The sequence below is a fragment of the Limanda limanda genome, chromosome 2 (genome assembly GCF_963576545.1).
Source record: "Limanda limanda chromosome 2, fLimLim1.1, whole genome shotgun sequence".
In the NCBI taxonomy this organism is placed as follows: domain Eukaryota; kingdom Metazoa; phylum Chordata; class Actinopteri; order Pleuronectiformes; family Pleuronectidae; genus Limanda; species Limanda limanda.
In genome coordinates this window covers 19,808,219-20,044,417 of record NC_083637.1, presented here as the reverse complement: position 1 = coordinate 20,044,417, position 236,199 = coordinate 19,808,219, and the positions used below count along the sequence as shown (strand labels likewise).

The window sequence follows — 236,199 nt, the reverse complement described above, 5'->3', positions numbered from 1 at the left end:
TCCGCACCATTGGGCCTGAACTTTCTACAGAGTTTGCCTTTCGCATATGAAAAACACTGCAGGAGATTCTTAGTTGTTAGCTAACAAGCCTATGTCGATGGATTTTGGAAGGCAATATATCTGGATACACTGATCTAGTCGTTGAATAGTTGATGGAAAAAATGTGCTTCGGTTAATTATTTCAATAGCTGATACATTTTGAAATACAATTATTTCATCACCAACAAAAAAAGTTTAACAAAAGAAATAGGGAATGAATAACAACTAATTTGTCTCAACACATAATCTTGTAAGTTTTACTTTATTTCTAGAGCACCTTTTGAAACAAGAGTCACATGGTGCTTCACAGAATAAGGAAAACCCACATTATACTCATCAATGTAATAAAAAACTGATGAAGGAACAATGACAGCTATAAAGTCATCTAGAAGTTGTGATGTTACACATGTTATAATTTAAATGTAACTGGGACTCATAGTTACAACAGAATATGTCCAGTGTTTGTTGAACTCAACATTGCTACTTAACGGTTTAAATGGTTCATCCAATCGAAAACCGTCAGATTTTCTTGTTAATTTTCTTAATGCATTCTCTGATTTTACCCAATTCTACTTATTATAATGAATGGTCTTGCTTAGATTTAAGTGTCTTTATTCATTAGAGCTCGAGCACTTAACAGTGTGAGACAGTGAGGCCCTATTGAAATTGTACAGATTATTATAAAAGAAAAAATTCCAGGCAAACGAACTGGCTTTTTGAGGGCTTTAACATGCGTAAATTCTTACCAAAATTTGCAGAAAATTAGAAAGTGGTGAAAATGTACGTATTCTGGAGTAGTTTTAAATGGGCGTGGCAAAATAGCTCCACGGCGTCCCCCGAGGCCCCTGGAACGCGTTCACATTGACTGATCTTCACAAAAATCAGTACAGGTGTATCATGACCAGGCAAACAAAAAAGTCTCAAGGGGCATAATGAAAAACGCAACAGAAATCCCTTCATTTTGCATTTAGTGGCCATATTCCACATTTTTATTTTGAGGTACTTGTACCAGGGCTTACATCAAATCAACTTCAAATTGAGATGAGTGTCATCACAACAAGATGGAGATATAAACTAACTCAAAGATCGATTTTTCGTCAAATTGTGTGACCGTGGCGTGGCGTCAATGTTTGATTACACGCCATCGAAACATGATGTTCTGTATCACGGACATACATGCACCATGAATCCTTTGATGCTGAGCCGTAAACAACTCCACTCCTGCAGTTTCAGTGTCAGTGGTCATAGATCAAAGGAATCTTTGATGTCAATCAAAGGTGACGTCTCTCTCTCAGAATTGGGACATTTCCTCAAACCGTGTAAACATTGAGGTACGGCAAAATGTTCATCCTAGCAAAAGGAGATGATGTTGTCAGAACTCCAATGTGCATTGTCCTATCACCACCAAACTTCTGTCTCAAGGTCAGAGTTCAAGCCTATGTGTCAATATTTCCTCAGGATCATAGCGCCACCTACTGATCAGTGTGAAAATGAAGTTGTTGTAACATTGTCCAATTGTCCACAAAATTGCTCACATCAGAGCCCCTACTTGAACAGATCTATTAGAGTGTATGTAATAATACTGATGGCACCACCTACTGGCAACAGGAAATAAGCTTCGTTTTACAACTATCATTCAATTTACATAAAATGTCCACATTGTGATGTGCGTTGACCGTTATGAGCAATTAGCATGCAGGAATCGACATTGCCAGATGGATGCAGCAAGTGAAGCGTTTATCCTTGCCGCAGTTTGCAAAACGCATGCAATCTTTCATGTGCTCGGGCCCATTCAGTGCTGCTTTACAGCCCAAGAAATTGTAGAAATTTCAATTTTAATTTGTAAATAATAGTAATAATAATAATAATCCTTACAATTTCAATAGGGTCTCACCAGACACCTTTGATGTCTGTGCTCGGGCCCTAATTATTGTTGAACTCCACTATCACACAATCATTTAACCCAACCTCCTCTTTACTTAATACAGAATGTATCTATAAAACAAATATGTTATATGAAGAGTGTTACACATTGGCTGTGTTGTGTCACAAGTAAGGAAGAAGTTCACAAAATGCAGCAGTTGAGGTATTTATTATTATTTACAATGAAAATCTAACTGAAATTTATGAATGTGTTACATGTTTTTATGATAGTGTTGTGCATTGTTACGTATTGCTTTCTTATTTGTGACTTTGTTTTGAGAAGTGCTACACAAATGAAGATTTTATTATAGTAGTATTATTAGGGAGTAAATTCAAGGTTATGTACAATGTATTTGGAAAAGAAATAACACAGTTTGTATATTCACTAGATTTCAAACCAGATAAAATATGTAACTTTTAAGACTAATTCAGCTCCATATCAGTAAGTAGCCTTATACCAATAATGTATCTATTGGCTTATCGTTGTCTTCTCGCTTTATTGTGACGACTGCAGCGACAGGGCTGAAATTACCGATGTTCCGGTGTAATGAACTTGACCCGCCTGTGACCGGTTAGCACGGATAACACACCGCATTGGCACGGATAACACACCAGCGTTAGCACGGATAACTAATATTATGAACATGCACGGCACGGTTTGTTGTAGAATGGCGAGTCACGTGAGCGCGCACCAAGTCTGTCACTTTAGTGTAAAGCTAGATAAAATGACCAGCAGCCGCGCACTCCTACGTTGATCTGGTTAAAACGTAAAGGTGGTTTCGAGATTATTAAACTGTCACAGCGAAGAGACATAATGTGTATGAATGTTGTGTTAGTTTAACGTTCTGTTTAACACGGTGTTTTATTCTTGTTTTGACATTTTGTTAAAGAAATGCATCGCTTTTACTTTGAAGGAAAGGCGATGAACTTCCGGAGAAATCGCTGCACGCTTGTGGCGCTTGACCGAGGCCTGCTGTGTTTTCAACGAACGGAGAGCCGAGAAGAAAAATGGCGTCTGCAGGCGACCCCGAGCGGGACACCGGCCGTTCGCTTTGAGCTTTCCACCCTGGACGTGAGACCGGGGCCTGGCGGGCACGCAGCGGGAACCTGCGCCGGACCCACTGGCTCGCTGCTCTCCCGATTTTCTCCGGTGTACGCGGCTCGTTCGAGCACCGAGATTGAAGCGGAACAGGAGCGACTCTCTCCCGCGATGAGGGGGAGACGAGGAAGGCCGCCCAAACAAGCGGCCGCGGTGCGGGAGGGCTCGCCCGGGCCGGTCCGCGGCTCCCGGGGCGGCAGGAGCAGAGGGATGCGCGGGCGGGGGAGAAGCAGAGGTCGGGGCCGGGTGGCAAGCGGCGGCTTCTGCGGCCCCGGCTCCGCGGAAGGGGACACGGAAACCTCCGGCCGAGACAACTTTCATTCGTCCCGGGGCCGCAGGAAAGTTGGAGCCTCCATCCCGCCGGCGGCGGCGGCGTCGCAGAGCCGAGGAAGCCGAGGGAGAGGCCGGGGCTCCCGGGGCGTCCGCGGCGTCAGGGGCGGCGTGCGGCGGCCTCTGAACAAGGTGGTGTACGACGACAACAGCGACGAGGAGGACGATAACATCAGCTACAGGTCGGAGGAGGAGGACGAGCTGCTGAACGACAACCCGTCGGATCCCGAGGAAGAGGAGGCCCTGGGAAACGACTCGGACTACCTGGAGGAGCCGCCGTGCGAGGAGGAGGATGATGATGCGAGCTACTGCACGGAGAGCAGCTTCCGGAGCCTCAGCACGCTGGGCAGCACCCCAGGTACGTCCCGGTGCGAGGGCACGCTTGCACCACTCGCGGTGTGCATTTTATTTTGAGCTCGGTACAGAAAGCAAGGCGCATTGTTCAAAATGGAGCTTGCACTCAGAAACAGGCCTTTGTTTACCGTGTGCTCCGCGGCCGCTGCCGAGCGGATCCACGCTGCGACCCCGCGCTCGTCTCACTCCTTTCTGTCGGATCAGCACATTTCGATCACACTTTATAAACACGAATTTACGCCTTTTTTTTTCACCGGATTTCCCCTTTTTAACCCTTTTTCACACGCGGTGTATTTGACGTTTTCTGAGGAAGACGTGCTGCTGCTTTTCATTCATTCCATTCATTCAGTGTTTCTACTACTTGTGTCAAAACCAAAGGAGTCTGTTGTGGACTCTGTAAACTCCGCTCCATCAAACACACACAGTTTGTAAACATCGTCTCCCAGCTGGTGTCACTTTGACAGCTCGTAGGGGGTTTCCTCACAACTGCAGCACTTAATCCCAGTGTCCCCAATTCAATCAAGATCTATATATTTAGGCTCATCTTTTTCCCATTTTGATTCCAGAAGTGACTCCACTTACATAACGCTGCTAAATGAGTTTGACAGGCCTTTGTTTTGACCTTTTCCCCACTTTTTTGAAAGCATCTCATTACAACATTATGTGGTGCACTGTTGCCATAGTAACCACTCTTACGTCTATCAGGTGGCCAAGTTAGATCCATCACGTTCCCAGTTATGACCAGTCCTGTTAATGAAGCTGTGTCTGCAATGAAAATCAGTGTCCAGTGTAAAATAACACTCAGTAAGGGATGGGACTATCAACTGGAATCAGTCATTTTAAACAGGATTAGAATCATGTTTTTTTTCTTTGAAACAAATAGTTCAAAGGAAAAAACCTATAACTGCAAATTGTATCTCTTGAACCGTTTGACCTATAACACATCACAACTCCCCCTGTAGTTGATCTGGTTCAGGGATTACACAATTGTCAACTTTCAATGGCCTTGCATCAACATGGCAGTATTGTGAGTGTGCGTGTGTGGGGTCTTTCATAAAATCAATGCTGACAGGCTGACATTACGGTCCTCTCACTGTCATGGGCACAGGCACATACCATTGCTTCCCCCTGTTAGACCCATGCATGGCGCACTGTTGCAGGTTAATCCATTTTCTGCTGTTGTAGTGATATCACTGGACTCTGTTCGTGCATCACCACCAAAAAAACTCCAATTTACCAGCTTTAACTGCAGTGTGTACAGCACAGATACAATATGGATGTGGTGCTGTAACTTTATAGGATTAGTTTGTCTGATCTCCTCACACAGAGCTTCCAATTTAGCTTGCATATTGTTTTTGTATCGTTTATTTTATAAGACTAGGATTTGGAACTTTTAGCTGCACACACACTTTGTGGTACCTCTTGGGGGAGCCCCGAGTACCACCAGGTAAGCTGAAAGATTGTTCTCAGTGACCCCAGGGTCCAGAGCCTGCATTTCTGCAACATCAGAGAGAACAGTTCAGTGAGACATCAGGGATTTAGTAGGTTCATGCACTGGAGTTCATTGGTTTATGGTAAACATTAGGTATAGCACACTCCCGTTTGGTAAACTGTACATCTCATGAAAATGCTCATAGTTGCTATTTTGTGGAGATCAAAAGCAGCAGTGCTCATTTTATTGTCCAGTCGCATTTGTTTTCTCTTCAAATATCGGTATTTCAAATGCTTACATTTACTGCTTACAAACTCTACTGTTATTGTTAGTTGTGAGTAGACAGGCTGCACGCTGCTTGAAGTGGTGTATAGACACATCTCCTTTTCATTGTTTTCCTTTATTTATGTGCATCCCATCTGTAACTCCTCTCCTGACTCATTTTTTCTGTCAATTTTCACAGGCCCGAAAAGGAGTCGGTTACTGCCACCGAGCTCTCCCATCCTTGAAGCAAAGGACATTCCTCCCTTGGATCTTCCCAAGTCGTCTGAGGACCTCCTGGTCCTCACCTCGCAGCTCCTCAATGTGTCTGCTGTCTACGAGGTCCTCCGAAACTTTGGCTCAGTGCTGCGTCTCTCTCCGTTCCGCTTTGAGGATTTCAGTGCAGCGCTGGCCAGCCAGGAGCAGTGCACGCTGCTGGCAGAGACCCACATCTCCCTGCTCAAAGCTATTCTCAGAGAAGAGGACACTTCCAACACCACATTTGGTCCTGCTGACGTGAAGGACTCTGTTAACTCCACTTTGTATTTTGTGGATGGTATGACCTGGCCAGAGGTGGTGCGGGCGTACTGTGAGAGTGACCCGGAGTACCGGCACATTCTGCCTCCCCAAGAGAGCGAGGATTACCCATATGAGCCATTGGAGAGCAAAATTAAAGTTCTACAGTTTTTGGTGGACCAGTTCCTTGCAACCAATATTGCCCGGGAGGAACTCATGTCAGAAGGAGTGGTTGCCTATGATGACCACTGCAGAGTGTGCCATCGTCTTGGGGACCTGCTGTGCTGCGAGACATGCTCGGCCGTTTACCATCTGGAGTGTGTGAAACCACCGCTGCAGGAAGTACCAGAGGACGAGTGGCAGTGCGAAGTCTGTGTAGCACACAAGGTTTCTGGTGTTGCGGACTGCATCCCAGAGGCTCAGAAGAGCAAGCCATTTATCCGTCAACTGCCAGTCGGCTATGACCGACACCAGCGTAAATACTGGTTCCTGAATCGACGCATTGTTGTGTAAGTTTACATTTATGTTCTGGGATAGAATTTAACTTTATTTTGCAGGTGACCAAATATTACTGTCATTCACATTTACAATATAAACTAAAGTTACCAAAATTTCAAAATATACCTCAAACATTCAAAATGTGCACTTAACTCTCATTAACCTTGTTTCTCGAAGAGGGGCAACGGCACAAAATTACAGTAGATACAATACACTCCCAACTTCCATAAGTTTATGTTGTCACACACTAAAGTATGTTGACTGTGAGGATAATCAGCATAAAATAAGTTTCTTTACAAAACGGCTTAATTAGTTACATCAAACTTGAGACCACGGATGTCACTAACCATCTGTGTGTACAGTTATAAACCACACCACACAGAGGAGAGAGGTGGCCACTCATCCTGTAATTTCCATTCTGCTCATATCTTAACTGTGATTTGATATGATACACTACGCACTGTGGCTGCCCTCTGTGCAGCTGATGTACCACTGCAGGTCAGTTTACATTGTTTATTCATTCATGAGCTGCACTGCTTAGACTTTTAGGGTCACGGGCAGGACGGAGCTGATCCCAGCTGACATTTAGCGAGAGGCGAGGTACAGCCAGCACAGAACGCCAGTCAATGATAGGGCTGACATAAGCAGTTTTTCACTTGGGTCCACACTTTGGTCGGAGCTTTCCTTTCACATATGAGGAACCCAGCAGCAGATTCTCTGATCAGACGCTCCTCACAACACCGCAGACAGTGTTCAGGTGAGGGCTGGAGCAGGAGGCCGTGCGTAACATAGGTCTTTGTTTACAGTACTTGGACACGGGTGTTGGCCCATATTGACCAAAGCTCTTCAATGTTGGTGTCTTTCCAATTCGACATCTGTGTTTTCTACGTTTATGACTCCTCTTATTTATCCTGAAATATTTGTATTCCTTTGGGGGGGCTTTTCTCTCAGTTTTACGTCCGTCATATGTTACAAACGACAACATCTCCACTGACTCACGATGAATCCTCCAGATAATCTCCTGCTTTGTTCTCACATGGGCTCATCAGCATTAACAGGAGTTTTTTCTTGGCCTCTGGCAGGAGAAACTCTGACTCAGACATTTGAGTTCTCACATACAGCCCCTCATGAAAATTTTGATTACCTGGATCTCAGTGTAGGTCTGAAAGCAGCTGTAGAGACAAACATGTATTCACATTCATACTTAAGTGCTGATAAGACTCATACCTGAGATCTGTGATGGTCTTCTTGAGATACACCACCCAGCTCCCTGTGAGTGTGGTTGAAATTATATTTGTCGTAGCCTCCATGTTAATCAAAGCCAATAGTAATATCAATTTGATAGGAGGGACATGTTCTTTACAGAACACGGGTGCAACCTGCATTGGACTCCCCTACATTCATATGAGAGTGTTGTTCATTGTTTAAATTCACCTGTTACGGTTATGAAACTATCATGATGACTCCCCACGTAGACCGAGGACTAGGTTATTTGGAGTGGAGAGAAATAGGCATAGCACCTTTGCCCTAAGGTTAGGGGTTATCCTTACAAAGGCAGTGTGTGATACACTATCATACACGTAGCATTTGGTTAACAAATAATTTTTCTTTAACCATAAAACGTGATTAAAATTTTGTTTACATTGTTGACACTAACAAAAAAAAAAGTCTTATCCCTGTACACTTACCTGGAGTCCAAAGCCAGGCTCTGTTCAGTCTTAGTTTTTTAGTCTAGAGGTTACTAATGAATAAGGTTGAATGTCCTGTAGTGACCTATTCAGACATACTGCAGTTATATTAATTAGTAGGCAAGTTCTCACTGGTCTAGTAGAAATAATGCTGGATAATTTGTGCTCTTTCCACTGAGAAAATGCCCATCCCAGGTTCACTCCTTTATTCCTCGGATTCTGCCGCCGTCCTTCAGGACAGATTTTCTTTTGCTGGGTAGTTAATCCGGTTGTTTCACTCTCCGCCAGTTCTGCGCTCTAGGGAAAGCTTCTGATCGCTACCATGAGAAAACAAAAGTGCTATCCTCTTGTTAAATTTTCACAAGGGCCGTAAATCAAGCTTTAGTTTTCCCAGGAGATCTTATACCCAGTTAAGAAAGGATGTTATGGTGGACTTGAGGCTTAGATGAAACAAATCTAACAACAAGAGCTGCTATTTAATGAAGCAAAAATAATTGCACACCTCCATAGGCTTTAACATAACCTGACCATCAGCAGTAGTGGTCACAGATGGTGTGTGTGCTGGGTCAGCAGCCGAGGGCCTGCTACATAAACTATAAAGGAGCATGGATCACCTGAACGCTATAAAATTTGAGAGATTCGGTGGCCAGAGGTTTGTCATCGCTGTGTTTCACCCTCTCTCTACCTCCTCTTTTTTCCTGCTTCTCACTGCTCACAAAATTGGTCCCAGCAGGTGCTGATCTTTAATCTCCCTTCAGAGACTTGTGTGTTTGTCCAAAAAAATAATGTATGTGCACAGGAAATATTGTGACTGGATGGCGTCTATGGATCTGCACACATTTTTGAACACACAAATTTGCCTGTAGTTAAGTCCTGGAAGGATGCTGAATCCACACTAGTGTTACATGGCCTCTGGCTTCACAGTCGCTGGACTTGGAACATGCTGAGCAAAAAGCTGTCAAATATGCTGCCACATAGAGTCAAGTGTCATAGTGCTAAGAAATGTTTTCATGCAAATCAGGAAAAATAACATTGACATTCATAAGATGCATCTTTACAAGAGAAGGTTATTAAATCAAAAAACCCACCTTAAGGCAATAATAACAATACCTTAGTCCTGTGTAGAGTATGCCCTGGTGCTGTATCACCCTAATATTTTACATTTGCAACATGCATACACTATACATCTCTTTTATGCATCAATTATGTGTTTGACCGCATATGAACACCTGCTGTCATTTTACAGAACAAATGCAAATGAGAAAGCAATTGAAGAAATAAGTCTGATTGACAGTTTTTATAGTTTGAACGATTCTTTGGTGGATTTATTGTCTAACGTTCTCCACCAGCACTTTGCATGTTTGAGTTTAGTTTTGTTGGTGTTGTGTATAATTTCTGTACTGAGAAAAGACAACATTGTATCACCACAGAGAGACTGAAACAGACGTCAACCTTTTGGTAAAGTCCACTTTGTGAACTTAAATAAACAAACATTTATAATGGAGGAATATGCCAAGCAGATTCCATTATCTCAGATGATTTAGTAAATACTTGCTTGAATGATAAATTCACCTTTTCCCCCATTTTCAAATTGCTTACATAATAATATTATTTGTTTATTTATCAGTGATAATGCACACTAATAATGCAAATCATGAATTGACTTAGATTTAAAAGAACTGCTCATTTTCATTCGCTGTCCCTTTATTATATAATTATTAATCTACTGTGACTAGGACAATTAATTACTGTGTTATTAATACATACAGATGAACAACAGTGTACAGAAAACCAGCATATGTCTTCCTCCTCCCTGTTGTGTCTACTTATTTCACCTATTTTCCCCTCTCCTATTTCTCTCCTACAGTGAAGAGGACGGTGAGCAGGAAGACAAAGCCATCTGGTACTACAGCACTAAGGTAAATTACTTCTCTTTTTCTTCTGCTCTTCACATTTAATTACTTAGTTTTTCTTTCATTCTTATTCTATTTTTCTTAGCTTTATATGTGTCCCTACCCCACTATTTATTTTATCTTACAACATTATCTGTCTATACTTGTTCCCCACACGTCCAGCTCATCTTGTGTTTCACTTATTGAACCCTGCCTAAACTCTGTCCAGGTCCAGCTGGCTGATCTGATAGATTGCTTGGATAAGAACTACTGGGAGGCCGACTTGTACGCAGCCCTTGAGGAGATAAGGGATGAGGTCCACACACATATGGACATCACTGAAGACCTAACCAACAAGGCCCGTGGCACCAACAAGTGTTTCTTCACTGCCGCCAACGGTAAAGAGAACTCACTTCTTCCTCTGAGAAATATGAAATCACTTCCAGTGAATCTGAGACGCACTATTTCACTAAGTTTGATTATGGATCTGAGTCGAAGTAGGATCTCTTTTGGACCAAATTATTTTTTCCTCTCCTGCTGTGTCTGTTCCCACCTTACTCCTCTTCCTGCTTCGTCCTCCCGACTGCTCATGAATGCCACCCAGTCATAGATGGCTGGGCTATAGGAATCAACCCAGCTGTTATGTAACGTCACTCTGGTCACAGTCTGGCTGGTATTCAACTTGTGAGCTTCCCTTCCAGCTCTCATCTCCACCTCTCTCTCTGCAGGGTGTCCACAAAATCCACGTGTACGCTTTTGGCCTGCTTAGTGGGTAAAAATGATCAACTTGTAAGCACATTGTCAGCAAATCATGTTTAAGCATGCTGTGCAGTTCAAGTTCAAGACAATTCAATTTCAGGAATTTGTTCGTCACTTCAAGCAGTGCTGTGGAATGTGGTGTTAACTTTTGACCCGACAGCTTGATGGTAAACTAACACTAACAAGTTAAATGTTCTCACTGACAACTGAATTTGACCTTTTTGCCCCCTTAAGTTTATAATAGAAAATATGTCACTTCAGAAAGTAGAGCAATAGTCAGACAAACGAGCAGCAGCTTATCCTCTGTGTTGCCTCTGTGGTCTTTTTTATTGTAGAGTGGGAGCTACCTCCACTCCCAAAAAGATTAGAAATTAGACTATGCACTGTAACACACTTAAATAGACATTTTCAGTCATGTACTGTGGAAGACCGCCGGAGAATTGGGTCTGGACTTTCTCTGGAGTTTTCTTTTTTACCCATGCAGGATTTTCTGCTCAGACGCATTCACAACAGCAGCAAATTCACATACATACAGATACTCTGCAGTTTCTCAGTGGTGAACTGCCTTTTTGAAAATAGCTTATACGTATATGTTTTGTATCGGGTTCGAATTTAAACTACTCAATGAGAATTAATCATTTTAAAACACAACATCTTTGTCCTTTTTATTAAAGCCTAGTAAATTCTGGATTTTTCCACTTATCGATATATTGATAATCATTTTTTTAAAGCACTCACACACACAGGTATGTATATATATGTATTAGGGTTGTCCCGATAGGAAATTTTGGTGCAACGATTATTGTCAGAGCAAAAACATCACAGTTTCAAGGTTTTCGATACAATAGAAGGAAAGAGACACACAACAAGCAATATATTGCTAATAATATAGCTAATGAACTAAAATATTTATTATCTTCAACTATATCCAGTTAATTTTTATATTGTAACAGTTACCTATTTAAAAGTAAATTCTGTTAGTTAGTTTACTTGGTTGCCTTATTGTGGAAGGTTGGTCAGTGAATTTGTGTTTCCTGTCATCATAAGCATTGTATCTGTATGCGACTTTTATTGTGAAGGCTCACCGACGGAAGCTGCTCTGTTTTGGGAGTGAAGTGTTGAGTAGTTGTGAAAAAGTAAACAAGCATATTGTCCTGGTTCAAGCCAAATTCTTCATGTCCTTATTATACTACTACCTCTCAGTAAAGGTCAATTACACTCTCCGCTACATTGCTAATGGTTAATAGGAAGAGAGGGGGGGCGTGTCAGTTCCCTCTTCTCCACTAAGGTTTCAGTGGCTCACACAACTTGACGCACGAGAGGCAGGACTCCATAGTTAGATATCGTAGTTTTTACAATTCTTACAGTTAGGAAACCGCAGATACCCTAAAAATCACGACATTTCTAACAAATATTTATATAATATGTGTATATATGTTTTCTAGGATGGCAGGTTGTTTGCTTGTAATGGAGATGATATGATTTACCTATTTGTTTGTTATTTTTTCTATTCACCTGTCTACCTGCCAAGGGACTAATAATGAGAATGAGCTAATAGCTAAATAAAGTTAAAACAAAACGTCTTTTCAATTGGAGATTAATCCCTTCATCTATTTTCACCATTTTAAAATCACTCCAAGGTGAATATAATATTTTATATTTGCACATATCTGGCATCATATTACCAATATATGAGTTTGATCAAATCATCTTTGATACCACATCACTTTAAATTATTGTATTGTTAATTATTCTTTAAATTAACATTACTTTTGTTGTGTTACCTAATAAAGTTAATGACTGTTGAGTTTCCATAATCATTAGTTGTAAGATGTTTTTTTGTTCTTGATTATGTGATTGGTGTTCTGGATAGTGTTACCGGAAACACTGCAGTGTCCAATGTGCTATTTTTTTTAATGTTTTTTCCTTTTGCTTGGTCACTGATAGCGTCACTGAATTTGATTATCTTGCAATATCTCAGTCAATCGTATGTTCTTGGACTCAGCCATTAATTATCTTTATTTCCCGTATTTAACTTTTTCATCCAGAGGAGATCCTGGAGCGGCTGCGGGCTAAGCAGGAGGAGGAGCTGGAGGAGATAAAAAGACGAGCTGCAGAGGAATCCCTTAAAGCACGGATGGAGATGGCGAGGGAGGAGTTTGCTTTGGAGAAGGAAGACGGAGAGGTCGGGCTGAAAGACGAGGGACATACGGAAGGCAAGGTCAAAGATTCGATAAAGGAGGAGGAGGAGACAAACAAAGAGGCCACAGAGGAGAAAATGGATGGTTTCAAATCTGGAGGTAATTATGATTATTAAGAATCTGATCATTTCATTGGGTTAAATATTTTATCAAAGTAACATTAAAAACAAAACATCTAACCTGAGAATAGCTTTTTTATTATTTCAACTCAAAAGGAAAGGACATCATCACAACATTTTAATTAGTTATTGCAGCTGAACAAAAACACAAACTGTTTGGCAAAGTGTAGTTCACCTTTTAGAGCATCATGAATAAAAATGTCTATACGTGTTCCTATAAATAAGTCATGTTGTTAAACTTTAAAATTAAATAGCTGAAAAAAGTTTTTGGGGTATATATGAGTCTTATAATAATGTCCAGGAGTAAATGAAAGTCAACTTTTCCCATATAAGTGGTGGATATCATATGATTTGACAATATCTGTCAACCTCAGCCATCACTCCTCCTCTCCATTATCTCCACGTTACCTTTTTAATTCACAACGTTGCTACTGGTTATCTGTAGTTGCTGAAGCTCCCCCCACTGGCCAAGAAGGCAGTAGTGGCAGTAACTTCTCAGATGGACCAATACTTCCAGTATCCTCAGCTCCGACACAAACCACCATTGTGAGCTCAAGCCTGGCTACTGAGGCTCCACCGCCCCTGGCCTCCAGCGTAGAGGCTCGTCTAGAGGACTGTTCCCATAAGGAGGTCTCAAACACCACTGAAGGTATTCATGGACATTTTAAGGCTAAGTTGACCTTTAAATGAGGGGGTGTGCTTATTGACACAGTCAGCAACTTTAACGAGATTGCGTGATGAATCTCATGCCTCCTAACATCACAGAGACTTGTGTCATCCACCATTCCCATCCATCCCAGCTCTAACAGGGCTCCTGACCATTTCCCAGCCTGTGTCTTTTTGCATGTGGCTCTCATCCCATCTACTGGCTGTTGTGTTCAGTCACTCAACTTTTATTTCTTGAAATCTGGCCTCAGCTCTGTAACGCTTTCAGCCGATCTGTACTTGAATGCTTTTAATCCCTCGTGCTCTCTTCTCCAAACAGCTGAGAAAGCGATTGCAACGATCGATTTGCAATCAGATGATATTGTCGCACCCTTTGTTGTGATCAGTGTGGTCATGTGTGCACAAACCTTTCTTTGCCTGGTTGCTCACTGCTGTCCAAGACTCAAATAATGGGCTATTTGATGCATGCATTGCATACAACCTACCTGTAGAGGGAGCCACAGCCCCAGCCTTTTCATAACATTCGCTGGAAAGTTTCTGACTTCACTGAGACTGAGCTTCTGCTTTTGCTGAAATTACCGTCTTCAGTCTTTCAGTCTGGGCTAACACCTGCATCCTGCTGTCCATGAAAATGGAATCAAATTATGACAACAAGAACAGCGCAGTCGAGATACTGTATGCAATCCAGCTAACTTAGGCAACACTGTTTGTAATTTCTCTTTGTAGCAGAAAACTCGTCATCAGATCCTGTCGGTGGGGATGGAATCCCGAGCCTGAGCCAGCCCTCTCAGACCTGTGAAGAGAACAGTAACAGCAGCATGGGAGCCGGGGTCCCTCCCAGGGGCCCAGAACCCCCAGACTTGGTTGACAAGTCCTCGCAGTCATCCCTGGCAAGCTTTGATGACACAGGTCAGACAAAGAAATTACATCTTGTTTTGTTATTAAATATTAGCTATCCTTAAATGCATAACTGTGCCCTAAATCATACTGGTCATCGGCACATAGTAGCACCTAGTTAAAAGGCCAGAGGTGTGTGTGATGTGAGGTTACTGTTAAGAGCATTTCTCTATCAATCATCTCTGCAGATTGTATCAATTTAGTTCAAATGCAGTTAACTTCTGTGTATGACAACGTTCCCACTGCATTTTCAGGAGACCCGGCCAATGGTGAGGGCTGCAAGAGGTCTTCGGCGACTCGCATGGTGACCCGGCTGAGGAACCCAGACAGCAAGCTGAGTCAGCTGAAGAACCAACAGGTGGCTGCTGCTGTAAATGAAGCCGACAAGGGCTTTAAAGAGGGCAAGGAGTTGGGAGCCATGGAAGAAACAGATTCAGCTCTTTCAGATAATATTGCACAGGGTCTAAAACAAGAGCACTGACCTGGTCAATGTTTGTAGAGGGATAAGCGATGAAAGGAGGCACAAACTCAATTCATTACTACTGTAGCTTAATACACAGAAGAACTACATTGAAGTAAATGATCACCGAAGAACAATTTTATCGTCAGGGTGCAATATTAGTGTTACTGAAGGAGCAAGCAGTTGTAATTAGTGCTGATTGGATTTTTTCATCTCCACAGGTGTTAGTGGTAAATGCACAAGGTGACGTCACGCGTGTCAGCACGCGCAGCAGTAAAGACGTGGTGATGAAGGGAGCCCTCTGTCAATACTTCAAGCTTGGCCAGGAGGGCAAGTACCGCGTCTATCATAACCAGTACAGCTCCAATACCCTGGCCCTCAACAAGCACCAGCACAGAGAGGCAAGTAGCATGACAACTCTCGTGTTGCCATTTGAATGTTCATGAATTCAAAAACAATGCTGTGTGGTTCACTGATTATAAAATGTGCCGTGTGATGGGGTACACTTCAATCCCTGTGCCCAGCAGTTGACAAACTAATATTAAACAATGCTTTTATAGATACCGGATGAGAGAGTTGTTGAGTTTAATGCCCCTGTTCTTTCTGATTCCTAAACTCAGGACCACGACAAGAGGCGACATCTCTCACACAAGTTCTGCATGACACCTGCAGGAGAATTTAAGTGGAACGGTTCTATTCATGGCTCTAAGGCTCTCACCATCTCCACACTGAGACTCACCATCATCCAGCTGGAGAACAATGTTCCAGCGCCATTTATGCATCCAAACTGGGCCTCACACAGGTACAGAACAGATTGAAAGACGAGTATGTCGAAATTTAACATGTATGTGTGTATTTATGTAGATTTTAACCACAAAAAAATGTACAGTGGCCATTTGTTTTGTTTTATTGCTCAATTTTGTCAGCACGGTTGATTCCCTTCAGTATGTTTGTTAAAAAAGAAAATATGTTGCGTTTGTACCAAAAGTAAAACATATCATGACAGGACTGCCCACTTAAAACAAAAAAGTTTTGAATGACGCTGACTTTGTTTTTCAGGACAAATTGGATCAAAGCAGTTCAGATGTGCAGTAAAGCGAGGGAGTTTGCGCTGGCCATGGCTATCCTGGAATGTGCCATTAAAGCTGTGGCCATGCTGCCTGTCTGGAAAGACTCACTGGGCCATACAAGGTATGTACTAATACTACAAATATAATATCATATGCAAAACCAAATACAATAATTAATCCGTGATTTTGACTGCCTGATATAATTACTCAAACACACATAAACAAAATAATAGTTACACGATCCATCCACAAATTCAGTTGATCAAATACTTGTAAAAAGAGTTCAAAATTCAAACAAGCATTCAGTGCATCGTACACAGGGGATGTGTGGTCAGTTCAGCAGGCAGAGGCGATCATAACCAGATCAAATCCAAAAGGCCCACCATAGCTGTGAGGCATAATATTTAGACTGCGAGGCCGGTGCCACCCACCTCTGCCTCTACCACTGCTTCAACACCACAGCGGCCCTTTTAAAGAAGTGATTGACCACGATTTCACAAGGTCAGGCCCAAAGTGTGTTTATGTGTGTTACCGAACTGTGAGCATCAAAGTAAGGGAGAGAGAGAGAGAGAGAGAGAGAGTGAGAGAGAGTGAGCTGCAGGACAAGTGAGTGTATTTCATTTTCAAGTAGCATACATGTCTTTGATGACTCTGAGCAGTAACTCGAAACACTTTCAAAAATGTTTAGTCTGGCTTCATCAATCATATAACACTAGTAGAGATTTAAGGTTTTTAACAAACAGCCCAAAATAGGTTAATTTGTTAAAAGACAACTTTAAGTAATCACCAGTCTTTGTATAAATATAGATGCATTTTTAGTTTAAGAGCTGCATTGAATGACAATTTAAATCCTTTCAGGTTAAATCGCATGACATCCATGGAGCGCGAGGAGAAGGAGAAAGTAAAAAAACGTGAGAAAAAGCTGGAGGATGAAGAGACGATGCTACAGGCCACTTGGGTCAAATACACCTTCCCAATCAAACATCAGGTTGGTCCAACTCTGCAATTATTGTCATACCTTCTGGTCAACATCACAGCTGCAACCTGAGCTAATCCACTCGGTCATATACAGTAATTTTTCGTACAGTGCCTAGAGACAGTTGAATGCCCGGACTGGCTGCCATTACAATGTAAAACTTAATTTGCAAGGTTGATATTGAGTGACAACATTTTCACACCACCATCGAGAAAATCCTGTGGCAGTCACTGACTAACGCAATGTTGATTTCCCAAGATACAAGCATCCCATTTCTCTAGACCTTTTTTCCAGCACAACATGAAACGCATAATGTTTCAGTCTGATCTGCTTCCAGGTTCGGAACCTTAATACCTGGAAAACTGAGTCATTTCAGTGGGAAACACTTGTTTGTGTGTTTGTGCACGAGTGACCATCAAGGCCTCTTTGATACAGCGAGCTGAGCTTTGCTGTGACTCATTTCCCTCAGCGATTAGTGTATGAATAACCTCAAAACTTTTAATCTCTCTTCTCGTTGCACTCTCCTTTTTCCACCACTTTTCTTTCAAATGTGTCTCCGGATTCACTCGTGCTCTTGTGAACCCTTCACCGCGAGTTGTTTCTTTATCTTTATTTTTCCTCATTCCGTGTCTCCTTTCTTGTCTAATGTGAAGGTGTGGAAGCAGAAAGGAGAGGAGTATCGCGTTACAGGCTACGGGGGCTGGAGTTGGATCAGTAGGACCTATGTTCATCGGTTTGTCACCAAGCTTCCCGGCAACACCAATGCCAACTACCGCAAAGAACTGGAAGGTCTGGAACGGGCCACTTTGGGGCTTAAATTATGTTTTTTTGTTATTTGGAATTTTGGGTTCAATGAATTAAGTCTGTCCTTGGATATGTCTGTGGATGTCTTGACTCGTGTATAATAACTTAAATCAAAGACATCACAGATCATTTAGATTCTTAATTGTTCATTCAACTTTAAAGTAATGTAATTGACTGTCAAACTGCAATGTCAACTCTAATGGTTTTCAGCTTGGACATCAGTTTAGTTTATTTTAAAAGAATTTAATAATTGCAACAGCCAGTCTCCTCAAGTTCGTTACAAATTTCTAATGAATTCCCTGATGTTCTTTTTTCCAAAGATGCAAAACTTGGCAAGAAGTGTACCCTGCTGGACTTGAGTCGACGACCCAGCGTTGCTACACCAGAAGCTCAGGGAGCTGCTGTTTTAATCAGTGAAGCAAAAGATCAAGGCTCATGCAGCCTCTCCAAACCTGCAACAGATCCTCTGCTGTCTACTGAATATTTCGAGTCCAATCAGAAGATGGAAGAAGAAACAAAAGAAGAGATGGATGTAAAAGAAAAGACAGATGAGTTGTCGGTTGAGGAATTACCTGCAAAGATGGAGGTGGATCCCCCAGGATCACGATCGGATGAAGAGCAAAGTATGACAGAGTGCGACTTTGTGTCTAATAGCATTGTATTTTAAGTGCATGTGCAATATGAGTGGTGCTATATGTCAAATTTGATTAATTTATGCAAAAAATTAATTCACTTGAATATTGAGTATCCTGCAGAAGCTCCTTAACTAAATTTGTCTTCAATGTGATTTGTGCGTAAAGAAGCATTTTATTTTTGATCAAAAAATAAATGTATTTCCTCTCCAGGGTGCAGTTCTCAGGAGGGTGAGGCTTCCATCAAGGCGGAGCCAACAGATGACGCTCAAAGGCCCTTTAACTACGATGTGGTGGATGTCAGCAACGGTTTCCTCACCCGCATCGCCTACAAGAAGGTGGTCAAGTCCTCCAAGCTGGACGGCCTGCTGGAGCGGCGGGTGAAGCAGCATGTTATTGAAGAGAGGCAGAGGCAGCAAGTGTCCGCCTCCTTACCCAAGACCCAGGCACTAGTCTCACAAGCTTCAGCTCCTGTTCCGAGCACTCCAGTCCGGCCGCGGTCGCCACTCAAGCCCCACGCTCTCGCTCAGACACAGCTCGCATTGGGCACCGCTGTGAAAGTGGAGGAGAAATCTTCCACACCACAAACTCCAGGGCTAGGAGAAGTTGGAGCCGGAAAAAATGAAGGGGAGAGTTACACTGAACTCTCAAAAACTACAGAGGATACTGTCACTCCCCTTCCTTTCCCCGGTCTGGACTCCACAGCCAAAGACAGTTGTAGTACAGGTACGGGTGGAGATTTGGCTTCACCTCAAAATCAAACCACCTCCTTGCCCCAGGAACCGAATGCAGACTTCCTGGAAAGGACTATGGGGCTAGAGGGTGTAAAACTGCCCGAAGGGGAAACTACAGCACAGGGAACCCATAGCTCTTTACAGCATCAAACAGCCAGTGTAGCATCAGATGTTAACAAGACTGTACATATTGACAATACAGGTTCTGCGATTCCCAATTTAAAATTTGACTCTGTAAGGTCATCTACAAAACCTGTCCAGCAAAACCCAGAAATCTCTGCACATTCAGGCCCTGGGGAAAATGGCACAGGGCCAGCGGAGAACCAAGAAATTGGTCAACACAAAACCAAAAGTATTAGCTCTCCCGACTCCGTGCCAGTTTCTCCTCTCCCTCAGGTAAATGGTAATGATGGCTTGGGGAGTGAAAGCATGTTGAGTAACTCTGTTATCGGCTCAAATAATGGCGTGCTCACCAACAGTCCCCAGCCCAAGGTGAACAGCACTGCTAAAATTGAAGAACAAGGACTAGTTGTCTCCCCGAAGGACCGCACGCAGCAAAAGCCTCTGGTGAATGGAGATTGGACCCCTGTGAACAATAGCACAGAGACTGGGCTGAAAGACTCGGGTCTAGTTTCGAGGGTTGAGGGCAAGTCATCGATATCGGACCAGGAATACAAACCCCCAATAAAGATAACAAGGCTGGAAAACAACTTAGATGCACTTGGAGCGAATACTCAGAGCACTCAACAGCACAACAGCACGTCCCCGGTTCAGACTGAGACCAAAGCCAGTTCTGTTGTCAAGATCATCAGAATGGCACCGTCCCCTATTCCCTCTGCAGAGGAGTCGAGTCTCAGTGATGACTTCGCTGAGGAGAACAGTAACAGTGGGACGACGGAGCCACTCAAAACCCTCGTCACCCAGGTAACCACAAAGTCCACCACCACCACCACAACAGTAGTTTCCACAGAGATGAGGACAGCCAACGCGCCATCCAATGCATGTGGAGAAAAGGTGTCCACAACAGAAAGCAGCGCAGTGTCCACGCTTAAAACCATGACCAAAACAACTGTGACCAAAATCTGTTCCTCCGGGCTGGACGGTCAGTCCGACGACAGCCAGGGGGAAATGGTGACACAAGAACAGAGAACCATGCTCTCTGCGTCTGTCAGTAAGTCAACTACCGACACCGATGGGAAAACCTCGGTTACATCTGTCGCCGTGAGCCAAGAAGACTCCTCGTCAACAAAGAATCACGTCCGCCTCTTGAAATTCTCCCGCACTAAGAAGACACGCTCGGGCACAGCTCTTCCTTCATACCGCAAGTTTGTCACCAAGAGCAGCCGCAAGAGCATTTTTGTACTACCCTATGACAACTTGAAAGTGCTAGCGAGGCGAGGTGGATTCCGGGAAATTCCTGTGTTTAGCTACAACGCCAAGCCAGCCCTGGATATCTGGCCATATCCCTCACCCAGGCCCACATTTGGCATCACCTGGAGGTAAGCTTGCTCTCTTATTCAGTGTTTCTCACTTAAGGTTGTTAACCACCCAAACATCAGTCATTCGTGATTCAGTCCATCTCCGTTACTGTGGTTCTAACTGCAGCTAGAGTGGCCCTCAGCCAAGCACACACCTCAGCCATGGCCAAACAATTCGACATAATTATGATTGTCTATTTCTTATAGTATCAATATAAAACAAACTAGAATGGCATTGAGAGTAGTAGACACCTCCACCAAAGCCCAACAGTTCCCTAATGAAACCACATTTACATTCACTAGCTGTAGATTTTTATATTGACCTGCAACAAATTGTACACACTCAGAAATATCAGTCCCATAAACTTGCCTGATTTTTTTTCAGGAATTGTAATCTGAGAAATCAATGTCAATGATGAAAAATAAGGTGGAAAAAAGAATCCTGGATCTGCCCCCTGATCTGGATCCACATCAACATTTCTTGTTTTTTCCTTGGTACATGCCGCACGCTTCCACAAACGTTCAGGAGAAGCAGCTGGGTAGTTTTTGCGTAACGTTGCTAAATAACATATAAACAAACACAGACGAAAACATAAAAAAAGGAAGTGGTCTGAGAAACCTCATCCACAAGTAAATTAAATAGAGATAAAAAGTACTGTATTTACTGAAAAATGCACTGGTTCAATTGACCAATCAATCTGACTTGAGGAGGAACTGGAGTTTCACCAGCAGCATCTTGTTAAGAGATTTAGTGGCTGTAATGTCAAAGCTGACACACATCACATCAGTGTGCCAGAAAAACATTAAGTCAGGCTAAACAAAACGGGCATAATGCAAAGTTCTGTTACAGAACTTTAGTCCAAACAAAGGAGGGAAATATTTATACCGATAGCTCCTATCTAATTTCTGATTAATTTAAAAACAGAACATATAAGTTTTTTGTATTTGACAGTCAGACATAATTTGTATCAACTGACTTCTCAAAAGATCTTAATTGAAAAAGCTGAAATGGCAGCACAGCAAAATTATTTTTAATTAAAATTAAGGAAAGACTTTAAAAGGGTTGTCTGCCTTAGATTTACTGCCCTTTCCTTCTCTATTGAACCAACAACAGCAACTGCATTTCCAATGTTTTTGTTTGACTATTCATATCCGCTTAGTTTTACTGGAGGAAATGCAATAGCATAAATCCTATATCTTAACCACACTGTTTTCTAACTGTTGAAAAAAGATATGTTTCTCCTCATCATTCACCTTTAAACACTTTCTCAGTTATGTCAGTTCATTGAGTCCTCTCCCTCCCTGTCTGACGCTCGTGGCTTTGGCCCTGAGTGATGTTGTGGCTCCGAGCCGGGTGTCACAAAGGGACCTCTGGTAATTTTGACTGGACCTCAGAGTTCCTCAGCAGACATGAATCATCCTGCGGTCGGAGAAGTGTCAGGATGTTCACTTTGTGCAGTGACCCAGCCCTGCAACCAAGGGATATTTTCCCACCTGTGGTTACACAAGGGAAAAGGAATATCTTCCAAACATCAAACAACACACACGGCCCTGTGATGATCATATGTTTGCACATACTTTAAGCAAACATATCCTATTGCTGTGGGCCCCGGCTATAATGATGCACAGGAGGAATATGTCTTCATAGATACAATTTCAGGAATTTTATCCATTGATGGATGACGTACTTGCATCCAAATCTACCCTCAGAACAGTCCGTTACACCCAAAATTATTTATTACATTTAAAAAAAATAAAAAATATGCACAAGCTTCCACTTTGAACTTTCTGAGTTGTGTTGCGTTATGTACTTTCATAGTCAGAGATAATATTTTTTCAAATTAATGTTTAAAAATGATTAATTGAAGATGGCAGGTCTGTTTCTTTCATAGATGTGGTCACAGCAACATTTCCAAACACCTCTGTTTATACTCTACGTATCTTCCTGTCCCATGATGCTTAGCGACTCGCTGGTCAGAGGCACTGCGCTAATAAACTGCATGACACTGGGCTGAGGAGGCTGCCAGAAACCCTTCCTTCGCCCCACAGATGTTTTTATTACTTTTCAGTGTTCACCAAAACGTACACAACAGATGTTTCCATTTTTCAGAAGTTTATTTCTATATAACCTCCTCCTCCGACAGCTGTGGGCTGCATAATGTTTTTTGGGGCAGTTGTCCATTCGTACATCCATACATCTGTATGTTCATCTCATTCTTGTAAATGTGATATCTCAGGAAAGTCTCAAGGATAATCCCTTAAACTGGCATTCAGGCTCAAAAGAACTGATTAGATGTCAGTGGTCTAAGGTTACTGTGACCTCACAAAACATGCTTTCTTCACATTTTTGGTAAATTGTTTGATAAGATAAAATTATGAAGTGGTGACATTTTATATACAAAATGTCAGTGGTCAACCTCTTTGTGATATCATAATGTTCTGCAAAAAAGCAGAAGGGAGATTGTGACCACATTTCTTGTAACTTGACCGGTTGGTGGAGGTGAACAAACACAAGTTATAATAATTCTAGTTTTGATATGTTTTTCAGATGTGTAGGTGCAACGTTCTTAGATGAGGTTGTTTACATGCAGCTACTGTATATGTGACTAAGGTTTCAAACTCTGTGTTATGTTCTAGATATCGTCTGCAGACTGTGAAGTGTCTGGCCGCTGTGAGTCTGATGCTGAGGCTCCTGTGGGCTTCTCTGAGGTGGGACGACATGGCGGTCAAACCGTCCGCTGCCATCGGCACCACACGCACAGGTAGAACATCACTGCGCTCACCCAAGTCATCATATAAAGGTTGTCTTCATTCTGGGAGGTAGAAGTAAAACAGGTCAAATTTTTAGGGTGAAATTAATTGGGTTGTTAAGATAACATTTTTACTGCTTTCTTAATTGTCAATTTCTTTTCACTTGTATGTGGATGATAGACAAATTGAAACTCCAACGTAATAATCAAACCCCAGATGTTTCCTCCTTTCGACAACTTGAGATATATATTGCTCTATTTGCTTCGAGCTCTCCTCCTCACCCCCACAAGCCAATATGTCTGTCTGAAAACGACAGTCTCCTTTGGGTGTCACTGTGTTTATGTTGGAGTGCATTTCCTCCATCTTCTCGGGCTCTCCTCCTCATCACCATACCAACCCAGCCCTATCCCCACTCATTGCTACAGAGACATCGGATACTGAAATCACCACGACGGAGATCATCAAGCGCCGTGACGTGGGGCCCTACGGCATTCGCTCAGAGTACTGCATCCGCAAAATTATCTGTCCACTCGGAGTGCCGGATACTCCGAAAGGTAAAGACGTTTTTCTTTTTTCTGACACTGAAGAAAGAGTTTAAAGCCACAAAATTGAAGAATTCGATTATATAAACAAAACCATAGTAAAAGCTCAGACAAAAATATGAATTAATTGAGGTGTTTCTGTCTATCCATGAATTGTATTGTTTGTATTGCTTTGCTAAGCACAAAGTATTTTGCTGAAACGTCTTTTCCTCCAGCTCCCCCAACCAAACACAACATGCAGACATTCAACCAGTTGTCTTGTCTATAATTTATTCTTCTGTCTACCATCCCAGAAACGCACACCCCTCAGAGGAAGGGCTTGCGCTCCAGTGCCTTGCGCCCCAAGAAGCCAGAACCTGCCAAGCAGACGGGCCCAGTCGTGATCGAGACGTGGGTGGCTGAGGAGGAGCTGGACCTGTGGGAGATCAGAGCCTTCTCAGAAAGGTCAGAGGTTCAAGGCTCACAGTGGTCAAGCATGTGATGTCTACATCTGAATTTTAGCATCCGTCGTGTCGTCCGTTAAAACAATTAATAAACATGTTTAACTGCATAGCCAGATATTGTTTTTGTATTTACTCACTCATTAGGTGAATGCCACTATTCTTCTACTGTGATGTGAAGCTCAAAATGTGTTTTCCTGATGATGCTCAGCTTATCCAAATTACTATAAAAATATTAGCAAAATCTTTGCTGACAGGCTCTTGTATCTGTTACAGGGTGGAGAAGGAGAAAGCTCAGGCAGCAGAGCAGGCCAAGGTAAGCCTGGTTCAGTCCAGTCATTTTTTCACTCAATGCCATGTACTAACCCACTTCATTCCTACTCATTTGGCCGTGCAGCAAACCTGTCTTACACAATATTTTGGCCTTTTGTCATAAGTCGCTACATAAATGCACTCACCATCTCATTTACCATTTCAGAAACGTCTCGAACAGAAACCTTGCACAGCGACGCCGACAGGGAGCCCCGCAACATCTGCCTTGACACCCAAAGTCATTGTGGGTTCATTGACAGGCCAGGGCACGTCCAGCACCAAGGTAGTACTGACCACCAAGATGGGCACCCCCGTCACATTCCAGCAGAACAAGAACTTCCAGCAGTCGTTCGCCACCTGGGTCAAGCAGGGTCAAAACACAGGTATGTTTTAGAGGAGTCTAACTATTGGCTTTCAAGTGCCAGGAAATTTGTTGTTATTTTCTCCTTTGATCTCCCCCCCCCCCAGCGTAGATGTTTTAGTCACTGTAGATTACTAAAGCAAGATTTAAGTGAGTTGACAGTATTAGCCGTCATTTTTTCCTTTGCTCCCTTATCAGGCGCGGATGGCACTGTGGCCATGTCGGGTGGGCACACTTTCCAGATTACGGGAACGTCCGTGGGTGGAAAGGTGTTGACCACCAAGCTGCCGCTGCCTGCCAACAGCAAGATCGTCACAGTCAATGTGCCAACTTCACAAGGAGGTAGGTCTTTTGTTTTGTTTTGAGGCAAACACAGCACAAGTTACAGTTATTCAGTGTCGACTTGTCTTTCCATCAAAAACCATTTACAGATTCCTTTGTATTTTGGTTTCTTCACCTCAGACCCACAGCTGGGACCTTTCAAACGAGACAAATTAGATCTGACTCATTAATGTGAAGCCATTTATCAGGCCAATAGTGCGCATGGTGCTTGAGAAGGAATTAAACTGTCTTCAGTATCTTTTTTAAAAAAGAATTATGTTTTTGCTGCCGGGTACCGCAAACCCAAATATTTCGAAATCTACTAATTCGACACAAATTAGACATTCCCCTGTCCTTGATAGCCACTGTTAGCGAGCCAAGTATGCAAGTGGACGATCATTTTCAAAGTCCCACATCTGAGGGGAGCTATGGGGCACATGTGTCCATTTAACACACTGCTAAATACACTTTATCTGAATCAGTCACACAGCTGTCACAGTTGTTTTCCTTAGCATGCTTGAAATCACTCAAACTTCCTTTAGCCTTGTTCCAGCCCTCAGAACCCCAGCCCACATCCCAGATTACTTCAGTGTTCTGCCATAGACTTTACCAGTTATGATGTGATACCCTGACATTGTTTTTAAACATATAGTGATTAAGGTAGATAGAAGGTATTCAAGTTGATTTTTAACTTTACAATGAATTTTTCTGATGATGAAAATGTAATTAAACCGTTAAAGCAGCACAGTGGACTTTGGAGGCCCCATGGCCTGATGCTGGCTGTTGTTTGAGCAAAGAATAAGAAGGAGATACTGAAATAAGTGAACACCGAACACTAAATCTGTAAAACTGAGCAAAGCACTCCCAATCTTTACCAGTGAGTTTGTGCTTTAAGTGAACCTTTTGTTCCATCTGGTTGCAGAAGCAACATAAGTATAGAAGGTGCTACCATGCAAATTGCTCACTGTGTTTTTGGCTACTGTGGCACCACCCCCATTGTGGTACCCACCCTGTGCCAACCTCATGACTCAGCAGACCAGTTTGGCGTGGCACATCATGTCTGGTTTTGTCTTGTCGGCATGGTAATCTAATAGAAAGCTGTTATTTTGGTTGGATGGTTTTTTGGGATGGTAGACTTGTGTAGTCTGAGGTGCTAAATCTGAACTGCTGATTCAGAATGGGGCTATCCTTAGTAAGGCACTTTTGTAAAATGTAAATATTGACAATGCAGGTGAGGCGATGTACTGAGTCTGTATGTGTTTCTGTCAAGTTATCACATGATGGATACTTCTCAACACTAGATAGAGGTGGTCTGACATGTTGAAAGGCTCCTCTAAAGCCGCTGGCAGCTCTTGTGCAGCTCACATAGGTCAGATTCAGTATCTACAAAATCACTTTTTTGACTAGATGCTCTGAACAAAAGTGATCATTAAATTAAATTGTACAATTTCAAGCTAGAAATTTACATCATCCACAATTTGACTCAAAAACGCATAATAGGAAATGTTTTTTTGAAGGTTAAAAAGGAGCCTGACTGATATGAGTTATGGATTCATAATAACAATAGTACAGAGTCAAACATTTCTCAACCCAAAATATCAACCAAAACATTTTTTTTTCCTTAAATGCTTTTATCAAATCCTTGTGACAATAATTTTGAATTCAGGCCTGATATTTTACAGTTAAACCATAAACCTTATTAAAAACACAAAAACAACCAAATATATACAATTTGATTCAATATTTTGTTGTATAAAATGTAAACATATGTTCATCTTCTCTCAATTCATTGTGTTAATAAATTCTGTAAAAGCCTCATGGTGTCAGCCATACCCATAAAACACTCAAACTCTACTTCATAGCTGTGGCTATGACTCTTGAGTAATAAATGTAGATTCAGTTTATGCCGGTTTAAACCCGTTTAACAGCCAAAACAATAACTGTCATGTTTCCTACTTTATCCTTTCCATCAAGCTAACTGTAAAAATTAGAAAAGAAACCTGAAATCCTGTAGAAATCCTAATTTTCCAGCAAAACCAAATTATCATTCAAATAACTATCATTAGAAATACAATGAATGTATTGTTTGATAAATACCTGCTGTCACCAGATTAAAAGAGTGATATCCAGCAAGGATATGAAGAAAGTGACTTTTCTTAGCTTTGAAGTAGCCATGAAGGAGAAACTAAGTTCAGGTGGAGTGTAGCCATTTAATGGACATGTGTATTTATCCAGCATGACTGTTGAGCGCCCTGTTTGTTTTGGAAGGGCTTAAGGAAGTTAGGGAGGAAAACAAGTTTACCCTGAGGTCTGCTTCCCAGACAGGTAGCCCTCTATAGTGGGGTTCCATTTTTCTTTTTTTCCCTCCATTTTTCTGAATAAAAGTATACCTCTCCACTCACCGGAGTCCCAACTCCCCGACCTCTCCAAACAGCCAGTCCATAGAAACCAGTGTTTGATGTGTGCGACCAGAGCAGCTACTCCCCAGGTCTTACGAGCGGGCTTAACGTCCCTGTTTGAAGACGGAAACCCTTGATGTATAGGTTTACCTGCGTGGTTGCGGTTGAAAAACCGCAGCAACGAGGCTGCAGAGGAAAAAGAGCTGCACTCTCTGGGTTTCCATCTCCGCCATCGGCTTCACGTGAGCTCATGAAGGCACAGGGCCTGGTGAACAAACATGAAACGCTGCCTTTGTCGGATTAAAGTTTTAAAAGTCGGATCTGAATTCATGCATAATTTATGAGGAGGGTTCTGAGATGTTGGGGGAAACCCAACTAAGCTTTCAGGAAGACTTTGAAGATTTGTTTACCTGCTCGACTAATATTTACTGGCGCTGTGATCAAAAGCTCAACATCTCGCCAAGAGAGAAGCCCACAAATAATGTATTGAGTTGTGTCGGTCAAGGACCTCTACACAACTGCTCACTGGTGACATAAAAACATGTAATTGTATCACAGACATTGAAGCATTTTGAAAAGTGTTGGTTGGATGTGTTTGAGGTAATGAAAGTCAGATATTTGAAAAACCAATTTCCCTGAGTTTTCTCCATCACATTTTGTTTTTCTCCTGGTCCTTTGCTTATCTTTCATCTAGTTAGGAGTCCATCTTACTTAGTTATTAAAACTATTTACACCTCCCCCTTTCTTCTCATTACTTCTAATTGGTTTAATCCTTTTTTCTCCTCCTATCTTTACAGGTGTGGTTCAGCAGAAAGTGTTGGGTATCATCCCGTCCGGAACAGTGGGTGGCGCGCAGACCTACACCACATTCCAGCCGCGCACAACCACACTCAACATCAGGCCCCACACCCCTGGCTCCCAGCAACAGGTACGTCTGCCGCCTATCAGCTCTGAAGCATCCTTTAAGGTTTTTGTAGGACAATCTTACTATAGAAATCTCCTCCACTGCTTTCTACTGTTTGCTAAAATCTATCACATTACTGTTTCGGATGTCTTTATTGTTTGCACATTTTCTTAAAAAAATAAATAATATACCTACTCTCTGAAAGTTTTTTTTACTTTAGAAGTCACTATTGTTTTCCCCCTTTTTGTTTTTTCTTGTGACCTTTACCATAGACCTCAGTTTTTTGTCTAAGTCTTACAGGATGAACCTTTTGGCCTTGAAATATTATTTGTAACGTCTTGATGAAAATATCCTTATAGGTTCTGGCAACTGGCAGTCAGATCCGTCCAGGAATGACAGTGATACGAAACCCGCTCCAGCAGACGGGCCCCATGGGAAAGACGATACTACGAACACCTCTCATGGTCCAGCAAGGTAATGTTCTCATTCATTCATTCATTTGAACGAAGCACAAATCACCCTTAAAGAATAACTAAATACTGGCAGCAAATGGCCTCTCCTCTCTGTAAGTCAGAATGTCTTTGGCTTCATGATTATCATATGTGTGTCAAATATGCCTCCTCTCTCTCTCTCTTCCAGGTACGGGCGGTCAGCAGGTAGTGACACAGATCATCCGAGGTCAGGCAGTTTCCACGGCAATATCCGGTGCCAGCCCTGTTGCCACTGTCACTGGCCAGGGGGCCAGCCCCGCCATGTTAGGACAGGCAGCAGGCCAGACAACACCCGGCACCCCACGGGCACAAGGGCAAGGCCAGGTTAAATTGACCCTGGCACAGCTCACCCAGCTCACACAGGTTAGTGAGGTCACCTTAAGTGCAGGGTCAGAAGTCAACACCTCCCAAACATTAAGGAATTTTTCTTTGTCAAAGAATTTAGCGTAAATTGTCCCATGATGTTTATAGACCTATCACAGTGTATGAGTTATATACAATCCTTGATTGATCCTTTAAAGTTTGACTAATAATTTGCCTCTGGTGGCGTCATCCCAGTTGCATATATGTTTTATATTGGGGTTTATAGCTCCATATGAGCAAAAGTTCCCGAACCAGATCAAGTTCTCTAAGAAGAAGTGAATCATAGGAACCTTAAGAACACATGGGCAGTGGTAGGAAGTGTAGATGCAATAAGATAATCTAAAGTATTGACATTTAGAGAGCTAAGAAAGTCACCTTTTCACAAGATGTTAATACCGACCCAATTGATTAAACAGCATATTTTCCCCCTTCAACCAGTTTATTTTGGAGTAAACGGCAATGCTCTGATTGATCTCTGTGCTAACAAGAGTCTCCTCTACCCTGTCTCCCGTAGAAGCAGCAGGCCACGTCAGGTGTGGATCGGCAGGCTGGTGTCGGTGGTCCCCAGCAGGCTCTGACGGTGATGGTTCAGGGTCAGGGCCAGACCACGGGCCAGCTGCAGGTCATACCTCACGGGGTCACCGTCATCCCAGGACCTGGGCAGCAGCTCATGCAGGCGTCACTGCCCAACGGCCAGGTGCAGCGCTTCCTCTTCACCCCGATGGCAGCAGCTGCCACACCCACATCAAGCACAGGTATAACAAAAATGTTAACCACTGTGGAAATCATTCAGCCAACCATTAACTTTGAATCAAACACGTGAAAGCAGATGAGAAAAATGAATTATGTGTTTCTAATGAGTGATTTGCAGTTAACAGACAAGACAAATAGTCACAATATCTCTAATTAATGGTTTCATTGTATCTATTTGCTACATTTGGAATATGAAAAAGCATAATTTTGACATTATCTTGCTCTTTTTTAAATTCCCTCTTTCTGATCTTTCGCTCCCTGTGTCTCCAGCCAACACAGTTCCAGGTCAGCCCAACTCCACCTGCACCAAGACCCCGGCCCAGCCTGCCCAACAGGCAGCAGCCCCCATCCAGGCGGGGGCGCCTTCACTTGCCACCACCAGCAGCCCTACTTCGGCGACCCCCCAGGGCCAGCTGCCGCCCCAGACGCAGGCCCACATGCCCATCCAATCACCCACTTCGCTGCAGGTTAAAACCCAGGGAGGAACCGTGCAGCTGCAGCAGACGCCTCAGCTCATCAGCGTGTCCGGACTGCAGCAGCAGGTACAGGTAGGATTAGCAAAGAGACGGGAAGGTGCTGGAAAGTTAACTAGAGCCTGTCTGATTTATCGGTTGGCTGATAGGAACCTTTCACAGACATATTGGAGTTAATGCTTGCTGATATGTGAACATTTTCATTTCACATAATACACAATACGAAAACAATTGCTAAGGTCTATATATTTTGCTGTATATGCGTTTCATTTACATCTATCTATGATAGGTTACGGTTAAGTCTCTATTACATTTGTCTGTCATAAGAGTTTGATAAATACATCTTATGAATCAAACCTCCCTTTTTTTATATAGATATCAACCCATATATCGGTATCTGAAATCTTTTATTCCCTGATATTAGTATCCGCGGTCAAATACCATATTGGTTGGGCTCTAAAGTCCTATCATTCACACACATAAGTAAGATGACCTGGACCAACTTAGTGTCCAGTAGGTGTAGAAGATTTAACTAGTTCTGTCGTAAGAGAAATATAAAGCTGTTGTTCCTTAAACTGTTTAAAACAGTTCATACTGTGAACTACTAATTTACTCTCTCCAGACATTCATAAGTAGCTGACAGTGTGATCTAACCACCTAAATAAATGCTTTATGTAAATATACAAGCAAAACCATTATTTTTGTTATTTGTTAAATGTGTGTGTTGCCTTGTATCATGTGTGCAGGTGCTGGCCCAGCTGCAGGCCCAGCAGGGTGGAGGCTCTCTGCCACAGCACATCAAACTGCAGCTCCCCATCCAGATACAACAGACTGGGACCACCTCAGCTCAGGGAGGACAGGTAATGCAGCAAACCTGCTAAACCACATCCAGACCTTTTCCTTTTTTTTTTAAAGCATGGCTTTGATCACATTAAAATCACTGTAAAACACATTAGGAGTGTAGTTTTGCTTTGGAATTTTATACTTTTGCTACCTGTAGTGTTTTATATAGTATATGGCTTATTTATAATTCATGAAATCTTAGTAATTGAGTAATTACCAATTATACGAATCCAGTTTTCTGAACGGCATGAATTGTCCTCACAGATAGGGAACGTGGTGACCATCCAGGCAGCTTCTGTCCAGGAGCAACTGCAGCGAATCCAACAGCTACGAGAACAGCAGCAGCAGAAGAAGAAACAAGCCGCTGAGGCCAAGAGAGAGCAAGCCCTCAACGCAGCCAGCCAGAGCGACATCATTCAGAAACAGGTGTGTGTCAGAGAGAGAGAGAGAGGGTGCATGTGATGGTGCATGTGTTCAGGAAGCCCCCATGGCCAGGTCGTCCATCTCTGTCAAAGCCCTCTGTCTTCCTGCCATCAGCACACAAACAGTCACCAAACGACAACAACCAAACCGTCCCAACACTGTTTATGTTTACAGCTCTGCCCCTGTCTCTGTTTGTTGGGTTTAATCCGTCCAATGCTACTGTGTGTGTGTTTGTTTTTAACTGTCCCTGTGTTGATTATTTACCACTGATTGTACTGCATGTGTGTACATGTATTTGCCTTCCTATCTGCACATTAGTCACAACACTTTCTCCCTTTAATAATAATCAATTGATGTATATCTTTTGAACAGACAAAACATCAAATTCACCAAATCTTCAGTTAAATATGTTATAACCAGGTTTTTAGGTCTTAGAAACATTAAAATATTAAAAGGCATATCTTAAATACATTTAGGTATGTCTTAATTATGTTGAATTTCATTTAATGCTACTAAAAAGGCTTGTGTTTATCTTGTTGAAACCTGCAGAAACCCAGTTTAAGAATATGGTCTCTTTACACCATTATTATCATTAGTCAATTCCTCTCAAAATGTGAATTACTTTTTTAGGGGGCGACCTAATAAGAGGGTTAAGGCACATATATCATGGGCGCATATGCCTTGACCAGCAGGCCCCAGTTCAGCTCCTGGGTGATTGAAACTGAAACTTAAAAATCAACTTAAAAATTTAACAATTTCAAAAACTGTCATATCTTTAATGCTGGGATTTGTTCTGACATCTCCCTGTGCCGTGTGTTTCAGGTGGTGATGAAACAAAACGCTGTGATCGAGCACCTGAAGCAGAAGAAGACCCTGACGCCTGCAGAGCGGGAGGAGAACCAGAGGTTTGTGTCCAGATTTTGTGTGTGTGTGAATATGTAGGCACGATAGTCTGTTTGTTTGCAGGTTTATACTGAAAGCTTCTGGGTCCGAGGAGATGTAACCAATCCAATCAGACTACACACACTGTAGCAACATGTTTTTGAAGCGAAACAATAACAGCATAGTGTGAACGGTCACTATCTGTGAAACAGTCATGCTTCTTTGAATTGATGCCTTCTCGTGTGTCGATGTTCTGATCATAAGGAACTCTAACCTCACCTCTCGGGCAGTACACGTGCTGTCCTCTCTCTCCCTTTGACTCTGAGTCAACACCACACTGGGAGGTACTGCACAGTATGGGAACTTTTGGGTGTGTAACCACCAACAGCTGCATGTCCTCACTGTGACCCTTCAAACCTGAACACAAAGAAAAATCAATTTTGAAATGAGAGGAGTTGTACGATTAAACCACACGAGGCTCGAAATGGCCCTTTCACTGATTTGAGGCGAGATACACTTTATACAAACAAGCTTCAGCTCGTCATATATATTTTCTTTGTCGCTCCCCTCTGGGCGTCTAAAACGGGCAGAAAAAGGCGTCTCACTTTTATTACCGACATCACATGCATTGATTCTGATATACTGATTGTCTGCTTTAACTTTGTATTACTCCACTGACCAAATCTCTTTATTAAACAGCAGAGTCTTTCAGTTTTACAGCAGGGATTATTGATTTCACATTCAGATTTGGTCACACTCAAAACCCCTGTGCACACACTCAGATAGCCCCTGCTTGTGTTTAGGTTTGCTCTGCTTGCTCAAACTGTGCGCTTGCACTCAGAGATCGTGCTTCTGTGCACGTGTGAAACGTCTGCACAAAAAATCCAAACACAGGAGATAAAATCAAAGTGCAGATAAGAAATCCGTGAGCAGATGTGAGCCCGAGGCTATTTGAGTGCATGTGCATGATTTTGAGTGAGAGCATTACAAAATTTTAGCTTGAAATCAATAAGTCCTGCTCTCAAACTAAAAGACACCACTCTTGAAGACAGATATGAAAACAGTGACCACTGATACTGTTTGTATGCTACTATTTTATCATTAGCCAAGACTTCTTTCCAGTGATGGGTTTATCGCAGAGATGTTTGTTGGCTCACTATTAAAGCCTTTTTTTTTGTTTAATTCTGCTGAAGTTTGTGCAGCAATTACTTCTATAAACACCCAAATAAAATGAGTGTAAGCAAAACCAGTAGTATAATGTTTAAAAAGGCTTATTCCCTCGCTCCTTCCTTTTTCATCTGCTGCAGAGAGATTACACTCTGACCTACAGTTGACTCTGACAACCCCGTGTTTATGTCCACAGACGGTCTGTCAACACCGTGCCCATTCACACGGACCTGTAATACCAAACCCAGACTACCGTGACTTCACTACAGCCGCTCTGTCTGTTGTCTGTCTCTCTCCTTGCGTTCCATCCTTTTTCCATTTCCTCATGTCATCCTTGTCTCTCACTTCTTCCTCAAAACCAGATTCTGTCATTTATAGTTATTTACCTGGAATGTCAGCTTTGTTTTCCCGTCCTGTTTCGTTAGCATCCCCTGCTTTCGCACTGCGTTTGCGTTGTTTGCCTCAGTGCAAGCTGCAAGAACCCTGGCCCGTCTTTGACCTCAGCAGTCATGGATGTGTTTGTGTGTCATTCGCACATTTGTGCGTTGAACAAGGCATTCAGAGTGATTTTCAATCTAAATTGTGAATGTTAGCGAACACAAGTGAACAAACTGCAGACCTGGAGCCATGAATTTTCATTTTTTACACACACAATCATGTGATGAATAAAAAGAAAAGCCTGAAAAACGAGACAGGATGACGGTGCTCCCATCCATAGGGTGCCAGGCTCTTGGAATGCAGTATGAAAATGATCTGAATCATATGTCATGACCTCCAGTGTCCAGAGCTCAACCTTGATGAGCACCTATGGAATATTTTGGACTAATGTGTTGGACAGCGTCTTGCACAATCATAATCAAAACATCACTCTTCAGTAGAGTCCAGAGTCTTGAAGAATTTATGCCAAGTTGCATTTAACATGTCCTGGTGTCTTGTGATAGCCACAACAACAAACTAAGACATTATATGTCTTCCCCTTAATTAGTCACCGGTCTGTTCATCATATATGGGACATTCACTTCTGGCACCGTTTGTATCTCCAAGTTTTTTTTCTTCTAAGTTTCTTTATATTTACCTCCAACAAGGAGTTTTATGTTTCACCCGTGTCGGTTGGTCGGTCGGTCGGTCGGTCGGTCGGTCGGTCGGTCGGTCGGCCGGTCGGTTGGTTGGTTTGTCAGCAGGATTACCGAAGACTACTGAACATGACATTTGGTGGCAGGATGGGACATGAATTTAATTTTGTTTTGGATTTGGAAAGAGGCAGATCCAAGAATACATTCTCTTTCTTTAATATTGCAAGATAGGGTGTTTTTTTATTATTATTTTGCGATACATTTTTGCAAAGTTTCCCTCGGAGTAATTCATGGATCTCTCCATGGATAATTCTTTCGTGGACTGATGTGTATGAAATTTGAATTTCCCAATGCATTTCTATCTGTTGAGATGAGTGTATGAACTTCCTCTTGTCCCTTCTGAGTTTACACAGACGGTGTGGCTTCACAGTCATTCTCTATCTGTCCATCTCTCACAACACTCAGCCCCACTCCCTGCTACTTAAAAGTCTCACACAAATAAACGAGACCAAATTCTGCTCTAACAACATGTGTTACACAACAAGGGGATAAGGAATGATGACACACTGCTATATTATTTAGGTTCAGGATTACAAACAGCTGTGTTGTTTGAATATGTGACTCGTCTGTCAAGTCATAGAGAAAGTGTTCATTCTCGTTCTATGCCTCCACGCCGATGATTATGAGTTGGGGTTGTCCGGTCGTCTGTAAATCCCATTCATGTGAGCACGATATCTGAACAACACCTATAGGGAATTTCTTCTAAGATGGCACAAGTGTTCATTTGAATCAAAGGTAAACTGGATAGATTTTGATGATCAAAGGTCAAGGTAACAATGGCCTCACAAAACATGTTCTAAGCCTTTTATCTCAAGACTGCCTTCAGGGAAATTCTTCTAAATTGGACCAGTTGTCACTTGGACAAAAAGCTTTGGTTTCAAAAGTCATGGTGAGTTTGTGTGAGTCTGGGGAAAAAGATAGTTTGTAGGTTGAAATTGCCCTGTTTGGCGGAGGCATAAGATCCCTTTTGGAAGTTGAAACCCCGAACCATTTTCAAGCTGAACAAGTAGAAATTGTTTGTAAAAACAAGCAGTCAGTTTTTCCCAAGAATGTTATTTAATAGTTCACAGTGAGGAAGGAAAATATTTAAAGCAGGGTAGGGATGAGATGCAAGGAAATTCCAGAACCAGATTCAAACCGTGGACTTTGTAGTTACACAGTTTATACAACAGGGTCAGCAGAAAGCCTCAAGGACCTGAAGCTGAGAGAAAAACCCTCATTGTTCATTGACACGCACTACCTCTTCTTACATGCAGATAGTTCGATTTGTGGAGCAGCCAACCGTCATGCAGGTTGTACTTTCTAAAAAACTGAAGCATTGTTTGGAGTAAGATTCGGCTCCTTCCCACTGGTGTGTCAGAGGGATTCCTTTCTTCCTCTGCGACTTTGAACTGACTTTCTGAATTCAAGATTCAGATATGAGATAATCCTTCCCCTCCCTGCTCTTTGATCCCTCTCAGCAGGATTATTGTTTTCTGTGATTCCTTTAAAGTACCCTTAATAAATCACAGCCCTATTTCACATGGATCCTTATTAGATTCAGTAGAGCTATGTGTTTGTCAGGTTTGTCTATTCTTTTTCCTACTGCATTCAAGGGGCTGTTCGGTGCACAGCTCTTATCTCTTCTATACAATATGCTTTAATGATTCAGTGTAACTGTTCAGTTTAAAATATAAAAAAATAAACAATTGTAATCAAGTCCTTTCACATTTTCACATTTAAATTTCTGTGTCTATCCAGGATGATCGTATGCAACCAGGTGATGAAGTTCTTGCTGGACCGGATAGACAAGGATGACAGGCAGTCAGCCAAGAGGAGAAAAAAGGAAGAGGTGGTAGAGGCGAAAAGGAGGCTGGCCAACGCCAGCAAGCTCTCCTCGCTCCTTTACCGGCACAAAGAGAGCCTTAAGATGGAAATCCTGAAGAAGCGAGCGCTTCTGGACAAGGACCTGCAGCTAGAGGCCCAGGTAAAGAGGACGGTGGGAGCATAACATCAGAAGCAAAATCTGGGTCTTCTCAATCAAATCTGTTTAATCCCTTTAAAATATTGTTCAACAGAAATGACTGTCAGCTTAGAAAGGCGCCCTCTATTTCTCTTCTTGTTTTGACCCTGTCTGTCCTGACCTCACTTTCCTCAGGAGGAGCTAAAACGCGACCTGCTTCGGATGCGGAGGGAGAAGGAGAGGGCTCAGGCTGCAGCCAAGCAGGCGGCCCAGGCTGCAGCCCAGGCCGCCCACAAGCAGCAGCAACACACTCTGGCACACGCACACGGCATCACCGCCCAGCACCACCTCGCCACAACCGCCACCTCGGCACACAAGAGGAAACGGGACGAGGAGAGGGAAGCAGCGACGTCAGCCAAGTCCAAGTCGAAGAAGAAATTGATCTTGACGACTAATACGAAGGATAACAAGAAGGACATCAAGCTGTACTGCGTCTGCAAGACACCATATGACGAGACCAAGTATGATCAGGCTCACTTTGAATACTCACAATAAATACTGTATTTTAGCAGAGGCAAACATGGATGATAACCTCTGTCTCTCATCGGCCAGTTATACTCACTTATCTTTTAAAATGTTAACATTACTCTTAAACAAGTGAGTCATCATAACTGACAAAAACCTTTGCCTCCTTGTTCTCTCCCAGGTTTTACATAGGCTGCGACCTCTGTACCAACTGGTATCACGGTGACTGTGTGGGCGTCACAGAGAAGGAGGCCAAGAAAATGGACGACTACATCTGTGTGGAGTGTAAACGGGGCCAGGAGAGCAGCACAGAGGAGTTGTTCTGCATCTGTCGGACGCCATACGACGAGTCCCAGTAAGCAGCTTCACCTGAAACCCCCTTGTGTTTGTGGGTTGTAGCACGAGAATCAAGAGAATTTAAACTAAAAAGAGACAAATGGACACATATGAATAGAATTTCATCTTGCCAGTTCCTGCATGATCTAGCAAATTTTCATGCTTAAAGAAATTCAAATTGTAGGTCTATTTTCTTTGCTAACCCCCTTTCACTTCACTACCCCTGAAATGAAAACGTTATCTTCTCAGGTTCTACATTGGCTGTGATCGCTGTCAAAACTGGTACCACGGCCGCTGTGTGGGCATCCTGCAGAGCGAGGCCAACCACATCGACCAGTACGTGTGCCCGCAGTGTCAGTCCACAGAGGACGCCATGACGGTCTTCACACCGCTCACGGACAAGGACTACGAAGGTCTGCGGAGAATCCTGCGCTCCTTACAGGTAAACATTAGCCTGACGTTGTCATACTCATAATTCTAGTCAGAATATGAGTCTGAGACCGCTCCATTGGGCTGTGATTATGGGGCGTGTTTCAACTGCACCAGGAAAAAAAATGCCTCTTCGCTCAATTGGATAGACCTACAACCAATCAGAGCAACGTAGTATGTGACGTATGAATCCCGTAGGAAGGACGGCAAAAACATCTTTTCGATCTACAAATGCCTTGATCGCGTTTCTCTGTTCCTCTTTCAAAATGAATGCGCTGTCGATGTCTGCTAAAACAGACTCAATGGCAGCATCTACACATCTCAGCTCTCCAGCGGCAGGCATGTTTGTGGAAAACAAAGTCAACCCAAGCGCTGTTTGATGATGTAGTTGATTACGTAACTGTTGATCATCTGTCCATCATCGTATAAAGCCCGCCCTGACAATTTGATTGGTCCGAACAGCTTCTGTTCGGAGATCATTTCTCGCCAACGGAGCAACTCCAGACCAAACTTCCCGACCAAAAATGTTGTGGGCGGGGCTAAGTTCGTCTGGCACCCAGGCTAGGTAAACATGAAGACACGATTACAGTGCACAGTGGGGAAAATAGTTCATTGATGACACCAGAGAGGTTTATGACAATCGTTAATCAATAGTGGATCATTTAACTTGGTCCCTTCCTTCTGGTACTACAGTTCAGTTAGAATGTTGGACTTGGTATTGCGGGGGTAAAACACGTATGAAACAAACAAAAACAAACTCTGCAAATATATAATCTGGATCCGACCCTCTCCACTAGCTGAAGTGGCCGCCCCACAGTTGTGGTCATTTAATAAGCAGCGATAGACTGAACACTAACACAGCTCCTTGTCGACCCACTACAGTGTCAGAGCAGCAAACAAAAGTGCTCTGTGTGTGTCTTATCTGATGAGTCGCCTCCCCAGAGTGCAACTTGGACAGCTGCCTGGCCTCCGCTTTTTTCTCTCCTTTCTTTTCTCTTCTTCCTCATCCTCCTCCTTCTACCTATTCTCCTGCCATTTTCTCCTCCTCTGTCCACTGGTCTGGATGTTAGGGTGTGTGTGTGTGTGTGTGTGAGATAAAGAGAGAGAGAGAGAACATCTGTGTTGACCCACCTGCTTCCAGTGTCATTTTCATGGCGCTGTTTGTTTTTCTTCATCGGCTTCAGCTTTCTCAAGTGTCTTGTCTTTCTCTTCCTCCCTCCTCTGCAGGCACATAAAATGGCGTGGCCGTTCCTGGAGCCAGTGGACCCGAATGACGCCCCCGACTACTACAGGGTCATCAAGGAACCAATGGGTGAGTGGAGGAAACCGTGGGGGGGACCATGCAACACATAGCCACAATAATAATTGTTGAAAACAAGGTTTGTAAGTGATGTTTCCCAGCTTCTGTATCTCCAATATGTCAGTTACTACAGCTACTCTCCTTCTGTGTTCTTCAGGCCTCTGTGTTGTGCACAAATTAAACTTCCTCCTTTTCTTTGTAACGCTTTTTTTGGATTCAAAGTTAACAGCCTATATGGAAGTGAAATGTCATTAGGGAGCAGGTCATATTTAAAGAAATAATAATACAAAATAATCTACATGAATAAGATCCATGAATTATTCTTTGGGAAAATTTGAAAAAAAAAGCCTTCCAATATTAAAGAAAGTGTAAAAAACATTCCCTGATCTACCCCGCCGGTTCCGAATCAGCACAGAAATAGAATGGGTTCTTCCCTGACCCATCCTTTCGGCAAGTTTGGAGTTAACCCTCTTTTATTTTTTGTGTAATCCTACAAACTGTCCGAAAGATAAAAACATCCTTGCAAATGATAATAACTACTGGACGCAATAAATACAATATTATGGAGCACTATGGATAGCTCATTAAATGTGAAACATTGTTTATGGACTGACCTTATTCATTTCAATGTCAACCTACTTTCAGTGTAAAATATCAGATTGTGAATCAGCCGATAGTTCCTGCTGAATGAGTCAGGCTGGGATTGGGAGCAGTCCCTGTTCGGTAGATAAAATTGCCTCAGTGGAGCTGTTTTCATTCTGTAATTGCTTCAGGCAATGGTAGTAACACCCAGTCTCTATATCTTACACATGAAAAACGCAGCCGCCAGGAGGCCAGCAGGGAGGAAGCCCTCCAACTCAGATCAAACCCACCTTGTAAACGGGGACTTTTCGTCAACAGGGCTTTTATTGAACTTCCATACAAACAAACCGTTAACGAGCTGCTCCGGGTCTGCTGGGCTCGCTGTGGAAAGGGACCAGCCCCACACTCGGCTCCTGTCGGCCTGGTCCTGGAAACTCTAGCCCTCCCCTCGCGCTTCCACTGCAAGAAAAAGACCTTGTTGATTTTCAGAAAATAAAAAGAGCATTTGGCCGTGGTAGCTGCAGCCGTTAGTCGTTTTTGGAGGGTTTTGAGATGAAATCTGATGACGGAAAAGAAGGGGGTCTTTGATATTGACCACGAGGGTTTGTAAGCCCCCGGGCCAGCTGGGTGGGGGCTAAGGAGGTTAACAGTCGGATATGTTTGTTTAAATCGTAGCCCGGGGGACCCCGTACCGAGCAGCAACCCACCGGCAGCAGCAGATTATACCGAGCCTCGGCTGCTTCCTCATTAACTCTAAAATCATATTTGTTTAGTTTCTAACATGATTCAACCAGGTTAGTGACACTGAACTTTACTTTTCCTCACTCTACAGCCTACGGAGTGAGGACATTTTGGGAATGTGAGAACATTTTGGCCGTCTCACTTTGTGACCCCCTTTAATAGACTGTTTGGGGGTTAAGACTTGGTTTTAAGGTTTAGAATTAGGTTTATGTTAAGGGTTAGGCCTTTAGTTTGAAGGGTTAGGGGCTAGGGAATGCATTATGCCAGTGAGTGTCCTCACTAAGATAGAAGTGTGTGTGTGTGTGTGTGTGTGTGTGCGCCTTCGCTTTCTCAGGGAAGACACTCAGATAATGATGCTCTCCTCAGGAATGTCCGATCGGTCACATCTCAGTTACTGATCTGAAAGGCTGAGTAGATGGAGGTTACAGCTGGCAGGGGATCTGGATTTTTGCTGTCACATATAAAGTGATGAACTGTGCTAACAGGAAACATATTTGAACGTGTGTCAAAGACATGCCACATAGGCTGCAATTACTCTGCAGCAGACATGCTGATTTGTGGAAAGGAGTTGATTAGAGCAGCCATTTATCCGCTGCTGCTTCCGCATATGTTTGTCTCTGGCAAGATCTCGCAATTAAATAAGTATGGTTTATTGTCTCCTGTCATACATACAATCATTAACCAAATATATTTTTTGTTCCTTTCTTCCCTCAGACCTTTCCACCATGGAGGAGAGGTTACAGAAGCGCGAGTACGTGAAGCTCACCGAGTTCGTAGCAGATATGACCAAAATCTTCGATAACTGCCGCTACTACAACCCCAGTGACTCGCCCTTCTACCAGTGTGCCGAGGTTCTGGAGAGCTTCTTTGTCCAGAAGCTCAAAAGCTTCAAAGCCAGCAGGTAAGATGGTGATGAATGCTGATTGGAAAAAGAAAGGCAAAGTAGCAGCTGGCGACTTTGAGAAAACAGACGTATGAGGTCACGTTTTTGAGCAGATTTAATTTGCTGCGTTATTCACATGTGTCAAAGGTGTTTGTTTTAGTTTGAAAACACTGATTTTAACTGAGAACATAGACGTATAGATTTAGCCTGAGACCGTCCACCCTGCTGAATTCAATATGTTAAGACCAAGTCATTAGCGGCTCCAGCTGTGCTGCTCTGGAGCCAACTGACCCCCTGACCTCCCTGGAGGCTCGGTAGACACAGGCTTTTCTCCAACAAATGACCAATAAAATATAGGTTCTCATGGGAAAAAACACACATCATCGTCAGAAACTGTCTGAGTTCGTTTCCTTTCTCTCTTTGATTTCCTGGGTCACCATCCGGGGTCTCTTCCAGGCCTTTAGTGTCATCTACTTGTTTTGGGGTGATGACTGAATGCTCATGTGGCAAACAGACCTATTCTGTCTCCAAACATAAAACACTGACAAGGATCAATCTAGTGACCTATTAGGCTTGTGGCATTTTTGAAAAGCCTTGTTTGTGTACGCTGTAGAAGTGATACATGCGTGTGTGTTTTTTCTGCTCACAGTTTGAGCTTTTCGGTCCCGCCCTTCATTTCACACGCATTCAGGCTTCAGTCGGCTGATTTTACACCTATAACAACATGTCAGCTTCCAGCTTTCACCGTGTAACAAAGCTGCATTCTCTGTTTTCTCTTTAACATCTTTTAGGCCGATTTTAATTCAAACTAATTTCACAAAAGAATTTGAGCTTACTCTTTGTGGCCTTCATGCTGTTGCCACTGTTCCCGTCCATAGTATAGAAGCAAGCATTGAACCCGAACAACTCCACAACCTTGTGCTCATTTACGCCTGTGACCTCATCTCATTGCATTGCCTCTCCTGTGTCATGTGATTGCTTTGAGTGGATGCAAACTACAACATTTTGTGAACTGTAATTTGATATATATATATGCATCATAAACTGTATATGAAGATGGACGAAATGACAGCTCCCCTTAAAAGTGAAGCCAAAGTGTCTCTTTCGCCACCTGATGGCTGGCTGCAGTATAGGTCAAATACCCCGCCTACCTCATGTTAATGAATGGGACGTTTTAAGCAGTTCTTAGAATAGTTGATGTTATAAACACTGGGTGAACTATCATGATTGACAGCTGAGACTGACTTGACAGTGGTTGTCCATCGTGGCTCAATCCTGTGACGTCTTCAAAGCAAAATGACAGCGTTCATATCCAAGATATTTGGCTTCATTTCTGGATAGTCTGAGGAAGTTGAGACGCTGCGTCCATCTATAAATACAGTCTGTGATGTTCATCATAGTTTGATCCAGCTTTATTTATTGATTTTCTTGAGTGGAGGTGGAGCTAAACCTTTCAGGGTGAGTTGAGTGGAGCTTTCCACAGTGAATCGGTCTTATTTCAACTCTGATGTTTAATAAGCTGAGTGACTATTGTGGTTTGCATCCATCTTACTGTGCTTAAAACGGTGATTGTGCTTCACCCGCATGTATTTACACCATCCATTCTCCCTCCCTCTCCTCCTCTCTCCCTTTCTCTTTCTCTCCCCTTCTCTCTTTCTCTCTCTCTCCCCCCTCCCTACCCACCTCTCCCTCTCTTGCAGATTGTGATGTCAAACTCCTGGGTGCCGGGGTCACTCTTAAAACAAACAAAAACAATTTGCAATCCCGCGTGTTGTTGCTGTTTTCTACTCGTTCAAAACAGCATTAAACACTTTGTAAGAAAGTGCATATATTTTTATTTTGTAAGCAAAGTAAGGAAGGAAAAGAAAAAAAAAAATCTGTCTGATAACGGCCGCCATGTTGGTAACACAGAGCATCTCAAGGGAAAATGTATTTTCTTACACTTCTTGCAACAGATGACTGATATTTTGTTTATGTCCGAGGCAAAACTAGTTTTCTTGAGAATCAGAAAAAAGAGACAAAACTCTTCATTTTTATTGTGAAATCTGACTTTAGTTCATTCATACACACGGATAACTTATCTTTTAATTTGACAGGACTTTTGTTTATTGTATTTGGTCACCATGTGCTATAGAAGAACATTTTACCTCATTTATTAGCTCAGATGTTTTAAAAGAATCATGCAACATTTGCTATTTTCCTTTTATTGGCTGTACCCATGTATAATGTTATTTTATGTGCATTCAATTTCTTTTTGTGACAAACTATTTCTACGTTCTACAGGAAATAATTCTAGGAACTGTATAAAATAGATTGGAGAAAATGTAGTTTAGCTTTCCTGTTCTAAATTTGGCGAGTTTAACAGTCTCCAAGTTTTAAAAGAAATTAATTGTATATACAAGACATTGCATCATACACTTCAACAGCAATCCACCAACATGGCTGCTTGGTCTCTGTCATAGTGTCTGACCCACTGGCATCCAATCCATGTTTTTTGTTTTGTTTGTTTTCTTTTGTATTTCTCTTAGTGCATATTTTTGTCATATTGTAAAGCTTTTAATAAAAAAAAGAAAACAAAGAGAAGTTTTCCAACAGTTTCTTCCTGCTCTCTTTGCCCGTCTCTGTAGGTCTCATAACAACAAACTACAATCAGCAGCCTCTTAGCTCCCTCCTAAACAAACAAAAACAGAAAAAACAAGTGTCAGAAAGACTTGTGAAAGAGGCTCGTGGTTCCCTCTGAATGATTGAGCCCTGTGGTCTTGGTCAGGCTGCACCCGGACTTGAGGGGGACACCTCTCAGCTGAAAACCAGCTTGCAGTGGTGTCACAGAGCCCGGCCTCCAACATCTCCATTGGTTAACTGATGGGGGGGGGGAAGAAGTGACTTCAAAACCCCCCCAAAAGCATCAGTGGGACAGAAAGACAAAGACGTCCCACCTTCAGACCAGGAACAGGGCGTCCACAGACTGGTTGGCGGCTGGTTTCTTCCCAGCCAGCAGCTCCTACCAGTGCAGCCCCTCCAGGAGCAGAGCGACCCCGATGGAAGTAGCAGGACGGGAGGTCAAACTGTCCACTTGTCCGGTTGGAGGATCACATGGCAGCAGCGCACTCTGAACCAGCTGTGTTAAACCTGTAGCTGCTCACTTTTTCTTGCTTTGTTCTTCCCACTCAGAGGTTTAACTTAAACTACATCCTGTCGCATTTTCACGATACAAACGTTTAAGCTCCGACATGTCGAGAAATGCCCTGATAGTGTTTCACATGAGGCTAAATATGCAGAACCTGCAGGTTTCACGTCCACCTACAGACGTCGTGTCTGGCAGCAGAATCTTCTTTTTCGGGATTTTTTTTGTTTTGGGGTTCAGTTAATTAACCCAGAAACGCAGTGTCACCTTCCCTGTTTCAAACCAAACCCCACTGCACCCAGCTGTTGTAACCACATTGCTACAATCCCCTCAGGTGTGTTGCCCTGTTTGAAGAGTGAACCAGCCACAGAGAAACAGAATCTCATTTACTGTACATTCCCTGTCATAGGAGCCTGGTGCCGGGATGCTCCATGTGACATAGAAGCTAAAGTGAACTAAAAGTCAAAAGAGATTATTTTTTCAGTCAGATTAGCATCGTAATAATAAGTCATTTAAGAGTTTTTGATTTTGTTTTAAGGCTGTGTTCCCTTCACCTTAATTCCCAGAGGGGAAACACCCAGAACAGGCTGTCCCGCCCACTGTATCCCACCCCTCCTCTGATTGGTTCCAATTTGGTGCTTTTTCCGAAGTGCAACTGAAGAACGGCAACTAGTCCTGAGCTCCCGGAGGAGAAGCAACTGTTAGGGGAAGGTGAAGCTAGAACAAGGCTTAACTAACCCACACGTACTTTACACTCGGTGTCTCCTGAAAGATCCCTGTCTGTTTCCTTCGGTGGCTGAGACCCCCCCCCCCCCCCCCCCCCCCCTTATCTATCAGCTGCCTCTTCCAGCATATTTCATTGAAGCTGACAGGTTGGCTCACAGACGTCTCTCAACTCGCCCTCAAAGCATCGGTTAAGTAATTGGATAATGGACCTTTCCACTCAGCATCAACTCAGTTATGTTGCGGTTTGTGGCAGCATGTCTGGGAGTCAACTTTGGGTGGGGGGGGGGGGGGGGGGGCGGCTTGGGCGTCTTTGTATCGCAGGGGTTTGTATGAACATTTTATAGCTCAAATTTTTAGCATATTTGGGAACATTTTTGTAATGTGTGATTATGATTTTTTTTGTAGGAAGGGAGCAGTCATGCGATGGCTACAGTTGATGTTTAAAAAAAATTCAAATGAGGAAAACATTTCAGTCTCAATCAGGAAGTCTTTTTATTTTTTGTGTGGACAAGAGTTCAGAGGTAATGTGGCGTCCGTGTTCGTTTTCTGTGTTTCTCTTTCACACAAATGTCCGTCACTTTGTAATCTGATGATGATGTGTTTCATCCACTGTTTGTAATCTCTATTGTACATTATTGCTGTCCAAATATGTAGAGATTCAAGATTTTTAGAGCACCAGAAACTTTTATTTTTCACTTTTCGAACCAGCAACTAAGCCCGTCAGTATATTTTTACTTTTTTTTTTCCTCTTTAATTGAAGTGAACCCTACGTTCAGGTGAAATTGCCCTTTACATTAAAAGTGCTGCATATTGTGAGCATAAAGGTTTTTGAATGAGGCAGAGTGACACAGTTACTCTAGAGGTGTTTGTTGTGTGTAAGAAACCAACCACTTCAGCATAACTTCTATATTGACGTTGCATCTCTTGTATTATTTATTCATATCAATGAAAAATTCACAGTTTTTTGTGGAAGGGGGGAGGGTGTGGGGGGGGTCATGTTGAGGCATCGAAACTGCAGATAAAAAAGTACTCTATGTTTTTAACAGATTGTGGCAACTCTGAAGAGATTCTCTTTTGTACTTGATAGGACATTTCATCCTGGATAAAGTTATGTTTTTGACACCAGTTTTCTACAGAGTTGTGTTTTCTTTGAGTGACTGTGCTTGGAGACACCAGAGTGAGTTTCCTGTTCCTCATCATCATACAAGGCTACGTGTGTTACTGTGCACCATATTTATACAACTCCTGCGTTCTCATATTATAAGTAGGGTTGCTAAATTCCGGGAATATTCAAAGTTGGAAACTTTCCATGGGACTTAACGGGTATAAACTGGAAATGTTGTGGGTAATTTATACTAACTGTATTTACCTTGTCATATACAGACATAAATATAAACATTTTGTTTTGTCATAGGCTGATTTGAGCCCTGAGGAAACTTTGGGCACTTGACTATACGCTTCTGCATCTTTGTGTAATTTTTAACATAGGTCTTTGCACAGTATTTACAAATGTACACAGCCTTTCCTTCTACATTGGATGGGGTGAAATGTCTCCACACATGAGATAGTGCACGTGGCATTGTTCTGTAGAATAAGATGAGAAAAAAGTTTGTAAAAAAACACTAATGCAATGCCAGAGATATAAATAGTTAGCCAAACAATTGGAATCGTCTGTAAAAATATTTTACAATTGATGGATAAATGAATGGAAATAGGCTAGATGAACAGATGAACAATCCTCAATAAGCATGCTAATATATTTACACAGTAATATCATCGAAACTTACCTGACTAGTCCTGCTGGGAGTTATCTGTGCATGTGATGGAAGAATGCACAGTGGAGGGTTGAAATCCAACGTGCAGCGTGTGCTGCATTCCATACATCTTTAAAATAGAGTTTTGAATGATGTTTTTATTGCTCAGCGTTTAATTTGTGTTTTTTTTTTCAAAATTCCCGAGCTTAACTTCCCATGGAAATTTTCCGGAAATTTACCGGAAACTTTCTGCCCCTTTGCAACCCTAGTTATAAGTAAACTTACAGTATAAACATGAGCACGTCACAGAGGGCTTCGTGGCAAAATGGAATCTCATCTCATCTGAGAAGAAGTTATTGGATTTTTGACCCTGCAGAATTTGAATTTGAATTTAAAGACAAACTGATACAGAAATCAACACCAGAGTCACAGGACATTTTAGATGACCTGTTTAAAACTTTAGCAGCAACATTGTGGAACAAATATACAAAGTTCAGGGACATTTTGTAAAGGGAGTTTCCACTGAATCCAGCCATAAGTTTAGTTAACACAGTGTGAATCAAGCATTTTACGCGTTGGTCGAGAGTCCACAGGGACACTGAGATTTCAGGGGCAGAAGTAAGACTTACTTTAAAAAAGAATATCCTCTCTGTTTGTGGAATTTAAAGCAGATTGGAACTTGAGTCTTATCTGCACAGCAGTGAGAGGAGGCACTTATAAAGTTTCATGTCAACTTTTTCAATGTGCTGTAATAAAAGACTCGAATTGCCCTGAAAATAATGTATCTGCCCAAGAAGAGGCTTCTACAAGGCAAACTGAATAGGACCCAGAACATTACCTTGGGGCACACCACAATACACACTAAATGGCATCTTGGATGACTGATTGTTTTGACCAGTCCATATCACTTCACATAATGTAAAAGTAAATGTGTAAATATCAAACATTAGTCTGATGTTTCAGTTTAGTTTATTGTTGTATTCTTTCATATTAATTCTTAATTCTGTCCATGAAATGAAAACACCGTGAGAATCACAAGGTTTGGACGAACAAGAACATATCTATATTATTGTTTAAAGTCAGAAAATGAGGCAGTTCTAGCAGTTTAGAAACGTAGTTTTCATTTCATAAATCTCCTCCGAACGTGTACATTGATTTCAATGGGAGAGAAATTTTTCCACACTCTAGCTGAGTCTAGCACCGTCATCAAACAAACACTTGTTACTCAAAAGTCCTATCTGGAAAAGGAAAACATTTTGAGTATCCCAAGAGTTTACATCACAACCACGTATATTTTTTATCCGCGAGAGCAAAGAAATGGAGCCGTGGTAGCGATTTACGTTTTATTTTTCAGTTCTAATCTTTCCAGAAAAAATCTTCAATTTTAACATGGGTTCCAATGAGAGATTGTGCCGGCAAAACATTCCTCGATTTCTCGGTGCCCATATAAGCACAGGTCCGAGAGATTTGAGAATGACATCACTGCGAAGGAGACATTCTCACCACCTCAAATATCTAAAAATCATGTGTCAGGACCTCTGTTTGGGGATTTGAGAGCAGTTTTAGTGACAAAAAAAGGCTCATATTGCACTCATTTTCAGCCTCTCGCTCTTTTGGTAGAGAGAGCTTGACTCCCATTTGTCATTTTCGGCCACGTTATCGCGATTTTTGTGCAAACCGGGGGACGATTTAAAAATTTTAATAACAGCACACGATTCGACGTAATTCCGCAGGTTTATTTGTGGGTCTCCTGAATGTGCGACAAAATTTGTAGGAGGAGAAGCGTCCCAAACTTTTAGGCAGAAGACTTGAGATTATTTGTAAAACTAGAGACAAGGTGATGCCCATGCCCCCCCCGTACCTTCAGGGGCCCGAAGATCACAGGTTCACCATGAGGCTCCACCTTGTAAAAAGGGGCTCTGTATTAAATTCACTGTTATTACTAAATATATGTATCTTGAATTATGCGCTAACACATACACAATGCAGAGGGAGTGGATGGGGCATTAAGTTCAAAGTTCTTGTCTGTGTGTCATCTGCTCACAGGCACTGAGGACAAGGTCGTGACCCCCATGTACATTCATGCAAACTCTCCCTGTGATCAAATTACCATCATGACACGGGAGAGCCACCCCTGAGGTTGACCTTTGTCTTTCCTCCCACACCATTCTCCCCCACCCCCCCACCCCTTCCCAACTCTCTGCTCAAAACCGCTAAATGAATCCAGAGGCTGCACGTGGTCGCTGCGAGCGCCGTGGACGACCACAAGAACCCAAAGTGGTGTCAGTCCACCACCCCTGTCTCTCTCTCTCCCACCGCCTACTTGTGGCTTGAGGGCTATAACAGAGGAAACAACACTGAGATGTTCCCACCTCCCCCCTCGTCTCTCCCCTCTCTCTTCCCTCTCACCCTCCTACTTTGCATCCTCCAGGATGAGGAATGTCCTCCCGCTGCGATAGGAGCCAAGATGTGGAGCGAGCTCCTGTTTCCTGCCCGCCTGCATCTGTTCCCTCCAGCGCTGATCCCAGATAGAGGCTTTCGTCGAGCCTGGGAACTGACCGACTCCAGCTGACAGGCGGACAGAGGGGGGGGGGGGGGGCTCAGCCCTGCCTGCCTCACCCTCCCAGGTCCCAAGTCGGCCCTCTCTTCCTGCAGGCCCGATGGAGAGCATGGCTGTTAATCTCTAATTAGAGTCTCTTACTTATCATGAAATCACTGGTAATGATTATAAGGGTCAGTGGGTAGAATGTGAGAGGAGGATGGTTCAAAGACAAAAACATCTCTCATGGGGTCGTAGAAAACAAATACACATTTTTATTGGGTTTGTGTATCGAGAAACAATTGAAGCATTCAGTGCAAATATTTTTTCCTTTCATAAGAAGCACAAGCTCAGCGTCGTTCTACAATCAAGATTTCTGATTAAATAAGAGGCTTCCTCTGCTCCAGAGAGAAAGACCCAACACCCCCTCTCCGGCCTGAATCTCCACCCTGTGCCATATCTACATAACCCTCTTTATTCCTCCTCCGTCGAGTTGCTGCCCTCCTCTTTCCTCTGATCTCGCCCGAATACTTTAAATGCCGCCTCTGAGCTGCTCCGGCCATCCCCAAAGGAGCATGTGTTTGTGTGTAAGCAAGAAAACAAGAGCAAAATCCCAAAGAGGAGCTGTGATGGAGGCCCTTTCCTGCGTCATGCGTCCAGGTGCGGTGAGGATCAGATTCCTGCGATTAGACTTATGGCTTAGTCCCTACAACAACACGCTCCTTCCTCGTTCAGCGTGGGCTTGTTTGATGTCCCCGTCCACCTCGGGTAGACATTTCATCGTGGACACATAATTAAAGTTAGAAAAATAAGCCGCTCTCATGACAAGCAAAGGTCCTGTGCTCTCGCTCCCTTTTCTCCTCCTCCTCCACTGGGGCTGGTTGTTGCTTTTTTAAGGCCTTTCAATCCCTCCCTTTGGTCATTGTAACAATAATAGTCCCTTTCCTGTTTACCAATAACAACCACAGGGACGACATGCACAGGGTTGGGTGTTACAAAAACAATATTATTCAGTGCAATACAACACAATGCGTTCATATCAAAGAAGAAGCATCATACATTAGTTCAAGGGCTCGGTGAGACTTAAAGGTCGTGGGACGAGAACCGAGGTTCCGACATTTACTAAAAGACTAAAAATGAGCATCTGTGAGTTTTGAATATCCAACATGTTTGTCTGGAAAATAATTGTTGCAATGAACATGTACTTGTTTGTTTGTGTGATGGCTCTGATGTGATCTTTCTTTTCAATTCTCAGGACAAACACTGGATTGTTGGACAGACGAATAAAATAAAATAAAAGCCCACAATATTGAAAAAGAGAAAACATACCTCAGTCTCTCAAAACATTCTGTTACTTTATGGTACATTAGAGCAGTCCTTATGGAAGTAAATCCATGCCTTCCTCTCTCTTGAACAACACTCAGGGGCTAGTTACGATCAGTTTGTGAAAGCTGCAGTGTCTCTTCCCCTGCAGCAGGGGGCGATTGTCTCTTTGTTTTGTTCACCTACACCTGGTGCGGGTGGCCTCCAGGGCTTTCTGGTGTCTCCGCTTGTTGAATCTCTTGATGTAGTTGTTGCTCCGCAGGAGGCCGTCGCCGGGCTTCAGTTTACCCCCCAGCAGGTTCAGGAGGTCACTGGGCAGGTGGCGCCTCCTGTGGTAGATCTGCCCCATTACAATGTATCTGGTCCCTGTGGAGCGAGCAGAGGGAATGTTATAGAACCAGGGAAAAGAGCACAATCAGTTTTTTTTGTGTTTCCACTGATAGACTCTATAAAGAGCATGTCATTAAGAGCAGGAGTCTGGGCAGTAGTGATCCGCGGATGGAGCAGTGGTAGCAAGATTTCACCAGTATGCCCATTCCACCAATTCTGAGTCAGTCGCAGCTGTTAATTCTGATGTTTAACCAAGTTTTGGGGCATTTGAACCCAACATAAGTCTGATAAGAACTACGTAACATACCAGAAACTGTATTTGAGAAAAAGTTACTTGATTTGAACCAGGACTTTGGACCCTGGACCCACTAACATGGAGGAGGAGGGTTTATGACCTATACTTTATCCAGCCACCAGGGGGGATTTTTTTGGCTTCACATTGGAGGAGCCGTCATGTTGTCAATGTTTGTTTACAGTCTATGTTTCAACTACACAAGTAGTTGTTGCTGCTTCTGTTGGTCTCATAAAAGTAGGCCTAGATGGGAAGTTCTAAGAGATGTACCTTACAAACTTAATAAACTCAATATATACAAATAATAACAAACAATAACAACAATATGCTTAATAAACATTAGGATTTAGCTAACTCTGTCATGTCCAATAACATGTAACTTTCATCTTAAATCAGGTCATGAAAAACATCCGTGAACAGGGCCAATTAATAGCATTGATAAAATAAAAACAATTAAAGATAATATTTATTATTTATCAAGTATCAATGAAAGTGAGTTTTTATTTCTTAACTTTATTTAATATAAGTAAAAGTTTCACTACTGGTCATGAGAACTCTACTTGCACATCAAGCCCGCCCTCGACCCTTGACCTTCAGCTTTCTGGCTGTTTCAACACTCACCCAGTTTGATATCGGGACAGGGTTTGCTGCACTTGAACGTGTCCAGGACCAGCAGGCGCACTTTGAAGAAGAAGCTGTCCGGGGACACGTACAGACGACTCATCTTGTAGAAGCCGTCGCTGCTCACCATCAGTGTGATGAGCCATATTCCTTTACGCAGCATCTCGATGTCATGCACTATCCCGTTCACAGCTGTTTGAAGGACATGGGGAAAAAGAAAAAAAAATCATGACTCTGGGGTTGAAGGAACAGTGTCAAATTAAATGATCGACATTTGCACAGGAAATACGCTTATTCTCTTTCTAACTGGGAGTTGAAAGGGAAGATTATTGCCCATTTCACACCAGTACAGTAACTATGTGCGTCTCATCGGATACATACCAAACTCGCTGTAACAGTAATACTCCTTCTCGTCCTTCTCCTTCCTGCACTCGCTCATGCAGAAGGCGTCATGTGTGAAGTCCGACTCTGCAGAGGGGAAGACAAGCAGAGGACAGGATGGAGGGATGAGGATGAGACCAAGAGGGAATAAAAACAGTAGAGCAGGAGAGTGACGGGCCTTTGCGGAGCCGGACCCTCATTTGAGCGTCATTAGAGACGACAGGGTTGTCATTACAGAAGCCAGACGTCCCGCTCCGGAGCAGAGGCCTGGAGGAGGAGGTGGGAGATCACAACACTTTGCCTCTCGCTCCCAGAAGAGCTGCACACACAGGGACACACTGACAGCCAGATTTGAGGGTTAGGGTTGTAATTAGTGGCAGGAGGACGTTGGGATGGGGGAGAAACCCGCACCGTCATTATAGCATTACAGCTCTTCAGCTTGTGTGCAAACCCTGTGAACTCCATATGTGTGCCGATATGTATGAAGTCACTGTATGCCGTTTTAGGCAGATAAGGGGATATTTCTTGCGCATAAATACTCTGGATAAACTCTTACATCACTTCAATCATTCTGAAATATAATGTTATCCCCAAAGATGACACTTCTCATGACTAAAGACACAGGTCAGAGGTCAGGACCAAACAAATGCTGCTGTACCTCGCCTCAGGATGTCGAACTGGTACAGCAGGCTGGACGAGCGCCGGTTGAAGACGACAGGCGGGCGGCTGTTGTTCCGGGCCGCGGCACTGATACCTGACTGATACAGACTGGACTTGCCGGGCCGGTTCTCCTCAGGGTCCAGCCGGCGGTTGGGGTGATCTCTCCGTGGAGACGGGGCGGGCTGCTGAGGCTGGGCCTGGGGCTGGAGGTGCAGGGCCGGACCCCTGGGCCTGGAGTTGGGGTGTCCCTCTGGTTCACTGTGCTGTGGAGGGCTGATGTGAGACAGGGCGTCCTGGCTGCTCCTCTGCATGGTGCGGTTGGTGGCAGCAGCAGCAGCAGCAGCAGCAGCAGCAGCAGCTGTGGCTCCTGTCTGCTGGGGTTTTGGGAGCAGGCCGGCTACTTCGCTCCTGGCCTTCTCGCTGTTGTGCTCCAGCAGACGATCGTTCTTGGGGCCCTTCTTGCTCTTGTTGTGGGGAGTGTGGTGGCGAGGGATGGGGGCCAGGTCGCTGTGCTTGGGCCACACAGCTGGAGGCAGAGGGTGGAGGGCGAACTTGGACTCCACCGTCTTGCTGTTCTTCTCCAGGAGCTCGTTGATGGGCAGGGAGGACTCTTTGACCAGCAGCCGACTCTGGTTGCTCAGAGCTGGATCCACAAAGCTGCTCTGACCCTTCTCTATCAGGGTGTAGAGCTCTGAGGTTTGAACAGAGAAACAAAACATGCAGTCAGCTTACACAGTTTGAGATGGTACAGCTATTTAAAGTGCACAATAACCATGGAGCTTCTTTCAAAACTTACTTTAGATTCAACAATTAATTATGACAGGAATTTTGTGATTTGTTTAATCACAATTTTATTTAACATGTTATAAACTGAGAAAGAACTGGACACATTCCTCAGTTTGTCATTCATTGGTCTAGTGTGTGTGTGTGTGTGTGTGTGTGTGTGTGTGTGTGTGTGTTATTTCAATCAAGTGTGACTTGATATGAATCAAATATAGTAATATATCATCAAAAAACTTCCAATCCTTTAAAATGTTGAGATAATATTAATATGTGGGGTCACATCTTATTTCATGGTTATTCAAAAAACACAGTTAAACTTCTCAGTAGGACCAAAGATTTCTTCACTTATTCTTTAGAGAAAATCTTGAATAATAATTAAATAATATCTATTTCGATCAATGCCATGCAAAAGTTAGATCCACCATAAGGATGGGATCGGATTTAGAAGCAAACAGTAAACTATAACAGTGTGGAATACTGTAAAGAAACATATTAGATTGGACCATTAATAAATCTTAATGACAACAACCATAAATCAACAAGTCTGGGTATCTATAAGAATATATAAGACAATATAAAAGTGTCTGTATAAATCCCAACTCTGAAAGAATCTACACTCACCATTAACAGTATGCTCCTCTGTGTGATAGAGAGGAATCCCTAGAAACAAGAGAAACAGAATAGTCCCCGTCATCGTGGATGTTCAGTGTGGACACACTCGCAGGTCTGCTGCAGAGCTGGGATTCCTGGGATTTTTATATGGCCCTCTCCACCATGAGAGGGAAAAAGGAGGCGGTGGGACGTCCCAGATACAGAAATAAGCACAGTGACACTCCTTTCATTCATAAACGCTTGTTTACAATACAAGAGGAGAAATGTGACTCCCTGCACAGACTGCTGTTCACTGAGTACGTTTTATTTTGTAATGGTAAACTAGGTCTAACTTCTGATATCTGATGTCATAAGATTCTTCAGAATTATCCTTTACTTGCTTTTGTTTTATTTTTTATTTTATATAAATATAAATAAATATATATAATTTTGTGGATTATATAATATACAACTGCACTTATCTAGGTTGTTATCCTGCCTTCATTCTTGATGGGTGAGAATGTTTTACGAAATGTATTTTCTTACATTATTCTTTACTGCCCTCTGGTGGGTCAATGCAGACACTATGATTTGTAGGGAATACGTATTAACAACAACAATAATTATACTTATTAGAGGAAGAAGACACAATATCTAAAACAACAGAAATCATTGTTTATTTAATTTTATATTTATTTATTTTTCTGTTTAAAAATATATAGATAACTTTGAAATAAGGACGTCTAGTTGAAAGTCTCTACATGATTAATATGAACATTTTCACAAATTTCACAAGATTAAAAAATATAACTTGATTTTTTTATAAACGTGCCCATTTTCTGTTCTCTGTCACATTTACTGCACGAGTAAACAACAGAACAGTCTGTAAACAAGGAAGTATTTAACAAGTAGAACTGATGAATGAATTGTATGATGAACAGCATAGTGAGATGAGATTTATATATTCATAAAAACATTATTTGTTTTGTAAATTGCATCAGTTATTCTAATGTTAAGATCTTCCTCATAAGTTAATTTATAGCCACATATGCAGTTTTCATTTGAGCTTTGTTCTGAGAGTGAACAGCTGTATAATAAAACAAGGACAGTACAATAGTTAATTTACAGGAGTCATAGTAAAGTTAAATAGAGAAAAGTGTGACAAACCAGGAAATGTACTGATTAGAATATTAAATTTGATTTATTCATTTTGCAGTTTAATTGTATTGTTGATGCTCAAAACATGTATTAATTTGTACTGATTGTACTGACCTTGTCACAATAGTAATGGAATATATAATTATACTTAAAGCTTCGTGTGGTGGGCAGGACAGTGTGTTGCTGTGTGAAGCCTGAAAAGGAAAGTAAACACGACCCAGATGGGACTCGAACCCACAATCCCCAGCTCCGGAGGCTGATGCCTTATCCATTAGGCCACTGGGTCATCACGTCGCCATTCCATAGAAACAACCTTCTTTAAAAGAAGAAAAAACATTTTTGTTGTCTGGAAAATTGTTATTAATGTATAAATATATGTTAATACAGCAGCCGCTGTTTTACCCACGCTGAAATACGACGAGCTTTGATCTCGCTATACCGCAGTTGCCTTTGACAACGGTTAGAAACGTTTTTTTTTTACCATGGCCAAGGGGGAGGAGCTTAGGACAAACGGACCAATTGCGAGTCAGAACAAATGACGTCAGTTCTTTAGTAAAAATACGACACGAGAAATCGATAAGGTGAGGACGTCTTTCCCGCTCTGCGTCTACATGTCCATTTGAAAACAGTGTTTTACTACTTGAACTCTGTAAGTTGTTGTTGTTGCTCATGATTGGAACGTGTATTGTTATTCTCATGGTCTCCAGAGGGGTCTCGGGCGTTGGGTTCACCGGCAGGCTGTGTGCGAGCTGGGCCACATGGCGTTAGATAACAGGCTTCAAAGGATAATTCCCCCCCCGCCTCTTAGCTTTTCTAAGCTAGCTGACGTTGCTCTGTGTACGTACGTCTAGTTTGTTTTACCGTGAAGTAAAGAGCCGGTGTCTTTCCACAGGGACCTACAGTGTACAGTGTGTGCCTTGCTCATCGGTCAGGAATGTCAGCTGTCGGCGACAGCGGAGCTCGACTCACCCAGTTCAAAAACAAAGGGAAAGATGCCTCCGTAAGTCATCGCAAACTGCACGCGTTTCTCAAATCTTCGTCCGCCATGTTGTTTTTTTTCCCTTTTCTATACATTTGCTCTTTCCCTTTTCTATAAACCAATACGTGTGTTGGTGTCGACGTTTTTCAGGAGCTCAGGCGCAGGAGAGCTGAAGTGAACGTGGATCTCCGCAAAGCCAAGAAGGATGATCAGATCTTCAAGAGGAGGAACGTCCTCGTTCTTGAGGACGAGCCCACCTCCCCTGTGCAGGAGAAGGATCCCAATGCTCAGGTATGTACAGCCCGTGGTAGAGCCCCCTGGTCGGATCCACTGTGCCGGGCACACTCATGGTTTGGCGGGATACAGTAAATCAAAATGTAGCCAGTTTCCTTGTGTTCTCCGTTCTGAAATTTTTGATTGTTCCCTCGCCAGCTGTCTGAACTTTAGAGGATAATAATAGAGAGGCCAGTCTGCATTGTTTGCACAAAGTGGGCAAAGGTCGATGAGGAACTTGAGGAATTGAAAGTGTAAACCTGATGGGAAACAATGTGAAGGTTATTCCTCCATTACTCCTGTGCTGATTAACTCTCACTGACTGAACACAAATGTATTAACTTGTCATGTGCTGGCTTGATATCACAGTGAATGTCACATTATTGTTTATTTTGAGTTTAAGGACTTGTTATTCTCCTCAGTGAAGTTTGTGGTTTTGACCTCATCTTTATGAGCAGAGAATGAAAAAAATTTGATAATCATCAAGCCATTTTATTAATCTGTAGTATAAGAATAATGTTATACCTCCTCACTGTGCTTAAATGTTGCTATTGATCAAAAGTATACTGCGATAATTAGGGCCCCAGCACTGACAGGTGAGGCTCTATTGAAATTTTAAGGATAATTATTATTATTCAGGCAAATTAATTGGCTTTTTGAGGGCTTTAACATGCTCAAAAATTAGAAAGTGGTGAAAATGTACGTATTCTGGAGGAATTTTCAATGGGCATCGCAAAATGGCTCAACGGTGCCCCCGAGACCCCCGGAACGTGTTCACATTGACCAATCTTCAAAAACTATGTATCATGACCAGACAAACCAAAAAGTCTGTAGGTGCAATTGGAAAAACGCAACAGAAGGCCTGCTATTTTTCATTTAGTGGCCATTTTGGCCATATTCCACATTTTTACTTTGATGTACTTGTACCAGGGCTTACATCAGATCAACTTCAAATTGAGATGAGTGTCATCACAACAAGATGGAGATACAAAGTTATCTAAAGATCGATTTTTCGTCACACGGTGTGACAGTGGAGTGGCGTCAAAGTTTGATTACACGCCATTAAAACACGATGTTCTGTATCGCAGAAATACATGGACCATGAATCCTTTGATGCTGAGCCTTTCAAACAACTCCACTCCTGCAGTGACAGTGGCCAAAGATCAAAGGAATCTTTATGTCTTATCTACCTAATCTTACCAATATGTGTTTTAGCACATTAGTATAATCTAATATAACCTTGAGCAAAATTATGCATCAACATGTACCTCTGCCCTTTATTGATTGGCCTTTTCTATACAAACAATATGATTCTGTAGTGAAAGGTGTATATTATGTAGATATATGAATATTGAATTACCCAGCGATTACACATAGTCTGTGTAGATTTTCCCCTAAGCCGTTGATTTGCATTTTCTTGATCCTGTAGTCCCCACCTTACCATGTTGCTAGTTATCTTGATAACAGTTTGACCCAGGTTTACTATTGCCTGATAAGTTATCCTCTCCTGTTCCCGCAGCAGCACTGGTCTGTGGAGGAGCTTGTGGGAGGTGTGAACAGCCAGAGCCTGGAGCATCAGCTGCAGGCCACACAGGCAGCCAGGTGAGATCCGTTTGAATTATACTTTGCACCATTATATATTATTGTTGTTTTGCTTCGTAACATAAATAAAACTTATAATGCTATAATACATTACCTCATTGGTGAACATGATTTATGCCTGAGTTGTTTCTGGTAGATTTTCCTTGGCAATGTTGGTGAAAACAACTCCCATGATCCCACACTGCCTCATCACATCATTAAACTTAGTCTTTTGTTATGGTTTTTATTGGGAGACCCCGTCATCAGATGTTATAAATTGTACGTTTAAGTAGGAAATCAATTTGTCTGTTACCCAACCTCCCAAACATTGTATGCCTTGAAATGCCCTGCAGCTAGAGATTACTTTAACAACATTGAACAATGCTACATCTTCCCTCGATTAACCCTCTGAAATGTGTTTTGTCTTTCGCCCTGATGTATAGAAAACTCCTCTCCAGAGAAAAGTGCCCACCTATTGACACCATAATAGCAGCTGGCCTCATCCCAAGGTTTGTTAGTTTTCTGGCTTTGACTGAATGCCCTCCCATCCAGTTTGAGGCAGCTTGGGCTCTGACCAACATCGCCTCAGGTACATCGGACCAGACCACCGCTGTGGTGGAAGGAGGGGCCATCCCTGCCTTCATCAGCCTGGTGGCATCACCCCAACTGCACCTAAGTGAACAGGCTATTTGGGCCCTGGGGAACATTGCAGGTATGTACGGTGTCTTGTTGATGGTGACAGATTAATTTGCTCCATCTGTTGGCCCATTTTTATATAGTGCACTGTTCATTTAATTTACTCTGATGCTAGTGATTTGAGGATCTTTATTTTTAAGCTGCCTTTTATTTGTTTGGAGTTGCTGTGCATCTCCACATGTTGAATTAATTGTGTGGTTGACAAACTGAGTTCACGGCCCAAAGGTGATTTATGTGAGATGGAATGTTTGTATTTCAGAGCATAACCTTGTTTGTTTTTTGATAACATGTTCTTTAAGCAAAGGGATAACTTTGAAAAGATCTGTAAACTAATGTAGCCTTCATGGTAAACCACTTACTTAATCCAAATTATTTTCTTGATAAACATTTTCTGGTACGGTAATTTTTCTGTGTTGTAATCACACTGTTTACTAAAGATGACTGAAAATGTTTCCCACACTCAGGTGATGGATCAAACTACAGAGACCTGGTGATCCAACATGGTGGAATCCAGCCACTCCTGGACCTGCTGGCGACCCCTGACCTCTCTGTGTTTCATGTGAGTGTTCATTTCTAACCATAGTGGCTGTGCTGGGTTTGAGCTGCACTTGTATTTTACATGGCACTACAGGCTTGTTAGGAGCTTGTACAGTATGTTCTGTCCAGATACAACAGAGGCTTATCGCATCTTACTAACACGTCATCAAAGTCAAATATATGTTTTAGGTAGATTAGGAAGACGTTACTTTGTTACACTGACTCTTAGATTTAGTAATGATGACAGATTGTTTGCAAATTCACTAATCCAGGTGGTTATATCAATTTTGTTTAGTTCTCATACTACAGAACATTACTGTCCTTTAGTGCAGCTCTACAGATTCACCTGTTTTTAAAACCGTGTATTTCCGATCTGATCACTACAATTAATAATAATTCAACAAATTAAGCAATTTGAGGAAGTAAACATGTCTAGCATTCTTTGCAACTTAAATAAATCATCTAAACTGGCAATCTAGCATAAATACAGAAAAGACATTGTATTGACTGTTGACTTTGATCCCAAATAGCTTATTTATTACAATAAGCTGCCTATGTTGTCTTTTATCAAAAAAATCTTTACTACCCTATTTTCTTGGTTGTGTTTTCTATGGGATTGATTAACTTGTGTTTGATCACAATTTAACTTTACATTCACTGCGTTCTAGCCTAACCCACATGTGGTGTTAAGTTATTATGCACCTTTTTGAAATTTCATTCCGTGATTTGTACTCAGAAGCTCCTACTGTAAAATATTGTTTTTGCATTTATGTAATCATAGCCATTACTTAAGATTTGACAAAAAAATCACCGATTGGTTTCATGGATTGATACAAATCTCTCACATTATTTTATGCAACAGATGGCCCTCTTCATAGAGATTGTTACACTTAAAAATGATCATGTTACGGCATGTTGATTTTGCAAAATAACACATGACTCTTAACCTACCCTACCAGTGTGGCTACATGCGCAATGTCACCTGGACGCTGTCCAACCTGTGTCGGAACAAGGACCCAGCACCTCCTCTGATGGCAGTGCAACAGCTGCTTCCGGCCCTGGTGCTCCTCCTCCACCATAACGACACCGAGGTCCTGGCCGACACCTGCTGGGCAGTGTCCTATCTGACCGATGGCTCCAATGAGAGAATAGAGGTGGTTGTGCAGTCTGGGCTGGTGGCCCGACTGGTGCAGCTTCTCACCAGCGACAACCTTTCCATCGTGGTACGTAGTGTGGAGATTTATTCCACTTAAAAGTTACTGTCTGTCTTAATGCACATTAATGTACTAGCTTGTTTACTTGGGTCCAAAAGTTGTCATTCTACTGTATTTTCACAAAATATCATCTTTCATATATCATCACTCTAGCCTCCTCTTTTGTATCTCTCTTCCTGTGTCCCTCACTTCAAACCTGCCTGATTCGACCTCATCAATAAGCTGAAGACAACCACCAGACATCTTTTCTCATAACTCATAATTACTTTATCTTAATATGAATTTGGCCCTATGAAGAGTTAGCACACAAGTTTGGGCTAAGTAAGATGCAGATTAATATTACAAAGACTCAAGTCTTATGTGCAATGAGATATAAACCTGAAAAACAAGCTCGTTTTGTCACTGCTAGCATTGTGCCTTTGGAGAGGCAGGTCGAAATGGATATCAATCTTTGTCATCACCATCGTCTTATACATTTATTACCATATTGTGAATACCTAAAATGACTGACTGTCTTGTCTTGACTTCCCAGACTCCAGCATTGCGGTCACTTGGCAACATTGTGACTGGGACGGATGAGCAGACCCAGTGTGTTCTGAACACAGGTGCCCTGGCAATGTTCCCCAGCCTGCTGCGTCACCAAAAGTCCAACATCCAGAAGGAAGCGGCCTGGACAGTGTCCAACATCACAGCTGGCAAGGACACCCAGATCCAGGAGGTTGTCAACGCAGACCTGATGCCCATCCTGGTTGAGATCCTCCAACAGGTCAGAAGGCAAAAAGAAGAAGAAAAAATATATAATAAAACTGACCAGCTCTCTCACTTACATTTCTCCAACTTTTCTCTGGCATGCTGCAGATAAAGCATAGTTTTATGAAGGCATATGTTTTAGCTGTATAAATGTATAATGGTGTTGTAGTGTGTTTGTTCACAAAGTATCATGTTGTAAGTCTTTTGTGACCATCGTATATTTCTACACTTTTCTGTGACCTAAAACATCAGATGTATTTTCTGTTTAGGGAGATTTCAAGAGCCAGAAGGAGGCAGTGTGGGCTGTCAGTAATTTCACCAGCGGTGGAACTTTGGAACAAGTGGCCTATCTCGTCCATTGCAATGTGCTGGGGCCTCTGCTCCACCTGCTGACAGTCAAAGACTCTAAGATCATCTTGGTCATCCTGGATGCAATCTACAATATTTTAAAGGTATATTACCTAGACTTTTAGTCCGGTTCCCAGCCATATTGCTCTGTGTGTTGGAGATGTTCACAGCAAATTTGTCAAATGCTTTGTAAAATGCTGCACTTAAGAGTCTGAGAATATTTTATTTGAAACCATTCAGCTCAAAAGTATTTTGATGTTTGAATATAATTGGCAGCTTATAACAGTAACACCTAATGTATCAGTTATATAAACTGATAAAAAAGGAATTGCGTTGTTTTAAGTGAGATTTTTACATTTACGAGAGAACCAAACCAAAAGCGAACTCACTCATTATCTACTAACCACCGTTCCGTTGGAGGGGTGTGTGAAGTGTTTGATTCCACAAAACACTTCTGGAGTATCAGGGGTAAACTTAGTTAGAGCAGAATCCAATACAATGGAAGGCAATGGTGTCCTCTTCTTCAGACGCAATAAAACAAGAGAAAAACCTAACATGCCTCCTTGGGTGAACTGTTCCTTTAGAGATGAAGTGAGGCAGATTGATTGTTGACTGTCAGAATAAAATGTCTGTCACAGGTTTTATTGTATCGTGGAAACTGACTTATATATTTGTCTTTTCCGCACAGATGGCACAAAAAGCAGGAGAGGGGGAGAAACTGACCCTAATGGTTGAGGAGTTGGGTGGTTTGGACAAGATTGAAGCGCTGCAGTCCCACGACAACGAAGCTGTGTACAAGTCCTCTCTCAACATCATAGACCAATTTTTCTCTGAAGAGGTAGGTGTTACTGATTGGTGCCGCTTCAGACTAGCTGCACAGTAGTATAAAATTACACCTCTGTTGATCCGTAGAGCTTTAATTTAGAAGGCAAGTTGAATTTTAAATACTTAATAGTTTAACTTTACCCATAAGTTTTGTCTGAAGACAAACTTATCTACCCACTCATGAGCAGTTGCTGGTGGTGGGGGCCATCCACCTTTGATTAGAAGGATTTAACCCTTTCAACTAGAAGGTTATGAAACACTGCATGGACTTATAAGTCATGTTGAACCTATAAATTTAAAAACATTTTTTTTATAATTTTGGCAGTAAATTAGACATTAGAATCCCCATTAGTGTATTTCATCAAAGAACATCCTATCATTTAGTTTACTGGTTAAAAAACAAATTTAAATTGCATTACTATCTCTATACTATATGACCACAGTGACTGCATACTATGTACTGAATTTTGCAAGGACTCTGTCAAGTGTGTTTGTATAGTTTGTTACAATATGATATGAAACACTTCCGTCACCAGTCTGAGCAAAAATTGAAAGAACTGAAAGACTGGCAGGAGAACCACTACATCTCTATGACTCATTCACAGATCAAATGACAACAGTCTTGGCAGCTGCAGCAGTTTGGCACAGCTTAACTGTCTGTTTACTCCTCTGCTGTTGAACTGTTGCCAAAGAATGAATGCGAGTTATTTTGTAGCATACAGTAGCATGAGCTAGTTGTTGGCTTTTGTCACACAAAATGCTCATTGCAATCACTGACCCAAACTTATCAAAATACATTCCTTCTTTTACATTTATGATCTTCCTTATAAAAAGAATCCCTGTCTTAGCTGAGAAAAATAGTCTGCAGAATCCGCCTTAATCCATGCCGTGATGCCATCCCCAAAACATGCTCTGGCTTGATTAATCCTCTCATGCTCCTCTCTTTCCGTCCCTCCTGTCTTTCAGAACGAAGATGAGTCTGTGGTTCCCGAGGTGACAGAAGACGGCTTTGCCTTCCAGGTCCCCGACGACCAAACCACTTTTCAATTTTAACATCTCCACTTTGCTATTTGTAACATAAAAAGAAAATTTGTACCTTGTTTTTATTTTTGTATTTTTTTTGGTTGAAATGTCATCCTTGTACATGACAGTATAAGGACAAAATATCCTTCTTTGGATAAATGTTTGTAAATAAATTTTGTAAATGTATATGGTGGGGCTTTTTGTGTTTCAGATGTAAGCAGGATATGAACAGGGAAACATGTTTGATTTAGTTTGTGCAAAGATGTGTGGGGAAAACAGATCTGTAGAAATGGGAGGAGATTCTGTGTCCATATTACCACTAGGGGGCAGTGTGCTTATTCTCATTGCTTGTGAGTTTGGATACTGCTGGTTTTGCAGTACAGGGAAACTGTTCTATGAGTGAAATCTACATTTGATGCAGGCCCCAGATATCACAATCTACATTATTTACCTACGAGAAAATACATTTTATATTCTTTAAAAAAGCTGGATGAGTTTAAAATAGTTGTTCTACATTTCCCTCAAGTTCACATTGATCTGTATTTATCAAGTATTGATGGTTAATAGTGATCCAAGTTCCTTGAAAACTGGAACCAACCAGCCAGCAAACTATATTGTAACAGCTTTCAGATGAATTGAGGAAAACAAATGCATAATACTATTTAAGTTAGGATCTGAAACTTCACATTCAAAATAAAATCCATTCGTGCCAATGTAAACCGGAAGTGCTCATTATTGTGGATGAATGGTATGCAACTCAATGAAACCACAATAGTACAAACAATCTTGCTCTGTCTAGAAAACATGTTGTGAATATACCGATATAACTTGATGCTTTATGAACATATGAATCTGCTTTTATCCAAGAATTAAAACAGTACATGTTGGCACCCTAGGCGAAATTTCAAATTGGTGCCCCCCAACATACACCCGTAAACTGTCATGCATCCACAATAACTTTTGGACTGTATACAGATTCACACACAGGCAGACAAAATTGTAAGCTATAAAAATATATAACAAAAAATATAAAGAGTCTGAAATCAGCTGTAATGATAGCATATCATGTCATGTCGACAAAAATAAACATTAATGATGTCCACAATCGGGGTGATTCTTACCTCTATATTGTTCTTTCTTCTCCTCTACTTTGCGGTGCTTTCTGAATTGGGCACCTGAAAATTTAATCTTTTTTGATTAATCTTTGACTCTAACCGCAGTCTGTCACCGCAGCGTGTCTGTTCACACAGGGAGCCCATCCAGGAGGATGTTTTAGATGCTGGCCTGTCCACGGAGCCATGGATGGTGACATCAGCAAATGTCCCTACTATGCTGCCTAAATGAGTAGGTTTTTATAATTATCTTTGTATGCATCATGCTGCTATGAGGAACTGTTGTGAGGTTTTTGTTGACAAGGTTTGTTTTTCTCTTTTTGTGCATCCAGCAGCGTCGAGTGGAACGGCATATGCAAGTCAACTCGCCATGGCCGACCTCCGACACCAAACGGGACAGGTTCTGTTTGCGACTTAGATTGCTGCTGTGGCTGGATTCGCTGCATGGTATCTGATGTGATCCCGCCTCCAGCCTGTCAGTTTGCTGCTGAGAGGGAGAGGGATGAGAAACATTGAAGGAAGGCGAATAAGGAGATTGAGACCATTTCATAGTTTAATACAAACATTCTTTAGGGGTCCAAACAAGCTAATTCAATATTGCACTTAAAAACTGTAACTGGCTATACAGCTGACAATGATGCACCTATATACAATACACTGTAACACAAGTACAGTTCTTTTTTTTTTAATCCATTCTCACATTTCGAAATTCATACTTGGCCTCCAGAAAGTTGGTACATGTGAACAAGTGATAGGAATCCTAAGCTGTTTTTCAAGACATAGCACAGCTACACTTTGACAAGTGCATGTTTTATTAAAACTAACTTTTTAAGCTATATTATGATTAAGGTGTAAACAGAGAAGTTTGAGAAGGAAATGTTCTTCTAATATTAATGGTTTATCTAAATTCTTCTAAGAGACCTGTAGTTTATCTACTTGACGGTTACTTATGTTCGAGGTAGGTCTTTTAACATCTCATTTGTTTTGAATACACAAGTATCCACCATCGCTACAACTGGGTACCTATCATCCATATGACTTTGACTTAAGTTTTCTCCTGTTAGTACAAAATTATAATAATACAAAATGACTTACTTAATTTTCAACCCTGACTCAGTATGCTTGTTGCACAAAGAGTACCAAAGGAGATGTGTTGATAGAAACATTTAAACCAGGATGCTGTGCTCCCAACACATACTGCATGTGACTATGCAGTATTCTTTCATTAGAAAAGCTAATTCAGGACAACAGCTGGAGTGCAGCTGTTTTGTCACAGCCATGGAAACCTAAGTAATGATACTGATGTGTTATGCATTCTCGTTTCTCAGGTTCCTGCTGCAGAAAGATGGCAATATAGTATGTTGGGCATGGACTGCCTGATATACCCCTGTAGTGTCCATGTTTAATTCATTTTCATGCCAGGCTTTTTTTTAAATGCTGAAAGTGTTTTTGGAAATACAGAAGGGACACATACTTGAATTTCAGGGACGCAGGTTGAGTAAAACTTAGTGTTATGTGGGGAGGACTAATTTGTGTTGGTTTTGAATTCTCTTGCATTTTCATTAACCCCAGTTCTTATATCCCTTTGTGTGTCTAACTGAACAGAGCTTTATTAGTAACTGAAGAGATAGAGTAACCTTCATGGTTTTAATGAAAAATTAAATTAAATTAAATGAATAAAAAAAAAGAAGAAAACCTGCCTGCGCAATTCCTGCAATGGGATCTGTGCAGGATGTGCGCAATGGGCTTCTGCACAGGATGTGCAATGGGCTTCTGCGCAGGATGTGCGCAGTTGGTTTCTGCGCATGCTGTGCGCAATTGGCTTCTGCGCAGGATGTGCACATGCAGTTTTTTAATTTTTAAAAAAATAAATAATTTAATTTAATTTTTTTTTTAATTTGAAATGGTTATGGTTTATTTTTGTTTTTAAATTTAAATATTATTAGATATTGTGCAATGAATAGGTGGTTGAAGTCCTGCCAACACGACAGCCTGCCAAACTTACCCATGAGTTCGGACCATAGAGGTTCGGACCCAGCTCCTGTGCCCACTGGTGTCCTGGTTCCACCCATGGCAGCGTAGTGGCGTGGGGCGGCTCATCCTTGCGGCCCAGGGAGCGCATTTCTCTTATTTTGAAAGAATCCCCGGATGTGCTGCTGCCCCTCACCTCCCTCAGCCTGACTGTCTGTCTGCAGGAGCTGGCTTCACCCCCCCGACAACTTCAGTCTGAGCTGCCCGGGCGGAGTGGACGTGTGTCCGGATGGAGGACGAGCCGCTCACCTGAACCAGCTCCAGTACTCGTGCTCTGCGGCATGAACCGCGCCGTGGACCCGTAGCTCCGTGTGTTGTGTTCTCCAAGGAAAGGGGCTCTGGATGGGAGTCCTTCCATCGACATGACTGTGACACCATTACGTTGCATCAGTCAGCGTGATTTGCTATGGTGATACTCCAAGCTAACGCCGAGCTAGCAGAGGGATTGTTTTGGGAGATACCTTCGTTTGAAATAAGCTCCCGCGGCGACACATGAATAAGTGACTTTTTGGAGATTTCCTCGGCTCCCGCTGGAACACAGAGGGGGATGTCGAACCAAGGGGTGAGGAGGAACGGCCCGGTGAAGCTGCGGCTGACAGGTAAGCGAATTTAAACCCCCTCCTGCGCTGCTAAACGTTAGCATGTTAGCCTGCTAGCCGAGCAGGTTACCTCCACATCTGCTGATGGTGAGCCAGCACACTGTCCAGGCTAATATCGACATTTGTAATCCATACAAATCGTGTTTATTATTACTAGTATCATTATCAACATCATTAGTAGTAGTATTCATCGCACTTAACACAAGGTAACTCACGCTAACCATTTTAGCTGCTATGAAAGGCAATAAATGAGCCTAGCTTGTTATCAAGAAACGAACCAGCTCCACGACTTTACCTGTTTATATTGTAGGTTAATAATTTAGCTGGCTAACGTTAACTTGCTGGTATCCCCACAAAGTTAGCTCGGGTTTAAATACGTGAACTCGGTATCAGTACGTCTGTGATCATGTTAATCGACTCACATGGTATCTCAACGTGGTTTTTGTGGTGATTTTCAAAGCCTGTTCATCCACATCGTCATTGAAATCAGATATCACTGGTACCCGTCCTCCTCCGTGCAGTCATGTTCCAGGGACCATCTCCACTGTGGGGCCTCATACCTGAGCTTAAGGTTCAGAATTATATATTACAATTGTTTTCTTAACTTAACGTGATATCACACTTTTATCAATGACCTTGGTTAATACAGATACTATCTTTCATCGTGGGCTATAATGGTTTATAACAGTGGAAACACTGAAAATGCATCACTTTATCAGATGCTGTCCCAATTTATTTATAGTATTTGCATTGTGTCACTTGGCGAACATTTGCTGGTTTGCTGTGACAAACCGAGGTCTTTTTAAGAGGGGGGTGGCATTTTAGGCTGAACCTGCATTGATGGATGTGTGCTGCGCTAGAACCAGATTCGAAACCTTTCTCCCTCACCATCTTCTGTTCACCATCGACTGCTGAAATGAGGTGAAGAATAACAGACCTCCAAATGTCTTATTCTGTTACATGTTTTTTAACCTGTATTGTTTTTATTTCTAAGACTCGCAGCAGTGCTGCATAATTCAAAATTCCCAAAACACCAATTGTTGGTGTTCAAGCATAGTCTGATTTTAATATAGGGTTGGTTAAGTCACGGGAAGGAAGAGTTTCATTCTGCAGAGAATTCTAAAAGTGAGCAGCACGTTTGCTTGCATTTAATGGGAGATTAATACTGTTAAGAGTAATGAAAACTGGAGGACGTACCCGTCTGTCCTCCTGCTCGCCTGCCTTCCCTGGGTTTCTTTTTTTCACCTCTGCATATGGAGAATGGTTTTAAGTGGGCTGCAGTGGTCTTCAGACGGAATCCCAGGAATGTGAAACCTCAGAGAGGAAATGGGAGTCTTTCTCCATCATAGACACATCCTCTGTCTGTCCTTCACCAGAGAGAACGGGTTAGGACAATTGTGTGTGTGTGTGTGTGTGTGTGTGTGTGTGTGTGTGTGTGTGAGGAGAGAGACATTGGATTCAACTGGTGACCACTGCGATGATCAGGGATGCTGAGTAATCATTTAGACTGCTGCATTCATTTATGCGTCTGATTCCTCATGCATTTAGACTTAACATCGCATACCAGCCATAGTCCAGTTTTACTCTGTGGTCTCATAGTGGGTAGGTTTTGTTCTCTAAGACAAAAGAGGAAAACTGAAAGCTTGGCTGTAAAGGAGTTAGGGGATTTAGAACTATTGTTATGTTCCATAATAAACAATGTAAATGATAAGCAATAGACTTATGGCCATTTGCCTAAACAATTACGGCTTCATTAAAATTTTCTGTAGGAAGAATTATTGGCAAGAGTTGTTAATAGTCAAAAAGCCCAGAACGAGTGTAAAAGGCTACCTGTTAAGTTGGTTGGTGACTTGCCTCAGGAGGTTGAATGCATCTGTTGGTGCAGTCTGTCGTCTCATCGCTATTTCCGAGGCTTCACCCTTGCTATCCTCAATACATTCTCATTAAGTGTGAGCCAAGCGAATAACCTTAAAACAAGGGCCCTGTATCAACTATTTTGTTTCAGGATACTATTTTAATTTAAATGCTGTTTTACAATTTTAGATTTCAAAGTTGTTAACTCCTTCATTTGTCCTCTTACTGTCCCTGTTGCTCTTATGTGGCTACATGTCTTAGCAGAGGTGCTTCCAAGGGTTTCTTACTGGGCTGTTACCAGTAATACATCTGTTTCAGCTTGGACGAGTTACCCATACACAGGCTCTTGCTTTATATTCTAGCATTTTGCTGTTAAAAAAAATCTATTTTGGTTATTCTGATCAAAACCGAAGCTCAGTCCTGATCGATGTTTTTCTACCAGTGTTCCCTCACAGTATAATTCAATTTTGACCGATTTAATTCAATAACTTCTCTCCCACCGATGTGAAGCTTTTGCTGCATGCACACATTTGAACAAAAATGTTTCAATCAGTTGGATCGGACATTGAATGGACTGCACACTCTGCCAGGGGCTACCCGAAGCCTAAACCAAGGTTGGTGATAACGTGTTGGACATACATGCTCTGGACAACCTTCTTCTCTGGATATTGTTTTGAGTTCAAGAGAAACTGGCTCTTGATTGGTGCCACAGAAGTGTGTCTGTCAAAAGTCCCTTTTAAACATAGATCCTGCTATAGTGTGATGCTGCTTTCGCAAGTTTACACTGAACTGAAGCAGGCTTTGTGTTGCCCTAGTGTGTGATTTAAAGATAACGTGCCGTTTTTTCCATGACTGTCAAAGTTGTCTGACTGGCGACAAGGAGTGCCCGTCACACTACACAATCTTGTATCCTCTGATTGGTTGTAGTTGTCACAGATTAGTCTTGATATTAGCCTGCTAGAAAGTGAGTTGGAGGAGGTGAAGTGTGGGCGAGCCACTCAAATCACATCGTTGCAGAGTTCATGCAGCGAGTGACTGTGTAGGCAGCGCAGATCTGTTCTGGAGCTTTCGTGTTGTGTGAACTAGACACAACAGCATTGGTGTCGTCATACCCGTTCTCCCTTTTACACCTACTTGTCTCTGTGATCACCCCTGCTGTCGTAGAGCCAGAACAATTATGCCTCCCTGAGCGTAACATATAGATTGGAGGTTTGGAATAAAGGTCAACATTCTCGCCTTGAACATTTAATGTATAAGGGGCTATAGTTTCCCACCCTCACTGGGATCCCTCCTGTCATGGAAGTGGATTAGAATAGGCGTAGGATGGACTTACACACACTGCAGGATTGTGACTGTATTTATCTCCAGGTTTGTCGTCACACACTGAATTCAAATGCCACCTGCAAAAATTTTTTTAGGAATCAGCTTTTAGATGCTTTAATTATGAATAATTATTATTAATGTGGTTTGAGTTTGCAGGGGGACCCTGTGTTGTCGTGTCCCCATAGAATTTGCTGCCATGCTTGTAAGAGACCACAACAGTCGGTGTAGTTTCTCTCTGTCTCCTTTGCAGGAAGAATTGGTGTAAGGTTTTCTGAAATTGAACCAAAACATGCGGTTTTGCCTCAGCTTCCTTCAGTGGATTGAATCTGGAGTTCCTCAAAAGTGAACGTCATGAGATGTACGAGGCGATGAATCTATCTCTCACCCCCCCCCCACAGATAAGGCGTCTTGGCCGCACTGTGCTGTTGCTGCCTTTGCTGCTAGGGAGGGAGTCGTTGTGATCCGTTTCATCCATTAGCCTCCAGTTGGCACAAAGCAAGCAGAGAATCACTGGAAGAATCATCTCTGGATTTTTCCTGTTGTGTGTGAGAATGTGACACTAAATCAAGCAAGGGAACCCACCTGAGCTTTTTTCTTCTGTAGCGTTCGTCTGTGGGCCGTGTAGAGATTGCTTTTTGAGAGTTAAGGGTTGGGGTTAGAATTAGGTTTTGGTTCAGGAATGCACGTTGTTAATCAGTGAATCCCATGGTTATAGTGAAATAGATCTGTGTGTTCCTCATTTAAACATTTTGGGAATCGAGTGCTGAAGCTTGTGTGTGTGTTGAAGAGGGAAAAAGCAGGAAGCTGGTGATTAAGATAAAGATCCAGCCTCCGTCCCTGGTCCGGCATTAGCGCTCAGGCAGAGTGCATTTTAGGGAAGTTATCAGGGGCCACTGTCAGCTTGCTTGTATGTGCAAGCACAATGTCCGTACTCTCACAACAGAAGTCCGACACACACTTTCACCTGCACACCCACACAGTCGCCCTCATACACACACCAGCTTCCACAGGATGTACTGTCAGCATGCAATGCTGAGCTAAATTAGGCCTGTCGACTCCCAAAAATATAAAGACTGAATGTTGCATAGAGTGCACCATGGTGACAGTGAGAAACCAACAGGAGCTGTCAACTTTCCACTTATGATGTCCACATGGGGCTAAGATAATTATACATGATGGATAAGCTTTGATCACAGCAAAATGTCGGGAGAAATAAAAAATGTATGAGGAGAGATGTATGTAAATGTTGAATATTAGGGGCCATTTTGGATTTTTAAGAATCTGGTAAAGCCGCTTAAAATCAGATAAAGGAAACTACAATTGCACACAAAGTCGAGCGCAAAGCCCAACAGTCCCCTTATGAAACCACATTTAAATGCACTCGATGTAGATTTGGTTATTTGGATTAGCACTAAATTACACACAATTTTAGTCCCCTAATTATGCATATAAATGGTTTCTTGCAAAATCTGTGAAAACAAAATACATCCTATCTCGCAATGTTAAAGAAAGTTAAGAAGATCAAAAACGGCATCCATCCAAAAAATGTAATGGGCTCTTTCTTTCAATGTGTCACGAAAATACAGTCTGTAGTTTTTTCCATAATCCTTCTTACAAACAAATCAACCATCTATCAATCAAACAAACATGACCTCTTTGGCCCATATGTTATTCTTGTATTCTCAGTTTGCCTGTATCTGTGATCATATATATATTTTTCCGTCTCATCTTCCTTAAACTGACAGTATTACTTCTGCTCTCCAGTTTTGACGTCCTCTCTGTATGATTTGAATATAAGCTGATTACATAGTACTCCTGGTAGTGTGGGGACTTAGGCTGAGGATGTTCTGGTGCTGTTTTATTTCCAAGTGTCTTTTTTTATATTATTTTATATTAAACACCACAAAGGTTTGACGGTTGAAATGTGGATCTGAGTCAGTGATTCTGATTCATCAACACACAATAGACATGAGTCATACAGCAACGCGTTTATTGTGTTGCTCTCAGTTTTATATATAACACTTGGAGCCTAATTTAGGAGCCAACAATACTCAGAAAGTGCAGTTTGACCCAGTTATGAAACGATTAAAAAAAATCACCTCAAAGATAGTTGACTGTTGCTAAGATTTTCACCATGTTAATCTGCCTGTGTTAATAATAATTCTCACATGACATCCGCAGTTCCCTGCAAAAATAAACATGACATCATACTTGTAACATTACATAAAACAACATTTTCAGGTTTCTGGTGCTCTCTCTCTCTCTCTCTCTCTCTCTCTCTCTCTCTCTCTCTCTCTCTCTCTCTCTCGCTCGCTCGCGCGCGCTCTAACTGAGGTTAAACAAAAACTCTCTCCTAGTTGCATATTTTCACTCTGCAGACCACTTATCAATGATGGATGATGGAATATTATTATTTATGGCCTTTACAACGGGAAACTCAATGGATAAACATAGGGCTGGTAGAAGCAGCAAGACTGTGCGAGCTGCAGCAGTTCTGCGAGGTAGCCGTCATGCACGTGCAACGCAGGCATAAGGAAGAATGTCGAAGGTTGCTCAACAACCTTAGCTGCCCAATCCCTCAGATAAGCAAGCCTTTAGCTGTTCTGTATCATTCATCTCGCATCTCTACTTCAGCACATTGAAAAAGCAGTGCTTTGTAAATGGAGGTCAGTGATTTGTCTTCCTCTAGCTGTGTAAAGGCATAGAGTCAGTGCTTGTGTTCTTTCAGCTAGCATTCACTGCAGTATGATGTGTAGAAGCCTACTTGCTCATTTCCATACTCCTGACCTCCCCTTGCTGGATCAGACACTTCCTTTTTGACTTGACCTCTTGCGTTTTCCTGACCCTGTCTGTCACTGTGGTTTTTGTACATGCAGTGAAGGTCCGAGTGCTATTCTTCATCTGAGATTTGAAGGGACTTGAATGTGCTAGAATAGATATTTTCTAGCTTGGAGAGTGTGTGTGTAAACTATCCATTCTTGCTTGGTGGCCGATGAGTGTGTGTGTTTATGTACCTCAGCGCAAACATTTTGCACTTGATCTGTTAAGACAAGAGAGCAGCCCATATAGGGCAGTCCCCGGCTGCTGCTGTCAACCCCTCTGTCGTCAGCGCTTCTTCCACCGGCTCACCTCATGTTCGTGTCTTTCTCATATAATGCAGTCAACTCCATGAGTCGTATTATTATGGCCATTGTACATTGTCAAAACATGCATTGTCACATCAATTTGAACCATAATCATTTCATTTAGGGCTAGTTTAGCAACGAGTCTTTAATCACTGAATTGCAGTTCTCTAAACTTAAAGTTTGGGCGCTAACCAAACATTTGGATTAATTAGATGTCTTTAGATAGTTCAGTGGGTCAGAAGTCTTCTTGCTGAGTTACTAAAGCAAGTCAGTTCCTCCCTGAGTCTCATTCCTCTCGCATAATTATACATTATACAGTTTTCCGACTTTTTCATCATCTGTGACGGGCATAATTCTTTGCTAAGGCACTGCGCTTAAGTCCTATAGTGGTCGGGAAAACCCTGCGGTTTCTTAGTTTCTCTCTCTTGAGATGCTTTGCCAAGTCTTTCCTGCAGCTGCCTCCAGTTGCTGCTTCTTTGTGGGACTCTCTGCCTTCAGTGTTGTCTTCATTGAGTGAAAAGCAGGATCAATTTGCTTGAGGTAAAGTGACAGACACAACTGACTTCATTTATTTGTCCTGAGAAGCTCTTGGGTTTCGTTCCCAGCATGTTCTGGGTGCATTGTCCACCTGTACTGAATCCGATCAGTTTTGCAGGGTTTGGCTGAATGTGAGCGGACAGTGTAGCTCTTTCAGATTTCATCCTTGATAATCAGAAGTCACATCATCAATTAACACCAGTGACCCAGTTCCATTGGCAGCCATACAAGCCCATACCATAACACTGCCTCCTCTGTGTTTGACAGATGGTGTGGTGTGCTTTGGCTCTTAAGGCATTCCTTTCACTCTTCATACTTTTCCCTTTCCGTCATTCTGGTTCAAGTTAATCTTGGTTTCATCCCACCAATTAATCTTGTTCAGAACCGACCAGCCTATTTCACATGTAGGTCAAGAGGTTAACCCTCTTTATTTGCATTAATAAAAGCTTCTTTATGTGGACTCACTGACAGTGATATGTCTACCTCCTCTAGAATGTTCTTGATCGTGCAAGATGTTGCCAATGTTCGATCTCCACAGAGGAAAGGATTTTGCCTTCATCTACTCTTATCTTCCAGTCTTTTAGGATTTGGGGTTGGTTTGGCCATCCTTAAGGTTTCTACACCCTGTCTGATAGGATGGCTGGTTTATTTCAGCCTCCTTCACTTTATCATGGATCACATATTAAGAGTTTCCATGAACAGCTACCAAATGCAACATGAACAATTCAAATCAACCAATCTTCTTGGCCCTGAGTTGCTTTGTGACAACAACCGCATTACAGATTACACCAGAAATTAATAAGAAAAGACTTGTGTTAGCTCAATTTCTGCATAGCCTCACTCTTCTCTACTTCAGGCACATGAGTCAAAAAGAGAATTTTGGAACCTGCTCACAGACGCAAAGTCAGTCCGTCAGCCAGTCAGTCAACCAGTTGGTCAGTCAGCCAGCCAGTCAGTCACAGACATTCACGTTGTAGGGCTGAAAATGTAACTTTAAGGAAGTAATTAATAATGGAGTAAATTATGTGTCTGTTGTAGACTGCTCATTTCAGAAAATGAAAAGCTGTATGTGGTGTCACATTAGTCAGACATCTATCTTGTTTTCAGAGCTTTCAACGTAAACCAGCCCTATAACTTGAGCGTTAACTGTCTTACTCTGTCATCAATACTCTAGTGATATTTACTCACCCAAGCAACTGTCATAGGGAAAGGGACTTTCACCTTAGAATTGTAGAAGTGAATCTATCAATGTTGTGCTCAGCGTAGCCTCTCCTTGGAGAGCTATTAACTGTCTTACTGTTTAAGAAACGGTAATAGAAGGATGCAGAGACGAGATACATTTAACATTTAAATGCAAATTAGTAAATAGAATTAAATGAATGTTTGTTGTTGTCGTCTTTAAATATGCACTATGAGGCAGCTATTGTACCGAATTACAAAATAATTGCGATCTTCTAAAACAAGAGACAAAAAGCATGGCTCTCTAAACCATTCCCAGCCTTGGGGAGTAAACCTAACAATAGTGATCAGGTTAGCACACAGAAGGCTTTGCAGTGGAGGTATATAACATGTCTTATTCTAATAGGCTGCATTTATATGCTAAAACCCTGAATGCGGCTGGTCTATGCTTGCATCTGGTCCCCTGGGTCTCTGAGGCAGACGCTGGTGCTAGACTCTTTTAATCAAGTGTGAAATGGTCTGAGTTTATTGGATGTATAAGAGCCCTTGTGTAAAAATGGAAACGCTGTGGACAGACTAATTGGGCTGGTTAATGATCTGTGTTTCATTTACAGTGAACAACTTAGTCGAGTCATCTGGCTGTGAATCTGGTGCCATAATATCATCTGGTGTAAATATTCAGAACTATAGATTAGTGTCTGTGCACAGTCCTTGTCAGGAGAGAGATGATGCTCCCGTAATGACTGGGTGTGTATGTCTGCTTGGTCTTGCCCTTACCGTCTGGGGTCACTGTGTTGTGGATATTATGTAGCTCCATACCTAAACTTCCTCCAGCTCTGTTTAGTCTGCATCACCACCATAGACTTCAATTGACCACACGCATATCACAGGTTCTGTACACATTCACCGTTCACGTGTCCCTTGTCATCATATGGAAACGTTTTATTCATGCTACGACCCAGCTGTGTTTATGTTATCTGTTGTCAGTGAGTCTAAAAGGAAATACAGGAGACGACAGTTTTCAGACCCAGCCAACAAGACAAAATTAACAGGCACACTTTAATTCATTTGCAGTTCAAACATTAAAACTTATAACAGAACATTTGCTAATCCAAAATAACAGATATATATCTCAACTTCAACCTAAAACTTGGTTTCATCCAACATATGTGACACGGTAAAATAATACTTACGTGTAATATGTACCTAAGATTGGTTTTAAGATTAAGAATTTGACTTGGCGAGCTCACCCAAACATAGACTTAAAGAAAATGTGCAAACATTCAAAATACATCACATGAAACATAAATAACGTAAATAATGTGAGCCTTATAATAGCCTTACTGACTGGTTTCCTACAATCTACAGACACTAAGTCAGAGTGAGTATTTGTATTTATCTAACCCATGGTTCACTTGGCTGTGGGTAGCTCAGTTACAGCTGTCTGGTTACTTTGATGGTGGGAAACAAAAGGCTGTCTTTGCTCTCCATCTCTCGGTAACATGATCAGTTAACGATGAGTTAACACCAGTAAAGTACATTCCAAAGTGTGAGCTAACCGAAATCCACCGCTCTTTAAGGTCTGACAGAGGCTTTGAGGCGTTGAACAGAAGTCATTGTTTTTATTCTTCTGTATCAGAAATAAATTATTAGTTGTCTTGGCATTGTAATCTCTAGAGTCAGCGATTTTGGCAATCCCTGAAAACATATTGATCTACACAACAGTCAAATGTTTTATTACTGCAGCTTTTTAATCCAAGAATATCAAGAATATCTGTTTTCGCTGCTTCTTTACGACGCTCCTCCTCAAATCAAATGAAGCTTGTGTGAACACGGAGTTCCAAACTGTTTTTGGGCATCTTTCTCCTCCTCTCCTCAAATGTCATGCTGTGGGGGAAGTCCCAGGTTTCTGGTGCGTGGAATTATACCCCGTTGTTTCATTGATACATTTGCTTTCTGGTGACTCTAGGATTTTACTGTTAGAGTTAGCACATTTATCACAACCACAGAAAAACAGGCATAGATGAAGACTTCTCTGGAGTGACGCCAGCTGCATGCAGCTGGTCAGCCCTCTAATAACTCACAATGAATGCTACTTGATATCTGATCGGCCCTTGATGATTTGTTTGGAGACATAACTGTCAGCAATGACAAATTCAAGCTGGCTCAGGATGTTCAGACGCAGTCTTTGTTTCTCACCACAGCACTGTATTTAAAGAAGAGTTTGGTCTATTAGGAGACCGAGTCAGTGATGAAACCTCACAGGGGCACTACCAGTCTCATAATTCAGCTTTACGACTCTGTGCGCATTTTACCATGTAACACACTGGGAGATTACAAGCCTTCTACCAGTTGAACGTCCATTAGACATTTAGCTTCAGGATAAAGCTTGCCTATTTACAGGTGCACTGACTCAAAGCATACATAGGTATGACTGTATTGACGGCATGTTTATCATGTTACAATATAACTTATGTTCTTGCCTTTATTTGTATTAATACGTTTGTGAAACTTTGTTTGCTGGCTCTGGTTGTTTCAGTTAATACTTCAGTTTTTCTGCTTTTCAAATTACTAAAGAACTTGGTGGCATCTGTGTAATGCAGAGCAGGAAAATGGAAAGACTGAACACCTCAGTATTGCATAACAGCCTCGGACTGGAGAGGAGGTGGGCTTCAATATGCAGAATACATTAAACTTTCCAAGTGCTTCAGGAGGATTTTCCTGCGGAATTTGAAGTATCACGTTTTTCTTTTCATAGGGCTAGAGCATTATATTTCTGACAGCCTCTGCCTTATGAGGGAAGGCAAAAAAAAAACCTTAGTCTTAAAAACTTAATTTGGAACATGTGCAAAAGCAGGTAATAGGTCTACAGATTTTTTCCCCCTGACTGGGTTGCTCTCACACTTTAATGCGTCCTACCTATCTCTGTTCCTTTCACTGCCTGAACTCTCTGACTCCCCACTGCAGCCTCTCATCATGTGTCTCTGTATCCTGCGTTTTTCTCTTCTGTCTTTTTGCCCTCTTCTTTTTGCAAACAGGATGTCTCTCATCTCTCTGTCATTGCTCTCAACTCTTTCCTCTCGCTCTCTCAGCGCCGGATCTTGTCCAGACAGTTGACAGACAACTCTGCCGGTGTGGCTCCAGTTTTGTGTTTTTTTTCTTTATCTGTTTTCAGCTTGATGTGCACACACACACACACACACACACACACACACATGCATCAGCACAAACATACTTCCTGTACTGGTCCCTCAACACAGTACAGTACTCTGACAGTGTTTGATAAAGTTTGCTTGGTGACCCTGAGGAGGCTGTTGTGGGATTCCAGGGACCCGTAGCAAAAATAATAAATTTACTTGACTTTCAGTCACTCAAAAGTATCATAAACTATCGAATAAAGTCTTTAAGTTACACAATGAATTCCAAATCAGGAGTACAAGGAGCGCATGATGCCAAATCAATAATCATGTTTATGTTAATCTGAAATATTTGGCAAACCATAAAAGAGAGCATTGTATTGATGGGTCCAAGTGAGTGTTTAGCTCCTGTGTAGTTCTTTGTAGCTCTATGCTAAGCCTCAACAATTTTTTTGTTTTGCTTTTAAATCACAGAACAATGTAGAATCCGGCATATTAGTAAAAACTGAAACAAAAAAATAATGTTACAGTTTTTCTCTTTGATTCCTAGAAAAGGAAAAATGTGTAAAGTGTGCAACATCAAAGAAAGAAGATCATCCTCAGATGAGTCACTGTTGCTAGGCCAGAATCATAAATATTAACTAGTGTGGATAAAGACTACGCTTTTAATTTCTCACTGGTATTTCTGGAAAACCCTAGTGGACGCAGGAAGACAGATTAGACTTTATGGATCACACTTTCCTCCCCCTCACTTTTCTCCTGCTACTGTTTCTGCAGTCACATTACTGTGTGTGTGTGTGTGTGTGTGTGTTGTGGACCACTCATCAAGTCGACTGCACACACACACTCACTTACACTGCCACTCAAATCACACCCCACCCTCTCTGTGTCTGTGTTTTCAGTTAAACTGTGGGAGAGAGGCAGTTGGACTCTATGAGAAATGCAGTGGTTTGTGTGGTGGAGATGAGGATCAAGTAACTCGGACATTGCCGGTGTGCCACACCATCCCACTCTGCTCTTTACATAATCATAATAACAGCAGGATTTTCCACCTGTATACCAAGGTTTAGATGTAAAGAAAGAAGATTTGTAGCAATAATGCCGTACTAGAGTTTAAGCCTTGGAGCATCGGTTGTGCACGTGTAGTTATTGGAAGGTGGGGTGTATCATCAGCAGGTTAATCCGGTGGCGCAAATCATCAAACGTCTTGGCGGACATTCGAAAATACTGGTGATGTTTATCATGATCAATCTCTCGCATTGGCAGATTGAGAGACACACACTCGCCATTGTCATGCCGTGCTTGATTTGATGTGTATGTGAAGTGAACAACTACATTCAGGACACAGCCGGTTGTCAACTCAAACGCATGTTAAAACAGCAGGTATATCTCTGGCCTAACAGTAAATCAACATTGCGTGGCTTCACTCTTATGCCTTTTTTTTGGTATTTTCTTAAAAGCAATTTTTTCTCATTGGCGACTTTCATATAATTATGCTGTGTACACTGAAATCGTGCTCAGTGGCAAGTTTACTGTTTGAACCACTTGCTCAATATAGCTGTAAAAACAACTGTGTGTTATTGAAACTTTTGCCGAGGTAACCGCAAGGTTATGATTCTGTGCAACAGCAGCGTTTGAAATGTTATACTGGAGTAAAGCATGCCTTATTGTGGAGGTCACTAATTAGGCATGGAAATGAGTGGAAGATTTATTACTTTTATATGCAACCAATGTTACCCCATGCTAAATTAAATACTGTCCTCATTGGCCATTACTGTGGTCTATGTGAACCAAATATAGTCAGGTTCTCTCTTGTTGTAAGTGTTTTTGTGCCACACATCACCACCATCCAGCTACACACAACAAAAAGCCCTGGACTCCACTGTCAGAGTCTGCCTGGCTTAGTTGAATATTCATGTGAACACAGAGGGATGAGGAAAACTCCTATAGCCTTAAATAAACCCTCTCCATCTTATTCACACTCTGACAGAGAACATGGCCAGCACTGCCCCACCTCCCTCTCTGTGTTGTTGCTTACTTTCTCTCCAACCCCCATCTTCACAATAGCCATCTGTCTCTCACCAATTCAGTCTCGCATCTAACCACTGCTGGTTGACTTGCTACCCTCACCCTTGTCTTCTGTCGGCAGCATAGTGAATAGAATGGCAACATGAATAGAATGGTATTTGGTGCAACTGTCATTCACTGTAGTATGTCAACTACATGTGAAAAGACTTGCTCTGTTTTCCAGTGGTTACAGAAATGTACACTCTGAAATGTCATAGATTAGTTTTTCAAATCAATGAATCATTAGATAAATAAATCCTTAAATTAACCTAAATTTCACTCTTATTCAGCAACAATTCAGAAATGAAAAATTGTTTGGAAAGTTCATCCCAACTCTGTTGCAGAAGTTCAACACTTTGTTTATTTTCAAGGCTTCAAGTTCGCCAATGTTCACCCTGTTGAAGGCCTGTTTTCTTTTAAATATACAAGATTTTTCAGTGACCTTAAGCTTACCAAATTACCTGTAGTTTATTAACGATGTATAGACATAGTCCAATGACTTACTATTTTGGCAGTAGCTGTTCCATATTGACAGTGGCTGGTGTGACTGGTGATGATATATGGGCAACCATGTCCAACACATGTGTCGGACTTATTCACACTGCATCTATTTGTTTGAGTCCATAACAATGATCAGTTCTCCGTGCTGTACTTTCTTTTCTCCTTTACACTTGTTGAAATTGAATGGAATAACTTGTGAGTCATTATAATCACAGTGTTTATTGCCCTTTCTTTTACACCCCCACCCTTAATTTTCCTTCATATCTTTTCACGTTTTGTTCCTCTGTTTTATTTTTCCCAATTCCTTCTTCCATCCCCACAGTTCTACTCTTTTATTGCTCTTCTTCCCTCTTAGTGCTCTCTAGATGCCCACCTCCCCACCCCAACCTCTGAATACTCTTTTCCACTTCATAATCATGGTCGTCATCTCATTCTGCCTCTGTCTTTTCTCATTCCCTTATGTCTAAGAGCTAACGGACCATACAGAGACAGATGAATCCTGGCATTCATATGGGAATGAACACACACATTCACACAAATGGAGCACAGACATGCTGTATACACCAGCCTATTATTTATGCGCACAGATACACAAACACACAGTCCTGGGTGGCTTTGAAGCACCTTAAGGAGAGGAGCTGGAGAAGCTTTAATGTAACGCCTGCTTACAGAGCATCACTTGGCTGCATTCAAACTTTTCTAAGATCATGTGAATATAACAAGGAAAAAACATTTTGTGCAAACTACCCATGTACACAAGTAAGTACAGTATGTAGATTATCATAATCTAGAATTAGACACCAACTAAAGCCATCACATTTCTTTAAATAATCTAATTATCCTGCATTTACATTTGTTGTGCCTGCGAACTTGTTAGACGAACAGCACAACAAGTCTTTTCTCTCCTCTTTTGCTCTAGCCATATCCACATATCGATGCAAGGAAATCCCTCTTGGTGAGAATCATAGGCAGTAGTCTCGTGCTTAAATCCAAGAATTCCGAGCTGCATTCCTGAGACAGTTGTTGCATGAATCATTTACAGTATGGACAAACGGTCTGCGCTCATAAAGACACTAAACCAACTTTACATCAGCTCAAGCCACGTGCGGATAAAATAAGCGATCTCCCAGCTATTCGTGCAGCTAATGAGTCACATGGGAATGACTTTCCTGTGGAATGATATTATACCTGACTGTATCTAAATTAAATTTCAATCTGAATGCTTCCTATATGAGTATAACAGTTACTTTGTGACTCATGCTTTAGATGAGCTTAAATACCCCTGGCTTATTTCCTCGCCCGTATTTCTTTTATTTCATTATCCCTCGCTCCGTCCTTTTCTCTCTGCTTCATGTCACCTTTCTTTCTTACTTTCCGACCACCTTTGCTCTCCATCTGTTCCCAATGATTCAGCCTGCCTACCCCAAAAAACGAATTTACCTTATAGCCCATGTTCTTTTTCATATTTATCTCTACACATCACCTCCATCTCTGACCATTTTTGAAATATATTGTCAGAATACTATGGCAGTTTCTTATAGACTGTATATAAAGATGGATGACACGTCTCCACTTCCTCCCACAAATTAAGCCAAAATATTCTGGATGTGAATATTGCCATCTTGCGTGGGACATGTCATTTGGAGCCCGAGTCTGCAGAGTAGTAGTCTGTTAATCTGTGGGTGTGTTGTGTTATTTATGTATAATGTACATTCTCTGTTCTAACTGGACAGTTTGTTTACGTATTCACGGCTGCATGACACACCAATGCATTTGATTAGTTTGTCGATTTCAATCCTCTGTTTAATTTCTTGGTAACTAATCGCGGTTGTAGAGAACTGGGAAGCCAAATACTTAACAATCAAATTGGCTCCATTTTGTTAAAGTTGCGTAGTTGTAAACACCAGCTTCTGTTTCCAATGTAATCAAGATGATTGTAATTTGCTTTCACCAGCATGTTGAGGATAGGTTTCCCCCTGTAGTGTAGCTGGAGGTTTTTTAAGTTTGTTGAGCTCTTCATGGGATAAGATTGATTTCATTCACAATGAACAACCATCGCTGTCCCAGCTTGTAGAATCTTTGTATGATATGATATGTTTGTGTTAGTGAATGAGCCAATAGGACAAAGGCTGTGGCATTTTGCCCTCCGAAATGTATTCCTTGCACTATACTGTGGGGGTTGTATAATTCAATGTCCAGTGAGAAGAGGAGCAGTAAAATCAAAATCATCCACTGAAGGAAAGGGAAGAAGCTTTTGAGGAGTGTTGGGCTGTAGAATGAAACTACTTTCTGATTTGTTAAGTGTGTATCTTCATGGCATCAGTAAGGAAGCTCAGGATGGTTCCTACTCAATTGAAGTCCTGATGACATGGCTGGACCGACAGTTGGTTTACTCTTGTCTGCCTGCAGGGCGTCCTGTCTTCCTTTGCTGCTAAAAATATAACTGTACAGAAATAGAGATCTAATGCAGGGTAAATCAATCAAGCTCCATTTATGGACTAAATTCACCGAAAAATGAAAGGCACACTTGCAGATAGATGGGGTGGTTGAACTTCAGCCAACTAGATTTATAAAAAAAGATTTCCAGACATCCTCCTGATAATGGTACTTTATTGATGTAAGTGCAGACTAGCAAATTTCCTCAACTTTCAGACTTAATTCTTGTTCACGCTGCTCCTTCTTTTATCCCTCCCCTTCTCTCCTGTCATCTCCTATTATCTCTCTCTGCCATCCCTGCTACCCCTTTGTCAGTGTAAACACTGCCAGAGTTTTGTCACTGTCACTGATTCCCTCCTCCAAATTACCCTCTCCCCTTTCTTTTTTTTAATTAACATATTTGTTCACAAATAGACAAGAAAAATAACAGATATAATCATCAGAACTATACAACACAAAGGGAGTACACGTGAGGTTACATACAAAATATATACAATATAATACATTTAAATATAACTACTTGTTTAGAGTTCAGTGTATCAATCACCTTCTCCCCTTTTTCCCCCCTCCCTCTGCGTTCCCATTCCCTTTCTCCCCCTCCGCTGTCTGCGTTCCACAGATTTGTGACTCTTGATAGACCTCTTGTCTTCCCCTCCTCACATTCCTCCCCCTCTCCCTTTCTCCCTTCCACCGTAGTTTCCTACCTCCAGATGAACACTTTGTCTTTACCTCCTCACCCCTCTCCAACCCAGCCCTCCTCCTCGGTGTAGCGATTACGTTCCACCCCAGATTCCTGACTCCTGTCTGTTGGCGTCTCCTTGGGGCAGCGGAGAGGGGGAGTAGGAGGGGGAGTGTCAGCTGTAGACTGCTGGCCTCTTAAATGAATGACATAATTGGCATCCCGAGCATTCGCTGGGCTGGAAAGAGGCTGAGGGTGGGAGTCTGGGAAGGAAGTGCAATGTAGATTAGAAGCCGACTTTGGCGACATTGCCCAATTTTAGAGACCCATAAATGCGAATTCACACCACAGCACTATTATTTTTTGTGCAGAGTGCACTGGCAGCAGAAACAAATATTTGGTTACGCACACATAGAGTACTTTTGCTTGACACTTTTCCAAACATGCATTCTCTGTGTTTTCTATAGAGTGAGCAATCCCGCCAGGGAGGCGTGAGGAGGGGAAGAGGAAGTATTTTGTTTAACTATTGGACAATGCAGTGAGTGAGCCAGCGTGGCGCTGTAGCAAGAGTCACAAAAGGCAAAAAATGGGCCTTCTCTTTTTAAATATATATATGACTGTCACTAATGATTCAGGGGGTGTCAGAGGTATTTACATATGGGTATGTATGTGTGTATATATTATATATTTATAAGTATTGGATAAGTAATAAGTATTTCTTTCAATCCAAATATAACTATGATTACATATTTTCGGGTTTAAACCTTAGTGATGCCACATCCTGTGATGCAGTATGACCTATTTAGTCTAGAGAACATTTTGTTGTTCTAAAATCATATAATGCAATTATGCTCTAATCTAAAAACATATTTTGGAAATATAAAATGTGTGTGAAGCCTGCTGAGCATAGTACCCTGGTTCACTGTGCATTGGCTCACATCAGGTGAGGAGTGTGCACAGGTAAGAGGAATCAAAATCTGGCTTTGGGCCACATTTCATTACTTGGTAACCTAGTTTTTGGAGGAGTATTGATGTGCCTTCAAAGTTTGACTATTATTATTCTTTACACTTTGATTGTGTTTGGGTAGAATTTTCAGTCAGTTATAACCTGGGCCCTAAATTACCCTAACCATTGTGAGGATAAGTTTGCAGTTCCAGGTCATTGCCTGTCTCATGTAAGCAGTCATCACAGGAAAGATTCATGTTTATGATGTTGTCATCTCACGCTTTTTTTTTGTCAGGGTGTTTTCTCATCTAATTAATGATCAGTCTTGACACCACACCATGAACTGATATATCATGTCATATTTCATCTTCCTCACTTGGGTTGCATTTAATTGTTCTCTAAACATGTTCCACTTCCATTTTGAGGTCTTGACTGTCATTGACCCTTTTTGTTCATCGGTTTCTTTGACATCAATAACTTTCCTTTAAACCAATCTTCAACCACACACCACCGTGTTAATATTTGGTGGCACTTATGGGTTTAATTGGGTGATTAAACATTAGCACAGCAATAAAAACAAGACTTTATTTATCCCTTCACAGAATCGCAGTTTAAATTTGATCAATGGTTTGGTTTGGACACTCACCTCTAGTTGATTTATTGTATTAAGATATTATTTAGGTTCAATGGTGCAGAGTCATTAAACTTTTTATGATTCGAAATTGCTCCCCAATAACTTGTCCTAGTATATCATGTGCAGCAGAATCAGTTGCACAGCAAATCAGACACACTTTGCACTAAAATAGTGGATAATCATAGGACCACCATCACTCCATAACAGCATCGGCATCCAAGTACAGCGAGGGGATGCTGATGCAGCCCTGGTTGACTGTCCTGTCCTTGTAGTGCTTGAATAAAGTGAAAAAATGAACTCACTGTGGAGATGACAGTACAGGACGCAATGTCAACAACCCCTTTGGTCTAGGGCAAAGTGGCTCAGCTATGTGGTTTGTTAATGTTAACACTGAGTGCGAGAGGCATGCTGGTGGTTCAGTGAACTGCACAGTGCAAATCATACACTTTCGTGAACTTGAATACAGCTCATGTCCTTTTGTCCTGCAATCCTCTTTTTATCAAACATAATTACAGAATCATTTCTGTAAAATGCAGTTTGTTTTACTGTGTTGTTTAGTTAAGCTGTGAACCTTTACAATTGTGATGCAAATCCCCACAGTTCTTAAAATACCACTGATACCAATCAGAATAGATGTGCATTGGGACTGAACATTTGTGCTATTTGTGTTTATAAAAGCACAAATTTGGAGGCTTCTGCCAATTCTACTGCTGCTATTCCACCATATATTTATGCTAAACTGAATTATTGCATATTAAAATTAGTTTTGAGTCATTAAATATACAAAAACATATAAACCATGGACAAAATAATATGGAAAAAACATTTATATACTTAGAAGTTCCATTAAATCATATTCCTTTCGCAATTACAAAGCTCTGTTCAAGCAAAACTATCAGATCCATCAAAGGTTGCACTGTTTTGGATTTTAGCATCTGACCATTTCCACCCCCTACCCCTTTCCCTAACAAATAACACAGACGACAGGAGACGGTACAAATGGCAACTCTGAGACTCCCTTGAGAAAACAAATTGGAATCCCCTGACACCCCCCTGCCCGAGTCAGTTAATGACCTTTCACCCTTTGACCAGAACTAACGGTAACCTTCAGTCTGACCTTTATCTTCAGACAGATGGAGACGCTGCAAATCTCCCGCCTCTCTTACTGCCTCTCTTTAGGGGCAGAAGCAATGTTTTGTAATGAATGATATGGGACTCTTGCTTATTGTAATGCATAATGTAATTATCATTCATCTTGATTTATGTAAAAAGCAGCATGACATCAGCGTGGCATCAGTGTGGGTTGTTTATCTTTAGTATGACTCTTACTGCAGAGGGGTTTTCCATTCTGCAAATTATAATGATTGCATATTATTACATTATACAACAAATTTCGCTGCTACCAACATAGGGAATTGTTATATTTGTCCCGGCGACAAGGATTTTTTACTGGCGACTCGTCTTTTTGGTATCTCATGGTATTGAAACACTAGGATAATAACATCTTTGAAAAACATTTAACTGATGGTCATATATATAGTCTCTAACTCATCGTGTGGCACAAGCAGTAAAATGTGGTAGAAATTACCCAACATAAATTAGGTTTACTATATTCATTAAATATTCTTCAGAGGTAATGGTACTGCTAAGTTTCTGAACCTTTATTTCCTCTATCCTCGAGTTTTCAAGCTCACTAAGGTGTAGACCTAAGTGGTACACCACAAGTTTTCCTGGAGAAAGAAATGGTTGACCTCTAAAGCCTTAAGGACATACTGTCTGGGTCAATGACAGGGCGCTGTCTCTCTCCGTGTCCCTTTAGATACCAGACAGTGGTAAAAGCATTATCCTTGTTTGTCCTTTTCTCAGATGGATAGGCTTGATGTGGTGTGACTGCTAAGTTTGATTTATGGCTTGTTTCAGACTGTGGAATGGGGTGACTCAGCTCCAAATGGTCCAAAATCAGCAGCTGTTTCAAATCCTTTTACTAAACAATGCAGGAAAGTTGACCCCCTTTTGACCCTTTAACTACTGTAGCAGATTGGTAAAAGATTAGGGCAACTTTGGGTGGTCGAATGACTAATTGACCAATCTGCTGTAAAAAGCTATAGTTTATGTGGTCTGTGACTAAAGCTTTAAATACATTTTTTGTGTCTTATTTTAATAATAAAATACAGTTATATATAGTATATACACACTTAAAGTGCAGTGAGTTTACTCTAAATAAATAATGACATCCATCTTTTTATCACGTCATGAAAACTCTGACCACAGCTTGCTTTTAAAACGGCAACAATTCTCATGTGTACTTAGCAAGTTGTTCCAGCCACAGCCCTTCTGCGGATTTGACCTGTCTCAACGGCCCAGTCTCGCCATGTAATCCTAAACTGACTGGATGATGCTTAATTCATGGATCTGCCGCTTCTCTATGTCTCTATAACTGTACGTTTCGGAATTTAAACAACTAAAACCTTTACATAGTAATTCATATGTCTTATTGTTGGACTGAAACATGCAGGCCTTGGTCTTGTTTTAAAGTGTGAACACAATCACAAACATGATTGAAATCTGATGTTGGACCGACATAGGGGGAAGATCATCTCCCTAAATCAGTACAACCTTTTTTGAACATGTCAAATCATGTTACAAAATAGAAAAGGTGTAACTTTATTTTTAGGATATTGCTCATCCGTCTTATTTTAGCTGTTTTGTTTTGAACAAAATCGTTTTTAAAATAATGTCTTATTTTCAGATGTTCTGATGAACTTTATCCTTCCAAAACATCAGGGATGCTTTACACTCCTTTGATCATTTGTATTCAGGATTTTTGTTTTCAGGACGTTGGTGTGCAGTCAGATTTACTGTCTCTCGTCTTACTGTTAAAGTGGATCTTTGTGGTTGAGACGATGATCCACGGACAACACAGGGCAGCTCGACCCTGGGCTTGCCGGTCGTTTACCAAGTCCTAGTTGACCTAGCTTTCCGTGTAAGGATCTTAATGAGTCTGGTCCTTTGCCAGCCCCGGGTCACCATGGTCCGCCTGCTCACGTGGTAGCTATTCAACACTGCAGGATTCACACGGGGTTGCAGAGATGAGATCTGATCCCTCATTGATGCGAGGATTCAGAGTGGCAGCGTTTGCAAAAGCCCAGATAATATTTACAACATAATTTGCCAGGTCGATCTTGCAAATTCAATGAGGCCTTTTGCAAAGATGCTTTTTCCAGGTTTCAGAGTTCTTCAGTTTATCTATAATGCAGACGCCTTGTATGAGGTGCAAGTTACAACAATTTACCATTTAGTAAATCCCCCCCAAAAAATTCAGAAAAACAGTCAAATGTAGCTTTTTTTTGTCCTGACATTAAAATGGCACTTTCACTAGTTTCTGACATTTGACAGGGTAAGTGTTATATAAATCGATTATCTAGAAAATAATTTACTGATTAAGATGATAAATTAATATTTAGCTGCGGCTCTAATGCTGATACGTGTGGAATTTAGTTTAGCACAATTTTTGTGTTTCCCAAATCCTTACAAACCTTCCTGGTGGATTGTATCTCTGTAAACTTTACACCCCCATTTGTCATAATTTCTTCATTGTGTAATGAATGCCTCCTTTGAACCTATTCATCGTCATCAGTTGTGGCAACCTCCTCTTCCTCACAGCACAGCTGGTGAAAGCCCATTGATAACAATGAAAGAGGCTTTTCCCTTTGTGGTAATTGTTGCTGAGGTAATTTGGCAGTGTGCAGGTTAATCCCTTAATCTTCATCACAGTATGGTAACCACTAACCAGAGAGCCAAGTACAGTCAGTTCAACCTGAGGTACTTACCAGTGGCAGCTCTTCAGCATGGTGAGCACCCACAGCGACTCAGCTAACACCACCCATACATTGTCCAGATTTATTGGAATAGTTTTAAGTAGCCAGGTTCATGACATCAGAGCTCCATTTTCAGAATGAGATATTTAAATCAATGAAGTGAGATGACCCAGCAATTAAGTATGAGGCTGTTTGTGCGGCAGGCTAACTCTTTGTCCTCATGATGGCCGCTCCAACTTTGACTTATGGGTCTGTCCTGTTTTGTGTATGAGACAGACACAGCTCTAAAATGAATCAACTGTTGTGATCTTTTACGTTACAATGAGAAGTGGAAAAAGAATGGTTCATTATTAAACTGTAGAGGGATACATTTCATAGTGGGAAACACTGTCCTTTGTCAAGTGAGCTAAATGTCGTCATGATATGGGATTTGCATCTCTATTTGTGAATAAGTAAATGAAATGAACCAAAATACCATGGATCAGGCATAGTTTGTCACTGCCTGGATTGCATGTTATATCAGAATTTAACTAAAGCCATGTTCTTCGTTACCCTGTTTCACATTGTGAACCCAGATATACTCAATCACAACATTTGGCCTCAAATTTGTCATCAGCATCTGTTCCTAATATCCTGGAAAATGTGTGCAAATAGGCTCATGCATATAAATTAAAAAGAAGTCTTTGGGTGAAGGATTATGACTCATTTAAACTTTAGTGGATGTTGGATTGTAGTTCCACAAATATTCTGCACAGAATTCAGGCCTCGGTGTCCATCTGATCCCACAGGAGGTTTTTTTCTGGCTGCCTTCGATTTGGCATGCGCCGATACTGTGAGATTTGACGGTGTAATTTCCCCTGACAAGATGATGGTTAGTGTTCGTTTGGTCGAGCCAGTCGGTGTAATTCTGTTTGTGTTGATTGTCCGTTCCCATGTTGTGATTGTGTCTGATTTGTCGCACTGTGTCATTTTGGTCTCTGTTCAGGTCTTGGCATTGAACTGCAACAGATCTCTTCCTTTTCTATAACTTGGACTTAAATCTTGTAGTAACAGCTCAAGTGAGGCACGTACTAATTTGCTTGGTGACTATAGCCATGATGTTGTTTGAAAAGGGGTCACCTGTACCTGTATCAATAATGAATTAAAACCCCATGACCATGACAGCAGTGAATATTGAAAACATAAGGACGAGTCGAAGCACTGGCAGAGAGTTTTTTTTTTTATGTCCCTTCTTTTCTGTTTCTTTGCTTCAAGCTTAATACCTCTTCTGAGTCTGCAGGCAGGCAGTGAGGCTTGTTTAACTCACTTTCACAAGTTTAAAGTTCCCTGATGTGTTTGATACACTCCCTGCATTAGTTTTCTCTTCCATTGCTCTTGATTGTAGCTGCTTCCTTTGTTGTGCTCCGTAACAGTCACAGCGCTGTCAAGCGAGCTTCAAAGAAAGCACTCGGCTGCTTCAGTTCACCTCTGCCTTACGACACACCAGGATGGAGACGTTTAGAGGAGGGACATAGAAAGACAACAGCGGAACAAACCCTCATACATACTTGCAGCTTTCGTTCTCTGTCTCTGCTGAAAGCCACTGTATGTTGTCTTTGATGCATCACCCCTGGGATTAGCTTCACACACAGGAAAGAGTGCTCGGCTACTCAATATTTTACAAGGAGAAACTCAAAAAAGGACTGGTGTCCTGGCCTGTGAGGGCGCAGTGATGATGGTCGAATGAATGTGTCGACAAAAAAAAGCACTAAATACTGAGAAAAAACTATGTTCAATTTTGCAGCAAAGAAAGAAATTGATTAATATATAAATTGGCTTTTACCTGAAATGTTCTTAGAGAGAAAGGGTTAGCCTTATCGAAATGTCATCAAGAAGAGTTTAAAGCCTTCACTAAGGTTTAAACAAAAATAAATAAGGGGGCATTTATTGTGATAATTATCGATATCGTTTTATCTGGATCTAGTGTTTGGCAATATCATCCACAGATACATTTTTACATGTTATTAACATCTCCCTGTGTTTGTTCTCTTCCAGTCCTGTGTGCAAAGAACCTGGCAAAGAAAGACTTCTTCCGTAAGTAAACCCTATTTTTACTAGATTATTCATTCCCACAGGAAGCCACTGATACAAATAATAGTAGGTCAATTTTTGTTTAACGTGCACACAAGCATAGCACTATCACAGAGAGGGAAGTCAGAAGACAGCAGAAGGGTGACTGAACAGGTTTGACCTGTTTGAAGTATCAATGCTGAGAGGTATATAGTTACATTTAAAATACACAGACATATATTGTATTCATATAAACGCTATGTAAACACACATGGAAGAATCCGCTATTAGATTGCCAGCTGAATAAGATGCAGTGTCAATATTTCACACGAAAGATTCCCATAGAAGTATGTCTTCTTACCAATATTCACTTGTCTCTAATGACAACCTTTCCTGAATTATACTTTCAGAGGTTGGACAGTTATGTTACATTGACCCAAACTAGACTAAAATGAATTTCCAGAATTAATCTGAGACAATATGACAGGTTCATTTTACCATGATTTTGTTTTTTGTTTTACATTTATATAAATCTGTCTCAGATTGAAGCAGTAAAATGTGAATCTATAATCAATATAAATGGACCACTTACCTGGTTTCATGACCCTCATTTGGGTCAGACACTTCTTGGCTTGGGTTTCTATTAGAGATCAAGTTCAATGACACAATTTAACAGACTATCCGACAAGTCTTAAAAAGCTAAAAAGCTTTTTCAAGAGGTTGGAAAGGGTCTTTATTTAGCACCTATGCAAAAATAGGTATGTGTGATGTTTGGTTAAGAGTAGAATGTGTGAAACTGCAGATGCTAAATTAAGTCTCTATGAATGCAATGTTTGCCATACATTGACTTATTTTCTGGCAGCCTGCTACTAAATCAACACTGACAACTAGTATCGATGCTATTTTAGTTTTTTTGCCATTTCACATGGGTCAAATCTTATCTCTCTGCAAAGCAGTGCATTAATTTACTAAGCTCCTCCTTGCCCTCTCCCTGTCCCTCTCCCTGTCTGTCCCTCTCCCTCTCCCTCTCCCTCTCCCTCTCCCTCTCCCTCTCCCTCTCCCTCTCCCTCTCCCTCTCCCTCTCCCTGTCTGTCCCTCTCCCTCTCCCTCTCCCTCTCCCTCTCCCTCTCCCTCTCCCTCTCCCTCTCCCTCTCCCTCTCCCTCTCCCTCTCCCTCTCCCTCTCCCTCTCCCTCTTGTGACTTCAGTCCCGTGGGTGGGATGTTGAATGTCTTCACAACACGTGTGGGTTAATGATGACCTCACTAGGTTTAGATGTGCATGAACAAAACCACCTCATTTGCCTCTGTCTATTTTTCAGGGTTGCCAGATCCCTTTGCCAAAGTGGTGGTGGACGGTTCAGGACAATGTCACTCTACAGATACTGTGAGAAATACGCTGGACCCAAAGTGGAATCAACATTATGATCTGTAAGTCAACAGGAGAGCCTCTGAATGCCTCATTAAGAAACACATGCAGTGTGTGTGTGCAGTTAAGTGTGTGTGAGGAATGAAACAGTATAGAAACCATAGCTGTCACAAAAAAGTTGCATGCTGGTTTCGCTCTCTATTATGTCTGCGTGTGCAACTGCTATGACAAGCGTTTCAGGAATGTAGATTGTTTTGTGTGTGCAGATACACCCATCTGTGAACCCTTTGAGACGTTTTACATGTGAACAAAACATCTCGTCGAGTGAGATTTTAGAAATTCCACAGCCCAGGCTTCGCCAGACATTCATATGAGATTATTGCGGTAAAAAACAACTCGTACAAATAGATTCATTCCCTTTTGCTCAAATAAGAGATTCTAACTATTTTGGTTTTTAGAGCTTGGGTTTTGTGTTGTAGTTTTCTTCATTTATCTGAGCCAAATGTGGCTTCACAAATTGGGACTTTTCAAAAGAAATTGCAGAAATTTCAAGTTCAGCTTCCAACTTCTCTGAAGTGAATGTGACTTTGTTCCACTACCATATCGTCTAGACCAAATGGTCAATAGATAGATAAATTAGATTAATTTAATTGTTATTCAGTTTGAGCAGTTATAATGAATACATTTTTTGGTCAATAAACATGTCACAGTAAATTTGTTAATGTATAATTTGCATGAAACTACAGACACATTGGCCTCTCGGCTCACACACTTTCATTTTCCAACAAACACCTGTTTCGGAATGCTTCTTCCCACCTGTCAACTCATGCCTCAGATCCCTCCTTCTTTTGCATAATTCTCTCCCCTCTACTGGATCCCCACGCTCTTGTAGGAGTATGTTCCCATCTAGTGAGCCCTGGCCTCTTCCTTTGGTTCAGGAAATGACTAACATGCCACAGAAAGCAGATGGGAGTGTGGGTTTGGCAGAGAGCCAGCTCACACACCCCTGTCTCGAGCCTTCAGCTTTAGGAGTTGGGGTCTTTTCCCACATGACACTTATATTGCCAGATGCCTTGATGCTCTTTACTGGGAATCAGAAAAGATAAACGAAAATATTTTTTACCCACAACTGATGCTCTGTGATTCATATTTATGTACTTTACAGAAGATGTGTGAGAACACATTCATCCAACAAAGTGTTTAATAACATTTGGGACGTGTTGACTTGAGAGTTCTTGACCTCACAGTATTACAGAGGTCTGGTTTTGGCCGGTTGTGTCCTCATGTTTAGCCGCCAGTTTTCAGCTTTTCTTCAGCACAACTTCTCACATTACTTTAGTTGGATGGATAGATTCTGTGAGCCTATATCCACAGTGATACGTTTTTAGTTTTAAAATGCATCAGTTTACCACTTTTCTAACCTTCAATCCACACGTTTTATGAGCTGTTGAGCCCCTAAAACAGAGAACTTTGGGTACGCTGTTGCCCCTGTTTGAGCTTAAAAAACGCTGGGGCCGTGTTGGTGGAAACAATGACACAATCACCCGCATTTGCTTCACGATTGATTCTTATTAATCATTTCTCGACTGCAGCAGTGAAGCAGTAAAGGCACCGCGTTTTCTTCCTGTAACAATTTCACCTCTTTATCAGTCCAAGCAAAGAAATCGCTTTGCAACATTAGTTTTTCCCCCAGTAATAAAAGGCTGAGCAGACCGATGGCGCAGCTGCAGTGAGTTTTAAGTATCCTCGTAGCGATCCAAAAATGCATTGAAAATAGTTGCCAAGTCGACTCTCATCGTCAGATCATTACCTACCACAAGCCTTGGAGTTGTGTATCGCACACATGCCCACCCACTGTAAAATCAAAAAGTGAGTAACTCCAGACTCTTGTAATTGTTTAAGCTGGGGAATATTTCTCTGCTTCATTCCTCTCTGCCTTGAGTTGGCACCGTCAAGACCTGGGTTGACTTGACACTGGGGAGAACCTTATTAGCAAATAAATGGTTTGCTCTATGTCTGGAAATGTGCAACGTCATTATTGTTTACTCATTAAGTATTTTGTCTTTCTCAGTCCTAAGCTGACAGCAAAGGTTCAGCTAACTTCAACAGGCATTTTGCCATGCGTGTCTGCATTGGATCCAGACCTTTTTATTGTTATTGCATATTTCCATCAAGAGACGCAGCACAGATTTGTGAGAGCCGTGTCCAGAAGTAGAAGAGAAGTAAACAATTTAAGAGTAAAATAACAGCCAATCTTAAGGCAAGTTAGAAAGAATACTAAAGGTACTTGATATGAACAAGTCAGAGCTGTAGAATGCCCTCTGGTTTATGTTTCCCTTAATAGATGTTAACAAATGAAGGATGTCCAACATAAATATAAAAAATATCCAATCTGGAAAGACGTAATATTTTTTATTTCCCATGGTATCATATGATCCGTTGCAATAAAGATTTGGGGAAGTCCTGCAGGTCTGGAATTGGTATGTTCTTGAAAGCTAATCTGAATTTGACCCATTCATTTCCCCCTCCACTGCTGTTGTCTGTAGGATTAAATGTGCTTATCCTTATTTTTGTTGTTGATGTAACCACCTAATAAAGTGTGTGTGTGCATGGGTTTCGTGCATAAGAGATGGAGATAGATTGTTTCTGTCTTGTCTCTGAGCTTCGCCACCATGTTTTGTAATTAATGAGGAGTTTTCCTGTTCTTGTTTCCAAAATAGATTTTAGTGTTTTTTTCTTTTTGAAATTAAACCAAACACAGTAAACGAAAAAAAGGAATATGCTAAGACGACCCGGTGAACCCTGCAGAATTAATTTATCCTCAAGGGTTATGTTTTCTTCTACTTGAAATTTATATTTTACCAGCATTCTGGTATAATGTTTTTGTTGTCATCTAGCAGCTATTGTGTTATGGTTTCCAAAAACGTTTGTCTTCATAAAAAATTAAGAAAACCAAGTCAAGAAATGTTTTTAATTAAGGATAAGATTTTTGCACAGATATAAAGTTATTGCACATGAATGTGCAAAAATGAATGCTCCTTTCAGAAATATTCTCCAGTTCGTCCTTTTGTCTGGATAAATCAAATTTAGTTTGTTTCCACACCAAGTATATGGTGGTCTTCACAGTTTGTAGTCAGCCATCTTTCATCTAAAGAAGACAGGGAGTCTGCTCAGTCTGTAGATATACTGTCATCCTCTTTCTACTATATTCTTTGAAATCCAGTTACTCCTTTTAACACTTCAGCTCTCGCCATCTGTAGACATTTTCTGCTTATAGTCATTTTGCAACAATTAAGTACTTGCAAAATTAAACAATGACGAGGTTCCCGCCCACTGTTTTGCTTCTGCATTTGTGAGTGAGTAAATAGCATATTCGTCTACCTGTCCTCTTGTGCTCAGACGCTCAGTCATTGTTTTGTCTGCCTTTTCAGTTCTCCTTTTTTTTGGTGCTTCAAGTTCCCAGCTTTGCACAACACACCTCTGCATCACATTTACCTTTTAATCTCAGAACGGCACCATGGGAAAGGATGAGCATGAGACTAAACTTAGAAGACTCATTGTCCTCAGAGAGATGATTAGAGCAGCATCAGAGCAAACAAAGAGCAGCAAAACACATTGAAACATAAAAGCACAGTGCTAAGAGCAAGTGTTGGTTCAAGATTGGAAAAATATCCTAATTGTGGATGCAGTCTAAATTCAACTTATCCAAGTAAACAACAGCATTGCACAAATGAAATTCAAGTGAAATCATTCAAATGCTTTATTTCTTACATCAGTGAAGAGTCTACAAGTTGTGAAAAGTCATTTGTAATGTCACCTTCATATTATGGTGTGGTAGGAGGCTTGTACCAGATTCAGCACAGCTTTACCTCTATCGGCCTCTAGTCTGTAAGTAAGCGTTAAAGGTTTTCATCTCAGTGCAGTCGTCGTTCCATTTGTTATTAGACTGTGATTTGTGCTAGAATGAAATCAACATGTTCAACAAAGCACCGGTATATAAACACATTGTCAACAAGATGCTACCCTGCTATACTGCATCCTGATCAGATTGTGCTCATACTTTAACTATAGAAAACCGGTTGTAATTTAGTTTCAGTTGCAACTTTTTTATTTAGCTCACATATTAAACCTATATATTTTGTTTAGTAGGGAAACCCCTCTCCTTGTAAGATATATACAGCTAAACACAGAGCTCACCATCGGATCTAACTGCTAGGCTGTAATTATGACCGTGTGTTTGTGTGTGTTGTAGAATGATTTTACATTCGAATGTGGAACTCTTGTGTGTTTACTGTACGAGCTGTCTGGGCCTCAGACAGCGGTGGGGCACTTCACGGGAACTTCCTCTTTTCTTCAACCACGACTAGACTGGACTCAGCTGTGCTAAATCAGCACACACACACTCACACTCACACACACACACACACACACACACACACACACACACACACACACACACACACACACACACACACACAGTTTGTTTAAAAATCAACTAATCTACCTCATTACACAGTCTGAAAGTCTACACTGCAGAAACAGCCAGCATTCTACTCATGCTGTCAGGGGAAGAAGCTACAAAAATCCATAATAGAAGTTTAAGTTTCATGGTGTATTTTTAGTCAGCCTGTGAGTTTTTAAGGTAGAGTTTTGAGTTGATGGAAAATATCTCCTTTAAGTGGGTGGTTCCTGCAATTTGCCCTCAAGCATACAGCATGCGCCCTATCTCACACCTGGTGCCAAGCGTGAGGCAAGTTTCACACTGACGCACTTGTCATTTTCCTGTGTAGTGCCCATGTTGTTACAGCAACAAAAATATGCACTTGCCCCCAGCTGACTGTCCACTGTTGGTATGTTGCTTCTAGAGGCAATGGAAAGCAATTGCGCATTTGATCAACAGAAACCTTTGATCAACGCTGCAGTATCTCACTGGTATCTTAAGGACACATTATCAAGGTAGTTATATGGGCCAACATTGGTGGATGCACTGCTGAAAAGTTACACAGATAATTAGCTCATGCTCAAAGTTTCTCTTTTACTACTTAACAGCCCCCCGTTTTTATATCAATCTGCCAAGGTGCCAGCCCACCTGGCTTTTAAAGGTAATGGGAGATGGAATTCAGGTTGTTTTATTGCATGTGGCACCAAAAAAAAAACCATGGTTAATTCCTGAACTAAGTGCATCCCTTTTCAATCATGAACCTGGTGCAGTGAGCCCTTTTTCCATCATTAAACTCACAGAGGTGGATTTGGACACGCCCTACATGCACTTGTGCCTTAGATCATGTGCTTGGATCATTAAATGTCTCAGTGGATCCTTTAAAATTCTGCACAGAATTACACTACTGCAAATCACTCCTCACTTTGTCATCACTCCTCTTTTCTGTGTTATTGACTTGTTTTCTCTTTCTCCCTCTCTCCCCATCAGATACATTGGAAAGGCAGACTCCATCACCATCAGTGTGTGGAACCACAAGAAGATCCACAAAAAGCAGGGCGCAGGTTTCCTGGGCTGCGTCCGCCTCCTGTCCAATGCCATCAACAGATTAAAAGACACTGGCTGTAAGTACCTTGTACTTGTTTGTGTATTCTTGGGTTCATACTCTTTATCTTTAAACTCTTACTCAAAACAGGTTACAGGAGTCTGGTCCCTTCATGCTTCCTCTGCATACTCAATGTGACCTTTACTCTAAGGTGCCAGCTTGGCTTGTTTTGTTTATTACGATGATGTTATATCTGTTGTTGTAATGTAAACCAAAGAAGAACTCAGTCTTGTAAACTAAGGTAGACAATAAAGTTACTTAGATTTGATATATGCACATACATGCTGCACTGAACACACAGTCAGATTGACAAATGTGTGGCCCAGACCTACTGACGCACATGTCTTGGAACTAGGGGGACTGTCTTTCCTGTGCCTCTGTTCTATCTACCTACAGCAGTGTGATAGCTAGCTAGCCTGCTGCTACACGTTTCCCGCTTTCGCGGCGCTGCTGTTGCACCCCCAGCTCGTAGCCTGTCACTGCTCCTGTGCCAGCCATTCAGTGCCTTAAGATTTATGTTCACAGTACACAGGCATCTCCTTTAGGCGACACATATCAGAAATATTGCCTGGTATAGACATCTGGCACCTCGGACTAAATCAATAGTCCTGATTCATTATAGAGCAATAAAACGTTCTGTTAAGGAAATAAATAGCTTTTCCTCCTGGCAGCATCTTTCTGCTCCTGTTGATATAGTTATTGTTGCTGTTTGGCACAAGATACCCTTTGATTCCCAGGTGATTCAGACTCGTATTTTCTCTATGCTGTCCACATGTTCACAAGCTTGTTAGCCCTGTCTGCCTTGTTGCCAGTACTAATCAGTTTATGCTTAATAAACTTGACTGTTGCCCATACTGTCAAATTAACATTCCCTCCACTCATTCTCATCCTTTCATTCAATATATTTTCCTGAGCCATCATAAACACACAGTCACATATGTGCTAGAACAACCCCATAGAGTTACATTTGTCTTCTTTCTTTCCATATATCCAGCCTTTTCTCCGTTTCCATTCATCTGTTCCACACATTCATGCCCCACAACCACTTGAGGAGTTGTCTGTCTGACTATAATTGCCATTTGTTGGATGCTTTTTTATTCTGACTGCATAGTTGGATTCTTCCATAAATGTAGGCAGTTGTTCGGTTGACCCACATGAAACAACAGCTTCGAAACTGTCAACCTAAATTCTTCACATACAAGTTTAGAATAGTTTCCAGCAACCTTTTTGTTTCCTCCTAAATAACATTCTTGGCTCATAAAGTTTACCCCCTAAACCAGCAAGACCCACAACAGCATCAGTGTCACCACAAAAACGGACCTCGACTGCCACGGAAGCCTGGTGCCTCATGATTTGCCCTTAGAATTACCCACAACTCCCAGAAACAGGCAGTCTAGGCTCCAGTTAGGCTCCAGACCAGCCACTTACTGTACAGCAAACATGGCAGAAATTATACTTTCCCTTAGCCACAGGAGATGGACAGAGAGACATGATGTGTGACAAGACACACGTGCTCACTGCAGGTCTTTGTCCTGTGTGCTCTAGTCTCATGAAAATCTTTGTGAATATTTGAATGTTTCCATTCTAACCCAATATACACACGCACAAGCTCTTATACGAACTCTCAAACCAAAAGGGGATCCAACGATACTTTGCAAGAAGTCTGTCTGGCTCTACACTGAGCTCCACTTCCTGTAGCGTTGCAGACACAAATCCTCTGCCCCACTTCTGAACCCACAAACTCAGTAACACACACACCAGTTTTTTCTAAATAACTTGGCTGACTCCACTGATGTGTGAACCCTGCTGTGGACTTGTTTGTCGTATTTATAGTGTTGATGGAATGATTAATTATATTTGCTGATCCATCATGTTTTTACAGACATGCATGTATACACAGGCAGAGACAGCTGTTCAGGAGCTAAATGAGCCAGTGAGTTTACATGCACATGTTCACACACATTCAATTACTTAGTTCAGTATTACACACATTTATCACAGCGCTGAGGTATTGTATAGTGCGGTGAGGGCTCGTGGTTAAAAGTCTGTAAATGTTGTGTCTCTCTGTTTCGCTCTTGTATAAAATAAAAATCTGCTTACTCTAGCCATGAAAGGCTCAGACCTTTGCTGTTTAGTCTAGACAAGTATCCCTAACAAATGCATACACACACACACACACACACATATAGACACACATATGAAATCTTACAGGCAATATGTAACAAAGGCTTGACAAATCCAGTCACATGTAGACTTGGAGTATCTATTTATCTCCCACTCACTCACTCACTCACTCACTCACTCACTCACTCACTCACTCACTCTCCCTTTTATGCCTCTTCTGCGTATTTGCCTTTCTCTCCCCCTATCCGACCCTCACACTGTCTTATGTCTGTCTATGTTATGGTTTTTCAGGTAAAGCATTAACGCACACTCTGCATTGTTAATAGTAACAATTGATGCCACTCCTGGTCCTAGGGCTGGTCAGCTGGACTGTGTTTGTATGAAAGTGTGTGCGCGTGTGTGAGACTGCAATGTATCTGTGCCTGGATCTTGTTCAAATTCTTCCTGGGTTGTGTTACTGTGCTTTCTATGTTTGGCAGCGCTATCATGTTCTGAGCAGACAATGACTTCTTACTTTTCCAAAACAAGATGGCAAATATTTTGTCTAAATTCTGTGACATTTGGTGTCTCCATTTTGAAATCCTTTCATAAAAGAGAATGTGCAGAGGCTTTTCTTCAGCAGGGTAGATTGTTGTATGGGTATGCTGTTTTATAGGCATACTTACATGAAGACTGTTTAATAAATATTAAATGATGAATTTTCAAACAAAATTTATCTCAGCTTGACAATAGTGATGACTTAAACAAAACAAGAATACCACTTGCAGGAGCGCATACCTCCGCCATGGCCTAATCATTCCCCTTAAATTCAATCAAGCTGCACCAAAGTGCACACATACATTCCCCTAAATGTGCCTTATTTCTTTTATCTTGATCCATGAATTAATCCCTGAGAAAGTGTTGGCATGTTTCTGACTCATACCACCTCCTTCCACCAAGTTTTTTGGAAATCTGTTCAGCACTTTTTTGTGTCATGCTGCCAACTATCAGACAAATACAGATGAAAACACAACTTCCAGTAGGTAGTTATATAAAAGCCTTCATACACAACTCAGTTTGGTCCCTGTTGGTTATGATACTGGATTTCGTTTTAATTCAACCTCCTTGATCAAAATTCAACACTGTTAAATACATGCAACTGTCTTTTAAAGATAGTTGAATCATTCTTAACTTAAAACATTGATTTCTTATAGTAATAGTAGTAACAGCAATAGATGCCTGTTAATGGACACACCTCCCTAATACCTGTTGGACCAAAAAACATTGTTGTTGAGCAAAAATGTTGAATTTGGAGAAGTGTTAGCCACAACACAATCGGAGGTTGTTTGACAATGCCCTACACTAGGCAGTAAAATATCTGTGGGGCAAGCGCACATTCCTGGTAGATTACTTTGTTTCATTATTTCCACTGTTTGGCATTGACACTTATTTTCTCCTTGCGGTCCACTCGGTCACGCGCTTGTTGGCATCTTGCGGTTCTGTAACTCAGTGTAAATATTTAAAAGTTATGCATGAGTCTAGTATGTGAAATGTGTCCGTGGTTTTAAATGGGGACGGATGCTGAGTAAATGTGTTGTTTTTTTTCCTGCAGATCAGAGACTGGACCTGAATAAGCTTGGCCCCAATGACAATGATACTGTGAGAGGACAGATAGTAGGTAAGAAGCTCAACGTACTGTGTGGCAGAAAAAAGTCGATTCATCAGTTTGTGTCTTATGTCATCCCGTGTATTTTTGTAAAATTAAAATGGTGTAAATTGTATTTATGAGTCAAACATACTCCGGACATTTTAGGGTCACAGTGTTTTAAAGCGTTGATTTCATTATTGCCTTCAGGAAACGGACTATTTCCCTGCATGTGTCCCAATCCAAACTGTGAAGACAGAGTTTAGATATTCCAATTAGCTAAATCATCCTAAAATTCTCCTGCGTTCATGTCTGAAAAAAGGCTTATGTCTGGTTGTCTCAGTGCATTGTTTTATTTAAACATTACAAAACACAGCTTGACCCAGACTGTCTCAATCCTCTGACTCAGTTCATTACCTAACCACCAAACCACACAAAGCATTTTGTGTTTACTCTCTGGCTTTATAATACAAAAACACGTTTGATATCTGTCACCTATGAAACAGTCTTTTTTTTTTTTGTCTTTGTCTTTCAATGATATCAGAAGAGAAAAGGAATCATGGACAATATGAAAATATCACAAATGTATAAAAGCATTTGTAGAGATTGAATCCATGCTCCATGGGGAGTTCATACAAAATGTTGACTGTGCTAAATATGAGTCGTCAATATTTGAGCTGTGAGGGTAGAATTATGTTTTATCTGCTGTCTTTCTTGTCCTTTACTGTAGTAAGTCTCCAGTCCAGAGATCGCATCGGGACAGGAGGGCCAGTGGTGGACTGCAGTCGTCTGTTCGACAATGACTTACCTGATGGGTCAGTATGGTTACATGTTTTCCTTTAAATTAATATAAAATTGATTCAATCGATTCTCTGGAATTGCCTGGTTAGGAGACTGCAGAGTAACAGTAACATACAAGTTGTAGCATGTATTAGGGCAGGGCAGTAGCTTGAAAAGTCAGGGGACCACTAAGGTCGAACTGAAATGTGATGGTCTGAGCCGCAGAGGGATTCTACAGAGGATCCGCCTCACCAGCTTGTCCCACACTTATTGATGTTGCCTAGCAACAGAGCTGCAGTTGGACCTGACAAGAACATTTTTAAGCCCCTTGTTTTTTTAACACGTGCAACAGTGCACATGTTCAAACTGTTTGGTTGAATTAAAGCATGATACTCAAGTATCCGATCTCGTCGCTTGCTGGCGCTATTACCTTTTTGAAAGATTGTTTTTAACCAAATCCACCTGTTGGAGCCTTTGTTTCTCTCGGATGAAGGCATGAATTTGTCTGCCACATTTGAAGTAGTATTCGAAATGTGACAGTCCTTTGACACAGTCAGTCTTGAAATGTAGTCTTTAAAGGATGTAGCCACTGAAATGGGGAACAATAACTGTGAATATTACTGCTACTGTATACGTTTTCATTGTGGACATTGATTTGTTTATGTTTCATTATGATACATTCTAACCTGTTTGTCTTGACATGTCATGAATCAGGTGGGAGGAGAGGAGGACAGCTTCTGGAAGGATACAGTATCTGAACCACATCACACGTACCACACAATGGGAGAGACCTACCAGGTACACCTGCACACACGCAGACATCCCCGAATATCACCTCAGATGATGTAGACTAGTATAAAAGTGAGCCATGCAAAAATGCAAGCTTTCCAATGGCTCAAATCTTGTCGTCTTCAACATGCCACAGTGTGTAGTGCAGCAGTCACACTATTGTAATCCACAACAAACTTGACCTTTTACAGAAAAGCGAGGGGGGTTCTATTGAAGTGCTTGTACCTTCCTGCAGTTTCCTTTTCAAAAGAAAAGAAACCCTCCACTTAGCTCAACTCACAACACAACAATAACAGTCTGTTGGTCTGCACCACACTCACACACACACACACATACACACACACCTTATGAAACTAGCCAGCCAGTTGGGCAGCCAGGTTTGACTTGGCCCCTGTTCCTGCAGGAACAACTGTCGCCTCCCTACTTGGCTCATATCAGTGGAGCCTTTTGGGTAGTATCCAACAAAAAAAAATAATAGCACCAGTCCTCCACCGCCTCACCCTCTATAACTCCATATCTCTATTGTGGTCCCAAGGCAGCAAAGCACACAAGGTATATGGAAATGGTGAGGATTGTCAGTTTGGGATTGTGTACGAGGATTGAAGACAAGAAGGTCAATGAAAAAGACTGATGACAAATGTAATGTCGTCCATCAGCTATTTGTGAGAGCACTCATTGGAAGGGAATACTTGAGCTTGGCTCAGAGACTGGGAGAACTAGTGGAACATAGAGACCGGACAATAGAAAGAGGGGATAGAGGTGCAAATTCATTGGGCATTGGAGGCAGAGGGAGTTGAGGGGGGAGCAGGTGGGTCGACAGCCAGACAGTGGTCAGACATTCATGTCCACACACACTGAGTCAGTGAGCCAGTCTGTTTGTGTTTTTGTCTGCTTATCCGATATCTGCTCTAGATGTCCGACACAAACACACTTTAATGTTCTACTATAGTCTTCTGGGTTGCATTGGTTTTTGAGACCCATAATCATCCGTAGCACTTTAATCCTAACTGTAACCATGAAATATTTTATTTCCCCTTGAGGACTGATGACACACACTGTTTTCCAATAATTACAATACACTTGTGTTTATGTCTAGACATCACAATAAGAAATACAGCTGCAACACCTACTACTTAAGCCGTGTTACACCAACTCCCAGTTGCATACCTCTTTGCACTCTTCACAGCCAGGTTCCTGCACGTAGAGCTAAATACTGTGCACAGTCACATCTGGTCAATAAAGACGAAAGTCATTCAATTTATTTCCACCTGCACACTTGTCAATTCATTCATCCAGTTCCCAGCAACAAACTTATCTTTTATCCATATGCTGTAAAATGTGTCTAATTTCAAATCTGTCATTCAATGTTTTTTTTTGCAAAATGTAGAAATATGGAAACTAGAAAATAGCACTAAAGAAATAAATCAACTCTGAAGAACCCACAATTAAAGGGACCATAACCTATTTACACATGAACATGCATACTCTCTGTTGTCGCCCAGGCCGGCGTCGGAGTACTCCAGTCCATCAGGGCGTCCACTGAGCTGCGTGGTGGACGAGAACACACCAGTGATGACACCCGTCAATGGGGCAGAGGCCAGTGTCCCGCCAGGTGAACCCAGGATCCAGGAAAGACGGGTTCGATCGCAGCGGCATCGTAACTACATGAGTCGGACACACCTGCATACACCGCCGGACCTCCCCGAAGGTTACGGTGAGTGATGGAAACACAAAGACAAAAGCAACCCCTCTACTAACTGAATATCTGTTTATATGTCATTCTGTAAAAGTGTCTCATTCACGGTCTCACATCATATTGTCTAGTTGTGATCATACGATAAGCTGCTCATCCCCACGCAGAACTGTTGTGAAACAAAAGCATCACATGATCCGATCACACAGCAGCTCAACTGAGAGTTGGGGTGTTTTTGGACGCTTCAGGCATATCGCATTGTACAGATACCAGAGTTGCTGATGAGGTCTCAGGTCATACCCGAACAACATACAAGATAAACAAACCTATAACATAGTGAGTTGCTCTTATGCTGTGTCTTGTTTGGCGCCTGCAGGCTTTTATACTTTTAATGACGAGAATACAATTTAAGTGCTTCTTCTTTCATCTTGTCTTGTTTTCTCTCCGTCTGTTTCTTTGTGCTCTTTCTCTTTCACTCTCACTTTATCTGTTAATCCTCTTCTCCTCCTCTCTTGCTCTTTCCCACAGCACCACATCATCACAACTTCATTCAAACCTTACTGTGTGTTAATAATCAGCCTCTCCTCTCCTCTCCTCTCCTCTCCTCTCCTCTCCTCTCCTCTCCTCTCCTCTCCTCTCCTCTCCTCTCCTCTCCTCTCCTCTCCTCTCCTCTCCTCTCCTCTCCTCTCCTCTCCTCTCCTCTCCTCTTCTCTGTTTTCAAACACTTCCAGCGTTGGAATGTTTTAGTTTTGCAGACTGATACTCTCACAGCGAGGAGAAGCAAGCAAAAGCAGAGTACTCAGTTCAGAAAAGGCCCTTTAAGTAACTGGTTGTTCCTTATTGTACTGTAATTCTTCAGCTGACCGTACGACATTCAAATGCATCGGAAAAATAATGCAAAAGCTGAAGAACATTTTTCATAGTCGGCCACAGTGCGCCCCACAATACCCACATAGTCTGTAAAATAAAGCATTATTCTAAGTGTGCGGTTGTGTGCCAGTGATTTAGAATGGCACTGTTGGACCTCTGCCCCCCTTTTGAAATGTCCTGCTGTGTCCACTGAGGCTGGCCGAGGTCGGACAAAATGAGTCACTGATGCCCAACAGCTAGTGAGCTTTCTTCTTCAGCTGAACCCTCTGAACTGGTGCCTGGGTGTGGTAGGAGAGAGCGTGAGAGAGAAAGAGTGAGTGAGGGAAAAAAGGGGAATGTGTGAGGGGAGAAAAAGACTGGGAGAGGTGGGTCGGAAATGAGTTGTGCCAGTAGGAAGTGGGGGTGGTGATGGATTAGTGGGTGAATATACATACATGAACACCATGCCCATGCAACACACACACACACACACACACACACTCCATTCATCAATGGGTGAGATAGAATCAAAGGTCCAACAAGCCAGTGACAGATTATAAATGAGAACCATTCTCCTCAGATTTCATCTCAGTGTCCCCAGCTCCCTTATTTGTCTACAGTATATTATATTAGTGGGTTTGGCTTAAACCCTTTACTCTCCATTTCCTTTGGTTTTAGAAATTAATTGGACCGGATGATTTTCATCACACACACACTAACCTTAAAGAGAAAACAAGGCAACAAGGATAAATCAAGGAACTCTCTGTGAGGAAACAGACTCATGGAAGTCTTTGATTAATCCCCCCTCGCGTTTTTTATCCCCCCATACTCTCGGGATAAGCCCACTGGGGCCTGGACGGGAACTAATTGATTACATTGGCACACACCTCTCACAAACTCTTTGTTCAACATTGTCCCAGCAGTTTTCTTGTCACGTCTATTATAAACAGACTTCCCCTTCTCCAGAATACACACGCTCACTATCTGCACCGGTGCCCACCGGGACTCCATTGCACAACAAGAGTCGCTGCAACAGTTCCAAATTGTTTCGCTGCTGTTTTTGTCTTTTGACAAATTTAATAAAATCCACTTTCTTTTGTTTTTTTTTAGAGCAAAGAACAACTCAGCAGGGCCAGGTCTACTTCCTCCACACACAGACTGGAGTCAGCACTTGGCATGACCCCCGGGTACCCAGGTAAATTTCTTTGCATTTTTCATTGTGTATTTTAAACAACTTAATTGTTCAGACCTGCCTGTTGGAATGGGGTGTTTACTAGTGGTGATACTGGTTGCAGCATTCTTCTGAAACTTTCTGAATACTTTTCATAAAAACTTGAAAACTTTTCTTTATTACAATTCAAGTGCGTGGCTTATATAAAAGTTTTGAATTACTTATTTACTTATTAATTATAGAAATAACTGTTGGATTGTTATTCAATTTTTTTTTTTTACATTGTATGTCAGCTATTTCAGAAGTTAAGCAATTGATCCAATCTTCAGGCCCAAGTTCCCACCTTTCAAAATAAAAGCTCTGTAATTCTGCTCTGTATAACGCACGAAGGTTGTGCTTTCACTTTGAAGACAGATTGCATAAGAGGAAGTGATAATATGAATGTTGTTGTCATGACAGATATCTGAACCCATGATACCCATGAATGTCTGTGACAGTCCAATATGCTGAAATACAAATAGTGAAATATCCAAATGATCAGGTTATATGATATTATTGCTGTCTGGCCAGTTTTGGCACGCAAGTTACAAGCCTCTGCTCTAGTTTATCTGAGGACAAAGACATTTTCAACTCCGTGAACATCCTGTCTTTTAATACATTTTTGCCCTATTACACGTATTACATGTCCAAATTGCAGTAAGCTATTTCTTTGGCCCTTAACAATACACAAGCCGAGTGTGAAGCCAACCAATTGAAGTGTTCTCGAGATAGGAGTTCCACATAAAGACAGAAAAATAGAGGTTTCTGCAATTAGTAGATAGATTAGTGATTCGTATCACAATTGAACATATTGACTTGAATATATAATAAATGCTCCACAGTGCAGACAGCCTGTATTGTTTTAATCCCTATATACGACCTGACATATATTCCCCAAACAGACAAAAGTAAGCTGGATGTGACTGGGTTGAATCAGATTTCCCATTTAATTGCATAGAAACAGTCCTGTTAGTCAAATTTCATGCTGAAGTCGGAGTCAGCCAAAATACTGACCTCTGAGTCCGACACCGAGCGACAAGAACATTTCTGTACAGATGTTGATCTGAACACAGTGGTCCTGCATTCCATCAAACTATTTCACCAACTCTCAATAGTCCACTAGTTAACTCACCGGAGACTGCAGGCAGTGCTATTGCGTTACGTTTTTGGCCATGTCACGGTGTAGCCGCTGCTCGGTGATGAAGCACATGCGTGTAACGTCCAACTCACAGCAGCAACCCTGGGTTTGGTCATCTTGGACAGAGCCACTAAAATGACCCAGTATTTTGTGATGAGTGCAGCGAGGCATGTTCTTTGTCCCTGACTTCACACAAGGACAAAGTGTTCACACACACACATAATCACAAGACCTCCTGAGGCTACGGCCTTGTCCCAGATCAGGACTTTTCTACCCACAGAAATGTCAGTGTGCTGGACAGAAGAAGAATCTAGAAATTGGAGCAGTAACTTTGTCAGGTGGCTAATGGCCATGTTCATGCTGCTAATGGTCCTGGGTCTTTTGATTGTATGATTCTTGTGAAGCTTCTGTGAAAATCTTCATGTAAATGTTAACCCAAATCAAATCCCTCATATATGTTCTGTCACTAAATCAGTAGTTGATGGACTAATGTTGGGTTGTAGTTATTAAAATTATCCTTTGTTTTAAATTAAGGATTTATTCAAGAGGGTGTTCATATTTATGTTGTTTAGAAAATAAATTAACTAAATATCATACGTGAGGACACTTGTGTCACTGCTGCAGAGCAGGATGTTTAATTCTAAGATAAAAATCGGAACTTTGTCAATACCGTACTCAATTATACAATAAAATACCAAATAATGTTAAGAGGACATTTTCTCCCATCTGAGACCATTCAGTCATATAAAAAGGCATCATAATTCGAAATTCCTAAATTACTTGACTCCTGTTTTTGGTCTGCAGGCCCTGTTGCTTTATACAGTATGTTTGTATTTCTAGTTTAATTCAGAATTTGATTTAACCTGTAGAATCATTGAAGCTAATGACTTTTATTTATTTTGTTCAGGGACTTGAGCAACGTGAACTGTGAGGAGCTCGGCCCACTGCCTCCAGGTTGGGAGATCAGAAACACAGCCACCGGCCGCGTCTACTTTGTTGACCACAACAACCGAACAACACAGTTCACAGACCCACGACTGTCTGCTAACCTGCACCTAGTACTCAAGTGAGTGTGTCACAAACTGCGTTACCATGGACAAATAATGGCTTTTATTGTTCCATTTTTTTTCTTTTTATAAATAAAAGAAACATTGTACGCCTACATAACTCCTCCAAAACAGAAATGGTAAATTATGAGGCCGCTTTGTGGGGCAGCATGGTGATACATGGGTTATCCCAGTTTGACATGCAGGTTGGGATTGGGTTAGGTGGAGACTCTAAAACACATAAAATAACAACCAAGAGGATAAGAGTTGGATGCCATTGGATCTTAAAAAATACCACTTATCCTTCAAAGATCTGTGAAGAGTATGTTTGTATTGATGAGCTGACCATGTCTTTACACTCGCACTGTCTGTCCTGAATATGGAAATGATGACTCTGTCTGTTGATGCCGGGATAACCTGAAATGAGGGGGGGGGGAGCTGTGATACACACTACATTCATCAGTCCTTCAGTAATGAAAATGTCTGGTGTAAGATAATCACTGATGACTGTCTTGGCTTCATTCATCTCACCGTATATTTTTGTTCTCCAACTTCTTTTCCCCTGTTCTCTCTCTGTCTCGTCGGTGTCTGCCAATGGTCTTTGCTCTTGTTCCTCATTCTCACGACTCGGCTGTCTTTTCTTCAATGCTCTCTCCTTTTATATGTCCATGTTTGGGCCTTTTACTGTTTCTGTATCTCTTCCTTATGTATATTTCCATTACTTATGTCCTTTTTCTCATTTTCTTTTCCCCATTTCATCTTTTTCTTATATTCTTTTGACTTTTCTCCTCTGTATCATTTTTTCTGTGTCCTTTCCTCTGTCATTGTTCCTTTTTAAAATGATATCCCCCATTGTTTTCTATGCCGTATTCCTCTCCTCTGTCATTCACCTCCTCTTTTTTGTCATTTTCTCCCTCTTTGTTTTCCTCTGTCTCTTCCTCCCCTTCTCTTTTCTCCTGCAGCCCAAGTTCCAATGGTTCCCGTGTGGCCACGGAGAGCCAAAACACTAACCTCAGGTAACCCGCACACACACACACACACACAGTCTGACAAATATGCACATTCCCACACTTGCATGTAGGAAACTGTCTGTATGGTTTTTCCCATTTGCACATGGTCTGTGACATAAATGTACAACAATGTGATCAGCACTCACAGGCTGAAAGACATTTTCATACTCACAGCTGTCTGTATAAAGCAGTTTCAGCAGCAAGTCAATCACAGCTTCACACACACACACATACACATACTGTACACGCGCACACACACGCACACACACGCACACGCACACACACACACAGTTACATATTTATAAATAGAAAATGCTGACTTCCACATTGGAATGTCCAGTCGGTGTGTATCAATATATACACATGCACATTTATGTGTTTAAGTGCATGTTTTGTGGAACCTCTTCAGAGCTGACCTTCCATTTGACCCTGAGTGTCATTGAAGCTCAAGGCACAGACATGACACACACTTATCTTTCTTCTTTTTTTGCATATTTGTGTTTATGTAAAAACTTTATTTTCTCATGCAAAAAAACGATTTTACTTGCTCGTACAATCATCCTGTGCCAACGCACCTTACTTAGAACATTTGATACAAACCACTACAGTGAAAAGGTACATACTCAGTTTTAAACATCAATCTTGTAGTTGTCCTAATAACTTTAGATGAGTGCTGGTGTTTAAACCGCTGAAACAATGAACGTAGCTGAAAACCTAATTATGTTCAGTCCCTGTATAGATGCAGAGGCGTCCTCCTCTCTGCAGGAGCCCAAACATTAAGACATGTGCTGCTGCTCCTGTGCTGTGTGCGTCAACCTAACCTGAAGCGGGTGTAACTCTATTCCAGCCACATGATTGGTTCAGTGCGGCACTATTATCATTCTCATTGGCCGGTTATGTTGTCTGTAACAACATGAAGGGGATGAGTTCTATCCATTCTATCAACATTATTTCATCATGTCTCAAATTTCTACCGAGGAAAAGTTATATCGCAATAATTATCAATAACGCGATATATCTTTAACCCTAAAATCATGTCTTTTTGAACAAAAGTTGCCTCTCAGATCTACAAGACAAGAACCAGTGTTTCTCATTAATTATATATACCATATTTTAATTTGTTTTAGTTTCATAATGAACCAAATGTTTTTTTTACGCTTCTCAAAATAACACAATAGATCTTTAACTTGGAGTGTGCAGCACTATTTGCCACATGCTTGCGTATGCTGTCATGCTACTGTGAGCTATTGTCTGTTTTTACCGTCCACACAGACAGTCAGACTTCATCGTTTTTTAAGTTGTGGTATCAATGTAGTTCTTTCTCTCACGTGAGAATTTATCTGTCACTCTTTAATCTGTGTAGCTGTCACTCGGAATTTGTTGTGTGTGTGAGTGTATTTCATGTGTTTACATGTGCACCACCATAGATTGAATTAATGCTGTAGGAAAAGTACACACACTCACCCTACCCCTAACCCTGGCTGTGTGTAATGGAGAGTTGTCAGTCCATCTTTCAGTGTGTTTGTGCTCTCTGTCAGCAGTCTGCCTTCACTGGAGCTCAGTTCGCAGCCAGCTAAGCCAGCAGAGAGGCCTGATAAAGCCGACCCCGCTAGGGAGAATAATACAAAACACGTGTTAGCACAGCATCTGTTAGCGCAGTACCAGTTCTCATAGACTCAGCGAACACACATGTGCTGAAGACCTAAGCTGTGTTTTTGCTCTTCAACTTTGCATTTAGTGAAAGTGATGGCTAGTTAAAGCATCTGTGAAGAAGAAGCAATTCATGTGGAAGGAACTTGTGATTGTTATATATGAATCCGTGAGAAAAGAAACGGTATGACAAACTGAAATCTAGGATTGTTTAAAGGTTTGTTGGCTGTCTTGTAATTTCCTTTGCTTCCAGCCTGCACATGTATGAGGCAGAAATCGCCACAACATGGAGATGTAGAGATTTTCTTCCCTTTTGGCTTTTTGAGCAAGTTCTTAGTCAAGATCTCTTGCAATAACAGCGGCTGGCACGACAGACATGTTTGAGAAATCAACATCTGGTCATTTGGTTAAATAGTATCCATATGTGTCAGAATAGCCCCTGGTTGTGAGTTGAAGCTCAGCTATGTTCTCCAGTCTGCATCATTAACTGCTTGTCTGACTCCTTATTAGGAGAGATTTGAAGAAAGTCCAGACAAAGTTTTAGAGCTTTGGTAAGGTCAAAATTAACAAGTTCTATTTTGAATGCAGCTTTTTTAGATGTGTACTGATTGATTAAAACTCTCTCTACAAACAGTTGATGTCAGTAATTGTTTGCACTTTATTTGGCCTATATCTGAATAAATAAATGACAGAAGTCTTTGCCAAATTTGGATATGTGGCATTTCAGGTTGTTGAAAAAGTTTAAGCAAATCAGATATTTATTCTGGCTTTTAGGACTAATCAAATCAGCCAATGAATTTCAAGCAATGAAAAGTAGAACTTGAATGTGTCAAGAAATCATGGTTTTCTTTTTCCCCCAAAAAACGTTATATATGATAAGTATAATAGGCAGACTGTGAAGGTATATGAGCTCAAACCCAAATAGTTGGACAGTTGTTAGACAAAAACTGGCAACGCCACTTCTGCCTAAGTACGTCTCGTCCTTATTAAACCTCTGGCGATAGTATTTAGTGTCAACTTCAGTTGATTTTCAAAAATGCTCACACAGTATTTATGCAAGGATTTATTTTCCCTTTGTGATAGATAAATAATCTAATTAGACAAGTGTAGTACAAACTATATTGATGAGACTGCCGACTGTCTTTGGCTCTGAAAAGCTGTATTTTATTGGGCGGGCTTTTAACGACCCAGACATGATGTTGTATTATTTATTGTGAGTGAGGCTCAAATACACATAGGGTGTCTGACAGCAGGCCCATTAAAAGAAACCGCAACGGTCAGTGTTAATCTTATTATTCCTTATCCTTAGGTATGAGAAACCAGTGCAACCAGTCGAACTGTGAACCACTACAATTCTCTGCCGAGTCATCTATCCTCTTTTCCACTGCCCTTGTTCAAATCTTGTCATCCTCTAATCTCTACACCTCCCCCACCCTGTCATCTCCTCTGTCATTCACACACGCACACGCACGCACACATGCACATAGACCCACACCATCATCACCCTGCTTTAATGCAATGACCTGTTTTCATACACAGAGATTGAATGCTGGTTTATGGGAGCGGGGTTTAAGAATATACCAAAACTAAACCGAAAGCTTTTTTTCGAATATCTACATGGTTGCATAGATATTGTTTTGATCTAATTTATTGTCTTCACATGCTGCCTAGCGTTTATCATGCAGCATTTTATTACAAAGTATCAGATTGGTCTCCCTCTTTAGTGCATTGCCTCAGTCACTGTTGTGTGTGTGTTCATATATAAAACCATTCTGGGCATAATTCCTACTTATTTATTGTCTCTTTTAAACTGGAATCATGGACATCATTATCTTAGTTCTCTGGACATTTTGTGTTTGTTCCCGAAGTCTGGACTGAATTGGGAGAGAAACGTTTAAGGTTTCCAGCACCTAATGCATAAAATAATTTACTGACTGGTTTTGAGCGTCAAAACCTTGTAACAGTTTACAAGTTTAACGCTCTGATTGTCTGTGTGCAAGTGTTTTATTTGATCAACTTTCCCTCCACTGAGGAGGTTACGTTTTCATTGTGTCTGTCTGTTAGTTGGCAGGATTACACAAAAACTACTGCACAGATTAGCTCAAAACTCGATAGAAAGTCAGGGAAGAACCCATGGTGTGGATCTGAGTTAAAAGGTGGATCCAGGGATTTAATGTCACTTTCTCTGCAGCGTTTCCCACAGAATTCATTCAATCTATGGCGGTAGCTCTCATGTGCAGCAGATTCCAAGTGACAGGTACACAGACTAAAGGTTGAAAGACAATATATAAAGAAACAGATTTAAATAAACAAAGGGTTGAATAGAAAAAATAAGTATTTTTTCTGATTGACCTGCTGACAAAGCCTGTAGATGCATTGTCGGTAGTTTGAGCTTAAGCAACTGATTTAATTTGCATCTCTGACCATGTGTATCCTTTAACATCCTGTCATCAGACGTCTGTGAGATTAAATGGCGTGGAACAGATTTGATATTTCATCACTGTGAATCTACAGTTGGCACCTCAGTTGACTGCGCCACCAGGACACGTCTTGGTTTAAATGTGACTCCGACAGCCACATCGTCGTTGACCTCAGAATGATGAAAGCCTGGAGTTGTCTGACAGTCAGACACAGCTACATTACTGTGGTCTGCCACACTGTTTCTCACATACCCAGCTTCCTGTCTTGCACCAGCTCATAGTTTATGTCTGCAAGATTACATCAGTGTTTGCTGTTGGTATTTTGGTTTGGCTCTGGCTTTTAGTTTGGTGGCTTTTCTTTCAATCAATTTATAAATCTTCCCCTGATTTAATCTCGATATTTGCATTGATGTGTTAAAAAGTGCTGATTAAATTTGGTGTATTATGGCTGTGTGGTATATGTAACCTTTGAAATATAAGTAAGATTAGCATCAAATCCCAGGATATCTATGATATGCACTGTGTCTGAACTTTTTGCTCCTGTGGTGGTAATATCGTGGTATGTGAATTTGAGCCCTGGTGTAGGCTGATGTGTGTGGTAGAGGTCGGGGGGGGGGGGGGGAGTTAAGGGTTCGTATCCACGACTGAGCGTGAATCTGCCTTAAGAAGATAGCAGCCTGTGTGGGAAATAAAGTGAGTGATGTTTGTTCACAATTTTACTTGATTTGTACATTATTTCGACATGTCTTGATTTAGTAACTTTGCCATATTTTTCATCATGATTTGTTCATGAAAATCAAATGAAAGCAGATTTTCTGTCATGGCGGATTTTTGCAAATCTTTCATTCTCAGAAAGTGTCTTCAGATATTTTAGTCTCATCACCACAGTCTGTCTGCTGCTGGTTTCCTGTACTTCATGTACTTTTGGAGAAGGTAGTGTGCAGATGTGGGTGCTTGGCAGCTGGGAAATATGTTAGAGGTCACATCTTAACTGGCAAAACACACATATTTATCCAAGTAAATTACACACACACATACACACATACATACTGTATATATGTACACATTGCCTCCATGTTGTGCAGCGTCGGCAGTATCGCTCTCCACTTTTTGCCTGACCTGTCTGCCCTCCCTGCTTTCCAGGCCAGTGTAAAGAGCAGGGCAGCAGCTGATACTCTGAGCAGAACAACTCATAAAGGACCCTTTGATTCTCTGGGCTGGGTGGGGAGGGGGTGCAGAGTGGGAGTGTTGTGGCGGCTGGTGCTGCTTTCACACCCCTACACTTACTCAACACTCACTGCAGCCCACCTGTGCCAGCTGCCACAGTAAAAGGGGCGAGTATACTTTGTCCTACACAAACATACATGCAGACTAGCTCTCGTGGGCCTGCTCCCCCCCCGCCTGACACACACCCAGTCTGCCTCCACTGCTCACACGAAGGATGGAGGCCGATCATGACTCCGCAGGTTCAGGTGCAGGTGATCCAGTTCAGGAAAATGTTCGCTCCCTCATTTCTTGACTTCTTCAGCTTCTTTCCTTCCACCTTGGAATAACAATAATAAAATCATCTGGCTCTCAGATTGAATTTGAAAGTTTATATTTCTTTCCAAACTTCGTATTTCACCCGAGCTGTCACAGCAATTGGAACCTTTTTTTTTTTCTTCGTCTCAGGCAGATATTCCAGCTCTGCTGTGCTTGTATTTTCTATATTTACCATCAAATATGCAGAGCTCGTCCCGTTTGGAAACCAGAGACGATGAACTATGTCGAAACGTATTTTTAATTACACCGTGTCCTCCGAAGGAAAAAAAAAGTGCGCTGAAATTATGCTTTATTATATGGTTCTTGAACCTCCCAGCCAAAAGCAACTCATTCCGTTTTGTTTTAAGGTCATCTTTTCTTCCCCTCCTCCTTCCTTAAGTGGTTTTCAGGACTGCTCTGTTGCAGTCTTACCCTTTCTTTGACATGCTAGGAGCCTCGGCGCCTGCCAATAAAATAAATAGCAGTGGACTTGATTATACAGGGATAGACTGGTGAAACACTGCACCCATTTAGTTTGGAAAGCCCATATAGATGAGGCCTTTTTCAATCTACTGAACCAAAGAACCCAAAAGTACAATGAGTGTTGCAACACGTGGGTGGCTACATGCTGCTACCTCAGAAGGCCTCTCTTTCCTTAAGATACCAATTCAGCCCTCTTGTTTTGCTGCCTTTGTTTGGCCAGCAGCAGCAGCAGCCTCAACACTCCTCCCTCGGCGGAGGACAGTCGCCTCTTTTCTAGAAGTCGTCTGCTGGCTCAGCATCTCTCCGCAGAGAAACAAGGGCTGCTGTCCTGCGAGATTATGTTTTTACGAGGCCCACCCAGACATCTCACCACCAAGACAACAGCGAGCGCCAGAGGAGGCCAGAACTACAACACTGACCATGGCACACATCTCTGCCAAAAGCGTATAAGAATGTATCTCAGCCTTTCTCAGAATATACAGGCTCTGAATGGCAACAGAGCAGAGGTGGATACAGCTCAGGATTTAAATTCCCTGAGTTGAGATCCTCGGTGACAGGCATGTTTCCCAGCTCACGCTCTTTACCTCACTTAACCGTGCTCATCGGAAATTGCAAAACAGTGCTGCACTTTGGCCAGGCAAACATGAACACACTGCAGGGGCTGGATTTTACATTTATCAGAACATCATTTATAGCCCAGAGAGATGCAGTGCCATATTGTCAGAAAAAAAGACTGTTGGATAAGAATAAGGAAAGGTGGCAGCTCCATCGGTTGGATGATTTAAGTTCCAGTCGTGGTTGATGGTGGGCAAGGGTTTCCAGTAGGTTGGAAATCAATCGTGTCAGTCAGCTTCTGAAGGCTTTGGACATAAGTTAAGATTTTTTGGGGATGCAAAAGATTTGATGACTCACACAGCTGGATATTTAGGGGCTGTATAAAATAATTAAAGTTTAAGGGGTTAGACATTGAGAGATACTAGCCAGAGGCACCAGCCCCTCCAACACTCTTCTTTTCTTCCTTTGTGTGTCTCTCTGCCTGCTCAGGTTTTATCCCCCTCACTCGGTCTTTCCTGGGGTTGATATTTCAGGGCTCTTTGCTTTGACAGGAGGGTGAGGGAATTTCTTACCAAATTCCCTGGTTCAGCGGTATGAGGATATCTGAGATGGAGGGGCTGAGGAATTCCCTTCAGGACGTATCCCTCGTACCTTTTTCTCTGTAAAAAATCTGTTGCCTCCACCAATCTAAAAAATATGACTATGACCATGTGACAGTAAACGGCTGCAGTACACCGAATGGACATTGGCCTTTGGAGAGGGCAGCTCAGGACAAACTATTCATTACTGCTTTTTAAGTAGATGATAAATCATGCTGACAAATTACTGTTCTGTCTTTTCCCTTGTGTCCCTTTTTCATGTCACTCACCTCACGCTCTGCTGATCTCCCCCCCGACTGCTCCTCTTCCCCTCCACCTCTCGCTGACTGCTCATCGTCCACCTCCTTTTCGACCGCCTTCTTCCTTCCAGTCATCCGCCTCAGCTGAAGGAACAGGGAGGTCCTGGGGCCCCCCAGCAAGCTCTGTCGCCAGCGCAGTTGCCCGAAGAAGCAGAGTGCCTGACGGTGCCCAAATACAAGAGGGACCTGGTGCAGAAGCTGAAGATCCTGCGGCAGGAACTGTCTCAGCAGCAACCCCAGGCCGGCCACTGTCGCATCGAGGTCTGCCGTGAGGAAATATTTGAGGTATTAAAAAGAACCAAATACATTACACAACACAGTTTAATACACGGACTAACACAAAACCAGGGCTGCACGTTTTTTGGTCTTTTTCTTTTTTGCACATAGCACTGGTGCTACAGAGGTTGATAGTGTTGTAGCACAGGCTGCAAAGATGGTAAGTATAATGCACTAAAATAAAAACATCAATATATATTCTTATTGGCAGTTCAACTCTCTTTAAAATCATTATCTTAATTATATATTTATATTGGATTAAGAAAGTGTATAAATTACTTATAATAGGAACAAAAACTAAAGTGGGAAACCGTGTGTGTTGGTGTGTACACAGCAAAAATGTTCCTGGTTTGAATCCCTCGTTCAACCAGGGTCCATCTGTGTAGAGTTTACATGCTCTACCCATGTCAGGGTGGGTTTCCTTTAGATACTCTGGCTTCCTCTCAGATTGAAGTTTGGTTAGACTCTAAATTGACTGAAGGTGTGATGGTGAGTGTGGATGATTCTTTGTCTCGGTATGTTGGCCCTGTGATACGCCTGTGACCTGTCCAGGGTCTTCCCCGCCTCTCGCCTAATGTCAGCTGGGATTGGCTCCAGCTCCCCCTACTACCCTCTAAGGATAGGTGCTATTATGATAATGGGTGGATGGGAGTATGGTTTTGATAACCATGGTTTTTACTCCTATGACAGATAACAACTTGGAAGTAAAATAACAACCTGTCATCAGTCCACCTCACACACAAGCAAATGATCACACCACAGTCCACACAAAAGCAGCTGTTTCAAACACAAGTACACAAAAACCGTATCACATTGGTGCTTCAGCAGGAAATGTGTTAATGGCACACAGTTTTTTTGTAGCACATGCAAAATATATCTCTCTCTATGCAGCCATGCAAGATGATAACAAAGCAATTGTTTTATTAGCCTAATGCTCTTGAGAGCAGTCATAGTAGCTACATTGCAAAACGAATAAGAACACTTCCTTCATGTTCACAGATCATGAACCATCACGCAAACTTCACTACACTGTTTCACTTCAGCAGAGCAGATTATTGTCTTAACATAGTTCTGATCATTAACATGACGCTCAAACGCAAAAATGTCTTCATGTTCATTAAACCATAAAAATCAAAATAAGACCATAGCTGTAAAACCCACGCACACAACTGATAGTTACCATGAATTTTATGTGACGTGCATTGATCACGTGTTTGTAAAATTCATCATTGTGCATCAGAGCATCGCATGCTGACAGGCAAAGTCTAAAACATCCATGAGAACAATGGCAAACCTGGATAGTTGGATTTTACTGGCCTTTTTTCACCCTGTTTACGATGTTTGCCCGAAAGGGGCCCGAGGCAGCACAGAACCACTACTCGGAACCACTTTAAGTTTTCCAGGGAAAGGCAGAACAAAAAGACCTCCACAACACCACAAAAAAAAGGTTTATTTTTTCCTTTTCTTCTCCTGTCCTCCGTCTCTCGTTTTCTTGCTCTCCCAATCATTTGTTCTACTAAGGCAGAGGCATTCTTTCTGGATGATTTCAACAGCTACAGGGGAGGAGGGGAGGAGGAAAGAAAGAGCGGGTGAGAAAAGGAGCTCAGGCAGCAGTGGCAAGTGTGCAGGGGCCAGACATAACTTAATAACTACAAGTGGAGCAATGAAAAATATGACTTCACCCCCCTTCCACGTGACAGCTGTGGAAGGGGAAAGTGAAGTGTGAAAACCAGCTTCACAGACCCAGTGTGCACGAGTGTGCATGAGCCTGCAATGCTCAGTGGGATTTCCTTGTAATGCATGTTCTCTGTCACAATTAGACATGTGATCAACAATGAGTCCCTCTCTTTACGTGCAGCCATTAATGCTATGAGGCTTTTTATTATTTTAGACACTTTTTATACATTTTGTTTTCCTAATCAATATGCTTGTCAAGCACATTGTAACTGTGCTTTACCTGAAATGTTGACTCCTGTGTTAGCAGTTTCAGATAAACGTTGTAGCAGTTCTGCTGATAGGCCATTTATAAACAGAGTAATGTAAAGAGGAAACTGGGAGAGGTGGGGGTGACAAAAGGGGGTAAGAGCAGAAATATCAAAATGCATCTGAAATGTTATTTCTTTATTGTAGCTTCTTTTTGCCCAACCATCCATATTCTTCTGCTTGTCCGAGCTGGGGTCTTGGAGGCAGCTCGATAAGCAGGATATTCTTGACAACCCAATCCCCAGCCACGCTTTCCAGCTCCTCCTGGGGGATCCCGAAATGTTCCCAGGCCAGATGGCACATGTAGTCCCTCCAGCGAGTTTGAGGACGACCGCTGGGCCTCCTCACAGTTGGGCGTCACCAGTAAACCCTCAATAGAAGGCGCTCAGGAGGCATCCTGATTAGAAATCCCCTTTCTAAGTGAAGGAGCAGCGGTTCTACTCCCAGCTTCCTCCAGATGGCTGAACTCCTCACCCTATCCCTGAGGCTGAGCCCAGACACCTGACGGTGAAAACTCATTTCAGCCGCTTGTATGAGCATTCTTGTGTTCTTGGTCTTTACCCAGAGCTCATGGCCATAGGTAAATATCGGAACGTAGATGGACTGCTAAATTTAAAGCTTAGCCTTGCACCTTAGCTTCTTCTTCAGCACAACGGTCCAGTACGTTGTCCACAATTCTGCCAACACCTCATTGACAATACTTGACAGTAACATCTGGTAAAATATTTTTATTCGTATATCCCATATTTACAAACCACAAGGCTAATCAATATTTAACATCCTCTGCCCATGAGCCTCCAAAGGAAAATTTTATTAAATTTTTTTAATTTTCACAGTAATTGATAGTTTTGAATTATCCTTGAATGCTAATAGTGTCCAGGACTAAGCTATTGTGACATCGTACCAGTCTGTTTTCCTGCCTCTGCTCTACATGTCAATCCCGAGCTGTAGAGAAGAAAACCATCTACATCTGCGATGAAAACATTCCTTCATGTTGACAATCATAGTTCCATGACCTAAGCGTCAAGTGACAAAGCTCACACACAGCTCCAATAGTCCAGTCCAGTGTTATTCTGCGGTCTTCCTCCCACCCATCATTACTACGTGGGCTCTCTGAACGTTTGTTAGTCCCATAAAAATCGAATGTTTGTTTGTTGACGTTCAACTTCTGCTCACATCATGTTTGTATGCACACACACACACACACACACACACACACACACACACACACACACACACACACACACACCAGCAAAGCTTTACATTAAAAGTAGCATTTTAAATGCACTGTTTAATATAGAATTTACTGTGTGTTGAATCATAGGAGTCGTACCGACAGGTGATGAAAATGCGTCCAAAGGATCTTTGGAAAAGACTGATGATCAAGTTCAGAGGAGAGGAGGGACTGGACTACGGTGGAGTGGCAAGGTAAAGACTCTTATTTACTTTTCTGCTTGTTATTGACAAAGCCAGATTACATCCTTTATGTTTGTTTGAGAGTCTGTGTGTGTTTGTTAGGGAGTGGTTATACCTGCTGTCCCATGAGATGCTCAACCCGTACTACGGCCTGTTCCAGTATTCCAGAGATGACATCTACACTCTACAGATTAATCCGGACTCTGCCGTCAACCCGGTATTTTATTATATTATTTCGTTTCATAGTCATATTTGTGAAGAATTGGTGTTTTTTAGTCATTAGATGTAGATGAAAAAGTAAAATATCTTTTTGTTTAAACATCTGCACAGATCTTGGCAGGAAATCGTTGGATGTTCAAACTCGAGTCACATTTCAGCAGTCGTTTGACACTATGCAAATTCGATTTTTCTTTTAAAGAGCAAGAGTGTCATTGTGACATAACATTATTTCAATTATCGAATTCTCCTCGGTATTAATATAGATTGATTTATGTTCATGCTGCAGTTTGATAGAGCAGTAAATGACTATCTCGTGTCCTGGCTAATTGTGCTTTGTGCTAAAAATGTATGCGACCTATAAACTGAATTTTTCTTTAAAGAAGTATTAATTAAATTCTTCCTATCAATATTTCTGGTTTCATCTGCAGGAGCACCTGTCGTACTTCCACTTTGTGGGTCGCATCATGGGAATGGCGGTGTTCCACGGCCACTACATCGACGGAGGCTTCACTCTGCCGTTCTACAAACAGCTGCTGGGGAAACCCATCACGCTGGACGATATGGAGTCTGTCGATCCCGACCTCCACAACAGCCTCGTCTGGATCCTGTAAGACCTTGTTTTACCAGGCAACATATTATATTTTTCTTGTTAATAAGTGTGGAAATACACAATTTCAAAACGCTAATTTTGCACTTGCTATAACTTTGTTCTGGCTTTCTGATTTGAGACAGGGTGAAAGAATAATGTTGATATATACACTAAAGGCATCAATGCACCATTCAGTTCTCAACAGTTTAACAAATACCAAACTAATTCTAATGACTTTACTGCCCTCTGCTGCTACATCAGTTGAACATCTAGTCACAAAAAGCCTAGTCAGGAGTCATTCTTATCCCGACAGATAATCTAATTGATCATTTTACATGTTCTTATGATTCATTCTCGCTGAATCATCACTGACAATGCAAAGTTGTAAAATTGCTCAAATATAGTTCAGATTAAGAAGATTGAGATTAAGAAGTCCTTTATTAGTCCCGCAATTGGGAGATTTTCATTGTTACAGCAGCAGAAAGTCATCACGTAGCATGTAGCAAGTAGCATGCAGTACTTGGATGAAGGAATATAAAGAAATAGAAATATAGAATCAAATGCCAGTCGTGACTGACCCTCTCTCTCTCTGCTCAGGGACAATGACATCACTGGTGTCCTGGACCACACTTTCTGTGTGGAGCACAACGCCTACGGAGAAATCATCCAACATGAACTGAAACCTAACGGCAAGAGTATCCCTGTGTCAGAGGACACCAAGAAGGAGTACGTCAGGTAAGGAGGAGGATTATCCCCCCCGCTGCTTTCACACAGATCTCCAGTGGCTGTGCAGAGCGTCACGTCTCCTTGAGCTCGGCATGGTGAAGAGGAGTCTGGAGTTTGTTGTCTGACAGACAACTTGTATGTTTCTCACGTTCCCCTCCCTCCCCCCCCCCCCCCCCTTCTCTTGCTCCGCAGGTTGTACGTGAGCTGGCGGTTCCTTCATGGCATCGAGGCTCAGTTTCTGGCATTGCAGAAAGGCTTCAATGAGGTTATACCTGAACACCTTCTCAAAGCCTTCGACGAGAAGGAACTGGAGGTACAGCTCTCTGAGTCATCTCATCCCTGTTTACTGCGATCATTAGCATCCTCTCTCTCTCTCTCTCTCTCTCTCTCTCTCTCTCTGTTTGTTTTTGGGCCTAAATACGAAAAAAGAAACAGAGAAACGACCGCCCTGGTTAACTTCCTGTATGGTATAGCTAAACTGGCTAACTGGAAGAGCAGGAAGAACCAGATGTTGGGTGTAGGCTGGACAGATGTGGTGAAGTGTCTTAAAGGCTTGGTAGCAACTCACGTGAAAATAGAACACGCCTTCTACAGCCTGACCAGTAACCTGGAAGCTTTTACATCTCAGTGGGGGATCGGACAGGTTTTATGTTCAATAGAGGAGGACGGTTCACTGATCCTTCATTTTTAAATTCCATGTGGGTGTGTGACATGTAGTTTTCTTGTGTAAAATATGATATGATCGAAGTGTTATTTATTACGTTTATTTCATGAAATGATTTAACTAAAAGTTAACTTAAAAGTCAAAAACTCTCTCTCTGTCTCTGTCTGTCTCTGTCTGTCTCTGTCTGTCTCTGTCTGTCTCTGTCTGTCTCTGTCTCTCTCTCTCTCTCTCTCTCTCTCTCTCTCTCTCTGTCTCTGTCTCTGTCTCTGTCTCTGTCTCTCTCTGTCTCTCTCTCTCTCTCTCTGTCTCTCTTGTCAAATACAACAATCTATTGTCTAATAAACAGATTTATTAAATGATGCGTTTGTATCTCTGGCCCTCTCTGCTCTCAGCTGATAGTGTGCGGCCTGGGAAAGATCGACATCGCAGACTGGAGGTCCAATACCCGTCTGAAGCACTGCACCGCCGAGAGCAACATCGTGAAGTGGTTCTGGAAAGCCGTGGAGACGTTTGATGAGGAGAGGAGAGCTCGCCTGCTGCAGTTTGTCACCGGCTCGTCCAGAGTCCCGCTGCAAGGCTTCAAGGCGCTGCAGGGTATTTATCTGACTCTGTGTTAACATGTCGTTTAGTTTGACCTCTGCTGAAAGTCAGACTGGTTCAAAACATTTAAAGATAGACGCCTTCAAGAGCTAAATGATGTGAGGACTTAAGAGAGTATCAGTCAATGTGATCTTTCTTTTTAATGAGAAGATTTTCCAGATTAATAAATGTGATTGTTATCTGTTCCACTTAATATTCCTGTTCTCATAATAGTTATTTTATTAAAGTTTGGCTTTAATCCAGATAATTTAGGGAAGTCATTTAAATCCCTTTGAGGACATCTAATGAAGATCCTCTGAGCTGCAGACATCTGCATATAGTGTTGTTTTTGTTTCACAGCCTTACTTTAGAGAGCTGCCATCCTGCCCCGGTTCTGGTTCGGCTTCTCTTTAACTTGGTTGTACTTGAACAGAGCCGATAAACTAATAATGTGAAACCAGAAAATAATCTCTTTAATTCAGAAGAACAGAGCAGAATTCTTCCCTCAAGTGAAGCAGTTTGCTCCTGTAAAGATAAAGTAAGAGTGGCCTCTACAGATTGAGGGCCTCAAAGGTATATTCTGCTATAAAAACCATGATGTGGCTCAGACAAACGATATATAATGTGTAACATGTTTAATGCTCAGCTATTATTCATTATGGAATACGGAACATTTTCAAAAGATCAGTAAAAGAAAAGTCCGATAGAAACTTTTCTTCCGTGAGCAGTGGAACACAGAGAGCTGTACGAAACCAAATACTGGACTCTGATGGCCGCTGGGTTTGTGCTCTGACTGCAGGTGCTGCAGGACCCCGACTCTTCACCATTCATCAGATCGATGCCAACACCAACAACCTGCCCAAAGCTCATACCTGGTGGGTGTCACATGCACCCACACACACACACACACACACACACACAAGCTTATTTGATCACAATAACGCCAAACAATACTTTCTATCTCGGCTTCATTCACTCTCTCCTTCTCTCCAGCTTCAACCGGATCGACATTCCGCCCTACGAGAGCTACGACAAGCTGTACGACAAGCTGCTCACGGCCATCGAGGAGACGTGCGGCTTCGCAGTGGAATGAGAGACGCATAGGAGAGTGTGTTTGTGCATGAACATGTGTACCTGTGTGCGAGACTCTGAGCGATTTGTTATTGTAATTGTGACATGCCGACGGGCTCACTGTGAGTCGGACCCGTTTCTCTTTGACCAGCCTGCAGTCTTCCTCTTATCTCACCGCTGTCCACGTCCCGTTTGAACAGCTGCTAGAATCATCGCAAATCCTTTTTTGTCTTGTTTGTTTTTTTTTTGTTTTGGTGTCGATCATGTGAAATACAGAGAGCAAATTAAGTGCTGCAGCGTTTTCCTAAATCAATTTTCTTATCATGTGGAGTGGATGGTTTTTTTTTCCCCCCAGAAAAGGTGAAAAAAACCCTCCAATGTCTGGTCACCTTACTTTGAGTCTAATCATATAAGGAAGCAGATTATTAACATGCAGTTGTAGTGTTTTAAAAAATGAGAAATGTGAGGCTCTATTTTCGTTTTGCATTTTGAGCTGATTAAAATGATCCTCGTCATGCTACTGAATATGCAACATTGCTGGTAGCCATATCTTGCCCTAAGTAGCCATCTCAACCTCAGCCAGTACGGGAGCGCCATGAATCCATCCTACCTCAGTGCAGCTCTTTGACAGCTGAAGGGTTTTATTCCAAAATGATCTGCATCATCTGTTGTGCAAGTTGACTGCTCACGTCATTTACGATTCAGAATAGAAGAACAACGTTACAGAATTAGTTACATTTTTACACCAGCAGTTATTTTGTACCTATAAAAACATAAAATAAAAATTGGTACAAATCATTTTGAAATGAAACTCACGCAGCCCGACTCGGACGCACAGCAGGAGGTCTTAGGTCTTGTGGCGTTTTTGAGTCGAGTCTGTGATTGTTCAAAGACGAGAGGAGGACGGACTCTGGTGAAGAAGAAGAAGAAGAAGGAGGCGGCTTGAATCCTTTTTTGTTTGTTCAACCCTGAACCACTGCACACTTTGGCCACAGCGCTCGTAAACCTGTGTGTGTGTGTGTTTCTGCATGTTTACACAAATGAACGTATGTGTGCGAGGAAGGTAGACATTTTGTAAACAAGCTCCCGTCACCTCTGCTGACCCGGTATCCTGTGTATGTCACCGTGAAGCTAATTGAACCTCATCGTTCGAGTCCGGTTTGTCTTCCTTTTCTCCAGCGGTTACAAGTATGCATGTTTTGATTTTATTTTTTTCGGGGGGGTTCTTTTCATTCTATCCAACCCAGCGTAGCTCATCACACAGGCGTCATCAAACGGCCTTTAAAGGTGGACGTCTATTTTCATCAGTTGAATAAAGCAGAAGTATTTCTTTCCTCTCTCTCATGTCACTTTACAGCACTTTACAAACTCAGCAGTGATGTCAGGACGGCTTCTTCACCTTACATTCAAATATATCATGTTTTTATTTGCTACTCGATTACATTAGAAATATACAGAGTAAAAAGTATCTATACACATGTAATGTTTGAGTATATATACATATATATACATATACATATGTATATGTATATATATATACATATGTGTGAGTACAAATGCATAGCTATTTTGTATATTGTTGCTTTTTTCCTCTTTCTGTTCAATTTAAATGCAAGCATGTTGCCGTCTGTCACAGACCTCTTTGCATTCTCAGGTGAAGTTGTTCTTTTTTTCTTTTTTTTTTACATTCATGAGTTTGGTATGTGAGAAGGGGTCAAACTGGTTTTAGTGCAAACTCTATTTCAGAGGACCTGTTGTAAGACTCACTATAGAGTGAGAGTTGAAGTGAGATGTCGATCACATTCACTTTTTGACATACATACACACACACACACACCTTCATAGGAGAACAAGAAAGGCCATATTTGCTGCTCCTGACATCTGTGTCACCATAAAATACCAAACACCACAGACGACCACATTGTTTCATATGCACAACAAGTCTGTTTGCCACATGAATTTAGAAATGCCGTGGAATGGCCTGAACGCTGTCGGCAGACTCACATCCTCGGGGGTTTTATCTGCCGACTGATGCTTCACAGTGAAAATGTTAGAACCAGAGATGCCCCAGTGAGGAGAATCTCCATCACCAGAGCCAAAATAAAAAAAAACTCTGCATGAACTAAAGCTCGAGAGATCAAGCCTATTTATTTGCTTAATTATTACTCTCTGGAAATATGTTGACTCAGATAAATCATTAATTTGAATATGTATCCTTCATTTATTTGCAACCGTGAACAGTTTGTCAGCAGAACCTCAGAAAACTTTCTTATTATTTGTCTGTTATCGTGAGACAAAACAAAAATAGTACAGTGACATCGTCTATGTTTTTTTTTTACAGCTACAGAGAATTTCTTAGACTTTTACCTTTTAATAATAACTCCACTCAGAGGCAGAGAAGAAATGCATTACAAGTTCTTTTGCACATAATATGCATACGTGGGCTCCAAGTTATAATCAGACACTTCCTTCTATTCACCAAATAGTTAATGGACTGATTGATCTTCTTTGTAGATAAAGTGTATATATATACACACATGTTCTTGATATGCACACACACGTATGTTTGTCCAGTGCACACACTCCTCTTCTGATCTTTGTTACTTTTCATCTGCACCAAGTTTTCTGGCTGGTTCAGTCTGCAGTGCAAAATTTTGTGGGGGTTGAAAACTTCAACTAGGGGAGATCACACGTGTCCTCAGTCCAGCAGCCAAATGATACATTAACACATAATCTGTTCCAACTTATTCTTCAATGTTAAATTGATCAATCTTTGATGAAAATACATTTTTGTCTTCTCTGATCTGATTAATCTTCTGATCTCAACGCGTTATGTTTAATTTGTTACAAACAACAAACCAGCCCCCCCCCCCCAACACACACACAGTTTTAGCACAGATTTAGTTTCATGTGCAGTTTTAATGAGCGCGTGCAGCATATGTGAAAATGACTTTTGATTGAATTCAGTACAAAACAAACAACTTTTCTTTTCAACTGCACCATGTTTGATTTCTCTGATCCTCTCTCTGTTTTTGTATTTATTATGACAGTATACGTGTTCATAGTTTTTCACATCAGCTGCTCTGTGAGCTTGTAACTGACACCTGTACATAAGGACAATAAAGAAGCAATGTAATAAACTTCTTGTACCCTTGCAGAAAGCTGAGCAATAAAACTGTGCTGTTTGGACCTCACAGCATTACGTTTTATAGAAACACATCTATCACGTCTTTCTTTTACTGCTTAAACATTCATGCGATTTTCCTAGTGTAAATCTTTACTGAAATAAAAAATAGTATCACATTAATGCGACAACTCACACATGTAAGAACCATAAATTAACCTTCAAATATTAAAACGTTGGGAATTTAAGATACATATAATTATATGCGTAAACATTGGGTGTTTGGAGGATGTTTTCATAGTCTTACATCTATTGAAATGTAATAAAACTCCATTACAAGCCAAAATCCTTGTACATAATTATCAGAAAAATTTACTTATATAAATGAATTTGACTACTTTGCATTTGCTTCATTGTCACAACTAATCACATGTTATAAGAAGTAAACAGTAACTAGTGTCAGATGTAGGTGTGGTAAAATGCACAGTGCTTGTCTGATATATAGTTGCTTAGAAATAAAAAAGCAAAGAGCTCAATCACTTTACAAACTTTTCACTTAAAGATGTTTTACGCTTTTAGTTTTTGTCTTGTGGAGTATCTTTACTGAATATCAATTTGGTTTATTGAAAATTTCTGACTTTATCGCCTATTTTTAGTCCAACCCCATTGGAATAATAACTATTATTATAGTTTTCCAGCTGGACAAATCTAAAACTATTATATTCAAAAGACTGCAAATAATGAATTAGGATAAAACTGCGAGAGTGTGAGGAAAAAGATCTTCAAATAAGATATTCATTGAATAAAATTATCTATGGTGCAATTTTGAGAATGACCATATGACCAGGAAATAATTTCAAAAGTAATAAATCAAATATTCAATAACAATGTTCAGGTACAGTATTTTCATCATGATTATTAGAGCCAGATTTTACCGTCTTAATTAACGCCTCTGAAATGTCTATATTTCTATGGATTGTTCAGATGTTTATATTAATGTGTATTAACCTTAGTGATAATTTCATGTACTGTGTGTTTTTGTCATCAGTCATAAGATCAGTGACTAATAATGAAGAACTGCTAGATGAACCCGACAGGTTCTCTGAAGTGAAGCCAATATGTCTGCATCGCCCCCTGGTGGCCGCCTGCAGAACAGTTCACCCGGAAGTGACGTATCTGCTGTCTTCACCAACATGGCGCCCGCCGCTGGACGAGGATAAAGAGGCTGGAGGGAGGAAAAGAGGCAGAAAGAGAAAGGGACCGAAGCTTCCGCGAGGTGAGAAGGAGTCGGTGTCACATTGAAACAAGTATCAACAAGTGAAGAAACGTTCCGGTGTGAAAACGAAGCCAGGGACGTTTTATTGTTCCGGTGTGTTTGCTATCTACTGGCAGAGCTTCTGAGCTAATGTGACACACAAAGCTGTTGTTCTTGTTTTTTTTATAAAGTCCATGTTTTATCCCTGCAGGTGTGTGTGCGTCCCGGTGGAGCTGAGGGAGCAGGACTGACACATGGGGGGGGGGGGGGAGGAGGCTGCTGTTTACATGCTCACACATGAACTCCGGAGTATATCCGCAGCTTTGCGTCCCGACTTCCTCTGGACACACTTCCGGAGCCTTTAGGTGAGGGTTGGTGCAGCAGGTAGAGCCACATGTTGTTGTTTACAGCACAACCACAAATGAACAATAAATAAATCATTGTATATTAAGACTAAAACCCAGACCATCCTGGGATGTGTCTCAACAGGAACCAATTCTAGTTTTGTCAAAACCTTCATTCCTTGTGTCAGACATTGAATAAAGGGCTTTGGCAATGATTAATTCGCTTCTTGTTATAATTCAGTTTGATGGGTTTGGTTAAGGTTACTGTGGTGTACTCACACTTAGGTTAGCTACAAATATTGTATTGCAGAGGATTTCCTGCTGTGGTCTCACGTGGTTTTTTACATCCAGAGCTGGCCACAGAAAGTCTGCAGAAAGCCTGGAGCTTCTCATTTGGACATTTGCCTTCTGCACTGAGCTCTGGACAATCTGCGGACATTCTCTGGAGGGACTGGATGTGAGAACGCAAACATCGAAATGAGAAGCTCCGGACTTTATTTGGAGGTTCCTCAGTCAGTCCCCTTGTAAAAACTCCGGAGAACGTCCTGCGTGAGCTGATGTGAGAACACAGCAGGACGATGCTGGTGATGTAAACACAAACATGTGGTCTCTGCAGCAGAATGCAACCTCCAGAGAAAGTCCGGATCCCATTCTGCAAACATCCTCTGGAGGTCATGTCTACAAACGGCTAGAGTCCCCTTTGAGAATTTCAGATTAAGTGGAGTTCAATGCATGTCTGAAAGCAGCTTCACCTTTTTAGTGTTACTGATCCACTTCCTGATGCTGCAGCCTATCACTGCATTGCCGTAGGATCTCTGGGATTATGCAGAAAATGGATAAAATGTTCATAATCTGTGGTTCATTAGTTTCCTGTCACGACGAATCATTCTGTTGTTGGTATGTTATAATAAGTTACAATATGACTTCATATCTGCAGAGGGAGCATGTCCTGTTCCACGGCGCCGCTGAAGTGATCGCTTGAATGTGGTGGCGCCATAGCACGGATTGTCAAACTGAAGAAGAAGAGGAATCAGTGGCTGCTGGAGCTGGCTGACGATGTTTGAACACCACGATTATTGTTTAGCAAAAGAAAAACCCAAAGAGCCTGATCCCTCGCTGATAAAGAAGGAGAAACGCGAAGAGGCAAGACTGAACCGGCTCAAGCGACTCCAGAAATCCAGGATAACTCTGGGCGTGGCCTATCCCAGATGGAAATCGCTGCTGAGGGACAAATGTTTTAAGAGCCACGCTGACGTTGCCTTTTTCCTTCTGGACAGGTAATTCAGCCCAGAGTTCATTTCGTTGTTTTCTATAGCTTTAGCTGGAACGTGGCTGAGGGAACAGTTTCCTTCCCTCATGCCAAGGTTGAACAATATACAACTACCATCAGAAATGTAAGTTTATGTTTTTGTATTTATTCGTTTTATTTTAACCTAAATATCAATAAACTAAATGTAGATGGGAAAATTCCGCCAACAGTTAACATGACACTTTACAGTTTACAATCCAGGTGGAAACTTGTATTGACTCTAATTGACAATTGTATTGATAATATTATTATTACTGTGTAGTGCCTATTTGAAGTGAGACTTTATTCACTTGCTCCTTATCAGTGGTTTTGAAATGGAGGCCCACAAAACCCCGGGATCTGTGATAAGTTTCCAGAATCATCCATTAAATTATTAATATGTATGGATCTTCTATGTTGACCGCGTGAAAATATTTTAAATACATGTCTAATATAGACATTTCTCTTGTGAGAGTAAGGGCTCCCCAAAATAGGCTTTATCTTGCAGTTGGTCCTTGGCTGCAAAAGAATTGAGAATTGGTGTAATCTGATAATTCACGGGTTAGATTTTATCTGACATTGTGTTTTTGTGTCTCCATTAATGGATACGTACCGATCAGCCAATGTCTTGTAATGTTTATGTTTGTATCATTGACTGTTCTAAGTTGTACTTTGTGGCAAATTCAAAAGGTAGAAGAGTTCAGGCCTCTCCGGACGAAGCCTTTATGAAACTGATTGTCTGTTGTCTGTAGTGTAACAGACACTTGGCGCACAGTAGATTCTCCAGGTTATCTATCCATGTCCAAGATCAAGAAATTCTCCCAGCTCCTCAAGACCAAACATGATGTAATTGACGATGTGATTGTGTCTTCGAGCTCTGATCTTCTTGGTGCCGCTCTTGTTTCTCCAGCTATGAGAGAGACGCTGCACCACTGACTCCCATGAGTGAGAGACCAGTTCAGGTCCCAGCTCCAGCTCTGTGTGGCCTCGGGGCTTCCAGTTGGACGTACAGGCAAGTCATCACATCGGGCTCATATGTTTGACTACTAAGCAGCTAATGGGTGTTTTGTGTGCAGATGTATCTCCATGTGATTTATAGAAAACGCTCTGGTTCACTGACCCTCTGAACAGTTACCATGTACATTCTGCTACACCACCCATGCAAATACACTTACTACGTACTTACTACAATATATTCATATTATTTAATTTAATATTCCCCACTCCTTCACCCGGTAAACTGCTGCTTCATTTTGCTATGTTATATATTATATGTTATATGTTATATGTTATATGTTATATGTTATATGTTATATGGTATTTTATTATTTATTTTATTTTGTAAAGCCCGTCTACTGCATAGATGTTGCCTGCCAGGTCACAAGCTCACAGGTCACACTTACTACGTACTTAATACACATATATTCATATTATTTAATTTAATATTCCCCACTCCTTCACCCTGTAAACTGCTGCTTCATTTTACTATGTTATATGTTATGTCATTTTTTTTATTTTGTAAAGCCCGTCTACTGCGTAGATGTTGCCTGCCAGGTAACAAGAATTTCACTGCTCCGATGACGCTGTCATTGGTGCATGTGACAATACACTTTGATTTGATTTCTTCTTTACAGAGGTGAACATCTGAATGTCAAAGCAGAAACCACAGGAGCTCAGAGCCTTGAACAAAGGTAACAGTTCACAGCCATAATGTCTTTATTCCACAAGTGTCTGTCCATCCGTATTATTCAAATGTGAGGAGAGTTGTGTAACTTTATCTTAATTTATTTGTGCGTTATCAGATTTGTAAGTCTTAAACATGCGTAAACGTGGATTGAGATTTCTACAGCAACATCTCCGAATGTCAAGTTTCAAGTTTATTTGTGTGCATAGATAGTGAATGGGGTAGATTTAATTGTTTCTTTATTTTATCCTTTTAATTCCTGCTTAAATTGTTTTCATAATGTGTTTGAATGTGATATCAGGGTTTTCCCTGTTTCCTTTAGTCTCAAAGAATTTTGTTAATGTAGAAATCTGCTCAGTTCCAAAGAGTCGGCTTCAAAAGCAAACATCGTCTCTCCCACAGAAAATGCAGCTTCTAAAGAGTCTGACATTATATTCCTGTAGCGCTATAAGGGAAAAGGTCTAGGTGCACTTAAATGAAAAATAGCAACCAATGTAAAAAAGATCGTCTTGAGTGCTGTAAAGCTTTTGAAGTAATTCCTCGAATACCCTGACGTGCCACTAATTGGTGTTTCTCTGTGTGTTCATGTAGTGATTGTGATAGTATCGATTATAAACACCAACTCATGAATTCACCACACGGAGCTGAGTGGGGGACTCTAGCTGCTCCTTCCATCCAGTCGTCTGAAAATGGAAAGGTAAACGTCACTGAGACATGAAACATTTCAAGCTGTAATGTTGTGAAAATATCTTGTTATAACAACAAACCTTTCAATGAGATTGTGGTTTACTAAGTGCCCAGGTTATCATAGCTTCTTGCTTCATATAAAAGTTTCATAAAATTAGGAATATCAAAACTTTCTCACAAAAAAATTCTCATACCATTCCTTTTTTCTCACAATCTCGTATCACGGCTCTCTCAAATCATCTGATTGATGCCACAACATGATACTGATCTGTTTTTATTTTTCTGACGTGGCAGCAATAAGCGTCAGAGCAGTTCTCAGTGGATCATGCGAGGCAGAACATTAACATGGGAGTTTCAGCTCCTGTTTTTACTTTTGTTCATTTGAAGCACACACAGAACGTGTAGAACACCACAACAATGTACATACTTGTCTACTATCATTCAAAATAAGTCTTCACATCTTTTTAGTAGCTTGTCCACCAATTCATCATTGAATTTGTAAAGCAGGTTAGTTTATCTGCTGCTTGAAGCTACAAAGCTGTTTACAAAACCAGATTGTTTCCGTTTGAGTGAAAGTTGAAAAGATGTATTTTCCACCTGTGTTGATGATCTCCTTCACTCGCTTTCTTGATCATTACGTTTTGTTGCTTTACTGTATGATTTAATTGATACCGTGGTGTTGCCTGTTTCCACTAATCTGTGCTGATGGATTTCTGTTATTCGTCCCATTTTTAAGGAGCAAGAGACCGAAGATGCAGCTTGTGAAAGACGGGACAGTCAAGAGGAGCAGACGTCAACCGAACAGTCAGAAAAAGACGGTGAGTCGAATAAAAATAAATAATCTGAAGCTCACAATTTGTTCACTGGGAAAGCGACGTTATATCTAATGTCTGTTTTAAAATGGATCCCCACAGATTTGGAAGAAGATGAGGATGAAGAATTCAGCACCTCTTTAAGTGTGGGAGACGGCCGTTACCTGGTGGACTTAGGGAGGTATGATGATGTCACGCTTATAATATAAAGAGCACAAAACCATTTATCCAAACATAAAAAAAAACATAATTTTTCTGATTAGAGATTTTGATTGTGAGCCATGTTATATGCTGCAAATCTTCTGTGCTCTGAATCAAATGCTTTATGGTCCTGATTCTTTTCGTCGCTGGTTCCAGACACACAACTCTTTCTTAGGGATTTTCTGAAACATCCATAGAGAGAATGAAACCAGTGCTGTTGTGAAAGTGGTCGCTCACTGTCACATTATTGAACAGACTGAAACAAGCGCGTTTGACTGTTGCTTCTTTTCTCTCACAGCCCGTCAGAGCTAATCGTGGATGAAGCGTGCATCCTCCAGCTGTTCCGGTCGTGTCGGGAATGCAGCAGACAATGTAAAGTGACTAAATATGCTAAAGGACTGAAGATCATCGTTTTCCAGGAGTGTCGCTTCTGTCAAAGCAGCTTCGAATGGACTAACCTGCCGGACGATGATGAGAAACATGATGATGATGATGATGATGAAGACGAAGACAACAAAGACCATAGCAATTGGCAGGTCAATGGAAACGATCCAGCCCACGAACAGACAAACACAGCACCGTCGCCAAAGAGGTGTTGTGTCTGAAATCACAATGGCCGCTCCAGGAATATGTTTCTGTTCTAACTCTGGATTCAGCTGGACTTCTGGGTATTACGCTGCATTTCTCTGGAATGTTTTCACGCTCTCTCGCCATTGATTATTTAATGATCCCGTCACACATTTAAAGAACCGCCTGATGCAAACAAGGAGATGATGTCTGTTAATGCCACACGCTGCCCCTCACTGGAGAAGGTGAATCTGACGGTTAAACACAAAGGCAAAGACGGATCATTGGGTTCGCTTTTTTTTCTGTTTTGGGACGTGTCGATTTGTTTCTTCAGTCGTCATCAAGCTGCTTGAACGAGCAATGCTAATTTCATGTTAATAGTTCAAAGTCAAGATCCCTTTTACACCTGGAATTAACTTGAAATCTCGACTTGTTTGTTGACAAGTTTCGCCAAACTGTGCAGGAAGAATGAAGTCAGCAAAAACACTTTTAGAACCGGGAGTAAATGCAAAGGTCTGAGGATCTTTATCCAGATAATGTTATTAGATATGCGTGACACATTGGTATCAGGTGTAAATAGGATGTATTTTAAGCTTTTATTTTATACTCTGTTTCTATTCTCCATACATTTTCTTAGAAGAACTCCCTCTATTGCTTGAGGCCCAGCTCCAGTCTATCAGGAACACTGTCAGTATGTGTGTGTGAATCTATACAGTGATCTTTGTCCTTGTTAATCAAAGTTGTGATTTGATTTTCACACCATCAGATACAAAATGTCCCTGTTTTTGATACTTTTTGGTCAAGTGGATTTTAAAATGATGAAACCTCAATAAAACACTCAAATAATAACGTGCACCTTCTGTAAAAAGCTTGAACTGTGACCCAAGGCAGGATGAGGGAGCCCACACGTTTAATGAGGGATGACAGGACATGTGCTCATTACATCTACACACAGTCATGGGAGGACAGTGTGTTAACATCACAACTGTTGGTGTCATGAAGCTACCACGTCTGCCTGTGAGTTAAAAACAAATCACAACAGAGCTCATCAAACACTGATTATCATCGCCCCCTGGTGATCAGAAAGCACAACACCAGGTTCCATTAAAAATCACAAACATTGGGTAAAAAATAAATAATCTGCGAGCATTGTTAAATTATTAAAAGGAAGACATCGCACGTGAAATGTAAAACAAGAGGAAGTTAAAAATCTTGTCTGTTTCATTCATACTCACTTTGCATCGGTGTTGCCCATTTGGCAAGAGGAAGAACGTGTTTACAAATGTTCTGCTACAGTAACAGCACACACACACACACACACACACACACACACACACACACACACACACACACACACACACACACACACACACACACACACACACACACACACACACACACACACACACACACACACACACACACACACACACACACACACACACACACACACACACACACACACACACACTGCACAGTGAGGGAACCACTTTAAAACATTCTTAGTTACCAAGTATTAAAACCAGGGAAGAGGAAGGACTTTGTCCAAGGTGTCTTCAAGTTCAGGTATAGCAGCTGAGGTGAGAGGAAGAGTTCGCGAGTAGCTACATTTAGTTTCGAGTGTTTGGTTTGTGTATCGATCAGGAGAATCCCTCCTCGTGTGCAAGTCAACAAAGGAAGAAGCCTGAGGAGAGGGTTCTGTTCAGTCAATATGTCATACCCTACGATGTGACGCTTGCAATGTGTTCATACGATATAAATCCAGCTTCAATTGATGGGATGTCACTGCGGTTCTGCCCCCCCCCCCCCCCCCCCCCCGATCAGTGCAGATAACTCTGTTTGTACTGGAACGACGCCATGTGGACGCGGTTACGCAGCCGCTGGACGTCCAGGTCCTGGAAGAAGTCGTCCTCGTCGTTCTGGATGATGATTTTCTGCAGTTCGCCGATCTCACGCTCCATCCTGGAACGCAGCTCTCGCTTCATCTTCAGCAGCGCCTGCAATCACGTGGGATGAATGGATTCAGTGTTACTGTTAATTGGTGCCCTTTCAAACTTTACAGGGGGAAAGTTAGACACCATTTCGACCTGGTGTTAACATATGTCCTGAGTGAGCCAATCACGTTGAGATGTTTGTGGTGACAATATCAACACTGCTTATCTTAAATTGGTCAAATCTTTTCTTAAATTGTCACAAGTTCAAATATTTAAACCTGTGGTTATTTGGCTCACAATATTTCAGACCAGAAATGCATCTCTCACAGAAGTTGGTGATATTCTCGCCAGTTTACCTTTTCCTGAGCTTTTTTCCGAACCTGGATCTCCTGTCGCTCTTCTGCAAGTTTTTCAGCAAGTAGTGAAAACTGAAAGAGAGAAAGCACATTTTATCTCACCTGTTATTTAAGAGTAGAGAATCTGTCTCTGATGGAACCATAGAAGTTTTTACTGACAACCTCCAATTTAGGCCAGTTTTCTTTTTTGGAGTGTCTTCACTCTTTTGAGTCGATACAGTCTGACATGAGGCACATGGTGTGTGAAGTTCTTGTACAGTTATCATTGTGAGGACCAGTTTGAGGCTAGAACCTACAGAGTGAGGACATTTTGGCCAGTCCTCACTTTGTGACCCCCCCCCCCCTTTAATGGACTGTTTAGGGGGTTAAGACTTGGTTTTAGGGTTAGGTTTAGAATTAGGGTTAGGCATTTAGTTTGGAGGGTAAGGGGCCTGGGAATGCATAATGCTAATGAGTGTCCTCACTAAGTTGTACAAACGTGTGTGTGTGTCCCCTACCTGGTCCTTGTAGTAGTTCTCCATAGACTTGATGTGGTCCTGGTGTCGTCTCTGATGTTCTAGTCGCTGCTCCCTGGCGTAGGATCTCTGTTCCCTCAACCGGACTTTCTGTATCTCTAAACCGTCGTCAAACAGCTTCCGAAACATCTAAACACAAACACACAACCACACGTTGGTCATCATGTCATCCAAAAGACCCACGGCCTGTGATTCCATTTTTAACATAAGCTTAAGTTTCATCCAAAAGCACCAGGTACTTCTTTCATGGGAGTAAAAAGGTTCCTGCAGACCAGTGCTACTCTAGAGGAGAGTTAGATCACGCTGTTGTTGATCGGAACAGAGACGAGCACTAGCAACAAAGCGTATTGGTAATGAAATACATTTTACATGGGAAAAAAGCTACAATGAATGTATTATTATTATGTATAATTGAAATGAATGAAAAGATTATTCTACAATAAAGCGTAACAGTCAGTTGTGGCCTCGATCCTAGCAGTGTGTAACAAAGATATGAATGCGGTTGCCCCCCCACCCTCTCGTCCTTGGTGCGCGCCCTCATCAGGCGAGCGCGGTGCTGCACGTGGAAGTCGCTGTGGTACTTCTTGGCGCGGGCGACCTGCTGTCTCTGTTCTCTCAGTCGGTTCTGAGTCGACTTCTGCTGCTGGATCCGTTCTTTGAAATCCGTCTGCAAGACAAACGTTTCTGCCTGTTACTGAACTGAGCGGCTTGGAGGGACAAATACTGAACAAGACTAAACTGTTTGACACTTTTAAGTAGATATAATAATAAAATGAGTGTAACTGTCGTTGATAACATTACTGAGTATGAAGGTGTTTGTGCATTGATGCGTCGGTGCTCACCAGACGCCTTTTGTGGTCTTGTTCTTTGCGGACGATCTGCACCAGCAGGTCGTGTTTCCTCTGTGCTTCCTCCACCTGGAAGAGAGGCGGCCATTTACATACATATTCAAATTCAACTCATATTTTACAGAAGGGAGATTGGCTGCTGTCAGTATTGTTGCGACTGCTAACGTCCGCCTGCCCACCTGGCTGGAGTGTTTGCTGCGGCGCTGGTGGCTGTGGGAGGACGACATGGCGTGGAGTCGGTCCACCTGCTGCTTCTGCTGCTCCCACATCCGGCCCAGAGCGTGAGAGGACACGTGAAGGTGGGGCAACTCCTCCACGAGCACAGGGAGGAGTTCATTCTCCTTCACTTTCACTGGAGAGAAACAACACAGAATAATTAACATTAGAATTACTACACACTAGAATCGGATTATTGTTCTTTTCTTGCTTGTTACAGCAGGAAGAGTTTTGTGAGAAGTTCCAGCTCCAGTGAGAAGGACTAGAGTCTCTCTAATAGGTCTCTCCCTGGCAGATGATGGAAATTATTTGTGTGACAATAAAAGTCAAGAGATTTACGAGAGACATTCTTGTAGTTAGTCGTTGCAGTGTCTGATTAGTGTTGTGTTTTAGGACATAAGTTATAGGACAAAGGCGCTGTGAAGGACAGACACACACAGTTCAGAAGACCTGGTGAGTCCGATCTCCACTGTCATTGTGGTTTACAGGTACGTGTGATACATCAGTGGCTCTATGGATGGAATAAGTAGCCACAGCTGAGTGTCGTGGTCATGTGTGAGGAATATGGCTGCTGTAATGTCCAGGATGTTAACGTGAAGACTCAGTCTGAGATATCACAGCTTAGTGAGAAACACGAGGGAGACCAACGGCCCGAGGAATTGTCTCAACTCTGTCTGAGATAGGAATGACCCACATGCATCTGGACATAGTTTCAGATGTGAAGGTTGATCAACATTATGCAGTCAGAGATTTTTGATGATGACAAACAATTATTTAAAATTGCTATAGACTTTTACCTTGAGCCCAAAGTTATAACAATACATTTGCTGATACACAACACAAACAGGAGCAGTGAGCAATGCTGCTCAGAAGATGTTTGCAGTTGTGCGGTGGAAATTTGAATACAGCAAAGGTATAGTATACTAGTGGTTTTAATTTTAGCCATAATTCTGCAGTGCTATATACCGACCTATATGCCTGAGAGTTCATGAATGAATGAATACAAGACAATATTAATATATAGGGGAACAGACCTGTGCTAAAGGGTCTCATGGTAAATATACAAGTCGTGACTTACATGATGGAGTTTTCCTGGGGGCTTCCTGCCGTCTCCGTCCTGTTTGTGTGTTTCGTGGTGACTTGTGCTGGGTCTTCATCCTCGCTGGAGACAGTCTGGGGGCTTGGTCCACATCTCGGAGTAGAGCCTCTCGGTACTCGCGCTCCTACAAACAACCAAACACTCAATGACATAATGTACTGGCTCATTTAGGTGGTGTAAAACTCAAACTGGTCCCAATAATTACTTACAAACTGGAAGTTATTACCCCATAACTCAGCCACACATTTAGATATTTTCCATTTTGCCGGCCTTTTTCCAAGATGAATCCTTTGTTGGTAAAGTTAATATCTTTCGATTGATACTTTTTAATGTCCGAGCGGCAGTTTCAATTTGGGTGTAAGTGACGCTAACCGAACTGCATTTTTCAGTTCGAACAATGTGCTTATTCACATTGATTTTGTTAGAGCCACTAACTATACAAGTACCAGGCAGATATTATAACAAAGCTTTGCTTCAGTGAACTAAACAGGAGGGGATGAGAATTCCTGATCGCACCCGTACGATTAGATGTCACACACATGACTTACAGCTTCCTGAGCTTTGAGGCGCGCCTTGTCCAGATCTGCCCGTTCCTTGTCTTCATATCTTTTTAACTCTGCCTCATAGGCCTTATTCTCCAGATACTGAAAGAAAGATCCTCATTTCATTTCCCAAGCATATGAGGATAGAGCAGAACATTATTTGATATGATCTTATTTGGTAGCATTAGCTGATGATTTAGGAACAAGCAGTACAAATGAAATACCATTAATTCCCTCTGAAATAAGACGGTAAAAAGGTTTGATAAATAGTCTTAAATCTTCATCTAAAATCTTTAAAAAATTAAAAAAACATTCAGACATTTCAGACTGGATCATGACCACACAACCCAGTGTGGATTGTCCTGAGACTACTGCTAACCTCTCGTCAGTCTTCAATGTAGAATATATATCTATTTAACAATCTGCAAATTACAGCCTTTGGCAAAGTAGAATCCATTCCTGAATACTATTAAGGTAATATGCGTTTAACTCTGTTTATTTAAAATGCCAATAAAACAAGCTAAAAACATATTGAGTTGAGGTATGATAGGAACTTTCACATTTAAAACTGTAGATTATGTAAACAATAAAAGGAAGCCATTAAAGAAACACAAGACTGGTGCTGTTTTTACCTTGTTATGTTTTCTGTGCTCTCTTTGTCTTGAATGATCCGGAGCTGAGAGGTTTGTCTGTCTCCTGTCATCCCGGCTCAGGGACTCGACCATCGCATCTTCTAACTGTCCCTTCAGGGAGCGACGGTCCCGGGGGGGGGAGGGCGACAAGGAGCGGGTGCATTGTGTGGATCCAACATCGGTCTTACCTGAAACTACCAATTAAAATATTCCCCAATGATGTCAAGGTTTTACCAAATCAACTAACAAATACATGCAAGCTCATTTCGATGCACTTGTGAGATAAATAGATACAAAAAGATATTTAAACTTGTGGCAGGTTGTTGTAGATTACAGGTAACACACTAAACTTGAAGGTTACAGTTTTACTCTTTAAAAACAATTTAGAACAACACTACATTTAACCCATTATGCGTTTATACCCATGTGTTGTCCGGGAGTCTTCCGACACTCCATGATGCTGTCGCTGTGATGGGACTGCTTGTCCTCCTCTCTGACCTCGCTGGACTCTCCACTTTCTTCCAGAACACGTTTAAGCATCTACAAGAATTAAACCACAACATGCAGTTGCAAGCATTGAATTTACACAGTGGATCTTCTGAAGGTTCTCAAGTCCATGACATGATGCAATCAGTTGCAAAAACACACCTCATCGAGTTCTTCCAGTCTATGAGACAGTTTTTCAGATATGTGATGCAGTTCCTCTTCTGCTTTCCTGTTCCTCTGTCTGCGATAAGACAGAGGTTCCTCGCAGCCCTCCTCTGATTGGTTACTGCTCGGGCAGATGATAGAGGCAGCACACAGCAGAGAGGGTTAGAAAATCAGAAAGCGACCAATGAATGCAGCACTTTCCTCAAATCCATCAAATAATAATTTCTCTGATATTCCAATTCTTATTCCAAACAACATCTTTTACCTGAGGTCTGTCCCTTCTCTGCGATCTATTCTTCTGCCTGGTAATCTTCGTGTATAGCTCATATCCTCGTCTTCAGTGTCTGGTGGTGAAGGGGTGGTGGGTGCCATCTCATTCTGCAGGGTGAGGAAGAGCACATCTGGCTGGGTGCGGAATAAAACCCTCCTGGGGCCTCCGTTAGTTGGCTGAGATTTGAAAAATTTGACTAATTAATTAATTTGCCAGACATGAAGTAACAGAAAATATAACATTTACAGAGGGAAAAGAAGGGCATGTATGTAAACCTATCCACACACACACTGGACATCCAGCAGTGTCCACATGGAGTTATATGTGGCAGTGAAAGCTTCTTGCGCTCTTACCTCCAGTGTCTCCCCCTCCACTTCTGTCCTGGTTCTTTGTTGACTCGACAAAGACTTCTCACTCACAGCTGGAAATGAAGCAAAAAACATGACACCAACAAATAAGGGTTCGTCTGTGATCTCTCAGAACTCGTTCTTAAGTCTTGCTTCCAGACCATGCTGGAGATCAAGTGCTTGTACTTGTTCAGGACAGACCCACGGGTGAACGAGAGGGGGGAGATGAAATATTATTTAAATACAGGCATGTGAACGGGTTCAAAGTGTATCTCCTTGGAAAGAGAAGTGCGGCAAATAGTTGAACAACAAATGAAAAACAAAAGCTAATGAGACAAGAACAATGCTGTGGCTCCTTAACCACCTCCCCATCGGCAGCAAGTTCCTACATGAAGTGCATGTAAATGTTGGATTGTCTGTTTTAGAAAAGACACATACCCACCCCCAATTCCACAATAGAAAGGTGCTAAGGGGAGTGTCCCCCCCCCTGACACTGTAGGAACATGCATTTGACTCACCGGGAGACTGACAAACAGGAGGAGACTGTAGTCCATTGTTAACAACGATCTCAGCTCTCGGTTTCTGCATCTGGATGAAAAGGATAGTGAGCGGGTGAGAGAAAAAGAGGGAGAATGGTTATTGTGAAGCTGAGCCGAGGCTACGAACAATTGAGTAAAACTGAACATTATCCGCAGCTCACAAAAGTCTATTTTCTAAAATCTAGTTATCCATTAGTTGATCACCGGGGATCAGAAAACCTTTTTGGTGGTGGGTTCAGGAACATGCAGGTGGCTTCAAAGAAAGAAGAGGAAGAGTCTGGTGTCAGTTTGAGTTTGGTCTCTATTGTTGTTTATTATACTCTCAGCTACAGAAGCAGGCTGTGGTTAAGTCGTCTGTGTGCAAGCAGCCACACAACACCTCACTCTGGTGCAGGTCAGGGCCTGAGAGTATGGAAGTATGCAGAGGTGTCACATGTTTTTTCCTGGCTCTTACAGTCAAGCATGTTTGTGCTAGAAAAGAACAGTTTACGTTCAAATGACAAATTTAATTTGATTCATATACTTTGGTTTTTGACTTCACCAGCAGCTTAAACGATCACTCAACTTTGTCAAAACTAAAATTATCATCTCATTCTTGGTCATGGTTGTAGGCTAGTACGGATGTATTAATAAGTATTCATCGGTATTAATAAGTGTAAAGTATAAACAAGCCCATATACAGCATAGAAATGTGTTTGTTTCTATTGGGTCAGCACATGAATCTCTATCATTGAAGTACTTCCTTGTCTTGGCCATTTTTAATGAGTCAGCATGTGTCACGTGTGTGAGTCTGTGTGTGTGTAAGAGAGACACAGCCTTGCATTGTTTGCCCAGCATTAACATTCTGTATCCCATTGCTACTAAAACACTGGTAGTTTTTTTTTTTTTTATCTAACTTTTTATATCTTGTATATATCTTTGTTTTGTTTTGTTTTATATACAGTTATTTCTTTCTTATGTGAAGTACTTATTGTGTTTTTATGCTTTATGTTGAATGTATGCACCTTTTTACCAAAGAAAATTCCAGGTAGGTGTAAACCTACTTGGCAATAAATCCTTTCAGACTGCATGAAAATAAGAAGCAAGTTAAATGAACAACTATTAAATATCATCACTGTGTTTTATGAGCATACCTCTGTAGTGACGTGGGCAGCTTCTTCCTCTGTTAGTCCGACGCCTGGCCCGGCTGCTTCGGGGGGCTGGATGTGTGTGTGTGGGTCTTTGTCAGGTCTGTGGGGGGTGTTGCTCTGGTTGGGGGGCTGCAGAGCGATGGCTAAGTGCCGTGGTTCAGTCAGTGGAGCATCCTGGTCATCCAGAGGCCCAGAGGTGGTGATTGGATCTGAGGTTTTTGGAGGGAAGATTTATTGAAAGAAATATTAGATTTCCGTAATACTAATAGAAATGTAAAAAGTTACTGCCAGGTATGCATGGTTAGTGTTTTCGGGTCTAACCTTCTTGTTTTCCTGTAAATGTGCGGGCAGAGACTCCAAGACCAATGAGCTCACTGGCTGATCCCATCTCCTCACCATTCCAGGAATGGAGGGAGTGTTTGCTGGACTGGGCAGCAGACCTGGATCATACAGGAAAAATATGATGTACCACAGGTGGACATGTGTTTCTCAGGCAATAATTCATGGCTCTTCCTTTCCTGTTGTATCAATAAGTAGAGTAAGTAAGAGAGTAAAAAAGCAGACACTGGCTATGGGCTGCAATGGACCTTTCAGGAATAAATTAAGTTGTTCTGAACTGAATAGCATCAGACACATTAAAACCATTTGTCTTGCTTGTTGCGTGACTTTTCCAGATCAAAGCCTTGTGTAAGACCAGATCCAAACAGTGTTGCTGTTATGTGGTTTTTCTTGAATATAGACGGCATATTGTTGAAATCCTAACAGCAGGAGCATTGACTCCCTAGGAGCTGCATAGTCCTGCTCAGACACAGGCTATTATTCACACCACCACTGTAACACAAATGTTATTTACATAGTCAATCTAAAATATAGAAATATACAAAGATGGTTTTATATTCCATTCTCTTGTAAGAGTAGGAATAATGGGAACGGCGCTGCCACAATCTGCACTCGAACCAATAAGGAAAAATGTAACCACAATGAGCTGTGGGGATATCTACTCTTTGACAGCGACCTATGAGCATCTTAATATTTACACTGCTGCTTAGAGGTTACAACAGAGCTTAGCTGGCTGTGTCAACAGGAGGTACAGGCCGGATCTACAGAGCACTGAAGCCGAGTGACACGGTCAGAGTCATGTAGGGGACACATGACTGTCAGGAGGGGTTTTGTGTCTAATGAAGCTCAACGCAAGAAGAACAGCTCGATTTCTTTTACTTTGTTTAAGTTAACATTTCAGTCTGGGTGTTATGGAGCACATTGTCAGAATTTTCACCAGCAAGATATTCATAGACATTGTTGGACGAAGCAATGAAGCTGTCTGAGCGAAAAACTGGGAAAGCTCTTCAGTGCCTATACTTTCTGAAGATAATGAGATATCTGAGATTCTCTAGTGCAGAGGAAAATGTGGAATTCACATTAAAGCAGCAGCAGCACTGGTGTGTTTGGGATCTACAGTAGAACTGCATACTTGGCATGAGCTGTGACAACCACTATTTCACAACAAACCAAGAAAATATTAGTGTTGTGTAAATTAAGAATGAAACTCAAGTTTTGATAATAATTATACCCAATTTATCTGGTGAACACAGGACTTTCATAAGTGTTCCGTGTGTTCTGTAGTATTTGGGAAGGACATGCGGTGCATCAAGAAGAAGCTCTTACTCTCCAGTGGAAGACAATGATGCTTCGTCTCTTTTAGCCGCCTTGAGATCTGTGCCATTGCAGTTTGTTGAGTCTTTTTCACTGGGGACATCCTCATTAAGACCGTTACCCAGTTGCTCTGAAAATAAAGGAGAGAAAGACAATAAAAGGAAAATCCAAACGAATAACAAAAAGAAAACAATTAGTGACAAAGTTACAGCCATACACCAAAAGGTCTGACTGAGGCCTGAGTTCATGTTAAAGTCTTTCAACAAAAAAATTAAATCAAGACAAATACTATTCACCAAAATAACAACTAAATGCAGATGTGAACTCTTTTATAGTTTGACTGAAAGGTGAAATTACATTGTAAAAATTCACTTTCATAACAAGAAACAGGCCACTGCTTCTCTTGAACTCCAATTTCAGTTTACCACATCCAGCCTTTTACAAACACATCATTTGTAAATGCAGACAGTCATCAACTACTAATTGCTGCTTGGCAGCGATCTGAGGGACAGGCTGTCACACAAAGACACACTCAGTTCCTCTTAATGAAGAGGACTGACTGTTCCCTAGAAAGTCCTGCACCAGCTGGACTTTTACTGGGATTAAGACACATTATGTCCACTTCATGCTGGAGGACAGACAGGCAATCTCACCTCCACGGGGACTTCTGTCTCACTCAAGAAGAGGGGGAAGTGGCAGTTTCATGCAAATTGAGGACAAAGGCGGGAATGAACTTCTGGCCACTTTTAATGATGATTACTGTTCATCAACGGTGTGCGGAAAGTTTTGTTCAGATGATTGAAACTGTTTTATCACTTCTGGTGTTTGAACATCTTTTTCTGTTAAATTATTTTGTTGTAAATTTGTATCCTTAGTTTATTAAGATTAACACAGAATCAGTTTTTTGAGTTTTTTAAAAGCAAAAAAACGTTCTGAAAATAATTTTCTAAAAACTGACAAAATATAAAAAGTGTTCTACTTTTGCACAAAACACATACATTTAATGTGTGATAATTGGAAATATTGGATCTTGAAAAAAACCCTAGTAAAAAGATGCAAATCATCTATTGAGTTGACAAGAGGAAAGTGAAAAATGATTCTGCCTACCGCCATTCTGTGACTCCACGCTAATCTCCTCATTGAGATATTCCAGGAGGCCATCAAAGATTTCCAGGAGGTTCTCGATCGACTCTTTGTCTCCTCTGACAACATTTTCTCCTGTGACCAGACAGCCATTGTCAGTTTAATGTTGAAGCAAAGAGGACAGATCAAAATACAGTTTCAAGTTGATAGTGACAGTTATTGACAGGTATTTAGTAGCAAATCTGCGGAAGCTTACACATACTTATACTTTTATATACAGACATTTAGACTCTTTGTTGAGGTTACAAATGAAAGGCATACCTGCAATGTGCGAGAGGCTGATCTGAAGGTAATCCAGAGACAGTGAATCAATCATAGACTGAACGTTATGGACGTCATCCTCTTGACTGCATGGTCCTGCAATATAATCTAAACACACATGTAAATAAAAATTAAGCATGTACGCATGAGACCACAGGAACATGTTCAACAGTGCTGAGGAACATGCATTCACATAAAGTTCCTTGAGCTCTTTCCTGTCTCATGATAGTGTGTTCAATGGTCTTAGGAGGAATTCCTTACATACTAAGCACATAGCTAACAGCTTATTTATCTTCAATGTTTGTACAGTAGCCTTTGAAATGCCTTTCCTAACAGGTCTAAGCTCACAAGGTTAAGAACAGACTGTAGATTATAGGGTTATAACTCGGTTATTGTAATGATTAGTTACTCTGAAGAGTATTTATTATATTGTCAGGTGATGTCATGAAACTGCTTGTTTTGTACAAGTAACACTTTATCATCTCAAAGTTGTGCAACAATATGTCACATTTAAGAGGCTAGGGAAAAAAACTAACTATGTTATGGCTCATTTAAGTAGTTACATAAGTAATATCAATAACTATCCCGATATAATGTTAACTAATTGCAGAAAAACACAGATACATATATATGTAAGCAAGGTGCTGAGGTATAACACAAATTTAATAGACCTCCGATTTGTAAAGTGTTAGGTCTTTAAACTTAAAAGAAATAACATGACATTTTGTGATAATTATCTGTAAAGCCTAATGTAGATGATGATATAATTTTGGCCATATCGCCCAGCCCTAAGTTGTCTGCTATTTTTCTATTGGTCGACTGATTGATCAATCTATTATTATGTAGTCTGGAGTGTTTACAACTTGCTCTTACCTGGAACTTTCTCCCCCAAGATGTTCTCATACAGAGCGAGGAAAACATTTGCATCACACTCATTCAGTTTCCTCAGCCTCAGGTCTAAGTGGCACTTGCTGAACAGATCATTTGCCACATCAACCCAATCTGTGAACAAGAAAGAAACAAGATAAATGCCCATCACTTTTTAAATAGATGATCTCAGTTAGTAAGTGATCAAATACAGCCAGCTTCAGCACCTCCTCTAGAGGTGTAAACTCTTATTCAGTCATGTTTGCCCATCCGCGGCAAACTTCAGTTTAAGAGCGGGGGGGTGTGGGTGTAGTATCACTAACATCAACAAACCGCTACACCAGCGAACAATGCAACACATCCAGTCTGGGATGGATAAAACCAGTGGCCTCGAACTACACACACTTACAGCCACCGATCACCCTGAACCCTTCCCCGCCTTCGTCTACTGTAACTTTACCGGTTGGGTGAACTCAAGAGTAGCTAGCTAGCGATGCTAATGCGGTGTGTTTACTAACGGACACATGATCAGAAAAGCGGTAAATGTGTATCTGTAGTCGCGAAAACCACATGATCTGTAAGGTGAGAGCTGGTGAACACGCTGCCCGGGTCAGTGACCTCAGGACACTTAGCGTAGACCGGGCCACTAGCGTTAGCCGGGGGTGAAGTTAGCGTTACGTGTCGTTAGCTCTCTCCGGACAAGGAGCACTCCGCCCGGGCAGCCTCACCTCTCTCTCCCTCCTGGGTTCCCATGAAACAGCTGTCGACTGGAGGAACACAGCTCACAAACAACCTAGCGGCTCAAGGACGAGTCGGTGCTGGGTCCGAGCCGCGAGGAGGAGGTCGACCGGGATGTTGTTGTGGTTTTCGCTGAGAGAGAGAAGCGACCATCGGCTCAGTTCAAACTCAAGTCTTGTTTGATTGGGCGTTACGCTCGTTCTTTGTTTCCGGAAGTGTTCTGTGATGTGGGCGTACCGCCATCTGCTGGTGACCGTGGCGAAGCGCAGGCAATAATACAAGCTAAATACAGCATGTGCTGTTGAATTCAACTCAGAAAAAACACAAGACTACACAGACACACTTTCACTGATCTACTGTAAATATGTACGCTGTAAAAAGTTACATAGTATCGGATTATACCATAGGGGTTTTTGATTCAAATGTTTAAAGAGTAAATAAATCCCCAAACCCCTTATTCAGAGGAAATAAGGATCAATAAAGTAGCTCTCTCTCTCTCTCTCTCTCTCTCTCTCTCTCTCTCTATATATATATATATATATATATATATATATATATATATATATATATATATATATATATATATACACACACATATCCACTTTGAATTCTTTACTTTCTATGGTAAATATGACCTCTACTTAAGCAAACCTGAGTATTCAATTGAATTTTGCTGTTGGCTGATGTGGAGGCATGAGTGTTGTGATGTCCGACACTCGATTTATTTACTGTACCAGGACCCCCGATCCCTGAGGATCCTCTACAGGCCCCCCCCCCCCGCCCCCCCCCCCCAGTATTTTAATTTTAATATGGAGAAGACAACAGCTCTTTCAGAGCTAATGTGCTAAAAAAAAGTAAGAAAGTTTCACAAAGCTCAGGAACAGTATACATTATATATTAGGGCCTGAGCACTGTCAGGCACCGACAGACAGTGACCCCGTATTGAAATTGTAAGGATTATTATTATTCAGGCAAATAAATTGGCTTTTTGAGGGCTTTAACATGCTCAAATTCTTACCAAAATTTGCAGAAAATTAGAAAGTGGTGAAAATGTACGTATTCTGAAGGAATTTTCAATGGGCGTGGCAAAATGGCTCAACGGTTTTGAAATGTAAAGCTACCAGTTTCAAAAATGTTAAACTATGATTAACTGAATATCTCTGGGTTGTGGATGGTTGATCGAATAAAACAAGACATTTGAAGGAGAAATGATTTCATTCACTCATCACTGGCAACAAAGTAATTCACATGTGGGGAGACAGATGCAGCAATTATTACACTAATGATACTATAATGTGATCATGGACCATATGACGGTGGATTGCGAATCAGAGATTGTGGATCCATTTTTCTAGTTTTATTATTGTCATGTGTGACCATGCTTAAAATTTCTGTCATCTTTAAGATCATTGTCCCCTCAGCAGTCAGACTTTTTAACCAGCTGTGGCCCTGGTGTATGGCACACACAGATTTAAACAAAGAACTAATGGATGTTTAACGCTCTTTTTATGTATTGTTATGATGTGTATAGGTTGTGTTCGACAACTGTTTGCAAACCAAATGGCCCCTCGTTATTATAATTTTTTTAGGCAAATGAATTGACTTTTTGAGGGCTTTAACATGCTCAAATTCTTATCAAAATTTGCAGAAAATTTGAAAGTGGTGAAAATTTACTTTTCATATATATTCTGTCATTTTATTTTATTATTTATACATTTTTGTTTTGTTTAATTAATTTAATTTAATTTAATTTTGTTTTTAAATTTATATAGTGTAAGATATTGTGCAATGAATGGGTCGATCCTTGTAGATGGCTAAGAGTGGGGATTTAACGGCCAACCTTCTTGTTGGAGAACAACCTCTCTACTCCTTAATCCACACTGCCGATTGTTGAAGGCCAGTTATTATTGTAATCGATGGCCATGCTTCAAATTATGTCACAACTGTAGTGTTACTATATTTCTTTGTTTATTCTTTCATGACTAGCCTTTTTAACTGTTTTATGGATTTTTAAGGCATAGGGTAAGGGTTGGCTTTTGTGTATTTTCTAGTTATAAAGCTCTATTATTATAATAACATAATATTTTGTGTATATAAGTGTATTTATTATTTATTATTGTCCTATTGCTGTATTTGATTAAAAAGAAAAGGTGTATTATAAAGTAATGATATGTACTGTAGTATTGTAAAGGTCTGACTTAAAGTATAGATTCAGGGTCTTTACACTCATTCAAAAACACGCTAGGTGTATGAGGGTTTACCAAATTCCCTCCTGTTGCTGTAAACTGTTCTAGTTCTATTTCTATTTATTAAAACTGATCTGTGGCTGAGTGGGTTCCAGACATGTTTACAGTTTCTTCTGTTATGATTCTATGATTAAACATCACGTAATTTAGTTCACAGCTAAATCCATATCTATAATATGATTGTGTGACTTTTTAATCAGACTTCGCAGTATTCACAGTACCAGTACCATTTTAACGAAGTGGTTAGAAAGCATTTATTCATAAGAAAAAGTGTGATTCTGATTACAAATATTCAGAACAGCAACCACATATTGACAGAAGCTACAGTATGAAAACAAATTACACAGGCAGCCAATACCAGGACCCACTAACAAATCAAACTATATATCATTAGTTCTGTTATCAGTGCCTCTTACTATGGGGACATGTCAAAATGTAGCATGGCATTTTATGTCTTTGCATTTTTTTAATGAGCCACTTCTGATCAGTTACCAGTGTTGCAGCGTAAAGGAGAAAACTAAAAGGACAGAATGGCCCTTCACTCCTCAACAGGAAAAGGAGGGGCGAGGGAGATGGTAAAGGTGATATGCCTGTGAGTCAAGATGAGGGGAAACTCAAACAAAGGCAGCATGGAGTGGAAACATGTGAAGTGAGAGTAACTGTAGGAAGGACATCACAAAACAGATAAACTAGTTTCTGGAAAGTTGTTCCAAGAACCGTCTGGATTTATACACGATCGCCTGGACCATGAGGCAAAAAAGCTGATCCCTGGAGCCTGATGTGGATGTTAAAACCCCATCTAACCTGCTCGGATTGGAACGTGAGTCCCTCTGTCCTGGATGAACCAAACAAGCTAAGTCTCTCTCTTGAAACTCTCCTGGCTTCACCGAGTTCTCTTTGCCTCTGGAAAATTCACCCCTCATCTTCCCTCTACCTGGAGATTAAAAGACCACCAAAAAAGAACACACATTTCCCTTACTTTACCTTTTCCTTGGACCCTACTCCCCTCTCCAACAACCCCCCCCCCCCCAACACACACACACACACACACAAACTCACACTTGATCTGAACTCGAACTATACTCATCATGAACTCTTAATGGAAGCCTCTTTCATATGTTTATTAAATGGACGGTTAATTGTTCTTATTTGAAAATGAATTTGTTTGCATTGATTACTGGATATTTTGGACAAAATTAGTTCTTTGTCTGTTTATCCATCATAACTATTTGATTTGATTGTTAACTTGATTGAATAATTCAATTGAATATATATTGATTAACGGAATTGATTGTTTGTGATTTATTTTTCTTTGATGCCTTTTGTAGTTAGGTAAATAAGCTATCCAGGTTAACTCTCGTACCAGGAGATATTACAATTTCTGACAGGTGAAGAATCCCTGTCTGGCGCCCAACTCTTGTATTTTTTTAATTTAGAAAACCTACGCTACAGTGTGGTGTGTTTGGGTGCAGCGTTATCAAGCCACCTTCTTTTCACAGATCCAGAAGTACAGACTATTACAATCGTTATCATTCCAGTTGTTTTCATTGTAGTTGTACCTTGCCTCTCCACAGTTTTCATCAGGGTAATACTCGGGGTTTGGCTCCCCAGGGTACCAGTAGCTGAAACCAAAATCAGGAGGAGCTTTTAACTGAACTTCATCTCTGTCAAACATTTTCGTTTGTATAAATACTTAAAATAAAGTGCAAAGTGTTGCAGAGTAAATGGATTTTATATATTGCATAGCACAGCCGTTAGGGTTCAGTGTCTTAACAGCAGGCAATTACTGAATAAAAAGTAGCATTATAATACAGCAGTGCAACTAATAATAATCAATTTAAATGCAAAAAGTTATTTATGAACCTTGTTGTTGTGTTCAGCAAACTCCCATCCACCCATTTCCATGTCCCTTCTGTCTCTGTGTCAGTCAGTCCGATCCAGAAGGACCGTTTGGTCTTTCTTGTGAACTCCTTGTTTACAGGGACAGAGGGACAGACCATAATCATATCAAATTGGAATGATATATATACCAGTATGATTTTACTCTTTCATAAGAGTTGTCACTCTCATACGCACATTTTCCTCTTTGCTGTTGATAATCACCAGGTCGGCTCCTTTCTGCAGACAGTCGTCTCTACTGTCTCCCCAGGATTTACTGACAGAGGAAATGAAATAGAAACTAGAGCGGAAGTATACCCATCCTTCTTTGGTGTAATGATCTGATGAGGAAAACGAAAATAAAATATACATGACAGCTCAGCCAAAAAGAGAAAAACAATAGCAAAAATAAATGGAAGTTGCATCTTTCTTTGTTTTACTGTTATCTTATTCTTTCCATGTCAAAAAGAGTTCAGCTCATATTCACCAAATATGTTCAACTTCCTCTTCATCTGGTCCCATTCTTCTTTCAGGTTCCTGATCATAGCATCAAAATCTGGTTCAGCAGAACTGTCTGTGTGAGCAAAGAGATTTACACATCACCTTCAGTCTCTGGATGATGGTGAGTTCACGGAACCATGGAAAAATGGGTAAGACACAGGTCTCTTGTGTTCCAGCTCAGTCACTGCTCCACTATCTCACAAGTAAAATTCACGGGACAATATAGATGTTTGACCAACATTTTTATGACATGCAATTACATATACATGTTACGGCAGGAAGTTTGGAGGTTCTCAGTTAGACCAGCCCCCTCCAGACGATGTACAGAGGATCTGCAAAGTTCAGTGTGTGTGTATGATGTGTCAGAAGTGGAGATTTGCACTTAGACTTTAAATGGTTTTGTATTTATTTAGCGCTTTTGTAGTATTTATGACCACTCAAAGCTCTTTACAGTACAGTTTTACATTCACCCATTCACACACACATTCATACAGTGCATCTATTAGCAGCACTTTGTTGTTCTATGAGGGCAATTCGGGGTTCAGCATCTTGCCGAAGGACACTTCGGCATGCAGATGACTGGGGATCGAAATGCCGACCTTCAGGTTGGAGGACGACCGCTCTACCCCTCAGTCACAGCCGCCCACTTTATCACTTTTCTACTATTTATGTGCTTATACACTTCTTTGTTTATAATTTGTATACAAAAATAATCATTTGAGTATTGGAATTATGTGGTTTGGTATCATGTGTTTCTTTGGGTAGGGAGTTGACATGCAGTTCCTTTGCCTGGGGCCCCCAAAGTCCCTTGTAATGCTCCTGAATGTTTGCAGCATATTTAGTGTGTAGTACGGTGGCCCTGAGAGCTCAACGAACAGCAACTTAAGAAAACACATGCAAGTTGACAAAACACAAGCAAAGTAAGAAAACATCTTCATCAATTTCACTGCACAACACAACACATTACAGAAATACGCAGCAAATACAAAAAGTGCGCAGCAAATACACAAATGCGCAGCACCGCGCTGCAAATAGAGAAACGCACAGCAAATAGAGGAGAAACGACAACGGAAGTGTTTCCAGAGGACAGCTAAAAGTGATCGACACTGCTGCCACAGGAGACACAAAAACGTCCAATACACCATACAAATTCGATTCCACACATGGGTCGGTTTGTGCGTGTGTGCGTGTGTGCGTGTGTGTGTGTGGCGAGCGCACTGGCTCCGGATCCCGGGGCTCCGACCCCGCCCACTTGCTCAGAAGAGGGGGCAAAATGTCTCTTTTGATACTAAAGGTTTCCTACCCCTGCACACTATGGACAATACACTGCCTCACAATCAGGGGATTGCTTGTTAACGCTGTTTATTAAGTTTAACAGGAGAAGACGGCATGTCTCTAGATCGGACCCTCTTCCGTGCTCAGAGCTCACTGTGGGTCCCTACTAGCGAGTGAGCGGGGTCGGAGCCCCGGGGCCGGTGCGGTCGCCACACACACACGCAACACACGCACGCACACACACACACACACACTCGCCCGCTCCTGGTATTTCATGATGGCCTGATACGGTGATGATTTAAAACAGAGGTCTTCAACAGGGGGTCCGCGACCCCTAGGGGGTCCGCGGAGGTACTGCAGGGGGGTCGCGAAATCTTTGGTTGATTGGACATTTTTTTTTAAATTTTATAATTTTTTTTTTTTTTTTTCACGAATTTAAATGTCTTTCAATACACATTAACATGCATCCAACATATTGTGAGGCTGATTTGACCCTCTGCCTGACAACCTCCATCCATCCAAGATTAGATAAGTTGTGTGCTACCCATCAGGGTCCGACATCTCACTAATGTGGGAGTATGTGTGCCATCCACAGATGGCTTGAGGATTCACTGTCTCTTCTACATGTATGTTTAAAATAAAAACATGAATCTGTGAATTACTTTAATAGCTCAGTGTTGTATGCAAGATGTATCGTGCGTACGGAAAGTATTCAGACCCCTTTAAATATTTCACTCTTTGTTTCATTGCAGCAATTTGCAAAAATCAAAAAAGTTCATTTTATTTCTCATTGATGTACACTCAGCACTCAATCTGGACAGAAAAAACAGAAATGTAGAAATTTTTGCAAATTTATTAAAAAAGAAAAACTGAAATATCACATGGTCATAAGTATTCAGACCCTTTACTGTGATATTTAACTCACATGCTGTCCATTTCTTCTGATCCTCCTTGAGATGGTTCTACTCCTTCATTGGAGTCCAGCTGTGTTTAATTAAACTGATTGGACTTGATTAGGAAATCGTGGGAGAAGAGCCTTAGTGAGAGAGGTAAAGAAGAACCCAAAGATCACTGGCTGAGCTCCAGAGATGCAGTGGGGAGATGGGAGGAAGTTCCACAAAGTCAACTATCACTGCAGCCCTCCACCAGTCGGGGCTTTATGGCAGAGTGGCCCGACGGAAGCCTCTCCTCAGTGCAAGACATATGAAAACCCGCATAGAGTTTGCCAAAAAACACATGAAGGACTCCCAGACTATGAGAAATAAGATTCTCTGGTCTGATGAGACCAAGATTGAACTTGTTGGTGTTAATTCTAAGCGGTATGTGTGGAGAAAACCAGGCACTGCTCATCACCTGCCCAATACAATCCCAACAGTGAAACATGGTAATGGCAGCATCATGCTATGGGGGTGTTTTTCAGCTGCAGGGACAGGACGACTGGTTGCAATTGAAGGAAAGATGAATGCGGCCAAGTACAGAAGAAAACTTCTTCCAGAGTGCTCTGGACCTCAGACTGGGCCGACGGTTCACCTTCCAACAAGGCAATGACGCTAAGCAGACAGCTAAAATAACAAAGGAGTGGCTTCGGAACAACGCTGTGACCATTCTTGACTGGCCCAGCCAGAGCCCTGACCTAAACCCAATTGAGCATCTCTTGAGAGACCTGAAAATGGCTGTCCACCAACGTTCACCATCCAACCTGACGGAACTGGAGAAGATCTGCAAGGAAGAATGGCAGATGATCCCCAAATCCAGATGTGAAAAACTTGTTGCATTATTCCCAAGAAGACTCATGGCTGTACTAGCTCAAAAGGGTGCTTCTACTCAATACTGAGCAAAGGGTCTGAATACTTATGACCATGTGATATTTCAGTTTTTCTTTTTTAATAAATTTGCATACATTTCTGCATTTCTGTTTTTTTCTGTCAAGATGGGGTGCTGAGTGTACATTGATGAGAAATAAAATGAACTTTTTTGATTTTAGCAAATGGCTGGTGAAACATTTAAAGGGGTCTGAATACTTTCCGTACACATTGTATGTTTATAAATGGCAGTGGCATGGCCACACTGTACCTTGAACATGTTTAAATTAAAAATATGCACAACACTGTCCTGTACAGCCACTGGAGAGGGGCTGACGAGCCGCATTCGGCTCCAGAGCCACGGGTTGCCGACCCGTGTGTGGAATCGAATTTGTATGGTGTATTGGACGTTTCTGTGTCTCCTGTGGCAGCAGTGTCCATCACTTTTAGCTGTCCTCTGGAAACACTTCCGTTGTGGTTGCTCCTCTATTTGCTGCGCGTTTCTCTATTTGCTGCACACTTTTTGTATTTGCTGCGCATTTCTGTAATGTGTTGTGTTGTGAAATTGATGAAGATGTTTACTTACTTTGCTTGTGTTTTGTCAACTTGCATGTGTTTTCTTAAGTTGCTGTTCGTTGAGCTCTCAGGGCCACCGTAGTAAAAGCCTTCAGTGCCAGACGGACATCCAAATCTTAACATTGAAAATAAATACTTGGAAATGTGAAACTTAAAATATTTTCTGCAAATCCATTGACCTAAACATATGAAAGGTTCTCGTTTTATTTTAAAGGAAAACACCCTGACATTCGTCTCTACTGTCTCCTCAGGATTTCTTGACAGAGGAAATGAAGTAGAAACTAGAGCGGAAGTATACCCATCTTTCTTGGGTGAAATGATTTGTTGAGAAAAACGAAAATAAAATAAACTTGACATCTCAGCCAAAAAAGAGAAAAACAATAGCAAAAATAAATTGAAGTCGCATCTTTCTTTCTGTTGCTGTTATCTTATTCTTTCCATGTCATAAAGAGTTCAGCTCATATTTACCACATATATTCAACTTCCTCTTCAACTGGTCCCTCTCTTCTGTCAAGTTCCTGATCACAGCATCATGATCTGTTGCATCAGAACTGTCTGTGTGAGCAAAGAGATTTACAAATGACCTTCAGTCTCTGGTTAATGGTGAGTTCATGGAACCATGGAAAAATGGGTAAGACACAGGTCTCTTGTGTTCCAGCTCAGTCACTGCTCCACTATCTGACAAGTAAAATTCACGGAACAATATAGATGTTTGACCAACATTTCTATGACATGCAATTACATATACATGTTACAGCAGGAAGTCTGTTGTTCTCAGTTAGACCAGCCCCCTCTGGAGGATGTTCAGAGGATCTACAAGGTTCAGTGTGTGTGTATGATGTGTCAGAAGTGGAGATTTGCACTTACACTTTATATCTTTTCTACTTTTTATGTGCATATACAATCTTTGTTTATAATTTTTATACAGAAAGAATCATTTGAATATTGGAATGATGTGGTTTGCCATCATGTGTTTCTTTAGGTAGGGAGTAGACATCCAGGTCCCTTTGCCTGGGGCCCCCAAAGTCCCTTGTAATGCTTCTGAATGTTTGCTGCACATTTAATGTTAAGCCTTAAATGCCAGACGGACATCCAAATCTTAACATTGAAAATAAATAGTTGGAAATCTGAAACTTTAAATGTTTTCTACAAATCCATTCATTAACCTCAACATGTGAAAATGGTTCTCGTTTTATTTTAAAGGAAAACACCCTGACTCACTGAACTGAAAAGCCCCATTAGTTTCTTACATGACCTTAGAACTTTCTCTAACCAACAACCACAATTTACAAAATGCTGTTTCGTCATAAAGCTAGCTAATTATAGCATATCCAGAAGCCCCTCCAATGATAATCATAGTTAGTAGAGGTTTTATCACATTCACCTGTTGAAATCCAGAGTAAGTCGTCCACACATGCAGGATGAAAATATTAAACTGAATTAAAGACAACTCACAGAGAGCAAGACGCAGGGAAGTGTTGAGAGCTGCTTGCAGGATACACAGGAGTCCGAGGCTCAAGACAACCAGATTCCAATCTGTGTGCAAAAAAACACATATACACATGCAACACCACCATTATTATGATACTTATTGTTATTGTTAAAGCCAGGTCTGATATTGTGTTATTTGAGACAGAACAAAAAAACTCTCCATTTCTTGGAAACTGTCCCTGGGTGATAAATAACCCACTCAAAGTTTAGCGTGTTGCTAAATCAGACACAAGAACAGTATCACTCTGATCATTCTTAAAGTAACTTACTTGTGGCTGAAGCATCAGGCAGGTTTTTGGCCATGGTCACCACAGACTGTGTTTTACAGACAGAAGGCAAAATACTGTGACCACTGCAGTACGACACGCTTCTCAGTCTTAACTGTGGACTGCTTCTGTGTTTCTGTGCCTGATATGAAGCTGCTGAAGTCAGCATTTTACTTCTCTTTATCTTTAAGCTTGTTGTCACCTCCAGTTTTTTTTATTCTGACAGTCATTGTGATCTTCTTGTTTCCGTTACTCATTATCACAAGATTGTAAATGAGAGCAGAATGGTTTTCATACAAAAGTATCATCATGTATTTGTGATTGTGAAACATTTTCAGCCTGGCTGATGTTATATGACCTCAAACTGGGTATAGATGCAGCTGCTTTGAGCTTTCACTGTTTGTATGGAATTGTCGTGTCTTTCAAGCAGCAGTGTCTCGTCGAAGTTGATGTTTGAGAAAACGACACCGCGGACCCAGTACTTATATGTATACAATGTTTATTACAAGAAGTTTCACAGGTCAGGACGAGCTCTATAGACTCGGAGACATCATACAGCCAAATAGTGAAAATCTGCCTTGCCTCTGCAAGGAGAGGCTTTTTATAGGGGAGGTGGGACCCCAAAACTAGAGATAGCATGACATCACACAACAGGGTTACTAATTGCATTTGGCCATGCGTTGTACCCTGGTTGTACCTATAAATTACTCATCCATAAGCGGGTCAAAGACAGTTTAGAGAAGGGAGGAAACTTAACAGCACACATCTGAAATAGTCATTAAAAGTCTGGGCATTAGAATCAAAGCCCGTAGGATATTAACATCATTATGTTTTATAAACATGTTCAAAATAGCTCTTAGCTAAATATACTATAGAATAAATATCAAGCCATAACCTGAAACTGATAAAAAAGAGACACAGTGATTAAAATTTGAAATTTCCAATCCAAACTAGAATGCCACTCAGAGCACATACCCAACAGTCCCTTTCATATTAATCAAGCTGCACCAAATTACACACACTTATAGATATCAGTGTCCTGCTCCACCTTGGTTTCAAACATTGACTGTGACCAAGTACCAGAGAAGTAAAGGGAGTGTGAACCGCCCAGCTAAAAATAAACTACACATGTTAGCTGCATCCGAAGACTGTGTATTCAGAGAATAAGGAAGTAAAAAACAGTCAAGATCACATTAATTTTTTTATTAGATTATACTGTAGTAACATAGTCAGGGATTACATGATTATACTTTGATTACATCTTGAACGAATGACAAATGATAAACCTAGCAGGTGGCCGCTTTATGGCCCCTGATTTAGAAAAAACCCCACATCCTCTACTGAGCGACCAGTTCACAGTTTTTACTTTGACTTATTGAGAGACACTTTTTTCACAGATGTAGAAGTTTTTCTTTCCTCATGGCAGGTCATACCAGCTGTTGGCTGTAACTGCACAGTCTTCACTTTGACCCAAAGAGTTGGGTACACCAGTATTCCAGTGGCAGAAACCCCTAAAAACACAAGTTAATTTGATCAACACCCAAGAAGCCTTTGACGGCAGTCAGCAGCTTGCTATAAAGTCAGCAGGTACAGCTGAAAGAAAGAGTAAGCTGTGGACCTTTGAGTCAGCGGTGTGCCATCCACCCATTTCAGTGCCCCTTCTTTTCCCCTGTCAGTCAGTCCAATCCACATGGACTTTTCAAGTAGAGTTAAAAAGGCCTTGTTAACAAAAAAACTGAAATCAGAAACCACAATCGTTAGCGGTAAAAACGATTTCTGATTATCCTACAAGTGACATCTTGTTCACACATTGCCAGCATCCACACATCAAACGTATTCCTCGTTGCTGATGATAATCCCCATGTCTGCTCCTTTCTGCAGACAGTCGTCTCTACTGTCTCTCCAACATTTCTTGGAGAGGTAGATTCTCAGTCTTAACTGTGGACTGCTTCTGTATTTCTGTTCCTTATATTAAGCTGCTCAAGTTAGCATTTTACTTCTCTTTATCTTTCAGCTTGTCACCTCCAGTTTTTTTCTTTCTGACCTTGCATTGTGACCTTCTTGTTTCCTTTACTCATAATCACAAGATTATAAATGAGAGCAGAAGGGTTTTCATCATCATGTATTTGTGATTGTGAAACATTTTCAGCCTGTTTGATGTTATATGACCTCAAACTGGGTATAGATGCAGCTGCTTTGAGCTTTAGCTGTTTGTATGGAATAAATATCATGCCATAACCTGAAACTGATAAAAAAAAACACCCACAGTGAATCTAAATCAAAACTAGAATGCCACTCAGAGCACATACCCAACAGTCCCTTTCACATGAATCAAGGTGCACCAAATTACACACTTATAGATATCAGTTTCCTGCTCCACCTTGCTTTCAAACATTCACTGTGACCAAGTGTTACGTGCCGTGTTTCTTTCTCTCTCTCCCCCTCTCTCTCGTCTCCTCCAGGTGTGTGTGTGTTCGAGAGGCACCTCCACTGGCGCAGCTGAGGCCACTCTGCCATCAGGGAGTGGCCATAAGGACCCTGAGCAGTGTCAGTGAGAGGCCAGTGAGTCTGTGGACCAGAGAGCCAGTGTGCAACAGATTGGGACCAGACGTGGTGTGCGGACGGGCTGTGTGAGGACGGGCTGTACGGACGTGCTGGTTGTTGAATTGTAGTAGTGGGTGGTGGTTGGCGTTGTTCTTTTTCCCCTTCCGGTGTGGGAAGGGTGTTTTTTGTTAACTGACCGTTGTTTAATAAATAATTGTTCCTTGTTAAACCTAAGTTTTTGGCTTCCTTGTTTAGTGCTCGGTTTTATTTTATAAGTGTTCGTCCCCCCACCCTAGACAGCTTGGGGGACGTAACACCAAGTAACAGAGAAGTAAAAGGAGTGTGAACCGCCCAGCTCAAAATAAACTGCACATGTTAGCTGCTTCCGAAGAATGTGTATTCAGAGAATAAGGAAGTAAAAAACAGTCCAGGTCACATTTAATTTTTTTTTAAATTAGATTATAGTTACGAAGTCAGGGATAACATGATTGTATTTTGATTATATCTTGAACATATGAGAAATATGATAAACCTAGCTGGTTTAGAAGAAACCCACATCCTCCACTGAGCGACCAGTTCACAGTTTTTACTTTGACTTACAGAGAGACACTTTTTTCACAGATGCAGAAGTTTTTCTTTATGTTGCTGTTATCTTCCTGTTTCATATTCACCAAATATTTCCAACATCGTTTACAAAGTGTCCCCCTCTTCTGTCAGCTCTCTGATCACAGCTTTGTTATTTGGCTCCATCGCACCAGAGCAAAGAGGTTTGCACACATGACCTTTAGTTACTTCAACCCTGGCCACTACGCTCTAGGGTTGGATAACGATCCTACACTTGCCGTGGACTGGCTCCACCGTCACAGGAGTTCCAGATCCCGAGTCCACTCCAGCACAGCCTGATGATCCGTGGGTGACAACAACCCAGTCTCATCAGGAAACGTTCAGTGGGAACGTTGGTCCACTTGGACAAACGTTTCCATCTCACAATCTGGCCTATCAGATTGTGAGATGGAAACGTTTGGTCCGCCCATTGTTTTGCATTGACGTGTTTTCACGTCACGTGACTCCCGAGTTCCCGTCTCCGGAAAGGAAAACATGGCGGACAGTCCTTGTTTTTTCAGATAAAAACATGATTTTGTAACTTAGTCTGGGCATAAAAATACATTCTGACACCATTTCTAGCGAGAAATGTGGTCTTTGCTTCCACAGTCTTCAGCCAGTTTGTGCTTATGATATATATTTTAATAGTTATCACGAATGTTTTTATCGTTGCTATGGTGGTTGCTATGACGCTGCCATGCACACAACGTCGTAGCGTGCTGTTTAAATCACCGTCCCTGCGTGGTGTCGTTCAGTGATTGTGTATGTTATTCATGTTAAATAATATTAATATTTGAGGCTAGATTACACCTCTAATGCGAAGGATCTTGCGAGTCTGTTCAGAGGCGGACATGTGTGACACCGGACCGAGATCGCGAACGGACCGGAACTGACGTGTGGCTGGCGTAAAAAAAGGTTTTGTAAACATTCTGTCCATTTAACTTAGCGCTGTCATAAACACGGACCATTTGGAAGACAACGATGTCATCTTCCTTCTGTCAGGTAAGTAGTTTATTGTTTTTAAAGATCTATTACGATCTAGGTTTACAGTCTGAGTGCTGAGACAGCGGATGCGGAGTCCGTCGATAAACACAATGGATGCATTTCTTCAGCTAATATGCCATTGTTAGCCACATGCTTCAGCCCACGGTAGCATGTGATTACCTGGGAGGTGAAAACATGGTTTTTGAAACCAGTTCAAGACGCTTAGCTCATCATTAAGGGACGCTACAATATAAATATAAACATGAATTTGATTTATGAATGCTTTAGATTAATAAGGAGTGTATTTCTCGACCATTACTCCTCAATAACAGATCAATTTGGTTTAATGTATAGTATGCAATATGACAATAATGTTTTCATGTTATGGAGTTGCGATTCATTTTATAAAACAATTGCTATGTTCTGTTTTTTAATCAAGGAGGATCCAAGTGAAGCTACAGGAGTTTCATTAACGTCAATAACTTGGACCGAACAGTTTGTTTTGCTTGATGAAGAGGAGGAAGGGCAGCCTGGAGAGAAAGAGAAGCCGGGTTGAGCCCACTTCCATCATCCACGTACCACAAGGAAGATGAGGGGGAGAAATTATCCTACCATTAAAGAGGTACTTTTAAGTTACATACCAGAAACACCATTTTATATAATGTGCCAAATATAAATTTGTATTAAATCCCCAAAGTACGCTGGCTGAAATACAAGTTAATATCACACTGAAAGAGTTTTGATCAATCATGCTTCCCTGCTGTGGTTGTTCAACTGGGAAAACAACTTTTTCCAAAGGAAGGCAAGTAAATTTAAGGAATGCATCTGCAAAGTTTTCCTCTGTTATGTATAATGATGACCCCCATCAAACATTATGTTATTAATAATATTTACACCTTTTCATTTATACTGTTTATTTCTGTCTACATGTTTGAATTTGCCTTCATTAGTTTCAGAAAAGAGCGATGATGTATCGGTCAGTGGGCGGCAGCACGAGACTCCGCAAACTAGTCTCTAAGCAAAGTAGACGAAGGCATTGAGGTTGCGGCCTGCCATCATTATTATTTTGCTTAAGGGACTGAATACGTTTCATGCAGAAATATTAGCATTTCCCTTATATCTACCAAAACAGCTTGTTTCACAGACTGCAGTTTTGTTTTGATCCGATGTGGTGTGCAAATACTAACCGTATATCTGCAATGGGTTGTTGTGCATTAACATTTGTAACTCTAATTTTGTTTCGACAGACTGTGCAAAGAATGTTGAGAACATCACTAACCAGTGCAGTGTCCGTCTACATATTTCTACATATTTTCTCTCATATAAATGTCACTGTAACCTCTTGACAACTGAAACCATAACATGAGGTCAGTGTGGCCTTGACCTTTTGACTTTAAGACAAATACACAGTTAGACAACCCGAAAACATGCAGTAATGCCTCCGGCGACTCGCTATTGCAGAGGCATTAAAATGTTAGTGTAGTAGACTGGATTTTATTGGTGTTACATTGGACATCTTGTATTGGTATACAAAAAATATATTTGGTTTCACATTTTAGATGGCATAAGCAGAGACATCAACTCAGGAAATGGATTTCTGCAGAAAAGAAAGCCTTGTATGTGTGTATATATACATACAAACGCACTTTTAAAACGTTTTGTTTTTTATCATATATTCTCAGGTAGTACTGACGCATTTATGGAGATGGGACATGAGGGCCTTGTCTGCGTTCTCAAGAGAAGATTCCACAGAGTTCAAGCTGAGCAGGCTGCAGCAGGTTTGGAGGAATCCTCCTCTGAAGAGGAAACATGGCGAAGTACTTCTCCACTGATGAAGAAATGTGAGCGCTGTGATTAAATAAAATCTGCTGCCATGCTACTGTTGCTACTGGTGGGCCCTGCTATTAGCTTGGTGTTTGGTAGCTGTTAGCTTTAGCATATTTATTTTTTAGGGACCTGTCTGACGTTGATGTTTTTTAAAAAAAATCAGAGGGAACCATCTTCATAATTTAACACTATGTTTTGTTTGTGTTCTTCAGTTATTCTCAAGAGAAGCTGCCTCAGCTCCACGGTCCCTCCTGCAGCTTCCACTCCTGATGCTAACCCCCTGTTTACATCACACCATCCGGGCAGACCTGGAGTCACAGAACTTTGTCCAGAGCTGCCGTCTGAGAATTGTTGATCATATAATTTCCAGCAGATGCCTTAATGTAATGTTTGTGCACAATAAATGACATTGATCATAACATATTGGTATTTCCTTGCACTTTTACACCATGATATTGGCAGATAAGATGTTGATTACATTAAAGCAGTGAATGCTCTGCTTTAAGCAACATAAACACACAATGATCCAATGGATTTGAAGTAGAATGGGCACGTTACATTCTGTAGAGAGTACCTCAGTAACGGAAGTCAGAAAATTACTTTCTTTATCTGAGGTTCACACAGGTCTTGTTGTCTAAGTGGCAACCATATCATATTGTTTAAGATGTGTAACATCAAGCTTGTGTATCAGTGCTAAATACATCCAGTCATAAGTAAGTTCACCCTCTTGTTAACACTAAAAGTAGGTGACCCAGATGTTTCACAATGCAATCTGATAAGGTCGTATGAGAAACATTCTTAACATTAAAGAAATTAACACAGAGGATAGCAATAGATGTTTCACTTTAAATCAGTAGCTGGTAATCGGCAGACTGACTTATTCAAACACATTAATACTACAATGAATGAGGCAGGGGTTTGCTATCAGAAATCATTTCTGGGACATTAATTTAAAAGATCTCCAGTATAAGCAAATGTGTTCTAAAATTGGTTTACATCCAAGTGAGAGGCTGTCCCATCTCAGGGATTTAAGATATATATATTGCTTGTATTAGCTGTCCCTCAGTGAAGTACTTGCACTTCTTGAAAAGCTCTATATAAATAAGATGTATTATTGTTTATACATTGCCCTCTAGTATATGTTTTCCTAAGTGACTGTAGATACAGAAACAACAGTATGGTTCAGGTGACAGTAAGTGGAAGGTGAAGGTCATTTCCATGAGCTCAAGAGAAACCTAATGTGACGATATAGTTGATTTCTGATAGGAAGCACCTGCCTCATTCATTGTAGTATTAATGTGTTTGAATAAGTCAGTCTGCCGATTACCAGCTACTGATTTAAAGTGAAACATCTATTGCTATCCTCTGTGTTCATTTCTTTAATGTTAAGAATGTTTCTCATACGACCTTATCAGATTGCATTGTGAAACATCTGGGTCACCTACTTTTGGTGTTAACAAGAGGGTGAACTTACTTATGACTGGATGTATTTAGCACTGATACACAAGCTTGATGTTACACATCTTAAACAATATGATATGGTTGCCACTTAGACAACAAGACCTGTGTGAACCTCAGATAAAGAAAGTAATTTTCTGACTTCCGTTACTGAGGTACTCTCTACAGAATGTAACGTGCCCATTCTACTTCAAATCCATTGGATCATTGTGTGTTTATGTTGCTTAAAGCAGAGCATTCACTGCTTTAATGTAATCAACATCTTATCTGCCAATATCATGGTGTAAAAGTGCAAGGAAATACCAATATGTTATGATCAATGTCATTTATTGTGCACAAACATTACATTAAGGCATCTGCTGGAAATTATATGATCAACAATTCTCAGACGGCAGCTCTGGACAAAGTTCTGTGACTCCAGGTCTGCCCGGATGGTGTGATGTAAACAGGGGGTTAGCATCAGGAGTGGAAGCTGCAGGAGGGACCGTGGAGCTGAGGCAGCTTCTCTTGAGAATAACTGAAGAACACAAACAAAACATAGTGTTAAATTATGAAGATGGTTCCCTCTGATTTTTTTTAAAAAACATCAACGTCAGACAGGTCCCTAAAAAATAAATATGCTAAAGCTAACAGCTACCAAACACCAAGCTAATAGCAGGGCCCACCAGTAGCAACAGTAGCATGGCAGCAGATTTTATTTAATCACAGCGCTCACATTTCTTCATCAGTGGAGAAGTACTTCGCCATGTTTCCTCTTCAGAGGAGGATTCCTCCAAACCTGCTGCAGCCTGCTCAGCTTGAACTCTGTGGAATCTTCTCTTGAGAACGCAGACAAGGCCCTCATGTCCCATCTCCATAAATGCGTCAGTACTACCTGAGAATATATGATAAAAAACAAAACGTTTTAAAAGTGCGTTTGTATGTATATATACACACATACAAGGCTTTCTTTTCTGCAGAAATCCATTTCCTGAGTTGATGTCTCTGCTTATGCCATCTAAAATGTGAAACCAAATATATTTTTTGTATACCAATACAAGATGTCCAATGTAACACCAATAAAATCCAGTCTACTACACTAACATTTTAATGCCTCTGCAATAGCGAGTCGCCGGAGGCATTACTGCATGTTTTCGGGTTGTCTAACTGTGTATTTGTCTTAAAGTCAAAAGGTCAAGGCCACACTGACCTCATGTTATGGTTTCAGTTGTCAAGAGGTTACAGTGACATTTATATGAGAGAAAATATGTAGAAATATGTAGACGGACACTGCACTGGTTAGTGATGTTCTCAACATTCTTTGCACAGTCTGTCGAAACAAAATTAGAGTTACAAATGTTAATGCACAACAACCCATTGCAGATATACGGTTAGTATTTGCACACCACATCGGATCAAAACAAAACTGCAGTCTGTGAAACAAGCTGTTTTGGTAGATATAAGGGAAATGCTAATATTTCTGCATGAAACGTATTCAGTCCCTTAAGCAAAATAATAATGATGGCAGGCCGCAACCTCAATGCCTTCGTCTACTTTGCTTAGAGACTAGTTTGCGGAGTCTCGTGCTGCCGCCCACTGACCGATACATCATCGCTCTTTTCTGAAACTAATGAAGGCAAATTCAAACATGTAGACAGAAATAAACAGTATAAATGAAAAGGTGTAAATATTATTAATAACATAATGTTTGATGGGGGTCATCATTATACATAACAGAGGAAAACTTTGCAGATGCATTCCTTAAATTTACTTGCCTTCCTTTGGAAAAAGTTGTTTTCCCAGTTGAACAACCACAGCAGGGAAGCATGATTGATCAAAACTCTTTCAGTGTGATATTAACTTGTATTTCAGCCAGCGTACTTTGGGGATTTAATACAAATTTATATTTGGCACATTATATAAAATGGTGTTTCTGGTATGTAACTTAAAAGTACCTCTTTAATGGTAGGATAATTTCTCCCCCTCATCTTCCTTGTGGTACGTGGATGATGGAAGTGGGCTCAACCCGGCTTCTCTTTCTCTCCAGGCTGCCCTTCCTCCTCTTCATCAAGCAAAACAAACTGTTCGGTCCAAGTTATTGACGTTAATGAAACTCCTGTAGCTTCACTTGGATCCTCCTTGATTAAAAAACAGAACATAGCAATTGTTTTATAAAATGAATCGCAACTCCATAACATGAAAACATTATTGTCATATTGCATACTATACATTAAACCAAATTGATCTGTTATTGAGGAGTAATGGTCGAGAAATACACTCCTTATTAATCTAAAGCATTCATAAATCAAATTCATGTTTATATTTATATTGTAGCGTCCCTTAATGATGAGCTAAGCGTCTTGAACTGGTTTCAAAAACCATGTTTTCACCTCCCAGGTAATCACATGCTACCGTGGGCTGAAGCATGTGGCTAACAATGGCATATTAGCTGAAGAAATGCATCCATTGTGTTTATCGACGGACTCCGCATCCGCTGTCTCAGCACTCAGACTGTAAACCTAGATCGTAATAGATCTTTAAAAACAATAAACTACTTACCTGACAGAAGGAAGATGACATCGTTGTCTTCCAAATGGTCCGTGTTTATGACAGCGCTAAGTTAAATGGACAGAATGTTTACAAAACCTTTTTTTACGCCAGCCACACGTCAGTTCCGGTCCGTTCGCGATCTCGGTCCGGTGTCACACATGTCCGCCTCTGAACAGACTCGCAAGATCCTTCGCATTAGAGGTGTAATCTAGCCTCAAATATTAATATTATTTAACATGAATAACATACACAATCACTGAACGACACCACGCAGGGACGGTGATTTAAACAGCACGCTACGACGTTGTGTGCATGGCAGCGTCATAGCAACCACCATAGCAACGATAAAAACATTCGTGATAACTATTAAAATATATATCATAAGCACAAACTGGCTGAAGACTGTGGAAGCAAAGACCACATTTCTCGCTAGAAATGGTGTCAGAATGTATTTTTATGCCCAGACTAAGTTACAAAATCATGTTTTTATCTGAAAAAACAAGGACTGTCCGCCATGTTTTCCTTTCCGGAGACGGGAACTCGGGAGTCACGTGACGTGAAAACACGTCAATGCAAAACAATGGGCGGACCAAACGTTTCCATCTCACAATCTGATAGGCCAGATTGTGAGATGGAAACGTTTGTCCAAGTGGACCAACGTTCCCACTGAACGTTTCCTGATGAGACTGGGTTGGTGACAATGGGAGCAAAGCCCAAAATAATAGCCAGCTCCACTCCGTACCATGCTCCAGTAAAGTCGCGATCACCCCGTGGGGTTCGTACAGTTAAGGTCCCGACGGATTGTAGCCAGAAAGGACAAGCACTATGCCGGGCGCCCGTCTCCCCCTCATCCACCTTGAGACCTCCAGCTGTCCAACAGATTTGACATCCTGAATACTGAGGACTTACAGCCTCTGAAAGCACCCCCCACTCAATCCTGTGGTCAAGACCTCTACCTCCGCCCGCCGCAGGTTATTATTGAAGGAGGTTGCGATCAGGCGTAGCACCGGAGTTCTCACTGGCTTGACCACAGCAGGGAAGCCATGCCCTACGGAGGAAGACCACACCTCGCTTCTCCACCCTACGGTCTCCTCCATCATGAGAACTATCCGCTTCATTAATGCAGTCACACACGGCTTTCCTGGAGCGACAACGCCAGAATACATCAGCAAACACCTGGCTCCAGTCCGTATGCTCCACTCACAACATTGGTTTTATCCACAACTTCAATCTATTCTGGAATCGCTCTCTATGACTATCTACAGTCACCTGCCACCCCCTGCTCTTCTTCTACCTCTTTAAACAGTCATGCTTCCCATACTACCACTAGGCCTCCGCTGTGGAGAGTTCCCAGTGCTGACCCTGGTACACTATCACCCAAAACTTTTGTATTAAATTACTTTTTCACATCCCGTGATCTGGACTTTATGCTCCTGACCGAGACCTGGCTTCAACAAGGACTTTATGCAAGAGTTTGCTGAATTCATAGCGGGTATTTCGATGCTTTTTAATATGTGGGATTTTAATAAACATTTATGCTGTGAAACTAAACCTATGGCTAAAGACTTCTTAAATCGTATAAATTCCTTTAATCTCACCCAATCAGTGTCTGGACCCACACATGAAAAGGGGCACACATTAGACCTTGTGTTGTCTTATGGCCTACATGTTCATGTCAATGAAATATGTGATACTTGCATATCAGATCATCTGCCGGTTTTCTTTACAGTTACTGTCCCTGTCTCTATAGTCAAGCCAGCTCCTCCTGCCTGCTGCCGCTGTATAATTAATAGTCTCTGTTGCATTTCTCTGCTATTTTTAAAGACTCTGTACTCTATAACTTGGATTGAAGTGATGTTCGAAGTGCAGATGAGCTTATCTCTCTTTTTAGTTCAACCTGCACAAGCACTCTGGACTCTGTTGCTCTTTTGAGGACGAAACGCACTAAAGCACTTTCAGAGCCATGGCTAAACGACTCTACCCGCGGTCTCAGACGTGCATGTCGTCAAGCAGAGAGAAGGTGGAAAAAGGACAGAGTCAATGTATCATATGAAATCTTACAGAGCCGTCTATCTGATTACCAGAAAACAGTAAAATCAGGAAAAACTATGTTTGTATCTAACCTGGTCTCCATAACTATCACAGGTCTGAGGTTCTTTTTAATATTTTTAATAATATCAGAATCCCCAGGAAGTCGTACTTCTATTCTGCCTACACCTGACCTCCCGTCTCTATCATTGTAATTCCCTGTATGTAGGCTTAGACAAATCCTCCATTAAACGGCTGCAGCTAGTCCAAAATGCTGCTGAGACCATATCACACCCATACTGCACTTCCTACACTGGCTTCCTGGTTGTCACAGGAACCTTTTTTCAAAATCGTAATTTAAACTTTTAAATCTCTTGACGGACTGGCAGCCTCTTACTTATCCGAACTTCTCTTTATGCACACTCCAGTTAGGGAACTGAGATCAGCCACTCATCTGCTCCTTGACAAACGTCAGGTTCACTCACAGAAAGCAAGGCGCAGGGAAATGTTGAGAGCAGCTTGCAGGATACACAGGAGTTCAAAGCTCACACCAGCCAGTCTGTCGAGTTTTCTTCATTCCAGCAGAAATCACACAGACAATGATCACTGGATGTCAACGAGAGCCGGCTGCAAGACGCACAGTGGTTTACAGAGTAAAAGCTGACACCTGCTCTGGGTTTTAATTGAAGTTACTCATTGAAACAGCTTGTTGTTGTAAAATGCAAGCATGAGTAGGAATAAAAATGCATAATTATAAGTATACATATGATAGAGAAGCTGTGGCAGCCTTCAGTTGTCATAAAAACTCAAAAGGTGTTTAATTTGATACAGTAATTCATGGGGGGTGTAATTTTGTTCACAGCTACATCCCTATCTATAATATGACTGTGTGACCTTTATATCAGACTTCCACTTCCCCTAAAGTGGTTATTCATAAGAAAAAAGAATGATTCTGATAACAAATAGTCAGAACAGCAAAACAAATGACACAGTAAGCATGTACAATACCAGGACCCAGGAACGAATCAAACTAAAAATCATTAGTTTTGTTATTAGTGCCTCTTACTATGGGGACATGACAAAATGTAGCTTGGCTGTTTGTGTCTTTACATTTTAATGAGCCACTTCCTCTGCAGCTCATCAGTTACCAGTGTGGTGCGTTTGGGTGCAGCGTTATCAAGCCACCTTCTTTTCACAGATCCAGAAGTTCTGCCAGTGACATTTTTCATCATTCCAGTTGTCTTCAACTTCGTGGAACTTTGTCTCTCCACAGTCTTCATTAGTGCTAAAATAGGAGTTTGGTTCCCCAGCGTGCCAGTAGCTGAAACCAAAATCAGAATGAGCTTTTAACTGAAACACAAAAAAACATTTAATAAACAGCCAGAAACAATGAGGCAGATTAAAGATTGATATTGAATATTGTTATGAGACATTAGCTGCTGTTTAGACACCTGCAGCCGATAGTTGGTACATGAAGCTTCTTGTCAAACCAGAATATTGGATATATACAGTTGATTGTGGATTATGATTAAAACTAGATTGCTTTGATACACAATATGTCTACTCATATATACCACCATTATTGGTGATATCCCTCTCATTGCAATTGTCATTTCTGCTCACTTTATCTATGTCAGACATTTTCGTTTGTATATACTTAAAACAAAGTGCAAAGTGTTGCAGAGTAAATGGATATAATATATTACATAGCACAGCAGTCAGGGTTCAGTGTCTTACCAGCAGAAAGTTAAAAAAAGAGACTATACTTTTATTCAGTAATAGATCTATAATACAGCAGCGCAACTAATAATAATCATTTAACCATAAAAAGTTATTTATTAACCTTGTTGTTGTGCTCAGCAAAGTCCCATCCACCCATTTCCATGTCCCTTCTGTCTCTGTGTCAGTCAGTCCGATCCAGAAGAGCCTTCTGAACTGTCTTGTGAACTCCTTGTTTACAGGGACAGACGGACAGACCATAATCATATCAAATTGGAATATAACCGGTATGATTTTACTCTTTCATAAGAGTTGTCACTCTCATACGCACATTTTCCTCTTTGCTGTTGATAATCACCAGGTCTGCTCCTTTCTGCAGACAGTCGTCTCTACTGTCTCCCCAGGATTTCTTGACAGAGGAAATGAAATAGAAACTAGAGCGGAAGTATCTCCATCCTTCTTGGGTGTAATGATCTGTTGAGGATAAGGAAAATAAAATAAACTCCACATCTCAGCAAAAAAAGAGAAAAACAATAGCAAAAATAAATTGAAGTTGCATCTTTCTTTATGTTACTGTTATCTTATTCCTTCCATTTCATTAAGAGTTCAGCTCATATTCACCAAATATGTTCAACTTCCTCTTCAACTGGTCCCTCTCTTCTGTCAGGTTCCGGATCACAGCATCATAATCTGGTGCATCAGAACTGTCTGTGTGAGCAAAGAGATTTACACATAACCTTCAGTCTCTGGTTAATGGTGACTACAAGGTACCATGGAAAAATGGGTAAGAAACAGGTCTCTTGTGTTCCAGCTCAGCTCCAATGTGTCACAAGTAAAATTCACTGAACAATATAGATGTTTGAGTCTGGTGGTTCTCAGTTAGACCAGCCCCCTCCGGAGGATGTTCAGAGGATCTGCAAAGTTCAGTGTGTGTGTATGATGTGTCAGAAGTGGAGATTTGCACTTACACTTTATCACTTTTCTATAATTTTATGTGCATATGCACTCTTTTTTAAATAATTTTTATACAAAATAAATCATTTGAATATTGGAATGATGTGGTTTGGTATCATGTGTTTCTTTAGGTAGGGAGTTGACATCCAGGTCCCTTTGCCTGGGGCCTCCAAAGTCCATTGTAATGCTCCTGAATGTTTGCAGCACATTTGGTGTTAAGACTTCAATGCTAGATGAACATCCAAATCTTAACATTGAAAATAAATAGTTGGAAATCTGAAACTTAAAATATTTTCTGCAAATCCATTTATTAACCTAAACATATGAAAAGGTTCTCGTTTTATTTTAAAGGAAAACACCCTGACATTCGTCTCTACTGTCTCCTCAGGATTTCTTGACAGAGGAAATGAAGTAGAAACTAGAGCAGCAGTATACCCATCTTTCTTGGTGGTAATGATTTGTTGATGAAAACGAAAATAAAATAAATTTGACATCTCAGCCAAAAAGAGAAATACAATAGCAAAAACAAATTGAAGTTGCGTCTTTTTTTCTGTTACTGTTATCTTATTCTTTCCATGGCATAAAGAGTTCAGCTCATATTCACCAAATGTATTCAACTTCCTCTTCAACTGGTCCCTCTCTTCTTTCAGGTTCCTGATCACAGCATCATGATCTGGTGCATCAGAACTGTCTGTGTGAGCAAAAAGATTTACACATGACCTTCAGTCTCTGGATGATGGTGAGTTCACGGTACAATGGAAAAATGGGAAAGACACAGGTCTCTTGGTTTCCAGCTCAGTCACTGCTCCACTGTGTCACAAGTAAAATTCACGGTACAACATCGATGTTTTACCAACATTTGCATTACATGCGATTACATATACATGCAGAAAGTCTGGAGGTTCTCAGTTAGACCAGCCCCCTCCAGAGGATGTTCAGAGGATCTGCAAAGTTCAGTGTGTGTGTATGATCTGTCAGAAGTGGAGATTCACACTTAGACTGTATCACTTTTCTACTATTTATGTGCATATACACTTCTTTGTTTATATATTTTTTTACAAAAATAATCATTTGAATATTGGAATGATGTGGTTTGGTATCATGTGTTTCTTTGGATAGGGAGTTGACATCCAGGTCCCTTTGCCTGGGGCCTTCAAAGTCCCTTGTAATGCTCCTGAATGTTTGCAGCACATTTAGTGTTAAGCCTTTAATGCCAGAAGAACATCTAAATCTTAACATTGCAAATAAATAGTTGTAAATCTGAAACTTTACATGTTTTCTGTAAATCCATTTGTTAACCTAAATATGAGAAAGGCTCCGTTTTATTTTAAAAACAGCCTGACTCATAACTGGAAAGCCCCATCATTTTACATGACCTCAGAACTTTCTCTAACCAACAACCACAACGTACAAAATGCTGTTTCGTCATTAAGCTAGCTAACTATAGCATATCCAAAAATCCCTCCAATGATAATCATAGTTAGTAGAGGTGACTTTTCAATTTCTGGTTTTATCACATTCACTTGAATTTCAGAGCGAGTGTGACGTCAACACATGCAGGATGAAAATATTAAACTGAATTAAAGACAACTCACAGAGAGCAAGACGAAGGGAAATGTTGAGAGCAGCTTGCAGGATACACAGGAGTCCGAGGCTCAAGACAACCAGTTTCCTATCTGTGTGCAAAAAAATACACATACACATGCAACACCACCATTATTATGATTCGTATTGTTATTGTTATAGCCAGGTCTGATATTGTGACATTTGAGACAGAACAAAAACACTCTCCATTTCTTGGACACTGTCCCTAATAACCCACTCAAAGTTTTGCGTGTTGCTAAATCAGACACAAGAACAGTATCACTCTGATCACTCTTATTAACTTACTTGTGGCTGAAGCATCAGGCAGGTTTTTGTCCATGGTCACCTCAGAATGTGTTTTACAGACAGAAGTCAAAATACTGTGGCCGCTGCAATACGACACGATTCTCAGTCTTAACTTGGACTTCTTCTGTGTTTCTGTTCCTGATATTAAGCTGCTGAAGTCAGCATTTTACTTCTCTTTGTCTTTCAGCTTGTTGTCACCTCCAGGTTTAGTCATTCTGACTTTGCATTGTGACCTTCTTGTTTCCTTAACTCATAATCACACAATTGTAAATGAGAGCAGAAGGGTTTTCATACAAAAGTATCATCATGTATTTGTGATTGTGAAACATTTTCAACCTGTCTGATGTTATATGACCTCTAACTGGTAGATGCAGCTGCTTTGAACTTTTGCTGTTTGTATGGAATAAATATCATGCCATAACCTGACACTGATAAAAAAAGACACAGTGATTAAAAATTGAAATTTCCAATCAAAACTAGAATGCCACTCAGAGCACATACCCAACAGTCCTTTTCATATAAATCAAACTGCACCAAATTACACACACTTATAGATATCAGTTTCCTGCTCCACCTTGGTTCCAACATTGACCGTGACCAGGTAAGAGAGAAGTAAAGGGAGTGTGAACAGCCCAGCTAAAAATTAACTGCACATGTTAGCTGCATCAATCAGACCCATTATTTTATTAGTCCTGTGATTGTGTAATCAGAGAATAAAGAAGAAAAAATCAGTCCAGGTCCCATTTAAATTGTTTTTTATTAGATTATACTGTAGTTACCTAGTCAGGGATTACATGATTATATTTTGATTATATCTTGAACATATGACAAATATGATAAACCTAGCTGGTGGCCGCTTTATGGCCCCTGATTTAGAAAAATCCCACATCTCCCACTGAGCAACCAGTTCACAGTTTTTACTTTGACTTATAGAGAGACATTTTTTTCACAGATGTAGAAGTTTTTCCTTCCATGTGGCAGGTCATAGCAACTGTTGGCTGGTACTGCACAGTCTTCACTTTGGCCCAGATTGTTGTCACTCTCATACGCACATTTTCCTCTTTGCTGATGATAATCACCAGGTCTGCTCCTTTCTGCAGACAATCGTCTCTACTGTCTCTCCAACATTTCTTGGAGAGGCAGATTCTCGGTCTTAACTTGGACTGCTTCTGTGTTTCTGTTCCTGATATCAAGCTGCTCAATTCAGCATTTTACTTCTCTTTATCGTTCAGCTTGTTGTCACCTCCAGTTTTAATCATTCTGACTTTGCATTGTGACCTTCTTGTTTCCTTAAATCATAATCACACGATTGTAAATGAGAGCAGAAGGGTTTTCATACAAAAGTATCATCATGTATTTGTGATTGTGAAACATTTTCAGCCTGTCTGATGTTATATGACCTCAAACTTATAACAAGATATCAATATCCAAAAAATCTAAACCCAAGAAGCATTTGACGGCAGTCAGCAGCTTGCTATAAAGTCAGCAGGTTCTGCTGAATGAAAGAGTAAGCTGTGGACCTTTGAGTCAGCGGAAAACAACACCAATGGAATTTAAATTGTGTTTTTCTTTATGTTGCTGTTATCTTCCTGTTTTATATTCACCAAATATTTCCAACATCCTTTTCAACGTGTCCCCCTCACAGATCACAGCCTCCTTATTTGGCTTCCTCGCACCAGAGCTGTCATTGTGAGCAAAGAGATTTACACGTGACCTTTAGTTACTTCAACCCTGGCCACTATGCTCTAGGGTTGGATAACGATCCTACACTTGCCATGGACTGGCTCCACCGTCACAGGAGTTCCAGATACAGAGTCCACTCCAGCACAGCCTGATGATCCATGGGTGACAATGGGAGCGAAGCCCAAAATAATAGCCAGCTCCACTCCGTACCATGCTCCAGTAAAGTCGCGATCACCCCGTGGGGTTCGTACAGTGAAGGCCCCGACGGATTGTAGCCAGAAAGGACAAACACTATGCCGGCCCCCGTCTCCCCCTCATCCACCTCGAGACCTCCAGCTGTCCAACAGATTTGACATCCTGAATACTGAGGACTTCCGGCCTCTGGAAGCACCCCCCACTAAATCCTGTGGTAAAGACCTCTACCTCTGCACGCCACAGGTTATTATTGACGGAGGTTGCGATCAGGCGTAGCACCGGAGTTCTCACTGGCTTGACCACAGCAGGGGAGCCATGCCCTACGGAGGAAGACACCACCTCCTTTCTCAACCGTACGGTCTGCTCCATCAGGAGAAATATCCGCTTCATTAATGCAGTCACACACTGCTTTCCTGGAGCGACAACGCCAGAAATCATCGGCAAACAGTAATTCCCTGTATGTAGGCTTAAGGCCAATTTATGCCTCTACGTCTTTTCTAAAACGGACAGATAAGACCGCCCTATCCGTCGTGGAACGCCCTCTCCGAGCGCCTTGGAAAGCTTTTCGTACATCTCTGATTTTTCTAACTGTCCGTGTTTATGTCGGAGACCCCACGGACAGCCCTTGGCTATGATTGGTCCGCGAACGACATCATTTCCGTATGACGTCATTTCCTTATTTCCAGACCTCAAACTTCCTGTTTCCTTCCCTGTAGCAACAAACACGAACACAACTATGATTCTACGATTAATGTGACGTGTGTGTTGAGCCAGCGGAGTTGTCCGGCTGACGGTGGCTCGTTGGAGCACTGAGGGCATGTGTGCACGGTCACATACGGTTATAATGAGCTTTCAAAACGGCGCTAGCGGGCTAGCCACCATGCTAACTGTGGTGGTAACAGGGCAAAAACCCGCCGTCACGACTTTAATTCCACTTCTATCATGACACTGTTTCTACAATACCGCCAGGTTAGAAGCAAACACTGGGTAGTAGTTAGTGTCGGGAGTCCCTGCTGTGTGTGGAAGCTGGGGGGAAAGCTAGCTGGGAGGGGAGCTAGCAGATAGCAGCTAGCTCCGTGTAGCTTCAAGCTACACGGAGCTTCAAGCTGTGGAATCAGCAACACAGTTCGGAAACAAGACCGGGGAACCGCTGCGCTAAGAAACGATTACATCAGCATTTTGACCCGCTGGGTGTCACTTTATTTAGTTCTGTTAGTTGCCATGGTTCAGTGTGTGGGAGACAAGCTGACAGAGATAAACAGACACAAGTGGACTTCTTCTTCCCAAAATTGGGGTAGGCTTCTCTGAGCTCGTCTTCCGTTGCGCCACCTATGGGTTTGGCGGTGAATTGTTTTCAACGTACAGTGGTCGGAGAGGTAAAAATCAAAAAGACTCTCCGCTCTGCGTGCAACCCTCTCCGAGAAATGGATACGTAGAAGCTTACTGGAGCCTTTAGACAAATCCTCCATTAAACGGCTGCAGCGAGTCCAAAATGCTGCTGCTCGGCTGCAAGACCATATCACACCCATGCTGCGCCTCCTACACTGGCTTCCTGTTTGTCACAGAATCGTTTTTAAAATCGTAATTTTAACTTTTAAATCTCTTGACGGACTGGCAGCCTCTTACTTATCCGAACTTCTCTTTATGCACACTCCAGTTAGGGAACTGAGATCAGCCACTCAACTGCTCCTTGACACACCTCAGACAAGGCTAGTCACCAGAGGTGATCGCGCAGTAGCCGTCCCAAACCTGTGGAACAACCTACCACTTCACATTAGATCTGCCCCATCTTTAACACACCTTAAATCACTAGTGAAAACACACCTGTTCTCCCAGGCTTTCTCCTCGAGTTGAGTACGTTTCATCGCAGCTGATTTTATTCATCTTATCGTATATTTTATTAAATTTTTATTTTTATTTATTTTACATTAATAATTGTATTTTATTTTAAATATATTTTTAACTGGCTTCAATAGCTTTATTTTTATCGAAAGTGTCTGAAAGACCAGAACCCAAATCACATTTTTTCCACATTGGGTGAAACAGCCACTTTCATGTGTGGACAGGAGGAGACATGGGAACAATGCGATCAATTTAGCGCCAAATCAAAACCCAGACCCAGAATAATAATTGTGGCCTATTGTTGGTGAGAAAAAAAGCACTTTAATGGACATATATGGGACTTTCACAGTTGCCCCATAAGATTATATTGTAGCCACTGTCGCTGTGCCGCGGCTGCCAGCAGGCCCAGGTTGAGAAACTGTAATTCCCCTTGAAAGATTCACATAACATTCTTTTGTTTTGTTGTTTTGCCTTGTTACTGGGTGTGATTCTACACTTCCCCAAAATGTTTCTCTATCTGAACATTGACAAATTCTTATGCAATAACTAGAAGCTTCAGTAAGTTGAACAGGATATTACTAAATTGGATAAAAAACAGAATTTGAATGAGGCCTTGCTACTGTATGTTATATTTAATAAATTTACACAATAAAAATGTATGCAGATGAGAACTTGCTTGTAACACTCAGATAAAGAGATATATGAGCATCTCATATATGAGCAATTGTCCACTTTTTATTAAAATAGTTTCATATTTTTTTTAATGTCTAGGAAAACATTGGTAAAGATTAGAGACACTATTTAACTTCACTCACAGAAAGCAAGGCGCAGGGAAATGTTGAGAGCAGCTTGCAGGATACACAGGAGTCCAAAGCTCACACCAGTCAGTCTGTCGAGTTTTCTTCATTCGAGCAGAAATCACACAGACAATGATCACTGGATGTCAACGAGAGCCGGCTGCAAGACGCACACTGGTTTACAGAGTAAAAGCTGACACCTGCTCTGGGTTTTTATTGAAGTTACTCATTGAAACAGCTTGTTGTAAAATGCAAGCATGAGTAGGAATACAAATGCATAATTATAAGTATACATGTTATACAGAAGCTGTGGCAGCCTTCAGTTGTCATTAAAACTCAAAAGGTGTTTAATTTGATACAGTAATTCATGGGTGGTGTAATTTTGTTCACAGCTACATCCCTTTCTATAATATGATTGTGTAACCTTTAAATCAGACTTCCACTAAAGTGGTTACAAAACATTTATTCATAAGAAAAAGCGTGATTCTGATCAGCTCAGCGGTTACCAGTGTGGTGTGTTTGGGTGCAGGGTTATCAAGCCAACTTCTTTTCACAGATCCAGAAGTTCAGAAAGTTACATCTTTCATCATTCCAGTTGTATTCGACTTCGTTGAACATTGTCTCTCCACAGTCTTCATCAGACAAAACTCCAATAAGGTTAGGAAAGGAGTTTGGTTCCCCAGGGTGCCAGTAGCTGAAACCAAAATCAGAATGAGCTTTTAACTGAAACACACAACAACACTGAGGCAGATTAAAGATCGATATTGAATATTGTTAGCTGCTGTAAGACACCAGCAGCCGATAGCTTCTTGTCAAACCAGAATATTGGATGTATACAGTTGATGTGGATTATGATTAAAACTAGATTGCTTTGATACACAATATGTCTACTCATATATACCACCATTATTGGTGATATCCTTCTCATTACAATTGTCATTTCTGCTCACTTCATCTCTGTCAGACATTTTCGTTTGTATAAATACTTAAAATAAAGTGCAAAGTGTTGCAGAGTAAATGGATTTTGTATGTTGCATAGCACAGCCGTCAGGGTTCAGCGTCTTACCAGCATACAGTTTAAGAAAGAGATTATCTTTTTATTCAGTAATAGCATTATAATACAGCAATAAGACTCATGATAATCAATTTAAACATAAATGTTATTTATGAACCTTGTTGTTGTGCTCAGCAAAGTCCCATCCACCCATTTCCATGTCCCTTCTGTCTCTGTGTCAGTCAGTCCGATCCAGAAGGGACTTCTGAACTGTCTTGTGAACTCCTTGTTTACAGGGACAGACGGACAGACCATAATCATATCAAATTGAAATATAACCGGTATGATTTTACTCTTTCATAAGAGTTGTCACTCTCATACGCACATTTTCCTCTTTGCTGTTGATAATCACCAGGTCTGCTCCTTTCTGCAGACAGTCGTCTCTACTGTCTCCCCAGGATTTCTTGACAGAGGAAATGAAATAGAAACTAGAGCGGAAGTATACCCATCCTTCTTGGGTGTATTGATCTGTTGAGGATAAGGAAGATTAAATAAACTTGACATCTCAGCAAAAAAAAAAAGAGAAAAACAATAGCAGAATAAATTGAAGTTGCATCTTTCTTTCTGTTACTGTTATCTTATTCCTTCCATGTCATTAAGAGTTCCGCTCATATTCACCAAATGTATTCAACTTCCTCTTCAACTGGTCCCTCTCTTCTGTCAGGTTCCTGAACACAGCATCATGATCTGGTGCATCAGAACTGTCTGTGTGAGCAAAGAGATTTACACATGACCTTCAGTCTCTGGATGATGGTGAGTTCACGGTACCATGGGAAAATTGGAAAGACACAGGTCTCTTGTGTTCCAGCTCAGTCACTGCTCCTCTATTTCACAAGTTAAATTCACGGGACAATATAGATGTTTGACCAACATTTCCATGACATGCAATTGCATATACACGATACTGCAGAAATTCTGGTGGATTTCAGTTAGAACAGGCCCCTCCAGAGGATGTTCAGAGGTTCTGCAAAGTTCAGTGTGTGTGTATGATGTGTCAGAAGTGGAGATTTGCACTTAGACTTGATCACTTTTCTATTATTTTATGTGCAAATAGACTTCTCTATTTATATTTTTTATACAAAAAGAATAATTTGAATATTGGAATGATGTGGTTTGGTATCATGTGTTTCTTTGGGTAGGGAGTTGACATCCAGGTCCCTTTGCCTGGGGTTCCCAAAGTCCCCTGTAATGCTCCTGAATGTTTGCAGACGAACATCATAAATCTTAACATTGCAAACAAATAGTTAGAAATCCGAAACTTAAATGTTTTCGTCAAATCCATTTATTTCCTATTGTGCTATTGCTGAATAAAAACATGGGAAAAGGTTCTCCTTTTATTTTAAAGACAAACACCCTGACTCACAACTGGAAATCCCCATTAGTTTATTACATGACCTTGGAACTTTCTCTAAACAACAACCTCAATGTACAAAATGCTGTTTCGTCATAAAGCTTGCTGACTATAGCATATCCAGAAATAACTCCAATGATAATCATAGTTAGAAGAGGTAACTTTTCAATTTCTGGTTTTATCACATTCACCTGTTGAATTTCAGAGCGAGTGTGTCGTCCACACATGCAGGATGAAAATATTAAACTGAATTAAAGACAACTCACAGAGAGCAAGATGCAGGGAAATGTTGAGAGCTGCTTGCAGGATACACAGGAGTCCGAGGCTCACACCAACCAGTCTGTAGAGTTTTCTTCCTTCCAGCAGAAATCACAGACAATGATCACTGGATGTTAACGAGAGCCGGCTGCAAGACCCACACTGGTTTACAGAGTAAAACCTGACACCTGCTCTGGAACATGGACTGATGTGCAACATCTACTCTTGGTTCTAACCATGATTACTCATTAAAACGGCTTGTTGTTATGAAATGCAAGCATGAGTATGAATAAAAGTGCATAATTATAAGTATAAATAATTGAATTACATACAGGTTGCAATGACAAAGGCTGTTTCTATATGTATTCATTTATTTATAGACTTACTTATTTATTAATTAATTTCTAATTTGTTGATTTATTACAGTGTTTATTATTTCTACATTTATTCATTCATGTTTTTCTGTGTGCATGTTACTGAGCTTCAGACGGGCTTTACTCTTTTACTGTATGTGGTTATAATGTATTTATTTGTTTTCATGTCATTTTTTTCCTTGTATGTAGGACAGAGCCATTTCAACACATTTACACACATCTAATTTCACTAATGTGCTTGTCTGTCTGTATTTATAACATAAAGCCCGACAACCATTCATTTAACTGGCTTCACAGTTGCCATTACTATCGTAAATTGCCAGATGAGGTGCAATGCCTAACTAAGTTTGATTTGGGCACACCATATATTAAAAATTTATAGAAATTGAATAAACAAGTGACCAGTTTCAGGGAAACTGAAAATATTTATCCAACAGTAGTATTTTTGTTCTCTTACCTGACATGGCAGGAGTCACTGTTCCATCTTCACTAGTGTGGCTCTTTGAGGCGAGACCTTTGGCAGACGAATCAGGCTCCGTAGTAATCTCAAATCGCTCCTTGTGGGAAACCATCACCAGACTTTACACAGGGGCCTGACAATGGTGAGGGGAAATATGCTTCTTCTGAAAACTAATTACGCAACACTTTCTGTTCCTGTTTTCTAATCACTGCTCCGGCTACATTTTATTGCCTGCAAAGTGGAACATTTTCAAATTTAAGATCTATTTACTATGTTTTACATCAGGCGCTGTATAAAGTCATGCAACATTTTACTTAAGTAAATGTAAAAGTACCATATTAACTTTTCTACTTAAGTAAATTAAGCAAGTACTTGGCTCTAAATATACTAAATAACAATTGAATAAAAATAAGTATTAAAAATACAAGTATCTAATCTAATGGTCTGTTTTGTTTTCTACTAGAATAATACAGAATACTACTTAAGAAAAGAGCAGATACATGAAAAATTAACTTAAAGGTTCGGTCTATAGAATTTAGTGAAAACTAGTGGTGAAGTTGCATGTTGCGACTGAATACCCCTCACCTCACCCTTCCCTTCAAAACATGAGCAAGAAGCTGTGGAGCCTTCAGTTGTTATAAAAAGTCAAAAGGTGTTTAGTTTGTTCAGTCTGGACAACTTTGAGAGGACCCACTCCTGATCTTAGTATAACATCTATAAATATAAAGGGCCCATAGTAGAGTTAAGAAAACAACAATTAATACAATTTATGTGATCACACACTAGTGAAAACATCACTAGGATTATTTTATATTCAATTTCTTCCATTAGAGCCCTTTCCCCTAAACCTTACACACTGAACCTTTAAGCCCCAGCATCTGTGGTAAACAGTTATGACATAATGTGACAACACCACCGTGTGGTAGGTGTTATCACAGATGTATTCACACATTCCAAATAACACAAAGTGTCACTAAGCAACAAAACCTTTCTTAAAATTTGTAAATCTGAAATCACCAATAGCGACATTTGTTTTGACCCTTTCAATTCTTTTTTTCCTTTAAATGAATAAAAATGATTTTTGGAGCAAATTTGAGATTTATACGGTCGATTTAGGATGATTGCAAAGGTGAAAGGAAGATAAAGAAATGCTGTGAATTTAAGTGTTTGAGTTAATGCTTTAAACTCCCCAAGAAGAGAATAAAACAGTTTATGCCTCAATTTTTGAACAGATTTTAGTGTGAGTCTCATTTCATGTACACATCGTTTTATCTGTGACTCATCTGAATCTTGGGCATTAGGCCAATCCTATGAGGAACCAAAAGAAGATATCCTGATCAGACCTGAACTTAACATTCTACTAACAACAAGGGCGTTCGCAATGGCAACATCCACAGAGGTGCCGGACTATATTAATGAGCAACCGAGACATGGCGAGAAAAGCAGCATCAATACAAATCAAACAGGTAATAACGCAGCATCTTATTATATATCTATATATAATATATAGATATATATATAGATATGTTTTTTAATTTTAAATGTCATTTTGAAGTAGGCCATTTATTTATCACAGCACATGAAGTAAACAATGATATAACGTCACTTGTCCTTTTAAAAGCTAATATAATATTTATTATTGTATTTTTGTGGAAATTTGCCAAAAACGTATATGTTTGAAAAATGACATCTGCTCCTCGTTCAATAAAACCCAGCACAGACACTGGGCTTCACCTGTTCTAACTAAGTACAATATTGTGTCTGATGATGCAACAATCAGGTAAAATTAATTTATCCTTGAAGCTAACATTTGCACGTTAACATGTTAAAATATACATTTTTATAGAGCAGAAGTCCATCTTTACGTCTGTGAAACAACAACAACAATAACAACAACATGCTGCCATCGGGGTCACAGACTTTTATTTACTTTCATTTGATTTTGCAGAGAGAAGAATCCCTCAGCTGCTGTTACTCAGCTTTGGTGTGCTGTGCATCATACAAGCTGTTCTCAACATTTCTCTGCGCCTTTCGTGTGAGTATATGGTGTCTTTCCTTTGAATATGCATTTCATAACCATGGCATTGTGTCATCTAAGATTTCCGAGGACTGTTGCACAGACAAAACCGTAATTGAAAATGACGCCACACTGTGGTGTAATTAAGGGCCCGGCACAGATGGAGCAAGGAATTATGCTTGACTCAACCCATTATCTGCAACACAGAAAGATGTGATGTTGTGGTGGCCTGGATAAAAAGAATAAAACATGGACACAGAACCCCCCCCCCCCCCGACCCTCAACTACCTTATTGGAAAACACAATCCGCAAAATCGATGAACAGACTCCAACTCATAGTCATATGAAGTATTTGTGCCTTTTGCAAATTTTGCAACCAATAAGATTAAAAACATAATATAGCTCAACCGATCATTCTTCATCATATGGTTTAAATGGCATCTGGATGACATCATTATGAAATGGTATAACTACAGCAGATTTCAGACTAATTGGGTGGTATACAGCGTGAATGCAGGGTCTGCAGCCCCTCTTTTTACACAGTAAATTCCATGTCCCTAACCTTCATGTGCTGGTTCACCCTCTGATTTGTGTCTTTCCTTGGTAATTGCATGGCATCTACTCCGCCCCCAACATTCACAAAGGTGCAAGGGCCCATTAAAGCAGTTTATAGCTTGAATTTAATATGTTTCTGTAAAAAGTTCTGTCACAAATGTTTTATTCTATTGAATTCTATCTAATGAAAATGGTCTGTATCATTTCAATCAGTGAACTCCGGCCAGGTATCAGATCCCTTTGTCTGCAACGCAACTACCAACCAAAGCAAGAAGACGGATGTGGTAGTTGACTGTAAGAGAAAGACGCCCAGTGGTTTCAACAGCTTACAAAACCGCTTCAATGCCCTGACTAAAGAGACGGACCTGCGTATAAGGAAGCTGGAGGAGGAGAGGGACAAACTGAAATGGAAGATAAGGGGTGAGGAAAGAAGATCAGGTTGATAAGTCTTCGAACTTTAACTTCAGTTCCTTTGTTTTTACCAAAACTGTAGCTGTACGTTTAAAAATCTATTTTTCTGTTGAAAACTACCTATGCCATTTAAAAATTAAATTGTGAATATTTTAAAAAAAATTTAGCGTTTGTGGTATATTAGGCCTTATATAAGAAATTGTTAGGTAAGTTTATAGCATAGATTGTATCTAAAGATGGACAATGATACGTCTCCACTTCCTCCCACTAAGCAGAAATACATTTTTTGTCCATTTCCCACCTGATAAAAGGAGAAAGGGTTCATGAGCTATACTGCAGCCGGCCACGACGGTTTGATTTCACTAGGGGATCTGTCATGTTGTTCATCATTATATACAATCAGTGGTTTATATTTATCGTTCTAGATATGAATTGTAGCAGATAAATACACAGCTGTAGTTATGTTCTAGTCATAATTCTCAAGTCGATAGAGTTATTATTTTTAAAAAACTGAATTAGAATCTAAAGTGCATTTCTTTATTTTGTCTTCCAGACCAGAGTGATTGTGCGTCCTCTCAACAGTGTCCGACAGACTGGATTGAGAGGAACTCAAGATGTTACTTTCAGTCCGGATACCAATTGACATGGGAGGAAAGCAGAAACTACTGTAAGAGCAAAGGAGCTGACCTGGCGGTGATCAACAGTGAACAGGAACTGGTAATGTATGGTGAATCGGTGTGTGTGTGTGTGTGTGTGTGTGTGTGTGTGTGTGTGTGTGTGTGTGTGCCTTCTTGATGTTAAAGGTCTATTTTAGAAATGTTTTTGAGTTTGCCTCTAACATATGAAGAACACAGCAGGAGATCATCCAGGTCAGATGCATTCTTGATATCAGAGAAATGTCCAGAACAACCATGCAAGGGGTGGCGTCTGGGTACAGCAGCAGGAGGCTGGACAGGAAGGAATCTTCCCAATGTGGAAATCACATGTTTTTGTAACACAGGCATCTGCCCTTAATCGCCAAAAGCTCTCGTAACTTGTCGTCTTTCCAATTTGACATCTTCGTCGGTGTCTTCTACGTTAATGCCACTGCCTTTTCACCCTGAAATACTTGTATTTTTTATGTCTGCTGAGTGTTAGAACTGTCATTAACACGCCCATGGGCTCACATTCTCCGCATATTTTATCAGAGGGCTGTCAGGACAAACATCAGGAAATGTGTGTTGCAACTGACTCTGACATTTGAGAGTGTCCAGAGTTCAGTTCAGGTCTGAAAGCAGCTTAAGTTATCTGTATTATATTATTCTCAACAGATATTCTTGGGCCATCTGAACCGTTGTCTTCCCTGGTACTGGATTGGTCTGCATCAAACGAATGGCGAATTCAGATGGGTGGATGGATCTGCACTGACCAAAGAGTGAGGCCTTTACAATAACCCTCACTATTTCTGCTGGATGTCAGATGTTAGTAACAATTGATTATGTCATTGTGAAAAAGCATTTAAAGTGCCTAGGTATTTCATAGTTAGATAGTTAGATAAAAGATAGTTAGATAGATAGATAGATAGATAGATAGATAGATAGATAGATAGATAGATAGATAGATAGATAGATAGATAGATAGATAGATAGATAGATAGATAGATAGATAGATAGATAGATAGATAGATAGATAGATAGATAGATAGATAGATAGATAGATAGATAGATAGATAGATAGATAGATAGATAGATAGATAGATAGATAGATAGATAGGAGCAGGAATTGGGGAGGAGTACATCTCACTGAGCTCCATCATTGTACTCTCCTTTAGATCCTGGGACCCTGATGCCTTGAGAAGTTCATACAAATGTGTGGTGATGAATTTCTTCAAATCAGTGCAGACCAGCTGGATCAAAGCCCCTTGTCAAGAGAAGAATTTCTGGTTGTGTGAGACAGATCTTTGTCCCCCGTCCCGATGAAGAACATAATAGTATGTTTCTATACATGTGAATAAATTAATAAGCTTTTACACACAGAAGAACATTATATTATGTGTCTATACATGTGAATAAATTAATAAGCTCTTACACACAGAAGAACATATATGTTCACATTCAAATAAATATGTATAGATTTAAGCAACAATAGACAATTTGTACTTGGCTTACACTGGCTTCCTTATGTTTTAATTGGCATTGATGTGGTTTTACTGTACCTGATTTAAAAAATACATACATATTATTAAATAATCGCACATGACCTGCTGTGTTTCAAATTGTTTGCCTCTGAAAATGGCTCTTGACTGAAGATAACCAGATAATATGATGGACTTTCATTAATCCTGTGTGTGTGTGTGTGTGTGTGTGTGTTTGTGTGTGTGTGTGTGTGTATGTGTGTTGCTATATATATAAATTGTGTGTGAGTGTATTTCTATCTTTGTGAGGGCCATTTTGGTTTTAGCATGACGGTGTGAAAGGCTTGGAATTAGGCTAACATGCTAATATCTATTAAGAGAAGACATTTCATGTGATTCTGTATAATGATCTGGATTTTGTGAATCAGAATGAGTATTTTTAGGGGCTGGGTGATATTTATTAATTTACTGTACTGTAACTGAGAATAAATATTTTGCCTGTGTTTACTGTGAGCAGATTGCAGAACATTTCTGTGTACACACCGCAGCCTGTTGCAACAGGTGTATGCAACATGTTGGCCAATCAACCAAAGCAGAGGAATAAGCTCTCCTATTCTACTCTCCTTTCTACTTTTTTTTTAAATTAAATGTGAATCTGTCATTGTTAGAAATTATTAGGCTTCAACACCGGAGTACATTTTTTTAACCATTGTTGTAATGACACCAAAAGTTATGCATTGGATTTATTGTTGCCCAGCAGAGAGCAGATTGCCAATAATAAATACAACCATTTGGATTCTCTGTTGTTTTCCATTTGATCCATGTCAGAAAAATACTAAGCAATGAAGCCTTGATAATCATAAACACTTAGAGACAAATTATATAGATATTGGATGGATTGCCATGACATTTTGTACATTTTACATCCAATGATTATTTTGATCCTCTGGCTTTGCTTTATATATTCAATGTTATTTATTTGTTAAGAGACCAAACAGTTAAGCACTGCTCTCAAATAAACCCCTGTATTAGAGTGTCCCTGTGTGTAAAGAATGTCCATATTTTGGTTATGAACCAGCAGTCAACATCCTATTTCAGCACATGTCTGACCCTGTGCACCTGTTTGGATGTTTTTATTACCTTGGTCTGCATGTCCACTTCTGTTCGACTCCACGGAGAAACAACAAAAAGACGAACCTGGATTGATCTGACCTGGAGAAAACCCATGCAGACATGGAGAAAATATGCAAACCTCAAAAAATCTTCGCAAGTACAACAAAATGATCATCAATCTTCTGCGTGATAAGGAGAGGGACAGAATCCAAATGATCAAGATGTAACAAGTGACAAAGGAGGACACATGTTCCTGGATATCACAGAGTTAAAGCTATCTTTTGAGATAGCGTTAACTAAATATTGAGTTATGCTGATCCAACAAACTTCTTCCACCGTATTTTCACATTATAATCTTTTCACAACTGGTAGTAAATAAAAGTCAAAAGCGCAAGGTGACAGTTGGATCACAATCTAGAAAGGCTAATGCAATATTTATGTCATATCTGGATACTTAGATGAAATATTACATAAGTAATATAAGTCAATTATAATGTATATAGTGTTTATGCTCAACTACGCCAACCAGCAGCTAATATGAGGCATAGACTGTATATAAAGATGGACGGAGGAGAGCTCCCTTCAAAGTCAATTATAGTTATATAAACAGCATGAAATGTCACGATTGACAGCTGAGACTGATTCGCAGCCTCTTGCTCCAAATGTGCAAAATGGCAGCGTTTGTATTCAGGATGGAAGTGAGGAAGTGGGGACATATCATCAATCTTTGTGCAGTCTGTGGTATTAGGTATTACAGCGGAATCAATAGTCTCATCTAACTCTCTGAATTAAAGCATATTAGCATATTTTCCAAAACCCTTTACATCCAGGCCCCTTTGCCTTAGGCCCCCAAAGTCCCTTGTAATGCTCCTGAATGTTTGCAGACGAACATCTAAATCCTAATATTGAAAACAAATAGTTAGAAATCCGAAACTTAAATGTTTTCTTCAAATCCATTTATTTGCTATTGTGCTATTACTGAATAATAACATGTGAAAAGGTTCTCCTTTTATTTTAAAGACAAACAGCCTGATCATAACTGGAAAGCCCCATTAGTTTCTTACATGACCTTAGAACCTTCTCTAACCAACAACCACAATGTACAAAATGCTGTTTCGTCATAAAGCTAGCTAACTTTTAGCCTGACATTGTCATACTCATGATTCTAGTCAGAATATGAGTCTGAGACCGCTCTATTGGGCTGTGATTATGGGGCGTGTTTCAACCGCACCAGGAAAAAAAATGCCTCTTCGCTCAATTGGATAGACCTACAACCAATAAGAGCAACGTAGTATGTGACGTATGAATCTTGTAGGAAGGACAGCAAAAACATATTTTCGATCTACAAATGCCTTGATCGCGTTTCTCTGTTCCTCTTTCCTCCGCTGTCGATGTCTCCTAAAACAAACTCAATGGCAGCATCTACGCATCTCAGCTCTCCAGCGGCAGGCATGTTTGTGGAAAACAAAGTCAACCCAAGCACTCTTTGATGACGTAGTTGATTACGTAACTGTTGATCATCTGTCCATCATCGTGTAAAGCCCGCTCTGACAAATTGATTGGTCCGAACAGCTTCTGTTCGGAGATAATTTCTCCCCAACGGAGCGACTCCAGACCGAACTTCCTGACCGAAAATGTTGTGGGCGGGGCTAAGTTCGTCTGGCACCCAGGCTAGCTAACTTTAGCATATCCAGAAATCCCTCCAATGATAATCATAGTTGGTAGAGGTAACTTTTCAATTTCTGGTTTTATCACATTCACCTGTTGAATTTAAGTAGTCAGTCACGGACAGGATGTGTCGTCCACACAGGATGAAAATATTAAACTGAATTAAAGACGACTCACAGAGAGCAAGACGCAGGGTAATGTTGAGAGCAGCTTGCAGGATACACAGGAGTCCAAAGCTCACACCAACCAGTCTGTAGAGTTTTCTTCCTTCCAGCAGAAATCAGAATCAGAATTCTTTTTATTTGCCAGGTATGTTTGCACATACAGGAAATTGCCTTGGTGTCATTGGTGCACTGAACATAAAACAACAATATAAAAAACAACAATATATAAGAAATAGAATAAAATAAAATTAAATAGAATAAAGTAGAATAAAGTATATATATACAGTAACAGAGTAACAGAGTTATGAGCACGTGCTGTGAGAAGGTGCAGAGATTGGTGATAGTGCCAGTAAGATATAAGTTATAAATTATAAATGATGTGCGGGGGGGGGGCTGGTGGGGTAGAGTCAGTGTGATGCAGGGGGCTTGTTTGTGAGCCCCACTGCCACGGGGAAAAAACTGTTCAGGTGACCGCGGGTTTTAGTCCTGATAGCCCGGAACCTTTTTCCGGAGGGAAGTCTCTGGAATAGGTGGTGACCGGGGTTGGAAGGATCAGCAATGATCTAGCCTGCCCTCTTACTGGTCCTGGAGTGGAACAGGTCTAGGAGTGCCGGCAGGTCGCAGCCGATGACCTTCTCAGCTGACCTTATGACCCGCTGCAGTCTGCCCTTGTCCTTGGCAGTGGAGGCAGCGAACCAGACGGTGATTGATGAGGTGAGGATGGACTCAATGATGGCTGTGTAAAACTCAACCATCACTTTCCGCGGCATGTTGAATTTCCTCAGTTGCCGCAGGAAGAACATCCTCTGCTGAATTCACATGAAATCACAGACAATGATCATTTTATGCCAACGAGAGCCGGCTGCACGACCCACACTGGTTTACAGAGTAAAACCTGACACCTGCTCTGGAACATGGACTGATGTGCAACATCTATTCTGGGTTCTAATCATGATTACTCATTAAAACGGCTTGTTGTTATGAAATGCAAGCATGAGTATGAATAAAAGTGCATAATTATAAGTATAAATAATTGAATTAAATACAGGTGGCAATGACAAAGGCTGTTTCTATATGTATTCATTTATTTATAGACTTACTTATTTATTCATTCATTTCTAAATTTGTTGATTTATTACAGTGTTTATTATTTCTACATTTATTCATTCATGTTTTTCTGTGTACATGTTACTGAGCTTCAGACGGGCTTTACTCTTTTACTGTATGTGGTTATAATGTATTTATTTGTTCTCATGTCATTTTTTCCCTTGTATGTAGGACAGAGCCATTTCAACACATTTACACACATCTAATTTCACTTATGTGCTTGTCTGTCTGTATTTATAACATAAAGCCCGACAACCATTCATTTAACTGGCTTCACAGTTGCCATTACTATCGTAAATTGCCAGAGGAAGTGCAATGCCGAACTTGGTGTGATTTAGGCTCACCACACATTAAAAATTAATAGAAATTTAATAAACAGGTGACCAGTTTCAGGGAAACTGAAAATATTTATCCAACAGTAGTATTTTTGTTCTCTTACCTGACATGGCAGGAGTCACTGTTCCATCTTCACTAGTGTGGCTCTTTGAGGCGAGACCTTTGGCAGACGAATCAGGCTCCGTAGTAATCTCAAATCGCTCCTTATGGGAAACTAGGAATGGGCATTTTTAATCGACGATCGATTAATTGATCATAAAGAATTTCGTCGAGGACATTATTTTGTCTTCGACGAAATTCTGTTGCGTTCACTGCCAACACTGCTATACGTCTCCATGAGCGCATGAGTAGGAGGTCAGAATATCCGATTTGCCTGAACGCAGCACAGTGACGACGTTAGCAGCTGTAGGAAGCAGCCCGGAGTTTTACTCGACAAGCTCCGCTGGGGGACCGGCGGCTGGCCGCTGGGAGCTAGATGGATTTGACGGTTCTCGACCTCTCAGTCCGGTTGTTGTCATGTCATCAATCCCGGAACCTCACCCAGACCCGGGTCTCTCCGGGTTCCCTTCCCCGTAGACTGAGGGTCCGTGCGCGGACATTCAGCCGAGCTCCGCAGCTAGCCGCCGGAGCTAGCGGAGGCTAGCTCGAAAGCTAGCCTCTTCGGACCCGTACAGACCCGAGTCTGGTGGAGGGGCTCCGGGATTGAGGACGCGACAACGGCCGGAGTAGGAGGTCGAGGGCCGCGGAGTCCAGCTAGCTCTCAGTGGCTAGCTGCTCGCTCAGCGGGGCTGAAGAGTACAGCAGCGCATATTTTCAAGTGTAACCATTGAATGATCCCGTTTAACTGCCACAAGAGTTGTTCATCTTGTAATAAAGATCTCAATGAGGAAACACGCTGTGTTTTTTCTATTTTCACTGCATTTTAACAGCCCATAAATAGTGAATTTTAATATAAAAATATTAATGATTAATCGAAAATTCGTCATTAACTCTCCCGACGATCGATGAAGACAATTTAATCGAATGCCCATCCCTATGGGAAACCATCACCAGACTTTACACAGGGGCCTGACAATGGTGATGTTAATTCTTCTTCTTCTGAAGACTAATTACGCAAAGTTTCTGTTCCTGTTTTCAACAACGTATAATTTTAATCACTGCTCCAGCTACATCTTCTTGCCTGCAAATTGGATCACTTTCAAATTTAAAATCTATTTACTATGTTTTACATCATGCACTGTATAAAGTCATGCAACATTTTACTTAAGTAAATGTAAAAGTAACATATTAACTTTTCTACTTGAGTAAATTAAAGCAAGTACTTTGTTCTAAATGTAACCCAGATCTCCTGGGCCTGAGTTCGTAAACACAAAAAAATGAATATGATCTCAGAAGAATATTTGAAACTAATCCTATCTTTTGTTTAAATTCCTCTAATTAATATTAAAGACCACCACAACTGTTTTAAAAGTCAAAACCTTCACAGGTGTTTATTTACAATATGAAATAAATGAAATTGTTGTGAGCTCCTCTCCCAGGAAGTTAAATATTTACAGAATAAAATAAATGCACAACAGTTATATGAAATGTAACTGAGGAATCTTCTCAAATGCACAAAATAAAATATAGGGTCTCTTTAAATTGTTTAAACCGTTCCTATGGATTCTCAATTTACCCTTTAAGTCACTAACACGGTTAAATAAAATCTCTACCTTTCACAGGTCTCTGAATCAAAACAAAACAATTCCTATCAACTGTAAATTAACTCACAAACATCACATGTGGGCCTACTCCAGAAATGATAAACTGTAGACTCAGTTGCAGGCCTGTAGTGATGCTCGGGTGCGGTGAGGCCTGAAAACTGTTATGGCCACTTCACTCAGCCAAGAGCATAAAATAAAAGCACGTGCATTGTCATATCAGTTCAATACTCACAGGTCCAAACGAGGAGCAATAGGGCAATGTCACAGATAGGGGTGATGGCAGTCACAATCCAAACACAGGCAGCACACACAGCAATGAAAATCCAGGGAAGAAGAAAACAGCAGGGTCCATCCAACAGCAATCTCAGTTTCTCTCTCTCTCTCTTCACAGACGTCCGTCTCCTTTGGCAGGTTACATAGAAGAGTTTATATCAGGACCACGAGTAGTCGACCTCGACGATACCTCTTAAATTTTTCCCACAGCACTACATTATTCCTCAGGACATCTGGACACTATCTCTCTCTCTGACCCACCTGCTCAAAGCATGCTGAACCACTACCTGCCCTTCATGTCCCGCCCCATACAAGACAGATGACTTGGATTGGCTGTGACTTTGCTACTACCCAATGAGAACGCAAAAACTGAATGACTGACACACAACACTGAGAAAAGTTAGATGTCACATTAAAACCACTCAAATCAATAAGTCTCTCGTCTTCTCATTCACAGAGCCTTTTAACCACACATCTATTTATTGATTTACTTTGTAACTGTAAATAGCTAAACTTATTAACTGTACATATTATATTTATTACATTTTATCCCGTATTTAACATTATTTTAACTACTATTTTTAATAATATGAACTTATCTAATTATCATGAACTTTCTCTTTTAATACAACATTTGTTATGCTATTTTGAGATTAATTTTATGCACTGTATCCTGATGATTTTTATACAGGGCTACATAAATATAATAAATAACAATTGAATAAAAATAAGTATTAAAAGTACAAGTACTTTGTAGCCTATTCCCTAATCCAATGGTCTGTTTTGTTTTCTACTAGAATAATACAGAATACTACTTAAGAAAAGAGCAGATACATGAAAAATGAACTTAAAGGTCCGGTCTATATCATTTAGTGACATCTAGTGGTGAAGTTGAATGTTGCGGCTAAATACCCCTCACCGCACCCTTCCCTTCAAAACATGAGAGAGAATATGTGGCAGCCTTCAGTTGTCATAAAAACTCAAAAGGTGTTAAGTTTGTTCATTCTGGACAACTTTGAGAGGACCCACTCCTGATGTTAGTATAACGTATATAAATATAAAGGGCCCATAGTAGAGTTAAGAAAACAACAATTCATACAATTTAGTGAAAACATCACTAGGATTATTTTATATTCAATTTCTTCCATTAGAGCCCTTTCACCTAAACCTTACACACTGAACCTTTAAGTCCCAGCATCTGTGGTAAACAGTTATGACATAATGTCACAACACCACCGTGTGGTAAGTGCTTTCACAGATGTACTCACACATTCCACATAACACAATGTGTCACTAACCAACAAAACCTTTCTTAAAATGTGTAAATCTGTAATCACCAATAGCGACATTTGTTTTGACCCTTTCAATTATTTTTTTTCCTTAGATAAATAAAAGTGATTTTTGGAGAAAATTTGAGAATTTATACTGTCGATTTAGGATGATTGCAAAGGTGAAAGGAAGATAAAGAAATGCTGTGGTTTTAAGTGTTTGAGTTAATGCTTTAAACTCCCCAAGAAGAGAATAAAACAGTTTATGCCTCAATTTTTGAACAGATTTTAGTGTGAGTCTCATTTCATGTACACATCGTTTTATCTGTGACTCATCTGAATCTTGGGCATTAGGCCAATCCTATGAGGAACCAAAAGAAGATATGCCGATCAGACCCGAACATAACATTCTACTAACAAATAGGGCGTTCGCAATGGCAACATCCACAGAGGTGCCGGACTATATTAATGAGCAACCGAGAAATGGACAGAAAAGCAGCAGCAATACAAATCAAACAGGTAATAACGCAGCATCTTATTATATATCTATATATAATATATAGATATATATATTGATATGTTTTTTAATTTTATATGTCATTTTGAAGTAGGCCATTTATTTATCACAGCACATGAAGTAAACAATGATATAACGTCACTTGTCCTTTTAAAAGCTTATATAATATTTATTATTGTATTTTTGTTGAAATTTGCCAAAAACGTATGTGTTTAAAAAATGACATCTGCTCCTCGTTATATAAAACCCAGCACAGACACTGGGCTTCACCTGTTCTAACTAAGTACAATATTGCGTCTGATGATGCAAAAGTCAGGTTAAACTAATTTATCCTTGAAGCAAACATTTGCACGTTTAACATGTTAAAATATACATTTCTATAGAGCAGAAGTCCATCTTTACGTATGTGAAACAACAAAAACAACATGCTGCCATTGGGGTCACAGATTTTTATTAACGTTCATTGGCTTTTGCAGAGAGAAGAATCCCTCGGCTGCTGTTACTCAGCTTCGGTGTGCTGTGCATCGTACAAGCTGTTCTCAACATTTCTCTGCGCCTTTCGTGTGAGTATATGGTTTCTTTCCTTTGAATATGAATTTCATAACCATAGCATTGTGTCATCTGAGATTTCCGAGGACTGTTGCACAGATAAAACCGTAATTGAAAATGACGCCATACTGTGGTGCAATTAAGGGCCCGGCACAGATGATGCAAGGAATTACACTTGACTCAACCCATTATCTGCAACACATAAGTAACTATTCTTTTAACAGAAAAATTTAATTTTGTGGTGGCCTGGATAAAAAGAACAGAACATGGACCCAGAACCCCTCAACCCTCGACTACCTTATTGGAAAACAAAATCCGCAAAATCGATGACCATACCCCAACTCATAGTCATATGAAGTATTTGTGCCCCCATTAATGCAGTTTATAGCTTGAATTTGATATGTTTGTGTAAAAAGTTCTGTCACAAATTTTTTCTTCTATTAAATTATATCTAATGAAAATGGTCTGTATCATTTCAATCAGTGAACTCCAGCCAGGTATCAGATCCCCTTGTCTGCAACACAACTACCAAACAAAGCAAGAAGACGGATGTGGTAGATGACTGTAAGAGAAAGACGCCCAGTGGTTTCAACAGCTTACAAGACCGCTTCAATGCCCTGACTAGAGAGATGGACCTGATTATAAGTAAGCTGGAGGAGGAGAGGGACCAACTGAAATGGAAGATAAGGGGTGAGGAAAGAAAATCAGGTTGATAAGTCTTCGAACTATTTTTCTGTTGAAAACTACCTATGCCATTTAAAAATGAAATTGTGAATATTTTAATTAATTTTAGCGTTTGTGGTTTATAAGGCCTTGTATGAGAAATTGTTAGTTAAGTTTATATCATAGATTTCATCTAAAGATGGACAATGATACGTCTCCACTTCCTCCCAGTAGCAGAAATACATTTTTTGTCCATTTCCCACCTGATAAGAGGAGAAAGGGTTCATAAGCTATACTGCAGCCGGCCACAACGGTTTGATTTCACTAGGGAATCTGTCATGTTGTTCATCATTATATACACTCAGTGGTTTATGTTTATCGTTCTAGATATGAATTTTAGCAGATAAATGCACAGCTGTAGTTATGTTCTATTCATAATTCTCAAGTCAATAGAGTTTTTGCATCTAATGTGCATTTCTTTATTTTATCTTCCAGACGAGAGTGGTTGTGCGTCCTCTCAACAGTGTCCGACAGGCTGGATTGAGAGGAACTCAAGATGTTACTTTCAGTCCGGATACCAATTGACATGGGAGGAAAGCAGAAACTACTGTAAGAGCAATGGAGCTGACCTGGCGGTGATCAACAGTGAACAGGAACTGGTAATGTATGGTGAATCGGTGTGTGCGTGTGTGTGTGTGTGTGTGTGTGTGTGTGTGACATTCTTGATGTTAAAGGTCTATTTTAGAAATGTTTTTGAGTTTGCCTCTAACATATGAAGAACACAGTAGGAGATCATCCAGGTCAGATGCATTCTCAATATCAGAAAAATGTCCAGAACAACCATGCAAGGGGTGGCGTCTGGGTACAGCAGCAGGAGGCTGGACAGGAAGGAATCTTCCCAATGTGGAAATCACATGTTTTTGTAACACAGGCATCTGCCCTTAATCGCCAAAAGCTCTCGTAACTTGTCGTCTTTCCAATTTGACATCTTCGTCGGTGTCTCCTACGTTAATGGCACTTCACCCTGAGATATTTGTAATTTTTGTGTCCATTGCGTGTTAGAACTGTCATTAACACGCCCACACGACACAACATTTTCCTTCTCACATGGGCTCACTCTGACATTCTCCGGATATTTTTTCAGAGAGCTGTCAGGACAAACATCAGGAAATGGATATAGCAACTGACTCTGACATTTGAGAGTGTCCAGAGTTCAGTTCAGGTCTGAAAGTAGCTTAAGTTCCATTTTGTATTATATTATTCTCAATAGATATTCTTGGGCCATCTGAACCGTTGTCTTGCCGGGTACTGGATTGGTCTGCATCGATCGAATGGGGAATTCAGATGGATTGATGGATCTGCACTGACCAAAGAGTGAGGCCTTTACAATAACCCTCACTATTTCTGCTGGATGTCAGATGTTTGTAACAATTGATTATGTCATTGTGAAAAAGGGGTTACACTGCCTTTGATGAACTGTTCCTGGATATTTCATAGAAAGATAGATAGATAGATAGATAGATAGATAGATAGATAGATAGATAGATAGATAGATAGATAGATAGATAGATAGATAGATAGATAGATAGATAGATAGATAGATAGATAGATAGATAGATAGATAGATAGATAGATAGATAGATAGATAGATAGATAGATAGATAGATAGATAGATAGATAGATAGATAGATAGATAGATAGATAGGAGCAGGAATTGGGGAGGAGTGCATCTCACTGAGCTCCATCATTGTACTCTCCTTTAGATCCTTGAAGCCTGATGTCCTGAGAAGTCCATACAATTGTGTGGTGATGAATCTCTACACATCAGTGCAGAACAGCTGGAGAGAAGCCCCTTGTCAAGAGAAGAATTTCTGGTTGTGTGAGACAGATCTTTGTCCCCCGTCCAGATGAAGAACATTATATTATGTGTCTATACATGTGAATAAATTAATATGCTCTTACACACAGAAGAACATATATATTCACATTCAAATAAATATGTATAGATTTAAGCAACAATAGACAATTTGTACTTGGCTTACACTGGCTTCCTTATGTTTTAATTGGCATTGATGTGGTTTTACTGTACCTGATTTAAAAAATACATACATATTATGAAATAATCACACATGACTTGCTGTGTTTCAAATTGTTTGCCTCTGAAAATGGCTCTTGACTGAAGATAAACAGTTAATATGTTCATTCATCCCGGGTGTGTGTGTGTGTGTGTGGGGGGGGGTATATATGTTTGTTGCTATATATATAAATTGTGTGTGAGTGTATTTCTATCTTTGTGAGGGCCATTTTGGTTTTAGCATGACGGTGTGAAAGGCTTGGAATTAGGCACATGAATCAAGATAAGTATTTTTAGGGGCTGGGGTGATATTTATTAATTTACTGTACTGTAACTGAGAGTTTACTGTGAGCAGATTGCAGAACATTTCTGTGTACACGCAGCAGCCTGTTGCAACAGGTGTATGCAACATGTTGGCCAATCAACCAAAGCAGAGGAATAAGCTCTCCTAGTGCCTTTCTACCTTTTTTAAAATTAGATGTGAATCTGTCATTGTTAGAAATTATTAGGCTTCAACACCGGAGTACATTTTTTTAACCATTGTTGTAATGACACCAAAAGTGATGCATTGGATTTATTGTTGCCCAGCAGAGAGCAGATTGCCAATAATAAATACAACCATTTGGATTCTCTGTTGTTTCCCATTTGATCCATATCAGAAAAATACTAAGCAATGAAGCCTTGATAATCATAAACACCTACAGACAAATTATATAGATATTGGATGGACCGCCATGACATTTTGTACATTTGACATTCCAATGATTATTTTGATCCTCTGGCTTTGCTTTATATAGTCAATGTTATTTATTTGTTAAGAGACCAAACAGTTAAGCACTGCTCTAAAATAAACCCCTGTATTAGAGTGTCCCTGTGTGTAAAGAATGTCCATAATTTGGGTATGAACCAGCAGTCAACATCCTATTTCAGCACATGTCTGTCATAACTTCCCTATTTCTATAAAACATACAGAGCTTCAGTATCACATGCATGTCATGTACGCACTTGTTCCTAGCACAAGAGACATCTAACTCAGGTAGAGTGTAGTGATCAAATTACGCAGAAATGTCTGAGGATATCTATGCCATGCCAGACCTCTCCAAAAAAGTGAGATTTCAGACGGGGGAGAAGGCAGACGGTAATGCAGATGTCTACGAAATCACAGACGATGTGAACATTTATGACAACTACTTGCCACAGGGGAGTACGCCGCTAGAACTTCAGGACAGCACCACTGAGGAGCCACAGAAAGGTACCAATCCGTCTGTCTGTCCCTGCCTGTCTTGTATGTACGACATAAATACACACAATACATGACCATTTTATTTGCATTGTGTCAACGCTTTTTGTTTTTCAATTATGGACCTAAAAACAGGGTTAATTTTAGCCACCCATTTTTATACATTAGGTAACTGAGTACTCTCACGTATAACTTTCAATAATGCACCTGGCACAATTCACTTGGACTCATGGATGGTCATGGGTCAAGGTCCCTGTGACCTCCACAAACAAATTTCTTGACTTATGATTTTAATATCTCATAGGAACACCTTTGGGGAATTCTAAGATGTCAGGGGTCACAGGTAAATGTCAGGGTGACGTTAAATTAATCTGTAAACAAATGTATATTGATGGTAATTGCACTGGTTGAGGGAGGCGTAGAACCACAGTATGGTATTTCTAGTTTTTTATATTCGCTTTCAGCTCGCCAACCACAAACTTGCCAATGAAAGATTTCACTCCCTGTTTTAAAATAAATGCTCATCAGGTGTTTGTTTGTGCTCTCAGCCATTTCGGTCAATGTACCTTCAGGAGGGAGGAATCTTCTCAGACCTGCCGCAATGTTTCTGCTGCTCCTGTGTCTTCTCTTCCTGGCCGGAGTCGTTGTCCTGGTTGTCCTTTGTAAGTTTTCAAAACAAATCTATTCAAACCAATGGCTGTAGTAAATTACTCAAATATGTCTTAGTGAGTTTTTATCATTCACATGTTTGACCCTTGCTGTGGCAGTGATTCAAGATAAAGGCCTCATTGCCGACCTAACCAGAGCGAGAGATGAACTACAGACAAGTAATGGTGACATGAAAAGCCTCAATGACAACCTGACCCAGAAGACAAACCAGCTGGAGAAGGAAAATTCTCAGTTGAAGGCCATTGAAAGCAACCTCACTACAGAGATACACAAATTAAAACAGCAGCAAGGCAAGTGAAAATATGCATAATGCTTTTGGTTAAAAGATTATTTGGCATTTTTTCAAGTATACTCATTCAGTGTTATGCCAAGAATTGGGTGATAGGATTGATACCACTCTCATGTATAGATGGTAAATACAAAGCTGGAGTCCGTAGCTGGTTTTCATATTGCACAAGGAATAAAGACATGAAAGGCAAATCCACCACTAATTCAGCCAAATCTCTTAAATTAAAAAGTTACACAGTGTTTGTTTGATTTTTACAAAATTCATGTGTAAAAGCATGGTGGACCCTTCCTTTGTTGGTAGCAGTTGCCAGGCAACCACCAGAAACTGTGATCAATTCTTAAAATCCCAAGATTGGGCCTTTGAGACAATTCTGGCTGACATTGGGCAAGAGGAGGGTGACACCCTGGACATGTAGGTAGGGTATCGTAGGGACAAAAGACAGAGAGAAACAACCATTTACACTCACATTCTCCCATACGGTCAATTTATACTCTTTAAGAACAACAAAATGATCACCAATCATCCGCAGGATAAGGAGAGGGACAGAATCAAAAGTGAGATAACCATCTAAACATTGAGTTATGCTGATCCAACAAACTTGTTGCACCATATTTTCACATTATAATCTTACCACAACTGGTAGTAAATAAAAGTCAAAATTGCACAGTGAGCATTTGGACCGCAATCCACAAGGCTTATGCAATATTTATGTCATATCTGGATCTTCAGATGAAATATTACATAAGTAATATAAGTCAATTATAATATATAAAGTATTTATGCTTAACTACGCCAACCAGCAGCTAATATGAGGCATAGACTGTATATAAAGACAGACGGATGAGAGCTCCCTTAAAGTCAATTATAGTTATATAAACACCATGAAATGGAGCCTCTTGCTCCAAATGTGCAAAATGGCAGCGTTTGTATCCAGTATGGAAGTGAGGAAGTAGAGACACGTCATCCATCTTTATGCAGTCTGTGGTATTAGGTATTACAGCGGAATCAATAGTCTCATCTTACTCTCTGAATTAAAGCATATTAGCATATTTTCCAAAACCCCAAACTATTCCTTGAATAAGTTTTCTGTTTTAAGAAATTGAGAGCCTTTTGTATAAAAGTGTGTGATAAGTCAATTTGCTTGATGCTCTGTGACGTTTTATCTTTGTCTTGTCATGGAATTACATGGTGTGTTGTGACTGAAACGTGTTATTCTGTGTTGTTTAACAGAGCGCTCATTCTGTCCTGACTACTGGATAAGGTTTGGCAACAGTTGTTATTTAATTTCCAAATCGAGAAAAAATTGGTAAGAGAGAGCAAGAGCTTCTGTGAAGATCTGAAAGCTCACCTGGTGATCATATCTAGCAAACAGGAGCAGGTGATTGAAATAATTTCTCTTGACTCAATTTTCATTTACTGAATACTGTTGTTATTTTGGCCTTTTAAATGGTGAAAGATTTTAAACAATCAGTGTTGTAAAACAATTTTACTCTTCCCTAAATGCCTGAAAAGGGGAAGGAGAAGTAGAAACATGCAAATGAGGCATTGAAATGCTTCTTTATATACAGTCTATAATTGAAACCTGTAAATACAGTAATAGAAGTATTTTTAATCTCGTCCACACTTAATGGGTTAGGGTTAGGGTTATTACAACATGACACATACAGCAGACATTTTAACTTGTCATATTAAAGCACAGGTGTTACTATAGTAAACAATGGCTATGTTTTATTCAAGTGTCCCAGCTTAGCTATATTAAACATTTTCCCAGGTAATAATTAATGGGTCTTGATGAAAAGAAAATCAGGCACATTTAAGGAACTTATGAGTGTGCGAAGTTTGGTTCAGCTTGTTGGGCCTTAGCTGAAAAACTAGAATGGCACTCAGTAGAGCAGATACCTCCACTTGGGCCCAGCAGTCCCCTATTGAAACGACAAATTCACACGATTGGTGTTTGGATTTAATTCAGGGAAAACTCACAAAGTTACAGAAAAACCTAGATTGGCCCCCTGTTCTGGATCAGGTAATTTATCGAATTGATCTGGTTAAACCCTAACCCTAACCCTACACAACACAAATTAACAGTCAACAAACCGGTTGGCAAAACCCAACAAACAAACGGATGGGGGGGGAAACATACCCTCCTTTGTGGAGGTAAAAATGACCAAAAACATTATTTCCTAATATTTCTTGATCTAGAATTTTACCAGCTCATTCCGCATGATCTTCTGGATTGGTCTGACTGATTACGAGGAGGAAGGGGTCTGGAATTGGGTGAATGGATCGGTGGCAATGAAAACGTAAGACATTTTTTTATTGTCCATATCTGTGGTAACCATCAATATGCATGTCAGAACAATGTCGGCTTCATTCATCTGTTTAAATCAAAGCCCAGGCGTCATACTGCAGCTCTGAAAACAAAGCATTTACGGACTTACATAATTAAATATTGAATAAAAAACAAGATGTTGTGCTTTATACTGTAAATTGGTAGGAAACATGTACATTTTAAATCTCAAATGAAACTTAAGTGTTCTCTGTGTATTTCTATATTCAAATTTCCTTTAATAATGTGCTATGGATATATATTGCACTGATGTCATCAGTATTGATCTTTAATTTCAAAATAACAGAATACATGTTTTGCTGAGCAGTTTTTGTTCATCTCCAGGTATTGGGGATACATGCAGCCGGATAATTATGATGGAGCTGAACACTGTGCTACACTTCGATACTTTGGAAGCTTAGAAAACTGGAATGATATAGGATGCGACACTGAAAATGACTTCCTCTGTGAGAAAATACTTGAGTGAAATAAAAAATGTTGTAACAATCCTGGACTGATGTAAAATAACAGTAATAAAGTGCACATTCACCTTTAGTGCAAACAAATGAGTGCCTCCCTGTGCTGTATTTCTTCCATTAAACTTCTGAGGTTGAATATTTCAGTAATCTTTCATTGTCAATATTGTTTTATCGTATGGTATCTTGAGGCTGCAGGAAGACCTGAATCTTGCTTCCAGTCCCTATGATTGCAAGTCGTCAAGGTGCAAGTGCACTTGAATCACTTTTAATGCTGGCAAGAAAATACCCTGTAAATTTACCCTGTAAATTTTCCCTGTAAACTGTGACATTGGAAAAACTTTGATCTGAAGTGCAGGAGCTGAATCTACGTACCAAGAAATTAACAGTTTTCTGTGTTGTCTTCAATTTGTTTTTGATATTATGTCGTTACTGTACCACCTTCTTTGCACTGGACCAGTCTTGTGGGACTTTGTATTGAGTCTTTGAAATATCAATAAAAGTTAAATAAATAAATGATAAAGGAAATAGGAGATGGTTCTCTGATTGGTTTATTAGAGGTTTTGCCCAAAACACACCCGTGAGCTCAGATTGTTAAAATAGAGCTTTATGGGTAGGGAATGCACCATAATTTTTGCCATAAAATTGTGGTGGATTTGCTGTAACTGTTAAAATAAGCATTTTGAAAAGAAAATGATGGGTGGAAAACATGAATGTTTAAAATTACATTAATTTTAAGGTTAAATTCAAAGTTGGAAAGGTAATCGAGCCTTGGCACTGAATAACGTGTATGACTGCAAATCAAATTCTGCTCTTTTTCTTTTTCACACTGTCGTCAGTGTCCAGTCTCTTTCAGAAAACAGACACAACTACTAAAATATATTCAATTTGGGTGTTTGATGTGTGATAGGCGTCATGTCGGAGCATGTGTACGCTGATCCGGACATCATCAAGAAGGTTTGCTTTGCTCAGGACGTCAAGGAGAATATTGTGGATATCAATGTCAGCGCGGAGAGCCTGAGAGTGTACGGAAATCCCTGGGTAGAGGATACACCAGGACCTGCAGAGGCTCAGTGTAGCAGGTATTAAAATTATTATTTCATTTCACCAGAAATCCCTCTGTTTTTGTATATAATTGATTTTGTATTGGGTGTTTTACGTGTGTTTGGCGAGTGGTCATTGTGTTTATTTTCACCGGTCTCACCAGAATGTTCTGGACGTGACAGAGACCGGTATGTATGATTTGCAGGTCGACACAAATGTGTAAAGTTCATAGTTTAAGTTGTCTGTAAGCTGTCTAGAATGTTTTATGTGTTTTATAAGATTATATTAGTCAAGTTGCTTCATGTTTTGATGGTTCATTTTCATTCTTTAATTAGTTCAGGGTGTTTTAGCAAAGAGATTACATTTCTGTGCATGTGCGTAGGTGTCCGCCATTGTGGTCTCTTGAAAAGTGCCTGTTGTAACTTTATCTTTTTTATGTTAGGCCTGTGACTGACGCCGTTTTCTGTTTTGCTGTTATCTGAGACCGAGAAATAAAAGTCCTGTTACCAAAGAACAAGTGCCGGTCATCATTCGAAGACACAACGCAGGTTTCACGACACATAGGAAAGACCGGTTACATTGGTGCCGTGACCCGGATCCATCGTGGATCAACACCAGCTTCGTCACCGGAGGTTGCTGAATGCCATCCCAAGGTTGTTGTTTTTTTTAAAGTTTGCACTGAAGTGATACTGTCAGTTAAAATAACTTTATGTTAAAGTGACATTGTCGCATTGGGATCTGTTTTATTTTCTTATTTCGCTTGGGATTGTTTCTAATTGTTTCCCATTGTATTTTACTTTTTTTCCTCCATTGCCTAATGTGAAAGAACATTCTCAGTTATTATTTTGTTTGGCATTTAATGTTTAATCAGGAGAAAATGACACACAATGTGGGAAGGGGAGAATATATTCCTACTCGTGATTCTGGACTTACTTCTGGGAGGGGAAGACTTTTAAATGAGCTGTGTAACACTCCAGCTAGAGTTCCAGGCGAGGTGGGCTCACCAGCCTTTAGCTCTACCAGATTATCTAAGAGTCTATTTCCAACCAATAGACCCGCTGAGATGCTTTCAACAATTCCAGATATTAGTGATCCAGCTCTAAATCATCTCATCACACACATCGCCCAGCAAGTGGGGCAGACTCTATCAGCTCAGTTAAAGGGGGAGATTAGAGCAGATGAGGGCGCACAGGTTCAGAACTCAGGTGCAGGCCAGACTGACTCTCTTAACCTCACTGGCGTGTAGCTAGTCATGCAGTCCGATGTGAGAGAGCCTCCTGTTTTCAGAGGAGATGGTTCAGACAAGCACTCTGTAAATGAGTGGGAGGAGCTTATGGACACATATTTGAGGAAGAGGGGCGTACGACTTGAGGTGCAGTTCGAAGAGATTTTATCCAAGCTAATGGGTAAAGCTAAAGACGTAGTGAAGATAACTTTACGTAGCAACCCATCACTGAAACCCCAGGAGAACCCAAAAGCGATAATGAATATTCTGAAACAAAATTTTGGTGATGCAACATGTTCAAGTATGCCTCTTGCTGACTTTTATAGTACAGTGCCTGTATCAGGAGAGAACCCAGTGGAATATTGGATTCGCCTTAACAAGGCTGTCAACGCAGCTGAGGAGGGCTTGAGGAGACAAGGGCGACACGTCGATGATCCTAGTCAAGAGGTGACTATGATGTTTGTAAAGTTTTGTCCAGATCCCTCTCTTGCTGCAGTGTTAAAGTTCAAAGCACCAGACAAGTGGACTGCTAGTGAGATACAGGAGCAGGTTGATCGCTATCAAATTGAACTTAAGGAAAAGTTGTTTACCGAGCCAAGTTGCCTTATATCAGCTAGAAATGTGACAGCTCATGCTCAAACAACTGCAGTTGATGTGTCAGCTTCAGCTAGCTGTGCAGTGTCGCCTCCTGTCCAGTTGGAAGTTAGTGCCACACCTAACTCTCAGATTGATGACAATTGCATTAAGACACTCATTGGCCTCCTCGACCGTACACTTGCTCAAAACAATCAGGCAGAAGTTAGACAGCACTCACCTAACCAGTTACAAAAGAGGTTCTGCAGGGTTTGTAGATCTGTTGAGCACTCCACTCTTGCTCACTGTATGTACATGTTACGGCAGGACGTCTGGTAGTTCTCAGTTAGACCAGCCCCCTCCAGAGGATGTTCCGAGGAACTGCAAAGTTCAGTGTGTGTGTATGATGTGTCAGAAGTGGAGATTTGCACTGACACTTTTTCACTTTTCTACCATTTATGTGCATATAGACTTTTTGGTTTATAATTTTTATACAGAAATAATCATTTGAGTATTGGAATGCTGTGGTTTGGTATCATGTGTTTCTTTGGGTAGGGAGTTGACATCCAGGTTCCTTTGCCTGGGACCTCCAAAGGCCCTTGTATTGCTCCTGAATGTTTGCAGCACATTTAGTGTTAAGCCTTCAGTGCCAAACAGACATCTAAATCTTAACATTGAAAATAAATACTTGGAAATGTGAAACTTACAATATTTTCTGCAAATCCATTCATTAACCTAAACATATGAAAGGTTCTCGTTTTATTTTAAAGGACAACACCCTGACAGTCGTCTCTACTGTCTCCCCAGGATTTCTTGACAGAGGAAATGAAGTAGAAACTAGAGCGGATGTATACCCATCTTTCTTGGGTGTAAGGATTTGTTTAGAAAATGAAAATAAAATAAACTTGACATCTCAGCCAAAAAGAGAAAAACAATAGCAAAAATAAATTGAAGTTGCATCTTTATTTCTGATACTGTTATCTTATTCTTTCCATGTCATAAAGAGTTCAGCTCATATTTACCAGATGTATTCAACTTCCTCTTCAACTGGTCCCTCTCTTCTGTCAGGTTCCTGATCACAGCATCATGATCTGGTGCATCAGAACTGTCTGTGTGAGCAAAGAGATTTACACATGACCTTCAGTATCTGGATGATAGTGAGTTCAAGGTTCCATGGAAACATGGGAAAGACACAGGTCTCTTGGTTTCCAACTCAGTCACTGCTCCACTATTTCACAAGTTAAATTCACGGGACAATATAGATGTTTGACCAACATTTCCATGACATGCAATTACATATACATGTTACGGCAGGAAGTCTGGTGGTTCTCAGTTAGACCAGCCCCCAGAGGATGTTCAGAGGATCTGCAAAGTTCAGTGTGTGTGTATGATGTGTCAGAAGTGGAGATTTGCACTTACACTTTATATCTTTTCTACTTTTGATGTGCATATACACTTTTTTGTTTATAATTTTTATACAGAAAGAATCATTTAAATATTGGAATGATGTGGTTTGGTATCATGTGTTTCTTTGGGTAGGGAGTTGACATCCAGGTTCCTTTGCCTGGGGCCCCCAAAGTCCCTTGTAATGCTCCTGAATGTTTGCTGCACATTTAATGTTAAGCCTTCAATGCCAGACGAACATCCAAATCTTAACATTGAAAATAAATAGTTGGAAATCTGAAACTTTAAATGTTTTCTACAAATCTATTCATTAACCTCAACATGTGAAAATGGTTCTCGTTTTATTTTAAAGGAAAACACCCTGACTCACTGAACTGAAAAGCCCCATTAATTTCTTACATGACCTTAGAACTTTCTCTAACCAACAACCACAATTTACAAAATGCTGTTTCTTCATAAAGCTAGCTAATTATAGCATATCCAGAAACCCCTCCAATGATAATCACAGTTAGTAGAGGTTTTATCACATTCACCTGTTGAAATCCAGAGTAAGTCGTCCACACATGCAGGATGAAAATATTAAACTGAATTAAAGACAACTCACAGAGAGCAAGACGCAGGGAAGTGTTGAGAGCTGCGTGCAGGATACACAGGAGTCCGAGGCTCAAGACAACCAGATTCCTATCTGTGTGCAAAAAAACACATATACACATGCAACACCACCATTATTATGATTCTTTTTGTTATTGTTAAAGCCAGGTCTGATATTGTGTCATTTGAGACGGAACAAAAAAACTCTCCATTTCTTGGACACTGTCCCTGGGTGATAAATAACCCACTCAAAGTTTTGCATGTTGCTAAATCAGACACAAGAACAGTATCACTCTGATCACTTACTTGTGGCTGAAGCATCAGGCAAGTTTTTGGCCATGGTCACCTCAGACTGTGTTTTACAGACAGGAGTCAAAATACTGTGACCACTGCAGTACGACACGCTTCTCAGTCTTAACTGTGGACTGCTTCTGTGTTTCTGTGCCTGATATGAAGCTGCTGAAGTCAGCATTTTACTTCTCTTTATCTTTCAGCTTGTTGTCACCTCCAGTTTTTTTTTATTCTGACCTGTCATTGTGACCTTCTTGTTTCCTTTACTCATTTTCACAAGATTGTAAATTAGAGCAGAAGGGTTTTCATACAAAAGTATCATCATGTATTTGTGATTGTGAAACATTTTCAGCCTGTCTGATGTTATATGACCTCAAACTGGGTATTGATGCAGCTGCTTTGAGCTTTCGCTGTTTGTATGTGTTGGGACATGGTTTTTGTGCAAAAAGGCAGGCCTCTCTTTCAGGCCTGTATTGGAAGTCAAAACCTGAAAGCACATGTCCTTTGTCCTGACAAGCCGCATGGGCTGGAGAATACTCAATCTCCCAGAGTGCAACATGTTCTCTTTGTCCTGAGAAGGTCAAATAACTCAAACTCCCAGGAGGCAACATGTCCCCTTTGTTTCAGCAACTTCGCACATAGGTGCGAATATCTACCAGGGTCAACTCCAATTGGTCAGTCTGGTCCCATGACCAAGGGGCAACCGGGTCTATAAAAGATCAAGGCTCCCCCAAAGTCTCTCTCTTTCTCCAACCCCTCGGAGGGCCGAAGGCTGCTCCAGCAGCGCTCTTCTCCACCGACCACCACTGAGGACAGCAGGCCGCTGGCCTTTCCTCCTGCATCGGCGAGTGGAGGAACCGGATTCCTCCAGCTCAAATATTCTCTTTCCAACAACTGGAGGTCAAAGGTCGAGCTTCCAGCTCATCTTCTCAAGAAAACCTCCACGCATCTCAAGCTTCTTCTAAACTCCTTGCAGCGACTCGGTGTCCTGCAGGTAAGAACTACGGCTTCAATAAGCAACTGAACTGCACAGCTCAACAGAACCGCGGAAGCAGAGACCACACGAACCAGAGACTTCAAAAGCCAGAACTGCTAACCGAACTGCACAGCAACTTTCTCCCTGTCCTTGGAACATAATCTGGGCTTAATAATTTTACTAGGCTAAGCAAGACTGTTTATTTGATTCTGTGTGGTGTTTATAAGTTTGATATATGTGGTGATATTGTGTTACAAGTTAAATCAAGGTTAATGTAAGTCGGGCTCAACACAGACCCTGCCATTTTCTGATTAGCATCCTCACAGACCCCGCATATCTCTTCACCTACTTAGCTACGTCCCCCGACCAGAAGGAGGGGGGGGGGGCCTGCTAGCTTAGAGATCTTAAAAGATCACAGGAAGGTGTGACTCTCTTTGTTAGCCACCAGAGAGACCCTCACACACACACACACACACACACACATCTTTATTAGTTAGTATATTGTTTAGTAATTGTTAGTTTATGAATTATTATTATTAATTTGTTGTTAGTCTGTTAACTTGTCTGTTAGTCATCTTATTTTCATTAGTTGTTCACATTCATTAAGGTTTAATTTTAATTACTTATTCATTTAATTTTTGATTTTGTCACACCGCGGTGAGGTTTGTCTTGTGTTGGGGTTTTTGTCTTGTAACTTCCTGTTTTATTTTGAAATCCTAACTCTCCTCTCGTTTCAGGTCACTTGCCCTTCCTCATGTGTCACCGGTCTGATTGTCTCTGATTGTTTCCACCTGTTCCCTTCACCCTCATGTGCTTATAGTCTGCGTCTCCCCTTTGTCTTGTGCCGAAGTGTTTCGTTCTTGTTCGTGCACCTAAGCCTTACCCACAGTCATTGTCGTTTTTGCCAAAGAGTTTCTTGCTACGCCACGTAAGTTGTTTTCTGTTTCCTCCTTGAGAGTGATTTTTTGTTTGTTAAAGTTTTCCAGTTTAGCTTTGTTTTGTGTTGTTTGTAAACTGTTTTTCTTCCTCCCTTTTGGAGCGATTTATGTTTAGAGAGATTTAGTTAGTTTGTTGAGCCTCCTGTTTAGGTGAGCCTTTTCTTTTGCCCCATTTATTAGTAGTTTGGTTTTCCTCCTTCGGGAGCGCTTTTGATTTCTTGCTCTTGCCATTTGTTTGTCCTCCTTCGGGAGTGGTTTATGTTTAAAAGCTTTTTCTTTTTCTAGTGTATGTTTTGTATTTATTAGGAAGTTCTTTTTCCCCAGTTATTGCTTGCCAAGTATTATATTATTATATAGATATAGTTAGTGAGATTTTCATAGCCTTCTTGTTTGTCACTCTGCATTGAGGTTCTGAAATCAATAAAGTGTGCTGGTACGTGATATTCTCTGCTTCTGAGTCCTCATTCCAGTCCAGGCCTGACAGATTTTTGCTACAACATTAATGGTGCCCCCTGTGAGGCAGAGTACAGTTGGCAAAACTTCATGACTATGCAATATTAATGTGTTTTTCAGCTTTGGCCAACGCCAGAAATAACTGAATTTGGAATTTCCAGTCAAGCTAAAGGTTTGAATTCAATTCCACTAGTCTGCCACCAGAGTAGACATTCAACCGTATTTACAAACAAGTGCATTGTGGTCAAAATGTAATTTACTCATAAATTAAATGTTTATTAATAATTAATTATTAATAACTACCATTTTAAGTCCCCATAGTGTTACACTAAAAGATTGCCTGTTGCTAATAATTCTAGTTGAATGTTCTTTGTTGAAATTTTAAGAATTTCTTTTAACATTTGAATAACACATATTCAATGTTAACTGGTCAAGCTGCAAAATTTCCTGTAACTGTTAAATGCTTTTGAATTAAGACATATCGTGCCACCGGCCATATGTAACAGAGCTTGTACCTAGCTGCTACTGCCTAGCATATCAGCCCAAGTTGGATAAAGAGAACCTGAGAAAGAGCCACAGTGTGCTTTCAGCCCTGTGAATTTATAGAATCCCTAACTGTTACTGCCTTGCATATCAGTGAGTGCTATTAAAAGTTTGGTGAACTGTTTAACCCACCATAGTTTTGCTTAGGCTAGTGTAAGATAGAATCCACACTACAAGGTGTCTGCCATCGCGACACAAAAGCCAACCACAAGGCTTTTGATTTATAAACTTAAATCTAATCCTTAAATTTCAGATTCAACAATGGAGAACCCCTGTGTTGAACAATTTGTTTTTTCCCTAGCACAGAGCCTGACCCCTGGCTATCCTGAATTCATCAGCAAGCTGAACTTCAATGATTGCAATAAAGAAATAGATTCACTTCTTAATGAAAGGTGTGATGCACAAACAGCATCAAAGGGCCCATTGTTGAGATGCATGATTCTAAATTTCCACAGGCAAATCAACCTTGCCTGTCAGAGCAAAGCAGCCATGGAACAGGAGGTAAATTCCCTGAGAGCACAAAATGCTTTTCTCCTCCAGGAGGTCCAGACTGCTAGTAAGAAAACTCTGCACTATTTGGAAGACCTGCACTCAGCAGAATCAGATCTAATTTCACACAAGGAGGAATTGTTAAAACTTAGATTAGAAGGCGCGGCCTCACATCAGTTTTTGAACCAAAGTGATTCTGGTTATTCCGATTCAAACTCCTCCGATAGTGTACGGTTAACTCCCTCTTCACTCCCAAGATGGGACAAAATCCCATCTGACCCGAAGTCTTTGGGAATTAAGTCACCTTCTGATCCTCCACTGGCAGGAGGAGGTAACAGCTTCCTAACTTCCCATCTCACTGACTCTGACACTGACATTGATGACACATGTAGTTTATCTTCAAGAACACATTGTGCCTCATACACTTCTCATCCACTGATGCATGACACATTTTTCCATGCACAACTCTTGAAAGGGGGGACTTCAACATTCCAAAATGTTTTAGCACCTCCCCCTCAACCAGAGAGACCTGTAGCAGGTGATGCACGCAGCCGGACCCCACAGTGTCCGCGCTTTGAGTTGCTTGAGTTTCTAGCTAAAGATATTGAACAATTTGATCCAGACAACTGTGATAACAACATTGATAATTACTTTAGGGAACTAGATCTCAGCTTAAGCGATGTGCCAAATGCAACAGAAAGAGAGAAGGTTAGACTTGTGTTAAAAACCAGCTCTACAGCTGTTCACAAGTTTATTCAGTCACTTCCTTCCAGCGTCGCATGTAACTACACAGAGCTCTGTCGAGCACTAGTCGAAGAATTCTCTTCTACTCCTGATGTGATAACAGCCATTGTTACAGCCTCCCAAATTAAACACTCACGTCGTGAAAATCCCAAGGATTATTTCAAACACTTGAGGCATGTTTATTTTCAGGGAAAGAACACACCAGGACTAGAAGAAGATCCCACCTTCAAGACCATTTTCTTACGTAACTTACATCCATGTATACGCACACACGTTGTACTGATGACACAGGAAGGAAAACCTTCAATGCAGCAGATCAGGAAGATGTCACAGGTGGCTTGGGAAACTGTTGTCACTGTCAAGGCAGCAGTTGGTGCAACCGAGCCTGTCAGAACAAACATCAAGGTGTCAAATTTGTCTGCAGCCTCAAAGCGCCCCTCTCAAAACAAAAGAAGGGGGGGTGACAGCAGGCAGCATGGGGACACAGAGTGCAGGCGCTCTGTTCACCACCTTCCCAGAGATCGGCATTCCCACAGTAGAAGCTGCAGGAAGCCGTACTCTGACATTCTGGCCCAGACGAATTACCACTACTCAGAAGATGACGACAGCATCTCTGAGTACAGCTCAAAATATGGTTATGACCGAGCACAAAGTGACAGCGCCTCTAAAGTCAACTTAGAGTCTGGCTCCGCAGAGCGTTACAGCCCTGAGCCACGACACAGGCGATCCAGAGCTCGACCCTCACGGTCATAACCATCACAGTTAAACACTGTACTGACAGTCAGTATTAAGTTTAATGCAGTTAAAATAGGAAAACTGTTTTGTTAGCAACAGCAGCAAACTCAAAACCTTAATTCTGATTAAAACTTACATACCACTGCCAACTTTGTAAATATGTTTGGATCGACTACTTTCATTCCTCAATAAATGTAGTCCATACCACACAGGTTATTACATTAGCATATTATTACAGAAACAATGATACAGTCATTTGAATTTTGAGATTTTGAAAATTATGACATCCTTCTGCAGGAAAATTGTTAAATCTAACAGATACGACTGAGTACTACATTGAGTAAGATCCAATGAGTGAACAAAACTCTTGGACATTTCAAAAATGACCTTATCATTGTACGCGTCTCTCTCTACATCTTATCTTACAATTTACAAATGTCACATTTTCTGTTTTCTCCTTACACCTAGTGAAGAGCACAGGTTATTCATTTTGTACTGTTACTGTAACTCTGAATGATTTGTCTAATTTGAATCTTGCTTAGCTAACTAGATAGTGTATACAAATGCCCAGATGTTACAGTCCAAATGAACTGACAATTGACTTTTCCAGCTTTGCACTAAACATGTTCAAGTACGCCATCAGGAACACACGTCAGGTGCGATCCTGACGCCGCAAGGGGGATGTTGGGACATGGTTTTTGTGGAAAAAGGCAGGCCTCTCTTTCAGGCCTGTATTGGAAGTCAAAACCTGAAAGCACATGTCCTTTGTCCTGACAAGCCGCATGGGCTGGAGAATACTCAATCTCCCAGAGTGCAACATGTTCTCTTTGTCCTGAGAAGGTCAAATAACTCAAACTCCCAGGAGGCAACATGTCCCCTTTGTTTCAGCATCTTCGCACATAGGTGCGAATATCTACCAGGGTCAACTCCAATTGGTCAGTCTGGTCCCATGACCAAGGGGCAACCGGGTCTATAAAAGATCAAGGCTCCCCCAAAGTCTCTCTCTTTCTCCAACCCCTCGGAGGGCCGAAGGCTGCTCCAGCAGCGCTCTTCTCCACCGACCACCACTGAGGACAGCAGGCCGCTGGCCTTTCCTCCTGCATCGGCGAGTGGAGGAACCGGATTCCTCCAGCTCAAATATTCTCTTTCCAACAACTGGAGGTCAAAGGTCGAGCTTCCAGCTCATCTTCTCAAGAAAACCTCCACGCATCTCAAGCTTCTTCTAAACTCCTTGCAGCGACTCGGTGTCCTGCAGGTAAGAACTACGGCTTCAATAAGCAACTGAACTGCACAGCTCAACAGAACCGCGGAAGCAGAGACCACACGAACCAGAGACTTCAAAAGCCAGAACTGCTAACCGAACTGCACAGCAACTTTCTCCCTGTCCTTGGACTGGTAACATAATCTGGGCTTAATAATTTTACTAGGCTAAGCAAGACTGTTTATTTGATTCTGTGTGGTGTTTATAAGTTTGATATATGTGGTGATATTGTGTTACAAGTTAAATCAAGGTTAATGTAAGTCGGGCTCAACACAGACCCTGCCATTTTCTGATTAGCATTCTCACAGACCCCGCATATCTCTTCACCTACTTAGCTACGTCCCCCGACCAGAAGGAGGGGGGGGGGGCCTGCTAGCTTAGAGATCTTAAAAGATCACAGGAAGGTGTGACTCTCTTTGTTAGCCACCAGAGAGACACACACACACACACACACACACACACACACACACACACACACACACACACACACACACACACACACACACACACACACACACACACACACACACACACACACACACACACACACACACACACACACACACACACACACACACACACACACCTTTATTAGTTAGTATATTGTTTAGTAATTGGTGTTTTATACTTATCATGTTTATAATAAATGCTTTCTTTTAACCTTGTCCTGTCATTAATGTTGCATAAGTGAAGTTTGCCAACCTCTACACTGTCAAGAACTCTATAAACCTTAACTGTTCACTATATAATCTTTAATAGTAAATATTAAGATTTCTAAGTGAACTAGATCAAAATGAGACTGATCTTAATCAATAAATTGGCTATCTTTTCCCTTCTATGAAGGTTGGTGCCCCGCGAGAACTTAGTCAAACTAAAGTTATGATTTAATATTAATATTATATATATTAATGTTTTATTTTTCTATTTTTGATAACCAAATTTATTGAACGCCTAAAGGCACACTAGCTTATGGTATCATTCCTAACCATTATTGCACAACATATGGAATTGTCGTGTCTTTCAAGCAGCAGTGTCTCCACCTTGCTCGAAGTTGATGTTTGAGAAAACGACACCGCGGACCCAGTACTTACATGTATACAATGTTTATTGCAAGAAGTTTCACAGGTCAGGACGAGCTCTATAGACTCGGAGACATCATACAGCCAAATAGTGAAAATCTGCCTTGCCTCTGCAAGGAGAGGCTTTTTATAGGGGAGGTGGGACCCCAAAACTAGAGATAGCATGACATCACATAACAGGGTTACTGATTGCATTTGGCCATGCGTTGTACCCTGGTTGTACCTAAAAATGACTCATCCATAAGCGGGTCAAAGACAGTTTAGAGAAGGGAGGAAACTTAACAGCACACATCTGAAATAGTCATTAAAAGTCTGGGCATTAGAATCAAAGCCCGTAGGATATTAACATCATTATTTTTTATAAACATGTTCAAAATAGCTCTTAGCTAAATATACTATAGAATAAATATCAAGCCATAACCTGAAACTGATAAAAAAGAGACACAGTGATTAAAATTTGAAATTTCCAATCCAAACTAGAAAGCCACTCAGAGCACATACCCAACAGTCCCTTTCATATAAATCAAGCTGCACCAAATTACACACACTTATAGATATCAGTGTCCTGCTCCACCTTGGTTTCAAACATTGACTGTGACCAAGTACCAGAGAAGTAAAGGGAGTGTGAACCGCCCAGCATAAAATAAACTGCACATGTTAGCTGCATCCGAAGACTGTGTATTCAGAGAATAAGGAAGTAAAAAACAGTCAAGATCACATTAATTTTTTTATTAGATTATACTGTAGTAACATAGTCAGGGATTACATGATTATAATTTGATTACATCTTGAACGAATGACAAATATGATAAACCTAGCAGGTGGCCGCTTTATGGCCCCTGATTTAGAAAAAAACCCACATCCTCTACTGAGCGACCAGTTCACAGTTTTTACTTTGACTTATTGAGAGACACTTTTTTCACAGATGTAGAAGTTTTTCTTTTCTCATGGCAGGTCATACCAGCTGTTGGCTGTTACTGCACGGTCTTCACTTTGGCCCAAAGAGTTGGGTACACCAGTATTCCAGTGGCAGAAACCCCTAAAAACACAAGTTGATTTGATCAAAACCCAAGAAGCCTTTGACAGCAGTCAGCAGCTTGCTATAAAGTCAGCAGGTGCAGCTGAATGAAAGAGTAAGCTGTGGACCTTTGAGTCAGCGGTGTGCCATCCACCCATTTCCGTGCCCCTTCTTTCCCCCTGTCAGTCAGTCCGATCCACATGGACTTTTCAAATAGAGTTAAAAAGGCCTTGTTTACAAAAAAACTGAAATCAGAAACCACAATCGTTAGCGGTAAAAACGATTTCTGATTATCCTACAAGTGACATCTTGTTCACACATTGCCAGCATCCACACATCAAATTTAGTCCTCTTTGCTGATGATAATCACCAGGTCTGCTCCTTTCCGCAGACAGTCGTCTCTACTGTCTCTCCAACATTTCTTGGAGAGACAGATTCTCGGTTTTAACTTGGACTGCTTCTGTATATCTGTTCCTTTTATTAAGCAGCTCAAGTCAGCATTTTACTTCTCTTTATCTTTCAGCTTGTTGTCACCTCCAGTTTTTTTCTTTCTGACCTTGCATTGCGACCTTCTTGTTTGCTTTACTCATAATCACAAGATTGTAAATTAGAGCAGAAGGGTTTTCATACAAAAGTATCATCATGTATTTGTGATTGTGAAACATTTTCAGCCTGTCTGATGTTATATGACCTCAAACTGGGTATAGATGCAGCTGCTTTGAGCTTTAGCTGTTTGCATGGAATAAATATCATGCCATAACCGGAAACTGATAAAAAAAACAAAGTGAATCTAAATCAAAACTAGAATGCCACTCAGAGCACATACCCAACAGTCCCTTTCATATTAATCGAGCTGCACCAAATTACACACTTATAGATATCAGTTTCCTGCTCCACCTTGCTTTCAAGCATTCACTGTGACCAAGTAACAGAGAAGTAAAAGGAGTGTGAACCGCCCAGCTCAAAATAAACTGCACATGTTAGCTGCATCCGAAGAATGTGTATTCAGAGAATAAGGAAGTAAAAAACAGTCCAGGTCACATTTAATTTTTTTTTAAATTAGATTATAGTTACATAGTCAGGGATAACATGATTCTATTTTGATTATATCTTGAGCATATGAGAAATATGATAAACCTAGCTGGTTTAGAAAAAAACCACATCCCCCACCGAGCGACCAGTTCACAGTTTTTTCTTTGACTTACAGAGAGACACTTTTTTCACAGATGCAGAAGTTTTTCTTTATGTTGCTGTTATCTTCCTGTTTCATATTCACCAAATATTTCCAACATCCTTTTCAATGTGTCCCCCTCTTCTGTCAGCTCTCTGATCACAGCCTCCTAATTTGGCTTCCTCGCACCAGAGCAAAGAGATTTGCACACATGACCTTTAGTTACTCTCTTCAACCCTGGCCACTATGCTCTAGGGTTGGATAACGATCCTACACTTGCCGTGGACTGGCTCCACTGTCACAGGAGTTCCAGATCCCGAGTCCACTCCAGCACAGCCTGATGATCCGTGGGTGACAATGGGAGAAAAGCCCAAAATAATAGCCAGCTCCACTCCGTACCATGCTCCAGTAAAGTCGCGATCACCCCGTGGGGTTCGTACAGTGAAGACCCCGACGGATTGTAGCCAGAAAGGACTAGCACTATGCCGGGCGCCCGTCTCCCCCTCATCCACCTCGAGACCTCCAGCTGTCCAACAGATTTGACATCCTGAATACTGAGGACTTACAGCCTCTGGAAGCACCCCCCACTCAATCCTGTGGTCAAGACCTCTACCTCCGCCCGCCGCAGGTTATTATTGACGGAGGCTGTGATCAGGCGTAGCACCGGAGTTCTCACTGGCTTGACCACAGCAGGGAAGCCATGTCCTACGGAGGAAGACACCACCTCGTTTCTCCACCCTACGGTCTCCTCCATCATGATAACTATCCGCTTCATTAATGCAGTCACACACTGCTTTCCTGGAGCGACAACGCCAGAATACATCAGCAAACACCTGGCTCCAGTCCGTATGCTTCATTCACAACATTGGTTTTATCCACAACTTCAATCTATTCTGGAATCGCTCTCTATGGCTATCTACAGTCACCTGCCACCCCCTGCTCTTCTTCTACCTCTTTAAACAGTCATGCTTCCCATACTACCACTAGGCCTCCACTGTGGAGAATCCCCAGTACTGACCCCGGTACACTATCACCCACAGCCTCCTACATTCCTGTCATGATTACTCCCAGATTCTATTTGCGATGATCGACCTGGGGTGAACCTCAACAATCTTCGCCGCTGCTCAAAGCTGCACAGTATGGACCTAGCTCTACTCAGGGTTCCGATTAATGCTAGGTCTATAACCAACAAAACTTTTGTACTAAATTACTTTTTCACATCCCGTGATCTGGACTTTATGCTCCTGACCGAGACCTGGCTTCAACAAGGACTTTATGCAAGAGTTTGCTGAATTCATAGCAGGTATTTCGATGGATTATGACCACTTTTTAATTTGTGGGGATTTTAATAAACATTTATCCTGTGAAACTAAACCTATGGCTAAAGACTTCTTAAATCGTATAAATTCCTTTAATCTCACCCAATCATTGTCTGGACCCACACATGAAAAGGGGCACACATTAGACCTTGTGTTGTCTTATGGCCTACATGTTCATGTCAATGAAATATGTGATACTTGCATATCAGATCATCTGCCGGTTTTGTTTACAGTTACTGTCCCTGTCTCTATAGTCAAGCCAGCTCCTCCTGCACGCTGCCGCTGTATAATTAATAGTCTCTGTTGCATTTCTCTGCTATTTTTAAAGACTCTGTACTCTATAACCTGGGTTGTAGAGATGTTCTCAGTGCTGATGAGCTTATCTCTCTTTTTAATTCAACCTGCACAAGCACTCTGGACTCTGTTGCTCCTTTGAGGACGGAACGCACTAAAGCACTTTCAGAGCCATGGCTTAACGACTCTACCCGCAGTCTCAGACGTGCATGTCGTCAAGCAGAGAGAAGGTGGGAAAAGGACAGAGTCAGAGTATCATATGAAATCTTACAGAGCCGTCTATCTGATTACCAGAAAGCGGTAAAATCAGGAAAAACTATGTTTGTATCTAACCTGGTCTCTATAACTATCACAGGCCTCAGGTTCTTTTTAATATTTTTAATAATATCAGAATCCCCAGGAAGTCGTACTCATATTCTGCCTACACCTGACCTCTCTTTATGCACACTCCAGTTAGGGAACTGAGATCAGCCACTCAACTGCTCCTTGACAAACCCCAGCTTCACTCACAGAAAGCAAGGCGCAGGGAAATGTTGAGAGCAGCTTGCAGGATACACAGGAGTCCAAAGCTCACCCCAGTCAGTCTGTCGAGTTTTCTTCATTCCAGCAGAAATCACACAGACAATGATCACTGGATGTCAACGAGAGCCGGCTGCAAGACGCCCACTGGTTATCAGAGTAAAACCTGACACCTGCTCTGGGTTTTAATTGAAGTTACTCAGTGAAACAGCGTGTTGTTGTAAAATGCAAGCATGAGTAGGAATAAAAATGCATAATTATAAGTATACATATGATAGAGAAGCTGTGGCAGCCTTCAGTTGTCATAACAACTCAAAAGGTGTTTAATTTGATACAGTAATTCATGGGGGGTGTAATTTTGTTCACAGCTTCATCCCTTTCTATAATATGATTGTGTGACCTTTAAATCAGACTTCCACTAAAGTGGTTATTCATAAGAAAAAAGCGTGATTCTGATAACAAATATTCAGAACAGCAAAACAAATGACACAGTAAGCCTGTACAATACCAGGACCCAGGAACAAATCAAACTAAAAATCATTACTTTTGTTATTAGTGCCTCTTACTATGGGGACATGTCAAAATGTAGCTCGGCTGTTTGTGTCTTTACATTTTAATGAGCCTCTTCCTCTGCAGCTCATCAGTTACCAGTGTGCTGCGTTTGGGTGCAGCGTTATCAAGCCACCATCTTTTCACAGATCCAGAACTTCTGCCAGTGACATTTTTCATCATTCCAGTTGTCTTCAACTTCGTTGAACTTTGTCTCTCCACAGTCTTCATTAGTGCTAAAATACGAGTTTGGTTCCCCAGGGTGCCAGTAGCTGAAACCAAAATCAGAATGAGCTTTTAACTGAAACACAAAAAAACATTTAATAAACAGCCAGAAACAATGAGGCAGATTAAAGATTGATATTGAATATTGTTATGAGACATTAGCGGCTGTTTAGACACCTGCAGCCGATAGTTGGTACATGAAGCTTCTTGTCAAACCAGAATATTGGATGTATACAGTTGATTGTGGATTATGATTAAAACTAGATTGCTTTGATACACAATATGTCTACTCATATATACCACCATTATTGGTGATATCCCTCTCATTGCAATTGTCATTTCTGCTCACTTTATCTATGTCAGACATTTTCGTTTGTATATACTTAAAACAAAGTGCACGGTGTTGCAGAGTAAATGGATATAATATATTGCATAGCACAGCAGTCAGGGTTCAGTGTCTTACCAGCAGACAGTTAAAAGAAGAGACTATACTTTTATTCAGTAATAGCACTATAATACAGCAGCGCAACTAATAATAATCATTTAACCATAAAAAGTTATTTATTAACCTTGTTGTTGTGCTCAGCAAAGTCCCATCCACCCATTTCCATGTCCCTTCTGTCTCTGTGTCAGTCAGTCCGATCCAGAAGAGCCTTCTGAACTGTCTTGTGAACTCCTTGTTTACAGGGACAGAGGGACAGACCATAATCATATCAAATTGGAATATAACCGATATGATTTTACTCTTTCATAAGAGTTGTCACTCTCATACGCACATTTTCCTCTTTGCTGTTGATAATCACCAGGTCTGCTCCTTTCTGCAGACAGTTGTCTCTACTGTCTCCCCAGGATTTCTTGACAGAGGAAATGAAATAGAAACTAGAGCGGAAGTATCTCCATCCTTCTTGGGTGTAATGATCTGTTGAGGATAAGGAAAATAAAATAAACTCCACATCTCAGCAAAAAAAGAGAAAAACAAAAAGCAAATAGCAAAAATAAATTGAAGTTGCATCTTTCTTTATGTTACTGTTATCTTATTCTTTCCATGTCATTAAGAGTTCAGCTCATATTCACCAAATATGTTCAACTTCCTCTTCAACTGGTCCCTCTCTTCTGTCAGGGTCCTGATCACAGCATCATAATCTGGTGCATCAGAACTGTCTGTGTGAGCAAAGAGATTTACACATGACCTTCAGTCTCTGGTTAATGGTACCATGGAAAAATGGGTAAGAAACAGGTCTCTTGTGTCCCAGCTCAGCTCCAATGTGTCACAAGTAAAATTCACGGGACAATATAGATGTTTGAGTCTGGTGGTTCTCAGTTAGACCAGCCCCCTCCGGAGGATGTTCAGAGGATCTGCAAAGTTCAGTGTGTGTGTATGATGTGTCAGAAGTGGAGATTTGCACTTACACTTTATCACTTTTCTATTATTTTATGTGCATATGCACTCCTTTTTTTATAATTTTTATACAAAATAAATCATTTGAATATTGGAATGATGTGGTTTGGTATCATGTGTTTCTTTAGGTAGGGAGTTGACATCCAGGTCCCTTTGCCTGGGGCCCCCAAAGTCCCTTGTAATGCTCCTGAATGTTTGCAGCACATTTAGTGTTAAGACTTCCATGCTAGACGAACATCTAAATCTTAACATTGAAAATAAATAGTTGGAAATCTGAAATTTAAAATATTTTCTGCAAATCCATTTATTAACCTAAACATATGAAAAGGTTCTCGTTTTATTTTAAAGGAAAACACCCTGACATTCGTCTCTACTGTCTCCTCAGGATTTCTTGACAGAGGAAATGAAGTAGAAACTAGAGCAGCAGTATACCCATCTTTCTTGGTGGTAATGATTTGTTGATGAAAACGAAAATAAAATAAACTTGACATCTCAGCCAAAAAGAGAAATACAATAGCAAAAACAAATTTAAGTTGCGTCTTTTTTTCTGTTACTGTTATCTTATTCTTTCCATGTCATAAAGAGTTCCGCTCATATTCACCAAATGTATTCAACTTCCTCTTCAACTGGTCCCTCTCTTCTGTCAGGTTCCTGATCACAGCATCATGATCTGGTGCATCAGAACTGTCTGTGTGAGCAAAGAGATTTACACATGACCTTCAGTCTCTGGTTAATGGTGAGTTCACGGTACAATGGAAAAAAATGGGAAAGACACAGGTCTCTTGGTTTCCAACTCAGTCACTGCTCCACTGTGTCACAAGTAAAATTCACGGTACAATATAGATGTTTGACCAACATTTCCATGTCATGCAATTACATATACATGTTACGGCAGAAAGTCTGGTGGTTCTCAGTTAGACCAGCCCCCTCCAGAGGATGTTCAGAGGATCTGCAAAGTTCAGTGTGTGTGTATGATATGTCAGAAGTGGAGATTCACACTTAGACTTTATCACTTTTCTACTATTTATGTGCATATACACTTCTTTGTTTATATATTTTTTTACAAAAATAATCATTTGAATATTGGAATGATGTGGTTTGGTATCAAGTGTTTCTTTGGGTAGGGAGTTGACATCCAGGTCCCTTTGCCTGGGGCCTCCAAAGTCCCTTGTAATGCTCCTGAATGTTTGCAGCACATTTAATGTTAAGCCTTCAGTGCCAGACGGACATCCAAATCTTAACATTGCAAATAAATAGTTGGAAATCTGAAACTTAAAATGTTTACTGCAAATCCATATATTAACCTCAGCATGTGAAAAGGTTCTTGTTTTATTTTATAGGAAAACACCCTGACAGTCGTCTCTACTGTCTCCTCAGGATTTCTTGACATAGGAAATGAAGTAGAAACTAGAGCGGAAGTATACCCATCCTTCATTGGGTGATATGATTTGTTGAGGAAAACGAAAATAAAATCAACTTGACATCTCAGCCAAAAAGAGAAAAACAATAGCAAACATAAATTTAAGTTGCAACTTCTTTCTGTTACTGTTATTTTATTCGTTCAATGTCATAAAGAGTTCCACTCATATTCACCAAATGTATTCAACTTCCTCTTCAACTGGTCCCTCTCTTCTGTCAGATTCCTGATCACAGCATCATAATCTGGTGCATCAGAACTGTCTGTGTGAGCAAAGAGATTTACACATTACCTTCAGTCTCTGGTTAATGGTGAGTTCAAGGTACAATGGAAAAATGTGAAAGACACAGGTCTCTTGTGTTCCAGCTCAGTCACTGCTCCACTGTGTCACAAGTTAAATTCACGGTACAACATAGATGTTTTACCAACATTTGCATTACATGTGATAACATATACATGCAGAAAGTCTGGAGGTTAGACCAGTTAGACCAGCCCCCTGTTCAGAGGATCTGCAAAGTTCAGTGTGTGTGTATGATGTGTCAGAAGTGGAGATTCACACTTAGACTTTATTACTTTTCTACTATTTATGTGCATATACACTTCTTTGTTTATATATTTTTTTACAAAAATAATCATTTGAATATTGGAATGGTGTGGTTTGGTATCATGTGTTTCTTTGGGTAAGGAGTTGACATCCAGGTCCCTTTGCCTGGGGCCTCCAAAGTCCCTTGTAATGGTCCTGAATGTTTGCAGCACATTTAGTGTTAAGCCTTCAATGCCAGACGAACATCTAAATCTTAACATTGCAAATAAATAGTTGGAAATCTGAAACTTTAAATGTTTTCTGCAAATCCATTTGTTAACCTAAATATGAGAAAGGCTCAGTTTTATTTTAAAGACAAACACTCATAACTGGAAAGCTGCATCATTTTACATGACCTCAGAACTTGCTCTAACCAACAACCACAACGTACAAAATGCTGTTTCGTCATTAAGCTAGCATATCCAGAAATCCCTCCAATGATAATCATAGTAAGTAGAGGTAACTTTTCAATTTCTGGTTTTATCACATTCACTTGAATTTCAGAGTGAGTGTGTCGTCCACACATGCAGGATGAAAATATTAAACTGAATTAAAGACAACTCACAGAGAGCAAGACGCAGGGAAATGTTGAGAGCAGCTTGCAGGATACACAGGAGTCCGAGGCTCAAGACAACCAGTTTCCTATCTGTGTGCAAAAAAACACACATACACATGCAACACCACCATTATTATGATTCTTATTGTTATTGTTATAGCCAGGTCTGATATTGTGTCATTTGAGACAGCACAAAAACACTCTCCATTTCTTGGACACTGTCCCTGGGTGATAAATAACCCACTGAAAGTTTTGCGTGTTGCTAAATCAGACCCAAGAACGGTATCACTCTGATCACTCTTATTAACTTACTTGTGGCTGAAGCATCAGGCAGGTTTTTGTCCATGGTCACCTCAGAATGTGTTTTACAGACAGAAGTCAAAATACTGTGACCGCTGCAGTACGACACGATTCTCAGTCTTAACTTGGACTTCTTCTGTGTTTCTGTTCCTGATATGAAGCTGCTGAAGTCAGCATTTTACTTCTCTTTGTCTTTCAGCTTGTTGTCACCTCCAGGTTTAGTCATTCTGACTTTGCATTGTGACCTTCTTGTTTCCTTAACTCATAATCACACGATTGTAAATGAGAGCAGAAGGGTTTTCATACAAAAGTATCATCATGTATTTGTGATTGTGAAACATTTTCAGCCTGTCTGATGTTATATCAAGATATCAATGTCAAAAAAAATCAAAACTCGATAAGCATTTGATGGCAGTCAGCAGCTTGCTATAAAGTCAGCAGGTGCAGCTGAATAAAAGAGTAAGCTGTGGAACTTTGAGTCAGCAGAAAACAACACCAATGGAATTTAAATTGTGTTTTTCTTTATGCTACTGTTATGCATTGTGACCTTCTTGTTTCCTTTACTCATAATCACAAGATTGTAAATGAGAGCAGAAGGGTTTTTATACAAAAGTATCATCATGTATTTGTGATTGTGAAACATTTTCAACCTGCCTGATGTTATATGACCTCTAACTGGGTATAGATGCAGCTGCTATGAACTTTTGCTGTCTGTATGGATTAAATATCAAGCCATAACCTGAAACTGATAAAAAAGACATAGTGATTAAAAATTGAAATTTCCAATCAAAACTAGAATGCCACTCAGAGCACATACCCAACAGTCCCTTTCATACAAATCAAACTGCACCAAATTACACACACTTATAGATATCAGTTTCCTGCTCCACCTTGGTTCCAACATTGACTGTGACCAGGTACAGAGAAGTAAAGGGAGTGTGAACAGCCCAGCTAAAAATTAACTGCACATGTTAGCTGCATCCGAAGACCCATTATTTTATTAGTCCTGTGATTGTGTAATCAGAGAATAAGGAAGAAAAAATCAGTCCAGGTCCCATTTAAATAGTTTTTTTATAAGATTATACTGTAGTTAACTAGTCAGGGATTACATGATTATATTTTGATTATATCTTGAACATATGACAAATAGGATAAACCTAGCTGGTGGCCGCTTTATGGCCCCTGATTTAGAAAAAACCCCACATCCTCTACTGAGCGACCAGTTCACAGTTTTTACTTTGACTTATAGAGAGACAGTTTTTTCACAGATGTAGAAGTTTTTCCTTCCACATGGCAGGTCATAGCAACTGTTGGCTGGTACTGCACAGTCTTCACTTTGGCCCAAATTGTTGTCACTCTCATACGCACATTTTCTTCTTTGCTGATGATAATCACCAGGGGCCTCATTTATAAAAGAGTGCGTAGGATTCATACTAAAAGTGTACGTACGTACAAAATCCGGAAATGGCGTACGCAAAAGATAATTCCGATTTATAAAACCGTGCGCACGTACACCTGAACGCAATGTTCGCTTTATAAATCACAGTCCACTTGGAAACGTTCGTACGTGGATCTGCCTCCAAATCCGCCCTCCACACGCCCACTTTCCACCATAAATGGTCAACGCAAAGCACGGCGTGAATATTAAATAATGCTGCTGACCAATGGGTTTCCACCGTGAGTCCTGACGGAGTCACCACATCAAGCGATGTGAAGAGGAAGTGAAACTTTCTGACACTGACATCAAGTGTCTGTTAGTGAGGCGGAGGTGAAGAGCGACTTCATGGGACAGCAGCAATGTCACTAATAAAGAAAATACACTGATACTCTGCCGCTGCTGCTGTGGATAACACACTGTGTGAGATCAGAGATCGCTGAACCCTCGCTTCCTCCTCGTTCTTCCATTCACGTGCACACATCGAGCAGAACCCCGCACCGGTGTCACGGCAGTATTTATTTATTTAAAGCATCGGACCGATTCCCTCACATCAGTGGATCCTCACCTCTTCTGGGATATTATTAGGAAAGTTTTTTAATTTCTTATAAGTAATCTCCAGTGCGCTCTGTGCTCTGTGCGCTCTGTGCGCTCTCTGGCTCAGTCCCGTTCACTGCAGCGATCTGATGATACACGCACAGTGTTAGAAGATATTATTAAAACCTATTAATGACTCGGCACCGTAACTCGGCTGTTAAATCGAATCTGGACCTTATTTGCTTAAAGTTGTTTTATATTTTTTTAATTAAAAGGCTCGTGTGGAGCAGATACGTCGCGCGAGAAAAAATGTTGGTTTTAATGTAAATTATGAATTCGATCAATAATCTGCTGCAGTTCACCACCTCACGTCTGTGTCGCCGTTTTCCCGTCTCCCCAAAACGCTCGTACGGGAGGGTCTAAGTTTGCGTAGAAATACGCACATTTTCCCGTCAAGTTTGTTTTTAAAAATCCCAACGTTGACGTGAGAAGTGGCGTACGCACGTTTCAGGCCCGTTTTGTGCGTACGCAACGGTTATAAATGAGGTTCTTTTTAATATTTTTTGTATAATATCAGAATCCCCAGGAAGTCGTACTCTTATTCTGCCTACACCTGACCTCCAGTCTCTATTATTGTAATTCCCTGTATGTAGGCTTAGACAAATCCTCCATTAAACGGCTGCAGCTAGTCCAAAATGCTGCTGAGACCATGTCACACCCATACTGCGCTTCCTACACTGGCTTCCTGTTTGTCACAGGATCGTTTTTAGAATCGTAATTTTAACTTTTAAATCTCTTGACGGACTGGCAGCCTCTTACTTATCCGAACTTCTCTTTATGCACACTCCAGTTAGGGAACCGAGATCAGCCACTCAACTGCTCCTTGACACACCTCAGACAAGGCTAGTCACCAGAGGTGATCGCGCAGTAGTCGTCCCAAACCTGTGGAACAACCTACCACTTCACATTAGATCTGCCCCGTCTTTAAAGGGACTCTTACCTTTGTTGCATTTGAGAATTACAGCACATTCAAATCATCCTGCCTTCCTCCAATGCCCCACCCCCTCGTTCCCATCCGCGGTGTTTTTTTGAAGAAACTTTATTTACAAGCAGACTTACAACCTACTGCCTCCGCGCACGCACGTGAGTTTTTGTTTACCAAAGCAATGGATTCGGATTCAGAAGCGCCGGTAAGTTATATACATTTACATTCACATATATATTTTTCAGTTCAATGGTTATTTGCACCATTTATTTGCGCCACAAGAAGCAGACGGAAAACCTGCATGTCCATGCAGCAAACAGACAGGTCTGTCGGCCAATAAGGTCCTTCGGTCCGAAGAATTTTATTGGTTGAAGTTTTCACTAAATATTATGAGAGTGAAATAATTGTTTGTTTTTACTCCTGGTGGGTCTGTCTTGCATTTTAGAGTGTCATTACCTTATTAATACCAATTTAACCTTATCCAAAAAAAGTGTAAAAATGCAACAAAGGTAAGAGTCCCTTTAACACACCTTAAATCACTAGTGAAAACACACCTGTTCTCCCAGGCTTTCTCCTCGAGTTGAGTACGTTTCATCGCAGCTGATTTTATTTATCTTATCGTATATCTTATATTTTATTTCATTTTCATTTATTTTACATTAATAATTGTATTTTATTTTATATATATTTTTAACTGGCTTCAATAGCTTTTTTTTTACGGAAGTGTCTGAAAGACCAGAACCCAAATCACATGTTTTCCACATTGGGAGAAACAGCCACTTTCATGTGTGGACAGGAGGAGACATGGGAACAATGCAATCTTCAGATCGGGGGACAAAGAGGAGCTGCGCAGAGTCCAGAAGGAACTCCGGCTGATGATCAGGAAGGGGAAGGACAGCTACAGGAAGAAACTGGAGAAGCGGCTGGAGCAGAACAACGCCAGGGACGTTTGGAGAGGGCTGCAGACCATTGCAGGCCACGGAAAAGGTGTGGGAAGACAACAACCCAGCGGGGACAAGGACTGGGCAGATGAACTGAATCTGTTCTTCAATAGATTTGATTCCCCCCCCCCTGCCCCCTCTTCACACCTCTCCTGGCCAGCCCCCCCTCCCCCTCCCCTCCTCAGCCTGCCACCTTCGACACCTGACCCCCACCAGCCAACCCCCACCCCATCTCCAGATCATCATCCCCCCTTGAGACTCTCACCACTCCTCACCCCCACACCCCCACCCCAGTCATCCTCCACCCCCCTCTCTATAACAGATGATCAGGTGAGAAGCCAACTCAAGAAGATCAAGGCAAGGAAGGCCCCGGGCCCGGATGGTATCAGCCCAAGACTGCTCAAGGACTGTGCTGACCAGCTCTGTGGTGTGATCAGGCATTTGTTCAACCTAAGCTTGAGCCTGGAGAAAGTCCCAGCCCTGTGGAAGACCTCCTGTGTGGTCCCGGTGCCGAAGACGCCGCGCCCCAAGGAGCCTAACCACATCAGGCCAGTTGCCCTGACTTCTCACCTGATGAAGACGATGGAGAGGATTATCCTGAGACACCTACGACTACTGGTGGGCACACAGCTGGACCCCCTGCAGTTTGCTTACCAGCCTGGGATTGGGGTGGATGACTCAGTTACCTACCTGCTGCACAGATCCCTGCTACACCTGGAGGACAGCAGGAACACTGTGAGGGTCATGTTTTTTGACTTCTCAAGTGCATTCAACACCATCCAGCCTTCACTGCTCAAAGTGAAGATGGAGAACGTGGGAGTGGACCAACACCTGGCTGCATGGACAACGGATTACCTCACCAAGAGACCACAGTATGTGAGGCTCCATCACTGTGTGTCTGACGTGGTGCTCTGCAGCACAGGTGCCCCTCAGGGTACGGTGCTCTCCCCTTTCCTCTTCACCCTCTACACCTCCGACTTCACCCACAACACCACCCACTGCCACATCCAGAAGTTCTCAGATGACACAGCCATCGTTGGATGTGTTCCTGAGGGGAATGACCTGGAGTACAGGGCGGTGTTAGGAATTTCAAACTTTTAACTATAGGTTGTGTCTGAAAGAACTCTTAATAATAAAGCTAGAGGTAGTTTTAGCTAGATATAATGCACATACAAACTAATTTAATAACCGTTGCTGTTTAGTGCCAATAATGTATCTTTTAGTTGTCCTCATATTTAACTTCTTGGATATTAAAGCATATTTTCATTAGCTGTATTCAACATCAGACAGAATTCAAGGAGCTGTCCTTTCTGGGGCAAAGTCAGTATGACATTGTTTAGTTTCGAGGATGCGAATGTTTACACATTCACAGTCAAGATTGTTTTGATGGAGCAGACACTCAATAACACAATAATAGTTTCTCAAACCATAATGAATGACTCTTTTCATAAAGGCGGAAGGGGAGGTAGGAGCAGTGGGTCAATTACATTACCTTATACAAATCATTATTTTCAACCTTTCGCTTATCATATTTAATATTTGGAATTTGCTAATAATGTTTGTACGTCACAAGGATGGCCAGTCTAACAGCTGTCCTGATAGGAGAGTCGTAGGTTTGTTATGGATAAGTTGGTGCAGCCAAGATGGCTAGAGCAAGACACTTTCTACTCAAGGCTGAATTACGAGACAACATCAGACTGTCAGGGTAGATAGAGTTGCCCTAGCAACCGGTAGAGTAGCGTAGGTGCATGACGGAGAGCTGCTCGCTGTCACTTCCTGGATTCGGTGACAAGAGGCGTGGGACTGCGGCTGGACCAATAAGGGAGATCCAAAGTGATTTGCGGTGACTCCCCTCCAAATATTCATAACCAATCACATCAAATCTACTGTTATAACTATATCAAACCCCTTCTGTTCGGGGCCATTTTCATCTTCCTACTGCTAACTTAATTAGCATAGGCTGTGATAATTGTCCATAGCTATGAATAACTTTTCATTGTATCTTTAAATAAAACATTTGATTGAACCAAAATCTTGGATCGGCTTCTCTCATTATATAGGATAAAAAAACACGCCTTAACAGATGGTGACCCCGACGTGATCCTATGAGAGTTTTTGACCGACTTTTTTCCTAAGGAAGATTTGGACCAGACAGCAGGCCTCAAAGTCTAAGCTGCTCCGATCGATTCTTCGCATTCTCATTGGACGTCCAAACAAAAAGGTACGCAGAAACCGGTTAAAACAAATTCTGTATTACTTAGATAGTCACTGTTATAGATATGAGAATGCGGAGAGGAGATAGGAGGTAAAATTTATGAATAAAGTTCTGTGTGTTTTGAGATACAATGAAAAAGTGAGTCAACATACAATGAAAATGTTGTGAGGAACTAGAGGAAATAAGTGAGTCAACATACAATGAAAATGTTGTGAGGAACCAGAGGAAATAAGAATTAAATAGAGGAACAATGAAAAAGTGATGTAAGAAACCATAGGAAATAAGAATTAAATAGAGGAACAATGAAAAAGTGATGTAAGAAACCATAGGAAATAAGAGTAAAATAGAGGGACAATGAAAAAGTGATGAGAATGGAATTGAAGTCCCAGATCTTGGCGCATATACCCTAAACTGACGATTTAAACAACAGTTTGCAAATAGTGCAACCTAAACTTTTTAGGGTGTGGTTTTAGAGGAAGGTGGCCGGCCTGCACTAGGAAAGTGAGGGACCGAACTGCCAAACACACCGTTGTTTAATCGGACCTAAAGATAGAGATTCAGGTAGCAGGGTTGCAGTGGATTCTGGAGGCGGAGTGCAGGTTCTGACGGGAACAGGTGCTTATCGGATCCAGATACACTGTAGAAGCGAGCCTGAAGCAAATATTAAAAAGGGATCCGTGAAGAGAATGTGAGCTGAAGGCATGAGCGCTGTTATGACGAGACCAGACGCTTAATGAATTCAGACACAGCTTTTGGAGCGACCCTTGGATTAGAGATAAAACGGCTGTGAAGATGTTGTAATTCTGTACGTGGCATCTGCTCTGACGGGACTGTGCTTAACTAACCAGAGTGCAACGTTGGATCAAGCTTAAAATTCGCCGTGCGACACAAGTAATCATATATGATAAGTCTGCCCCAGCATCAGTACTGACGAGACTGGAGCTGGGACCACAGACTTTACCGTTGCCATGTGTCAAGCCTAAACATTTAAAGACGCCTAGATCATAAAATATTATTATATGTGAGTTGAGTGTTTTGTCCTAATAAAGTATATTATGTAAAGAAGCTATACGTGACACAGCACTGAGGCTGAAACAAGGGAGTTTCCCTTTTTCCTGCTATCTCTCTCTTTCCCCCCCCCCTCCCCTCTTTCTGTGTATATAAATTAAAAAAAAACTTGGCTTGCTTATTGAATCTGGCTTAGTTTTGTAAAAACAAATGGGTTGTGTATTTCACTTTTAGAAATCAGAGACTATTTAAGATTTCCAGAAACCGTAGAGGTTTAATTAAAATGTGGGTTTGTCTGATTCAGAGGTAGAAGGGCAATTATTAATCGGTGCTGCCTGGAATCCCCAAAATACACATCATCGTTTCAATTGGACACAAATAACGGAAGGATGTTACGAATAAGGATTTGAAAGAGGAAATTACTTAAATAAAAATTATTATACTACTATTGATTATATAAAATAGAGAGGATGTGAAGTAACTAGTATGAATGGAAGTGTGTGGCTGTTGGACTGAGTGACTGGTAGAAAACGTTGGGGCGCGGCCCTTCGTATCTCAAAAGAGGGAGTCCGGTCTCTGCCTGAAATTTAAAAAAAAAACAAAAAAAAAACGTTGCAGAGCATGCTTGGCTGTGAATGTTCGTGTGCTTGTGTGCAGGGAGATAACTCCCAGTGTGTGTGG

The 236,199-nt window shown here is 41.0% G+C and overlaps 12 protein-coding genes, 2 long non-coding RNA genes and 1 other non-coding gene across 23 annotated transcripts; 8 read left to right on the top strand and 7 right to left on the bottom strand.

The window, feature by feature from the left end:
• Positions 1 to 2,947: 2,947 nt before the first annotated feature.
• Positions 2,948 to 46,034, top strand: LOC133019901 (nucleosome-remodeling factor subunit BPTF-like). The gene is made up of 36 exons (XM_061086496.1): positions 2,948 to 3,749; positions 5,641 to 6,463; positions 10,008 to 10,059; positions 10,262 to 10,430; positions 12,840 to 13,091; positions 13,557 to 13,760; positions 14,504 to 14,686; positions 14,929 to 15,032; positions 15,356 to 15,535; positions 15,755 to 15,936; positions 16,194 to 16,325; positions 17,063 to 17,192; positions 17,834 to 17,969; positions 18,305 to 18,607; positions 18,830 to 20,849; positions 23,466 to 23,590; positions 24,005 to 24,133; positions 24,415 to 24,565; positions 24,838 to 24,877; positions 25,040 to 25,256; positions 25,433 to 25,576; positions 28,752 to 28,882; positions 29,218 to 29,332; positions 29,498 to 29,712; positions 30,227 to 30,467; positions 30,736 to 31,013; positions 31,685 to 31,798; positions 32,046 to 32,207; positions 33,027 to 33,109; positions 37,127 to 37,352; positions 37,524 to 37,849; positions 38,035 to 38,208; positions 38,439 to 38,631; positions 39,846 to 39,930; positions 41,956 to 42,142; positions 44,752 to 46,034. Exons 1-36 carry the CDS (start codon positions 3,173 to 3,175, stop codon positions 44,786 to 44,788), a joined length of 8,820 nt encoding a protein of 2,939 aa, XP_060942479.1. The 5' UTR covers positions 2,948 to 3,172; the 3' UTR covers positions 44,789 to 46,034.
• Positions 46,035 to 51,601: 5,567 nt separating this feature from the next.
• Positions 51,602 to 55,351, bottom strand: LOC133018638 (UPF0450 protein C17orf58 homolog). Its single transcript, XM_061085055.1, has 5 exons — positions 55,279 to 55,351; positions 53,873 to 54,565; positions 53,215 to 53,301; positions 52,834 to 53,025; positions 51,602 to 51,956 (listed from the first exon to the last, which is right to left on the bottom strand). The coding sequence occupies exons 1-5, from the start codon at positions 55,349 to 55,351 to the stop codon at positions 51,769 to 51,771; spliced, it is 1,233 nt and encodes a 410-aa protein (XP_060941038.1). The 3' UTR covers positions 51,602 to 51,768.
• A 1,268-nt stretch (positions 55,352 to 56,619) lies between these two features.
• On the bottom strand, positions 56,620 to 56,692 carry trnar-ccg (transfer RNA arginine (anticodon CCG)). The gene has a single exon. It is a non-coding gene; the product is annotated as a tRNA-Arg (tRNA).
• A 264-nt stretch (positions 56,693 to 56,956) lies between these two features.
• Positions 56,957 to 65,351, top strand: LOC133021817 (importin subunit alpha-1-like). Of its 3 annotated transcripts, none has more exons than XM_061088822.1 (11): positions 56,957 to 56,987; positions 57,299 to 57,406; positions 57,536 to 57,676; positions 59,181 to 59,260; positions 59,683 to 59,951; positions 60,400 to 60,494; positions 61,432 to 61,695; positions 62,219 to 62,452; positions 62,706 to 62,888; positions 63,473 to 63,622; positions 64,576 to 65,351. In XM_061088822.1, exons 2-11 carry the CDS (start codon positions 57,341 to 57,343, stop codon positions 64,660 to 64,662), a joined length of 1,569 nt encoding a protein of 522 aa, XP_060944805.1. In that variant the 5' UTR covers positions 56,957 to 56,987; positions 57,299 to 57,340; the 3' UTR covers positions 64,663 to 65,351. The 3 variants fall into 3 exon arrangements, with proteins under 3 accessions (XP_060944805.1, XP_060944789.1, XP_060944797.1); XM_061088806.1 differs by having other exon boundaries at positions 59,178 to 59,260; XM_061088814.1 differs by lacking the exon at positions 56,957 to 56,987 and adding an exon at positions 56,993 to 57,055 and having other exon boundaries at positions 59,178 to 59,260.
• A 2,618-nt stretch (positions 65,352 to 67,969) lies between these two features.
• On the top strand, positions 67,970 to 130,096 carry LOC133021724 (E3 ubiquitin-protein ligase SMURF2-like). The gene is made up of 20 exons (XM_061088692.1): positions 67,970 to 68,374; positions 92,645 to 92,683; positions 93,979 to 94,087; positions 99,454 to 99,587; positions 103,284 to 103,349; positions 104,047 to 104,131; positions 104,811 to 104,894; positions 106,388 to 106,599; positions 108,538 to 108,622; positions 110,683 to 110,841; positions 111,784 to 111,837; positions 119,430 to 119,643; positions 122,942 to 123,045; positions 123,136 to 123,250; positions 123,681 to 123,859; positions 124,439 to 124,576; positions 124,760 to 124,880; positions 125,624 to 125,825; positions 126,610 to 126,685; positions 126,804 to 130,096. The coding sequence occupies exons 1-20, from the start codon at positions 68,323 to 68,325 to the stop codon at positions 126,901 to 126,903; spliced, it is 2,328 nt and encodes a 775-aa protein (XP_060944675.1). The 5' UTR covers positions 67,970 to 68,322; the 3' UTR covers positions 126,904 to 130,096.
• A 1,116-nt stretch (positions 130,097 to 131,212) lies between these two features.
• On the top strand, positions 131,213 to 137,692 carry LOC133022604 (uncharacterized). 3 transcript variants are annotated; one of them, XM_061089440.1, is made up of 8 exons: positions 131,213 to 131,281; positions 132,542 to 132,881; positions 133,803 to 133,904; positions 134,527 to 134,583; positions 135,168 to 135,273; positions 136,000 to 136,081; positions 136,178 to 136,256; positions 136,575 to 137,692. In XM_061089440.1, exons 2-8 carry the CDS (start codon positions 132,661 to 132,663, stop codon positions 136,879 to 136,881), a joined length of 954 nt encoding a protein of 317 aa, XP_060945423.1. In that variant the 5' UTR covers positions 131,213 to 131,281; positions 132,542 to 132,660; the 3' UTR covers positions 136,882 to 137,692. The 3 variants fall into 3 exon arrangements, with proteins under 3 accessions (XP_060945423.1, XP_060945432.1, XP_060945441.1); XM_061089449.1 differs by lacking the exon at positions 131,213 to 131,281 and adding an exon at positions 131,556 to 131,625; XM_061089458.1 differs by lacking the exon at positions 131,213 to 131,281 and adding an exon at positions 131,556 to 131,644.
• A 967-nt stretch (positions 137,693 to 138,659) lies between these two features.
• On the bottom strand, positions 138,660 to 150,749 carry LOC133022668 (centrosomal protein of 95 kDa-like). Its single transcript, XM_061089529.1, has 21 exons — positions 150,576 to 150,749; positions 149,854 to 149,982; positions 148,981 to 149,088; positions 148,684 to 148,794; positions 147,589 to 147,706; positions 146,245 to 146,363; positions 145,927 to 146,132; positions 144,773 to 144,842; positions 144,261 to 144,328; positions 143,902 to 144,083; positions 143,634 to 143,757; positions 143,408 to 143,525; positions 142,986 to 143,179; positions 142,360 to 142,455; positions 141,791 to 141,935; positions 140,676 to 140,848; positions 140,491 to 140,565; positions 140,163 to 140,315; positions 139,631 to 139,777; positions 139,134 to 139,205; positions 138,660 to 138,840 (listed from the first exon to the last, which is right to left on the bottom strand). The coding sequence occupies exons 1-21, from the start codon at positions 150,598 to 150,600 to the stop codon at positions 138,664 to 138,666; spliced, it is 2,610 nt and encodes an 869-aa protein (XP_060945512.1). The 5' UTR covers positions 150,601 to 150,749; the 3' UTR covers positions 138,660 to 138,663.
• A 3,124-nt stretch (positions 150,750 to 153,873) lies between these two features.
• On the bottom strand, positions 153,874 to 160,872 carry LOC133025318 (CD209 antigen-like protein C). Its single transcript, XM_061092166.1, has 7 exons — positions 160,624 to 160,872; positions 160,319 to 160,399; positions 159,332 to 159,418; positions 155,197 to 155,283; positions 154,908 to 155,050; positions 154,695 to 154,801; positions 153,874 to 154,453 (listed from the first exon to the last, which is right to left on the bottom strand). Exons 1-7 carry the CDS (start codon positions 160,787 to 160,789, stop codon positions 154,309 to 154,311), a joined length of 816 nt encoding a protein of 271 aa, XP_060948149.1. The 5' UTR covers positions 160,790 to 160,872; the 3' UTR covers positions 153,874 to 154,308.
• Positions 160,873 to 164,629: 3,757 nt separating this feature from the next.
• On the top strand, positions 164,630 to 166,997 carry LOC133025604 (uncharacterized). Its single transcript, XR_009683154.1, has 4 exons — positions 164,630 to 164,769; positions 165,191 to 165,373; positions 166,434 to 166,592; positions 166,791 to 166,997. It is a non-coding gene; the product is annotated as an uncharacterized LOC133025604 (long non-coding RNA).
• Positions 166,998 to 168,346: 1,349 nt separating this feature from the next.
• On the bottom strand, positions 168,347 to 170,714 carry LOC133025306 (uncharacterized). Its single transcript, XR_009683149.1, has 4 exons — positions 170,575 to 170,714; positions 169,971 to 170,153; positions 168,752 to 168,910; positions 168,347 to 168,553 (listed from the first exon to the last, which is right to left on the bottom strand). It is a non-coding gene; the product is annotated as an uncharacterized LOC133025306 (long non-coding RNA).
• A 2,520-nt stretch (positions 170,715 to 173,234) lies between these two features.
• Positions 173,235 to 185,284, bottom strand: LOC133025254 (CD209 antigen-like protein C). 3 transcript variants are annotated; one of them, XM_061092161.1, is made up of 8 exons: positions 185,168 to 185,284; positions 184,345 to 184,434; positions 183,346 to 183,432; positions 175,871 to 175,957; positions 174,934 to 175,020; positions 174,644 to 174,786; positions 174,437 to 174,543; positions 173,235 to 173,914 (listed from the first exon to the last, which is right to left on the bottom strand). In XM_061092161.1, the coding sequence occupies exons 1-8, from the start codon at positions 185,280 to 185,282 to the stop codon at positions 173,770 to 173,772; spliced, it is 861 nt and encodes a 286-aa protein (XP_060948144.1). In that variant the 5' UTR covers positions 185,283 to 185,284; the 3' UTR covers positions 173,235 to 173,769. The 3 variants fall into 3 exon arrangements, with proteins under 3 accessions (XP_060948144.1, XP_060948147.1, XP_060948146.1); XM_061092164.1 differs by lacking the exons at positions 183,346 to 183,432; positions 184,345 to 184,434; positions 185,168 to 185,284 and adding exons at positions 176,862 to 176,942; positions 177,157 to 177,269; XM_061092163.1 differs by lacking the exons at positions 173,235 to 173,914; positions 174,437 to 174,543; positions 174,644 to 174,786; positions 174,934 to 175,020; positions 175,871 to 175,957 and adding exons at positions 181,611 to 182,367; positions 182,846 to 182,952; positions 183,053 to 183,195.
• A 1,256-nt stretch (positions 185,285 to 186,540) lies between these two features.
• LOC133025290 (C-type lectin domain family 10 member A-like) lies at positions 186,541 to 190,208 on the top strand. Its single transcript, XM_061092165.1, has 6 exons — positions 186,541 to 186,636; positions 187,119 to 187,205; positions 187,956 to 188,162; positions 188,707 to 188,870; positions 189,464 to 189,567; positions 189,964 to 190,208. The coding sequence occupies exons 1-6, from the start codon at positions 186,552 to 186,554 to the stop codon at positions 190,109 to 190,111; spliced, it is 795 nt and encodes a 264-aa protein (XP_060948148.1). The 5' UTR covers positions 186,541 to 186,551; the 3' UTR covers positions 190,112 to 190,208.
• An 8,124-nt stretch (positions 190,209 to 198,332) lies between these two features.
• LOC133018631 (CD209 antigen-like protein C) lies at positions 198,333 to 201,562 on the top strand. Its single transcript, XM_061085043.1, has 6 exons — positions 198,333 to 198,417; positions 198,892 to 198,978; positions 199,448 to 199,654; positions 200,123 to 200,286; positions 200,898 to 201,001; positions 201,391 to 201,562. The coding sequence occupies exons 1-6, from the start codon at positions 198,333 to 198,335 to the stop codon at positions 201,536 to 201,538; spliced, it is 795 nt and encodes a 264-aa protein (XP_060941026.1). The 3' UTR covers positions 201,539 to 201,562.
• A 1,204-nt stretch (positions 201,563 to 202,766) lies between these two features.
• Positions 202,767 to 206,763, top strand: LOC133027812 (C-type lectin domain family 12 member A-like). The gene is given in 6 exon segments (XM_061094954.1): positions 202,767 to 202,953; positions 203,490 to 203,603; positions 203,709 to 203,900; positions 205,130 to 205,206; positions 205,209 to 206,199; positions 206,571 to 206,763. Coding segments are annotated over 5 exon segments (681 nt in total). The 3' UTR covers positions 205,320 to 206,199; positions 206,571 to 206,763.
• Positions 206,764 to 219,794: 13,031 nt separating this feature from the next.
• On the bottom strand, positions 219,795 to 228,475 carry LOC133028275 (CD209 antigen-like protein C). Of its 3 annotated transcripts, XR_009683294.1 has the most exons (9): positions 228,410 to 228,475; positions 228,107 to 228,187; positions 227,135 to 227,221; positions 226,143 to 226,229; positions 225,217 to 225,303; positions 224,919 to 225,061; positions 224,712 to 224,818; positions 223,979 to 224,189; positions 219,795 to 220,086 (listed from the first exon to the last, which is right to left on the bottom strand). XR_009683294.1 is itself a non-coding variant. In XM_061095473.1 (8 exons), the coding sequence occupies exons 1-8, from the start codon at positions 228,441 to 228,443 to the stop codon at positions 224,045 to 224,047; spliced, it is 771 nt and encodes a 256-aa protein (XP_060951456.1). In that variant the 5' UTR covers positions 228,444 to 228,475; the 3' UTR covers positions 223,786 to 224,044. The 3 variants fall into 3 exon arrangements, 2 of the variants coding, with proteins under 2 accessions (XP_060951456.1, XP_060951466.1); XM_061095473.1 differs by lacking the exon at positions 219,795 to 220,086 and having other exon boundaries at positions 223,786 to 224,189; XM_061095483.1 differs by lacking the exons at positions 219,795 to 220,086; positions 227,135 to 227,221 and having other exon boundaries at positions 223,786 to 224,189.
• Between the last annotated feature and the right edge of the window lie 7,724 nt (positions 228,476 to 236,199).

What these genes read in the sequence shown, in the direction of transcription:
- LOC133028275 (XM_061095473.1), bottom strand. Translation starts at nt 228,443, where the DNA reads ATGGACAAAAACCTGCCTGATGCTTCAGCCACAA. An exon ending in GCCTGATGCTTCAGCCACAA is followed by an intron (nt 228,188 to 228,409) that starts GTAAGTTAATAA and finishes TTTTGCACACAG; the next exon opens with ATAGGAAACTGGTTGTCTTG. An exon ending in TTCCCTGCGTCTTGCTCTCT is followed by an intron (nt 227,222 to 228,106) that starts GTGAGTTGTCTT and finishes TTGCTCACACAG; the next exon opens with ACAGTTCTGATGCACCAGAT.
- LOC133022668 (XM_061089529.1), bottom strand. Translation starts at nt 150,600, where the DNA reads ATGGGAACCCAGGAGGGAGAGAGAG. An exon ending in AGAGAAGGGACAGACCTCAG is followed by an intron (nt 143,758 to 143,901) that starts GTAAAAGATGTT and finishes CTGCCCGAGCAG; the next exon opens with TAACCAATCAGAGGAGGGCT. An exon ending in GCCTCAAAGCTCAGGAAGCT is followed by an intron (nt 141,936 to 142,359) that starts GTAAGTCATGTG and finishes GGTTGTTTGTAG; the next exon opens with GAGCGCGAGTACCGAGAGGC.
- LOC133025290 (XM_061092165.1), top strand. Translation starts at nt 186,552, where the DNA reads ATGGCAACATCCACAGAGGTGCCGGACTATATTAATGAGCAACCGAGA. An exon ending in CATCAATACAAATCAAACAG is followed by an intron (nt 186,637 to 187,118) that starts GTAATAACGCAG and finishes TTGATTTTGCAG; the next exon opens with AGAGAAGAATCCCTCAGCTG. An exon ending in TCAACAGTGAACAGGAACTG is followed by an intron (nt 188,871 to 189,463) that starts GTAATGTATGGT and finishes TATTCTCAACAG; the next exon opens with ATATTCTTGGGCCATCTGAA.
- LOC133021724 (XM_061088692.1), top strand. Translation starts at nt 68,323, where the DNA reads ATGTCGAACCAAGGGGTGAGGAGGAACGGCCCGGTGAAGCTGCGGCTG. An exon ending in TGGAATCAACATTATGATCT is followed by an intron (nt 94,088 to 99,453) that starts GTAAGTCAACAG and finishes TCTCCCCATCAG; the next exon opens with ATACATTGGAAAGGCAGACT. An exon ending in TCGACGAGAAGGAACTGGAG is followed by an intron (nt 124,881 to 125,623) that starts GTACAGCTCTCT and finishes CTCTGCTCTCAG; the next exon opens with CTGATAGTGTGCGGCCTGGG.
- LOC133018631 (XM_061085043.1), top strand. Translation starts at nt 198,333, where the DNA reads ATGGCAACATCCACAGAGGTGCCGGACTATATTAATGAGCAACCGAGA. An exon ending in CATTTCTCTGCGCCTTTCGT is followed by an intron (nt 198,979 to 199,447) that starts GTGAGTATATGG and finishes CATTTCAATCAG; the next exon opens with TGAACTCCAGCCAGGTATCA. An exon ending in TCAACAGTGAACAGGAACTG is followed by an intron (nt 200,287 to 200,897) that starts GTAATGTATGGT and finishes TATTCTCAATAG; the next exon opens with ATATTCTTGGGCCATCTGAA.
- LOC133021817 (XM_061088806.1), top strand. Translation starts at nt 57,341, where the DNA reads ATGTCAGCTGTCGGCGACAGCGGAGCTCGACTCACCCAGTTCAAAAAC. An exon ending in AGAAGGATCCCAATGCTCAG is followed by an intron (nt 57,677 to 59,177) that starts GTATGTACAGCC and finishes CTGTTCCCGCAG; the next exon opens with CAGCACTGGTCTGTGGAGGA. An exon ending in CAGGCCACACAGGCAGCCAG is followed by an intron (nt 59,261 to 59,682) that starts GTGAGATCCGTT and finishes CCTGATGTATAG; the next exon opens with AAAACTCCTCTCCAGAGAAA.
- LOC133022604 (XM_061089440.1), top strand. Translation starts at nt 132,661, where the DNA reads ATGTTTGAACACCACGATTATTGTTTAGCAAAAGAAAAACCCAAAGAG. An exon ending in GCCTTTTTCCTTCTGGACAG is followed by an intron (nt 132,882 to 133,802) that starts GTAATTCAGCCC and finishes TTGTTTCTCCAG; the next exon opens with CTATGAGAGAGACGCTGCAC. An exon ending in AGTCGTCTGAAAATGGAAAG is followed by an intron (nt 135,274 to 135,999) that starts GTAAACGTCACT and finishes CCCATTTTTAAG; the next exon opens with GAGCAAGAGACCGAAGATGC.
- LOC133019901 (XM_061086496.1), top strand. Translation starts at nt 3,173, where the DNA reads ATGAGGGGGAGACGAGGAAGGCCGCCCAAACAAGCGGCCGCGGTGCGG. An exon ending in CCAAACTGGGCCTCACACAG is followed by an intron (nt 15,937 to 16,193) that starts GTACAGAACAGA and finishes TTTGTTTTTCAG; the next exon opens with GACAAATTGGATCAAAGCAG. An exon ending in AGCTCACCCAGCTCACACAG is followed by an intron (nt 29,713 to 30,226) that starts GTTAGTGAGGTC and finishes TGTCTCCCGTAG; the next exon opens with AAGCAGCAGGCCACGTCAGG.
- LOC133025254 (XM_061092161.1), bottom strand. Translation starts at nt 185,282, where the DNA reads ATGGTTTCCCACAAGGAGCGATTTGAGATTACTACGGAGCCTGATTCG. An exon ending in GAGGAAGTTGAATACATTTG is followed by an intron (nt 175,958 to 183,345) that starts GTGAATATGAGC and finishes TTGCTCACACAG; the next exon opens with ACAGTTCTGATGCACCAGAT. An exon ending in TCAACAGCAAAGAGGAAAAT is followed by an intron (nt 174,544 to 174,643) that starts GTGCGTATGAGA and finishes CCTGTAAACAAG; the next exon opens with GAGTTCACAAGACAGTTCAG.
- LOC133018638 (XM_061085055.1), bottom strand. Translation starts at nt 55,351, where the DNA reads ATGACGGGGACTATTCTGTTTCTCTTGTTTCTAGGGATTCCTCTCTAT. An exon ending in GTTCGACATCCTGAGGCGAG is followed by an intron (nt 53,302 to 53,872) that starts GTACAGCAGCAT and finishes TCCCCTCTGCAG; the next exon opens with AGTCGGACTTCACACATGAC. An exon ending in CTGTCCCGATATCAAACTGG is followed by an intron (nt 51,957 to 52,833) that starts GTGAGTGTTGAA and finishes CTCGCTCCACAG; the next exon opens with GGACCAGATACATTGTAATG.
- LOC133025318 (XM_061092166.1), bottom strand. Translation starts at nt 160,789, where the DNA reads ATGCTGACTTCAGCAGCTTCATATCAGGCACAGAAACACAGAAGCAGT. An exon ending in GCCTGATGCTTCAGCCACAA is followed by an intron (nt 160,400 to 160,623) that starts GTAAGTTACTTT and finishes TTTTGCACACAG; the next exon opens with ATTGGAATCTGGTTGTCTTG. An exon ending in GAGGAAGTTGAACATATTTG is followed by an intron (nt 155,051 to 155,196) that starts GTGAATATGAGC and finishes TTTCCTCATCAG; the next exon opens with ATCATTACACCAAAGAAGGA.